Source organism: Podarcis filfolensis (genome assembly GCF_964270895.1).
Source record: "Podarcis filfolensis genome assembly, chromosome: 8".
NCBI lineage: Eukaryota > Metazoa > Chordata > Lepidosauria > Squamata > Lacertidae > Podarcis > Podarcis filfolensis.
In genome coordinates, this window is record NC_139611.1 from 73,395,156 (window position 1) to 73,638,948 (window position 243,793).

At 44.1% G+C, this 243,793-nt stretch overlaps 12 protein-coding genes and 4 long non-coding RNA genes across 19 annotated transcripts; 13 read left to right on the forward strand and 3 right to left on the reverse strand.

Annotated features, from left to right (window-relative positions):
• The first annotated feature begins 2,449 nt into the window (after window positions 1-2,449).
• LOC310769061 (protein NKG7-like) lies at window positions 2,450-10,982 on the forward strand. The gene is made up of 5 exons (XM_083628143.1): window positions 2,450-2,572; window positions 4,099-4,328; window positions 6,918-7,067; window positions 8,362-8,496; window positions 10,563-10,982. The coding sequence occupies exons 1-5, from the start codon at window positions 2,562-2,564 to the stop codon at window positions 10,601-10,603; spliced, it is 567 nt and encodes a 188-aa protein (XP_083484269.1). The 5' UTR covers window positions 2,450-2,561; the 3' UTR covers window positions 10,604-10,982.
• A 4,277-nt stretch (window positions 10,983-15,259) lies between these two features.
• On the reverse strand, window positions 15,260-137,833 carry LOC310769267. Its single transcript, XR_014551590.1, has 2 exons — window positions 137,593-137,833; window positions 15,260-15,430 (listed from the first exon to the last, which is right to left on the reverse strand). It is a non-coding gene; the product is annotated as an uncharacterized lncRNA (long non-coding RNA).
• On the forward strand, window positions 19,204-99,114 carry LOC310769085 (lens fiber membrane intrinsic protein-like). 2 transcript variants are annotated; one of them, XM_083628181.1, is made up of 5 exons: window positions 19,204-19,257; window positions 20,670-20,897; window positions 25,629-25,775; window positions 31,561-31,674; window positions 34,133-34,732. In XM_083628181.1, the coding sequence occupies exons 2-5, from the start codon at window positions 20,720-20,722 to the stop codon at window positions 34,171-34,173; spliced, it is 480 nt and encodes a 159-aa protein (XP_083484307.1). In that variant the 5' UTR covers window positions 19,204-19,257; window positions 20,670-20,719; the 3' UTR covers window positions 34,174-34,732. The 2 variants fall into 2 exon arrangements, with proteins under 2 accessions (XP_083484307.1, XP_083484306.1); XM_083628180.1 differs by lacking the exon at window positions 34,133-34,732 and adding an exon at window positions 98,934-99,114 and having other exon boundaries at window positions 19,208-19,257.
• On the forward strand, window positions 36,450-63,412 carry LOC310769088 (protein NKG7-like). The gene is made up of 5 exons (XM_083628185.1): window positions 36,450-36,530; window positions 60,208-60,435; window positions 60,690-60,836; window positions 61,917-62,030; window positions 63,301-63,412. Exons 2-5 carry the CDS (start codon window positions 60,258-60,260, stop codon window positions 63,339-63,341), a joined length of 480 nt encoding a protein of 159 aa, XP_083484311.1. The 5' UTR covers window positions 36,450-36,530; window positions 60,208-60,257; the 3' UTR covers window positions 63,342-63,412.
• On the forward strand, window positions 74,113-88,948 carry LOC310769092 (protein NKG7-like). The gene is made up of 5 exons (XM_083628189.1): window positions 74,113-74,178; window positions 78,200-78,418; window positions 82,023-82,169; window positions 83,858-83,971; window positions 87,734-88,948. Exons 2-5 carry the CDS (start codon window positions 78,250-78,252, stop codon window positions 87,766-87,768), a joined length of 465 nt encoding a protein of 154 aa, XP_083484315.1. The 5' UTR covers window positions 74,113-74,178; window positions 78,200-78,249; the 3' UTR covers window positions 87,769-88,948.
• On the forward strand, window positions 92,284-135,809 carry LOC310769077 (peripheral myelin protein 22-like). Of its 2 annotated transcripts, none has more exons than XM_083628164.1 (7): window positions 92,284-92,361; window positions 103,143-103,330; window positions 105,054-105,284; window positions 106,625-106,771; window positions 107,144-107,272; window positions 107,601-108,116; window positions 135,687-135,809. In XM_083628164.1, exons 3-6 carry the CDS (start codon window positions 105,104-105,106, stop codon window positions 107,645-107,647), a joined length of 504 nt encoding a protein of 167 aa, XP_083484290.1. In that variant the 5' UTR covers window positions 92,284-92,361; window positions 103,143-103,330; window positions 105,054-105,103; the 3' UTR covers window positions 107,648-108,116; window positions 135,687-135,809. The 2 variants fall into 2 exon arrangements, with proteins under 2 accessions (XP_083484290.1, XP_083484289.1); XM_083628163.1 differs by lacking the exon at window positions 92,284-92,361 and adding an exon at window positions 102,257-102,352 and having other exon boundaries at window positions 103,281-103,330.
• Window positions 112,761-119,934, forward strand: LOC310768104 (lens fiber membrane intrinsic protein-like; the record flags this gene model as incomplete). Its single annotated transcript, XM_083625814.1, has 5 exons — window positions 112,761-112,869; window positions 113,172-113,384; window positions 115,511-115,705; window positions 116,936-117,049; window positions 119,522-119,934. The coding sequence occupies 5 exons, from the start codon at window positions 112,761-112,763 to the stop codon at window positions 119,566-119,568; spliced, it is 678 nt and encodes a 225-aa protein (XP_083481940.1). The 3' UTR covers window positions 119,569-119,934.
• LOC310769079 (lens fiber membrane intrinsic protein-like) lies at window positions 121,756-135,699 on the forward strand. The gene is made up of 4 exons (XM_083628166.1): window positions 121,756-121,962; window positions 132,342-132,488; window positions 134,726-134,851; window positions 135,179-135,699. Exons 1-4 carry the CDS (start codon window positions 121,782-121,784, stop codon window positions 135,223-135,225), a joined length of 501 nt encoding a protein of 166 aa, XP_083484292.1. The 5' UTR covers window positions 121,756-121,781; the 3' UTR covers window positions 135,226-135,699.
• Window positions 137,834-139,502: 1,669 nt separating the features above from the next.
• LOC310769091 (protein NKG7-like) lies at window positions 139,503-146,520 on the forward strand. The gene is made up of 4 exons (XM_083628188.1): window positions 139,503-139,845; window positions 140,947-141,093; window positions 143,573-143,686; window positions 146,298-146,520. The coding sequence occupies exons 1-4, from the start codon at window positions 139,680-139,682 to the stop codon at window positions 146,336-146,338; spliced, it is 468 nt and encodes a 155-aa protein (XP_083484314.1). The 5' UTR covers window positions 139,503-139,679; the 3' UTR covers window positions 146,339-146,520.
• Window positions 146,521-156,951: 10,431 nt separating this feature from the next.
• LOC310769677 lies at window positions 156,952-159,980 on the forward strand. Its single transcript, XR_014551792.1, has 3 exons — window positions 156,952-157,036; window positions 158,752-158,810; window positions 159,842-159,980. It is a non-coding gene; the product is annotated as an uncharacterized lncRNA (long non-coding RNA).
• Window positions 159,981-161,756: 1,776 nt separating this feature from the next.
• On the forward strand, window positions 161,757-167,077 carry LOC310768037 (lens fiber membrane intrinsic protein-like). The gene is made up of 4 exons (XM_083625741.1): window positions 161,757-162,021; window positions 162,688-162,828; window positions 165,230-165,352; window positions 166,152-167,077. Exons 1-4 carry the CDS (start codon window positions 161,841-161,843, stop codon window positions 166,304-166,306), a joined length of 600 nt encoding a protein of 199 aa, XP_083481867.1. The 5' UTR covers window positions 161,757-161,840; the 3' UTR covers window positions 166,307-167,077.
• A 3,246-nt stretch (window positions 167,078-170,323) lies between these two features.
• On the forward strand, window positions 170,324-173,084 carry LOC310768174. Its single transcript, XR_014551194.1, has 3 exons — window positions 170,324-170,795; window positions 171,464-171,533; window positions 172,676-173,084. It is a non-coding gene; the product is annotated as an uncharacterized lncRNA (long non-coding RNA).
• Window positions 173,085-179,497: 6,413 nt separating this feature from the next.
• Window positions 179,498-197,152, forward strand: LOC310768173 (uncharacterized protein). Of its 2 annotated transcripts, XM_083625917.1 has the most exons (6): window positions 179,512-180,335; window positions 182,297-182,449; window positions 183,946-184,074; window positions 192,556-192,708; window positions 194,905-195,033; window positions 196,646-197,152. In XM_083625917.1, exons 1-6 carry the CDS (start codon window positions 180,158-180,160, stop codon window positions 196,738-196,740), a joined length of 837 nt encoding a protein of 278 aa, XP_083482043.1. In that variant the 5' UTR covers window positions 179,512-180,157; the 3' UTR covers window positions 196,741-197,152. The 2 variants fall into 2 exon arrangements, with proteins under 2 accessions (XP_083482044.1, XP_083482043.1); XM_083625918.1 differs by lacking the exon at window positions 194,905-195,033 and having other exon boundaries at window positions 179,498-180,335; window positions 196,646-196,744.
• Window positions 197,153-197,982: 830 nt separating this feature from the next.
• Window positions 197,983-205,889, forward strand: LOC310769064 (uncharacterized protein). Its single transcript, XM_083628147.1, has 4 exons — window positions 197,983-198,368; window positions 199,765-199,917; window positions 200,634-200,768; window positions 202,525-205,889. The coding sequence occupies exons 1-4, from the start codon at window positions 198,191-198,193 to the stop codon at window positions 202,602-202,604; spliced, it is 546 nt and encodes a 181-aa protein (XP_083484273.1). The 5' UTR covers window positions 197,983-198,190; the 3' UTR covers window positions 202,605-205,889.
• LOC310769059 (uncharacterized protein) lies at window positions 204,001-211,726 on the reverse strand. Its single transcript, XM_083628139.1, has 5 exons — window positions 211,594-211,726; window positions 209,804-209,999; window positions 206,586-206,732; window positions 204,716-204,850; window positions 204,001-204,525 (listed from the first exon to the last, which is right to left on the reverse strand). The coding sequence occupies exons 1-5, from the start codon at window positions 211,594-211,596 to the stop codon at window positions 204,437-204,439; spliced, it is 570 nt and encodes a 189-aa protein (XP_083484265.1). The 5' UTR covers window positions 211,597-211,726; the 3' UTR covers window positions 204,001-204,436.
• Window positions 211,727-237,917: 26,191 nt separating this feature from the next.
• Window positions 237,918-243,050, reverse strand: LOC310769199. The gene is made up of 4 exons (XR_014551517.1): window positions 242,937-243,050; window positions 239,931-240,047; window positions 239,160-239,312; window positions 237,918-238,057 (listed from the first exon to the last, which is right to left on the reverse strand). It is a non-coding gene; the product is annotated as an uncharacterized lncRNA (long non-coding RNA).
• Between the last annotated feature and the right edge of the window lie 743 nt (window positions 243,051-243,793).

Here is a 243,793-nt window from a genome sequence, read left to right on the forward strand (position 1 = left end):
CGCCCAGATCCCCCAAGGGCCCCAGTCCAGTCCTGGGAGTCCGCCCGAGCCCCTTGGTCACGCCTGCATGTGGACTTCGCTGGCCCCTTTCAGGGGAAAACATTCTTCATAGTGGTGGACTCCTACACCAAATGGCTGGAAGTCGCACTGGTACCGTCCGCTTCTACATCCGCAGCCATCCGGGTACTACGCAGACTGTTTGCAACCCACGGGCTCCCTGACACTCTCGTCTCAGACAACGGGACTGCATTTACGTCAGGAGAATTCCAAACCTTCACAGCGCAGAACGCCATCCGCCACATCCGTTCGGCGCCATTCCACCCTGCCACCAATGGACAAGCAGAACGCATGGTGCGGACCACCAAGGACACCCTTCGCTGCATGACGCAAGGGGATTGGGAGTACCGCCTTGCCACATTCCTCCTAGCACAGCACAGCACCCCCAGCTCAACGACTGGCCGGAGCCCCGCTGAACTACTAATGGGTCGGCGCCTTGCAATCAGATTGGACCGCCTTCACCCCGATAGGGCTCAGGATGAGGTAGTGATGGGGGAAGGCAGGAACCCCTGGACCTTCGAGGCCCAGGACCCAGTGTACGCAAAGAATTTTGGGGCAGGCCCAGCATGGGTACCCGCCACAATCACCTGGGTCACTGGCCCCGTGTCATACGAGGTGCTAACGGATGGGGGGCAATGCTGGCGCCGCCACTGCGACCAGATACGGCGACGATTCCCAGGAGAAAACCAGGAGGAGGAAAGGTCAGAGGAGTCCCAAAGGAACAGAGGGGCAGTGAGGCCCATAGAGCAGGAGGGGCCAGCAGGAGAGGCAGAATCAGTAAATACAGAGAGGACCCGCGAGGCTGAAAGGTCACCGGAACCAGAACGACGACTGAGCGAGCCGGTTGCGCCAGACCAAACAGCCCCATCACAGCCAGCATCCTTGGAACACGAGCCAGAACCTGAACCCCGGACCAGGGAACACCCCAGGCCGCAACGCACACGTAGACCGCCGGCGTACCTCGAGGACTATGAATGCGACCTCCCGGACAGGACTGGAACTTAGAGGGGAGGGGTGTTATGTACTGAGTTGAATAGGATCCAAACTGCAGCAGTCTGATTGGTCCTAGAACAATAGGATCCAAATTGCAGCAGTCTGATTGGTCCTAGAACAATAGGATTCAGAATGCAGCAGTCTGATTGGTCCTAGAGCAATGCAGCAGTATGACTGGTTGGCAGGAACCACCCAATCATGCTCCAGATATAAGTGAATCCACAACCTGATTGGCTTACAGTAGAATTCCAGAATTAGCCAATCATGTGCAGCCCATTGTGTAAATAATGTATATAAAGCAGATACTTTGAGGGGACATCCATTCATTCCTCCTCACCACTATGAGCTGAATAAAGAGCATGAAATCACTTTGCGACTCTGAGTATATTTCATCTTCTTACATGTGTCTAGCTTCTTCTTTGCCTCTGGCCTGGCACTTTGGGGACCTTCTCTCGCTTCTCCTTCTCCTTGGGGTGGGGTGGGGTGGATGGAGGGGTGTCTCAGCTGTGATCTGGGGGGTTTTAAATGTAGGTGTATGGCTTCTGGGATCCTCATCAACGTCCCATGTATACCCTCCAGTTCATCAGAGATGGCCTTTGCCATGGAAGCTCTGGTCTGCACTGAAATCCATGCTGAGGGGCCTACTGCTCATTCAGCTGGGCTCTGCATTCACTTTCCAAGTTACGGCCTGAGACGGGCACATCATGCACCTCATCCATGAATGCGTCTTCTTCACAGGAGGTGAGCCAGGGTACTGAGATGCTTCTCCAGGGTCTCTACTAGTCCTGTACAGTTGCATAGGTTTTTCCCCCCATGGAGCCCAGAGCCAAGTGTATCAATAGCAGCCCCACACGAAACAGCACCTCGACGCTCCCCCTCACTGAGGAAGGTATCCTGGACCTTCAGCCCCACTGAGAAGGTCAGGGTGTGGGCAAAGAGGAACATAAACTATTCTGGCATGTGGAGGAGAGGGTCCACACCATGCTTCTGCAAGTGCTTAAGTGCCTTGAGACAAACCCTGCACAGGAGGTCAACAGATGCTTCACTGTCCAGCAGAAGGGCCTCCTGCCAGGATAAGCAAATGTCATGCAAATCTGTCGTCTCAAGTGTCCTCTTTTTGGGTGATGCCTAAGTGCCCACCTGGATAAATTGGAACCTGGAAATCAATTACCCATGGATTAAAACAAAAGCCAGGTGGAACTTATAATGCTGTCCTATTTTAGCAGCACCATGAATTAGGCTGGATTCTGCTTTATGTAAGGATGCAAAATTGCATGGAAAGAAGGTTTTTCTCCACAAAATTACAAAACAACAACAACCTTTCCTGTTGCTGGACAATATGGAACCGATTGGCTAGAATCTTTGAGGATGGAAAGCCCCAAGAATCTGATTGGTCAGAATTCACATGGATTGGAAGCGTCTGGAGCACCCGAGTCACCTAGGCAACCAGATGAATTTCAGAAGAAGTAGATGTTTCTCCATCTCATCTTCATCACAAAGGACAGCGAAAAATGGCACAAAGGTGAGGCTGAGATCCTACTGTGTGGAGGGTGCCATAAGGGTGAGATATTGTGCCCCCAACAAGTGTTGCTCAATTTCATTCGAAAGGCATGAGGAAATTGAAAGACATCAGCAAGGTCAGAGGTCCCAGGGTGAATCTACACCAGGCACCCCCAAACTTGGTCCTCCAGATGTTTTGGGACTACAATTCCCATCATCCCTGACCACTGGTCCTGTTAGCTAGGGATGATGGGAGTTGTAATCCCAAAACATCTGGAGGGCTGAGTTTGGGGATGCCTGATCGACACACGGGGGGGGGGGCGCTATAAGTAACTGAGACATTAAATCATTATGACAAAAGAAAAACAGCCTATAGAAACGCTACACAGTGGTACCTTTGGTTCTCAAACGTAATCTGTTCCGGAAGTCTGCTCCAAAACCAAAGCGTTCCAAAACCAAGGCATGCTCTCCCATAGAAAGTAATGCAAAATGGATTCATCTGTTCCAGACTTTTAAAAACCCCTAAAACAGCAATTTAACACGAATTTTACTATCTAACAAGACCATTGATCCATAAAATAAAAGCAATACGCAATATACTGCAGTCACACAATCAATCCATTAGTAGCTGAACTGGGTTCCACAGTCACAAAAACAAAACAAAAAGAGCAGCAAAAATGCAAAATAAATAGAAAAAATAGACGGACCTCAGTGTAACACTCAAAATGGAAGTGTGGAGCTCAAAATGAAGCACATTCGGCTTCCGGAAAAAGTTCACAAACAGGAACACTTACTTCTGGGTTTGCAGTGTTTGGTTTCCATGTTGTTTGAGTACCAAAGTGTTTGAGAACCAAGGTACCAACTGTAGAAACGTTTTGTGCTCTCCGCCGCCATCTGGTGTTGCATGTTTATAACACAATGAAATCACTGTTTTCTGACTAATGTAGCTGAGTACCTGGTTTCCCCCCAAGAGTTCTTTTTTCAGCAACCTAATTTGCAGGGTGGGTGGGATGTGGGTGGCGCTGTGGGTTAAACCACAGAGCTTAGGACTTGCCGATCAGAAGGTCGGCGGTTCAAATCCCTGCGACAGGGTGAGCTCCCGTTGCTCAGTCCCTGCTCCTGCCAACCTAGCAGTTCGAAAGCACGTCAAAGTGCAAGTAGATAAATAGGTACCGCTCTGGCGGGAAGGTAAACGGCGTTTCCGTGTGCTGCTCTGGTTCATCAGAAGCGGCTTAGTCATGCTGGCCACATGACCCAGAAGCTGTACGCCGGCTCCCTCGGCCAATAAAGCGAGATGAGCGCCGCAACCCCAGAGTCGGTCACGACTGGACCTAATGGTCAGGGGTCCCTTTACCTAATTTGCAAGTGGGTGGGTGGAGTTCTTTAGTCCTTGCTGTTTGGGGAAAGGGAAATCCCTACTGACCTACTCAAACTCACCCAGAAATGTATCCGTCGCTCCTTATCTACCTTGTCCAACTGCACCTTTCTTTTGCCTTGCACCTTTTCACGTCCCTGATGGTAATGCTTCCTCTCGTGTCCTCCACGCAGCAGTCCCACTTCCACGATGTCCTTAAGAGTGCTAGCACGCCTCGATCTCTTGATGGAACCGCTGCGGATCAGCAGCGCCATCTGCTCTGCTGGAAGCTTGCTGCTGGAGTTTATTTCCCTGAGTACCCCCTACTGGGTACTGCAAAGTACCAAAAAAGGCCTGGTTCACAGTGGCCTCTGGACTATCTGCGTGGGTCCAGATTGCACCATGTATTGGTTCAATCTACTCGGTAAGGTCTTTTCCACTTCTGTATCATTCTATAAAATGCAAGCATGTCAAAACTGGGTTTCCAAGTATCTGGACCTGCCTTTAAGTTAGGAACAGACAGCGGCGTTTCCACTCAATGTACAGGCCTCCAGATTCTGCTGTATATAAACAGTACAATACAACAACAGAAATAATGGCATGTATGATAGCTCAGGTAGTATCAACACATAGGGCTACGGCAAGGGTTACCAGGTCAGGAACATCATAGACCCTGTGATTTCAGAGCCCTGAGACCTAGTCTGAATATATGAATATATATATATATATATATATATATATATATATATATATATATATGCATGCTGTGAAAATGCTTTTTAAAAAAATGTTTAAAAATATATATTGAATTTCCCATAACCTCACCATCACACCATCACCATCTAGTGTCACATTTGTACAATGCACATAAAACGTTCTATTTGCAGAGGTGTCCCCACTGGTGATGTCATGGGGTGGGCCCCTATGATGTCATTAAACATTAACCACAGTCTCTGAGACCATTTGCAAAGATGAAGCTTAATTGGGAGAGGGAAGGAGTGAAGGGAGGGGGGCAGGATGCAGTGTCTTCTTCTTCCTCTTCTTCTTCTTTGCTCTCACTGACCTGGTGACTTGTGCTCTTCACCTGCCACTTGGAGGAGGGAAGGCAAACCTGAAGACTCCAGCTCAACCCTGGAGGTCTAGTACCCCTAGTTGCAGCAATGGGTAGTAGAACTCAAAAAAAGAGTCTTAAAGATGCCCATATTTCACACATTAAAAGAGGCAGAGGGTTATGAAGATATTTTGAAATGGTGTAAGAAATAAAGGCCTCCACCATATGACATAGAAATGGATTTTCCAGTTGATTGGAGACCCTCAAATTATACATCATTTCTCCCCAGCAATTGCCAGATTCCAACAGGATTGCCAACTTGGCCCCATGACTGCGGCTGCCTGGGCCCATGGGTGCCATGCAGCGTGCATGGCTCTGGCACCAAAATTTGTGGATGCCTGGCCCCTTCATGGGGAATTTTGTGGGTTCTCGGGTGCCCAAAGAGCCAGTACCTATGGATTCCAAATGTTCTCATACCATAATGATAGCTGCAGCATCTTCCACCTTTGTGCAAAAGATATAGTTAGTTAAGGGTACTTTCTGGGAACCATAGTTCTGTGGCACTTAAACTACAGTGCCCAGAATTCTTTGGGGGAAAGTCATGTGCTTGAAATATGTGGCGTGTACCCAGCCTTGATGGCCTACGAAACCCCACCAGTGCTAGGATTCTACGAACAGAACGACCATGTTGTGAGTCATGGATGACACCCACACTGTATGTTTAAAGAACATGGCTTCCTCTAAAGAACCCTGGGAACTGTAGTGAGCGGCAAAACTACAGTTCCCAGAATTCTTTGGAGGAAGCCATGTACCCCCAAAGTGCTGTTTCTACCAGTTAATGTTACAAAAGTGACATCACGTTTGTCAAAACGTTTGACTTTAAAGGGGAGGGGGGTAAGACAAATTTGTGGAGGGTGTGGCTGACAAGGGCTCCTCGTCATGATGGCGGCATTCAAACCTCCAAGATCAGAAGGTGCATGTCTTTGAATACCAGGTGCATGTCTTTGAATATCTCTGGTGAACAGCAGTTAGACAGGGTCATTGTGCTCACATCCTGATTACGGACTTCCCATGCTGTGCACCTGGGGGCAGGGCTAGCCACCCACAGGGGGGGGGCGAGAATCCCGGGGTGGGGTGGGGGGTGATGTCACCTTCCTCAGGGATGACACCCCAGGGTGGTCCTACACATGAGTAGGAGTCTGGCAGAGACACATGCCTGACTGGCATGTTCTCTCCCTCCTGGTCATTTGTTCGGGAGATTCAAAATCTTTCTCCAGCCCGAACATCACAGCGACCGATACCTTAGAGGAATCGGCACACTTCAGGATCAGCGTACAGACTCAGTAGCGCAGCATTTGGCTAAACTACATTTATTTACATATACACATTCGGAGCATCGTAACTCAGCTCCTTCCTCTTCAGCATCAGACACCAAAAAGAGAAAGAACAAAGGACAAACGTCCTACATCACGGTAACACAGTAATACAAACATCCTGTCTCCGTGACTTCCCACAATGTGGAATGAAAACATACACGGTCATGTGATAAGAACAATCCCATGACTGCAACATGTGAAAAGAATCCTAACACTAGCCATCCACGTGGGTGGGGTGGCGATGTCACCCCCCTCAGGGATGACACCCGGGGCAGATCGTATCCACTGCACCCCCCTTCCTCCGCCAGTGTCCATAGGGACTGCGGCAAAGAGGATGCTGGACTAGATAGGCCATTGGTTTGATCCAACAAGACTCCTCTTAAATTCTTACGTTAACTTTCTTCTTTAAGCCGGGAGCAAGAATGGGTTGCCTCGACCGCTAGCCTACTCAGAGTAGACCCACTAAAATTCATGGGCATGACTAACTCAGGTGCACTGATTTCGGTGGCACTACTTTGTCGGCGACCACCCAGTCACTCTACCCAGAATCCTTGCCCTTCCTAATGCTTCCTTTTCTGAACCACAGCCATACATATCCACTTCACCCGAGCCTTCCTGGTGATTGCATGTTTCTGCAGCTTCTTTTCTCTGTTGTGCGTCTGCATCTCGTTTGAACGTGACCTGCTGTTCAACATATCCCTGCTGAGAGCCGCCGTCACCTTCAGCCTTGTTTCAGGTAACCCCAATGTGGGTTCTTATCCCAGAAGGGCTCAGTGATAGAGCACTTGCTTTGCATACAGAAGCTCCCAGGTTCAATCCCCACCATCTCCAGTAGAGTTGAGAAAGAAGACTCCTTTCCTGGGAATTCCAAAGAGCTGCTGCTGGCTAGTCAGGATTCTTCAACCTTGAGTCCCTAGAAGACAACAACTCCCACCTTCGTTGACCATTGACAAAGCTGCCTGGGTAGGACAGGACTTGTTGTAGGCCAACAATACCTGGGGACCCAAGAGTGAAGACTCCTGTCCTGAAACCCTGGCCTATCTGGTAGCAAATATATCAAATCCTCAGTCCTCACAGGTCCGTAGTCCAAACCAAAGCACAGTCCCACAGAGATCCTGGAGCACCCAAGCTGTGGTCCATCAACAATGGACAGTGGAGCAGACACAGCACCTCAGCTCCACTGCCATTTTATGCCTTGCATGCTGATTGCGGCATTTGGGTTTGGCAAGGCATGGGATCCTCACCTGTTCCAAGCCTATGCCAGCTGAAGAATCGCCCACCTCCTCCCAGAGCTAGCGAGCCCCACCTGGCCAGCTAAGGAGCTGGGCTGTGGGCCCTTGCCTGCCTCAGCCTCCTGGAGTGCCCCACTTGCTGCTCCCTATGCCTCAGAACCTGCCATGTTTGTGGAGACAGGTCCTCTCTGGCTCTGGTGATGGGTTCTGTTGTTCCGGTTCCTGTGCACTGCCCTCCATCTCTTCGTCATCCTCAGTCACCCCAGGAGTGCTTCCTGCACCAACCTCACCTTCCCCATCCCCAGCTTGCCCTGGTGTGTGCCAGTTCTGCTACACCAGGCAGAGGGCCTTCTTGGTAGTGGCGCCCGCCCTGTGGAACGCCCTCCCATCAGATGTCAAGGAAATAAACAACTACCTGACTTTTAGAAAACATCTGAAGGCAGCCCTGTTTAGGGAACTTTTCAATGTTTGATGTTTTATTGTGTTTTTAATATTCTGTTGGAAACTGCCCAGAGTGGCTGGGGAGGCCCAGCCAGATGGGCGGGGCATAAGTTATTGTTGTTGTTGTTGTTGTTTTATTTATACACCCCTCGCCAGAATCTTCTTCAGGTAAATTCTTACCTTTATTTCCGGGCCTTTGATGGACTGTGAGCTGTGACTATTGGGTATGTGTGTTGGGGTTGGGTTGTTTTTTTTTTGTATGTTAGTGTTTTATACTATTTTCTTCCTATGCAATTATGTTGTTTTGTTTTTAATTTATATATTCTCATTTTTAAAATCTCCTTTTTTTGCCCCCAGCTCTCTTAATCTTGATTGGAATGGCGATATTTACATACGTGCAGAGGCACTCGCAACCTTACACCAATTATTCACTCGCATTCGGTTCGTCCTATGGCTTGGGCTGGGCTTCCGTTCCTATGCACCTCATTACAGGTGAGTCGAGCTTTGCACATGGGCCCCAAACATCTGCAGGTGTGGCCTTAGCCTTGTCACTTCTTAATTATGAGAGGGGGAAAGGCTAGAGTTGAGCCTAGAAATGGAGGAGAATCAGATGGTAGACATTCTGGGTGGTTTTGGTCCAGACTGCAAGGGAACAATACGATTTTTGGATGAATCCCTCCCTTTTTTTACAGTGGTATCTCGGGTTACATACGCTTCAGGTTACATACGCTTCAGGTTACAGACTCCGCTAACCCAGAAATAATGCTTCAGGTTAGGAACTTTGTTTCAGGATGAGAACAGAAATCGTGCTCCAGCAGCATGGCAGCAGCAGGAGGCCCCATTAGCTAAAGTTGTGCTTCAGGTTAAGAACAGTTTCAGGTTAAGTACGGACCTCCGGAACGAATTAAGTACTTAACCTGAGGTACCACTGTAATTTAAAGAAAACCTTCCTGCAAGTTGGGACAGGGGATAAATTTGATTCAGTTCACATTAAAGGCAAAACTATCAATATCACACTTTCCAAACCGATATGAGAACGGAAACCCAGCCATCCTTCAAAATTCGCACTTCTCAAAATTTTGTGTTGCAGTTCTACAACCAATATTTGCAAAAAAAATATATGCATATGTTAAGGGAACAGGTGCATCAAAACGACTATATTAGTCAAAGGAACGTACAAAATTCACTTTCCAGTGGTATCTTGGTTCTCAATCTTAATTCGTTCTGGAGGTCTGTTCCAAAACCAAGGTGCACTATCCTATAGATAGAAAGTAATGCAAAATAGATTGGTCCGTTCCAGACTTTTAAAAACAACCCCTAAAACAGCAATTTAATGAATTTTACTATCTAACGAGACCATTGATTCATAAAATGAAAGCGATAAACAATGTACTGCAGTCACAAAATCAATCAGTAGCTGAACTGGGTTCAAACACAGTCACAAAAACAAAACAATCAAGAGCCGCAAAAACAAAAACACAAAATAAATAGCAAAAACAAGACAGACCTCAGTGTAACACTCGAAATGGAAGTGTGGCACTCAAAACAGAAGCGTAACACTCAAAATGGAGCATGTTCGACTTCCAAAAAAAGTTTGCAAACTGGAACACTGGGTTTGCAGTGTTTGAGTACCAAGGTGTTTGAGAACCAAGGTACCACTGTATTGGGGGGAAAGTGTTTGCAAAATTGTGTACATTAGCCCAAAGTGTGCACAACAATTTATTTAGTTGTGAAAAATTGCACTAAAAAGCTGGACGGTTTTAATGAGGTTTTCTTTAAAAAAGAAAAATTCAGATTGCTGCAGAAATGTAGAGAACTGAATTTAAAATTGTCTGGCCCTAGCTCAGGGATCTCAGAGAACCGATGGGCTTATACAAACTCCTTTCTTTTACGTGTTAGTTTTTATTTATTTATTGGGTGTGTACATTTGCCAGACATTGCTCAGAGTTTCACACTCTGAGTTTCTTTCTCACGCTGCAGAGAATGGAGGAATCAAGAGCAGGTGAGAGGATCTGAGTCTTACATGTTTTTGCAGTGAAGAGGAATTGGGATTGCCAAATATGTAGATTGTTATATCTATATTTATACTGGAAGGAGTAAAGAAAGGGGCAGCTGAAACAGTATTTCAAAAGCTAGCAAAAAAAAAGCCCAGCAATTCAGCTATAATCCTAAAAGAGAAAATTCTCATTTTCCAAGGGTAAAATGGGGGTGGGGAGAGTGAGCTCAGAAAAGCCCCCACCATGTGAACTCATAACACCAAATTAAGAGAGGAAATCCAGAATTTGCTCCCACTCAGATTGATAATTTAATTCTCCTGGACCTGCTGATTGCCCAGGAAATGCATAATTTGTTTTGCAGCATGTCTGGGGAATGGGGGGACTTTAAGAAACAAGCACCAGAAAGTAGGTGTTTGAGCTGTGCAGACTAGCTGAGGAGGCAAATGATCTGATGACCAGAGAAGCATGAGGAATTGGATTCCTATCAGGACCTGAGGTGTTTTGTATTTTAGGAGCTAAAATCTCTCTCTCTCTCCCCCCCTCCTGTTTTCTTCCACCTAGCTGTACTACAGATATTGAGTCACAAAACATCTACCTACTAAGTCTGGTGGCCCAACTCTGCCACCGGGACCAGAAGAACTGCCAATAAGAACATGGCTGCTCTCCTATCATGAAATCTCAGACGTGGGATATTTCTCTGGGTTAAGTATAGCCATATTCTGGGTATCACGATGGCACAATGATGGAAAGTGCCTTGGTTGTCTCAGTGCCAATGTAATGGCCAGACCATGGTTTGACTTACATCAGTGGGCTTCCGGTTTGCCCCAATTCCCATGAACAAACCATGGCTTGCCATGACATAACACAATTCAACTGGAAGCCAGGGGCTGACCTGCTTGTGCAAACTATAGTTGTCCTGCATATCTTACTAGACCTTGACTTATCCACTCTTGAGATTAAAAAGGCTATTTTCAGTGCTAACTCGTTGTGATGATTTCCCCTGCAAGTATAATGCGATATAAACAGAGTGTTGGACTTTGTCTGGGGAGACCCAAATTCAGATGCTTGCCTGCTGGGTGGCATGGGTTCAGCCACCATCTCTCAGCCTGACTTACCTCGCAAGATGGTTGCATGGGTTGAAAAAGCAGGGAGGAGAAACACGTCTCCGTAGAGAATGACCGAGATAAACAAAACAAACAAGCAAACAAACAAAACCGACGTGATAAATAAAGTGCCTTGCTCAGCCCTCATTTGGTTTGCCTCCTTTTTGGCATGTCTACATTGCAGAAGACATGTAACATTAGTGATGGTTTGAAAAAGGTCCTCACTGCATTCAGTACAACTGCACTGTTTTCTGTACTGAAGTAAGTTTTGGTAATCTGCAAGGACCCGGTAAAACACTGACCATGGAGGGAGTCTATTGGCTAGTGCCTGTGCTGTCTTGTGATTTAATCTCACTTTCACACTATCACTGGGTGTTAAGAGGCACGGTGCCCCTTATGCATTGCCCCAAAGGATGAAATGCACCACTGAAAGAAAGACGACCAAAGCAGCTTTCCTGTGAAGCAACAGTTCTGACATGTAGCACTATTACTTCCCTTGATATTTCCAGGTGTCAGGCAGGGGCAATACTGAGGCAACAGCAGCCTCCAAATAAATAGATTTCTCCCTGCAAACAGCTATAGTCAAGGTCCCCAGGAGCTGTCTCAGTTTTCAAGCTTCTCAAAAGACTGGTGTTCTCCAGGTGCAGAAAATAAGAGTTTGGATGACTAAGGTTGGTATTCTTCTTTCAACTGGCAAAAATTCCCTTATATTACATGCAGGTCCTGCTATCCAAATGCCTGTTATGCAAAAAATTCACTTATCCAAACATGAATAATCAGTACCCTAATCTCACTATACACAGCGCAGATTCAGATATCCAAACAGCTTGACCTGCATGTAGTACAATAAACAAATGAGCAGCCTTAAACCAGCCTTACTTTTTGATGTTTTGCTGGTTTGTGGCAGCTGTTTTGCCAGACACCATGGTGGGGGCAGTGGGCTGGAGAGAGTGGACAAATAAGGGAGCATTTCCTCTCTCCTTATGTGAGGTTTCAGAGCATTTTCTGGGGGGGTTGTTTTTTGTCATTTTGGGGCCAAAATTCCATGGCCGGGACCGCACTGGAAAATTTCCCATAGGACTCAATGGAAATCGTTGATTTGTTATGTGAACGCTCGCTTAACAAATGATTTCCCGAGAATGCATTGTGTTCAGATAGCGAGACCTGCATGTGCCATGTGGGGAGGGCCACCATTTGCTGTTCAGCCTCAGACAACAGCATGTCATGGGCCAGCACCGAATGCTTGGAAGGCAACATCTTCGTCAATTTAAACGTAGGGCAAATGCCACCTCTTAATGCTAAGCATTGCAATGCAAGGCTAGCCCCAACCTAAGTTAGCTGTCAGGGCTACATTGCAAAGAAACTATAGTTGCGTGGCGATTCCCGCCCCCCCAGTTGGAATAAATAAAGACACTGGACACCAGAATTTAGGTTAATGGGCGAAAAATGGCCACAACTTTATTGATTACAGGTAAGAGTGGTATTGGCTTTAGGCATTGGTCCTATCAGACTATCCGGCATAGAACCGGAAAGGGTTAACACCAACAGGGGCACTCCCTGAGATGCACATCCCTAAGCGCTCCCCAAGGGGTCACCGCTCGGGAGCGCGCTTTAGGCCCTAGCCTCCATAGGTTTCGGACGAGGCAACGCCTCCCGGAGTCCTTTATCAGACTACCCCTAAGCATTTGGGGAAGGTGATGGCGCTCCTCCCCCCCGCCTCATCTGCATAACAATACCCCTACCAACGCCTAACCGCCAAAACCAAAGGCGTTGTGACCCGGTCTGGCAAAACCAAACCACAGCTGGCCGAGGGAGAGAAAGGGGAGATCCCGGGCTGCCCCGACCTTAAATGACCCGCTTAGCCCCGCCCCTGTCGCCAGCCAATTGGCTGGCACAGGGGATGACGCGGCCCGAAGATTCCCAAGTCGCGCGGGGCCGCAGCCAGCCCCGCACGGATGTAGGTGGGCGTGAGCCCGCAAACCCCCCCTTCTTATGTCGGGAGTGGCTTTGGGCTTAACAAGGAATGGCCTTCTCGGCAGTGGCGCCCTCCCTGTGGAATGCCCTCCCATCAGATATTGGGGAGATAAAGAATTATACAGTGGTACCTCAGGTTACAGACGCTTCGGGTTACAAACTCCGCTAACCAGGAAGTGGTTGCTCCAGGTTAAAAACTTTGCCCCAGGATAAGAATGGAAATCAAACACCAGCAGCACAGTGGCAGCAGGAGGCCCCATTAGCGAAAGCACGCCTCAGGTTAAGAACCGTTTCAGGTTAAGAACGGACCTCTGGAACGAATTAAGTTCTTAACATGAGGTACCACTGTACAACTTTTAGAAAACATCTTAAGTTTTAAATGTCTGACATTTTATTATTATTTATTATTTTTATAATAATAAAATTATTATTTTTTATAATTTGCTGGAAACTGCCCAGAGTGGCTGGCGAAACCAAGCCAGATGGGTGGGGTATAAACAATAAAATTATTATTATTATTATTATTATTATTAGTAGTAGTAGTAGTAGTAGTAATAGTAATATTAAGATATTCTGTAAGCCTCTGTAGCTGGTATTTTTTGCCCTGCCCACTGAGATCAAACAGGTGCTTTCACTATTTCTTCTGGCACTTGCTAAAATCACTCCTGTTTAGACAAGCCTACCCCGATGCTTAGAAAGTTGAGGTAATTTTAATCTGATTTAGTATTTTTAATTTTGTATGTTTTAAAGCAGGGTTGTAATTTTTCCCTTCACGTTATTGTTTTAACTTTTGTAAACCGCTTTGAGGTTTGTTTGTTTGTTTTTACAAACAAGCAGTGTATGAGTTTTAGGAAATAATAAACTTTTATTGGCTTGCCTCCAATTCGGCCATTTCCTCGCATTGCATTGCATTTCCTTTCTTTGCTTGTTGCTTCTAGTTATCAGAGACACTCCAGAACAAAGGGCAGAGCCGTCTTTCCCATAGGGCTTAGTGGTGTGTTGCGCCAGGGCGCCAGCCTCTCAGGGGTGCCCCAGTGAGTGGGAGAGCTGCATGGCTTTGCCGGCGGCCTCTCCCTTTCTCTGCACACCCACCAGCTGCACCCCACCAACCATAAGGCTGGCAGGCGCGCAGCTTCCCTCCCAAGCCTCTGTGAGGATCGTTCTCCCACAGCAGCATGGGGGAGAATTGTGCCCCCCCCATGGCTGGCAGTGCGCAGCTACGGCCACCCCAACACTATCCATGGTAATTTGGGAGCGCTGGGTGGATATTTGCACCCTGGCGCCTCATCTGTTAAAGACGGCCCTGACAAAGGGTAGCTTAAAATGCGGGGGAAACGAAAATCCCTCCTATGGGTGAGGTTAACCTGTTGGTTCCATGTGTGGTTTTTGTGTCTGGTTTCTCATCTTGCACAAAATAAACCTCCAAAGCTTAAAGGCTAATGCCAGTTACTGAACACAGTAGTTAGTGGGTGGGGGAAAGAAGTTGTTTCAGTTCTCATTTTAATATTAAGTTCTATAATTAGCATGTCTGGAAAGAAAGCTACCCTTCAAAATATGCACTTCTCTCAGTTTCATGATGCAGTTCCCCTGCCCTGAAAAGGTGTCTAAAACTGAGCATATCCAGTATATAAAAGAACAAGTATTCATGAAAATAACATTAAAAGGCATTATATTAATGGGAACTGCTTGCAAGGATATGTATATGAAGCAAAATTGCCTAGAAAAATGTGCTTATTAGGAGAAACACTAAAATGTAAATGAGTTTTTGTTAGGGTTATTCTTTAAGAAATCATAAATGGGATATGGGAATGTGGTGAGCTGAATGGGAGATCAGAAAAATGAGCAATGTCAGGAAACTGAAATGGACCGATTTGTCTATTCCCTATCGGTAGTTTTCAATTCATACTAAAACAAGCAACCAGGAAGTTTACCTAGTGGCATGCAGCCCTAGGAACCATTTTTCACTTGCTTCCATTCTAGACTTTTTCTTTTCTGGGACTGCCATCTTTTGCTTGCTGCTACTAGATGCCAGTAGAGATGGGGTCTGATTCTGGGGGTGAAATCCCCAAAAAGGATGTTACTTTTTTCCTGTATGCCACAACAGTTGCGAGAATATTGCTAGTGAAAAATTGGAAGAAACAAGATTTTCCAACTATCAAAGAATGGCAGATGAAGATGCTGGACTATATGGAACTTGCCGAACTGACCGGGAGACTCCGAGACCAGAGAGAAGAGATGGTGGAAGAAGACTGGAAGAAGTTTAAGGAATATTTGAAAAAATATGTTAATATTTAAATCTTAGAATAGCTTTGGAAGTGGATATAGGCTGTGGGGTTAGAAGTAGAAGATAGTCTATTTTAAAATAATATTATTTGTAAGTGATAAAATGTGAAGTTATCTTAAGTGTGATTAAAAAAAGAGATTAGAAACTATGATATATGTAAACTGCTAAAGATGAAGTAAAATGAAAATCAGATAGGTGGGACCTGGGGAAGCCCACTTAACAATGTTTAGAAAAATAAGGATATGACAAGAATTTGTTTGTATTGTTTGTTTTTCTGTTTGTGTTCTTTATTTGTGTTATAAAAGGAATAAAATTTTTTTTGAGGGAAGAAAGAGAGACGGGGTCCGATTCTGACAGACCATGCAATCGCCATCCAAGGCCCTTCTTCATGTGCCTCCTTCACGTGAGGTCTGGCGGGGAGCAACAGGAGAACGGACCTTTTTTGCAGTGGCTCACTGCTTGTAGAATGCTCTCCCCAGGGCAGTTTGCCTGGCAGCTTCATTACATATCTTTAGGCACCAGGCAAAGACATTCCTCTTCTCTCAAGCCTTTAAACTCTCTCTCTCTCTCTCTCTCTCTCTCTCTCTCTCTCTCTCTCTCTGTGTGTGTGTGTGTGTGTGTGTGTTTGTGTGTTGGGGGGTTATTGGGGTTTTTTTCTTCCATTTGTTGCTATGCTATGTATTATTGTGTTTTTATATTGTAAGTCATCCTGTGATCCTCAGATGAAGGACAGTATAGAAAACAAACAAGTCATCACAAGAATCCACTAATTCACCTGCTGAGCAAATTGGCAAATCCCATTTGGCAGAACGCACCTGCGCCCTGTAACGGATTGTTACTTTTCCAGCTCGTGCTTTTAAACACAGATCCACCACAATCTTCAAATAAATTCTCACTTCGAAGCAAGCAGTTGAGAAACGGCATTTCTCTTTAAATTTCAGGGAAGGGGTGTCTTCAGAACGGAGCCAGATGGCAGTTGACAGAGAAGGGTTTTAGGACAGAGCTGAAAAATAAATTAATAATAATAATAATAATAATAATAATAATAATAATAATAATAATAATTTTATTTATATCCCGCCCTCCCCAGCCGAAGCAGGGCTCAGGGCGGCTAACAACACTAAAACAGTGCAACATTATAAAAACATTATAAAAATTAATTAAAATCAAAATTGATGGCAATCACCAAGAAAGAATATTCTGAGCAATTCTTTGAGAATTTCCTTCCTCAGCTCTCCTCCTTCCCTCAAACAGTTGCAGAACATTCCGCCCCACTAAGGAAAATTCCGCAAGAGGACCCCTACCCTTTCTTCTCCACTTGCCTTTAGGTTCCTGAAAGAAATTAAAGTGCTTGTTCCCTTCCACCTTCCAGCACTCGACTCTTGGTCCATGGCTTCCTTTGTCTAGTAATATGGACTACAAACAGAATTTCATTCAGTATCAAATGAGGGTTTTCAGCAACATTTTCTGACAATTTACTTTTTTGCTCCCATTCCAAGTAATGTTCATTAATATGCTGTCCATTCTTCAATTTCTCAGTGGATGTTGGGACCACTAACAACTACAGAACTTACTCTTTCTAAAACAACTCTTTAAATTACTCTTGGGACTTGGTATCTCCATCCAAAACTCTGTGGGGAAGGCCTACAGGGAGGACACGCAAGTCCCACCCTCAATGTTCTTAGGTCTAATGCTCCCTCCCCAGACCTCAAGCTTCACCGTGTTATTCGGTGAAGTAGAACCCTCTACACGGTTATCCAAACTTGAGCTTCCAGCTGCTTTTGGACTACAATTCCCATCATCCCTAGCTAGCAGAGCCTGTGGTCAGGGATGATGGGAATTGTAGTCCAAAAACAGCTGGAGACCCACATTTGGGAAACACTGGACTAGACAATAACTTAGACGTTGTAACAAAAACCAACCTGATACACAGAGAATGCAAAACAAATGTTATCAATACCAAATAAAGGCACATTTTATCAAGGCTTGCCATTCTCATTATTATGTCATATATGTAATGCATGACCACCAACTGGAGCAAAATTCCTAGGTTTAGCTGTTTTTGGAGTACAATGCCCATCACCCCTAGCTAGCAAGTTTGGGAAACCCTGACCCTCCTCTACCAACAGGGACGCCAATAAAGCAAGGAGTCCATTTCTGCAAAGGAGCCTTCCCATAGTCACGTGAATGCAAGCAGAATGCTCCCTGCAGATCTTCACAGCACATCAAGTTGGAAATCAGGCAGGTTGGCAGGGAGCAGGAAATGCAACACATGCAATGATGTTGAAGGTTGGGCTTGTGTGTGTGACCCTGCCTTGGGCACATTCAGAGCCTTTGCATGTTCAGACAAAGACCCAAGCGAATGTTTGGTTCATAGAATATGTGATGTGATGCAGGGTTAATTAAATACTGTACAAACACAACGCTGGAAAGCAGGTGAAAGGAATGCATACAGAGTTTTGTAAAGCCTCACCCAAGCAGTTTACATAGCTGGAAAGGAAAGGCAGTAGCATAAAGAAGAGAAGAGTGATAGGGAAAATAAAGGAAATGTTTCAAACTCCTCATTCAAAGACGACACACCCATTTCTTGCACAAGTGTTTGCTGTCTCCACACCACTCCTGGAAATTAATCCCCTTTCCAGGAAAGCTTACGCTGTTTAAAAGAACGTTGGCACCTTTGGACCAAGGTCACCAGATCTCTCTATACTTTCACTGGACAAGGAAACAGACTGCCTGTTAAAAGGTGGTCCCTGGAATTTCCATGTGCCTGAGGGTATCTTTTTATTATTATTTGATTATCTCATTTCCAGTTGGTTGCTTTTAGAAATGTGAATAATTAAGTGGTATTTAAAGCATTTTTTTAAAACAACAACAACCCAAAAAACCCCAAAAACCCAAAATGGTGATATAAATAGGTTCGGTAGAGGTTCCCACTCCATAGCATAGGCCCTTCTGAGACTTGAGGGCTGAATCAAGTTTTCTCTGGGAGAAATCTAAGCCACCATTCATGGAACCTATCTCTCACATTTCTGTATATATTTTTTCTAACACGTTTTGTCAATTTTTCCATTAGGGCTATGGACAAATGCTGGATGCACCACTTTCTTGTCATATTCAACTTTGCAGCTTCCCACTGTTTAAAGGCCCTAAAGGTAAAGGGACCCCTGACCATTAGGTCTAGTTGCGACCGACTCTGGGGTTGCGGCGCTTATCTCGCTTTACAGGCTGAGGGAGCCGGCGTACAGCTTCCAGGTCATGTGGCCAGCATGACTAAGCCGCTTCTGGAGAACCAGAGCAGCGCATGGAAATGCCGTTTATCTTCCCACCGGAGCGGTACCTATTTATCTACTTGCACTTTGACATGCTTTCGAACTGCTAGGTTGGCAGGAGCTGGGACAAAGCAAAGGGAGCTTACCCTGTCGTGGGGATTTGAACCACTGACCTTCCGATCGGCAAGCCCAAGAGGCTCAGTGGTTTAGACCACAGCGCCACCCGTGTCTACTAATAAGTTGAGACCAATGATTCTGGCAGAAAAGCGATATTCAACAATGGGGTGGTGCTGGCAGGGGAAACTTGGAGGGCATAGGGTTGCCAGGTGGCTGGCGAGGGATGGTGCTAATTCATAGCCTGACATCCTCCTTTGTCTTTAGCGGTGGTTTGGTCTGCAGAAACCAGCAGGTGAAGCTCAGCCATTCAGAGAATATATGAAGAAAGCAAAAGTACACAAAGCTCGGCAGAGAGAGATGGGGGCCAACCACAGAGGGGCAGTGCCCTTTTAGAGGCGGTGCCAATCTCTTCCTACCCCTTTTAAGGGGTGGTGGAGTCAGAGCATGCCAGGGACTTGTTCCAGAGTGCTGGCTTCACCTGGAGAAAGGAGGAAGTGATTCTGAGCCAGGTGAGATGACAAATCTCTAGATTTCTGTGGGAGAAAGGGGTATTTTTTAAAATAGCTGAAGGTGCCTGCAAAACAGAGTAGCTAATAAATGGAACTGGGGTTCCTAGTTAACACCCCAAAATCCAACATTGCCTGATTCACTCCAAACCTGAGCCACTGGTTTGCAATCATTTTGCAACATTTTGCAAACCCCCCAATCCCCATACAAAGTAACTGATATATCAAACTGGGCTTCCTATTTAACACCACACAAAATTCAACATTGGGCCCATCCATACTTCTGCTTGTGCCGTGCCTAGAATGTACAGGTCCTAACAGCTTTCTAGGCAAGGGTCTGAGCAGTTTCCTCCTTGCCCCACTCCTTCCCAAGGGAACACCTGCTCTCTAGCAGTAGATCGGAACCAATGGCAATCCGGGGGGAAAACGAGAGCGGTTTTCCAGGGGGGTGGGAAGTAACAGGACAAGAGGAAGTGTGGATAAGCCCATTGTCTTAGCCAAAATTTTGTAATTTGTTTTGCAGCACAAACCCCAACTTTTGGCAGCGCCCAAAATTGTGAGGCTGACTTGCCCAGTGGGTGGGCCTTACTGGTCACCCCAAATTCAACGTTGCTTTAATTCACTCCAAAGTTTTGCCATTGTATCCATTACTCGGTTTTGTGGGCACCGCAAAACACAGGGATTCTACTGCAAAATGATTCGTAGTGAATTGGACAATGCTAGGTTTTGGGGTGTTAACTATGAAGCCTGGTTTGATGCATCAGATACTCAATTTGAGAGGCCATGAAAGGGTGCTGCAAAATGACCACAAAACTTTGGCGTAGCTCTGTTGGGGGTCCCATATTTCTGGGTTCGTAGATATTCTTTAGTTCACTCAGCAATCCTGAAAACTACTTTCAGGTCTAACTCAGAGATATTTGAAGGAATTCAGTGAACTACATTATGCTATCCGTCTGCTCATTATCCACAAATTCACTTATCCAAACACAAAGAATTGTACCCAAACCTGGAATGTCCTGCTTTTCCTTAGGATATCCTTATTTTCATCAGAGAAATGTTGAAGGGTATGGTAGGATGTTCTATTTTCACTGGAGAGATGTTGGAGGGTATGAACCCGAGCCGAGGAGATAAGTAACTATAACCTTTATAAGACATCTGAAGGTAGCCCTGTATATATGTCGGAAGCCACCCAGAGTGACTGGGAGAAAACAGTCAAATGGGCTAGGTATAAACATTATTAGTAGTGGTAGTAGTAATAATAGTAGCAGTATTGCATATGACATCCCCATTTTCATTGGAGAAATGTTGGAAGGTATGAATCTGCTGTAGGCCTCTCAGGACATGTGCAACTTTACAGAAAAACTAATCATAGCCTGCAACTGGTGTGGAATAATGTGAATGTCTCCTTTCCCCAGGTTCACCATCCCTATTGTGCTCCTCAGTCACGGATCTGACCGTTCTCACAATGCGTATACTGCAGATCAGCGCCGTGGTTTGTGCTTTCATCAGCCTTCTGCTGCTCCTCATTGCCCTGGGCTCAGACTACTGGCTGGCAAATGCCTTGAACCACATTGGCCTCTGGAAATATTGTCTTAATACTGGGGCAATTAATATTTGCGGTTCACATGGGATGGATGTGGCAGGTAAGCTTTTTGTCTTCTGCTTGGAGTACTAGTGGTGTAATATTCAACCGTAACTTGGGGGGGGGGCAGCTGACAGTTCCCCAACTTCCTGAAAATCCAGTGTGACTAGAGATAACACATTTACCATGTCCTTTTTTTTGGGGGGGGGGGTAAAATATTAAGTGCTGTGACTCATATTTTGATAAAGGTGCTCTGGGTGCCAGCACAAAATGGCTGCCAGATCAATTTTTTTTTTTAAGGTGATGGTAGTTCATTGCCCTGTGTTCAGACTACTGGGTGGTCACCAACAATTACACCTTGGGCCTCTGGAATATGTGCATACCTAATGGCCAACTTTTGAGGATGGTTGTGTCAGGTAAGATCTTCTCTGTCTTCTCCTAGGAGTTCTTAGGTTTTCAAAAGCAGACTGAACTGATCTTCAATTCTAAGGCATGAGGCAGTATGTGGGGCCCTTGATCATTCTTTAACTCCCTGAAAGTCCGGTGTGACTAGGGTTAACATATTTACTCTGTTTGGGGGTGGTTTTTTTTTTAATTTAAAAATTAGGTCTGGGAATCATATTTTGATAACGGTGCCATGCGGTCCAGCAAAACATGGCTGCTGTGGGAAGTAAAGAAATAAGTGACAGTAATCTGCAGCAGTGAGTCACATTGCTGCCTTTACTATGGTACAATCAGCGCTTTTTTTATTTAAAAAAATGCTTAGGGGTGCTCTCATTTTGACTCAAGAAAATCACCATTTATAGTTCAAATTTGGAAAAATAAATACAGTAAATGGACAAAAGTACAAAGATTCACAAAATATTTAGGGGTATGCATACCCCTGCGTACTCCCAGAAAAAAAGCACTGGGTACAATATATGTAGGGCTGGACTGAGAGGTTTTGGCACTCAGGTTTCAATCAATACCAGTCATCCTGAAAGATGAATGCTTTAAACAATGGCAGAAAGAGATTTTAAGATTTATCTGGGGAGGGGCAAAAGGCCAAGGATAAAACATAAAATACTTACAGATGTAAAAGATAGAGGCGGATTTGCCCTCCCAGACCTTAAATTGTATTACGAATCTGCTTGTTTGGTATGGATCAGGGACTGGATGAGATTGGACAAGCAAGAGGCACTAGAACTAGAAGGACATGACAACAGATTTGGTTGGCATGCATACTTAGGGTACGGGAAAGGGAAGATTCATAGAAGCTTTTACAACCATATAATCAGGAAATCATTAATGAGAGTATGGGAGAGATATAAAGACTTATTCCATGGTGGCTTTCACCACATGAAGCATTACTGCTCAAACCACTTGGAAAGAAAGGAAAATGGCTCACATATGCTGATTTATTAAAGGAACATGATGGGAAATGGAAATTAAGAGATTATGATGAGATCAAAGACCACTTTCAGAGTTGGTTGCATTATCAACAATTACATGAAACATATAAAGAAGACTGTAAGAAAGGATTTAGTTATACTAGATCTAGGTTTCAAACGGAAGTGATTGAAGGGAAAGTGAAATTACTGAAGGCCGCATATAGCATACTATTAGAATGGGAGATGAAAGATGAAGAGGTAAAATCAGTTATGATTAAATGGGCACAAGATGTAGGTCACAATATTATGATGGAGGATTGGGTTAAATTATGGGAAACTGACTTAAAATTTACAGATTTTGAAGGAGAACTACATGAAGATGATGTACAGATGGTATACAACACCAGTGCAGCTAGGGAAAATGTACAAAACTAGCTCAAACATATGTTGGAAGTGTAAGGAAAAGGAGGGAACATTTTATCATATGTGGTGGGATTGTAAAGTAATTAAAAAAATATGGGAAATGATATACAATGAACTGAAGAAAATGTTCCATTTAACATTTGTTAAAAAACCCGAGGCATTTTTGTTGGGGATTGTAGGGAAAGACCTGCCAAAAAAGTTGAAAAACATCTTCATGTATGCGACAACAGCCGCGAGAATTCTGGTAGCACAATGATGGAAGACTGAAGAAATCCCAACTAAAGAATCATGGCAAGAAAAATTGATGGATTATGCAGTACTGGCATAATTGACACATAAGCTACGGGACAAGGATAACTGTGACTTTAAGGATGAATGGGAACCTTTCACAAAGCATTTGAAGACGCAACAAAGTGAACTGGACTCCTTGGCAGGTTTTGAATAAACATCCACATTTTTTTACTGATAATAATTAGCTAAACAGTTGGAGGATCTATACAACTCTGCAACATGCAGAAAATAGCATTATTGGAGAAACCAAAGACTGGAACTGAGGGAAGTCGGGGGGGTGGGGTGGCGGGATGGGTTTTGTGGGGGGTGGGGGGAGGAAAAATGGGGGGGGAATAAGGATATGTTTTTGGAAAATATGTTTTGTTATAACTTTGAATTAATTTTTTTTTAAAAAAGAGAGGTTTTGGCACTTGAGGCAAAACAGAAAATGCTGTTTCTTCTGTAGCTTCCTGCTTGTGGTAGCTGACACCTGCAAGTACACCAGCACTGCAGCGTCACGCCTGAAACATCACCATTGACAGGACACCTTCACTGCAATGGGGAGGGTTATGGAGAGACTTGGCGCAGTCACAATGAGCTTCTGGCCGTGTTTGGAGTGTAAACAAGGAGCTGGCGAGGGCATGAGGATGTGAGTTCCCACATCTCCTTTGGAACACAGCTGTTTCTCTGCCAGGAAGTGTTTTCCTTCCCTGACTTAGAGTATAACATCTGAGCGAATACTGCCCAAGGGGTTGCCCGGGATTCAGCCAAAAGACACTGCACTGCTCCTTCAAGTCAAAAATTCCTTCCTTGCACAGAAGGGATGTACATGGATCCGTCAAATGAACCACTGCAGTGCTTGAAATGTCAAGTACGTGAACCAGCAACTCCTGCATCTGCCAGGAGGGCTGGAGCTGTGAGAGACAGCAGCAGCCACCCAGTGAGGACATATTGACGATGCAGCTGCAGGCTGGCATTTCTTGGAACGCTGGAGAACAGGGGTTAGGGGAGACTCTGAGCTGTTTTGATGATTGCACCGCTGCCTTTTTAAAATAGTGTTTTGAACTTATTGTAACCTGCCTCAAGAACTTTGGTTAGTAGGTGGGGTAGGGATATTCCTAAATAAATAAAATAATAATGGTGCTGAGTAATAGGGGGTTTGGGCTGGGTGTTCGTCAGTATGCAGATGACACCCAGCTCTACCTCTTCTTTAAATCAGAACCAGTGAAGGCGGTGAAGGTCCTGTGTGAGTGCCTGGAGGCGGTTGGAGGATGGATGGCGGCCAACAGATTGCGGCTGAATCCTGACAAGACAGGATTTTTGGGGGACAGGGGATGGTGGGTGTGGGGGACTCCCTAGCCCTGAATGGGGTAACTGTGCCCCTGAAGGACCAGGTGCGCAGCCTGGGAGTCATTTTGGATTCACAGCTGTCCATGTAGGCGCAGGTTAATTCTGTGTCCAGGGCGGCTGTCTACCAGTTCCACCTGGTACGCAGGCTGAGACCCTACCTGCCCGCACACTGTCTTGCCAGAGTGGTGCATGCTCTAGTTATCTCCTGCTTGGACTACTGCAATGCGCTCTACGTGGGGCTACCTTTGAAGGTGACCCAGAAACTGCAATTAATCCAGAATGCGGCAGCTAGACTGGTGACTGGGAATGGCCGCCGGGACCACATAACACCGGTCCTGAGAGATCTGCATTGGCTCCCAGTACTTTTCCGAGCACAATTCAAAGTGTTGGTGCTGACCTTTAAAGCCCTAAACAGCCTCGCAGATGAAGGTGATAGACTACATGGGCCTGGCAGAAATGACGAGCAGAATCCGAAACCAGATAAGAGAAGCAGCGCAAGAAGAATGGAAAAAGTTCAAGGACTATTTAAAGAAATATTATAAAATTAACGAAAGTTAGAATGATGTTGGACTGGAAAGTAAATGGTTACTATTAGCAAGGGTTAAGACAAGGAGAATAAGGAAGATTAGACTAAATTCAAATTAAAATAAGGGAAGATTTGCTGAGTAATTGATAAGAATTTGGAATACAGAAAAGGGAGGCATGAGGAAGTCGGGGAAGAAAGGTATAAGAAATTAAGATATGAAATGGTACATGTTTTTTGTTTTGTTTTTGTTTTTGTCTGTTTATGTATTTGTTATATGTTTGTTGTTGTTATAAAAACCTTTAATAAAAATTATTTTTTTTTTTTAAAAAAAGCCCTAAACAGCCTCGGTCCTGTGTACCTGAAGGAGCGTCTCCACCCCCATCGTTCAGCCCGGACACTGAGATCCAGCGCCGAGGGCCTTCTGGTGGTTCCCTCATTGCAAGAAGTGAGGTTACAGGGAACCAGACAGAGGGCCTTCTCGGTAGTGGTGCCCGCCCTGTGGAATGCCCTCCCTTCAGATGTGAAGGAAATAAGAAGTATCTTATCTTTAAAAGACATTTGAAGGCAGCCCTGTTTAGGGAAGTTTTTAATATTTAATGCTGTATTGTTTTTAACATTCGATTGGAAGCTGCCCAGAGTGGCTGGGAAAACTCAGCCAGATGGGCGGTGTATAAATAATAAATTATTATTATTATTATTGGAGCCTGATCCATTAGGGCAAATGGGGCACTGCCAACCCCCACGTGCCAGGGGTTGGCTCTGCCTGACATGGCCTCTGGCACTGCCTACTATTTGTTTCCCTGACTGTTATGGGCATTTAACCCCCTTCTTCCTCTCTCTTCCTTCCTTCAAGGTTCCATCCATGCCACCCGAGCGTTCATGTTCTTTGGGATGATCGCTGGAGCTGTCTCTTGCATTATTCTTTGTGGAACATTTTTTAGCTTCCAATTTGGCTCCATCTCCAAGGCCAAGAGTGCAGCCATAGCCAGCATTGTTGCAGGTATTATGGGGGGGGGGGTCATAAGCATCTGCTTCCAGTCAGTTCAAGCCCCTTAAGCCCCAGATCACAAAGCTGAAGACTGTGCCAAGCTGAAATGTCCATGCAAAATGCTGTTGCTTGAATCCAGTTTGGCTTCCTCTCCTGGGCCAGGACCTCAGCCATAGCCAGCCTTGCTGCAGGTATCCTGGGGTCATATGCATCTGATTCCATTTCCATCAATGCAAAGGAGAAGAGCCAGTTCATAAAACCCTGCATGATCCTCCCCCCCCCTTCTTATTTGCACTTCCAATATTATGATGCAAAGGAGAAGAAGAGGATCACAAATGATATTCAAAGCCTCCCCAGAAGTGGCTCTTATTCAACTGCAACGTTGGAGATGGAAAAGAGCTGTATAGAGCAGCTTCAAAAGCATCACTGCAAGGAGAAGTGGAGTTCACCCAACAAAAACTACGTCCCCCTTCTTCGGCAAGGCATGCTCCTAAAACCTTCCTTTTTTTACCTTTGCCTCCACCAGCCAGTAGAATGAACAGCTTGGCTGGCAGGAGGAGCAAGGCTGAAAGGTGGCCAGCAGAGCTGGGCTGCTGCTCAGAAACGGCTGCAACATGTTGTGGCAGTCCCTCGCCTGAGCCACCCATCCACCATTGCTCATCACACTTTATTTCACATTGCCACCTGTCTGTGTTTGAGTGATGACACACTTTTTATTATACGTAACTGATACGTATATAAAAAAGTTAAACAATTTAATATGAAAATGATGTGAAAAATAACAACCATAAATACGAAAAACTGTTTAGAACAGCATCACATAATGCACAATCAATTCAAATCCAGGACAGGTACTGGCTGGGATAAAGACTTTAGCAGGTTTGTCGAATGCGGAACATCTTTAGCATGCACCAGAGAGACAATAATGGAGGTGCCTGACTGATATATAATGAGAGGGAGTGCCAAAGTGTAGGTGCCACTACATCAAAGACCCGATTTTGACATCATGTGGAGCGGACCTCCTCATAGGCTGGGACCTAGAATCATAGAATCATAGAATCATAGAGTTGGAAGAGACCACAAGGGCCATCGAGTCCAACCCCCTGCCAAGCAGGAAACACCATCAGAGCACTCCTGACATATGGTTGTCAAGCCTCTGCTTAAAGACCTCCAAAAAAGGAGACTCCACCACACTCCTTGGCAGCAAATTCCACTGTTGAACAGCTCTTACTGTCAGGAAGTTCTTCCTAATGTTTAGGTGGAATCTTCTTTCTTGTAGTTTGGAACCATTGCTCCATGTCCGCTTCTCTGGAGCAGCAGAAAACAACCTTTCTCCCTCCTCTATGTGACATCCTTTTATATATTTGAACATGGCTATCATATCACCCCTTAACCTCCTCTTCTCCAGGCTAAACATGCCCAGCTCCCTTAGCCATTCCTCATAAGGCATTGTTTCCAGGCCTTTGACCATTTTGGCTGCCCTCCTCTGGACACGTTCCAGTTTGTCAGTGTCCTTCTTGAACTGTGGTGCCCAGAACTGGACACAGTTCTCCAGGTGAGGTCTGACCAGAGCAGAATACAGTGGCACTATTACTTCCCTTGATCTAGATGCTATAATCCTATTGATGCAGCCCAGAATTGCATTGGCTTTTTTAGCTGCCGTGTCACACTGTTGGCTCATGTCAAGTTTGTGGTCACCCAAGACTCCTAGATCCTGTTCACATGTACTGCTCTCAAGCCAGGTGTCACCCATCTTGTATTTGTGCCTCTCATTTTTTTTGCCCAAGTGCAATACTTTACATTTCTCCCTGTTAAAATTCATCTTGTTTGTTTTGGCCCAGTTCTCTAATCTGTCAAGGTCGTTTTGAAGTGTGATCCTGTCCTCTGGGGTGTTAGCCACCCCTCCCAGTTTGGTGTCATCTGCAAATTTGATCAGGATGCCCTTGAGAAGAAGAAGAAGAGTTTGGATTTGATATCCTGCCTTTCACTCCCTTTAAGGAGTCTCAAAGCGGCTAACATTCTCCTTTCCCTTCCTCCCCCACAACAAACACTCTGTGAGGTGAGTGGGGCTGAGAGACTTCAAAGAAGTGTGACTGGCTCAAGGTCATCCAGCAGCTGCATGTGGAGGAGCGGAGACGCGAACCCGGTTCCCCTGATTACGAGACTACCGCTCTTAACCACTATCATCCAAGTTGTTGATAAAGATGTTGAATAAGACCGGGCCCAAGACAGAACCCTGTGGCACCCCACTAGTCACTCTTCTCCAGGATGAAGAGGAACCATTGATGAGCACCCTTTGGGTTCAGTCAGTCAGCCAGTTACAAATCCACTGAGTGGTAGCATAGTCAAGACCGCATTTTACCAGCTTCTTTACAAGAATATCATGGGGCACCTTGTCAAATGCCTTGCTGAAATCAAGGTAGGCTACATCCACTGCATTCCCTTCATCTACCAGGCTTGTAATTCTGTCAAAAAATGAGATCAGGTTAGTCTGACATGGCTTATTTTTCAGAAATCCATGCTGACTATTGGTGATCACAGCATTCCTTTCTAGGTGCTCACAGACTGTTTGCTTAATGATCTGCTCCAGAATCTTCCCTGGTATTGATGTCAGACTGACTGGGTGGTAATTATTTGGGTCCTCTCTTTCCCCCTTTTTGAAAATAGGGACAACATTTGCCCTCCTCCAGTCTGCCGGGACTTCACCTGTTCTCCAGGAATTCTCAAAGATGACTGCCTGTGGTTCTGAGATCACATCTGCCAGTTCTTTTAATACTCTTGGATGCAGTTCATCTGGCCCTGGAGACTTGAATACATCTAAACTAGCCAAGTATTCTTGTACTATCTCCTTAGTTATTCTGGGCTGTGTTTCCTCTGCTGAATCATTTGCTCCAAATTCTTCAGGTCGGGCATTGTTTTCTTTATCGGAGAAGACTGAGGCAAAGAAGGCATTGAGGAGTTCAGCCCTTTCTGTGTCCCCTGTTTGCATTTCACCATCTTCTCCTCTGAGTGACCCCACTGTTTCTTTGTTCTTCCTTTTGTTACGAACATACCCATAAAAGCCTTTTTTGTTGCTTTTAACCTCTCTAGCAAGACGGAGTTCATTCTGTGCTTTAGCTTTTCTGATTTTGTGTCTACACGTGCTGGCTATTTGTTTGAATTCCTCTTTGGTGGTTTCCCCCCTTTTCCATTTTTTGTACACGTCCTTTTTTAATCTTAACTCAGTTAAAAGTTCTTTAGATAGCCACCCTGGCTTCTTGAGGCACCTTCCATGTTTCCGTCTCATTGGTATTGCCTGAAGTTGTGCTTTTACTATCTCCCTCTTAACAAACTCCCAGCCATCATGAACTCCCTTTCCTTTTAGTATTACTGTCCATGGGATCTCACCCAGCACTTCCCTAAGTTTTATGAAGTCGGCTTTCTTAAAGTCAAGAAATTGAGTCCTAGTATGCTTGGCTGCTCCTTTCCGCTGTATAGTAAACTTCAGAAGAGCATGATCACTCGCGCCTAATGATCCTTCCACTTCTACCCCACTAACCAGGTCATCAACATTGGTTAGGACCAGATCTAAAATGGCTGTTCCTCTTGTTGCTTCTCCCACTTTCTGGACAATGAAGTTGTCTGCAAGGCCAGTGAGGAATCTGTTTGACCTTATGCTCTTGGCTGAGTTTGACATCCAACAAATATCCGGGTAATTGAAGTCCCCCATTACTACTGCCTCCCTTCCTTTTGCATGCTTGGCCATCTGTTCCAGGAAGGCATCATCTATGTCCTCCGTTTGGCTTGGGGATCTATAGTAAACTCCCACAATGAGGTCACTGTTATTCTTCTCTCCCTTAATTTTGACCCAAATGCTCTCACTTTGGCTTTGAGGTTCTAAATCTTGGATCTCTTCACAGGTATACACATCCCTGACATATAACGCCACTCCTCCTCCTTTCTTGTCTGGTCTGTTTCTCTGAAATAGATTGTATCCCTCCATTATTACATTCCAATCGTGGGACTTATCCCACCAGGTTTCAGTGATGCCTATTATGTCATATTTAGTTTGCTGTTCCAAGAGCTCAAGCTCATCTTGTTTATTTCCCACGCTTTGCGCATTAGTGTACAGACATTGAAGTCCATTAATCATTCCCCCGTGTCTCTTATTTAAGGATTTTTCCTCCCACCACTAGGTCTGCGTGCTGTTTGCTCCATTTGGTCTATGACATTTGGATGATCATCTTCATCAATTGATAGACTCCTACCTTCAGGAGCACTGTCTCCCTCCCCCACATTAGTCATTTTAAAGCCCTCCTGATGAGGTTTCTGAGATTTTTGGCAAAAACATTCCTCCCAACCGTTGTGAGGTGCAGCCCATCGCTTGCCAGAAGTCCATCTTCAAGAAACTGCAGTCCGTGACCTAAGAATCCAAACCGTTCCTGTTTACACCATTTGCGAAGCCAGCTGTTCACTTCCACTATTTTTCCCTCTCTCCCTGGGCCACGTCGTTCAACTGGGAGGACAGATGAGATGACAATTTGTGCATTTAATTGCTTCAATTTCCTGCCCAGAGCCTCGTAGTCTCTTTTGATCTTCTGGAGGCTATTGCTTGCAGTGTCATTGGTTCCCACATGAACCAAGAGGAAGGGGTATTTGTCAGTGGGTTTTATGATTCCTTGCAGTCGTTCAGTTACATCTTGGATCTTAGCCCCGGGGAGACAGCACACTTCCCGAGACATCTTGTCAGGCCCACAGATCACTGCTTCTGTTCCCCTCAGTAGGGAATCCCCTATCACCACTACACGCCTCCTCTTAGGTTTGGTCGGGGTTCTTCCGTGAGCTGTCCATTCCACGGTCGCCTGCACATTCCCTGAGGACTGACTTTGCTGCTCGTCTTCATATACCTGATCGACTGTAATGAGGGAGAGATCCTCAAATGGAGTCTGCTCTTCGTCTTCCATGCTAGGGGAGAGGACCTCAAAGCAATTGTGTATTTCTAAACAATCAGAGCGAACCCTGGGCCTCCTACTTCTTTGAGTCACGTTTCTCCATATATCTGGCTCCTGTGTTGGTGAACTAGCCTCCTTCTCAGGGGAGTCCCCTGTCTCCTCCTTGGTGGAGACGGTGTGCTCTGTTGCTTCCAAGAAGAGCTCCAGCTCTCTAATTCTTTGGAGCGTAGCTACACGTTCCTCCAGTTGCTGGACTTCGTCTTCTAAGAGGGCAATCAACATGCAATTGCTGCAGGTAAAGCTGCCTGCAACCTTTGCCAAGATGGCAAACATTGCGCAGGAACCGCAGGTGACTGCAGCTGTTCCCTCACCCTCCATCTTGAGAACGTGTCGTTGGGGGTGGCTACAGTGGTCCTCCATCATAAGAAGTGTGAAGACAGGACAAATAATTCCCCCCAAAAAAACCTAGGTCTCCCCCAACAAACGTTTGAGACTAGCTCCCCTAAATCTAAAAGATGGATCAAACTTCGCGCGCCGCTAGGCGTGCGCTGCTGCCCTGCAAGCTCTGATAAGCTCCTCCCACAGCTGTGCAGCGCACAGTGGTCAGCTTGGGATGTAGGGGGTGAGATTATGTTTTAGGCACACAGGTCCATAGCTATATAGGGCTTTGTACACTAATTTTGAACCTTGCACAGCGGCGGATTGGCAGCCAGTGCATTTCTTTCAGCAGAAGTATATATGTTGGTCATATTCCACCTCAGTGAGTAGTTGATCCTCTCCATTTTGCAGTAGCTGCAGCTTCCAGCTCAGCATCAATGTTTTAATTTACAAGTAACTTGATAACCTGATGTATATTTTCTTCCTAGCTGGTTGCGTCCTGATTGCCATGGCCACCTTCACAGGGCGGACAGAAGGAAATGCCTCTTATGGATGGTCTTTTGGCTTGGGTTGGGCCTCCTTTCCTCTCTTCCTTATTACTGGTGAGTATGTGTCAAATGGGAAATGCTGAAAATGCACGTCTTTATTAAAAAGTTTCCCTTCGCATAGCATTGTCAGCTGCATTATTTATGTCTGGAGCTGCTCTACAGTGTGTCCATTTGAACACAGATGGAAGCAGGTGTGTGTGTGCGCATCCATACCTGTCCAATGACATTGTGGGTTGGTATATACCAAGAGCGCTTCCTTCTTCAATTATCTGAGGCGTGGGCAGGGAAGCAAAAATATGGATACCCTAATTAGGTGAAAGGTTTTATGACACCACACCCACCCTTGTGGGTGGGATGCCAGGATCCAGAATTAATTTAGATTGAAAGCAGCATGTTGAGGATGAGCACAAATGATTGTGGGTTAAGAAAAATGATTTTTGTGTGTGCTCCCTATGGGGTTAGTATATACATAGGTGTTAAATAGCATGAAGGATAAGGACCCCCCATATCTGAGGGGGTCCAAAATCAATCCCCGTGGGGTAGAACACTTATCTCATAGGACCACATCCTGCATCTCCCTTAACAGCAATGAAAGGACCTATTGCAAATCAGCACCCTCTCTTCCCCACTATGCCAGAAGGACTCCATAATGCCTGACTTGCATGACCAGGCTCTGCACTTCCCCCAACTCTCTGAATGACAGTATGAAGGACATGGCACAGTTTGAATGGGATCAAACCAGGCCACAACTTTATTGACATCAGAGGCAAGAGGTTTGGCGTAGGCATCGGTCAACCATTTACTTCCAACCCGCCTGCCGGGAGTGACACCAAGGGTCAACGCAGCAGCAGGGGTTCCTATGGCATACATCAAATAGGGGGACTCCCATGGGGGTCACCACCTTGAGGAGTGCTGAGGTCCAAGCCCCTGCCTGGGCATACAGCCAGAAGCAACTCCTCCTGGACCCCTTTAATGGGATACCCTACATTTGGGGAGGAGTAGGCCAAGACTACAACCTTTCCCCTGCCCGGCCAAGACTGAGGAGCATCCAATACCTAGACCAGGGGTCGGCAAGGTTTAACTCGCTTGGGCCGGTTCATTCCAGTGGAGATCCATCTGTGGGCCAGATTAGGTGCGTGTATGAGTGTGTGCGGCCGCGATTTCGGGTGATTTTCAGCATCTGAGCCTGTGCAGACACAATTTCTGGCACCGCGGAAGTGAGTCCCCACGCCGTGCTGTGCCAGTTTTGCACAGTGTGGGGGGACTCACCGAGTGGGCGGCTTAGTTCGGGGGTGGCTCATGGGCCAGTTAAATGACCCCCGAGGGCTGCTTGTGGTCCATGGGCCTTAGGTTGCCTACCCCTGGCCTAGAAAACTAAAGTTGTGATGATTGCTATGAGGTAGGAAAAAACCAACAGGCGTCTTTTCTTATCATGAGGTGGCCAAAGTATTGTAGCCTCAGCTTCAGGATCTGTCTTTCCAGTGAGCACTCAGGGCTGATTTCCTTCGGAATGGAGAGAGCCAGTGTGGTGTAGTGGTTAAGAGCGATAGACTCGTCTGGGGAACTGGGTTCGTGTCTCCGCTCCTCCACATGCAGCTGCTGGGTGACCTTGGGCCGGTCATACTTCTCTGAAGTCTCTCAGCCCCACTCACCTCACAGAGTGTTTGTTGTGGGGGAGGAAGGGAGAGGAGAATGTTAGCCGCTTTGAGACTCCTTCGGGTAGTGATAAAGCGGGATATCAAATCCAAACTCCTCCTCCTCCTCCTCCTCCTCCTCTTCTTCTTCTTCTTCTTCTTCTTCTTCTTCTTCTTCTTCGTCTTCTTCGTCTTCTTCGTCTTCTTCTTCTTCTTGCAGTCCATGGGACTCTCAAGAGTCACCTCCAGCACCATAATTCAAAAGCATCAATTCTTCCGACAATCAGCCTTCTGTATGGTCCAGCTCTCACTTCCATACATCACTACTGAGAAAACCATAGCTTTAAATATATGGACCTTTGTTGGCAAGGTGATCTGCATGGCTGCTTCCTACAATCAAATCCAATACTACCCCAATAGTTCTAGGATCGCATGTGCCCATGGAGGACATCGATAGAAGCCTCTTGTTTTAAAAATCAGCACATATACATCAAAATATGTATTTTAGCAATGCATATGTTGACCCTAAGATATGTGTTTATATATGTATGTTGTGGATACATGTTAGTTCTTGTTACGTTTTATTTTAAAATAGATAATTTACAATGTGATGTGAAAATGGGTTGGAACAGGTTTATGCATTAATGACACGGATGGGAGATAGGCTTATCCATCTACTCCTAGACACTTCCAGTTCAGCCCATGACTAGTCCCTTGGAGAAGTCTCAAAATGCACAGCCAGTGTGTTTCTGTGGAAGGGAATATATTTTGGTCCACGAGAACAGCAGGTCTTGGAGGATGAGCAAGAGAGGTAACGCTGGGTGTTGTTTTATTCTGTTCCCCTGTTGCCCTAACCAGCCCCTTTTCTCTCCTGACAGGTGGGCTGGCTTTCCCCTTGGATACTGCTGGGTCAGCATGAGCATGAAGAAGAGGCTGTGCTTCCGCTTCAGATGACACCTGGAGCCAAGTTGATACAGTGGGGCACAGATATGCAGCCTGCACTGGGGCAAGTTTGAGCTGAAGGAAAATGAATGTACTTTAGTGAGAAGAAACAGAAACAAGGTTTCTTTGTAATAAATTGGAATCCTTTTCCTGAATACTGTAGAACAGGACTACCTCCAAACTTTTGTGGACTACGATTTCCATTCCTGACCAATGACCCTGCTAGCTGAGGCTAATGGGAGTTGAAGTCCAACATCATCTGGAGAGCAGCAGAGTGCCTAGCCCGGCATGAGAAGCAAATCATTCCTTCCCCAAACACAGACTTTAATTTTTATTTTATTTTATTTTTTTAAATGAGGTTAAAGAATATCTACAGTTAGGTATCTGCCCAATGTATGATAATCTAAAAATTGAGAATAATTATGAACGATATTATACCTTCAATGGCTGGGTGAAAGTCAAGGAATGAGTAAAGCAAGCTTTTTCAGTGCATCCAGCAGAAAAGAATGGTCTATGGATTAAATTATATGCTTTGAGTTCTTGTCTTCATATTCTGTTGTTTTCATGAGGATATGGGTTTGCTGAGGAAGGAAGTCTTTCTCAGCGAGGCTCTACCTGACTCAGATGATTAAGGATGCCAGCTCAAAACAAACTTTGCAAACCTTTAGTGGGTGACAATAAGAAGCAAAAAGACTAGGCTAAAATCATAAAGCATTTTTTACTGATTGTAAGAGAAGGGGTTATGTGGCTGTCGATGGGCTTGCCATGCTCCTTTGGGAGAAAGTACAGGATATAAATTGAATAAGAAAATGCATAAAAACGGGTTACAAGGGTACAAAGTGAAGTGAGCTGTAAACTGGACAAACTCCCCTCCAGCTGAACCGAACTGAAGATTGGACAAACGAGAAACAGAAATACACTGAAATTTGTCACTTCACCCATCCCTAGTCACGAAACGTACCAGTATATGGAAACTATCCAGACTTTGCAAAAAGTTTTGCAAGCATCCAGCACTCTCTCCTTAAAAGGAAATGAGCCCTGCATAAGGCCACTTCTGGAATTTCCAAATGCTTTAGCAATAGATTATGTTAACTAGTGAGTATCGATGAGGATTAAAAGCTGCCAGTGATGCCTCTCAGGCTGATGATAAAACTGGGGCTGCTTGGAGATGGAGGACCAATCTGTGGGCAGCAGGGGAGGGGAGCAGTCCGTGTCTTCTCCTCTTCATCCACTGCATAAAGAAGAAATGGAGAACTTCAGACCCAGGAGGCAGACGTAGTGTGTGGGGGACAGGTGGCTGTAGCCCTGGGTGCATGGTTTTTAGAGGGCACAAGCTAGGCACCCCCCCCAGGAATCCCCGCTCCACCCTGCCTGCAACTGGGTGTTTCTTGGTCCCAGAGCCCAGCCTAGTCTCATCACCGTGTCCCCAGCCCCCTCACAGAATAGTTGCTTGGCCAGTGTCGGGGGGTGGGGGCTGGACTTGCCGCATCGGCCAACCTGGGTCCTCCCTGCATGGGCAGGAAAGGGCTCAGTACAGCCCTTCTTTGCTCTGGTAGCCGGGGCTGAGTTGGCGCACGGGCTCTGCAAACTCTCCTCAGCCTGTTCACATGCCAGGCGGCATTGGTGGTGAGGGCTGGTGTGGCGCAGTGGGTTCTGTTGACCTTCCATGCTGTGCACCGCCTCCGCCCGTCATGCACACATATGTACTGTACCCAAAAAGCCCACTGTCTTTGAATGGATAATCAAACAAGAACGGATGCAAAATAAAGTGAGCTACGAATTGCATAGGCTCCAGGACATGCCCTAACAAAACACAACTCCTAGGGTACACGTCCAACTTCGCCAGAGAGTGGAAAGATGGGGATTGAGACAACCAAGTTAGCCCTAGAGGTGGGGATTTGATTCAGTCTGCATTTGAATCACACGTTCTGTAACAATAAGCAAACCAAAACATCTTTCAAAATTCACACTTATCTCTTTACAAAGGACTTATGTATAGACTGGTGGATTTTCCATATGAGAATTGGTGCCTTATGGGATATTGGGATGGGGTGGTCTCCCCAACACAGGATAAGACTTCAGAGAAGTTAATCTTTGTTGCTCTGCCCACTTTTTGCCTTGCTGTTGGCCAATGGCTTCTTGATCATTTCTGGAACACAGTGGCAATCCAGGTGAGTTGCACCATTTCCTCTTGCTAATGCTGAAGGCCTATTGCAAGTTGTTTGTGTGTTGTAACCTTTGAAGACAGAGCAAAGGAGAAGCAGAGAGAAGGACTGAGCTGTGAGCTGGAGGCTTTTGGTGTGCAGGAACATCTCTCTGGAGATCTGACGTGGGGTAAGCAAATCTGTTGCCTGGAAGAGGGGCTTATCCTGGTTGCCTTCTTTTTTAAAAAAATAATAATAAATTTTTTATTAATTTTCCAACATATATCAAAACACAACACAACTGACAATACACAAACAAACATACAAACACGTATAATTTCATAACTTCTTTTTCTTAAACCTTGTTTCAACGACTTCCCCATACCTCCCTTTTCTGCATCCCTGTTTTAAACTTTTCCAGCAACCCCTAATTTCAATTACTTATAATTCACTTTCTTTAATCCTTTTTCTCTTACCCAATTATTTGTCACTGCAATTCTGTTTTACATTACCCATAACATTTTAGCACTCATTAATTTTACAACAGTTCTTAAGATAAGTTTTGAATTTCTTCCAATCTTCTTCCACCGTCTCTTTTCCTTGGTCACAGATTCTGCCAGTCATCTCAGCCAGTCCCATATAGTCTATCACCTTCGTCTGCCACTCTTCCAGCGTGGGTAGTTCTTGTGTCTTCCAGTACTTTGCTAAAAGAACTCTTGCTGCTGTTGTAGCATACATAAAGAACGTCCTATCTTTCCTTGACACCAATTGGCCTACCATGCCCAGGAGAAAGGCCTCTGGTTTCTTATGAAAGGTACACTTAAGTACCTTCTTGATTTCATTATAGATCATTTCCCAGAAGGCCTTGATCCTTGGGCACGTCCACCAAAGGTGGTAGAAAGTCCCTTCAGTTTCCTTACATTTCCAGCATTTATTATTGGGCGTATGATAAATTTTTGCAAGCTTGACTGGGGTCATGTACCACCTATAAATCATTTTCATAATGTTCTCTCTTAAGGCATTACATGCCGTAAATTTTATACCGGTAGTCCATAACTGTTCCCAGTCAGCAAACATAATGTCATGACCAATGTCTTGTGCCCATTTAATCATAGCTGATTTAACCATCTCATCCTGTGTATTCCATTTCAACAGCAAGTTATACATTCTTGACAAATTCTTAGTATTGGGTTCCAACAATTCAGTTTCTAATTTTGATCTCTCCACCTGAAAGCCGATTTTCCTGTCCTGTTTGAAAACTTCATTTATCTGGTAATAATGAAGCCAGTCTCTTACTTTTGACTTCAATTTCTCATAGCTCTGCAATTTCACTTTTCCCTCCTCTTGTTCTATAATTTCCCAGTATTTTGGCCATTTAGATTCCATATTAAGTTTTTTCACTTCCTTAGCTTCCATTGGTGACAACCACCTAGGGGTTTTGTTTTCCAACAAATCTTTATACCGAATCCAAACATTATATAGTGCTTTCCTAACAATATGGTTTTTGAAACCTTTGTGAATTTTTACCTTGTCATACCATATATATGGCCAACCAAACCTATTGTTAAACCCTTCCAGATCCAAAATGTCTGTGTTCTCAAGAAGTAGCCAGTTTTTCAGCCAGCAAAAAGCCGCTGATTCATAATACAGTTTTAAGTCTGGCAGGGCAAACCCCCCTCTTTCTTTTGCATCAGTTAATATCTTAAATTTTATTCTGGGCCTTTTGCCCTGCCAGACAAATCTAGATATGTCTTTCTGCCACCTCTTGAAACAGTCCATCTTGTCCACAATCTGCAGTGTTTGAAACAAAAACAACATTCTCGGCAACACATTCATCTTAATAACAGCAATTCGGCCTAACAAGGAAAGCCTCAAATTTGACCATATTTCTAGATCTTTCTTGACTTCTGTCCAACATTTCTCATAATTGTCTTTAAATAAGTTCACATTCTTAGATGTTAAATTAATCCCCAGGTATTTCACTTTCTTTGCTACCATTAATCCAGTTTCACTATAAAACCTCTCTCTTTCAGCAACTGTTAAATTTTTCTCCAATACTTTCGTTTTCTGTTTATTCAGCTTAAAACCTGCTACTTGACCAAATACTTGTATTAGCTCTAAGACTCTTTTTGTACTAGTGTCTGGCTCTTGAGTTAGTACTAAGTCATCTGCGAAGGCTCTCAGTTTATATTGTTTAGCTCTGACCTGAATCCCTTTAACCAGCTGGTCCCCTCTAATCATGTTTAGTAAAACCTCCAAGACAGATATAAAAAGTAATGGGGACATTGGGCACCCCTGTCGTGTCCCTTTTTCAATAGCAAATTCTTCAGTAACCACATTATTTACAATTAATTTTGCTTTTTGTTCAGAATAAATTGCACCTATACCATTCTCAAAACCTTGGCCTACCCCCATCCCTTCAAGATTCTTCTTCATAAAACTCCAAGAGATATTGTCAAAGGCTTTCTCCGCGTCCACAAATATTAATACTGCCTTAGTATTAATATTAGCTTCTAATAGCTCCATAATGTCTATTATATTTCTCACATTGTCAGATAAGTGTCTTCCTGGAAGAAAGCCTGCCTGATCTTTATGAATCTCTCCCACCAAAACTCTCTTCAATCTTTTTGCCAAAATGTCTGCAAAAATTTTGTAATCCACATTAAGTAATGATATAGGGCGGTAGTTCTTGATCTGGTTCTTCTCAGTCTCAGATTTTGGTATAAGTGTAATATACGCTTCTTTCCACGATTCAGGTGCCTTCTTCCCCTCTAAAATTTCATTGCAGACTTCCTTCAGCGGTTGTATCAACCATTCTCTCAATGCTTTGTAGTATCTGGAAGTCAATCCATCTGGTCCTGGAGATTTTCCCAATTGCATATTTTGAATGGCTCCCTCTATTTCTTGCTCAGTTATCTTCTGGTTCAAAATCACTTTACTTTGTTCAGAAATTTTTTGTAATCCATATTTTTAAAGAAATTCTTCTATCTCTTTTTCATTCACCGGCCCTTGTGCATAAAGTCTCCTGAAATAACTCTGAAAACAGTTTCTGATCTCATTTGGTTTATAAATGTTCTTTCCTTCAACTTCTAGGCTTGTAACCATATTCAGTTTTTGTCTCTTCTTCAATTGCCATGCCAGAAGTTTCCCACATTTGTCTGCCGATTCAAATGTCTTTTGTCTCATTTGTTTTATTTTCCATTCTATCTCCTGATTCATCAGTTCCATGTATTGCCTCTGATAAAACTTAATTTCTCTCAGAATTTCATGTGACTTTGGCTTTGATCTCAGTTTTTTTTTCTCCTTCTTTTATCCTTTCTAAGATCTTATCCTTCTTCTCATTCTGTCTCTTCCTTTTTATAGCATTCTGCTGTATTAAAAATCCTCGCATGACAGCTTTACTTGCGTCCCAAATTACTCTTTTCTCCACCTCTGTTCTCAGATTTATCTCAAAATAGTCCTTCACCGCTTTCTGGGCCTTTTTGTACACCTCTTCATCTCTAAATAGGGAGTCATTCATCCTCCATCTGAAGGAGCCAGCTGTTGTTAAGTTCATCTCCATCTTTACAGCATTATGGTCGGAGCAAGTCTTTGGGCAGATTTCCACTTTTTTTATCTTTGGTGCCATCCCACTAGTTACCCATATTTGGTCAATTCTGGTCCAAGTCATTTTTGCTTCAGAAAAGAAAGTTCCCTCCCTCTCAAGAGGGTTCCTTGTTCTCCAAATGTCAATCAGGTTCATATTATCTGTCATTTCAAAAAAAGTCTTTGGTAGTCTCCCATCCTTGGAGACTACCTGTCTTTGTGCTTTATCCATGTTTGTAGAGACCACTCCATTCATATCTCCCATCAAAATTACATTGTAATCCAAATAGTCCATTAATGTCTCATGCAATTTCTTAAAAAATTCTGACTTCCCTTCATTTGGAGCATAAATTCCTATTATCAATAATTTTTCTCCTTGAACTTGAATTTCAATTGCCAAATATCTTCCTTGGTCATCTTTAAAAATTAATTTAGGGGCCAACTTTTCCTTTGCGTAAATCACCACTCCTCTTTTCTTCACTTTGTCTGATGAAATAAATTCCTGTCCTAATCTTTTATTAATAAGTAATTTTCGATGTACTCTGGTCACGTGGGTTTCTTGCAAACAAATCAAGTCCAATTGTTCTTTTTTTAAAATATGAAAAACCTCACGCCTTTTTCTGGGAAGATTTAGTCCATTACAATTCCAACTTAGAAATTGCAGAGACATCTTGTTATTTACTTAATTGTTCCCCCAACTGCTCCACGCAGTTCTTCTCCTGTTGGTGTTTTAAGCCCAAAAGATAAATTTGAAATGTCTGGTACTTCCTCTAGATTTGTAGGTTTACCCGGTTGCCTTCACCTATGCTTGGCCTACTCTTGTTAGGAAATGCCATCAGTGATCTCTCCTCTAGAAGGGAGGAAGGCTCAGAAAAGGCCAGTGGATAATTAATGGTCTGAAGGAGCAGCAGCAGGACCAGGAAGCTCAGCAATCCTAGCAAAGGTGTGGGCGAAAGGGTATTGCATATGTGCATCATTCTAATCTCTGATGGAACCAGTATCCAGAAAGTGCCTACCACCCTGCAGTCCAGCAGTTCAGAAGTCAAAAGAAAGCACAATGATGCAGTGGTGTAGCGTGGGTTGTCAGCACCTGGGGCAAGGCAAGTAATTTGCGCCCCCTAACCTGTGGATTTGCGCACCCTAACCCTAACCCCCAGATGTTGCGCCCGGTGCGGCCGGCCCCCCTGCACCCCCCACGCTACGCCACTGCAATGATGCAGAGGGTCAGGGAAAAGAGATGAGGACCATCCACAGATAGGTGGTGCCCTTTGATCAGAGGTGGGTATACTGCCCACCCCTGGTGAGTGGGTTGCAGAGTAAAAGCATGCCAGGGGCTTGTTCCAGGGTTCCTTTCACCTAGAGAAAGGAGGTGGAGATTCTGAGCCTGATGAGACAATAACCTCTTGATTTCTCTAGGAGAAAGGAATATTTTTCAGTAGCTGAATGCTGGCGGACTTTGGTACTTCGCATAACTGGAGGCGAGGAAATAGACTAAAAGCAATTGTTTTGAACCAGACTTTTGCAGTAAAATAGTTTTTTAAAAATAAATAAATAAAAACTATAAACTTCTGAGATGTTTTATAGTGTTTTTAATATTCTGTTGGGAGCCACCCAGATGGGCAGAGTAGAAATAATAAATTATTACTATTATTACTGTCATACCTCGGGTTAAAGTAGCTTCAGGTTGAGCGTTTTCAGGTTGCGTTCCGTGGCGACCCAGAAGTAACGGACCAGGTTACTTCCAGGTTTCGCCGCTCGTGCATGTGCAAATGCTCAAAATGATGTCATGCGCATGTGCAGAAGTGGCAAATTGCGACGGGAAAAGTTCTGCTCAGGATGCGAATGGGGCTCCGGAACAGATCCTGTTCGCATCCAGAGGTACCACTGTATTATTATTATTATTATTATTATTATTATTATTATTATTATTGCTTTTTCTGGGGGGATGCAGGATTAAGTATACCCCTAAACATGTTGTGAATCTAAGTTTGACCTCATTGAGGGGCAGTATTTCGATATGAGTAGGAAAATGACAATACCCCTAAACATTTTTTTAGAAAAAAAACACTGATTATTATTAACCTGAAATGGAGAAGTATTAATTGCCTATCATAGTCTGCACACCTGAGGACATCTATATGACAGCACAATGTGCTGTAGGCCTCTCGGCACATATGCAAATTTTAAACACACCCAAACGCAGACTGCAATTTATGTGGAATAATGCACATGTCTCCCTTCCCCAGGTTCGTCATCTGAGCAGTCACAAGATCTGACCATTCTCACAATGCAGGCCCTGCAGATCGGCGCCATGATTTGCAGTTTCATCAGTCTTCTGCTCTTCCTGGATCTGGAAGGGTTTAATAACAGGTTTGGTTGGCATACATATATATGGTATGACAAGGTAAAAATTCACAAAGGTTTCAAAAACCATATTGTCAGGAAAGCACTATATAATGTTTAGATTCGGTATAAAGATTTGTTGGAAAATAAAACCCCTAGGTGGCTGTCACCAATGGAAGCTAAGGAAGTGAAAAAACTTAATATGGAATCTAAATGGCCAAAATACTGGGAAAATATAGAACAAGAGGAGGGAAAAGTGAAACTACAGAGCTATGAGAAACTGAAGTTTAAAGTAAGAGACTGGCTTCATTATTACCAGATAAATGAAGTATTCAAACAGGACAGGAAAACTGGCTTTCAGGTGGAGAGATCAAAATTAGAAACAGAATTGTTGGAACCCAATACTAAGAATTTGTCAAGAATGTACAACTTGCTGTTGAAATGGAATACACAGGATGAGATGGTTAAATCAGCTATGATTAAATGGGCACAAGATATTGGTCATGACATCATGTTTGCTGACTGGGAACAGTTATGGACCACCAGTATAAAGTTTACGGCATGTAATGCCTTAAGAGAGAATATTATGAAAATGATTTATAGGTGGTACATGACCCCAGTCAAGCTTGCAAAAATCTATCATTTGCCCAATAATAAATGCTGGAAATGTAATGAAACTGAAGGTACTTTCTACCACCTTTGGTGGACGTGCCCAAGGATCAAGGTCTTCTGGGAAATGATCTATAATGAAATTAAGAAGGTCCTTAAGTGTACCTTTCATAAGAAACCAGAGGCCTTTCTCCTGGGCATGGTAGGCCAATTGGTGTCAAGGAAAGATAGGATGTTCTTTATGTATGCTACAACAGCAGCAAGAGTTCTTTTAGCAAAGTATTGGAAGACACAAGAACTACCCACGCTGGAAGAGTGGCAGACAAAGGTGATAGACTATATGGGACTGGCTGAGATGACTGGCAGAATCCGCGACCAAGGAAAAGAGACGGTGGAAGAAGATTGGAAGAAATTTAAAGTTTATCTTAAGAACTGTTGTAAAATTAATGAGTGCTAAAATGTCATGGGTAATGTAAAACAGAATTGCAGCGATAAATGATTGGGTAAGAGAAAAAGGATTAAAGAAAGTGAATCATAAGTAATTGAAATTAGGGGTTGCTGAAAAAGTTTAAAACAGGGATGCAGAAAAGGGAGGTATGGGGAAGTCGTTGAAATAAGGCTTAAGAAAAAGAGGTTATGAAATTATACGTGTTTATATGTTTGTTTGTCTATGTTTTGTTAGTTGTAATGTGTTTTAATTCATGTTGGAAAATCAATAAAAATTTATTAAAAAAAAAAGTCTTCTGCTCTTCCTCATTGCCCTGTGATCAGACCACTGGGTAGCAGATAGCAATAGAACCATTGGCCTCTGGAAATTTTGTGTTTATTATGGAGTCAATTCTGGTTGTAGGTCACTTGGGACGGATGTGAATAGTAAGATTTTTGTCTTCTGCTAAGAGTCCTAGTGGTGTGGTATTCAGCACTAACCTGAGTGCAGTGGGTTCCAGCACAAAATGGCTGCTATGGGCAGCATAAAAATGGTGATGGTAGTCCATATTGCTGATTCCCATCTGATCTCCAAAAATCACGGCTTTTACTGTGGTATAATATATGCAACAGGTGATCCATCAGGATACCACTTTTGTTTGCTGAGGAGTCCCCACTGGCACCAACTATAGGGGGCCCTGGACGCCTGGGTGCTTGGCACCTACACCATGGGGCCTCCAATGTGACTTCTGGAGCTTCGCGAGGCCCCAAAAAGTGCATTGGAGGCCTCACAGGGCCTCAGAAATTGCGTTCGAAGCCTTTCAGGGCCTCTGATGTGACTTCCAGTTACTCCCGGAAGTCAGGTCAGAGGCCTTGCTGGTTGCGTTCAAGGCCTCAGACATGACTTCCAGGTCTCCCAGATAATTGCTGCAGCATGCGCAACATAATGTGACATCATGACATCACGTTACATCACGGTATGCCACTGGGCACTCATAATCTGGGGCCCAAGTTGGCGCCCCTGGGAGTCCCTGTCCATCACTATCAACCACAACCTTTCTGCATGCAGCAAAGGATCCTAGGAAGACTGCACACTTAATTTGCACTGTGTTCTTGGCAGGCTTGCTGTGTCCCACTGCCGCTTCATGTGATGTGCGTGTTCGTGCGTGTGTGTGTGTGTACTGCAGGGAGATTGGCAGTTTGGGACTATTTTTTGGTGGGTTTTTTAATGGAAGTTGTCCCACCGTGACTAGCTTCACACTGAGGAACATCTGATAAGCTTGTAACAATACCCAGGACTCCACAAATTGCATCTTAGTGGCACCTGAACCAGCAGGAGGAGGAGCAGTAGTCTGGTCAACTGCAAAGCAGCTAAAACTTCCATTACCATCTTCCTGCTTTGCTACTGCTCCCTGATGAAAGGAGAAGAGAGACGCTGGACCATCCTGCAGGACACTGGACCCACCTACCACTGATTTGCAACAGCTGGCCTTGAGACTTCTGGGTGGGGTGGAGAGGTTAACTGGGGGGAAATGTTGGTTCTATGGCAAAGACTTTAGGACTAGGCGGAGGTGGAGGTTTTGTTTATTTGCTAATAAGTGGGTCAGAACATTGCTGTGTATGTGCCCCCCAATGCAATTTATGTTACATGAAATATTAAGGAATTATATGATCTCTCCCCCCCTCCCTTTTCACTCTATGGTATTATGTATTACTTTTTTTCCTTTTTTCGCTGTAAGTCGCTTGGAGACCTTCAGGTGACAAGCAACTGATAAGTCTAATAAATGAAATGAAAACAAAATGTTACCTCAGCTACCTCTCCTGATGGCATCTCTCAGCATCTTAATACAGTGGTACCTCGGGTTAAGTACTTAATTCGTTCCGGAGGTCCGCTCTTAACCTGAAACTGTTCTTAACCTGAAGCACCACTTTAGCTAATGGGGCCTCCTGCTGCCGCTGCGCCGCCGGAGCACAATTTCTGTTCTCATCCTGAAGCAAAGTTCTTAACCTGAAGCACTATTTCTGGGTTTGCGGAGTCTGTAACCTGAATCGTATGTAACCTGAGGTACCACTGTAGAGATGTTAAACAGCATTGGGGGGAGAGGGGGGCAGAATGAACACATGTGGAACGTGGCAGGTGTTGCAACAGCTCAATAACCATCGTGCTGGGTAATAGGAGGCTAGTCTCTCAGGGCAAATGTGGCATTGCCCCACCAACCTCATTCTGTTCTCAGCCAGCCCCCACCTGCCAGCCTCCTTACTTATAATAAGAAACTTACTGTTGGACTTCCTGCCACCACCCCCACCCCCACCATAAGCATCAGCCACCAATGTTAACAGCCCCACTTTGCTCCATTCAGGAACTGACCCCCACAGGTAGGATTAGGAACACCATCACAAAATGGTGCCCCACTGTGTCTAAATTAATTTTATTTATTTAAGTTGGGGGTTCTCTTGAAAAATACAGATTAATTCTGAAATGGAACAGCATACTTGCAAAATGGACGTGGAACATATAAGGAATGATCTATCCATCCCAGGCATGAGGTATTACACAGGGTGTCTGCAATGCAATTCTCCAATCCCATGGATGCATTTAACCCTTCTTTCTTTCTTTCTTTCTTTCTTTCTTTCTTTCTTTCTTTCTTCTCTCTCTCTCTCTCTCTCTCTCTCTCTCTCTCTCTCTCTCTCTCCCTCCCTCCCTCCCTCCCTCCCTCCCAGATTTTGTCCATAGTACCAGAGTCTTCATGCTGCTTAGGATGACTGCTGGGGCCATCTCTTGCCTTGGTCTTTGTGGCAAATATTTTGACTTCCAGTTTGGCTTCATCTCCAGGGCCAAGACCTCAGCTATAGCCAGCATTCTTGCAGGTATTATGGGGGGTCATAAGCACCTGCTTCTGGCTACCAGAGCACTTCTTCCAGCCACTGCATTTCACTAGCGGCAGCTTCCAGAATTTTATTTACAAGTAACTTTATATCCTAACGTATTTTTTTCTTCCTACCTGTTTGTGTCCTGATTGCCATGGCCAGCTACACAGGGCATGTGGGATCACTGGCCAGTTACGGATGGTCTTTTGGCTTGGGCTGGGCCTCCTTTCCTCTCTTCCTTATAACTGGTGAGTATGTGTCAAATGGGAAATGCTGAATACGTGTGTCTTTACCTTCGCATGGAGTTGCCAGCTGCATTCTTTCATTAGTGAACAGTTTGGGGCTGATCTACACGTTTAGCACCATCATGCACTTGTGTCCCTGGCCGTGTGCCACTTTGGCTGCAGGTGGATGTTCACATATTGGACAGTTTCTGAATGTGACATGCCATACTCACAATTCCACTCTCAGCAAAAGAGGAAGAGGGCAGAATGTGGACCAATCCCCTGGGTGTGCTTCTTTTCTGAAAGCATGGATTACTTCTGTATGTTTTGCATTGAAACACATTCAGAAATGTCTTTCTTCCTTCTTACCATCACTCTGAAGAAATCAGGTTTTCCCAGATTCAGCTCGAAGGGCAGGAAAAACATCTAAATCAAGTTTGACCTAAGTGTGTCGGCAGGACTTCCGGACTACAGAAATACTGCCCTTATTCCTTACAAACTGTCCCAGAGGCTTTGGCTGAGTACAAATGATATTATATTCTAGAATGCATGGAGGCAGAGTACTTGGTTTATCCACAGGCAATCTCGATCTATTCTTTTACTCCAAAGCACTTCTTGATAAATTGGTTTCATTCCAAAATTAAAAGCTCATTCCAGATTGGTTTTGCATTACCCCACAGTGCATCTATTTGAAAACCTATGAAAAAAGATGGAGGCATGTCTTGGAAGAGGAGTCCCTTGTAGAAGTTTCAAAATTATTATTAATAATAATAATAGTAACAATAATAAAATTTGTATGCTGCCTGTGGCGTTTGCCTCCTAGGATGGGTCAAGGAAAGGGTTAAAATGGATGTGATGTGATTAGCCAGTGAGAATGCAAGGGGGGAGTAAAAGATAGAGTGGGAGGTTTTGAAAAGCAGTTGAGGTTTGGGAGTTGGGAGTTGAGGTTTGTCAGTTGGGAGTTGAGGCTTGGGTGTTGGAGAAGGAAGAGGGTGGATGAGGAGTGGGTTGGTAGAGTTGCATTGTGAGAGAGTGAGAGGAATTGTTAGGTGGAGTCAGATAGATAGTTGGGAATAATTCAGTTTGAAGTTGTTAGGAACTAAGATTTAAGAAACTGTCAAGAGAAATAAACGGAAACCATACGCTTGTTCCTGCATTTAAAAATAAACTTGATTATTTCTTTATGTTAACAACTGTCTGGACTCCGTGTGTCCCCGTGAGAAGCGGGGTGGTGGCAGCGAAGAACGCTAACGCAGTGGTGGCACAGGGTCAATAGACCGTGAAATGTCTGGGGGCCCTGTGTGATCGCCACACTGCCCTATACCTGCGGGTCTCAGGGCGCTTCACAAGATAAAAACACAATATAAAAACACAGAATACATAATCAAAATGAGAACTAAAACAACCCAATAGCTCCCCTCCCCGCAACACATTAAAAAGGGGTATTGGATGTCAATCCAAAATGCATAATGTAGTTCTGTGGAATAGAAAACATCTGTGCCCGTTAGAATGGCAGGGCTTTGATGATCCAGGCATGATCCCACCGATGTGCAAGGGAGGTAATGCTGGGGTCAGTGATTTGGATATTTCAGATAGTGTTTTATTCTCCTTGAACGTCTGCCCTAACCAGCTCCTTTTCTCTCCTGACAGGTGGGCTGGCTTTTCGCCTGAATACTGTGCAAGGGATCAGGTTTGATGGCATTTCTAAGGCACAGAAGCTACAGACGTTTCTAGTGTGCTTATATAATTAAACAGAAGTTTCTAGGGTGTTCTGTGCGTGAGGAAAGTTATCAAGGGAACAGAGACGTGCTGCTGGGGCAATCTCAGTGTGTTATCTCTTACCCAAAGACAAAGTGCTTTCAGGGATGTCCGAAAGGAGTCTTGTGTTATTCTACTCTTTCCTGTTCTTTTCCTCTCATTCTGTGCTGATTTTTACTTGCTAAGTGTACATAGACGTTTAAGTTTCATTTTTTCTGTTAAATTGTTCAGCAACCGGATTTTTGAGAGACTTTTACCTTCCAGGGAGCTGGAATTGTACCACCAAGCTCATGTTATGTCGTCAGTAAACCTTTACTAATAGATTTTACTGAGTCTGAGGTTGTTGTTGTTTTGAATTACACATCATCTTGCAAGCTATTCTACTCTGCTACCAACCAAGCAAGCGTGGCTGGGGTCATTTGAGCACAAACCCTGACATACTGACATGCATTCTGCTAATATTTATCCAGAGCACATTCCAATGTATACGTAGCAGAGTAAAAACATAGACACATTGCAGGATTCCCGATAAAGAGACCAGAGGCAATTAAGATTTCATCCAGCAGAGCTTTACTGCTACAGAAGGCAAATGAGCATAATGGTCACAAATCCAATACATTCAGGATTGGCACTGTCCATAAGAAATCCAGTTGCAGCAGACTTAATTTAAACTTACAATAACTTATAATAAAACTAGAACTGTAACACTAAGCATACTATATACAGAACACTACACCAAAAGGATGTGGGTGGCACTGTGGTCTAAACCACTGAGTCTCTTGGGCTTGCTGATCAGAAGGTCAGCGGTTTGAATCCCCGCGACGGGGTGAGCTCCCATTGTTCAGTCCCAGCTCCTGCCAACCTAGCAGTTCAAAAGCACATCAAAAAGTGCAAGTAGATAAATAGGTACCACTCCGGCAGGAAGGTAAACTGCGTTTCCATGCTCTGTTCTGGTTTTGGTGTTCCGTTGCCACAGAAGTGGCTTAGTCATGCTGGCCACATGACCTGGAAAAACTGTCTGTAGACAAATGCTGGCTCCCTCGGCCTGTACAGCGAGATGAGAGCCGCAACCCCAGAGTCATCTGCGACTGGACTTAACTGTCAGGGGTCCTTTACCTTTACCTATTTACACCAAAAGGAAAGAGAGACAGAAAGTGAAACCCAGGCTCCTTCTGGCCTTATGATTATAGCCAGCATGACCTTGAGAAAAAGAGAGAACAAAACCAGTTTAAGCCAGCTGTACTCAGCTTCTCTGAAGGAATGACTCAAATATCATAAACCTTCTGCTTGCTTCTAGGCAGAATAGAAACTTACATGTCAGCTAGAAATTTCTAGCTTACACCAGTTTCTTTCACACAGAGAAGCTTTGAGAACCCTCTTGAATGAATTGGAATAGGAAAGATCAGATCAACACTTTCTGTACCAAGAAATGCAAACTGACGCATACTGCTAGGTCAGCATGAGAAAAAGAGTGTGCTACAATTTCAGAGGAGCTATGTCAATGTACTTGGTCACAGACACAGTTTTCAACCGGGGCAAGCTGGACCTGGAGGAAATGACTATACTTTTGTGATGAAGCTAATACATTATATAATAGCAATGGGGTTAAGGAATAGCAAATTCACAACAAATTGGAAACTGTTAACTGAATACTGAACTTGCCAACTTAATGCCCTCCAAACGTTGTTGTGCTATGTGGCAGGAATTTATGTATAGGTTGGGGGGGGTTGCCCCTCCAGCAGATATCATGCACATGCAGCCCACTACCAAAATTAGCACAATCACTTTTGTGACTTTTGTGATTTGTCCCCACAAAACACTTCATCACAGTTTCTTCCTATCTATTCAAAGGGCCTTTGCTGCACGATACCAAATGTAACAATTCACTGATAAATGTATCTATGTATTGGCTCACTGGGAGAACTTCAGAAATTCACATAGACACGTGAGCTCAGCTAGTCAGCAGCCCCTCTGCCTGAGTGATAATCCCTGGCATCCTGATACCTGAGTGCCAGACAGGTAGCCATTCCAGAAATAACCCAGATGAAGACAAAAGGGTGTGATTAACTTTTCTGGGAAACAGGGAAATGTATATATCTTTTTTGTTATACTTGATGGGTGTTTGGTGGAGGGCAAGGAGAACCATGGGGCAGGGTCCAGGATTACTGCCACCAGACCTTCCCTTTCATGATGTAACCGTGATGTATGAATGATGTAGTTTGGGGGGCTGTAACATGGGGATTAGCAGCTAATAAAAGTTTGGGGGCTCTTTTGCTCTTTTGTTCTGGGCTTCCATCTTGTTCCACCTTGTGGCAGGTGGGAGTCCTGTCGTGACAGTCTTCAATAAAGACCAAACCACTGGCTGCTGTTTTGCTCTGGTATTCCTGGCTGGTGTCCTTGTTTTTTGTCCAAGGGAGCCCTCAGATTTCTCCGTTAACAGCTACAACTCCCATCATTCTTGTCCACTGGCCAAGCAATATTATTATTCCTTCAGTGGTTGGGTTAAATGAATGTGCTGGCTAAAGGAATGGATTTTACTCAAAGATATTCAACTATTAGACTTGGAAGGGCATGATATTAAGTATGAATGGCATGCCGGTCTCTGGTATGAGAAAGTGAAAATATGTAAAAACTTTTCAAACCATGTGATTAGAAAAAACCTACACAGAGTTTGGGAAAAACATAAAAAACTGATTAGAAAGGAAATCACTGTTGTGGCTATCCCCAATGGATGCGATAGCAAGGAATGAAATTAACATGGGACCATCAGTGGATAACCTACAGACATCTCTTAGATTTAAGAGAACAGAATGAAAAAAATTGGAAGAGATAAAGAATCAAGTTGTGGATTAACTTCAAATTCACCAACTTAATGAACTATTTAAGATGGACAAAAAATTGGGTTTGCAGACCAGAGTTCCCAGTTTGAAAGGGAACTTTTATGAACTAAAGAGAAAACATTGCCTAAAATGTACAGGCTGCTTCTAGAATGGGAAAAGAAAGGCGAATTTGTGAAACCCAGTACAATTAATTGGACAAGGGATGTGGGACAAAATAATTTAATTTGCATTCTGGGAGAAATTATGGGAAACAGACCTGAAATACACAGCATGTTATTTACTGAAGGAAAATCTCATGAAAATGATCCACAGATGGTATTTAACGCCAAGCAGATTAGTGAAAATGTTTGGAGCTGGGAGTATAAAGAGGTAGAAGGGTCATATTACCACATGGGTTGGCTGTGCAAAGTTATTAAGGATTTCTGGGAAATGATGTATAACGAGTTAAAAAATAAAAATAAAAGAACATTTCCCAAGAAACCAGAAGCCTTTTTTTGGGAATGGTAGCAACAGAAGGGCTCCCCCCCCCAAAAAATCTGTTCATATGCCACTACAGCAGCTCGAATTTTGCTTGCACAAAAATGAAGAACAAACGATGTACCGACTAGAAATGACATTTCAAGATGCTGGAATATGCAGAGTTAGTGGGTCTGACTAGTAAGATACGAGAACAAGATGGTCAGGAATATAAAAAGGACTGGGAAATGTTGAGTATTTTTTAAAAAATCACTATATACTGTATTTTTCGCTCTATAAGACGCACTTTTTCCCTCCTAAAAAGTAAGGGGAGTGTGCGTCTTATGGAGCAAATGCAGGCTGTGCAGCTATCCCAGAAGCCAGAACAGCAAGAGGGATCGCTGTGCAGTGCTCCCTCTTGCTGTTCTACCTTCTGGCTTAGCTGTGCCAAGCCTCTTAAGGGCAGGGGGAGCCTTCATCCAGTGTGGTGTAGTGGTTAAGAGCAGTAGTCTCATAATCTGGGGAACCGGGTTGGCGTCTCCGCTCCTCCACATGCAGCTGCTGGGTGACCTTGGGCCAGTCACACTTCTTTGAAGTCTCTCAGCCCCACTCACCTCACAGAGTGTTTGTTGTGGGGGAGGAAGGGAAAGGAGAATGTTAGCCACTTTGAGACTCCTTAAAGGGAGTGAAAGGCGGGGTATCAAATCCAAACTCTTCTTCTTCTCCTGCCCTGAAGAGGCTTCACACAGCTATCCCAGAAGCCAGAACAGCAAGAGGGATTGGTGCGCAGCGATCCCTCTTGCTGTTCTGGCTTCTGGGATTCAGAATATTTTTTTTCTTGTTTTCCTCCTCCAAAAACTAGGTCCGTGTTATGGTCTGGTGCGTCTTATAGAGCGAGAAATACGGTATATGCGAACAGATTACCAGGTCTTGAATAAATTCAGTGGTGTAAGAGAAAGCAGGAGATGGAAGAGGAGATTTTGGCAACTTAGAATATGCAGAAGTGGAAAACAAAAGAAACCAGGGAAGGAGGGGAAGGGAAACCTATATGTGGGGGTGGTTTTGTTGTTGTTGCTTGTTATCAGTCATTTGTAATTTCTTTTTCTACTCCTTTTGCTTTTTTTACATGTTCCTTTTGAATTGTTTGTAAGGATGCAAATAAAATTATAATAAAAAAGGTAAGGAATGAGTAAGATGGGCACCTTTTATGAATCAAGCAGAAAGGGATTATCTATGAATTGCATTATTTGCTTCGAGTCTTTGGCCTTCAAATTCTGTATGTTCTGTATGTGCACATGACTATTGTGATTCTTCTGTTTGTCTCACAGCTTGTGGTTTCAATAAAGAATATTTTTAACACAAGCACACAGATTCCCAAGTCTAAAAGGCAACCTCATTACAAAGACAGAAATGTGCCTTTGGATTTACAGGGAGCTCTCCGTTTTCAGACATTCAAGGCATGAACGACTGTGCATGCTTGCATAGAGGGCGGTTGGTATAAGGTTCTCAACATCAGTACCACCCTGTGGGAATCCCTTGCAGAATTGTCCCTAATTCACTGCATGGGACATGGGTGGCACCGTGGGTTAAACCACAGAGCCTAGGACTTGCCGATCAGAAGGTCAGCGGTTCAAATCCCCGCAACGGGGTGAGCTCCTGTTGTTCGGTCCCTGCTCCTGCCAACCTAGCAGTTCGAAAGCACGTCAAAGTGCAAATAGATAAATAGGTACCGCTCCAGCAGGAAGGTAAACGGTGTTTCTGTGTGCTGCTCTGGTTCACCAGAAGCGGCTTAGTCATGCTGGCCACATGACCCAGAAGCTGTCTGCGGACAAACGCTGGCTCCCTCGGCCAATAAAGTGAGATGAGCGCCGCAACCCCAGAGTCGGTCACGACTGGACCTAATGGTCAGGGGTCCCTTTACCTTTACCTTAATTCACTGCACAAAGCAGGAACAGGCAGAGGCATCTCTTTGGCACTCAGGACTCTTTCTGAGCTACATTTCTCCCATCATGCTCTTTGCTTGCCTGCATAGGGAAGTAACGTGAGTGTATTTGAAAAGTAGTCTGCTTATCTGAAGGTACAATTAACCTTTGTTCGTTTCCGCTCTTTTTGCCTTGACGTTGAACTATGAATGTAACAGTAATAGAATCATAGAATCATAGAATCATAGAATCATAGAGTTGGAAGAGACCACAAGGGCCATCGAGTCCAACCCCCTGCCAAGCAGGAAACACCATCAGAGCACTCCTGACATATGGTTGTCAAGCCTCTGCTTAAAGACCTCCAAAGGAGGAGACTCCACCACACTCCTTGGCAGCAAATTCCACTGTCGAACAGCTCTTACTGTCAGGAAGTTCTTCCTAATGTTTAGGTGGAATCTTCTTTCTTGTAGTTTGGATCCATTGCTCCGTGTCCGCTTCTCTGGAGCAGCAGAAAACAACCTTTCTCCCTCCTCTATGTGACATCCTTTTATATATTTGAACATAGCTATCATATCACCCCTTTACCTCCTCTTCTCCAGGCTAAACATGCCCAGCTCCCTTAGCCGTTCCTCATAAGGCATCGTTTGCAGGCCTTTGACCATTTTGGTTGCCCTCCTCTGGACACGTTCCAGTTTGTCAGTGTCCTTCTTGAACTGTGGTGCCCAGAACTGGACACAGTACTCTAGGTGAGGTCTGACCAGAGCAGAATACAGTGGCACTATTACTTCCCTTGATCTAGATGCTATACTCCTATTGATGCAGCCCAGAATTGCATTGGCAGTTAGTTGATGGATTACAACTGGGGTATATCTCACACAAAAACTGCATCTGCTTGTATGGATTTTCATTGTATATCAATTATTAAAGTGAAGGTGAATCTTTGGTCTTAGCAAGCTTTCCCTAGGGCTCAGAGAGAGCAAACTTGGATTTTAGAGGAATCAAAAAATTATTAATTGTGGGATATATGCGATGGCATTGCTGTCTACAGAATATCTTTAATTGGACTCGGGGAACATCTGCTCGTTAAGAGACTCGAAAAATTACTCTGAATTTCATTAAACAAAGGAAAGTTGGAAGACAGCCCAGAACTTTAGAGATAAGAGCTTGGAATGAAGAAGGAACTCTTCGAGGGAGTACAGTGCTGAAAATGACTGACAACAACAATAATAAAATTCCTGTTGCATGTCAACATATATATGGATTTGTTAAACACGATTGAAAGTCACATAACAGTGACTGTGATAACGATAAAGGGTTTGGATGGGAATTTTGTTATTGGGAATAAACAACAGAGGAAAATGCAGGAACATGTGAGAAATGTAGATAATAGTTGTGCTGCATCTGATGTCTTTGCAGGGATGTTTGCAGGTGCAGAAAACAATTGAAAAAGTATGCAAGCACTCTCTAAACCTCAGGAAACCCTTGAAAAACCCTTTTGGTAACCCAAAACTCCACCAAACTCCACCACAATTGCTCCCTCCAAATCTCCTTTCTCAAACTCAAACTCTCTGCAGGCCTCAAACCACAGTGCAAAAGGCTCCTGGGATTGCGAGACACCGTTTTCGCACCGTTTTTGTCATTTCCATGCTCTTTTAGGGCCGTTTCCCCCCTTTCCGTGCCACTTCTGGGTTCGCGGTGATGCATGCATGCACAGTCGTGTATGCCTTGAACATGCGTAAATGGAAGGTTGCCTGTAAATCCAAAAGCATATTTCTGTCTTTGTAATGAGGTTTCCTTTTAGGCTTGGGAATCTGTGTGCTTGCCTTAAAAATATTCTTTATTAAAACCACAAGCTATGAAACAAACAGAGGAATCACAATAGTCATTTGCACATACACAATATTTAGAATTTGAAGGCCAAAACTCAAAACAAACAATGTCATCCATAGATAATTTTGTTCTGCTTGATTCATACAAGATACCTGTCTTTCTCATTCCTTACTTTAACCCAGCCACTGAATGAATAATAAAATTGGTTAGCATCATTCTTAATTCATAATACTAGCATGTGTTTAGCCAATACTGTACTGTAAATATTTTATAACCTCTAAAAAGAAATGTTTTTAGGGGAACAAAAAGGGTTTCTTTCTGAATTGGGAGTAGCTGTCACTTGGCTCTGCTCAATGACCCACCCTTCAATGTCGGATATATCTGTTTTTATGTCCCTGTGTTTTTATGTTTGTACATATTTTATGGGCTAATAGCCGTAAATAAATAAATAAATAAATTGTAATTGGGAGTAGCCTATCTGTTGCTCTCCAGATGTTGGTGAACTCCAGCTCCATTCTGCCCCAGCTAGCATGGTCAAAGGCCAATGGACAAGGTTGATGGGAGTTGTAACTAGGGTTGCCATACGTCCAGTTTTTCCAGGACATATCTGCTTTTTTTAGTTCTAATTAGAGCCCTCCACAGATGACCGCGCCATGAAGCATCAAATTCTCAAGTTTTTATACAGTTCCTCCTGCATTCCATTTGATTAATTAGATCTTTCTTAATGAGGCTTGCCAAATTGCCAAAAGAGCCAGTGTGGTGTAGTGGTTAAGAGAGGTAGACTCGTAATCTGGTGAACTGGGTTCGCGTCTCCGCTCCTCCACATGCAGCTGCTGGGTGACCTTGGGCTAGTCACACTTCTCTGAAGTCTCTCAGCCTCACTCACCTCACAGAGTGTTTGTTGTGGGGGAGGAAGGGAAGGGAGAATGTTATCCGCTTTGAGACTCCTTCGGGTAGTGATAAAGCGGGATATCAAATCCAAATCAAATTCAAATCGTGAAATAGCAAGTATAGAAAGGAAACAGCCACTCACTTCACATAAACCGTAGAAAACGCTGAAAGTCCTTCTCAGTTCAAAGCTTGGCACTCAGTGACTGAATTACTTAGCAGGTCTTTTTTTGTCTCCTTCTTCCAGAACACGCCTGTTTGTAAGTTCAGATTTAATTAATTTTTAAAGAACAGGGATGCTCATGGAGATGGCTCTGGAGAGTTTCCAGTTTTTGCAGTGCTCAGCACCCAGCGTCCCTGCCCCCACATTCTGTAGTGAGCGGCAGTTATCAGATGATCCGCAGGTGACGGCCAGTCCCCCCCCACCCGGGGGGGGCAGGGATAATTACTCCCATATTACCCCTGAATTCCTGCACAGCTGGAGTCCAGTGCCATGGGAAAGCAGCCAAACGTGATGGCGATCAGACCAGAAGTTGGGGGGGGGGGCAAAGTTTTGGGAGCAAATCCTTTGGGAAGAAGGGTGAGATATAAATTGAAGAAATAAATGAACAAGAACAGATGCAAAGTAAAGTGAGCTACAAATTGCATAAGCTCCAGTATGTCCCCTAACAAAACACAACTCCTAGGGTTCAAGTCCAACTTCGCCAGAGAGTAGAAAGATGGGGATTGAGACAACCAAGTTAGCCCTAGGGGTGGGGATTTGATTCAGTCTGCATTTGAATCACACGTTCTGTAACAATAAGCAAACCAAAACATCTTTCAAAATTCACACTTATCTCTTTACAAAGAATGTATGAATAGACTAGTGGATTTTCCATATGAGAATTGGTGCCTTATGGGATATTGGGATGGGGTGGTCTCCCCAACACAGGATAAGACTTCAGAGAAGTTAATCTTTGTTGCTCTGCCCACTTTTTGCCTTGCTGTTGGCCAATGGCTTCTTGATCATTTCTGGAACACAGTGGCAATCCAGGAGAGTTGCACCATTTCCTCTTGCTAATGCTGAAGGCCTTTTGCAAGTTGTTTGTGTGTTGTAACCTTTGAAGACAGAGCAAAGGAGAAGTAGAGAGAAGGACTGAGCTGTGAACTGGAGGCTTTTGGTGTGCAGGAACATCTCTCTGGAGATCTGACGTGGGGTAAGCAAATCTGTTGCCTGGAAGAGGGGCTTATCCTGGTTGCCTTCACCTATGCTTAGCCTACTCTTGTTAGGAAATGCCATCAGTGATCTCTCCTCTTGAAGGGAGGCAGACTCAGAAAAGGCCAGTGGATAGTTAATGGTCTGAAGGAGCAGCAGCAGGACCTGGAAGCTCAGCAATCCCAGCAAAGGATATAATAAGAAGAAATAAACTGAAAGTTGGTATAGTAGCACTGGATATTTGCAAGGCATTTGACTATGTAGAATGGTTGGCATTAAAAATGATTATAGAAAGCTTAGGATTTGGAAAACGATTTAAGGGATTAATAAATCAATTATATTTGAGGAACAAGGCATATGTCATCGTGAACAATGGTATAACAGAACGAACACTAGTTCGAGCTACAAGACAAGGATGCCCCCTTTCCCCTATTTTATTTGTATTGATCATTGAAACTCTGGCCAATGTAATTTGAGAAGTTAGAAATATATAAGGAATAAGCAATAATGGAAAAGAGAAAATAAGTTTATTTGCACATGACGCCTTGCTAACAATCAAAAATCCATTGGAAAATATGCAGGTAATAGAGGAACATTTGAAAAAAAAATGGGTTAAAGCTGTCTGAAATTCCAGAGGTAGCATTGTTATCAATTTATGATGAGGTGGAAGGTTTGCAGGCTATGAAGGGCTTGCTCACAAATTTATTGACAGCTGTATGAGTTTTTATAGCTAGGAAGTGGAAGGGGCAAGGTGAATATAAAATAGAAGAATGGTATAAAGAGGTGTGGGATATAGCTACTAATGATAAATTAACATGTGCTATTAAGGTAAAATGGGGAATATGTAGGAGAAATGATTTTAAGGAGATATGGAAAGTATTTGTGGAATTTGTACTGTTCAAACGGAAAGGGGTCAAACCATCACAAGAGGTGTTGAAATTTTGGGAGGCTGGATAGTTACAATGGGAGCTGGCAAACAACCTTGGCTAACCGCTCTGGCTGAGTCTCTTGGCCCTGACAACTGGCCTTCTCAGTCTACTCTGACTTGAAGCTTGAAGTTCTTAATTTAAACTCAGCAGAGGCACCTATCCATCTTAGTCCCCAGTTTTCTCCATAAAAAGTCTTCTTTTCTGTCAAAGGCTGAGGTCGAATCAATGAAGGTGAACGATGAGAGAAGAAGGGAGGGAGGGAAGGAGAGCAGATATATGCCATTCGGTTATTTGTCCTGAGCCAAACACCATTCACAGAAATGACTCCTGAGTGAATGGATGGCAATTTGTTTGGTTCTCTTCATGTCTTCCTCCTCTCCCACCCAACCCTTCTGTTTCAATTTCATTAACTTACTAACTGGGGCACAAATAGGCACAAAGCAGAAGTAGTTCTGGGGTGGTTGCAGCTTGAGGAAATGGAGTTGTGTGGGGAGGGTGGGGAGAGCAGTTGTTTGTCCGCAATTGACACTGCTAGCCACCATTCTTCAGCTCAGGCATATAATTTTTCTAGCCAAAGTGTCCATCAATCTGATAGATCTTAAAAGATATAGAAGTGAGGCATACAAACCCCACAAAGATCCTTATCACTATCCACATATCGGAATGCAGAGCTACAAATGAGTGTCAACAGTTCATAAGAAGGATTCAGAGACCTGCAGCTGTATGGCGGCATATACCATATTTCTCCGTGTATAAGACAATGCTTTTTGCTAAAAAAAATAAATAGGCAAAAATTGGGTGTCGTCTTATACACGGAGAATGAATGCAGGGGGGACGTGTGATTAATGGTAGCAGCAAGAAGGAGATTGGCAGTGGCAACTGGGCAGGCAATTGGTGGCTGTGGCAAGTGGGCAGGTGGGCTGCTGGTGGCAGTGAGCGGGCAGACAATTGGTGAATGCAGTGAGGTGTGCATTCGGCAATGGCTGTGGCAAGCGATTGGCAGTGGCGGGCAGGTGGGTGAGCGATTGGCGGAAGTGTTTCCCCCCACCCCCCAAAGAGGCTAAACAACTGAATTTCTTAATTTTGGGTTTAAAAAATAGGAGTTTCTTATACAAGGGGGCCTCTTATAAATGGAAAAATACAGTATTTTCAATAACTAAAAATAATTATAATTATAATCCAGTGCACAAATGTATTTATTCAGCTACTGCTATATCACAGGCAAACGGTGTCAAATGGTGGAGGAGACCCAGTAAAGTACTGACGTACAGTACTTTATAAAAAAAAAATTAAAAATCGTTTTTACATCTCCAGTGTCAAAGACCAGGGTAAAGAGGTGTGTCTTCAGCATTCACCAAAAGCTATATAATGATGGTGCAAGACTCACACCTGTGAGGAGGGAGTGCCACAGCTTTAGGGCCATCTCCGAAGCCATTATCCATCAAGCTTTTGAAGGAGGTGGAAAAAACCAAGATGGCAAAGCATATTACATTTGCTACAAATAATTAGTTCTGACCAGCATTTTCTGCTGTAGACGTTCTTTTGACAGGTTATCAGGGCTTTATATTCTTTTTTTAAGGCACGTATGGAGAGATAGGCTTGTTGCCTGACTGAGTTAACAGATGTCAGGGCGGCTTTGTAGGCGCTAAGCAACAGGCAGGTAAAATTAGTAAGTGGTCCACCAAGGCGCTCAGCAGTTTTCAGAAGATCAAGGTGGGAATTATTTTGGGAGGAGGGATCACTTATGAGAACAGGGTGGTGAAAGGCAACACAGTTTTGCTCCCCCCCCCCTTTCCTTGCAGCACAGTTTGTTTATTTTTTGTTTATCTTGCGCCCTGAGAACCTGGAACAGAGAATTAGTAAACGTACAGCCTGAGGACATCTTCACGACAGCACAATCTGCAGTAGGCCTCTCGGCAGATACGTAAATTTTAAGCACACCCAAACATAAACTGCAACTTATGTGGAATAATGTGCGTGTCTTCCTACCCCAGGTTTGGCATCCCAGTTACGCTGAGCAGTCACAGATCTGACCAGTCGCAGAATGCAGGCCCTGCAGATCAGTGCTGTGGTTTGTGCTTTCATCAGCCTTCTGCTGCTCCTCATTGCCCTGGGCTCAGACTACTGGCTGGCAAATGCCTCGGGCAACATTGGCCTCTGGAAAGCTTGTGGTAAAGTTCTGGCAGTTTATACTTGTGGTTCACTTGGGATGGATGTGAAAGGTAAGCTTTTTGTCTTCTGCTCGGAGTACTAGTGGTGTAGTATTCAACCGTAACTTGTGTGCGTGGGGGGGGCAGTTGACAGTTCCCCAACTTCCTGAAAATCCAGTGTGACTAGGGATAACACATTTACTCCATGCTTTTTTTTGGGGGGGGGGGAATTAATGTTTTGATTAAAGTGAAGTGGGTTCCAGGACAAAATGGCTGTTGTGGGAATTTAACCTCCTTCTTCTTTTCTCTTCCTTCCTTCCTGAAAGATTTCATCCATGTTACCCGAGCCTTCATGTTCTTTGGGATGATCGCTGGAGCCATCTCTTGCATTGGTCTTTGTGGCACCTTTTGTAGCGTGCAATTTGGCTCCATCTCCAAGGCCAAGACCGCAGCCATAGCCAGCATTGTTGCAGGTATTATGGATCCAGTGAAGTTGTACTCTGAGCAGACCCGCTTAAATCAATGATGGAAGGACCTATTCAATAGTCCTCTCTCCACCTCCAGGGTTTTGTGAGTGGTGAAGCCACCTACCACATCTCCAATGAATATGTAGCTGGGAAGGGGAGGGCAGCAGGATGATCAGGCCCAATTCCTGCCTGGTGCTTCAGTCAGGTTTAGCTCAAGCCCAACGCTATGGCATGTGGGCGGTGAGACTGGTTCCAGATCCGATGGATGCTGGGCCAGCTCAGCCCTGCTTTCTCCTTGCCCTGGAAGCACATCCAATGGATATGTTGCAAGGGCGGAAGTAGGAGCTCCCTGCAGCCAATCAGAAGCCACACTTTGGTTTCAGAACTTTTTGGAACTCAAACGAGTTCCGGAATGGATTCCTTTCGACTTCCAAGATACAACTGTATAGTATACTACTTCTTCTTCTTCTTCTTCTTCTTCTTCTTCTTCTTCTTCTTCTACTACTACTACTACAGTGGTACCTCAGGTTACATACGCTTCAGGTTACAGACTCCGCTAACCCAGAAATATTACCTCGAGTAAAGACCTTTGCTTCAGGATGAGAACAGAAATTGTGCTCCGACGGTGTGGCAGCAGCAGGAGGCCCCATTAGCTAAAGTGGTACCTCAAGTTAAGAACAGTTTCAGGTTAAGTACGGACCTCCGGAACAAATTAAGTACTTAACCTGAGGTACCACTGTACTACTACTACCAAGTTATATATTTATAGGCTGCCCATCTGACAGGGTTGCTACAGCCACTCTGGGTGGCTTCCAGCAAATGACAACACTGTAAGGCAACAAACATTATAAATAACTAAAATGTGAAAACAATTTAAAAACCCCCAATTATAAACAAAAAATAGTTTAAAACAACAACTCTTAAATACAATCAGTTCCACTTGATCCTTTGTCCCTATCCCCATAGCCATCTGGCAAACAGGGCACATCTTTCAGCCACTGCATTTCACTAGCTGCAGCTTCAGGGTCAGCCTGGAATATTTAATGTACAAGCTACTTAATATCTTAATGTATTTTTTCTTAATAGCTCTTTGCGTCATGATTGCCATGGCCGTCTACACAGGGGAGACAAGAGGAAATGCCTATTATGGATGGTCTTTTGGCTTCGGCTGGGTCTCCTTTCCTTTCTTCCTTGTAACTGGTATGTGTCAAATGGGAAATGCTGAAAATATGCATCTTTATTTAAAGGTTTGCCTTCGCATGGAGTTGGCAGCTGTTTATTTCATTACAGAACAGTCTGGGGCTGAGCTACGCATTTAGTATCATCACGTGGTCGTGCCCCTGGCAGTGTGCCACTTTGGCTGCGGATGGAGGCTCAGATATTGATCAATTTCCTGGTGTGACATGCTGTGCACACAATTCCACTATCAGCAAGAGAGGAAGAGGGTGGAATTTGAACCAATCCCCTGGGTGTGCAACTTTACTGCAAGCATGGCTTGCCTCTGTGTTTTTTGGCCTCGAAAAGCATTCAGAAATGTCATTCTCCCTTCATACTGTTATTAGCCGCTCTGAGCCTGGCTTTGGCTGGGGAGGGCAGGATATAAATAAATAATAATAATAATAATAATAATTATTATTATTATTATTATTATTATACCAACACTCTGACAGAATCAGGTTTCCCCAGATTCAGCTCGAAGGGTAGGAAAAACATCTAAAACAATTTTGACTTAAGTGTTTCGGCAGGATTTCCGGACTACGGAAATGCATTTGTGCCAAACTTCAGCAACTTGTAATTTGCTAGCCTTATTCCTTACAAATGCTCCCAGAGACTTTGGCTGAGTACAAATGATATTATATTCTAGAATGAATGCAGACAGACTACTTATTTCATTCACAGACAATTTTCATCTATTTTTTGATCCCGAAAAACACTTCTTGATAAATGAGTTGTTTTTATTTTTCTTATTTATTATTATTTTATTATAATTATTAGTAATACCCTGCCACTCTGGACGGCTTCCAACAAAATATTTAAAATACAATAAAACACCAGGCATTAAAAACTTCCCTACACAGGGCTGCCTTCAGATGTCTTCTAAAAGTCAGATAGTTTTTTATTTCCTTGACCTCTTGGGAGGGTGTACCACAGGGTGGGCGCCACAACTGAGAAGTAAAAAAGCTCATTGCAGATAGGTTTTGCATTGTCCCACAATGCATCTATTTGAATACTTATGAAAACAGATGGAGGCAACCCTGGCAAGAAGAGTCCCTTGTAGAAGTCTCAAAATGAACAATGTAGTTCTATGAGAGAGAACTGGGCCTGTTAGAATGGCAGGGCTTTGAGGATCAGGGCATGATTCCCCCGATGAGAAAGGAAGGTAATGCTGGGATCAGTGATCTGGATATCTCAGATAGTGTTTTATTCTCCGCTGGCTATGCCCTCACCAGCCCTTTTTCTCTCCTGATAGGTGGGCTGGCTTTCCGCCTGAATGCTGCCGCAACAGAATGAGGAAAAGATTTCAGATGAGCAATGTTGATGTCACAGACACAGTCTACACTGGAACAAGTTGTACCTGGAGGAAATGACTATACTTTCATGATGAAGATGACACATTATACAATATCAATGGAGTTAAGGAATGACAAATTCACAGCACATTGCAATCCGTTAACTGAATACTGAAACCAGCCAACTTAGTGCGCTCCAAATGTTGTTTTGTTACAAATTAGGGCTGCCAAATCTTCTAAACCAAAAAAGAGGACATAAAAAAAAATCATAATAAATAAATAATGATAATAATAAGGGGGACGGTAGGCTTTGTGAAACTGCTCAACTGAGCAGTTAACGTGCTGGGATGGGGACTCTGTAAAACTGGCTGTGGGGAGCGCGGTTGCCGCTTCCTGCAGCTGAGCAGTTAAAGGAGTCCCCAGCCCGGCACTGGTTTGCCCGCGAGCAGAGGGTGCACTGGGGCTGGCTCAGCTGGGATTGGGAGCTCTCCTGTGCCCCAGCTGAACCACGCAAAGGAGCCCTGACGCTTCTCCCACTCTGAGGCATGCTGCTTGCGCTTGCAGGGCACAGCTGTTCATGCTTCTGGAAGGCAGTTCCCAAGCACATGTGTACTTTGTCTAAAACCAAAAAACCCTGGACATTTTGGCAATTAAAAAAAAATCCCCCCGGACGGTGTTTTAACTCTTTAAATACCAGATATGTCCCGGAAAAACTTGACGTATGGCAACCCTAGTTACATCTCTCATCATCCTTGTCCATTGTCTGTTGGCCATTGACCATGCTAGCTAGGGCTTAATGGAGCTGGAGTTCACCAACATCTGGAGAGCAACAGATAGGCTACTCTCAATTCAGAAGGAAACCCTTTTCATTCCCTTAAAAATATTTCTTTCTAGAGGTTACAAAATATTTACAGTATAGTATTGGCTAAACACATGCTAGTACAGTGGTACCTCTGGATGTGAACGGGATCCGTTCTGGAGCCCCGTTTGCATCCAGAAGTGAACGCAACTCATGTCTGCACATGCGTGAGTCATGATTCACCGCTTCTGAGCATGCACGTGACATCATTCTGACTGTCTGCGCATGCGCGAGCTGCAAAACCCGGAAATAACGCGCAACCCGAAAGTACTTATCCCGAAGCTACTTCAACCTGAGGTATGACTGTATTACAAATTAAGAATGATGCTAAGCAATATTATTATTCATTCAGTGGCTGGGTTAAAGTAAGGAATGAGAAAGACAGGCATCTTGTATGAATCAAGCAGAACGAAATTATCTATGGATGGCATTGTTTGTTTTGAGTTTTGGCCTTCAAATTCTAAATACTGTGTATGTGCAAATGACTATTGTGATTCCTCTGTTTGTCTCACAGCTTGTGATTTTAATAAAGAATATTTTTAACACAAGCACACAGATTCCCAAGCCTACAAGGAAACCTCATTAAAAAGACAGAAATATGCTTTTGGATTTACAGGCAACCTTCCATTTACGCATGTTCAAGGCATAAACAACTGTGCATGCACGCATCACTGCGAACCCAGATGTGGCACAAAAGGGGGGGGGGACAGCCCTAAAATGGTGCAAAAACGTTGTCTTGCAATCCCAGGAGCCTTTTGCACTGAAGTTTGAGGCTTGCAGAGAGTTCAAGTTTGAGAAAAGGAGATTTGGAGGGAGCAATTGTGGTGGAGTTTGGTGGAGTTTTTGGGTTACCAAAGGGGTTTTTCAAGGGTTTCCTGAGGTTTAGAGAGTGCTTACATGCTTTTTCAATGGTTTTCTGCACCTGCAAACATCCCTGCAAAGACAACTGATGCAGCACAACTATTATCTACATTGTTGTTGTTTAGTCGTTTGGTCGTGTCTGACTCTTCGTGACCCCATGGACCAGAGCATGCCAGGCACTCCTGTCTTCCACTGCCTCCCACAGTTTGATCAAACTCATGTTTGTATCTTCGAGAACACTGTCCAACCATCTCGTCCTCTGTCATCCCCTTCTCCTTGTGCCCTCCATCTTTCCCAACATCAGGGTCTTTTCCAGGGAGTCTTCTCTTCTCATTAGGTGGCCAAAGTATTGGAGCCTCAGCTTCATGATCTGTCCTTCCAGTGAGCACTTAGGGCTGATTTCCTGAAGAATGGAGAGGTTTGATCTTCTTGCAGTCCATGGGACTCTCAAGAGTCTCCTCCAGCACCATAATTCCAAAGCATCAATTCTTTGGCGATTAGCCTTCTTTATGGTCCAGCTCTCACTTCCATACATCACTACTGGGAAAACCATTATCTACATTACTATTATTATCTACACACAAAATGTTCTTGCTTGAATCCAGTGAAGTTATACTCTGAGCAGAGCCACTGAAATCAATGATGAAAGGTGCTATCGAATCCTCCTCTGTCCACCTCCAGGGTTTTGCAAGTGGTGGAGCCAACCACCACACATCCAATGGATATGTTGCAGGTGGCGGGGGGGGGGAGCAGGATGATCAGGCCCAACTCCTGGCTGGTGCTTCAGTCAGGTTCAGATCAAGCTCAATGCTACGGCATGCTAGTGGTGGGACTGGTTCAGCCCTGCTTCCCCCTTGCCCTGGAAGCACCCTGTTCAGCGGATTTCTGCTGGCCTTACCATTGTGCCTCCCACCCACTTGCATGTTTGGTGAACAGAAGTGGGAGTTTGGTGCTGACAGTGTAATGCACGCATCATTCCATTGCATACCCTCCAACATGGAACAGGGTTACCTTCAGATGTCTTCCAAAGGTTGTATAGTTTTTCATCATAAGCTTTATTGCTCTAGCCAAAGGCCATGGCATCATTCACAAAGGGAACAAAAAGAAAAGCAATAATAACCATAAAAACATCAGGCACTGCAGATACAATAAACCACGATCACATCTCCTAAAAATTATTTGTTGCATACGATGGAATAGCAGGGGGTGCCAGCTTAAATGTCCGAATCACCTTAGGTTGTATATTTATTTATCTCCTTGGTTCGGGGTGGGGCGTGTCACATAACTCCATACCCTCCAACATTTCTCCAATGAAAATAGGGACGTCCTAAGGAAATGCTGGACATTCCGGGATAAAATCAGAAACCGGGATGGCTTCTGTAAATCCAGGACTGTCCCTGGAAAATAGGGACACTTGGAGGGTCTGCCGTTGGCAGTGGCTGGTAACTCTGCCATTAGATGCCAGGCACTGGCTGGACGAAGAGGAGCGGTGGGAGGTACCAGCCGGAAAGCCCTCTAGGGAAACCTCAAAGGAGGAAGGCTCAGAGCCAGGGGAATGATGGTGGGAGACTGAAGACAGATCAAAGTTGGAGGTTGGACAAAAAGCAGGCTTGTATGAGATTGAGGAAGAAGAGGCAGAAAGTACTGCAGAAGTGGGACAGGCGGTTTTCCTCTGAGTGCGAAAGGACCCCTCCTTCTGCTTTCTAGATGAGCAAACATCCAAGAGAGGGCAGCAGGAACTAGTGAGCTAGCTCTGTACCTTTTGCTGTTCTAGTCACCCTCTATAACATATCTTTAGGATACAGGAGCATATAAGTATTGTTATAAAAAATAAAATAAAATATGAAACCAATTAAAAAATATATATATAAATATAGTCTACTACTTCTACAACTACTATAATAAATTATATATTTATAGACTGCCCATCTGACTGGGTTGCTACAGCTACTCTGGGCGGCTTCCAACAAATGACAACACGGTAAGACATCAGACATTATAAATAAATAAAATGTGAAAACATTTTTTTTAAAAAAAAACAATTACAAATTGAAAAAATAGTTTACAACAGCAACACTTAAATACAATCAGTTCCACTTGATCCTTGACCCCAGCCCTGTAGCCATCTGGAATATTTAATGTACAAGCAACTTTATATCTTAATGCATTTTTTAAAAAATAGCTCTATGCGTCATGATTGCCATGGCCGTCTACACAGGGGAGACAGGAGGAAAAGCCTCTTATGGCTTTTCTTTTGGCTTGGGCTGGGCCACCTTTCCTCTCTTCCTTATAACTGGTGAGTATGTGTCAAATGGGAAATGCTGAAAATGTGCGTCTTTATTTAAAGTTTTGCTTTCGCATGGAGTTGGCAGCTGCATTCTTTCATTACGGAATAGTGTGGGACTGATCTGCAAGTTTAGCATCATCATGTGGTCATGCCCCTGGCAGCGTGCCACATTGGCTGCAGACGGAGGCTCATATATTGATCAATTTCCTGGTGTAACACAGAATACCACTATCAGCAAAAGAGGTAGAGGGTGGAATGTGAACCAATCCCCTGGGTGTGCTTCTTTACCGCAAGCATGGATTACTTCTGGATTTTTTTGGCCTTGAAAAGCATTCAGAAATGTCATTCTACCTTCATGCCAACACTATGAATGAATCAGGTTTCCCCAGATTCAGCTCGAAGGACAGGAAAAGCATCTGAATCAAGTATGACCTGAGTATGTCAGTAGGATTTCCGGACTAGTGAAATGCATTTGTGCCAAACTTCTGCAATAGGTAATTCACTAGCCTTATTGCTTACAAACTCTCCCAGAGACTGGCTGAGTACAAATGATATTATATTCTAGAATTAATGGAGACAGAGCACTTCTTTTATTCACAGAGAATCTAGATATATTTTTTGGTCCCGAAAAGCACTTCTTGATAAATGGGTTTTATTCCAGAAGTAAATGCTCTTTGCAGATAGATTTTGCATTATCCCACAATACATCTATTTGAAAACCTATGAAAACAGATGGAGCCTGGCAAGAGGAGTCCCTTGTAGAAGTCTCAAAATGCACAAACAATGTAGTTCTGTGGGAGAGAACTGGGCCTGTTAGAATGGCAGGGCTTTGAGGATCAGGGCATGATTCCCCTGATGAGAAAGGAAGGTAATGCTGGGATCAATGATCTGGATATCTCAGTTAGTGTTTTATTCCCTGCTGGCTATGCCCTCACCAGCCCTTTTTCTCTCCTGATAGGTGGGCTGGCTTTCCATATTAATGCCGCTTGAACATAATGACGCAAAGATTGTGCTACATTTTCAGATGAGCTATGCTGATGTTACAGACACAGACACCATCTGCACTGGGACAAGTTGAGCCTGGAGGAAATGACTATACTTTCGTGATGAAGCTGATAACAATAGCAATAGTGTTAAGGAATAACAAATTCACAACACATTGGAATCTGTTAACTGACTACGGAAATAGCCAACTTAGTGTCCTCCAAATGCTGTTGTGTTATAAATTAGGGTTGCCATATCTTCAAAAGCAAAAGAGAGAACATATTTTAATTATTTATTTATTATTTTAAATTAAATTAAATGGGGGAGGGTGGGCTCTATGAAACTGCTTAGCTGAGCAGTTAAAGGAGCCCCCAGTCTGGCACTGGTTTGCCCACAAGCAGGGGGAGCACTGGGGCTGGCTCAGCTGGGGATTGGGAGCTCTCCTGTGCCCCAGCTGAACCACGCAAAGGAGCCCTGATGCTCCTCCCGCTCTGAAGCATGCTGCTTGCGCTTGCAGGACACAGCTGTTCATGCTTCTGGAAGGCAGTTCCCGAGCACATGTGTGCTTTGTTTAAAACCAAAAAACCCTGGACATTTTGGCAATTAAAAAAAAATCCCACCAGATGATGTTTTCACCCTTTAAATACCAGATATGTCCTGGAAAAACTGGACGTATGGCAACCCTAGTTACAACTCCCTTCATCGTCGTCCATAGGGCCATTGACCAGGCTAGCTGGGGCTGATTGCAGCTGGAGTTCACCAACATCTGGAGAGCAACAGATAGGCTACTCCCAGTTCTGAAAGAAACCTTTTTCATTCCCCTAAACTGTGACCATTTTAAAACATTTCTTTTTAGAGGTTACAAAATATTTACAGTATAGTATTGGCCTAACACATGCTACTATTACGAGTTAAGAATGATGTGAAGCAATATTATTCTTTCAGTTAATGTAAGGAACGAGAAAGACAGGTATCTTGTATGAATCAAACAGGACGAAATTATCTATGGATTACATTGTTTGTTTTGAGTTTTGGCCTTCAGTTTCTGTATAGTGCAAATAACTATTGTTATTCTTCTGTTTGTCTCACAGCTTGTGGTTTTAATAAAGAATATTTTTAACACAAGTTCACAGATTCCCAAGTCAAAAAAGGCAACCTCATTACAAAGACAGAAATATGCTTTTGGATTTACAGGCAACCTTCCATTTACGCATGTTCAAGGCATACACGACTGTGCATGCACGCATCATCGCGAACCCAGAAGTGGCATGGAAAAGGGGGGGGTGGCCCTAAAAGAGCATGGAAATGACAAAAATGGTTCAAAAACGGTGTCTCCCAATCCCAGGAGCCTTTGCACTGAACCTTGAGGCCTACAGAGAATTTGAGTTTGAGAAAGGATGTTTGGAGAGTGCAATTGTGGCGGACTTTAAAGGGGCTTTCAAGACTTTCCAGAGGTTTAGAGAGTGTTTGCAGGCTTTTCCAATGGTGTTCCCAATATGCATGATTTCACTTCAGCACATGGTGCCTCAGAACATCACCCCTGCATAAGTGGGGAATTGCCTGTAGGATCAGGAGATCAAGTTCTGTACCCAGCAGACATTCTTGAAAACTCAGCTGGTGCAACACAACTGTTCTATCTATCATCTCACATGCAAGTTCTTCCTGAATTCATTTCTGGCATTTTAATCAGACCTGAATGTGACGGACAACCTGTTTATTCATCCTGTTATGTTTGCAAAAAATAAAAAAGTTAGGAGGAGTTTAGCGACAGCTAAAAAAGCCAATGCAATTCTGGGCTGCATCAATAGGAGTATAGCATCTAGATCAAGGGAAGTAATAGTGCCACTGTATTCTGCTCTGGTCAGACCTCACCTGGAGTACTGTGTCCAGTTCTGGGCACCACATTCAAGAAGGACACTGACAAACTGGAACGTGTCCAGAGGAGGGCAACCAAAATGGTCAAAGGCCTGGAAACGATGCCTTATGAAGAACGGCTAAGGGAGCTGGGCATGTTTAGCCTGGAGAAGAGGAGGTTAAGGGGTGATATGATAGCCATGTTCAAATATATAAAAGGATGTCACATAGAGGAGGGAGAAAGGTTGTTTTCTGCTGCTCCAGAGAAGCGGACACGGAGCAATGGTTCCAAACTACAAGAAAGAAGATTCCACCTAAACATTAGGAAAAACTTCCTGACAGTAAGAGCTGTTCGACAGTGGAATTTGCTGCCAAGGAGTGTGGTGGAGTCTCCTTCTTTGGAGGTCTTTAAGCAGAGGCTTGACAACCATATGTCAGGAGTGCTCTGATGGTGTTTCCTGCTTGGCAGGGGGTTGGACTCGATGGCCCTTGTGGTCTCTTCCAACTCTATGATTCTATGATTCTAGTTTAGACTATGTCCAGTCTTTATTGAGCATCCATTCTGATTTGCTTGTGGAGCAGTTATACAAATATCACTCATCCTGTCTTCATCCTGATCTGTTTGTCAGGTGTTCACTTGACTTCTCATTATTTCTTCACAAATACACATACAAATTACTTGTCAATCCACCCCCATCACCTCTCTAACCACAGATAGTCTAAATTCTAGCCAACTAAATCCTGCTCAGAGTAGACCCATTGAAACTAATGAATAGGACTAGAATTGAATGGCACGTTCTGTTTCATTCTGAAAAGTGGATTTGTTGTGCCAGGGCGACACTTTAATCTACTTTATTTGTGCAAACATAAAGTTACAGCATGTCCTTTAACCTCTCCTGCAAAACTGACAATCTGGAGGCATCCTGAGTGAGCTTTCTAAATTTAACACCAGTGAAACATAAAACTATCTGGAAAAACAAACAGGCCACATTGACATTAACAATTTTGTATGGAGAGGGGTTGTTTCTTAATGAAATGCTGTATCTTTCCCTGTGTGAAAAGATACTTTCAGAGTTTGAGGAGATGCTATTGAAGGGACTTTGCATAACTGAGTGATTGGCAATAAAATGGCTGCTCTTATTCAACATTTACAGACACGAAGCAGGGACAAATACATATACAGTCATACCTTGGTTTTGGAACAGCTTAGTTCTTGAATGTTTTGGCTCCCGAACGCCACAAACCTGGAAGTGAGTGTTCCAGTTTGCGAACTATTTTTGGAAAGCTGGACGTCCAACGTGGCTTCCACAGCTTCTGATCAGAAGCCACACTTTGGTTTCTGAACGTTTTGGAAGTCGAATGGACTTCCGGAACAGATTCTGTTCAACTTCCAAGTTATGACTATATATTTAAATTTTGCATATTCTCATGAAGTCTGAAGTGGCATTGATGGACCAGGACAGCTCTCTGAAGATGTTGACCCATTGTGTGGCGACTGTGAATGCAGATTTGTCAAAGGGAGTGTCTCCATAACTCACGCTCAGCATAACTTCTATAAGCCCTGCATTCATTGTAGTGGAACTAACCTAGTGGAACTCCCTCCAAACCAAGATTACAAAAGCAACCTCCTCCCTGCACTCGAGATGCATGACTAAAGCTTTCTTGTTCCAGCAGGCATTTCAAGGTAGTGGTTCCTGTATGATGTATATTGTATTGTTTGATTTTCCTGTTTCCTGCAGGTTTTTGGTTTTCTTAATGCACACGGCTTACAAATGTGCATGATTAAGTCCTAAAGAAATGCCTTAATAAAAATAAAATAACATTGTGATATAAATAACTTCAGTACAGGTTCCTATAAACATAGTATAAAATTTGTCCCAGGACTCCCCTCCCTAATGTTATGAGTCTGAGGGGCACTTGGAGGGGACACCATAAGCAGAGCCTCATTGTTGTTGTTTAGTCGTGTCCAACTCTTCGTGACCCCATGGACCAGAGCACGCCAGGCACTCCTGTCTTCCACTGCCTCCCGCAGTTTCGTCAAATACATGTTGGTCTCTTCTATAACACTGTCCGTCCATCTCGTCCTCTGTCGTCCCCTTCTCCTTGTGCCCTCCCATCTTTCCCAACATCAAGGTCTTTTCCAGGGAGTCTTCTCTTCTCATGAGGTGGCCAAAGTATTGGAGCCTCAGCTTCAGGATCTGTCCTTCCAGTGAGCACTCAGGGCTGATTTCCTTCAGAATGGATAGGTTTGATCTCCTTCAGTCCATGGGACTCTCAAGAGTCTCCTCCAGCACCATAATTCAAAAGCATCGATTCTTTGGCGATCAGCCTTCTATATGGTCCAGCTCTCACTTCCATACATCACTACTGGGAAAACCATAGCTTTAACTATACGGACCTTTGTTGGCAAGGGAATGTCTCTGCTTTTTAGGTTTGTCATTGCTGTCTAGGTTTGTCATTGCTTTTCTCCCAAGAAGCAGGCGTCTTTTAATTTCATGACTGCTGTCACCATCTGCAGTGAAGAGCCTCATTAATTTTGCAATCAGGTGGTGGCAGAGGTGTGAGAGGCTTCTCTGATCATCGGCAATGGGGATTCATCCCGACTCAGCTGAACATAGAAAAGAGGCTACGATGAGGAACACACCTGAGCAGGCTGGGGAGCCTCAAACTTGTGGGCCAAACATGGACCACGAGACATCCGCATCTGGTCCACTGCTTCCACTTCCTGGCCCTCTGTGTGCAATTATACCTGGAAACTACTGTACCTTTAGTAGTGGCACCTGGCTGGTGGAGGACAGGGGGAAAATCATTAATACCCTGTCTTCCTCCTGTGTATTTTGTAGTGGTTTGATCTTCAGCTGCAGCCCTGGAAGCCAACTCCTAGGGGCTGTGGGGTCTTTGGGCCCCCAGTAAATTATTTGAGGTGGTTGGGAGCCCCCAAAGTTGATGGCCATTGACATTCAAATGGTGTGTGTGCACTGCGTCATGCAATTGATTATGTGGGGTGGGGCTTGCCTGCTCCCCCCCTAAATATTTTACTCAAGTTGGCACCCCCGGCTACAGCTGCAGATGTCTGCAGATGTAGCAGCTGCTATTAAAGCTAATGGGAGGATGCGTCCATAGAACAGGTGGGGAGTCTGAAATGATCCTCACACCTGAGCAAAAAGTGTACTGATCCACTGTACAAGCCAGCTCAACCATTCAGAGAAGAAACGACGCGAATCGACATGGACTTTTAAAAGGGTAAAAGAGTATTGGGAAATGATCCATAATGAACTGAAAAAAATGTTTAAAAGTACTTTCCCCCCAAAATCAGAGTCCTTTCTGTTGGGGATAATTCAGACTGAAATTCCCAGGTGTCAAAAAAAGGTTATTTATGTATGCTACTACCACGGCCTGGGTTTTGTTAGCCCAAAAATGGGAAAAGGAAAGAGGCCCCAACCAAAGAAGAATGGCAACTCAAGCTGACAGAATATGCGCAACATGCAGACTTAACAGATAGAATAAGAGAACAAGAAGAACATATGTTTAGAGAAGACTGGAAAACGTTTGTCGAATATATGGGAAATAATTGTGTACAGCTGAAAACGCTGGCAGCATTAAGATAAATTCAACAGTGTAAATAACTTTTGATGGATGCAATAGTGGAACACTGAATGGTACAGTTTTTGTAAAAGATACAGGGATTTGTGATATGTAAAATGAACAATGGAAAGAGAAGAAGGGAAGCCACTGATATTTTAATGTGTATTTTAAATTGTAAAACACAAAATTTAATAAAAATTAGATACAAGAAGGATGCAAATGAACACAAAGCTTGGTGGAGAGAGATGGGGGCCTTCCACAGAAGGGCTGTGCCCTTGAAGAGGAGGAGCTGATCCTGCCCATCCCTGTTAAAATACAAATCCCATGGGTGTGGAGTCAGAGCATGCCTGGCACTTGTTCCAGAGTGCTGACTTCACCTGAAGAAAAGAAGAGCCGATTCTGAGCCAGGTGAGATGAAACATCTCTAGATTTATGCTGGAGGGAAAGAGAATTTCCCCCCCAAAAGCTGCTTAGCTAATTTGGATACTACTTAAATGGAACCAGTGAGAGGGGCTTAAATCTATTGCTTTGCACTAGTTTCATGCAGTGAAATACTAAACACACAGACACACAGTCAACTTCTTAGTTCTAATTTCTATGATGCTTATTTTGTTGAGAAGTATGTTCCGTCCACATTTTAAAGTTAACTAGTCCTGGACTTATATGCAGATTGGAACACGGGTGTCAAGTGGATTAGAGCCATCCTTGAATTTTGTGGTGCAATTCCAGTTCAGATAGGCATGTCTCAAATGTGCTGAAAAGCATACAAAATGTATATTTGGTTATGGGAGAGGACGGATATAGAAATGTGTACTTTAGGGCAAAGTGCATACAATTTTGATGCGGAATTTTGGTGCTTTTTTGTTACAACACTAAACAGGGAAGAATGGATCTCTAAGTGCATGTGAAACTGGAATGCAGTGGAAATAGGGTATTAGTTTGCTTTATAATCTATATAATGCTTTATGGTTAATATAATTGAATGGTTGGTTGGTTATATGCACATCAATCTGCATATCAATTAGCAGTAGCATATTTTATTTCTAGATTCTTCATTTCACATATAGTAATAGTAATTGCTTTGAAGAGGCATATCCTATATTATGAATGACGCTTTTAAATGGGCATATGCCACTTCCAACAGTTGTGGGAAGTTGTGTTAAAGCGAGCTTTATTTTTTAAAAAACAACAACAACCCTGTTGCTTAGTTAATTGAGGACATCTTTTAAATTCAACCCAGGCTGCTTTAATCTGTCAATCTGATTATTTGATCTGGTAGACCTAGGCACATGAGCACCATACATTAAAATCACTATTATACCACTTTAAACAGTCATGACCTCACCCAAAGAATCCCAGGAATTGTAAAGGGTGCTGAGAGCTTTCTGGCAACTCCCTTTCCCTGACAGAGCCACGATTCCCAGAATTCCATGGGAAGAGGTATTGACAGTTTAGCACTCTTGAGTTTATAGCTCTGTGAAGGGTTATTTTTTATTGCATCAAAATTGGAATTCCATATTTTTTGGAAAGATAAACATCAGCCACAATCACAAGCAGAGCACTTTACAATTGCTAAACAGGCAGAGAAATCATTAGGTTCCACCAAGTGCCACCAAGATTCTACACCAGGCATCCCCAACCTTCGGCCCTCCAGATGTTTTGGACTACAATTCCCATCATCGCTTACCACTGGTCCTGTTAGCTAGGGATCATGGGAGTTGTAGGCCAAAACATCTGGAGGACCGCAGGTTGGGGATACCTGTTCTACACCCTCCAACATTTCTCCAATGAAAATAGGGGCGTCCCATTCCATAATGATAATTTAACTATTAATAGTAATACACATCTTATTGGGTTGCCCCAGCACTCTGGGCAGCCTCCAACATATATAAAAACATAATAAAACATTTTTAAAAACCTCCCTATACAGGATTGCCTTCAGACAACTCGGGAGTTGGATAACTCCATACCCTCCAACATTTCTCCATTGAAAACAGGGGCTTTCTATGGAAAAGCTGGATATTCTAGGATCAAATAAAAAGCCAGGATGGCTTCTCTAAATCAGGGACATCCCTGGAAAATAGGGACACTTGGAGGGTCTGAGATTCTCAGTGATTTTCAGGTGGTTCAGGGAAAGTAAAACTTGGGGGCCACTACAGTAAACGCTACCCCTCTTGCGTAAGATATTCCTTGTGAGAGCAGAACGGGGAAGGAGGGAACAGTTTTTTTACTTGCAAAGCACCCTGAGGACCTGCAGTATAGAAATGCTAAATGCCTGTCACAGTCTGCTGAGTTTGAGGAAATCTTCTGTTCACAACAGCGCAATCTGCTGTAGACCTTTTAAAAGAAAAAATCTAAACATAGTCTGCAACTGCATACCCTCCAAGTGCCCTGATTTTCCAGGGACAGTCTCAGAATTACAAAAGCCACCCTTGCTTCTGATTTCATCCTGGAATGTCCCTATTTCCCCTGCCAGTACAGTTTCCACCCCCATCGTTCAGCCCGGGCACTGAGGTCCAACTCCGAGAGCCTTCTGGCTGTTCCCTCCCTGTGAGAAGTGAGGTTACAGGGAACCAGGCAGAGGCCCTTCTCGGTAGTGGTGCCTGCCTTGTGGAACGCCCTCCCATCAGATGTCAAGGAAATAAACAACCATCTGACTTTTAGAAGACATCTGAAGGCAACCCTGTTTAGAGAAGTTTTAAATGACTGATGTTTTATTCTGTGTTTTTAATCTGTTGGGAGCTGCCCAGAGTAGCTGGGGAAACCCAGTCGGATGGGTGGGGTATAAATAATTTATTATTATTATTATTATTATTATTATTATTATTATTATTATTACTACTACTACTACTACTACTACTGCAAGGTGAACCAGTGCTTGTCCCGAGCAGTGGCTGTGGCTATAGCAGCTGCAAGGAAAGCAGTGGCGTAGCGTGGGTTGTCAGCACCCGGGGCAAGGCAAGTAATTTGCGCCCCCTAACCCGTGGATTTGCGCCCCCTAACCCATGGATTTGCCCTAACCCCAGATGTTGCGCCCGGTGCGGCCGGCCCCCCCCTGCACCCCCCACGCTACGCCACTGAAGGAAAGTACCCTGTTGCCTTTCCATGACCATGACTGGTGGCCTCTTCCCCTTGGGCAGTTCCTAGCGGCTGCTGGAGAGCGGCTGAGAAGGATGAGAGGCTGCCACCACTGAGGCCCTGCCCCATGTGACCCACCAGCTCTGAGGGGCAGGCAGAGGACAGGGCCACGATGGGCAGGGAGAAAGAGGTATAGTGGTTAATAGTGGTGGACTCGTAATCTGGGGAACCGGGTTCGCGTCTCCGCTCCTCCACATGCAGCTGCTGGGTGACCTTGGGCCAGTCACACTTCTCTGAAGTCTCTCAGTCCCACTCACCTCACAGAGTGTTTGTTGTGGGGGAGGAAGGGAAAGGAGAATGTTAGCTGCTTTGAGACTCCTTAAAGTGAGTTAAAGACGGGATATCAAGTCCAAACTCTCCTCCTCCTCCTCCTTTTTGTAAATCTACCAAAGAATAAAACAGGATAAAAAATGGGATTAAGGGATTTTTCTCAGGGCAGTGGAGGGCATGTGCTCTATGTCCTGTTGGTTGTGATGGAGGTGGCATTTGCCTAAGGTTGCCATACGTCAGGAATTTCCCGGACACTAATAATAATAATAATAATAATAATAATAATAATAATAATAATAATAATAATAAAACATAGCTGGAATACTACAGCAGTCAGAAGCAGTATCTTGGCAGGAAATGTCCGGGAAAATCCTGTTGTATGGCAACCAATGTCGGACGTCAGGATTTTGGCGATTTCCCATGTGAATAGCTCAAAAAAATATTTATTTTTGAGATTTTGCCTAAAAAGTTCTGCAACTTTGCAAAAAAAAAAAAAAAAGCAGCTCTGGATTTTCACTTTTTAAAATATGTCAGCCCTACACTTGCCCCTCTTCTGATAGAAAATGCTCGGGAGATGGACAACAAATGGAGGGTCAAGGAGGGTCAGTTGAGGTTAGTGACAAATGTTCTTCTTTTCCATATAGAATAAGAGAACAAGAAGAGCATATGTTTAGAGAAGATTGGAAAATGTTTATTGAATATATGGGAAATAACTGTGTATAGCTGAAAATGCTGGCAGCATTAAGATAAATTCAGCAGTGTAAATAAGTTATGATGGGTGTAATAATGGAATACTGAATGGTATAGTCTCTGTAAAATATGCAGGGATTGATGATATGTAAAACGAACCATGGGAAGAGAAGAAGGGAAGTCACTGATATCTTAAGGATGTAAACATTAGTACTTTAAATTGTAAAACAGAAAATTTAATAAAAATTAGAGAGATGTCCCTATTTTCATCTGGGGAAGGTTGGAGGGAATGCAACTGACGAAGAATAACATGAATATCTCCTTTCCGCAGGTTCATCATCCTTATTTCTCGCCTCTGTTACATAGCTGAGCATTCTCGCAATGAATGTCCTACAGTTTAGCACTGTGGCTTGCGCTTTCATCAGCCTCCTGTTCCTCCTCATTGCCCTGGGCTCAGATTACTGGTTGCAAAGCAGTGTTTCCAACAATGGCCTGTGGGTAGATTGTAATTCCAAAGATGGTTGTCGTTCATTTGGGATGGATGTGCCAGGTAAGAACTTCTCTGTCTTCAGCTCTGAGTACTGTTGTTGAGTGTGAGTGTGAGAATTGAGTGTGCCTCCGGGAGCAAAGTCAAACCACTGCGTTAGCAGCATTGAAGTGACCTCCCCAGGGTGCAAGCCTGAGCAGTGTTTATGGAGGTCCTGGGGTGCTCAGGTGAGAAGGCTGTGCTCTTGGCCTTGCTGGTGTGGTCCAAAGGAAAGCAGAGTACCAGCTTAGCTGCAGAAGTTGCTGGAAGGAGACGTATAAGGTGTCATCCAACCGTTTTAGGGACTCCACTCTGGATTTGTGTAGGGTTTACTCCCTAGCCTTTTCTTCTCCTGTAGATATCCCACAAAGCAGCAGAAGTTTCCTTCCTTCTCCTAGATGTCCTACAGATCAGGAGTGCCAACTTGGCCCCGCAACTGAGGGTGCCTGGGGCTGAGGGTGCCATGCAGCGTGCCTGGCCCTGGCACTGAAATTTGTGGGTGCCCGGCCCCTTCATGGGGAATTTTGTGGGTGCTTGAGCACCCAGGGAGTTGCCACCTATGCTACAGATGTTTTCCCAGGTTGATGAGCCCCATCTGCCCCTCACTTCCATCTTCAGCATGTGCAGAAACCACCCTCTTGATCATTGGACCCACTATTGATCTCATCTGCACAATCCACCAGAGCCTCTCTTTGCACACAGGGGAAGTCCCTAGCTCACCGAGGGTCTGAGACCCATTGGCTGCCTTCACGCCAGCCGGTCAAAGTCATTCCTGGGAAGTGGCCATTGCCACGTGCTGACTAGGAGCCACAGGTGAGAGCTGATTGCAGGGTGGGTATGCAGCCAAAATGGCGACGGAGGTAGCAGCCTAGCCAGAACCTCCCTCCCTCAATTAAGCTTTTAATTAGGTTTTAGCCATTTTCAGACCCTATGTTTATATTTTGAGTTGTCATTTTGTTTTCTTTGCTTTTAGCCTACTGGTTTATTGTTTTATTGTTTTATTGCCTATTGTTTTATGGCTCAACTCGATTTAGCGTAACAAGGAACACTAAAGAAGATAGATTGCAGCCTTTGCGACTAACGCACAGTTTTCATCCATTGAACATAAGACCTGGCCTTGACCTGATAGAATGCTTCTAATTATCTGGAAGGAAAAAACGAGGCATTAAGAGCCAAAACAGCATACTTGGGACTCACAATTCCACCGACGCAGAGAAGAGGCGGAAAGCAAACAGCTTCATTCCTAGCTCAGAAACAGAGCAAACTGTGCTGGGGGAACCCTCCTCCATTCTAAGAAGGAAGGAGATGATCCGACCCCCCCCCCTCTTTCAAGGAGGGAAGGAGATGATCTGACCCAGAAAACAGGAGTAGGAGGGATTCCCCCTATCCCAAACACTGACCCACCCATGTCCTTAGAACAAGACAATAGAGGATCTTGTTTCCAGCAGATTCCAGATTTATACCCTTATCAAGAGATTTGCATGATGTCAGCAGAAACTGTGGTCTTAGTTCTTCAAAGACTGAATGAAATTTTCACCAAAATAGCTAATATAGAGGAATACTTGGATAATTTCCCTCCCTCTATAAATGCCCAAAGGGCTAAAAGGAGGATTAGATACAACTATGCCAGCGACCTGTCAATACGAGTCACGGATGAAATAAGGCCTTGCCAAGTCCTCCAGGTAAACCTGATAATGCTTGAGATTCATCGAAATGAGTACAGGTGGATGAATTGCAGGTTAATTACGATGTCCTTATCTCAGATTTTGAACTGCCGTTACCAAAAAGTAGATCTGAAAAATTTCCATTTCCTGCCCAGCATAAGAAACATCACACGCCTGATTATGACTTTTAGAACTCCAGCTCTTCCATCTTGACTTATGGAGATGAAAAACATCTTATGGCGGTCTCACCTTCTTCACCCGATAAGGGTTTTCAAGGATGAGACAGTGAGGCAGCTGGTCCCTGGCAGAGAACCAAAGCAAATGCCGATAAGGGAAGCTAAATTAAACAATAGAAACACTACCTGCACGGAGGAAGATAAACCCGTGAGTTCAGAATTAGAAGAACTGACGAGGAGATTACTGAGTATAAAGACAGAGATCTCAATTCAAAACATAAGGATGTTAGAGCCTGGAACACAATATTGAAATATGCCCAATAGCCCTTTATCTCGAAGAAAGACACCTGTGCAATTTCCTGATCTTTTCCCAAGCGATAGCGATGGAGAAGATGAACCCGGCGACCCTGACACTCTCATGGCAACAACTTCTAAAGAACTTCATGCCATGGATAGATTGCTGAAACCAAGCACCCAGGCTATACCAGAGCCTTTGCTTAATACTCCTAAAACTTACGAGAACGACCGACTTTCCCTACTGCATCTTTGGCGAGATGACGAACGGAGTCTCTGAACATGAAGCTGGCTCTCTGCTCGCTAGTGACCCCCATTTTACAGCACATGCCTCATTAATACTCCCAAAGGCACAGAAAGAGTTAATAGCCCCCTGGCTACCTCATGAGGGAGAGAGGGATTAACAGTTAGCTCCCCTCGCTACCTGGGGTGTGGCTGGATGGGTTTTACCTACAGGAGATGTTTGTCCTGCTGATTTTTCATCTCAATATTATACCTTTTCGATTTGGGAGACTTGGCCCAGGGATGTTATGTTAGTGAGGGTATATCATTCCTTTATAGGGGAGGCTAGTGTGGAGTCTGGGATTGCCACCATCGAAGGACAAGGGAGGAATGGTGGTGGGGGTAGATATTATCGGTGAAGGGTTTTGAGATGCGGTGATGCTTGAACCCCTTCCAATCTACGCCCCATCCCAAGGGACATGGGTAGGGTGAGCAGGGATTACCCACCTCCATCATTGGTGCTGTGCAATGCCAGGTCCTCAGGCAATAAAACCACCACCTTGCGAAACTTCTTTATCTTGAAGAGGGTTGACCTGGTTTGTGTGATGGAGACCTGGGTGCGCGAAGGCGAAGTAGTCACCTTGCATGAGATGACACCTCCAGGTTTCTCCATCCTCCACCAATCGCGGACTGTTTGTAGCATTGTTAATCTGGGAGGGTTGCTCTTTCAGGGCTCTGCCACCACCATCAATCTCCGGCATTGAATGTGTTGGCCTAGTGTGGGGCACCAAGGAGAGCATGGCTGTCTTTTTATTATTATTATTTATCATTAAAAGTGGACAGACTATCCCAAAAAGAGCACAGTGTGTCTGCCACCGGAGGTTCTAGTCCTCCCACAATACCCCATGCATCCTGCTAGGAGTACTCGATGTATGGTATTCAAAACAGGAAGAGACTTTCATTTCTAAGGTACACAGCAGTGTGTGAGGCAGTTCATGGTTCTTCAACTGCCTGAGAGCCCAGCGTGACTAGAGTTAAGACCTTTACTCTGTGTGTTTGTGGGTGTGGGTGTGTATGCTGGTACGCATATCTTGGTAAAGTTTATGTCGGTACCGCCATAAAATGGATGCCATGGGCAACAAAAAAAAGAACAGTTGACAGTATTCTGTACTGTCTTTACTATTTTTAATACATGAATGAGTCCTATTGTTCAATCCCATAGATATATTTAATCCTCTTCTTTCTTTCTTTCTCTTCCTTCCTTCCTGAAAGATTACTACCATGCTACCCGAGCCTTCATGTTCTTCGGGATGATTGCTGGAGCCGTCTCTTGCCTTACGCTTATTGGCAAATTTTTTGACTTTCAATTTGGCTCCCTCTCCAAGACCAAGACCGCAGCTGTAGCCAGCCTTGTTGCAGGTAACCTGGGCATCATAACCATCTGATTCCACAGTCAGTTCATGCTCCTCAAACCCCAGAACTCAGATGTATATACCTGACAAACTATTATTAGCGGAACTAAGTTATACTCAGAATTGTTGCTGTTGTTGTTTAGTCGTTTAGTCATGTCCGACTCTTCGTGACCCCGTGGACCAGAGCACGCCAGGCACTTCTGTCTTCCACTGCCTCCCACAGCTTGGTCAAACTCATGCTGGTAGCTTCGAGAATACTGTCCAGCTATCTCGTCCTCTGTCGTCCCCTTCTCCTTGTGCCTTCCATCTTTCCCAACATCAGGGTCTTTTCCAGGGAGACTTCTCTTCTCATGAGGTGGCCAAAGTATTGGAGCCTCAGCTTCAGGATTTGTCCTTCCAGTGAGCACTCAGGGCTGATTTCCTTAAGAACGGAGAGGTTTGATCTTCTTGCAGTCCATGGGACTCTCAAGAGTCTCCTCCATGGACAAAGACAACAGGCATATGCTCAGAGTAGACCCACTCAAATTGATGGATCTGGTTAAAAGGTGCAATGCAACCCCAGCCCTTTCCATCCCTGGTTTCGGAGTTACAAAGGAGAAGTGGGAGTGCAAAGGGCTTTCAAAGCCTCCCCAGAGCAACTGCTTTCCACTTGCTATGTTGGAGTTGGAAATCAGCCATGTGGGTTGGCTTCAAAAGGCACACTGCAAGGAGAAGTGGCTTCCATTGAATGAAAACCACATCCCCCTTCTTGAGTATAGCATGCTTCTAAGACTTGCCCCTTTTAACCTCATGCTGCCACAACCAAGCGGGATGAAGAATTTGCCTGGGAAGAGGAACAGCACAGGAAGGTGGCCACTAGCTGTGCTGACCAGCCTGGTTCTCTGGGTCCTGGGAGAATAAACCACTGGGCTGGCAGGCAGAGGAGGGCAGCAGAGCAGGGCAGTGGCTGCCACCTGTTCCGGCTGTCCCTCTACATCTCACCTGGGCCACCCACCCACCACTTCTCATCACACTGTATATTACATCGCCACCTGTCTGTGTTCAAGTGAACTGCAGAGTGATGGCACACTTATCTTTTTATTGCATGTTACACATATAAAGACAGTTAAACAACGGCATATGAAAACAATTGAAAAATAACAACCGTAAATATAAAAATCTGTTTAAAACAACAGCATCTGCATATCGATCCATTCAGATCCAGTACAGATACCAGCTGAGATAAAGATTTTAGTAGGCTTGTTGAAAGAGGAACATCTTTACCAGGCACTAAAAAGACAAGAGAGAATTTGCTTGAGGATATGTAGTGGGAGGGAGTTCCAAGTGTCACCACATCAAAGGCCCAATTTTGACATAATGTGGAACGAACCTCCTCATAGGCTGGGGCCTGCAGGATGCTGTCTCCTGCAGAACACAGTGGTCAGCTTGCGATGTAGGGGGTGAATTAATCCTTTAAACATGCTGGTTCCTAACTGCTTAGGACTTTGTACACCAATAACCGCACCCTGAGCCTATCCTGGCATCTAACTGGCAGTCAGTGCACATCTTTCAGCAGCAGCATAATTTGATGGTGATGTTTGGCTTTGGTGAGCAACTGAGCCTCTCCATTTTGTACAAGCTGAATTTTCCTGGTCATCTTCCAGGATTTGATTTATACATAATCTAATATCCTAATGCATTTTCCCCCCTTAATAGCTCTTTGCGTCATGATTGCCATGGCCACCTTCACAGGGCAGACAGAAGGAAAAGGCTCTTACGGATGGTCTTTTGGCTTGGGCTGGGCCTCCTTTCCTCTCTTCCTTATGACTGGTGAGTATTTGTCGAATGGGAAATGCCGAAAATGTACGTCTTCATTTCAAGGTTTACCTTCACACAGAGTTCCCAGCTGCATTCTTTCATTACAGAACAATCTGGGGCTGATCTACACGTTTAGCATCACCATGTAGTCGTGCCCCTGGCAGCGTGCCATATCGGCTGTGGGTAGAGGTTCACATGTTGGACAGTTTCCGGGTGTGACATGCCATACACTTGATTCCACTCTCAGCAAAAGAGGAAGAGGGCGGAATGTGGACCAATCCCCTGGGTGTGCTGCTTTTCTGAAAGCATGGATTACTTCTGTATGTTTTGCATTGAAAACAATTCAGAAATGTCATTCTCCCTTCTTACCTTACCCTCTGAAGGAATCAGGTTCCCCCAGATTCAGCTCGAAGGGCAGGAAAAACCATCTGAATCAAGTTTGACCTGAGTAGGTAGACAGGATTTCCAGACTACAGAAGTGCATTTGTACAAAACTTCAGCAATTTGGAATTCATTGGCCTTATTCCTTACAAACTCCTCCAGAGACTTTAGCTGTATATTCATTATTCTAGAGAGCCTGTGTGGTGTAGTGGTTAAGAGCAGTAGTCTCGTAATCTGGTGAACTGGGTTCGCTTCCCCGCTCCTCCACATGCAGCTGCTGGGTGACCTTGGGCTAGTCACACTTCTCTGAAGTCTCTCCGAGATACCCTGGGGTGAAGTCCCGCTTCACCTTCTTGGGAGTCCCTCTCTTATGCTTTGGGGGGGGGGTAGCAAGGGGGAAGAATAATGATTTCCTCCACCACCAGCCCCAAATTCTATAGTAAGAAAAATTGGGGGCCAAGCCAACTGGGGAAATGGTGAGTCTCTAACTATAGAGCTCAGGTATTGCCGCCCAGCGCAGCGCTGAGCGCGGGAGAGAACCACACCAGACCAGCCCAGGCAGCAGCAAGAAGAAGCTGGCAGCGGCGGCAGGTTAGGGGTTAGGGGGCGCTACGCCACTGCTGCTGCTGCTGCTGCTGCTTCTTCTTCTTCTTCTTCTTCTTCTTCTTCTTCTTCTTCTTCTTCTTCTTCTTCTTCTTCTTCATACCAAGTACTTTCCCCACCCCCTAAGAAGTCCACAGGCAATCTAGATCTATTTTTTTGACCCAGTAAACCACTCCTTGATAAACTGTTTTCATTCCAAAAATAGCAGCTCATTGCAAATTGATTTTGCCTTACCCCACAATGCAACCCTTTGAAAACTTATAAAAACAGGTGTATGTGGGGTGGGGAGGAGCATCTACTTCTGCCCAATGACTTATATATGGACCAAGGAAAATATCTGCATAAGGCAGCTTCTTATGATCAAAGTCAACACTGGCTGAGTATTTCCAGGATCATGTGTGTCCAGGGTGGACATCTTTACTAATGGCTTTGCCATCCTTTCCTTCCGTAGTGTGGGAATGCAGAAACTGAACTGGGATCCTCAAGTGGACTTCTGGCTGATATGTCACATGAAATCGTAGAATCTTAGAATTGGAAAAGACCCCAAGGGTCATCTAGTCCAGCCCCCTGCTATGCAGGAAACTCAGCTAGAGCATCTATGACAGATGGCCACCCAACCTCTGTTTAAAAACCTCCAAGGAAGGAGAGTCTACCACCTCTTGTGGGAGTCTGTTCCACTGCCGAACAGCTCTTACTGTTAAAAGTTTTTCTGAATGTTAATAATAATAATAATAATAATAATAATAATAATTTATTATTTGTACCCCGCCCATCTGGCTGGGTTTCCCCAGCCACTCTGGGCGGCTTCCATAGAAACCAAAAATACACTAAAATATCACAGATTAAAAACTTCCCTGAACAGGGCTGCCTTAAGATGTCTTCTGAATGTCAGGTAGTTATTTATCGCTTTGACATCTGATGGGAGGGCATTCCACAGGGCAGGCGCCACTACCGAGAAGGCCCTCTGCCTGGTTCCCTGTAGCTTTGCTTCTCGCAATGAGGGAACCGCCAGAAGGCCCTCGGCGCTGGACCTCAGCATCCGGGCAGTTGGAATCTCCTTACTTGAAGCCACTGGTTTGAGGCATACCCTCCAGTGCAGGAGAAATCAATCATGATCCCTCCTCCATATGACAGCCCTTAAGATATTTGAGGATGGCTATCATATCTCCTCTTAGTCTCCCCTTTAACAGGCTAAATATACTCAGCTCCTCATAAGGCTTAATTTCCAGACCCTTGATCATCTTGGTTGCCCTCCTCTGCACACGTTCCAGCTTGTTCAACATCCTTCTTAAACTGAGGTGCCCAGAATTGGACACAGTGTTCCAAGTGTACTCTGACCAAGGCAGAATAGAGTGGTGCTATTACAGTGGTACCTCGGGTTAAGAACTTAATTCGTTCCGGAGGTCCGTTCTTAACCTGAAACTGTTCTTAACCTCAAGACCACTTTAGCTAATGGGGCCTCCTGCTGCTGCCGCGCGATTTCTCATCCTGAAGCAAAGTTCTTAACCCGAGGTACTATTTCTGGGTTAGCGGAGTCTGTAACATGAAGCGTATGTAACCCGAGGTACCACTGTACTTCCCTTGATCAGGACACTATACTTCTCTTGATGCAGCCCTAGAATAGTGTAAGCTTTTTTGCTGCTGCATCACACTGTTGACTCCTTTAAGCTTGTCATCTACTAAGACCCCCAGATCCCTTTCACATGTACTGCTAGTAAGCCAGGTGTCCCCCATCCTATATTTGTGCATCTGGTTCTTCCTGCCTAAGTGGAGAACTACACTTGTCCTTATTTAAATTCATTTTGTTAGCTTGTGCCCAGTTCTCCAATCCGTTAAGGTCATTTTGAATTCTGATTGTGTCCTCTGCAGCGTTTGCTACCCCTCCCAGTTTGGTGTCAATGGCTTGGGGAGGGACGTCTTGGCTTCAATATATGCATTTTATGATCAAATTCATTTAGAAATGTATACATTGAACTAATACATGTCGTGAATACATTTTTAATATGTTTTTTTGCATAATTTAAATAAACAATTTACATACTAATGTGAGAATGGGGTTAACAGGCCAGAACTAGGCTGATCCACCTATCCCTAGACACCTCCCTTTCTATCTAGGACTTGTCCCTTGCAAAAGTCTCAAAATGTGCAAAGAATGTAGTTCTGTGGAAGAAAATGCCGTATTGGCCTGAATATAAGCCGCACCCGCAAATAAGCCTCACCTTTAAAATTCAGGGGGGGGGGGGAGAGAAAAAGACAATACCCAAATATAAGCCGCTCCCTTAAAATTCCACAGGCACTCACACCCGTAAATGGCAAATGTAGAAGAAAATCCTACGGGTACTAGAGAGGACCTGCAAGTGGGTTAAACACCGTAGCACCGTAAATGCAAATTTAAAAAATCAATACTGCACTGTAAGATATGGGGAAAGCGATAAATGACATTAGAATTAATTGCACAACAGTCTCAAATTGGCAATACAACATTTTTTTTCTTCCGTTTTACCATATGTCTGTTTCAGCAGCGATTTTGTGAAAGCCAATTTTTGTAAGGTCCTGAATTTAAGCCTCACTTTAATTTTTCACAGTTGGAATTTGGAAAAAAAGTGCAGCTTATATTCAGGCCAATACGGTATATGTCCGTCCATTAGAATGGCAGGGGTTTGAGGATCAGCGCATGTTCCCATCTTTGAGCAAGAGAAGTAATCTTGGGGTCAATGATCAGGATATCTTGGGTGATGTTTTATTCTCCTCTGCCAATTGCCCGATTCAGCTCCTACTCTCTTCTGACAGGTGCACTGGCTTTCCTCTTGGATGGGTCAGCATGAACATGAGGGAAAGACTCTGCTACCATTTCAGATGACACCTGGAGCTATGTTGATCACGTGGGATGCAAACACAGCCTGCACCAAGACAAGCTGGACCTGGAGGAAATAACTATACTTTCATGACGAAACTGATGCATTATATAATAGCAATAGGGTTAAGAAACAGCAACGTAGTCCCTTCACCACAAATTGCAATCTATTAACTCAGTACTGTGAAACAGAACTACCAACAAAAGACACAACTCCCAGCATCCCATACCACTGGCCTTTCTGACTTAGGAAAGCAAAAGACAGGCTAACTTTGGATTAGAAGGAAATCATTCCTTGCCCAAATGGTGACATTAATTTTTTTTAAAAGAGATTAAAGAGTATATCCAAGATATTGGTTGCTTAGCATATACAACTATTATTAATGAAGAATAGTGATGAACAGTAGTCAGTGGCTGGGTTAAAGATAAGGAATGAATAAACCAGACATCTTCTATGCATCCAGCAGAAAGGAATAGCCTATGGCTATGCAGTAAATTATATGCTTTGCGGTATTGCCTTCACATTTTGTATGAGCACATGACCTTTGTGATTCACCTGTTTTTCTCCTGTATCTTGTGGTTTTAATGATGAATAATATATTTAAAATGGACCCAAAGATTCCCATGCCTAAAAGGCAGCCTGCATATGACAACAGAAACACGGCTTTCGATTCAGAATCAGGTCAGGTTCTGCAGCCAGAAGACAGCCCTGCAAAGTCATTAGAAGCAATAGAACCTCCCTCTTCTCCATCTCTTGATAGGCCTTCCTCTGTCTGTCTCTCAAACATGCAAGTCCTTTGAGAAAAATGGTTCTTCTTGCCAAGCTCCTTCGGGGCATTTTAATTAGACCTGAATGTGACTTTTTCTTTAACAGAATGTTCCCCTAGACAACCTACTTGTTGAGCATTCATCCAGGTGTGCTTGCAGAAAATGGGTTAGGCAAAGGTTAGACTGTGTCTGGTCTTTCTTGAGCATCCATTCTGATTTGCTTATGGGGCAGTCATGCAACAATCAGCAGTCATCCTGCCTTCATCACTGTTGGATGTTTATATGTCTTCCCGTTAATCACTTCTCCACACACACAAACACACCACTTGTCCATGCATCCCCCCTCGTCAACCTAAGGGTTGTAGCCAACTGATTTCTAATCAAATATCCTATGACAGGAGCTGAACATCATCGAGAGAAACAATTCCTGAAAGAGAGAACAGCAGGTTCTTTTACAGGCAGGGCCAGATTTAGGTTTGATGAGGCCCTTAGCAACTGAAGGTAATGGGGCCCTTTATATGTCCAGCTGTCCTTCGTCAACAACACAGTGTCACTGTTTTTTGTGTTGAATATATGCTATATGGTAATTTATGGACCTAACAGGTATCTAAAGCCATTTGTACATAACAGTCCCTGCAGAATGTAGGCACCCTATATATAGAAATGAGCAAACCAGTGATATTTTAGGGAGCAGGCTAGCAGGCGGGGCCCATTACTTGCATCATAGGAGCCTACATAAAACAAAACACTCTTGTTGTATGCAGGTTTTATTTTATTTGTTTTTTATCTTATATTTTGGAAATGTACATCCAGGTTTTTTTCCTTTAAATTTTTTGGGGGGCCTCCAAAAGTGTGGAGCCCTAAGCTATAGCTTGTTCAGCTTATACGTAAATCTGGCACTGTTTACAGGGTTTTAAAAAAATCTTCCTCTCCTATTATCCTGCCTTTCTGTTTTGATTCCATATGCCAGCAAAGGGGGACACGATCAGGTTAGGTTGCAATTCCTAGGCAAACCAAAGTTGGGTGTAGGATAGTTGCAGCTCAAGACAACGCAGATGTCCAATGAGAGAAGGAGGGAAGGGAGGGAAGGGAAGAGAGCAGTTGGGTGCAAGTCCCCATACTCAGGAATGTGTGTCCTCCACCCCCCACCCAGCCAAAATGTCCATCAATCTGAAATATCTCAAAATACTTGTGAATGACATGGGAGCAAAGGCACAGGACCCCTATAAAAGAGTGACCCCTCTCACTCCCTGTTTTGTTTCATTAGAGTGCAGATTTGTAAAATGGAGTGTCTCCATAACTCATGGGAAGCACAGCTTCTATAAGCGGCACATTCATTGTAGAGGGCCCAGGGAAGTGAAGCTCTCCCCCCAGCCAAGATTACATATGCAGGCACTTCCTTGAACTTCAGGTGCATGACATAAGACTTTATTGTTTTGTTAGGCATTTTAAGGTAGTGGCTGGTTTTATGATACATCTTTTATTGTTTGATATACCTGTATCCCGTAAGTTGTTTTTTTTAAATGCCCACTGCTTGAAAAGGTAGATGATTAAGCGGGGTAGAAACGTCTTAAATAAGAAATAAAATTGTGATGTAAATCAGTTTCGTACAGGTTCATACGGCAATAAACATGGTATAACATTTATCCCAGGAGACCCCTCTGTAATGTTCTGAGTGTTGAGAGTGGGCTCTAGTTACGTCCTTTCTGAGATGAATATGAAATAAGTTTCAATTCAATTCAATTCAATTCAACTTTTTAATTTAATTTAATTTAATTTAAGTTAATTTCTACCCTGCCCATCTGGCTGGGTTTCTTTTCCAGTGTTCATGGAATGAGTCACTAGAATTTGTTTTTTCATTCTTTCTGCCTTCTTTTGTCAGTTTTTTTCCATTACAGCTATGGATCAAGCCTCGATGACTCACTCATTAGTCATGTTCAAGTGTGCTGTTTTCCATTTCTTAAAAGGATACAATTAGCAGAGCCTAATTACTCTGACAAACAGTAACAACAATATTTAGCAATGGGTGGTGGCAGAGGTTGGGGTGGCTCACTTGTTCCTCAGCAGTGGGGAATAATCTCATGATTGGAAAACCCTTATGGACTTTTTGCATGAAAAGGAAAATGAACTTGTGATATCTGGGTTTGACAACTAAAAAGTACGGAAAGTAGCAGAGTTGAGCGTTATTGTGGAGCAAGGGTTTTGCATAAGCCTGTAAAGCTGATAGACTGAGCACCAAAAGTCTTCCCAACCCCTTTCTTTTCTTGTTTCTTGTTTCTTTTCCTTCTTTTCATTCTTATGTTTAAAAAAGATGCTTCATATTTGATGGAAACTGTTGCGTATTGCTTTCTCTATGTCCCCCCCCCACGCAATCTTTAATGAAAACCTTTAAAAAAAAAAAGAAAGAAAAGCCAATGGGGCTTAATCTTGACTCAGCTGAACAGTTGGTAGAGCATGAGAATCTTAATCTCAAGGTCTTGGGTTCGAGTCCCATTTGGGCCAAAGATTACAGGGGGTTGGACTAGATGACCCTTGCGGCTAGATGACTCTACAATTCTATGATTTTATAATAAAGAAGCTACAATGAGGAAAGCATCTGAGCAGGTTTGGGAACCTCAAGCTGATGGGCCAGACATCTGGTCCACTGCCTCCACTCCTTACCCTGCTCCTAGCAGTTAGATCTAATTATAGTAATGCCAGCTGGCCAGGGGGAGATAAGAATTAATGCCCTGGCTTCCTCCTGTGGTTTGAGCTGCAGCAACCAGCAAGTGTAGATTTCAATCTGCACATATTCTGCAGATGTAGATGCTACTCATAAAGAGATTCATCTGCTATAACAGAAGAGCCAAGATTTTGGTGGATGCAAGGGATTTTATCCTCAAAATGCTTTGCAAACAAGTCACAAAGAGCTACCTTTGGTTCTATCACCTCCTTTGGGCCAGGATGTAAAAGGCCCCATACAACCCAGATGACATAATGAGGATGCAATGGAGGCAGCAAAGTATGCCTTCTTTGCTGCCTTCACTGCCTCTAAGGTAAAGGTAAAGGGACCCCTGACCATTAGGTCCAGTCATGACCAACTCTGGGGTTGCAGTGCTCATCTCGCTTTATTGCCTGAGGGAGCCGGCGTACAGCTTCCGGGTCATGTGGCCAGCATGACTAAGCCGCTTCACGGCGAACCAGAACAGCGCACGGAAACGCTGTTTACCTTCCCACCGGAGTGGTACCTATTTATCTACTTGCACTTTGAGGTTCTTTCGAACTGCTAGGTTGGCAGGAGCAGGGACCGAACAACGGGAGCTCACCCCGTCGCGGGGATTTGAACCGCCGACCTTCTGATCGGCAAGTCCTAGGCTCTGTGGTTTAACCCACAGCGCCACCCGCGTCCCAGTGTTTGGTTGCATTCATATGGATCTTTCCTCCACTTGGGTTCAAGCCATTTCCCAGCTTGTTTCCTTGTCCTAAGCTCTGGAGTATAACAGGGGGGCAAACGGGCTCCACAAAGTGGGAGAGGGCGCTCAGAGCGATCGTGTCAATAGCCCGAGCCATTCAGGTGTTCCAGAGGTCAGCCAGAGCTTTGACATGGGTGCCAGTCATATCAGCCAGAAAACCTCCCAGAACCATTTGGAATCCCACTGGATCCATCAGCCTCTGGGGGCGGACCTTCCGAATAGGTTCCCCCGCCTCTGCAGAGGGGAAAAGTGCACTCCCATGGGTGGTGGAGTCAGAGCATGCCTGGCCCTTGTTCCAGAGTGAAGACTTCACCTGAAGAAAAGAGGAAGGCATTCTGAGCCAGGTGGGATTAAACTTCTCTAGATTTAAGCGGGAGGGAAAGCGAAATTTTTCAGTAGCTGAAGGTTGGTGAATTTTGATACAGGGAACAAATGAGAGGGACTAATAGCAATTTATTTTATTTTGCACTGGACTACATATAAACTTTTTGTTCTAATTTCGATGATGCCAACTTTGCTGATACATTTGTTTGATCCACTTTTTAAAGTGAAGCAGTCCTGGATTTGTATGCAGATTAGAGCACAGCTATCCATTGGATTAGACATGTCTTTGAATTTTGTGCCTCGGTTCCAGTACAAAAATGTGCATTTTACAGCAGACATGCATTTCAGAGCATACAGAATGTGTATTTGGTTGGGTGGGATGGATGAGTACAAAATGTGTACTTTAGGGGAAAGGGCATACAATTTAGATGTGAAATGTTGCTGGTTTTTGTTATCTACAGAAAATGGGACAGAATGGATCTCTTAAGTGCCCATGAAGCTGCCATGCATTGGAAATAGGCAAAGCCACCATTCCCAGATGGATAGGTTGATAGAGAGCTTAAATACCAAGGGGTTCAATCCAGCAAAACTGAGGGTTTATCCACACTTCCTCTTGTCCTCCGGCTTTCCCCTGGGAAAAACAACTCTTTAGCCTTCAAACAGAGGAAAAAGCAATTTGGGTTTTTTTTTTGGATTGCCGTTTTGCTGCTTGCTCAGATTTAAAGCAAAAGAGCACGTTTTCCCTGGAAAAGGAGCGGGGAAAGAAACGGCCATCTGAATCAGACCTAAGGCATATTTCGCTCGGCAAGATGCAGTCATGGGAAGAGGATATAAAGCTTTTAGAGAGGAACCAGACACAAGTCCATGTATGTTGTAACCGTCAATGCCTAATACTCATGAATGCTGCCTCTGTGTTCAGAAATCAACAGATGAAGCATCAGCATTGAGGACACAATTGCACACTAATGTCTGGAGACAAAGTGGGGCATGGCTAGGTTAGCCTAGGCGATTGTAGTTTGAGGCAATAGGGGTGTGAAATGAAGGAAGAAAGAGGGAAGGAGAGCAGGTGTGTGCGTGCGTGTGCATGATTGACACTGCAACTCCCCAGACCAGACCAGGCATAGAATTCTTTTCTTAAAATATCTGTCAATGATTATGGGAGCAAGGCATACGAAACCGCCAACAGCCCCTATCACTGCTCATTCAGCTGCATGCAAAGTTATAAAAGTGCTTCAAAAACTCACAAATGTATTTCTTCGGTTATTGCTCTATGGCAGGCAACAAGCATCAAAAAGCGAAGGAGACCCATTTGGAGAAATCGTATAGGTTAATTAGTCACCGGCAAGGCAACCAGAGCTGGAGTTACTAGGCAGTAACAGAGGGCCACACCTAGAGACCCATTCCCAACCTCTGGATCCGTGCACCAGCAAACGTTGGTGTGCCATCAGGCTGAACAAACCTAAAGAGGGGTTGGGGAAGGGAGGTGGTGGTAGCCAGTGGTGTCGCAAGGGGGGCGGGGGGATGGAGCACCTTGGGTGCCATGTCTGGGGGGAGTGACAAGAAGGCACCCGGTGGGGAGCTTGCCCCGCCACCCCCCGAGTTTGGCGGTGCAAGCAGCCATCGTGCTGCCGCCGCATGTGGAGAATCTTCCATTCACAACTGCAGATGCAAGTCAAGGATCCCACCACCACCCATGTGGCGTTTGAGCGGTGCCACTAGTGGGCGTTTCAGGATTCTAGGTGGGTGGTAGGGGGTTCTATGGCACAAGCTGAATCCTTCCATCGAGCACTGGTGGGCGGTAAGAAAATTTTACCATCAAGAAAGATGCATTAGTGGGTGGTAGGTATAAAAAAGTTCACTACCCCTGGTCTACACTGATGGGCAAAGGCTTTCCAGGCTCTTTTCCAGCACCACCATACCTTCCAAGTGCCCCAGTTGTCCAGGGACAATCCTGGAATCCTGGAAACATGGCTACTGAGTTGTTTGTTTTGTTTTTTAAAATGCTTTTTATTAGATTTTTCCATTGTTAGTCATATACATAGTCGAATTCTTATTTTTAACACATACTATACATATTTATAAAGAAGATATTTTTCATAATTCTTCCCCAGTGACTTCCCACCACCTCATTACAGCATCTTCCATCTTGTTTTTCTTTTCTATTGTGTTGTTTAACTTTATTATCTTTATGTTACAAAATATAAAACTTATCTATCTAAATTGTGACTTTGCCACAATCTTTCCCAATCCTCCATCTGGATAGGATATCCAAAATCTTTTGCCCATTTGATCATCACTTCTTTGATCTCCCCATCCTCTACCTCCCAATCCAACAATATTCTATATGTTTTTGATAATATTTTCCTTTTGTTCTGTAATAATTCCTTTTCTAATTTTGATATTTGTTTTTCTAATCCAATTTTCTTATCTAATTTAAACACATCATTTAATTGATGATATTGTAACCAGTCCATGCAATAATGTCTAATTACTTCAATCCCCCCCCCAGTTTTAATTGGATTTGTTCTTCTTTTAGAATTTCTCTATATGTTGCCTAATTTGGTTTCATATTTCTTTCTCTTTACTGTAAAGGCCTCCATTGGTGAAAGCCACCAAGGTGTCTTTATATATACAAAGTCTTTATATCTGACCCATACTGTGCATAGAGATTTTTGAATTACATGGTTTAAAATACCCCTATGTACTTTTGCTTTATCGTAACCTAGATATGCGTGCCATCCAACATGCCATCCGTATCTGTTGTCCCATCCTTCTTTGTCCAATATATCTGTATTTTTCAATGTCATCCATTCTTTTAGTCAACATAAACATGAGGCTTCATAATAGAGTTTCAGATCTGGCAAGGCGAAGCCCCCTCTTTCCTTTATATCTGTTAATGATTTATATTTAATTTATGGTTTCTTGCCTTGCCTGGCTACTGATTTGATCCCACATTGTCCCTATTTTCCCTGCCAGTGCTGCCACCACTGAGCTCAGGAAGGAGAATGAGCTGGCGCTTGTCTCGAGTGATGGCGGGAGTGGTGAGGGAGCACCCCGTTGCCTCTCTGTGTCTGCCGCTGCAGGTGGGGAACAGGGTGGGGAAGGAGGTCCCAGGGTTTTTTTAATTTGCAAACTGCCCTCAGAACCCAGAACATATAAATTCTAAATGCCTGTCATAGTCTGCGCAGCCTGAAAACCTCTTCTGTCCAGGACAGCACAATCTGCGGCAGGCCTCTGAGCACATGTGCATCTTTAAAGCACACCTGAACACAAACTGCAACTTATGTGGAATAATGTGGATGTCTCCTTTCCCCAGGTTCATCATCCCTATTGTGCTCCTCAGTCTCAGATCTGACCGTTCTCACAATGCATATACTGCAGATCAGCGCTGTGATTTGTGCTTTCATCAGCCTTCTCCTCCTCCTCATCGCCCTGGGCTCAGACTACTGGATGCAAAGTGACAAGGAGAACAGTGGCCTCTGGGTAGATTGCCGTATTAAGTTTCCGCTGAATACTTGTCTTTCATTATTTATACTTGAAGTACCAGGTAAGTTTTTCTCTGTCTTGTGCTAGGAGTACTTAAGGTGCGGTATTCCAAAGCTGATTGAACTGATCTTCATTTCTAAGGTATGCAGCAGTGGGGGCCCCAGTTGATCCTTCCTCAACCCTGGGTGCCAGCACAAAATGGCTGCTGTGGATGGGTAGCTAAAAATTAAAAGGAGATGGTAGTTCTTACCACTGAGGCTGGATCTACACAGATATGAAAAATGCTATAAAAACACTATAATAAACATAGCTCCCAATGCTGTTTACCATTGACGACGGATCACTGCTCTACGGTGCCCTCTCGTGTCACATTTTAAGAACATATTTTTAACGTTATAATTGACCAGTGTACATGAGTCCCCACTTTCCACAAAAAAACCCCTCTTGCCTCTGATTTTTAATATATGTTGTCAGGAAGCCATTTTTTTTTGTCTGCCAAGAAGCCCCTACCTTATATACAACCTTGCATGTTGCAAAGGATCCTGGGAGTGCTTTGGATTGCACTGTGATGGCCTGGGATTCGGACTCGGATGCTGAGCCTGAGGGATCCCAGCCTGCACAGGATTCCCCGCCTCCAGAACCAGCTGAGCCAGGGCTGGGGCATGAGCCTGAAGGGTCCTCGCCTGTGCTGGATCCTCAGGTGCAGGCATCAGCTGAGTCTGCTCTGGCTCCTGAGGTGATGGAGGACCTATTGCCTGCAGGTGCTCCACTCTCGGCCCCGTCAGAGGAAGCTGAGGTTGCCTCTGGGTCCAGTAACCCTCCAGCCTCTCCTGAGCTGCAGATAAAAGCCAGCCAGCCCCAGTCCCAAACTGCAGGAGCAACATTGTTGGTTGCTAGTTCCTGCCTGAATCCTGTCCTGCTTTCTTGCCTGAGCTCCTGACCCACCCTGGTTCCCTGCTTGTATGCCTGTTCCTGACTTCACTTGACTCACTGCCCTGCACCCAGCTTCAGCTACTACAGACTACCAGGAAATCGTGCCCTCAATGTATTTAAATACTTTTGTGTTGTTGGAGATTCCTTTAAATGCGAATACTTATTTGGACTTTTCTATTAAAAAACACAGATTAATTCTGAAACAGGACAGAGAGCATGCAAAACTGATCATGTGTCAGATAAAAACTGATCTACCCATCCCTGGTGGAAAGTATTACATGGGATGTCTGCAGGGCTATTGTCAAATCCCACAGATGCATTTAACCTTTTTTCTTTCTCTTCCTTCCTTCCTGAAAGCTTACCTCGATGCTACTCGAACCTTCATGTTCTTTGGGGTGATTGCTGGAGCCATCTCTTGCATTTGCCTTTGTGGCAACTTCTTTTCCTTCCAACTTCGCTCCATCTCCAAGACCAAGAGCTCAGCTATAGCTAGCCTCATTGCAGGTATCATGGGGGTTCTGAGCATCTGCGTCCACACTAAGCCCAAGCCCCTGAAACCCCAGAAATCAGTACCCCGCTAACCCAGAAATAGTACCCTGTGTTAAGAACTTTGCTTCAGGATGAGAACAGAAATCGTGTGGTGGCGGTGTGGTGGCAGCGGGAGGCCCCATTAGCTAAAGCAGTGCTTCAGGTTAAGAAAAGTTTCAGGTTAACGGACCTCCAGAACGAATTAAGTTCTTAACCCGAGGTACCACTGTATAGGGAGGGTGGGCGGGTGATCCAGTGGATGAAACGAAACAGAAGAATCTCAACACAATGTGCAGTGATATATATTTATCCCTTGGAAGCAATTTCTGCAACCCCATTGGCTGGAACAGGTCCCATGCTTCCAAGGGACCAATTGGGTAGCTGTGGCAGTCCAAACATAGCCAGCCCAGAAACAGAGAGTCAGTTGTGGTGACTTCACCACAACGCATGCTCTCTGGAAGGAAAACCCGATTTCACAAAACACTATTGTCAGAACTAAGTTATACTCAGAATAGACCCACTGAAATTGATGGATATGATTAAGGGTGCAAGGCAATGCCCTCCCCACTCTCCACCTCCAGTTTCAGAGTTACAAAAGATAGGGAGGGGGATGTAAGGGCTTTCATAGCCCCGCCAGGGCAGCTGCTTTCCACTTGCTATGTTGGAGTTAGAAAGCAGCTGTGTGGATTTGCTTCAAAAGCCACACTGTGGGGAGCAGTGGCTTCCATTGAATGAAAACCACACTTCCCTTCTTGAGTATGGCATGCTTCTAAAACCTTCCCCCTTTCATCTCATGCTGCCACAGCCAAGTGGGATGAGGAATTTGCAAACTTCCAGTTTGCAAACGTTCGTTGGAAGCCGAAAGTCTGGCGCGGCTCCTGCAGCTTCCGATTGAGTGCAGGAAGCACTTGCAGCCAATCAGAAGCCGTGATTTGGTTGTCGAAAGTTTTCGGAAGTTGAACGTACTTCCGGAACAGATTCCCTTTGACAACCAAGGTACGACTGTATAGGGCTTTGTACACTAATTTTGAACCTTGCACAGTGGTGGATTGGCAGCCAGTGCATTTCTTTCAGCTGCAGTATATATGTTGGTCATATTCCACTCCAATGAGTAGTTGATCCTCTCCATTTTGCACTAACTGTAGCTTCCAGCTCAGCAAGTAACAAGTAACTTGATATCCTGATGTATTTTTTCTTCCTAGCTCTTTGTGTCATGATTGCCATGGCCATCTTCACAGGGCAGACAGGAGGAATTGCCCCTTATGGATGGGGTTTTGGCTTGGGCTGGGCGACCTTTCCTCTCTTCCTTATAACTAGTGAGTATTTGTCGAATGCTGGAAATGTACATCTTTATTTAAAGGTTTACCTTTGTGTAGAGTAGTCTGCTGCGTTATTTAGCTCAGAACAGTTTGGGGCTGCTCTACAGTGTGTCCATTTGAACACAGTTGAAAGCAGGTGTGTGTTCCCTGTAGAAGATTCAAAATGCACCATGTAGTTCTGTGGAAGAGAATATATTTTTGCCCTCTAGAACGGCAAGTTTGTGACCTCACGGATGAGGAAGCGAGGTCAGCAGTCCAGATATCTTGGGTGGTGTTTTATTCTGCTCCCCCTGTTGCCCTAACCAGCCCCTTTTCTCTCCTGACAGGTGGGCTGGCTTTCGCCTTGGATAGGGCTGTGTCAACAGCAGCATGAAGAAAAGGCTGTGCCTCCACTTCAGATGACACCTGGGGCACACAGACCCAGCCTGCACTGGGGCGAGTTGGAGCTGGGGGAAACTGAATATAATGTAGGGCTGCCATATTTCAAAAAGTGAACATCCGGACACAAAAGTTGTTGAACTTCTGTTTTGTCTTTTTGGCCAAAATTGTTGATCTTTCTTTGCAAAATCCCTAAGGGTTTTTGAGCTATCTTTACTGAAATTTGCTGAGATCTACACTTCTGACATGAACCAAATACCTGCTATGTCTGGGAAATTCCAGATGTATGGCAACTTTAATGACAAAACTGATATTGTTATAAGTCTGGCAAGGTGGTTAAGAAACTCCAATTGGTGGGGGAAGGATGATTAAAGTATCAAATTAGCTTAACATATGCTGCTATTACCAGTTAAGAATGATGATGAACATTATTATAATTATTATGTAAATTTATTTATTTTGTTTTTTCAAATTAAAAATTTACAATAACATATAAATATACAATATAGAAATAAGATTCCACAGAATCTCCTGGAGTTCCCTCCACTCATTTGTGGGTCCTATTGTTAGTCCTTTCCTCCTGCGTATTCTATAATAATCCAAATGTTTTGCATCTTCCTTGTGTCCAAAATTCAGCATTAAACTACAACTGTTATTCCAATCCCATTAATTATTATTTTTAGCTGTTTACAATAGTTTTTAATATAGATTATAAATTTCCCCCATTCCTTATTACAATTTTGGTCTTCCTGATTTCTGATCCTTCCAGTCATTTTTGCCATTTTGGCATAGTCCATCAACTTGATCTGCCATAATGATGAACAATATTATTATTCCTTCAGTAGCTGGGTTAAAGATAAGGAATGAGTAAGCCCGGCATCTTCTATTCATCAAGCTGAAAAGATGGTCTATGAATTAAATGATATGCCTCTATGTTTCGTATAGCCTGGTTATGATGGTGGAAGCATGGGTTTGGATTTAGAATCAAGAGGTCCAATTTTGCTCCCAGCAGACTTCCCTGCAAAGTCATAGCAAGCAATGGAACCTCTCTCTTCTCCATCCCTTGATATGTGGCTCTTTCTCTCCCCCATGCAAGTTTTGGGAGAAAAGCAGTTCTTCTGGCATTTGAATCAGTCTTCTTGGATGTGACTTTCTCTTTAACAGAAGGTTCCCACACACAGCCTATTTATTCCTCCCAATATACTTGCAGAAAACTTATGTGAAGGTTAGATCATTCAGCATCTATCCTGATCTTTCTTGGGGAGTCATATTACAATAAGCATTCATCCTGCCTTCGCCCTGATTTGTTCTGGGAGGTTGCTGTAGAACAGGACTTCTCCAATTGGCGGGAGAAGAATACACACACACACACACACACACACACACACACAGACACAGATTCTGAAGCCTAAAAGACAGCCTGGTTATAAGGGTGGAAGTGTGGGTTTGGATTTAGAATCAAGAGGTCTAATTAAAAGTCTGCTCCCAGCAGACTTCCCTGCAAAGTCATAGGAAGCAATGGAACCTGTCTCTTCTCCATCCCTTGATATGTGGCTCTTTCTCTCCCCCATGCAAATTTTGGGAGAAAAGCAGTTGTTCTTGGATGTGACTTTCTCTTTAACAGAAGGTTCCCACACACAGCCTATTTATTCCTCCCAATATTCCTGCAAAAAAACTTATGTGGAGGTTAGATCATTCAACATCCATCCTGATCTTTCTTGGGGAGTCATATTACAACAAGCATTCATCCTGCCTTCGCCCTGATTTGTTTGTCAAGTGTTTATATGTGTTCCCAGTAATAACTCACTCATTTCTCACTTGTCAATGCATTTCCCAGCACTCCTCCCCAATCACACAAAGTCTGGGTTGTACCCCACTGAATTCCATTCAGAGTAGATTCATCGAAATTAATGAGCCTATGTTAGTAGATTAACATTGGCTATAACTCTGATTCCTTTATATATATTTTTAAAAAAATGGATTTGTTGTCCCAGGGTAATAGATGGCTTTAACCCACATTATTTATATGCAACCTCAAATTTAGGGTACACAGTCTGGAGGCACCTTGAGTAAGCTTTCTAAATTTACGTCAAATGGAAGTATTTGGGAAAAACAAATATCCACCACACATGCTTAATGAAAATCTCCCTGCCCCCCAAAAGCCAATGGGTATTGATGTTGACTCAGCGGAAGAGTAGGTAGAGCATGAGATTCTTAATCTCAAGGTCTTGGGTTCGATTCCCATTTGGGCCAAAGATTGCAGGGGGTTGGACTAGATGACCCTTGCGACTAGATGACTCTACAATTCTCTGATTTTATAATAAAGAAGCTACAATGAGGAAAGCATCTGAGCAGGTTTGGGAACCTCAAGCTGATGGGCCAGACATCTGGTCCACTGCCTCCACTCCTTACCCTGCTCCTAGCAGTTAGATCTAATTATAGTAGTGCCAGCTGGCCAGGGGGAGATAAGAATTAATGCCCTGGCTTCCTCCTGTGTCTTTAGCTGTGGTTTGATTTGCAGAAAACAGCAAGTGTAGATTTCGCTCTGGACATGTCTGCAGATGCAGATGCCGCTCATAATGAGATTCATCTGCTATAACAGCAGAGCCAAGATTTGGGTGGATGCAAGCGATTTTATTCTCAAAATGCTTCACAAACAAGTCACAAAGAGCTACTGTTGGTTCTATCACCTCCTTGGAGCCAGGATACACCCCAGAAAAGCTCTGCCTGGTGACATAATGAGGATGCAGTGGAGGGAGCAATGTGTGCCTTCTTTGCTGCCTTCACTGCCTCTAGGTCGGCTCGATAATGAGCCCTTACCAGTGTTCGGGTCTTTCCTCCACTTGTGTTCAAACTGTCTCCCAGCTTGTTTCCTTGTCCTAAGCTCTGGAGTAGTCATGAATGCTGCCTCTGTGTTCAGAAATCAACAGATGAAGCTTCCGCATAGAGGACACCTTACCAGTTTTTGGTTGCATTCATATGGATCTTTCCTCCACTTGCGTTCAAGCCATTTCCCAGCTTGTTTCCTCGTCCTAAGCTCTGGAGTATACCAGGGGGCCAAACGGGCTTCACAAAGTGGGAGAGGGCGCTCAGAGCGATCGTGTCAATAGCCCGAGCCATTCAGGTGTTCCAGAGGTCACCCAGAGCTTCGACATGGGCGCCAGTCATAGCAGCCAGAAAACCTCCCAGAACCATTTGGAATCCCACTGGATCTATCAGCCTCTGGGGGCGGACCTTCCGAATAGGTTCCCCCGCCTCTGCAGAGGGGAAAAGTGCACTCTCATGGGTGGTGGAGTCAGAGCATGTCTGGCCCTTGTTCCAGAGTGAAGACTTCACCTGAAGAAAAGAGGAAGGCATTCTGAGCCAGGTGGGATTAAACTTCTCTAGATTTAAGCGGGAGGGAAAGCGAAATTTTTCAGTAGCTGAAGGTTGGTGAATTTTGATACAGGGAACAAATGAGAGGGACTAATAGCAATTTATTTTATTTTTGCACTGGACTACATATAAACTTTTTGTTCTAATTTCGACGATGCCAACTTTGCTGATACATTTGTTTGATCCACTTTTTAAAGTGAAGCAGTCCTGGATTTGTATGCAGATTGGAGCACAGCTAGCCATTGGATTAGACATGTCTTTGAATTTTGTGGCTCGGTTCCAGTACAAAAATGTGCATTTTACAGCAGACATGCATTTCAGAGCCATTTCAGAATGTATATTTGGTTGGGTGGGATGGATGAGTACAAAATGTGTACTTTAGGGGAAAGGGTATACAACTTAGATGTGAAATGTTGCTGGTTTTTGTTATCTACAGAAAATGGGACAGAATGGATCTCTTAAGTGCCCATGAAGCTGCCATGCATTGGAAATAGGCAAAGCCACCAGTCTCAGATAGATAGGTTGATAGAAAGCTTAAATACCAAGGTTCAATCCAGCAAAACTGAGGGTTTATCCACACTTCCTCTTGTCCTCCGGCTTTCCCCTGGGGAAAACAACTCTTTAGCCTTCAAACAGAGCAAACAGCAATTTGGTTTTTCTTTGGATTGCCGTTTTGCCGTTTGCTCAGATTTAAAGCAAAAGAGCAAGTTTTCCCTGGAAAAGGAGCATGTATGTTGTAACTGTCAGTGCCTAATACTCATGAATGCTGCCTCTGTGTTCAGAAATCAACAGATGAAGCTTCAGCATTGAGGACACAATTGCTCACTCATGTCTGGAGACAAAGACAAAGTTACAGAACACAGGAGGAGACGGCCATATAAGCTAGAGCCTGTCACTAATCTGTGTCCTTTCAATAACAGGGCAACAGGGAAACCAAAAAAGGCAAAAAGAGAGGACTGAAAAAATAGAGGTAAAGAACATGTCTGGTATGCATATGGTTCACAAAATATGTAACATATCTATCTAAATTGTGACTTTGTGAAATTTATTCAACACATAATAGCAATTTACACATTCCCATTCTTTTTATAGTTTTTGGTAGGGTTGATACTTTATTGCCGCTGTCATTCTTGCCAATTGGAAATATTCACACAGTTTATTTTGCTATTCTCCCTTTGTTGGTGTCGTCTCCCCTTTCCAATTCTTTGCAATTAACATTCTTGCTGCAGTTGTAGCATACAAGAACACATTTTTCTTATCCTTTGGGATATTGATTCACGTAATGCCTAGGACAGAGGCTTCAGGGTTTGTTTGTTTTCCCAAATGTTTGTCTAAACATTTTTTAAAATTTGTCATAGACAGTATTCCAAAATATTTTGATTTTATCACAACCCCACCACATGTGGTACATTGTTCCTTCCCCCTGATTACACATCCACCAACGTTTGATTTTGATTTATAGATTTTAGCCAATTTTCTGGAGGTCAAGTACCACTATACAACCTTTTCATGAAATTTTCCTTTATTCTATAGCAGGCTGTGAATTTTTAGTCTTTTTGCTACAGTCTTTCTCAATCCTCCATCTGGAAATGATATCCAAAATCTTTTGCCCATTTGATCATCACTTCTTTGATCTATTCGTCCTCTACTTCCCAATCCAGCAATAATCTATATGTTTTTGATGATATTTTCCTTTTTTTCTGTAATAATTCCTTTTCTAATTTTGATATATCTCATTTTCAAATCCATTTTTTTTCTAATTTAAACAGCTCATTTAATTGATGATATTGTAACCAATCCGTACAATAATTTCTAATAGCTTCAAAATTCTCCAGTTTTAACTGGTTTTGTTCTTCTTTATATGTTGCCCAATTTGGTTCCATATTTTTTCTCTTTACCGAAAAGGCCTTCATCTCTATACTGTGTATAGAGATTTTTGAATTATATGGTTTAAATCTCCCTGTGTACTTTTGCTTTATCGTAACCTAGATATGTGTGCCATCTAACATGCCATCCGTATCTATTGTCCCATCCTTCTTTGTCCAATATATCTGTATTTTTCAATGTCATCCATTCTTTTATTCAACATAAACATGAGGCTTCATAATAGAGTTTCAGATCTGGCAAGGCGAAGCCCCCTCTTTCCTTTATATCTGTTAATGATTTATATTTAATTCATGGTTTCTTGCCTTGCCTGGCTACTGATTTCATCCCACATTGTCCCTATTTCCCCTGCCAGTGCTGCCACCACTGAGGTCAGGAAGGAGAATGAGCTGGCACTTGTCCCGAGTGATGGCGGCAGTGGTGAGGGAGCACCCTGTTGCCTCTCTGTATCTGCCACTGCCTGCTTCCTCCCTTGTGCAGCTTGTAGCTGTTTCTGGAAAGCGGATGTGAACTTTACATATTATACATAAAGTGTATTGCACTAAGCAATACACATTATGTATAATATATACGCTTTATGAGAACAGGGCAGGGAAGGAGGTCCCAGGGTTTTTTTAATTTGCAAACTGCCCTCAGAACCCAGAACATATAAATTCTAAATGCCTGTCATAGTCTGCGCAGCCTGAAAACCTCTTCTGTCCAGGACAGCAAAATCTGCTGCAGGCCTCTGAGCACATGTGCATCTTCAAAGCACACCTGAACACAAACTGCAACTGGTGTGGAATAATGTGGATGTCTCCTTTCCCCAGGTTCATCATCCCTATTGTGCTCCTCAGTCACAGATCTGACCGTTCTCACAATGCATATCCTACAGATCAGCGCTGTGGTTTGTGCTTTCATGAGCCTTCTCCTCCTCCTCATTGCCCTGGGCTCAGACTACTGGCTGCAAAGTGACAATGCAAACAGTGGCCTCTGGGTAGCTTGCGGCCCTGTCATTTCGATCTATACTTGTTACTCACCTTCGATTAATGCCGTACAAGGTAAGCTCTTCTCTGTCTTGTGCTAGGAGTATTTAAGGTGTGGTATTCCAAAGCAGATTGAACTGATGTTCATTTCTAAGGTATGCAGCAGTGGGGGACCTAGTTGATCCTTCCTCAACCCTGGGTGCCAGCACAAAATGGCTGCTGTGGATGGGTAGCTAAAAATTAAAAGGAGATGGTAGTTCTTACCACTTAGGCGGGATCTACGCAGATATGAAAAATGCTATAAAAACACTATAAAAAATATAGCTCTCAATGCTGTTTACCATTGACGATGGATCACTGCTCTACAGTGCCCTCTCGTGTCACATTTTAAGAAGACATTTTTAACGTTATAATTGACCAGTGTAGATGAGTTCCCACTTTCCACATAAAACCCCCCTTGCCTCTGATTTTTAATATATGTTGTCAGGAAGCCAATTTTTTTTGTCTGCCAAGACGCCCCTACCTTATATACAACCTTGCATGTTGCAAAGGATCCTGGGAGTGCTTTGGACTGCACACTCAATTTGCACTGTGCTCTTGGCAGGTTTACTGGGCCCCGATGCCACTCAGTGTGAATTGGGTGTGTTTTTTTCTGTTCTGCAAAGCTGTGCATTGCAGGAGAAGATGGGTGGCGTTGGGCAAGTTGCACAGAAGAGATGTTTCCCTACCACAGCTAGTCTTCAAGTTGGCAAACCTATGATAAGCTTCAAAGGGTACTTAGAACAATACAGACTAAACCAGTTTCATCTCCTGATGGCATCTCTCAGCAGCTTAACAGAGATATGAACCAGCATGGGGGAAAGAATTAACCCCTGTGGAGGGCAGTGGGTTATGCAACAGGCCAGTAACCATGGTGCTGAGTAATAGGAGGCCAGCCCATTAGGGGAAATGGAGCATTGGTCCACCAACGTCTGTCTGCTTTCAGCCAACACCCACCTACCACGGGTTGGCTGTGTCTGACATTCCCTCTTGCTAGACTTACTATTGGTCTTCCTGCCATCTGCCCTACTAGTACTCATATGCATCAGCCACCACTGGTGACATCCCCCCTTTCAGGACTGACCAAGCAGGTAGGAGTAGAAGCACCACCAGGAAATCGTGCCCTCAAGGCATTTAAATACTTTTTGTTGTAGATTCCTTTAAATATGAATATTTATTTTGACTTTTCTATTAAAAAAATACAGATTAATTCTGAAACAGGACAGAGAGCATGCAAAACTGATATGTGTCAGATAAAAACTGATCTACCCATCCCTGGTGGAAAGTATTACAGTACATGGGATGTCTGCAGGGCTATTGTCAAATCCCACAGATGCATTTAACCTTTTTTCTTTCTCTTCCTTCCTTCCCAAAAGGTTTCTACCATGCTACCCGAGCCTTCATGTTCTTCGGGATGATTGCTGGAGCCATCTCTTGCATTGGCCTTTGTTGCAACTTCTTTTCCTTCCAACTTGGCTTCATCTCCAAGACCAAGAACTCCGCTAAAGCCAGCCTTGTTGCAGGTATCATGGGGGTTCTGAGCATCTGCGTCCACACTAAGCCCAAGCCCCTGAAACCCCAGAAATCAGAGCTGTAGACACTTGCAGCCAATCGGAAGCCGTGTCTTGGTTGTCCAGTGTTTTTGGAAGTTGAACAGATTCCCTTTGACAACCAAGGTACGACTGTATAGGGCTTTGTACACTAATTTTGAACCTTGTACAGGGGCTGATTGGCAGCCAGTGCATTTCTTTCAGCCGCAGTATATATGTTGGTCATATTCCACCCCAAGTGAATAGTTGATCCTCTCCATTTTGCACTAACTGCAGCTTCCAGCTCAGCATCAAGGATTTAATTAACAAGTAACTTGATATCCTGACGTATTTTTTTCTTCCTAGCTGGTTGCGTCCTGATTGCCATGGCCATCTTCACAGGGCGTACAGCGGCAGCAATCAGCAGTTCTACCTGGTATTATGGATGGTCTTTTGGCTTGGGCTGGGTGACCTTTCCTCTCTTCCTTATAACTGGTGAGTATTTGTCGAATGCTGGAAATGTACATCTTTATTTAAAGGTTTACCTTTGTGTAGAGTAGTCTGCTGCGTTATTTAGCTCAGAACAGTTTGGGGCTTCTCTACAGTGTGTCCATTTGAACACAGTTGAAAGCAGGTGTGTATTCCCTGCAGAAGATTCAAAATGCACCATGTAGTTCTGTGGAAGAGAATATATTTTTGCCTTCTAGAACGGCAATTTGGGATCTCACTGATTAGGAAACGAGCTCAGCAGTCCAGATATCTTGGATGGAGTTTTATTCTGCTCCCCCTGTTGCCCTAACCAGCCCCTTTTCTCTCCTGACAGGTGGGCTGGCTTTCGCCTTGGATAGGGCTGTGTCAACAGGAGCATGAAGAAAAGGCTGTGCCTCCACTTCAGATGACACCTGGGGCACACAGACCCAGCCTGCACTGGGGCGAGTTGGAGCTGGGGGGAATCGAATATAATGTAGGGCTGCCATATTTCAAAAAGTGAAAATCCGGACACAAAAGTGTTGAACTTCTGTCAAAGTTGTTGAGGCTTTTTGTTTGTCTTTTTAGCCAAAGTTGTTGATCTTTCTTTGCAAAACCCCTAAGGGTTTTTGAGCTATCTTTACTGAAATTTGCTGAGATCTACACTTCTGACATGAACCGAATACCTGCTATGTCTGGGAAATGTCTGGCAACTTTAATGACAAAACTGACATTTTTATAAGTCCAGCAAAGTGGTTAAGAAAATGGAAGTTATTTACTGATCGGTGTAGAACAGAACTTCTCCAATTGGCAGGGAAAATATGATTTGCTTAATGTATGCTGCTATTACCAGTTAAGAATGATGATGAACGTTATTATAATTATATTGTAAATTTATTTATTTGGTTTTTTCAAATTAAAATTTTACAATAACATATCAATATACAATATAGAAATAAGATTCCACAGAATCTCCTGGACTTCCCTCCTCCCATTTATGGGTCCTATTGTTAGTCCTTTCCTCCTGTGTATTCTATAATAATCCAAATCTTTTCATCTCCATTGTGTCTGAAATTCACAGTACTTCTGGCATTTGAATCAGTCTTCTTGGATGTGACTTTCTCTGTAACAGAAGGTTCCCACACACATCCTATTTATTCCTCCAAATATTTTTGAAAAAAACTTATTTGATGGAAACTGTTGTATATTGCTTTTTCTATGTCCCCTCCCCCGAAGCTTTAATGAAAATCTCCCCCCCCCCCAAGCCAATGGGTATTGATGTTGACTCAACTGAACAGTTGGTAGAGCATGAGAATCTTAATCTCAATGTCTTAGGTTCGAGTCCCATTTGGGCCAAAGATTACAGGGGTTGGACTAGATGACCCTTGCGGCTAGATGACTCTACAATTCTCTGATTTTATAATAAAGAAGCTACAATGAGGAAAGCATCTGAGCAGGTTTGGGAACCACAAGCTGATGGGCCAGACATCTGGTCCACTGCCTCCACTCCTTACCCTGCTCCTAGCAGTTAGATCTAATTATAGTAGTGCCAGCTGGCCAGGGGGAGATAAGAATTAATGCCCTGGCTTCCTCCTGTGTCTTTAGCTGTGGTTTGATTTGCAGAAAACAGCAAGTGTAGATTTCGCTCTGGACATGTCTGCAGATTCAGATGCCGCTCATAATGAGATTCATCTGCAATAACAGCAGAGCCAAGATTTGGGTGGATGCAAGTGATTTTATTCTCAAAATGCTTCACAAACAAGTCACAAAGAGCTACCGTTGGTTCTATCACCTCCTTGGAGCCAGGATACACCCCAGAAAAGCTCTGCCTGGTGACATAATGAGGATGCAGTGGAGGGAGCAATGTGTGCCTTCTTTGCTGCCTTCACTGCCTCTAGGTCGGCTCGATAATGAGCCCTTACCAGTGTTCGGGTCTTTCCTCCACTTGTGTTCAAACTGTCTCCCAGCTTGTTTCCTTGTCCTAAGCTCTGGAGTAGTCATGAATGCTGCCTCTGTGTTCAGAAATCAACAGATGAAGCTTCCGCATAGAGGACACCTTACCAGTGTTTGGTTGCATTCATATGGATCTTTCCTCCACTTGCGTTCAAGCCATTTCCCAGCTTGTTTCCTCGTCCTAAGCTCTGGAGTACTGTTTCATTGTGCATTTTAAGGTAGTGGCTGGTTTTATGATACATCTTTATTGTTTGATGTTCCTGTATCCCGTAAGTTGGTTTTTTAAAAATGCCCACTGCTTGAAAAGGTAAATGATTAAGCGGTGTAGGAACGTCTTAAATAAATAAGAAATAAAATTGTGATGTAAATCAGTTTCCGGCTCAACAAAGTGGGAGAGGGCTTTCAGAGTTATCATATCAATAGCCCAAGCCATTCAGGTGTTCCAGAGGTCACCCAGAGCTTCGACACGGGCGCCAGTCATATCAGCCAGAAAACCTCCCAAAACCGTTTGGAATCCCACTGGATCCATCAGCCTCTGGGGGCGGACCTTCCGAATAGTTTCCCCCGCCTCTGCAGAGGGGAAAAGTGCACTCCCATGGGTGGTGGAGTCAGAGCATGTCTGGCCCTTGTTCCAGAGTGAAGACTTCACCTGAAGAAAAGAGGAAGGCATTCTGAGCCAGGTGGGATTAAACTTCTCTAGATTTATGCGGGAGGGAAATGGAAAATTTTCAGTAGCTGAAGGTTGGTGAATTTTGATACAGGGAACAAATGAGAGGGACTAAAAACGATTTATTTATTTTTTGCACTGGGCTACATATAAACTTCTTTGTTCTAATTTCGACGATGCCTACTTTGCTGATACATTTGTTCGATCCACTTTTGAAAGTGAAGTAGTCCTGGATTTGTATGCAGATTGGACCTCTATTATTGCTCTATGGAAGGCAAACAGCATCAAAAGGCAAAGGAGACCCATTTGGAGAAATCATTCACCAGCTTGTCAACCAGAGTTGGCGTCACTAAGCAGTAACAGAGGGCCTCACCTAGAGACCCATTCCCAACCTCTGGATCTGTGCACCATGAAACGTGCACCAGACTCAACCAGAAATCTGTGCACCAGACTCAACATACCTACAGAGGGGGTGGGAGGGGGTGGTAGCCAGTGGTGTCACAAGGGGGGCATGTGCCATGTCTGGGGGGAGGGTGACAAGAAGGGACCCGGTGGGGTGCTCGCCCTGCCTCCCCTGGGCTCAGCAGTGTGAGCAACCATCGCACCAAATGTGGAGGATCCTTCGTTCACAGCTGCAGGCGCAAGCAGAGGATCCGACCACCACCCATGTGGCGTTCAGGTGGCGCCGGCAGCAAACCGCTATGTACAACGCATGCACGGTGTCGCACACATGCACTGTACATAGTGGCACCACACATGCGCTCTACATAGCGACGCCACACATGCTTCTCACGTAGCGGCGCAATGCATGTGCACCCGGTGGTTTCTCCGCCCTGGGTGTCGGTTAGCCTTCGTTCGCCCCGGCGGTAGCAGCACAAAGTTGTTAGGCAACACATTATTTCATTTAGGTACTTCATTTAGACTTTCTTTTCTTTTCCCTTGATCCCTTGTTTCAGCAATCTACTAAATGCTTTGTCTTGATCTGGAAGGAGACCTAAAACTTAAAACTTTGAAATTCTGCATTTCCAGCACAGTACCTGGATAGGAACCTGGCAGGGTGGAATCCAGATTAAAGAATTTCAGATTCCCCCTACCCCCAGACCTTGGGGAAAGCTGAAATGCTAATATAGTTTCTGTGGTGAAATTGTGTTGTGTTGGGAACAATGTTTTCCCAAATAGCTATTTACACATTCCCATTCCTTTTAAAGTTTTTGGTAGGGTTGATACCCTATTGCCACTTTAATTTTTGCCAGTGCCAAATATCCACACAGTTCATTTTGCTATTCTCCCTTTGTTGGTGTAGTATCCCCTTTCCAATTCTTTGCAATTAACATTCTTGCTGCGGTTGTAGCATACAAGAACACCTTTTTCTTATGCTTTGGGATATTGATTCGCATAATGACTAGGAGAAAGGCTTCAAGGACAGCCCCCCCCCAAAAGGTTTGTCTAAACATTTTTAAAAATTCATCATAGACAGTATTCCAAAATATTGTATCCCAAGCATGTACATGTCGTACATTGATCCTTCCCCTTGATTACACATCCAGCAAACATTTGATTTTGATTTATATATTTTAGCCAATTTTCTGGGGGTCATGTACCACCTATACAGCATTTTCATGAAATTTTCCTTTATTGTAAAGCAGGCTGTGAATTTTTAGTCTTTTTACCACAATCTTTCCCAAACCTCCATCTGGATAGAATATCCAAAATCTTTGATCCATTTGATCATCACTTTTTTGATTACCTCGTCCTCTACCTCCCAATCCAGCAATAATCTATATGTTTTTGATGATATTTTCTTTTTGTTCTGTAATAATTCCTTTCCTAATTTTTTTCAAATCCAATTTTCTTATCTAATTTAAACACATCATTTAATTGATGATATTGTAACCAATCTGTACAATAATGTCTAATTGTTTCAATTTTTGTTTTTTGTTTTTAACTGGCTTTGTTCTTCTTTTAGAGTTTTTCTATATGTTGCCCAATTTGGTTCCATATTTTTCCTCTTTACCATAAAGGCCTCCATCGGTGAAAGCCACCATGGTGTCTTTATATATGCAAAGTCTTTATATCTGACCCATACTGTGTGTAGATGTTTTTGAATTACCGTATTTTTCGCTCTATATGACGCACCCGACCATAAGACGCACCTAGTTTTAGAGGAGGAAAACAAGAAAAAAAAATTCTCTCCCTCTCTGCACAGCTCCCCTTCAGCGTAGTGGCAGGAGAAATGGAGCGCCTTCCATTTCTCCTCCCGCTTCACTGAAGGGGCGCTGCACAGAGAGGGAAAGCTGCACAGCACCTCTCCAGCGAAGCAAAGCCAGGAGAGCAAGAGGGGTCGGTCCACACGACCCTTCTTGCTCTCCTGGCTTGAGGGATAGCCGCCAGAAGCCTCCGGAGCGCAGCAGGAGCGCTCCTGCTGCGCTCTGAAGGCTTTGCATTGCTTTCGCTGAAGCCATGGAGCCTGTATGCGCTCCATAAGACGCACACACATTTCCCCTTAATTTTTGGAGGGGGGAAGTGCGTCTTATAGTGCGAAAAATACGGTATATGGTTTAAAAAACCCCTATGTACTTTATCGTAACCTAGATATGCATGCCATCCAACATGTCATCCGTATCTGTTGTCCCATCCTTCTATGTCCAATATATCTGTATTTTTCAATGTCATCCATTCTTTCAGTCAACATAAACATGAGGCTTCATAATAGAGTTTCAGATCTGGCAAGGCGAAGCCTCCTCTTTCCTTTATATCTGTTAATAATTTATATTTAATTTGTGGCTTCTTGCCCTGCCTGGCTTCTGATTTGATCCCACAATGTCCCTATTTGCCCTGCCAGTGCTGCTACTACTGAGCTCAGGAAGGAGAATGAGCTGGCGCTTATCCCGAGCGATGGCGGCAGCGGTGAGGGAGCACCCCGTTGCCTCTCGGTGTCTGCCACTGCCTGCCTCCTCCCTTGGGCAGCTCGTAGCTGTTTCTGGAAAGCGGGCAAGAAGGATGTGTACTTTACATATTATACATAAAGTTTATTGCACTAAGCAATACACATTGTGTATAATATATACCCTTTATGAGAACAGGGTGGAGAAGGAGGTCCCAGGGTTTTTTAAAATTTGCAAACTGCCCTCAGAACCCAGAACATATAAAATCCAAAGGCCTGTTGTAGTCTGCGCAGCTGGAAAACCTCTTCTGTCCAGGACAGCACAATCTGCGGCAGGCCTCTGAGCACATGTGCATCTTTAAAGCACACCTGAACACAAAATGCAACTGATGTGGAATAATGTGAATGTCTCCTTTCCCCAGGTTCATCATCCCTATTGTGCTCCTCAGTCTCAGATCTGACTGTTCTCACATTGCATATACTGCAGATCAGCGCTGTGATTTGTGCTTTCATCAGCCTTCTCCTCCTCCTCATCGCCCTGGGCTCAGACTACTGGCAGCAAATTGGCCTCTCGAACAGTGGCCTCTGGAATGTGTGTATTTGTAATTGCAAACCTATCGGGATGGTTGCGGCAGGTAAGATCTTCTCTGTCTTGTGCTAGGAGTACTTAAGGTGCGGTATTCCAAAGCTGATTGAACTGATCTTCATTTCTAAGGCATGCAGCAGTATGTGGGGCACTTGATCATACTTCAACTCCCTGAAAGTCCGGTGTGACTAGGGATAACATATTTACTCTGTCTTAGGCACTGGGAATCATATTTTGATAAATATGCCCTGGAAGCCAACACAAAATGGCTGCTGCGGGAAGCAAAGGAATAGGCGACAGTAATCTGCAGCAGTGAGTCCATCTCTGCCTTTACTATGGTATGATTTATGTAGGGCTGGACTGAGTGGTTTCGGCACTTGAGGCAAAACAGAAAGTGCTTCTTCTTCTGTAGCTTTCTGCTTGTGGTAGCTGCCACCTGCAAGTACACCAGCACTGCAGTGTCACGCCTGAAACATCACCAATGACAGGATGCCTTCACTGCAATGGGGAGGGTTATGGGGAGACTTGGCGCAGTCGCAATGAGCTTCTGGCCATGTTTGGAGTGTAAACAAGGAGCTGACGAGGGCATGAGGATGTGAGTTCCCACATCTCCTTTGGAACACAGCTGTTTCTCTTCTAGGAAGTGTTTTTCTTCCCTGACTTGGAGTTTGAAATCTGTGGTGAATGCTGCCCAAGGGGTTGCCCGAGATTTAGCCAAAAGACACTGCACTCCTCCTTCAAGTCAAAAATTCCTTCCTTGCACAGAAGGGATGCACATGGATCCATCAAATGAACCACTGCAGTGCTTGAAATGTCAAGTACGTGAACCAGCAACTCCTGCATCTGCCAGGAGGGCTGGAGCTGTGAAAGACAACAGCAGCCACCCAGTGAGGACATATGGATGATGCAGCTGCATTTCTTGGAACGCTGGAGAACAGGGGTTAGGGGAGACTCTGTGCTGTTTTGATGATTGCACCGCTGCCTTTTTAAAATAGTGTTTTGAACTTATTGTAACCTGCCTCAATAACTTTGGTTAGTAGGTGGGGTAGGGATATTCCTAAATAAATAAAATAATCATGGTGCTGAGTAATAGGGGGTTTGGGCTGGGTGTTCATCAGTATGCAGATGACACCCAGCTCTACCTCTTCTTTAAATCAGAACCAGTGAAGGCGGTGAAGGTCCTGTGTGAGTGCCTGGAGGCGGTTGGAGGATGGATGGCGGCCAACAGATTGAGGCTGAATCCTGACAAGACAGAAGTACTGTTTTGGGGGGACAGGGGGCAGGCGGGTGTGGGGGACTCCCTGGTCCTGAATGGGGTAGCTGTGCCCCTGAAGGACCAGGTGTGCAGCCTGGGAGTCATTTTGGACTCACAGCTGTCCATGGAGGCACAGGTCAATTCTGTGTCCAGGGCAGCTGTCTACCAGCTGTATCTGGTACGCAGGCTCAGACCCTACCTGTCCATGGACTTTCTCGCCAGAGTGGTGCATGCTCTAGTTATCTCCTGCTTGGACTACTGCAATGCGCTCTACGTGGGGCTACCTTTGAAGGTGACCCAGAAACTGCAATTAATCCAGAATGCGGCAGCTAGACTGGTGACTGGGAGTGGCCACCGAGACTACATAACACCGGTCCTGAGAGATTTGCATTGGTTCCCAGTATGTTTCTGAGCACAATTCAAAGTGTTGGCGCTGACCTGTAAAGCTCTAAACGGCCTCGGTCCCGTATACCTGAAGGAGCATCTCCACCCCCATCGTTCAGCCCGGATACTGAGATCCAGCGCCGAGGGCCTTCTGGTGGTTCCCTCATTGCAAGAAGTGAGGTTACAGGGAACCAGACAGAGGGCCTTCTCAGTAGTGGCACCCACCCTGTGGAATGCCCTCCCTTCAGATGTGAAGGAAATAAGAAGGTATCTTATCTTTAAAAGACATCTGAAGGCAGCCCTGTTTAGGGAAGTTTTTAATATTTAATGCTGTATTGTTTTTAACATTTGATTGGAAGCTGCCCAGAGTGGCTGGGAAAACTCAGCCAGATGGGCGGTGTATAAATAATAAATTATTATTATTATTATTGGAGCCTGATCCATTAGGGCAAATGGGGCACTGCCAACCCCCACCTGCCAGGGGTTGGCTCTGCCTGACATGGCCTCTGGCACTGCCTACTATTTGTCTCCCTGACTGTTATGGGCATTTAACCCCCTTCTTCCTCTCTCTTCCTTCCTTCAAGGTTACATCCATGCCACCCGAGCATTCATGTTCTTTGGGATGATTGCTGGAGCTGTCTCTTGCATTATTCTTTGTGGAACATTTTTTAGCTTGCAATTTGGCTCCATCTCCAAGGCCAAGAGTGCAGCCATAGCCAGCATTGTTGCAGGTATTATGGGGGGGGTGTCATAAGCATCTGCTTCCAGTCAGTTCAAGCCCCTTAAGCCCCAGATCACAAAGCTGAAGATTGTGCCAAGCTGAAATGTCCATGCAAAATGCTGTTGCTTGAATCCAGTTTGGCTTCCTCTCCTGGGCCAGGACCTCAGCCATAGCCAGCCTTGCTGCAGGTATCCTTGGGGTCATATGCATCTGATTCCACAGTCCCCTCAAGCCCCAAACTCAGAGCTGTAGACTGTGCCTGAACAAATCCCAAAGATCCTACGCCAAGAAAACTTGAGCTGAAAGGAAAAGTCCACACGGAATCCTATTGGTGGACTCCAACTGTCATATTCAGAGTAGACCCACTGAAATGTATTGACATGATAAAAGGTACAATTCAAACCCATACTATCCATCCCAGGTATTTAGAAAGTGATGGAGTCACTACTGCATATCCAGTTCATCTGGAAGGTATGAATCTGCTGTAGGCCTCTCAGGAGGGTGAACTTCTAATGCTTCTTTCTGCAACACCTGCAACATCAGAAGTTGAAAGTAGGAGACTAGAAAAGTGCTGTGGTCTAAATCACTGAGCCCCTTGGGCTTGCCGATCAGAAGGTCGGCGGTTCGAACCCCCGCAACGGGATGAGCTCCTGTTGCTCAGTCCCAGCTCCTGCCAACCTAGAAGTTTGAAAGCATGCCAAAAAGTGCAAGTAGATTAAAAGGTACCCCTGCGGCGGGAAGGTAAACGATGTTTCCCTGTGCTGCTCTGTGTTCTGTTACGCCAGAAGCGGCTTAGTCCTGCTGGCCACATGACCCGGAAAAACTGTCTGCGGACAAACGCCGGCTCCCTCGGCCTGTAAAGCAAGATGAGCACCGCAACCCCAGAGTCGTCCGCGACTAGACTAAACTGTTGGGGTCCTTTACCTTTACTAGAAAAGGGCTTAGAGATCTCCCTAAATACTTCTTTCCGATTCCATTTCCACCAATGTCAGAGGTGCAAAGGAGAAGAGCCAGTTCAGAAAACCCTTCATGAGCTTCCCCCTTCCTCTTTGCACCTCCAATATTATGGTGCAAAGGAGAAGAAGAGGATCACAAAGGATCTTCAAAGCCTCCCCAGAAATGGCTCTTTTCCTACTGCAATATTGGAGATGGAAAAGAACTGTATAGAGCAGCTTCCAGCTCAGCATCAAGGATTTAATTAACAAGTAACTTGATACCCTGATGTATTTTTTCTTCCTAGCTGGTTGCGTCCTGATTGCCATGGCCATTTACACAGGGCAGACAGGAGGAAATGCCTTTTATGGATGGTCTTTTGGCTTGGGCTGGGCCTCCTTTCCTCTCTTCCTTATAACTCGTGAGTATGTGTCAAATGGGAAATGCTGAAAAAGCACATCTTTATTAAAAAGTTTGCCTTTGCGCAGCCTTGTCAGCTGCATTATTTAAGTCTGGGGCTGCTCTACAGTGTGTCCATTTGAACACAGATGAAAGCAGGTGTGTGTGCGCACATCCATACCTGCCCAATAACGTTGTGGGTTGGTATATACCAAGAGCGCTTCCTTCTTCGATTATCTGAGGCATCGGCAGGGAAGCAAAAATATGGATACCCTAATTAGGTGAAAGGTTTTATGACAGCACACCCACCCTAGCGGGATGCCAGGATCTAGAATTTTTTTTAAGATTGAAAGCAGCAGGTTGAGGATGAGCACAAACAATTGTGGATTAAGAAAATTGATTTTTTGTGTGCTACCTATGGGGTTAGTATATACGTAGGTGTTAAATAGCGTGAAGGATAAGGTAAATATCTGTGGGGCACCAAAATCAGTCTCCGTGGGGTAGAACACTTATCTCATAGGACCACATCTTGCATCTCCCTTAACACAATGAAAGGACCTATTGCAAATCAGCACCCTCTCTTCCCCACCATGCCAGAACGACTCCATAATGCCTGACTTGCATGACCAGGCTCTGCACTCCCCTCGACTCTCTGAATAACAGTATGAAGGACATGGCACAGTTTGAATGGGATCAAACCAGGCCACAACTTTATTGACATCAGAGGCAAGAGGTTTGGCATAGGCATCGGTCAACTATTTACTTCCAACCCGCCTGCCGGAAGTGACACCAAGGGTCAACGCAGCAGCAGGGGTTCCTATGGCTTACATCAAATAGGGGGACTCCCATGGGGGTCACCACCTTGAGGAGTGCTGAGGTCCAAGCCCCCGCCTGGGCATACAGCCAGAAGCAACTCCTCCTGGACTCCTTTAATGGGATACCCTACATTTGGGGAGGGGTAGGCCTAGACTACAACCTCTCCACTGCCCGGCCAAGACTAAGGAGCATCCAATACCTAGACCGCCAAAGTTGTGACAATTGCTATGAGGTAGGAAAAAACCAACAGGCAGGTGCTGATTTCCTTGATGGATGAATTCCTGCACCGAATATGGTGACCACCAATGCCACAGCTAGGTCTGAAAACAGTATGAAAAAGGGCTGGCTGGCTGGGGGATCCAACAAAAAAACTAGTTGCTGGGACTAGGGCCAAACTGCCCTATCAAGCCCACTCTCTGGGAGGGCCCTGTCTCCAAGCCTGCCTGCCATTGGCCAATTTGCAGGCAGGTTTGAATCCGAAATGCCAGCTGGTGAGGTGAACTTGAAGCCGCCCTCACCAGCCAGGCAGTCCCCAGCACCAGGGCCCCTGTCAGATGAGGAATCCAGGAGGCATTGCCTACCCACAGTGCGACCGAAGGGTAAGTGGACTCCTATGAAATGTCACTGAGATGTCCAGAAGAACCAACAGCGTCACAGCCCCAATACCCAACCCTAGTCAAAGGTAATTTGGAGGGAGGCACAACCAGTGCAGTTTCTGCCCCTTAGCTGAGCTGAAGCCAGAGTGATTGAGGCCAAGGTAACGCATAGGATCCCAAATCCTATGATTGAATGGGATACCTGCAATGGAATGGTGTTGCAGATTGGTGGAGAAGCTGTAGCTCAGTATAACATGCATGTTTTTCATGCCCAAGCTTCAGAAGCTTCTCAGAAGGTTCTGAAAAAGTATATGGCCAGGACCCCGAGAACTGTTGGCACACAGGACTGATATATATGGCATCTATCTATCTATCTATCTATCTATCTATCTATCTATCTATCATCTATCTATCTATCATCTATCTATCTATCATCATCATCTATCTATCTATCTATCTATCTATCTATCTATCTATCATCTATCTATCATCTATCTATCTATCTATCTATCTATCTATCATCTATCTATCTATCATCTATCTATCTCTACACACACACACACAAGGCATGTATCTGCATGGCTGCTTCCTACAATCAAATCCAACACTACCCCAATAGTTCATGGAGGACATCAGTAAAAGCCTCTTGCTTTAAAAAACGGCACATATACATCAAAATATGTATTTTAGCAATGCATATGTTGATCTAAGATATGTGTTTATATATGTATGTTGTGGATACATGACAGTTTTGGTTACATTTTATTTTAAAATAGATAATTTACAGTGTGATGTGAAAATGGGTTGGAACAGGTTTATGCATTAATGACACGGATGGGAGAAGGCTTATCCATCTACTCCTGGACACTTCCAGTTCAGCCCATGACTAGTCCTTTGGAGAAGTCTCAAAATGCGCACTCAGTGTGGTACTGTGGAAGGGGATATATTTTGGTCCACGAGAACAGCAGGTCTTGGAGGATGAGCAAGAGAGGTAACACTGGGGTCAGAGCCCCAGATATCTTGGGTGGTGTTTTATTCTGTTCCCCCTGTTGCCCTAACCAGCCCCTTTTCTCTCCTGACAGGTGGGCTGGCTTTCACCTTGGATAGGGCTGTGTCAACAGGAGCATGAAGAAAAGGCTGTGCCTCCACTTCAGATGACACCTGGGGCACACAGACCCAGCCGGCACTGGGGCGAGTTGGAGCTGGGGGAAACTGAATATAATGTAGGGCTGCCATATTTCAAAAAGTGAAAATCAGGACACAAAAGTTGTTGAGTTTTTGTCAAGGTAGTTGAGGTTTTGATTTGTTTTTTTGGCCAAAGTTGTTGAGCTTTTCTTCATTATTATTTTTTAGTTTTGCCCAAAGTTGTTGAGTTTTCTTTGCAAAATCTCTAAGGGTTTTTGAGCTTTCTTTAATGAAATTTGCCAAGATCTACACTTCTGACATGAACCGAATACCTGCTGTGACTGGGAAATGTATGGCAACCCTACTTTAATGACAAAACTGACATTTTTATAGGTCCAGCAAGGTGGTTAAGAAACTGGGAAGTTATTTACTGAATGCTGTAGAACAGGACTTCTCCAATTGGCGGGAGAAGAATACACACACACACACACACACACACACACACACAAACACACACAGATTCTGAAGCCTAAAAGACAGCCTGGTTATAAGGGTGGAAGTGTGGGTTTGGATTTAGAATCAAGAGGTCTAATTAAAAGTCTGCTCCCAGCAGACTTCCCTGCAAAGTCATAGGAAGCAATGGAACCTCTCTCATCTCCATCCCTTGATATGTGGCTCTTTCTCTCCCCCATGCAAATTTTGGGAGAAAAGCAGTTGTTCTTGGATGTGACTTTCTCTTTAACAGAAGGTTCCCACACACAGCCTATTTATTCCTCCCAATATTCTTGCAAAAAAACTTATGTGGAGGTTAGATCATTCAACATCCATCCTGATCTTTCTTGGGGAGTCATATTACAACAAGCATTCATCCTGCCTTTGTCCTGATTTGTTTGTCAGGTGTTTACATGTGTTCCCAGTAATAATTCACTCATTTCTCACTTGTCAATGCATTTCCCGGCACTCTTCCCCAGTCACACAAAGTCTGGGTTGTACCCCACTGAATTCCATTCAGAGTAGATTCATCGAAATTAATGGGCCTATGTTAGTAGATTAACATTGGGTATAACCCTGATTCCTTTATATATATATTTTTTAAAAAAAATTGATTTGTTGTCCCAGGGTAATAGATGGCTTTAACCCACATTATTTATGTGCAACCCCAAATTTAGGGTACACAGTCTGGAGGAAGCTTGATTATGCTTTCTAAATTTATCTCAAATGGAAGTATTTGGGAAAAACAAATACACACCCCACATGCTTAATTTCTCTCTCGGTGACTGCTGTGTGCAAAATGATTTTAAAAATAAATGAAATAAAAACAACATCCAAATACTCTCAGAGTTTCATGAGTTGCTCTCAAATGTGGGTGGGAAACCTATGTTTGGCAGATTCCTCTCTTCATTTAACACAAGGTTGGCACCATGAAGCTTACAATCTCTGAATTATAGATAAGTGGAGAGACAGGATTGTGATCCGTCTCTAGAACAGAGTTTGCTAAACTTTGGTCTCCAGCTGTTGTGGGACTACAACTCCCATCATCCCTAACTAGCAGGCCCAGTTCTATGGAAATTTATTTGGTTCCCTTCATGTTTTCCCTCTCCCCCTTGCATGCCCTTCTGTTTTGATTCCATCAGCCAACAAAGTGGGGCAGGGCTAGGTTAGGCTAGGCAATTGTAGTTTGAGGCAATAGGGGTGTGCAATGAAGGAGGAAAGAGGGAAGGAGAGCAGGGGTGTGTGTGTGTGTGGGTGTGGGTGTGCTTGACACTGCAACTCCCCAGACCAGATCAGGCATAGAATTCTTTTCTTAAAATATTTGTGAATGATTATGGGAGAGAGGTATATGAAACTGACAAAAGCCCCTATCACTGCTCACGTATTTTCATCTGCATGCAAAGTTATAAAAGTGCATCAGCAACTCATGAGAAGCATTTGATTCACAAATGTATTTCTTTGGTATTGCTCTATGGCAGGCAAGCAGCATCAAAAGGTGGAGGAGACCCATTTGGAGAAATCATATAGGTTAATGAGTCACCAACTTGTTAATCAGAGTTGGCGTCACTAGGCAGTCACAGAGGGCCAGACTAGAAACCCATGCCCACTCTCTGGATTCAGTCTTGCCTGATTGTTCCTCCTCCTGCTCCTCCTCCTCTACTGTTGCCCTTCTGGGTCAAGTCAAAGGTCCATCTAGCCTCAGTCACAGATCTGACTGTTCTCACAATGCATATACTGCAGATCAGTGCTGTGGTTTGTGCTTTCATCAGCCTTCTTCTCACTCTCATTGCCCTGGGCTCAGACCACTGGGTGCTAATTGGCAATTTGAACCGTGGCCTCTGGAAATTTTGTCGTCCTTCTGCTTCGAGCTATATTTGTTTTACATATTCGATGGATCTAGAACCAGGTGAGATCTTCTCTGTCTTGTGCTTGGACTACTTAAGGTACGGAATTCTAAAGCAGATTGAATTGATTTTCCTTTCTAAGGCATGCAGCAGTGTGTGTGTGGGGGGGGGCAGTTGATCCTTCTTCAATCCCCTGAAAGTCCAGTGTGACTAGAGATAACACATTTACCCTGTCCTTTTTTTTTAATAAGATATTTATTGGAATTTTACAAAAAGCAAAAATTTACAAAATAAAAGGAGAACAATAGAAAAAAGAAAAATACAAAAAATACAAAAATACATAGAAAAAAAAAGAAAATACAAAATACAGAAAAAGTAAATAGGAAAAATTAAAAACAAATCCATTTTTTTTTTCATATCTTGGATTTCATTTGCTTATTTCTCTGACCTCCTCGCACCTCCCTTTTTTGTATTCCTGTTCACATAGTCAGTTCAGCAAATCCTTACCCTCTTTCATTTATCTTAACTCTATATCTCAACATATTATAACTATATATTTTCATCCGTTATCAATCCATTTTTACATATTCTTATTAACCTTGTTGCTAATTCCACTTAATTTCAATCCAACATCATTTTAACATTCATTAATTTTACAATGTTTCCACAAATAGTCTTTAAATTTCTTCCAATCTTCTTCCACCAATTCTTCTCCCTGGTCTCGGATTCTGCCAGTCATTTCCGCCAGTTCCATATAGTCCATCACCTTCATCTGCCACTCTTCCAGGGTGGGTAAATCTTGTGTCTTCCAATACTTCGCAATAAGTATTCTTGCTGCAGTTGTAGCATACATAAAGAATGTTCTATCCTTCTTTGGCACCAATTGGCCGACTATGCCCAGGAGAAAGGCCTCTGGTTTCTTCAGGAAGGTATATTTAAATACCTTTTTCATTTCATTATAGATCATCTCCCAGAAAGCCTTAATCTTTGGGCACGTCCACCAAAGATGAAAGAATGTACCTTCGTTTTCTTTACATTTCCAACATTTATTATCGGGCAAATGATAGATTTTTGCAAGCTTGACTGGTGTCATGTACCACCTGTATATCATTTTCATAATATTCTCTCTTAGGGCATTACATGCCGTAAATTTCATACCTGTGGTCCACAACTGTTCCCAGTCAGTGAACATAATGTTATGTCCAACATCTTGTGCCCATTTAATCATAGCAGATTTAACCGTATCATCCTGAGTGTTCCATTTTAACAGCAGATTATACATTCTAGAAAGTATCTTTGTTTTGGGATCTAACAGTTCTGTTTCCAATTTTGATTTCTCCACCTGGAAGCCATTTTTTTTGTCCAAATTGTAAGCCTCCCTTATTTGATAATAGTGAAGCCAGTCTCACACTTTATCTTTTAATTTCTCAAAACTCTGCAATTTCAATTTGTCTCCTTCTTGCTCCAAAATTTCCCAATATTTCGGCAATTTGGCCTCCATATTGAGCTTTTTCTGAGCCTTTGCTTCCATCGGTGACAATCAGCTTGGGGTTTTATTTTCAAGTAAGTCTTTATATCTTATCCAGACATTAAACAATGCTTTCCTGACAATATGGTTTTTAAATGCTTTATGTGCTTTGACCTTGTCATACCACAGATATGCATGCCATCCAAAAACGTTATTAAAGCCTTCTAAATCCAAAATGTCTGTGTTCTCAAGAAGCAGCCATTCTTTCAACCAGCAGAATGCTGCTGATTCATAATAAAGTTTAAGGTCTGGCAGGGCAAATCCACCTCTTTCCTTTACATCAGTTAGTATTTTAAATTTTATTCTGGGCTTCTTGCCCTGCCAGACAAATCTAGAAATGTCTCTCTGCCACTTCTTGAAACAATCCATTTTGTCCAAGATTTGCAATGATTGAAACAAAAATAACATTCTTGGCAATACATTCATCTTTATAACAGCAATTCGACCCAACAAGGAAAGCTTCAAATTCGACCATATTTCTAAGTCCTTTTTCACTTCTGACCAACATTTCTCATAGTTATCTTTAAATAAGTTTAAGTTCTTAGCAGTCATATTAACCCGCAGGTATTTTACTTTCTTAACCAATGTTAAGCCTGTCTCCTTCTGAAACCTCTCTTTCTCAAACGGTATTAAGTTTTTTTCAAGAACTTTAGTTTTTAACTTGTTCAACTTAAATCCTGCCACATGACCAAATTCTTGAATCAATTCTAATACTCTTTTAGTACTAGATTCTGGCTCCTGTAACGTCAAAACTAAGTCATCTGCAAAAGCTTTCAGTTTGTATTGTTTGGCTCCGACCTGTATACCTTTAATCAGACGGTCCCTTCTAATCATATTTAACAAAACCCCCAGGACCGAAATAAAAAGCAATGGGGAAATTGGGCAGCCTTGTCGTGTACCTTTCTCTATCTTGAATTCCTCTGTCACCACATTGTTAACTATTAGTTTAGCCTTTTGTTCTGAGTAAATTGCACTTATACCATTTTCAAACCCTTGACCAACCCCCATCCCCTGAAGATTTTTCTTCATAAAACTCCAAGAAATATTATCAAAGGCTTTCTCCGCATCTACAAAGATTAAAACTGCTTTAGTATTAATGTTCACTTGCAACTTCTCCAAAATGTTAATTATATTCCTCGTGTTGTCAGACAAGTGTCTACCTGGGAGAAAGCCGGCTTGGTCTTTATGTATCTCTTCCACTAATACTTTTTTTAATCTTTTAGCCAAAATATCAGCAAATATTTTGTAATCCACATTGAGCAGGGATATGGGGCGGTAGTTCTTAAGTTGTGTCTTTTCAGACTCAGTTTTCGGTATAAGTGTAATATAAGCTTCCTTCCACGACTGGCGCTTTTTTCCCCTCCAAAATTTCGTTACAGACCTCCTTTAGTGGTTGAATTATCCAATCCTTCAAGGATCTATAATATTTTGAGGTTAAACCATCCGGCCCTGGAGATTTGCCCAACTGCATATTCTGGATGGCACCTTCCACCTCCTGTTCTGTTATTTTATAGCTCAGCATTAACGTATTTTCTTGAGAGATTTTTTGTAGTCCATTTGTTTTTAAAAATTGGTCTATATCAAACTCTTTCTGTGGCCCTTGTGTATATAACTGTTTAAAGTACCTCTGGAAGCATTTTCTAATTTCCACTGGATTCTGAATGTTCTTTCCTTCCACTTCCAAATTAGTAATAGTGTTGAGCTTTTGTCTTTTTTTCATTTGCCAGGCTAACAATTTTCCACATTTATTAGCCGATTCAAATGTCCTTTGTCTCATTTGTTTAATTTTCCATTCGATTTCCTGATTCATCATCTTCATATATTGCACTTGATATAACTTTATATCTCTCAGAATCTCTTGTGACTTTGGTTTCGCTCTCAGTTTCTTCTCACCCTCTTTTATTTTTTCCAAAATTTTATCTTTTTTCTCATTTTGAGCTCTCTTCTTTATTGCATTCTGTTGAATCAGAAACCCCCTCATAACTGCTTTGCTTGCGTCCCAGATTACTCTTTTTTCAATGGTGGTGTTCAAATTTATCTCAAAATAATCTCTCAAGGTTTTTTGGGCCTTCTTGATAACCTCTTGATCTCTAAACAAGGTGTCATTCATCCTCCATCTGAAGGAACCGGTTGGTGTTAATTTCATCTCCATTTTCACAGCGTTATGGTCGGAGCAAGTTTTAGGGCAAATTTCCACTTTTCGGGTCTTAGGTGCCAGTCCTCTAGTAATCCAGATTTGGTCAATTCTTGTCCATGTCATTTTGGATTCAGAGAAGAAGGTTCCCTCTCTACCCAAGGGATTCTTAGTTCTCCAAATGTCAATCAAGTCCATATTGTCAGTCAATTCAAAAAAGGTTTTTGGTAGTCTGCCATCTTTAGTAACTACCTGTCTCTGCGACTTGTCCATGTTTGTAGATACCACTCCATTCATATCTCCCATCATGATAATGTTGTAATCCATATAGTCTAACAATGTCTCATGCAACTTCTTAAAGAATTCAGATTTCCCCTCATTCGGTGCATATACTCCTACTATCAAAAATTTTTCTCCTTGTATTTGAATTTTGATTGCCACAAATCTTCCTTGGTCATCTTTAAAAACAAATTTCGGTGATAGGCTCTCTTTTGCATAAATTACTACTCCTCTCTTTTTAACCTTGTCTGATGAAATAAACTCTTGGCCCAATCTTTTATTAATCAATACTTTCCTATGTAGCCTTATCACATGTGTTTCCTGTAAACAAATCAAGTCCAATTTTTCCTTTTTCAATAAATGAAAGACTTTTTTCCTTTTCTCCGGGGAGTTAAATCCATGAATATTCCAACTTAATAGTTGCAGAGACATGGTGTGTTTATTTTGCTTTTCCTCCAACTGCTCCCAATAATTGTTCTTGTTCTGACGGTGGTATCACTTTCTCTAGCTTGTCCAATCCCAAAGGTAGTGGTACTATGTCTTGTATTCCTGGTTTTAAAGCTCTTGGCTCTTCTTCAGCTTCTTTTTGCAGGTCTTCTCCGTGTTCTCTCAGAAATTTTTATTTATCTTCCACTGATCTTATTTTAAACTTTTTCCCTTTAAAGGTAAAAGATAGGCCTTGGGGGAATTCCCACCTAAAAATAGTTCTGTTTCCTCTCAACAGGGTCACCAAATCTCCGTAGTTGGACCTAAGGTCCAAAAGGTGACCTTAGGGATGTCCTTAAATATCTCCACTCTTGATTCGTTTATTTCCAAGGTCTTCTGGAAGTGCAGACTCAGTATTCTGTCTCTTTCCTCTTTTGATCGGAGGGTAATCAAACAGTCTCTCACCCTGTTCTTTCTCCCTCCTCTTCCAAGTCTAAAAGCACTTACTATCTTGAAGTCTTGCTTATCATCCAGGTTCCAAAAGTCTGCAAATTCCTGTGTAAGAAAATCACTTAGGCTGTCTTTTTCAAGTTCAGGTACCGCCCTGATCCTCAAATTAGTCTGTTTCTCCTTCAGTTCAATCATAGACAAAAGCGACCGGTGGTCCTCAAGCTGCTTACATATCGGTGTTATCTTTTCCTCTACAGCTGATGCTTTTTCCTTTGCTTCCTCAGCTGTCTTTCGATTCGAAGTAGATTCTTGCAGCAGTTTTTCAATAGATTCTGTGTTTGAATTCACCTTCTGCCCCAAGTTGTTGATGCTGGTAGTATTTTGGTCAATTTTAGTTGTTGCTTCAGTGACTTGTTTACTTAATTTTTCCAAGGTTTCATAAATTTTACTTAATACTGAAGTAAATCCCTCTTCAGATGCCATTCCTTTTGACCTAGCTTGTGCAGGATCTTCCCTTGTGGTGCGGAAGGGCCGGATGCAGATGCTCTGCGCTGCTGCAATACTGCACTGGTCTGCTGCAGTCTAACCTTGCCCGATCTTGTTGTTTTTTCCTGAGGCAAGTTTTTATCCTGAGGCAAGTTTGCCATAACACTTTATCTGGGGATCAAGATCAGTCCCATGACCAAAGCTTGTTTTGCCAAAGCTTGTTTTGCAGTGGAAATTTCCCTGGCCAGTTAGAAGTGGAAAATTCCCCAACTAGTTGTAACAATTTCAGTGTTCCTCTAGGGGGACACAGTAACAGTCAATAGTATTACAATAAAGTATATTTTCCAACTTTCCAAAGTCCCCCTTCAACAAAATAAGCAACAGTTTCAAGTCCAAAGAAGCCCTTCAGAAAAAAGTATCTCACTTGCAGAGTTAACTGTCAAAAAGTTACATTGTCCATAAACAGTGCGACTCTCAATATAGCAATTCTATTGATCCTGGCAGTCCGTTCCCAAGGATTAAGTGATGGTCTTTATGCCCTTTTCTCTCCTTTTTTTCTTTTTTTTTGCAGGCAAAAAATACTTTCCCCTCTTCCCTCCCCTCTCCTGCAGTTCAGGGAGGGAGTTCTTTTAATTTGACGTTAGGATTTAAGTCCTTTTAACGCAACTCTCCAGGTGTTAGCTTAGACAGTCTTTGCTTTGATCTGTATACAGAAAACGGAAGGCGTTTCCTGTTTCCCGCTTCAGTGTCAAATTAATCCTTTTTTTTTCTTAAATTCCCCGATCTTTAAACTTGACCTACTCACGGGTAGTTGTTTAGTAGCCGAATTGTCACAGGAAAAAGGTCAGCGCTCTCCAGCAACAGCTGTGCGGCTTCACTCCACGGAAGAAGCAATTGACTCTCAGCACCGCGCCAGACTCCCCGTTTCGCTCCGGAGCCCCTTACAGGGTTCCCTCGCAGATTGGGGGGCGCTGAAGGTGCCCGCCGAGTCCCACAGTCACAGGCTTCACCCGCCTGTGATTTCGAAGGGGTCCCCGCTTCGCCGTAGCAGCAAGACCCGATTTCCGTGGAGCTAATCCCTCAGAACTAGAGGGAATCCGCCATTGGCGATGGCGCCGTCTCCGGAAGTCTACCCTGTCCTTTTTTTGGGGGGGGGGTAAAATAGTAGGTGCTGGGACTCATATCTTGATAAAGGTGTCCTGGGTGCCAGCACAAAATGGCTGCTGTGGGTGGGCAGCAAAAAAATTAAAAGGTGATGGTAGTTCATACCACTGAGGCTGGATCTACACAGATATGAAAAATGCTATAAAAACACTATAAAAATATAGCTCCCAATGCTATTTACCATTGACGACGGATCACTGATATACGGTGCCCTCTCATGTCACATTTTTAGAACACATTTTTAACGTTATAATTGACCAGTGTAGATTAGTCCCCACTTTCCACAAAAAACCCTTGCATTTAATTTTTAATATATGCTGTCTGGAAGCCATTTTTGTCTGCCAAGGATCCCCGACCATATACAACCTTGCATGCTGCAAAGGATCCTGGGAGTGCTTTGGAGTGCCCACTCCATTTGCACTGTGCTCTTGGCAGGTTTGCTGTGCCCCAATGTCACTCGATGTGAGTTGGGTTTGTTTTTCTTCAGTTCTGCGAAGCTGTGCATTGCAGGAGAAGATCGGTGGTGTTGGGCAAGTTTCTCAGAAGAGATGTTTTCCTACCACAACTAGTCTTCAAGTTGGCAAACCTATGATAAGCTTCTTCTCCTTCTTCTTTAAATAAGAATAAACATGTGCATCCCAGCACCCAGACCATTCCATTGTAATTATCCAACCTCCCGAAATTTCAACACCTCTTGTGGTGGTCCAACTCCTTTCTGTTTCAACAGTACAAACTCCACAAACACCCTTCATTTCTCCCCGAAATCATTTCTCCTGCATATTCCCCCTCTTACCTTAATGGGACATGTTAATTTTTTGTTAATAGCTATATCCCACACCTCTTTATACCATTCTTCCGTTTTATATTCCGCTTGCCCCTTCCACTTCCTAGCTGTCATAATTCGTACAGCTGTCAATAAATTAGTGAGCAAGTCCTTTATAGCCTGTGAACCTTCCACCCCATCGTAAATTGATAATAATGCTACCTCTGGACTTTTGGTCAGCTTTAACCCAGTGATTTCTGTTATCTCCTTAAACACCTTTTGCAAAAAAATAAAATAAAAAATTGTACATATTTGCACCACCACAGCTGAACATAATTCCCGGTTTCCTGGCATCCCCTCCAACATAACACTGAATATTTCTTGTTTATTTGATTTAATCTGACTGGTGTTAAATGCCATCTCCTAATTAATTTACAACAATTTTCTTTTATTCTTATAGACAGCATTTTCAACATATGTTTCCCCCAGCTGTTACTATGTAACTGCCCTGTTGTTTTCCTTTCCCACACCTCTTTTAATTGATCTCCTTGATCCTCCATTTCTATTAATATTTTATAAATTCCACCGATTTCCCTTTTTATAACTGTATTTTTTTCTTTATCTCTCCTTTTTATATATTTTTTTCCAAATTTTGTATATTCTTTGCAGTTCTTGTTTTCCCTTGACCACTTCTTTGTCCATTGCTCCAGTTGTATACAGTTAAACCAAGTTATTTTACTTCCTTTTAGAACTGCTCTTATTTGTTCTTTGCTTCTCATTTTCTCCACTCAATCCTTTATTTTAAGTATTTTCTTCTCTTTCACTTCTTTTTCAATTTACTGGGAAGTCTTCTGTCATCATCACCGGGGTTAGTGGGGAATTTGCTAGTATCAATTTTCCTTTATATTTCGCCCATATCTCAATGATATTTCTTAATAAGGGATTTTCAATATGCTGCCGCCATTGTCTATTTGGTTTGATAAAAAATACATTCACTAACTTCTCCCTCATTTCCTGTGTACCACTCTCTAACCATTCTATCTCTCCTTGTTCTGTTATCCCATCTATGATATATCTTAATCATACCATCTTCTTTTATTAATTCTAGGTTTTTTATCCCCATTACAAAATTTATTAATCATACTTTGCCAACCCTTTATCCCTGTCTCCGTTATCTTAATTGGTAATATTTTAAATTAAAAATTTACTCTAGAAAATTTTTAATTATCAGTAGTCTTCCAAACCATGAAAGCTTAATTTTCTTATATTCCTCCAACTTTTCCTTAATTTCCTTCTTTAATTTGTTAAGGTTCTATTGGTCTAAATTTTCTAAATTTCTTGTTATATTTATTCCCAAGTATTTCATTACATTTCTTAGTTTTATATCTATTTTTATTTCCTTCAAAATGATAAGCTTCTAAGGATACTCAGGAATACATGCTATACACATTTTTGTCTACTTGAAGAAGCCATGGTCCAATCTGAAAAATACAAATATTTAGGTTACAAAACTATAAAAATAAAGGAAAATTAAGTTTGCAAAACAATAATTACAATGTGGTTTAGGGTAGATCAACGTGTCAGTGTCCACTTATCCCCAGTGTAAATATGACATATCGGCAAAAGTCAGAAATTGAAAGATAACTATAGCACGCACACGAAAATCGATTTCAGATTTGAAATCAGCATTGAAAGAACATATAAGAACAGTTGAAAAATCTCATGCAACAGAAAATGAAAAAAAATTGCTCCTCAGTATACTGTGTATCCCAAGGGAATACATTTTTTTGCATACCTCCAACTGTACATAGATATACCGTACATGTCATTTTCAATGCTATAAATCTCATGTTCAATGCTATATAAGTCACTTACATTTATACTTATATTGTACTACTTTGGCTATGTGTTTAATAAAATATTGGATTCTTGCATTGTGAAAAACAAAGATTATGGTGAAAAGTGAAAAACATGAATTGCCAAAAAAATGGAGCTTACAGAATACATCATGATCAGGCAGGTTTTCTTCCAGGGAGACAAATGAAGGATAATATAAGAAATATTATCAATATAATAGAATACCTGGGAGCAAGAAATGAAAAACAGGCAGCATTGATGTTTATAGATGCTGAAAAAGCCTTTGACTCTTGTTCTCTTGGGAACTCATGAAAAAAATTCTTGAAGAAATGGGCTTTGGAGAAAATTTTGGGAGAGGGATTCAAGCAATATATTCAGATCAAAAATCTAAATTAATTTTAAATCAGGTGGTAACAGATGAATGTAAGATACAGAAGGGAACAAGACAGGGATATCCTTTAACACCGTTATTATTCATTTTGGTCCTAGAAGTCCTGACTAGGAAATATCAGGGCAGATGAAAATATCAGAGGAATTATGGTAGCGAAAAAGACATATAAATTGAAAGCATATGCTGATGACCTTGTAATTACAGCAGAAGACCCCAAGAATTCTCTTCCGAAAGTCCTAGAAAAAATGCAGGAATTTGGGCAGGTGGCAGGCTTTAAATTAAATAAAAATAAGACAAAGCTGTTAGTAAAAAAACTATCAGAAAAGGATAACAAAGTATTTATCAGAGTATAGAAAGATTCATAAAAAAGTTAAATATTTAGGAATTTGGCTCACAACCAAGAATATAAATACAGTGGTACCTCTGGTTACAAACTTAATTCGTTCTGGAGGTCCGTTCTTAACCTGAAACCGTTCTTAACCTGAGGTACCACTTTAGCTAATGGGGCCTCCTGCTACCGCTGAGCTGCTACCATGCAATTTCAGTTCTCATCCTGAAGTAAAGTTCTTAACCCGAGGTACTACTTCAGAGTTAGCGGAGTCTGTAACCCAAAGTGTTTGTAACTGAAGTGTTTGTAACCCGAGGTACCACTGTATCTTTAAGGATAATTGTGAAAAGATTTGGAATAAAATAAAAAGGAATCTAGAAATATGGGGTAGAATGTGACCCGCGCATGTGCAGACGCGTCTTACGTTTACTTCAGGATGCGAACGGGGCTCTGGAATGGATCCCGTTCATATCCAGAGGTACCACTGTATACAGATTAATTCTGAAACAGGACAGAGTGCATGCACTGATTGATCCATCAGTGGGTGGAAATATTACATGGGACGTCTGCAGGCTATTGCCAAATCCCACAGATGCATTTAACCTTTTTTCTTTCTCTTCCTTCCTTCCTGAAAGATTCGTACCATGCTACCCGAGCCTTCCTGTTCTTCGGGATGATTGCTGGAGCCATCTCTTGCATTGGTCTTTGTTGCACTTTCTTTCCCTTCCAACTTGGCTCCATCTCCAAGACTAAGAGCTCAGCTATAGCCAGCCTCATTGCAGGTATCATGGGGGTTCTGAGCATCTATGTCCACACTAAGCCCAAGCCCCTGAAACCCCAGAAATCAGAGCTGTAGACTGTGTTTAAACAGATTCTGTGCCAAGAAAACTTGAGCTCAAATGAAACATATTCATTTCACAGAACACTATTGGCAGAACTAAGTTATACTCAGAATAGACCCACTGAAATCGATGGATATGAATAAGGTTGAAAAATGCCCTTCCCCTTCTCCACTTTCAGTTTCAGATTTACAAAACATGAGGGGGGAGATGCAAAGGGCTTTCATAGCCTTGCCAGGGAGGCTGCTTTCCACCTGCTATTTTGGAGTTAGAAAGCAGCCATGTGGGGTGCCTTCAAAAGCCACACTGTGGGGAGCAGTGGCTTCCATTGAATGAAAACCACACATCCCCTTCTTTATAATAATAATAACAAATTTTTATTTATACCCTGCCCTCCCCGGCCAGAACCGGGCTCAGGGCTGCTAACACCAATAAAATTACAATAAAACGTAATAGAAAAAAACAGTTAATTAAAATACAGGTTAAAATACAATTTAAAATGCAGCCTCATTTTAGTAGTAACCCATAAATCAAAACCATAAGGGAAGGGAAACATAAGGGTCAGACTGAGTCCAAACCAAAGGCTAGGCGGAACAGCTCTGTCTTGCAGGCCCTGCAGAAAGATGTCAAATCCCACAGGGCCCTGGTCTCTTCTGACAGAGTGTTCCACCAAGGCGGGGCCAGTACTGAAAAGGCCCTGGCCCTAGTTGAGACCCATCTAACCTCTTTGCGGCTCGGGACCTCCAAAGTGTTGTTATTTGTGGACCTTAAGGTCCTCCGTGGGGCATACCAGGAGAGGTGGTCCTTGAGTATAGCATGCTTCTAAAACCTTCCCCCTTTCACCTCATGCTGCCACAAGCAAGCAGGATGAAGAATTTGCCTGGCAGGAGGAGCAACACTGGGAGATAGGCAGTAGCAGTGCTGGCAGATCTGTGCTTCTGGATCCTGGGAGCATGAACCACTAAGGTAGCAGGCAGAGGAGCCAGCAGAGCAGCGCAGTGGCTACCACCTGTTCTGGCTGTCTGTCAGCGAAGCCCTGGTGCTGACAAGAGAAGCAGAGGCAGGCATAGAGAGAGAACAGTTAAAAGCAGAAGGCAGAGAGGAGGGGGAGAGAAGCTGTAATTTGAGTTCTGAACACAGGGGAGAAGAAGGACAGGGCCAGAGTGAAAGGCTGCTGCGTGAGAGCTCAAATAGTGAGTCAGGCCTTGGAATGCAGGAAGTATTCTCTCCCAAATCTCATTGGATCACAAAAGTGGCCGAGACACGTGAAAGATACCAGAAAAGAAGGTGAGGGCTTCTGTGTTGGGGAAGGAGGAGGAGCTCAGTCCGGGCAACTCCATCTCCTGGGGAGGATGATGAGTAGAGGAGCTCCGTCCTAGTTTGTTATTTTAGCAATAAATCTGAAATAATTAACAGCCAGAGTCGTCTCATGTTTGTGGGAGAGACCAAGCCATAACATTATCCCTCTACATCTCACCTGGGCCACCCATTCACCACCATATTTTATATCACCACCTGTCTGTGTTCGAGTGAACTGCAGAGTGATGACACACTTACTTTTTTAGTATATGTAACTGATACGTATATTAAAAAGTTAAACAATTTTATATGAAAATGATGTGAAAAATAACAAGCATAAATATGAAAAACTGTTTAGAACAGCATCACATAATGCACAATCAATTCAAATCCAGGACAGATACTAGCTGGGATAAAGACTTTAGCAGGTTTGTCGAATGCGGAACATCTTTAGCATGCACCAGAGAGACAATAATGGAGGTGCCTGTCTGATATATAATGAGAGGGAGTGCCAAAGTGTAGGTGCCACTACATCAAAGACCTGATTTTGACATCATGTAGAGCGGACCTCCTCATAGCCTGGGACCTGCAGGATGCCATCTCTTGCAGAGCACAGTAGTCAGCTTGGGATGTAGGGAGTGAGATGATGTTTTAGGGCTCACTGGTCCATAGCAATATAGGGCTTTGTACTAATTTTGAACCTTGCACAGGGTTTGATTGGCAGCCAGTGCATTTCTTTCAGCCGTAGTATATATGTTGGTCATATTCCACCTCAGTGAGTAGTTGATCCTCTCCATTTTGCACTAGCTGCAGCTTCCAGCTCAGCATCAAGGATTTAATTTGCAAGTAACTTGATAACCTGATGTATATTTTCTTCCTAGCTGGTTGCGTCCTGATTGCCATGGCCACCTTCACAGGGTGTTTGACACCACAGAGCAGTTCTGAATGGTCTTATGGATGGTCCTTTGGCTTGGGCTGGGCGACCTTTCCTCTCTTCCTTATAACTGGTGAGTATGTGTCAAATCAGAAATGCTGAAAATGCACATCTTTATTTAAAAGTTTGCCTTCGCATAGCATTGTCAGCTGCATTATTTAAGTCTGGGGCTGCTCTACAGTGTGTCCATTTGAACACAGTTGAAAGCAGGTGTGTGTTCCCTGTAGAAGATTCAAAATGAACCATGTAGTTCTGTGGAAGAGAATATATTTTTGCCCTCTAGAACGGCAAGTTTGTGACCTCACTGATGAGGAAGCGAGGTCAGCAGTCCAGATATCTTGGGTGGTGTTTTATTCTGCTCCCCCTGTTGCCCTAACCAGCCCCTTTTCTCTCCTGACAGGTGGGCTGGCTTTCGCCTTGGATAGGGCTGTGTCAACAGGAGCATGAAGAAAAGGCCGTGCCTCCACTTCAGATGACACCTGGGGCACACAGACCCAGCCTGCACTGGGGCGAGTTGGAGCTGGGGGGAATTGAATATAATGTAGGGCTGCCATATTTGAAAAAGTGAACATCCGGACACAAAAGTTGTTGAGCTTTTTCAAGGTTGTTGAGGTTTTTTTTAGTTTTGCCCAAAGTTGCTGAGCTTCCTTTGCAAAATCTCTATGGGTTTCATCTTCAATGAAACTCGCCAAGATCTATACTTCCAACATGGACCGAATACCCGCTATGTCCGGGAGATTCCGGATGTATGGCAACTTTAATGATGAAACTGGCATTGTTATAAGTCCAGCAAGGTGGTTAAGAAACTGGAAGTTATTTACCGAATGCTGTAGAACAGAACTTCTCCAATTGGTGGGGGAAGGATGATTAAAGTATTGTATTAGCTTAATGTATGCTGCTATTACCAGTTAGGAATGATAATGAACATTATTATTATTATTATTATCTTGTAAATTTATTTATTTGGTTTTTTAAATTAAAATTTTACAATAACATATCAATATACAATATAGAAATAAGATTCCATATATAAAAGGACACAGATTCTGAAGCCTATAAGACAGCCTGGCTATAAGGGTGGAAGCGTGGGTTTGGATTTAATTTTGCTCCCAGCAGACTTCTAATTTTGCAGTCTAATTTTGCTCCCAGCAGACTTCCCTGCAAAGTCATACGAAGCAATGGAACCTCTCTCTTCTCCATCCCTTGATATGTGGCTCTTTCTCTCCCCCATGCAAGTTTTGGGAGAAAAGCAGTTGTTCTTGGATGTGACTTTCTCTTTAACAGAAGGTTCCCACACACAGCCTATTTATTCCTCCCAATATTTTGCAGAAAACTTATGTGGAGGTTAGATCATTCATCCTGATCTTTCTTGGGGAGTCATATTACAATAAGCATTCATCCTGCCTTTGCCCTGATTTGTTTGTCAAGTGTTTATATGTGTTCCCAGTAATAATTCACTCATTTCTTACTTGTCAATGCATTTCCCGGCACTCCTCCCCAATCACACAAAGTCTGGGTTGTACCCCACTGAATTCCATTCAGAGTAGATTCATCAAAATTAATGAGCCTATGTTAGTAGGTTGACATTGGCTATAACCCTGATTCCTTTATATTTTTTTTAAAAAATGGATATGTAGTCCCAGGGTAATAGATGGCTTTAACCCATATTATTTATGTGCAACCCCAAATTTAGGGTACACAGTCTGGAGGCAGCTTGAGCAGTGTTTCTAAATTTACCTCACATGGAAGTATTTGGAAAAAAAAATTCCACCATGCATACTGACGCTACCAATTTTGTATAAATAGAATTTTTAAAAAAATGCTTATTTTTTCTCTCAGTGACAGCTGTGTGCAAAATGGTTTTAAAAATAAATGAAATAAAAACAACATCCAAATACCCTTAGAGTTTCATGGTAAAGGTAAAGGGACCCCTGACCATTAGGTCCAGTCGTGACCGACTCTGGGGTTGCGGCGCTCATGTCGCTTTATTGGCCGAGGGAGCCAGCATACAGCTTCCGGGTCATGTGGCCAGCATGACTAAGCCATTTCTGGCAAACCAGAGCAGCGCACGGAAATGCCATTTACCTTCCCGCTGGAGTGGTACCTATTTATCTACTTGCACTTTGAGGTGCTTTCGAACTGCTAGGTTGGCAGGAGCTGGGACAGAGCAATGGGAACTCACCCCATCGCGGGGATTCGAACCGCCAACCTTCTGATCGGCAAGTCCTAGGCTCTGTGGTTTAACCCACAGCACCACCCGCGTCCCCAGAGTTTCATGAGTTGCTCTCAAATGGGGGTGAGAAACCTGTGTTTGGCAGATTCTTCTCTTCATTTAACACAGAGTTGGCACCGTGAAGCTTACAGTCTCTGAATTATAGATAAGTGGAGAGACAGGATTGTGATCCGTATCTGGACCAGGGTTTGCTAAACTTTGGTCTCCAGCTGTTGTTGGACTACAACTCCCATCATCCCTAAGTAGCAGGCCCAGTGGTCAGGGATGATGGGAATTGTGAGCCAACAACAGCTGGAGACCCAAGTTTGGTAAACACTGGACTAGAAAATCAATTAGATGTTACAACAAAAACCAACCTGATACAAAGAGAATGGGGAAACACTGCTATAGACCAAGATGGGGTGGAGGGGTAGGGCTTCTTCAGTCCCATGGCCACAATCTCTTCTTTGGCAACCTTTTTGGGGGGCCGTGTTACTCTTACTTTGATAGAACAGACCACATTCCACCCATGCAAAATGCAGAGGTTTCTACACTGCTAGAATCACACATGCATGGAGCTCATTTCTCAATTGTTACTCAACATACAGTGGTACCTCGGGTTACAGATGCTTCAGGTTACAGACGCTTCAGGTTACAGACTCCACTAACCCAGAAATAGTACCTTGGGTTAAGAACTTTGCTTCAGGATGAGAACAGAAATCGCGCTCTGGTGGCGTGGCGGCAGCAGGAGGCCCCATTAGCTAAAGTGGTGCTTGAGGTTAAGAACAGTTTCAGGTTAAGAACGGACCTCCAGAACGAATTAAGTTCTTAACCCGAGGTACCACTGTATTCAGGTAAGGGCTGTAGCTCAGAGGCAGAACAACGACTCTGCATGCAGAAGGACTCAGGTTCAGTCCCAGGTATCTCCAGGTAGGGATGGGAAGGGATGGGAAAGACCCATGCCACAAATTCTGGAAGACTGCTGATACTAGACAATACTGAGCTTGATGGCAGTGGGGGAATGGCCAAGCCCTTCTGCTTATCTCCCCATCTTCCTCTCTTGCACAGATACCATGAAAATTTAAGGACTGCCTTTTTACAAACACTTAGTATATAACTAAATTGAAAATGGGTCCCTGCTGTCACAGTCATTTCTCTGATGGGAGAAATGTTGTGTGGCCCCCTGGAAAAGAGGAGACTGAGAGGATATATGATAGCCATCTTCTAATATCTCAAAGGCTGTCACATGGAAGATGGAGCAAGCTTGTTTTCTCCTGCTCTGGAGGGTAGGACTCAAACCAATGGTTAGATGAAAGGAGATTCTGACTGAACATCAGGAAGAACTTTCTGACAGTAAGAGTTGTTTGACAGTGGAAGGGTCTCTCCCAGGAGGTTGAGGACTCTCCTTCCTTGGAGGTTTTTAAGCAGAGGTTGGATGGCCATATGTCATGGATGCTTTAAGTTAGAATCCTACATTTCAGGGGGTTGGACTAGATGACCCTCGGGATCCCTTCCAACTCTGCAATTCCATGATTCTATTATTATTATTATTATTATTATTATTATTATTATTATTATTATATAAATCATACAAGCTGACTTGATGTACTTCCCTTCCAAACCATCCAGAGAACACAGAGTAGAGTCGTACCTTGGTTGTCAAACAGCTTAGTTCCCAAACATTTTTGCAAAGTTAATGCCGCAAACCCAGAAGTGACTGTTCCGGTTTGTGAACTATTTTTGGAAGCTGAACGTCCGACAGGGCTTCCGTGGCTTTGGATTGGCTGCAGGAGTTTCCTGCAGCCAATCAGACGCCACGCTTTGGTTTTCAAACGTTTTGGAAGTCTAACGTACTTCCGGAACGGATTTCATTTGACTTCCAAGGTACGACTGTATATGAATATTGGATGTATTTTTTCAGCAGCAGCAACAACAACAACAACAAGAGACCACAACAATTAATACATTAATAGTTCTGATTTACAGCTCCCATGATCTCTCACTGAGGCTGTGCTGTAGTCAGGGGCGCCAACTATAGAGGGCTGAAGCCCCTTCAATATTTGAGGGCAGGGGGTGAGGCCCTCCCAGTACCGAGGGGGCTCCAAACAAATCAGCCTGTTGCCTGCACCCTCTGAACTCCCCATCCCCTGCCACTGGCGGGTAAGTGCTGCCACGCCAGACAGGAGCAGGATGCATGTAGGGTGATCTTTACTTTCTGTGCTTTGCAGCCCCTGCCACTGTCAGGGCACAATGGGGATTTCTGCGGGGGGGGAGTCTGAGTCCCCCCCCCCAACTGCATACCCGAGGCAACAACCCCCTGGCACCCTCCACCCGGTGCATGATGTTGTGCGTATGATGTCACACAACGCTGGACCCCCTCGATGTTGGCGCCCCTGGCTGTAGTTCAGCGACATCTGGAAAGCGGAAGGTCTAGCGCCTGGGCCTAGCACAGAGTGCACTGCCTGATGACATCATCTGTTTGTGACAGCACAATGTTCAGAAGGCATCATGTCGCACGTGCGACTTCGGAGCAGTGGCAGTTGGCCATTGGCTGGGCAAGCGGCACTTCAGCAGGGCAGCGCACACCCATGCTCAGTCAGCAGCACGCCTGAAGTAACGTGAACATCTCCCTTCCCTGGGCTCATCATCCCGAATCCGCTTTGCAGTCGCAGACCCGACGTTTCCATCAATGTGCAGCCTGGAGGTTATCACAGAGATTTTTGCTGTCATCTGCTTTCTGCTTCACATCGCTGCTCTGTCCTCAGAGCACTGGCTAACGAACGTCAATGCACACATGGGGCTGTGGGCAGGTTGCCATGGAACACAGTGTGTGTTGTTCGGGATACAAGTTCCACGTAAGTTCGTCTTTGCCTTGGGCTATGAGTACTGGAGGTGTAGTACCCTGAAGCGGCTTAGAGCTGTTCTTATTATTTATTAAATGTAAAGGGACCCCTGACCATTAGGTCCAGTTGTGGCCGACTCTGGGGTTGTGGCGCTCATCTCACTTTATTGGCCGAGGGAGCTGGCGTACAGCTTCTGGGTCATGTGGCCAGCCTGACTAAGCCGCTTCTGGAGAACCAGAGCAGCGCATGGAAACACCGTTTACCTTCCCGCCGGAGCGGTACCTATTTATCTACTTGCATTTTGATGTGCTTTTGAACTGCTAGGTTGGCAGGAGCAGGGACCGAGCAACGGGAGCTCACCCTGTCGTGGGGATTCGAACCGCTGACCTTCTGATCGGCAAGTCCTAGGCTCAGTGGTTTAACCGACAACGCCACCCGGGTCCCCTTATTATTTATTACCTCAGTGCTATTTTTCCAGAAGAGGAGGTGCCACAGCTCCCCACGAATGCCTGCCTTGGTCTCTTATGATGTCAATTGTGCCCACCTGAGAGGTGCCGGAATTGAGTTCTGGCTGGAAAAAAGCCCTGACTTATGCTATGTATGTGCTGCTCTTCAGACGGTCCTTACAAAGCACTTTTCATAAGTTTATTACAAGAAGCATCACTTTACAAAATATTAATGTTACAACAGTGTGGCTAAGACAACTTGTTTGCTTGCAAAAAGCTGCTTCTTCTTCCTTCCCCTCAGAGCAAGATGGTCCTTTAGATACTTCTGTGGGAGCTGGGTGGTGACAGTTCCTTCTTTCCTCAGTCCTCTTCATTTTGAATGTTTCCTGCAGTTTGGTCCTTCAGTCTGCTGATAGTTCAGAGTGACTAGGGATAATGCTACACAGACACACACACAGTGCCAGATTAAACCCAGTGAAGGCCCCTGGGCAGTTGAAATCAGGAGGAATCATAATTTATCCAGTGCGCTCTAGTGGGATAACATTGAGGGAGCAGATAAAAACTGACCTCTCTGTCCCTGGAGAGAAATATTGCATGGGAAGTCGGCTGCGCTATCGTCTAGTCCCATTGATACATTTAACTCCTGTTCTCTCTTCCCTCTGTCTAGCTTACATGCAGGCTACCCGAACCTTGATGTTGTTGGCGTTGTTAGCTGGAAGCTTCTCTTTGTTTAGCATTACTTCCATCTTCTTCCAGTGCCCCTTTGGCTGCATCTCCAAACCAAGGATCTCAACAATATTCAGCACCATCGCAGGTATGGTGGGGGTGTCATAAGCATCTGCTTCCACAGACAGCCAAGCTGTAGCTCAGGGCTAGAGCATCTGCTCTGCAGGGAGAAGGTCTCAGCTTCGGTCCTCAGCATCTCCATGAAGAAGAGACCCCTGGCCTCAATCCCCCAGAGCTGCTGTCTGCCACTTTAGACAGTACTGGGTGAGATAGGCCAATGGTTCAGACTCAGCATAAGGCAGCTTCCTACGTTCCTTCATATTTGGTAACTAACTCAAAGCCAACCCTTGACTTGGAAAAATAAAACAAAATAACCCCCCACTCCCCAGATCCTATGCCAAGAAGGCTTGAGCTGAAATGGAAAGCTGAAATCAATACACATGGTAACTTAAGTCCATTGAATACAAGGCGTCCCCTCTGATTAGGGCTGACACCACCCGAAATCCACCAAAAATAAATCTTAGATGGCCTTAAAGATGTGCACAGGATTACAACCCCTAAGGTGGCTTGAAAGGGGAATCCTGCAAATTCATGGACAATAAGGCTATCAGAGGGTTGCAACAGGTTTAGCAGCCTCCGGGGATTGGGACTGGAAAAAGAAGAAGAGGAAATTTATTTATGCTATCCAATTTCTTTCTCCAATGTGGCTCACCCTCACAACAACCCTGCGGGCTGAGAGACTTTGACTGGATCAAGGTCACCCAGTGAGCTTCATGGTGGAGAAACCTGGCTTCCTGGGTCCTAGTCTAACATTCCAACAACTATGTCATACTGGCTGTCAAGCAAGCATAAAGGTAAAGGTAAAGGGGCCCCTGACCATTAGGTCCAGTCGTGGCTGACTCTGGGGTTGCGGCGCTCATCTCGCTTTATTGGCCAAGGGAGCCGGTGTACAGCTTCCGGGTCATGTGGCCAGCATGACTAAGCTGCTTCTGATGAACCAGAGCAGCGCACGGAAACACCATTTACCTTCCCACCAGAGCGGTACCTATTTATCTACTTGCACTTTGACGTGCTTTCGAACTGCTAGGTTGGCAGGAGCAGGGACCGAGCAATGGGAGCTCACCCAGTCGCAGGGATTCGAACCACCAACCTTCTGATCAGCAAGCCCTAGGCTCTGTGGTTTGAACCCCCAGCACTATTACTGAGCTCAACATAGGAAGCCTTATATTGAATCAGCCCAGAACTCATACCCTCCAAGTGTCCCTATTTCCCAGGGACGGTGCCAGAATGATGAAAGCTATCCCGACTTCTGATTTGATCCGGGAATGTCTCTATTTCCTCCCCTAGTGCTGCTGCCTCTGAGTTTGGGGAGGAGGATGAGCTGGTGCTTGCCCTGAACAGCAGTGGCGGCTGCAGTGGCAGCTGCAAGGGAGCACCCCATTCCTCTCTAAAGTGGCTACCAACCTCCTCCCTTTGACAGCTCTTAGCAGCTGTTGGAGAGAGGGCAAAGAGGAGAGGCTGCTGCCACTGAGGACCAGCTAATGCACCAGCTCTGAGGCGCAGGCAGAGGGTAGGGCTGCCCTGGGCAGGAAGAAAGAGGGGGAAGAGTGGAATGCAAAGAGCCTAGAATTTGTTTTTATAAATGCCTCGTGCATCCACATCTAATCTTGCCCCTTTCTAAAAGTTACGTGCTGGTATGTGCCAAAGAATACAGTAAACTTGGGATTAAGGAGTTTTCTCAGGACAGCAGAGGGTGTGTCAGAGACCAGGCTGAGGAGAGCTACTCTGATGAGGAACAGTGTCCAGGATGCAGATGCCCAGGAGCAGTGGAGCATTATATATTTGGAGCAGTGGTTTGCAGAAGGAACTAGTTTGGAAGACAACAGCTGGGCACAACTCAGTGGGGAACAGCTAGGAGAAGAAGAACAGGGGGAGAGAGAATTAACAGACTCCCTTTCGTTGCAAAGTGTCCAAGCGCTCAGTCCAAGGTCAAGGAAAGCAGATAAGGTAGCTACACAGAAAGTCAAATGGTTGTGAGATCAGGTTGCCAGATGAGGAAGTGATGGGGGTGGCTTGGGGGGGGGGGAGTGGGTGGAAACTTTAATTGGGAGCACCTTTCTTCCGAGAATGGAGTCTTTGTTCTTTCACTGTGAACCTTAAATTCTCTTTAACTGATAAGAGACTATATTCACTTTGTTCTGCTTATCCACGGCCAAACGGAGGGAGGAAGCCGCTTCCTCGAAGCCTGACAGGGTTGTGTCCTGGTGGTGTAGTGGGGGTGGGGAAACAAAAATTGGGGAGGTTGAGGACGGTCAGTTGGGTGTGTGAGAAATGTCCCTATTTTCACCTGAGGACTGTTGGAGGGTATGAGTACTGTCTACACTGACAGGTAGCAGTTCTCCAGGGATTCAGGCAGGAAACATTTCCAGCTTGGATGAGCTCAGGATTGAACCAGTTGTTCTGCTTTACACATCAACTGTGCGTGTTTCTCAGAGGAATCAGATCGACACTGGGGGGAAGGGGAACCTGGGCTATATGAGGCTCTAAGGAGTTTTATTTGCTCCTAGGCTTATTTGTTCTGATTTCTGTATGCGTCTTCACCAGCCATATGCGACCAACTGATAATTCGGGGTGGTCCCTGTACCTGGCCTGGGCCTCGATTCCTCTGTGCCTTGTAACTGGTGAGTATGCGTGGCATGGGACATACTGAAATGTATTCACAGAATCTGAAATATACTTGGATTCGAGTGTGGATTTCATGCTCTTTATTCAGCTCATAGTAAGGAATGGAAGTTCCCCCAAAATGTCTGCTTTATATACATTATTTACACAATGGGCCCCATGTGACTGGCTAATTCTGGGATTCTCCTGTAGGCCAATCAGGTTGCGGATTCACTTCCACCTGGAGTTGGATTGGGTGGCTCCTGCGGACCAATCAGACTGCTGCATTCTGGATCCTATTGTTCTAGGACCAATCAGACTGCTGCATTCTGAATCCTATTGTTCTAGGACCAATCAGACTGCTGCATTCTGAATCCTATTGTTCTAGGACCAATCAGACTGCTGCATTCTGAAACCTATTCAACTCAGTACATAACAGAATCATAGAGCTGGAATGAACCACAAGGGTCAGGGCTGTTTTTACCCAGGGGTGCAAGGGGTGTGGGGTACCCCAGTGTTGAATTCTGGGGGGGGGGGAGCGCCAGGTGCCCATCGCTGAAGCCGCTTAAGCTCTTAACTGCCTACCTGTTATGAAATAATTTGAGGCATCTTGTGTGAAGGCGTCACGGGGCCGGGGAGGGGTGCGCGCCGATGGCGGTAGCCCGGCTGTGGCCACATGGCTGCACCCAGGGGACCCTGGCCCTCCCGCTGGCTTGCGAGGAGGTGCTTCCCAGAAGCGCTTGTCTGCAGCTGAGGCCCTTCTTCCTCGCTGAGGTGCCGGCGCTGCGGGAGGGGCAGGAGCAAGCGGGGACCCCCTGGGGCAGGAGCAGGTCACAGAGGGCGGCCAGAGGAGCTGCAACTTGGCGAGCCTGAGGCGCAGCTGCAGAGCAGCCAGTCTGGAGCAGCGCTCGCCCCACTGCCAGTGCCGTGCACCCACGGCTAACATTGCGCAGGCGGCGCTGACTCAGCCCCATGCCTGGCAGGCTGCTTGCTGCTCCCCCTGGCTTGGCCCAGCCCCCGCCCACAACTGCAGGGCGGGGGGAGAGAGCGGCATCTCCAGAACAAAGAAGGGGCAGCAAGGTGTGCTTCCTCCTGCTCCGCCGCCTTCAAGACCCTGCTTCCCTCCTCCGGCCCCGCCATCATATGAACAGGCCTCTCCCTGACACTTTCATGGGCCATAGATTATTTAATAGCCATAGGCCTAAGTAAAGAGGAATGTTTTTGCCTGGTGCCTAAAGACATGTAATGAGGGTGCCAGGCGAGCCTCTATGGAGAGAGCATTCCGCAATCGAAGAGCCACCACAGAAAAGGCCCGTTCTCTTGTTGCCACCCTCCGGACCTCTTGTGAAGGAGGCACACGAAGAAGGGCCTCATCCATCCCTAGACACTTCCAGTTACCGTACTTTTCCATCTATAAGACGCCCCTTTGTATAAGACTCCCTCTATTTTGGGGAACTAAAAATTTCAAAAATGGTGGTGGGGAGATTCCCCAAAGTTGTTGAGCTTTGGGTTTCGCAGAGGGGTTTCACGCTTAGATCCTCTCGCTGCACCGCTGTTGCTTCGCCCTCCTTTCCCCCCTCCTGTCTTGGTCCAGCCTCGGACTCACTGGGACTGTAAAAGCCATCACAAGGCAACCCTCTCGGAAACCCTGCGTGAGCGCTGCATGTGGGAAACTTCTACCTGCATGTCCAAACGTGCCTCCCACTCCCCTCCTGCTCCACAGGGCTGGGGGAAAGGTGCTAATTAGGGGATCGTCGTTAAAAACAGGGAAAAGAAAGCCCCCCCCCCTGCGTTTCCCAGGGAGATCAGGCGGAGTGTCGCTGGGTCTGCCCCAACCTTGCATGCAGGACTTTGCAAATGCTCCCTGCCCGCCAGAAGGGAGTAGTTTTCAGCACAGGAGGCTGGCTAATTAATCAGCCGTTTACCTCAGTGCCTCGCATGTTCTTGGTGCGCTCAAATGGCCATGCAAAAGCTTCAATTAGATTTATTTTTAATTGTGCAACGCCAACCATAGAAATGCACCAAGGCTATCAAGCTAGCCTATTTATTTGGTGGGAAATGCATATGTTCCTTAATCCGTTGCCGCTGGCACTGCAAAAGCCACCTATACTCTGTCCCTTGCCGAAAAAAGCAGCAAAAGGCCGGCCAATTGCCGCAATGACAGCCAATCAACACCGGCCCTTGACGCAGCCATCAATAACATTCTCCGACTCATGGCAGCAACCAATCCCACGTCCCCTCAATACACTATCCATGTATAAGACTACCCCCAATTTTCAATATTATTTTTGGAGAAAACTTCGTCTTGTACATGGAAAAGTATGGTATATCCAGGACTAGCAGCTTGTGGAAGGCTCAAAATGCACCAACTATGCAGAAGAGAATAGTCCTATCCAAAGATATTCTACTTGGAGATGCCAACATCTTTAAATTGGACTAGCACTAGATTGGACTAGCCCTAGCACTATTGGGTTGCATTTTGGCCTGTCAGAATGGTAGAATTTGGAGGATCAGAGCATGATCCTACCTGTGAACCAGAGATATTGCTGGGATCACAGATCCACATGTCTCAGAAGGTGTATCATTCTGTTCCACCTATTGCCTCAACCAATCCCTTTTCTTTCCTGACAGGTGGGACTGCTTTGGTACTGGATACTGCGATGTTAGACTGAGCAAGAGGATGTGTCTGTTCTGCCATTTCTGATGACGTCTGAAGCTATATTGATAAGGTGTGGTGCAGAGATAGCCTGTACTGGGGGCGAGCTGGACCTGGAAGAAGAGGCTGTATTTTTTCCTTAGTGGCAGAATTGATGCATCATTTGTGCCCCCCGCCCTTTATAATATTATTGTTATATATTTTGGAAAGTGGTTTGTCCCTTTGTCCTCTGTGAGTTTGAACACTTCTAATGATATTGTCACCAAAAAGCAGGAGCCAGCTTTTATCCGTCAGGATACCACCATTTTCAATCCAGATAGTAGAACACAATGGTCCAAACCAAAGAAGATGTTGCCAGATGTTCCACAGTGATTTCCAAGAATGAGGCACTGCTTTTGGTCAATGTTTGGAAACTGCCGCCTGCCATTTTAATTCAAGATGGCAGGCTGAAATGCTCCCAACTGCGCTGGTTATATACTGTATTTTTCACTCTATAAGGAGCACACGGCCATAAGACGCACCTAGTTTTAGAGGAGGAGAACAAGAAAAAAAATATTCTCTCCCTCTCTGCACAGCACCCCTTCAGCGAAGCGGCAGGAGAGGTGGAGACCCTTCCATTTCTCCTCCCGCTTCGCTGAAGGGGCGATGTGCAGAGAGGGAAAGCTGTGGGAAAGCTGTCTCCAAAATATTCCACCAGTTGTGGGAAGTGTGGCTGGTAGGAAGAAAAAGAAAAGAAAAGAAAAGAAAAGAAAAGAAAAGAGGGCTCTCTTCCCACCTTCCCACCAGCTACATTTCCTGGTGATACCTAATAAGACCAGGAGCAAAGAACAACATGAAATTATACCCTATTTTCAAGAGGGAGAATATATATAATTTTTTAGAAAAATGGGGAAAGGGAGAACTAACCCCAGTTACTTTCAATGACCCATGGGGAAAAAAACCCAAGAAGAATAAAACCAAAAAGAAAGTTAAATTCAGGAGAACATTACATGATTTCATGAATATTAAAGTAAATGTTGAAAAAGCATTTTAACTAGCAGATTTGCTTACTCTGTAAAGATGCATACCAGAGTAAGGATCCTTATGCCGAAGGTTACATGGTCAATAATCATTTGAGGTTATTTCAGAATCACCAGATATTATCCCATCTTCCTAAGATACCACTTAAGAGAGCAGGGGAGGCACAGTTTCTCCCCTTACAGTACTTTTGGAGAAGCCGAAATATATGAATATTGAATGTGTGTGTGTGTGTGTGTGTGTGTGTTTTATAAAAAAGATTCAAAAATGCTGATGTTTACTTACAAACCATCCAGAAAACCCAAAGTTTATTGAATGCAATAATAAATTCATTTAGGCTGAGTTCTGAATCACAACTCCCATGGCCATTAGCCATGCTTGCTGGGGCTGATGGGAGTTGTAGTTCAGCAACATCTAGGGGATCAAAGGTTTTGTACCTACCTGGCCAATCGCAGTGTGGACAGCCTGATGACGCCTTCTGTTTATGACAGCACGGTCTGCTGTAGGCCTCTCACCTGACGTGCAGCTTCACCACTGGCTGGGCTGGGGGCACTTCAGAAAGGCAACCCCCCCCCAAAACCAGGCAGCAACCAATCTAGAATAACACGAATGTCTCAGAGCCTAGGACTTGCCGATCAGAAGGTCAGCGGTTCGAATCCCTGCGATGGGGTGAGCTCCTGTTGCTCGGTCCCTGCTTCTGCCAACCTAGCAGTTCGAAAGCACGTCAAAGTGCAAGTAGATAAATAGGTACCACTCCAGCGGGAAGGTAAACGGCATTTCCGTGCGCTGCTCTGGTTCGCCAGAAGCAGCTTAGTCATGCTGGCCACATGACCTGGAAGCTGTACACCGGCTCCCTCGGCCAATAAAGCGAGATGAGCGCCGCAACCCCAGTCGGTCACGACTGGACCTAATGGTCAGGGGTCCTTTTACCTTTACCTTTACTCCTTCCACTGGATTCGTCCTCACAATTGCACTCCCCACTCACAGACCTTACAGTCATGCTGAACTGCATGGAAATTAGCCTGGCAGTTTCCTCTTTCGCCAGCTTTCTGCTACAACTCATTTCCATGGGCTCATCTACCTGGTTAGGACATCAGCATGTAAGTACGAGGCTGTGGATACTTTGCGTTTCTGATTCATGTGCCAATATTGGAATAAAAGAGCTATCAGGTAAGATGTTCTCTGTCTTGGGCTAGGAGTGTGGTATTGGGAAGTTTCTGTGCACCCATGTTTAGCCCACGTCTTCAGCGCCTGCTTGGGCTGGGTGACGGGAGCACCTTCACTGACTTTCTGATCACAGGAACGCAGGAACAGCAACACAACATTCCCGAGGAATAGGCCCTGGTGCCGTGAACTCACATTTGCTGATGTGAGCACCTCAAAAGCTGCAGAGTAATGGAAGCAAAGCTGTGGAGGTTTTGTAGGGTGCCTAATTTATTTCTACTGATCAATCGAACAAAAGAACATAACAAACATGTACGAGAGAAATGGCTCTCATACTGCCATTCTGTCCTGACAGATCAAAGAAAAAGCACACAGTACTAGGGACGGAAGTCTGGAAGAGTAGCTTCTGTCCCCTCCTTTCTCACAGACAGAAAGTAAAAACAAACATGATCTGGTGATCCTTGCAATGGGAGGGATGAAAACACTGACAGAAAGTACCTTGAGCTGTACTTCACGGCTAAGGTTTCCAGAAGTTTGTGGGGCGGTTCATGGTCCTTCAATCCCCTATTGTGGAAAAAAGCAACAACCCATTGTTGATATAACTGCTGATATAGATACAGATAGGAATGAAACATGCAACAGTTCTGCTTCCAAGAAGTCATTTTTGCATCAGCATGTCTCCTGAAGAAACACCACACATCATCCATAAACTCTTTACACCAGGCATAGGCAAACTTGGCCCTCCAGATGTTTTGGGACTACAATTCCCATCATCCCTGACCACTGGTCCTGTTAGCTAGGGATCATGGGAGTTGTAGGCCAAAAACATCTGGAGAAGAAGAGTTTGGATTTGACATCCCACTTTATCTCTACCCTAACATCAACATCAAAAAAACGAAGATCATGGCCACTGGGCCCATCACCTCCTGGCAAATAGAAGGGGAAGAAATGGAGGCAGTGAGAGATTTTACTTTCTTGGGCTCCATGATCACTGCAGATGGTGACGCCTGCTTCTTGGGAGAAAAGCAATGACAAACCTAGTCAGCATCTTTAAAAACAGAGACATCACCTTGCTGACAAAGGTCTGTATAGTTAAAGCTATGGTTTTCCCAGTAGTGATGTATGGAAGTGAAAGCTGGACCATAAAGAAGGCTGATGCCGAAGAATTGATACTTTTGAATTATGGTGCAGAAGGAGACTCTTGAGAGTCCCACGGACTGCAAGAAGATCAAACCTATCCATTCTTAAGGAAATCAGCCCTGAGTGCTCACTGGAAGGACAGATCCTGAAGCCAAGGCTCCAATACTTTGGCCACCTCACGAGAAGAGAAGACTCCCTGGAAAAGACCCTGATGTTGGGAAAGATGGAGGGCACAAGGAGAAGGGGACGACAGAGGACGAGATGGTTGGACAGTGTTCTCGAAGCTACAAACATGAGTTGACCAAACTGCGGGAGGCAGTGGAAGACAGGAGTGCCTGGCGTGCTCTGGTCCACGGAGTCACGAAGAGTCGGGCACAACTAAACGACTAAACAACAACAAAATCATATCTTCTCTCAGTCTTTTCTTTTCTAGGATAAACATACCCAGCCCCCCTTCAAGTGCTCCTTATAAGGCTTGGTTTCCAGACCCTTGATCATCTTGGTCGCCCATCTCTGCACATATTCTGGGCACTATACTTCTGTTGATGCGACTCTGAAGAGCATTCCCTCCTCTCTTTGCTGCTGCCGCCTCACATTCTTGACTCATTTAAGCTTGTCATCTACTCAGACTCCTAGATCTTTTTCACATGTACTACTGGTAAGCCAGGTGTCCCCCATTTTAGATTTGTGCAGCTAGTTCTTCCTGCCTAAGTATAGAACCTTACATTTGCCCCTATTGAATATCACTTTCTAAGTTTTAGTCCAGTTCTCCAATCTGTTAAGGTCATCTTGAATCCAAATTCTGTCATTGGCTACCCCTTCTGGTTTGGTGCCATCTCCAAATTTGATGAGCATCCCCTCAATTCCTTCGTCCAAGCCGTTTATAAAGACATTGAACTAAAGGTGAACTGAACTGAATCTCTCCCCCATTGCTACCTACACCTGCTTTACTCTATTTTTTAAAAAACCAATAATTTAAAAATGGAGGGCAGGGGAACCTCTGAAGGTGTCCACAGATTCTGTCCACAAGTGATACAGAATTTGAGACTATCTTCAAATTGAGAGCGGTTCTATGTAAAATAGGACTCATGACCACCCCTTAATCCAGCTAGTGTTTGTGAAAAAAAATAAGCCCAAACCATTGCAAACAAGTAGCCTGAAATGCCATCCCCCAACAAGACAGCAAAATTCTTTTGCGTAAACGAAAAACAAACAACAGAGTTACTGAACACTTAAAATGTGAAGGGCATCGTATCTTGATTTTCCAGGAACCGAGAACGGGAACTTTGACATACAGGAAATCATTGAAATTGGAAACGGCAGCAGTGTATTGAGGAGATATCAGTCTTTACATTAGATATAAACAAGGAGTTCCCCTGTCAGATGACCATGGCCAGTGAGAGAACTTTCTCATACACACACACACACACACACACACCACGCAGTCTGCTAGTATTGGTCAAGGCTGCACAAAAATCAAATACTACAGATTATTCAAAGTCTTGAAGCAACTGAGGATTTTCCTGCAGCTTGGCATTGGACTGGCTAAGCAACAGATCCTAAAGAACAACACAGTAAAATAGTGAGAAGTGTGTATTAGACACCATCAACGAAATGGTAAGGAAAAGAGTGGTTAAATTTATGGAAAGAAATGCTAGATATTCTAATTGAGATTACCTTGAGTGATGTGATACAAAATACTATGGTATAATGGATTAATGTGATAACCTTCCATGGCCTCACAGTTATGCTTGATGCTCAGTTATATGGGTCAATTCTCTCTCGCTTTGTGCATATTTTTGGAAAGAGCATGTGAAAAGTCTTCATTTAAATTGTGCACATTTGGGATAAGTTTTTCATGGGAAATAGGGGAATTGCCCATGTACACTAGGCTAGGGCTTAAATATTTTTCTTCTGTGTGGTTTTATTTTAATTTTGGACACTAGATGGCAATGTATTATTTTCTTTAAAAGCCATAGCTCTGGGATGTACGGGTTGTTAGGGGACGGGTTGTATCTCTGCCAGCGGACATGTTGTCCTACTTCTGGGGTAGTTTGTCCAAATTTGGTCTTCTCTCCCCCCCTCCCCACACTCAGCTCTCACCTGAGGCTCCTTGAAGCTGTCAGCATGTGACAGTGGCCACATTCCAGGAATGGCTCAAGCAGGTAAGGTGGAGCTAATGGGTCTCAAACCCTTGTTAAGTCAGGGGCTTCTGCATGTGAAAACAGGCCCTGGTGGATTGAGACCAATGTGGGTCCAACAGTCAAGAAGGTGGCTTCTGCGCATACTGTAGAGGGAGGTTAGATTCAGATGGGGGTGGTCAACCTGGGAAGGTAGCCCATTTAGGAGAAGGAAAACTCTGATCCTAAACCTCTGCTACCTTATGGGAGAAGGAAAGGCTAAGGAGTAAACCCTATACAAATCCAGAGTGGAGTCTCTAAGACACGGGATGGCATCTTGTACACCTCCTTCTGGCAACTCCTGCAGCCAAGCTGGTGCCAGGTGTATTCTGTATCCAGGGCAGCTGTCTACCAGCTCCATCTGGTATGCAGGCTGAGACCCTACCTGCCCGCGGATTGTCTCACCAGAGTGGTGCATGCTCTAGTTATCTCCCGCTTGGACTACTGCAATGCGCACTACGTGGGGTTACCTTTGAAGGTGACCTGGAAACTACAACTAATCCAGAATGCGGCAGTTAGACTGGTGACTGGGGGCAGCCGCCGAGGCCACATAACACCGGTTTTGAAAGACCTACATTGGCTCCCAGTACGTTTCCAAGCACAATTCAAAGTGTTGGTGTTGACCTTTAAAGCCCTAAACGGCCTCAGTCCAGTGTACCTGAAGGAGCGTCTCCACCCCCATTGTTCTGCCCGGATGCTGAGGTCCAGTGCCAAGGGCCTTCTGGCGGTTCCCTCGCTGTGAGAAGCAAAGCTACAGGGAACCAAGCAGAGGGCCTTTTCAGGTGCCCGCCCTGTGGAATGCCCTCCCATCAGATGTCAAGGAAATAAACAACTACCTGACATTTAGAAGACATCCGTGTTCAGGGAAGTTTTTAATCTGTGACATTTTAATGTATTTTTAATCTTTGTTGGAAGCTGCCCAGAGTGGCTGGGGAAGCCCAGCCAGATGGGTGGGGTACAAATAATAAATTATTATTATTATTATTGTTATTGTTGTTGTTGTTGTTGTTGTTGTTGTTGTTATTATTATTATTATTTCTCTGCTTTCCTTTGGACCACATCAGTGAGGCCAAAAGGGATGGTGGTCTTGTCATCCGGGCAGCCCAGGACCACCACACGCACTGCCCAGATTTGCACCCTGCAGAGGTCACTTTGGTGCTGCTGGCGCAAGCAGTTTGACTTCACCCCCGGAGGCACACTCCATTGTCTCTCGAGACAGATGGATGCCAACATGATTCTCAAACTCTTTTTAAAAAATTGCTTAGAATATTTTCCCACCCCCATGTCATCAGATTCTGAAATTTCCAGTTTTTCCCCCAACTAAAGAGATTAATAAAACAAGCATATTTTAGAGATGAATGCACAGGAAAACATTTGGAAAATGCTTATTTTATAAAAACTGCATGCAAAAATACATATTTTACAGATGAGTGCATTGGAAAGTGTACATTTCCCTGGCATTGCACTTTGGATTTTCCATTGCACTTTTAATAAATAGTGCATTATATTTTTTCTGTCCATTGTCTCAATGCTATCGGTCAAATCTAGTTATGCCCTCTCTCCATTTTTAAAAAAAAAAGTTTATTGTTTTTCTTCTTAGAGGTTTAATGACAACCCATGAATAACGAAAGAACAAACACAAACCCTCAGTTAGGAACTATGATGTGGCACAGAATATAGCCATGTTATCTAACACACCAAAGAAAAGAGTGGATGCAGCTTATCCAATACAATAAAAGAAAAATAACACCCTATCAGAAATAATAATAATAATAATAATAATAATAATAATAATAATAATAATAATAAAAAAATATTAACCGTGTGGAGCCCCCTGTTGTCCATCTTGTTCATATGTGCAATAAAACGGTACAATTGCACTGTAAATTGATCTGTGCCTTTTTTCTTTTCTCCCCTTCCTATTTTTACCTTGTGTCTTAAGTTTTTCATGTAAAGCAACCTGCCACACTTTTGGGAACCATGCCATAAGAGTTGCCCCTTCCAAAATCTTAAAGCCTTTGTTCTCTGCAGCTTCTCCTGTTGATTGATCGCATTCCTCAGATACTCCAGGGATTAATATTTAGGTTTCCTTCTGTTCCTCTTTCCCCCTCCCTCTGCATTCCTACGTGCAAGCAGTACCTAAGTTGCAGCCCAAGACCTCTGTCATCGTGGCAGTCTGTTGTCCTCAAGCTCACCAGCATGGCTCTCTTTCTGCTCAGCTCCTCACTGACAATCTCTGCGATCTGTACCAATCACTGGGTCACGAGACCCACTTTGTTGGGCCCTTCCAACGAAAGCCTGTGGGATGTCTGTGCACCGTGGGGATGCAGATTCCTGCCCCGAGGATGGGGTAAGTGGCTCTTTTTGTGGCCAGCAATCCAAACACCCAGTGCAATGCCACTCTTCACTAGGATTGCCAAATGTTTTTTTTTAATTGTCAGCTTCTGCTCTTCTGTCTTAAACAGCAGCATGGTCTACAGTCATGAGAAATGTTGTTAAAAATGTATTACTAAATCCTACTCTTTCAAAGGCACAGGAGTTGGCCTGGTCAGTTTCTTCCTTGCCAGTTGACAACCTTACTCTCTGGCTCTATTCTTCCTCATGAATCGGGGCCTAGCATCTACCGTATTTTCCTATGTATAATATGACACCTATTTTTTTGAACCAAAACATTGAGAAATCAATCAATCACTCAATCTTTCAGTCAAAAAGATTTCCAGTTTTGTACTGCTGGAAAACTCTTTAATGAAATTAAGGAAGGGGGACAGATTCCATTGTTCTGGAAACAAACCACCTCTGAGATGTGGGACTCTTTCTCTCTCTCTCAGTGCTTGCCTCAGGTCTTCTTTCCTGGCCGCCCCAAGCATGTGAGCGAGCAGGCGGGCAAGCGACCGACAGACCGACTGAGCGTCCCCTTTGGTCTCTGCCTCAACACCAAGTGTGTGGAGCTTTTTTTGGGGGGGGGGAGATTGAATCACCAACCACGGGAAGGTAACTAGAGTGTTGTTGTTGTTTTGTAACCCCCAAGCATTGAACATCTGTGTATAAGATGGCCCCCAATTTTGGACTAAAAATATTAAATGAAAAACATCTTCTTGGACACTGAAAAATACCATATGTTCCAGCGTATTAGGTGACTGGGCGTATAAGACGACCCCCAACTTCTGCTGTTAAATTATAGAGTTTGGCCACCTGCCAAGCACCATCAGGGGCAGAGAGCGCACCCCTCCGCTGCCTCTGCCATTGCAGCAGCAGAAGCAGCAGCAGCCCAAGGCGAGGCGTTTGGTGGGCAGAATGAAACCGAAACCCGCCACCCGGAGGGAGGGAGGCCCGGCCCAGCTCCCTCTGGGAAAAGGCTGCGAGCGGCCGCCTTGGCCTCTGCCGCCCTTACCTGTGGGGATGCCCAGCTCCTTGGAGCCCCAGCTGAAGCCACGCACCACCTCGCCGCAGCAGGCTCTTCATGGTGCCCACAAGCTGAGTGAAGCCCCGCGCAGCCACGGTGGAGGCCGGATCCGGCTCCCACGATGGCAGCAGCAGGTGGGAGAGCGGGCGGGCAGGTGAGCGCTGTGCCATGGTGAGGAGAGAGCGGCGGCCAACGAACATGCGCTGTGCCAGTATGGAAGAGGCAGGGCCTCGTGCTGCTTCACAGGAGGCTGCGTCCCCTTCAGGTGATCTTCAGGTGATAGGGTTCTTCCAGCCCGTTGTGATCCTGTCAATCTCCTTTTTCTTCCCCTTCTGCAGTTTTCAACACCTTTGTCGTAGGATTCCTGGTGGTGGGGGCGATGTTCGGGTTCCTCTGCGCTGCAAGTTTTATGCTCCTCTTCATCTGCACAAAAAGCAAATGGCTACACAAGTCTTTAAGGAAAAAATTCCTCACTCCAGGTATCTCGGACACAGCTTGCCTCCAACTTTTAGGGTGGTGTTATGTGTGCCGGTGTGGTTGCTCAAGAGCAAACAGGCAAGACTCCCACTGGTCTTTTCAAGGCTTTATTATCTGTCCAAAACATTCACTGTGCAGAACGTCTCAATTCCATGTCTGCTCAGTCGCTAGCAGAATCTGGGAGTGGGCGGTCCTTAATCTTTCCCCAGCATAGCAGTCTTTTGACCCCCATCCTACGCCTCCCCTCTCTGTGCTTAAACAGACTGCACAGAGAGGGCATGGGAAAGGGGACCTGCCTCCCCCTCGCTTTGCTCAGGCTCAGTGTTGCGGCTCTCTCTAACATTTTCTGATCCCTGCAATCCCTTCCCCACTGGAGGCGTGGCTTCCCTCCTCACCGGCTGAAGAGCTGCTTCGCACGATCTTCGGAGGCTCCCTGTAACACAACTGCTCTTCCACCTCTCGCCTCTGAGCTGATGACAGTTCCCTGACAGGTGGCTACTTTTCCCAGTGAGATCGTGGCCCTGAAAGATGCACTTTTTCCATGGGAAAATCGTGCAAGATCACAACAACCAAAACAGTCGCCATTCTGTCATGTTAAAAAAAAAAGGGATGGTCCTGGTTCTTCCAGGACACTTGTGGGGTATGCCCATTTAAGAGAGTCTGTGTACTGGTCCAGTAAACGCTTCCGCTGCGCCACCAGCAACAGTTCTCTTTGCAGAGCATTAATTAAGTCCAGTGCAGAGATTCTTGTTGCAGTACAAGCTTCAAAGTCTCAGCAGCAAAGAAATAACGACACAGGGAAGCCTGTCTTTCCAAAGACAGGTTTATTGCAGAAAGATAACAGAAACACCTCCGGAGCTTTCAGACATTTTTGCTTCACGCCCCACAGGCAGAGAAAACAAACACTCTTTATATACTGAGCAACTTAACAACTTAACGAGCTTGACTACTTAAAGTCACATGACATTGCTAACTTGCCAGCGTCTTAGGTTTCACACCTTAACACCATTCGCATGATCTGCTTACATCTGTTCTTAATTTGTTTTCGATGTTCGGTTGTATTTTATTGCTTTTAGACATTTTAAATAGGGTTTTATTTCATTTTAACTGTATTTTTTTAAATCGCAAAAGTGTTTGCCACCCTTTGGGAGGAAGGGCAGGCTGTGAACCAAATGAATGAATGAATGAACCTTGGCTGGGTTGGAGCAGAAGGAGAGTCACACACCGCAACAAAGGGGCATTAATCCTTCTTCATATGCTTCTTCCTAGCACTCACTACGATGATCACAATGTCTGTGTATACAGGGAAATATACTAGCGATGTTCCTCTAGAGTTCCGTGGCTGGTCCTTCTATTTTTTTTTTTTTTTTTTTTTAAATAATATTTATTGAAGTTTCCAAAATACAGAAAGAGAAGAAAAGAAATTATGAAGATACATTCAGAACCTTATTTTCAAACATCCACTTTCTGGGACTCCCCCCTTCCCCCACCCCTACCGTATTCCCCTTTCATATTGTTGTTTCCACAAGTTCTGTTTCTGATTTAAAGCACAATTTATATACCCCATTGTTCAAATTTAAATTTATACAAACCTTATGCAACACCCTTGATAAAAAAAAAGCAAAAGATCTCTCCCCGTAGCCCGCCCCCTTTTCTTTCCACAATGTCCCCCTTTTTTCCCATTAAAGTAAAAGCACACAGAATAAAAGTATAAAAAAATAAGAAATATATTAGAAAAAAAAAAACCAATTCAGAAAATAGTTGCAAGCCTTTGGATTCTAATTCTCCCTCCCCTTCCCCGGTTTAATTTCCCTTATCCTCCAATCTATGTTTCCAGCCTGGAAGTCTTAAGTCCATCAATCCCATTTTTCCCCCAACTCCTTGCAGAATTATTTCCCATTTTTAGGATTACTTTTTAAAAATTAATTCCTAAATCTTTAAAAATGTCAAATTATAAAATTCCCCCCATTGTTCTTTCAAGGTTATAGTCCAGCTTCCTCTTGTTCCGCTGCTAAAACTTTCTTATTCAGAAGTTTAGTAACTCTACATGGGTTGTTGTTATTCAGGAACAAAAACTTGCGTTCAGTCCCTTCCTTCTTCAGTAAAGTATTCTGTTGTCTCCTTTTAGTCTAAACACCCTGTAGACGAGATTCAGTTTCAGTTTTGCAGCTTTCCCAGGAGATAACCAGTTCTGTGAAATTCCGAAGTGTTGTATTTTTCCCGGCTTACGCCCATCTTTGTAATGTCCCGAAGCTCCTCTAGGGGGGTTGTTGTGACTTTGTTTCCAAAAATCCGATTGTTCTCCGTATTTTCGCCATTTTGTATTCGAGTCTTAACAAATTATATCAAGTTGTAACAAATTTGACCAGCCAGGTCCTTGTAATAAAATCCTCTTTAAAATTCCGACTTTGACAGCTACTTTAACAGCTGTCAAAATCACCGGCTCTTTTCACCAGGCTCACTCCTCAATCGCCCCGGTTCCCAGGGAGGGGGGTGCATTTTCCTTCTCCTTCAATTCTTCCTCCAGCACAATTCTTGTACTTTCCCATCATGGAATTCTTGATTTTAGCAAAGATACCGTTCTTTTTGGGCCTTGGCTTCCCAATCCTTGTTTTAAAATGTCTACAATAGGGAGGGGGACTGACTTCCTTTTTAGATCCCCCCCCGCTCGTCTCAAATCCAAAAAATTTTTCTTCTTTTAAACCCGATTTCCAATTTACTCACGGGTTGTTGTTAAAAGTCCAAATTCTCAATGGAAGAAGTCAGCGCTCTCCGCCGGATGGCATGCGGCTTCGCTCGGCAGGGATGGCAGAGGACTCAAAGCACCACGCTTCTCCCCGGCACCCGATCCGTAGCCTTTAAAAAGGCTCCTTCACGAGTCGGGAGGGCGCTAGCGGTGCTAGCCGAGTCTCCAAGTCCACGGCCCCCGTGGCCGTGGTTTCTAAGGGTCCCCGCATCGCCGGTGCGGTAAAACCCAGCCCCTGCCGAGCCGGCTCCCTCCGGAGCTCGGAGGGAGTCCGCCATTCGGCGATGGCGCCAACCCGGAAGTCCCCGTGGCTGGTCCTTCTACTTTGCCTGGGCTAGCTTCCCACTTTTCCTCAGTGCTGGTGAGTTCAAACCAAAGGGGGTGGATGCTTGTGGATTTAGGATGGACTGTGTAGAGTTTGGACCTCTGTTGACTTTGAAGTTGTGGGTTTGAAATCTCCAACCCCTTGCAATAAAAAATGGACAAGTGGGTGGGGCCTTCACGGTTCTTTCATGAATGGAGATCCACAAGCTTGAAGTCAACACCTACCAGCCAATGGGTGGTGACTGGAAACCTGATGTCTGCAAGGATTGGCTGTGCAATTGACTCCCCTGCGGTGATGGGGTGACTTCACAGCCGGTGGAGGGGTGGTGGTTTCATACCTGCTTCCTGCAGGGACCAATCCAGCCATTCTTCTACCTGTTCCACAACTGACCTCTCCCGTGACGCTATGTACGGGGAAGTAGGCAAGGTTTGGGGACAGCAGTCTCACAAACCAAGCTGGGACCCACACATAGTGAACGGACTAAGGTTAGATGGATGTATAAAGTTCAAATTGCAAACAAAAAGCTTGAGAAAGTTCCTTACTTTGACATTTACTGAACATAATCAACTACCGCATTCCCTTTATATAATTTTGAGGTGCAAATGTTGTTGCTTAGGTAGCCAAAACACACTTTTGGTGGTGGGGGTAACTTTGACAGAAATATAAAAAAAATTGAGGGGGGGGATTAAAGGGGCCTTCTCAGTAGTGGCTCCTTGCCCTGTGGAACACCCTCCCATCAGATGTTAAAGAGAAAAACAATTATACAGCTTTCCATAGACATCTGAAGGCAGCCCTGTATCAGGAAGTTTGTCCGATGTTTTGCTGTGTTCTGTCATATTCTGTTAGAAGCCTCCCAGAGTGGCTGGGGCAACCAAGTCAGATGGGCTGGGTACATGTAATAAATTATTATTATTATTATTATTATTATTATTATTATTATTATTTAGCCAGTGGCTTGGGGTTCTTCCATCTCTGGTGTAAATGCTTTCCTATGTTTGGGGACAGTGTCCAATCTCCCTTGGATTCTGCTTCTCTTTGTTCATTTGTCCTCTCTTTCTCTCCCACAGCAATCGTGACAGTGTTGTACCAGAAGTTGCACAAAACCGAAGAACGAGAAGAGAGCTTTGCAGCAAACTCCGTCGGAAACCTAGCGTGAACGTCTTTGAACTCGGCAAGAGGGAATAGGGCGGAAAACCTGACCTCTTACAGCATCCGCATCTGAATTTCCCTGGAGATTTGTGGCATTCCAAATTACTCGGTGCTGTTTCCAAGGTGGAATAAAGCCACTGAGAATCCTCTCCCATTATATTTTGGAGAATATGGTGTACGCCCATTGAGTCCCTTTTGATAATTTGTGACTTCCAGGACAGCTGCGCTATCTACCAGCATACATGTTTGTGTTAATTAAAACACTGTGAAAAATAAACTGAATTATTTCATTTAAGGTCTTTCTACTCCACATTTTGCAGCAGAGCCTGATGATGGCTTGTAGTGTAAGCATTAAAAATATAATGTGTTTGCTTGTTTGCTTGTTTATCTGATCTAATATGCCCACCCTTTGCACAAGCCATAGGTTGGGGAAGGTTCACAAAAAGATCAAGTCGATATATCCCATTTTTATACAGAAACTACTTAAGGTACATTTTAATAGAATAACAACATGAACAACGAAAGAGAAAAGGTGTGGCAGCGGCGGTGGCGGATGGCTGGATTTTAGCTCCAAGTTTCCCTCTTCCTAGTGGACTTTGCAAATTGTAGCTCTGCCAGTGGAATAATATAGGTCTCCTAACTACCTCCCAGGACCCTTAACAAAGCAGAGATCCGAGAATTATCTGGAGGAAGCCCTGACTGTGTAAAGTGTTATGATACTGCTTTAAATGTACAATGGAGATTGGGCCTTTCTCTGGAGAAAGCCTTTTGCACTGCAATGGCTTCAGGGTGGGCAGAAATGCAGTCAGGGAAGACATGCACAACACTATGGCAGAAACAAAACCCTTTGGAGAAGAGTGTTGGGGCTTTAGTTTTCAGTGACATGTAGGGACGGGACAGTAATATGGTTTGGTTCACACTTTCATGCGAGCATCCCTGATTTGCACCTTCCTTCCAGCTCCATCAGGCCTCCTCTCCATCAGGCTGCCCCAGTGAAAGGAGCAGGAAGCAGAGCTCCTTCCATTGGCTTTGCTGAAAGACCAGCTGCATCAGGTTCCTCCTTACCTCTGAACTGTGCCAGCTGGGTATTATAAGAGCAGCTGTTTAGAAATTGGTACCTGGGTTTGACTTTTTCCTCCTCCCTCCCTCTTCTGTTCTTGTGTGCCCTGGCGTTTTTTGGCGGGAGGCTGGAGCTTAGACTGTAACTATCTTGTTTTAATCGATTGTATGTAAGCCACTCTGCAAGCCTTTCTGAGGGGTACATCTGTTCTAAACAGATAAATAATAAATATATGTCGCTGTCCTCAGAAATTCACATGTCTCTGAATTCTGTGACGCTGTTTTCCAACCCCTTCCCCCGCAAATGGGAATAACACACTCATGCTTATCCGTTCCATTTTCGAATCACTTCCTATCGGGCACCCATAAGCGATTTACAGTATAATAAAGCCTACATAAAACAGTTACAGTTAAAACAATTTCATACATAAAAACAATTATATATATATATATATATATATATATATATATATATATATATATATAGTTTAAAACAACAGCGGCATGTACATCAATCCACACCCAGAAATAAACAAACAGAAATAAATGTCTCCTTTTGGAAACCTTGCTGAAAGAGAAGTTTGCTGAAAGGGCAATAGAGAAGGTGTCTCTCTGATGTGTAAGGGGATTTTCAAAGGGTATGGGGCCACTCACTAAAGGCCTGATTCTGACATCATGCAGAATTTCACATTGCATACCCACTTTGCCATTTCTCCTTAGTCTGGTTAATGAAAAACTTGCACTTTGCACCAAGGTAGTGGCTGCTTGTTCGCAAGGGGTGTGGTCCATCTGTAATGATGCATTTGCATCGAAGAGCTTTGCTCCAGAGCCCAGCTCAGCTTCCAGAGACCTCCAGCAATGTGGCAGATCCTTCTCCTGCTCGGCAGTCTGGGCTGCTGCTTGCTTGGCTCCACAATGCTTATTGCTTCTGTGTGTACCACTAACTGGATTATTAAGCCCACTCTAGTCGGCTATTACTACGAAGGGCTCTGGAACGTCTGTATAGCAGAGCAATGTATGAGCCTGAATCGAGATTGGGGTGAGTCTTTCTCTGGTGGCCAGTATGCTAAACTCTCGACGGATGTGGGTGGGGTGTTGTTACCAGATCAGGGCTGGCTCACTGATGAGGCAAGGCAAGGTGCCCACCTTGGGTGCAGAAGCCAAGAGGTGGCAGCCACCTCGCCCACCTGCCACGCTGCCACCTCCATCCTTATTATTTTGAATTATGGTGCTGGAGGAGACTCTTGAGGGTCCCATGGACTACAAGAAGATCAAACCTATCCATTCTGAAGGAATGGCCCCGAGTGCTCACTGGAAGGACAGATCCTGAAGCTGAGGCACCAATACTTTGGCCACATCATGAGAAGAGAAGACTTCCTTGGAAAGACCCTGATGTTGGGAAAGATTGAGGGCACAAGGAGAAGGGGACGACAGAGGACGAGATGGTTGGACAGTGTTCTCTAAGCTACCAACATGAATCTGACGAAACTGCGGGAGGCAGTGGAAAACAGGACTGCCTGATGTGCTCTGGTCCATTGAGTCCTGAAGAGTTGGACACGACTAAACAACTAAACAACAACAAAAGTTATAACAATACCAAATACATATCCATATACAGAGATTTCTCTACAGAAGGGGTAATGGTAGAAGGCAAGCATATCTGATTTTCCAGTATTACTAATTCACTGCTGCTTCTCTTTTGCAGCGTACAAAGTGTTTGTTTTAGGATTCCTGAACGTGGGAACATTTTCTGGATTCTTGTGCAACCTTCTTTCTCCATTCTTGTGGGTGTGTGGAAAGAAGGAGCAGATACGCAGGGCTACCTTCAACTCAACTTTCCTGTCAGGTATTGCAGATACAGAACACACCCCTCTCCAACTACTCCGATTTTTCTAATATAGCCACGGGTCTTTAAGTATCAAGAATATGATACTTAAGAGCCACTAAGCTCAAACCAGATCCATAAAATTGTTCCTGTTTTGCCCTGCACTGGAGGGCAGGACCCAAACCAATGGCTTCAAGTCACAAGAAAGGAGATTCCAGCTAAACACCAGGAAAAACTTTCTGACAGTAAGAGTGAATGAATGAATTTACTTTATTACGGTCATAGACCAGCATAAGAAAAACATCTAAATAAATAGCATAACAGTATCAATCTAAGCAAATAATTATTAAATAAATGGGAGCAAGAACCATACATAGATTTAAACATATACATAGAATACTTAATTAAGCATAGATAATGAGTGAGTAAAAACTGATAAGAAAAATTAAAAGATCAGTCAACACAGCTATATGGGGTGGGCTTCAGAAGTGCGTGTCTAACAATATGGGCCTTCAGTTTAGGACTGAGTTGTAGCATAGACCATTCTTCGTCAGATATCTATCATGGCAATCTGGAAACAGTGGCTCATGTTCTCCTGTCCTGTCCCCTTTATAAAGATCTGAGGAATGAGATCATCACCCCACTCTTATTTACCATCCCAGGCTGCCCATCTGCGGCCACATTGTTCTTTCTTTCATCAGATCAAAATGATCAGACAACAGCAAAGGTTCCTAGGTTTATCAAGGGTGCAATGAGATTAAGGGCCACTATCTGAACGATAATCTTGGGCATTTGATTGCCCTTTTTACCCATTGCTGTCTTTTTAATTGTATATATTGCTTGTTTTATGTTGCTATGGCCGTTGGCTAATGCGAATAAAGTTTATCTATCATCCATCACATCTATCATGGCAGCACAAAATCTGGTGACTAAATATGTATGTGATGGGCTGGGATTCGGACTCAGACACTGAACCTGAGGAATCCCAGCCTGCACAGGATTCCCCGCCTCCAGAACCAGCTGAGCCGGGGCTGGGGGCCTGAGCCTAAAGGGTCCTCACCTGTGCTGGATCCTCAGGTGCAGGCACCAGCTGAGTCTGCTCTGGCCCCTGAGGTGATGGAGGGCCCATTGCCTGCAGGTGCCCCACTCTCAGCCCCGTCAGGGGAAGAGGAGGTTGCCTCTGGGTTTGTTAACCCTCCAGCCTCTCCTGAGCTGCAGAGGCTCGGGGCAGAGAGGCAGAGGGAACTAAGTTCCCGCAGGAGGAGTGCTCGCCTCCAGGCCAGGAGAGGCGAGTCACCTGCGGACCAGGGCCGCCCTATGCCTCGGGGCAGATAAAAGCCAGTCAGCCCCAGTCCCAGGTTGCAGGAGCAACGTGGTCGCTAGTCTGTTCCTGCCTGCACCCTGTCCTGCTCTTCTGCCAGAGTTCCTGACCCCACCTGACTCCCTGCCTTGGACCCAGCTGCAGCTTTGATGGACAGCCTCCATACCACACTATTGACTTCGGACTGGACTTGGACCTTGCCTCTCAGTAGCCCCCAGGACTAGCACAATGTGCCCCACTCTCAGCCCCGTCAGGGGAAGAGGAGGTTGCCTCTGGGTTTGTCGTCCTGTAGTCGTCCTGTAGTAATAGGGAGATGTTGTGTTGTTCTGAACGCCCAGGAAATTTATATAAGATGGGTTGGATAAACCTAGTTCGAATGTCTATATAATACAATGAAGAAGGGCATGCTCCATTGTTTCCTGCTGCCCAGAGCCACAGGGGCATTTCCTCTCCTCATATGGTATCTTCCTATAGTGGCTTTCCTGAATTGCTGAAGGGAGGGCCTGACAACGGGCCAAAATGAAAGCCCGTCGTTGTTTTGTTATTTCGAGATTAGCTATGTGTGGCATTTGGGAAGTCAAGTATCTTCTAGTTTTGCTAATTAAAATTTGGGGGGGGGGACAGTAACAGGTGTTCGACAGTGGAACAGACTCCCTTGGGAAGTTGTGGACTCTCATTCCCTGGAGGATTTTAAGCAGAGGTTGGATGGCTTTAGTTGAGATTCCTGCATTGCAGGAGTTAGGACTAAATGGCTCTCGGCGTCCTTTCCAACTCAACAATTCCACGATGAGCCCACCAGGCTCAGTATAGCTCAGTTACACTGTTAAAAACAAATTGATCAAAAGACCCAAGTGAATAACATCAACAGCCATAAGAATACCTTCTAAGCTAGAACCACAGATTAAAATGCACATCGACGTGCCGGGGTAGGCTTCCCTAAGCAGAAAAGTTTTTAGGAGTCTGCTAAATATTTCTACCCAGCTTTTCAGGTGAGATTGGCTCAACAGGGTGAGGTAGTGGGGGTGTGGTAGGTAACAGTGCATCTGACAGCTGACTCTGGAAAGAGTCACTATTGACATGCTTCCGTTTGCTCGTTCCTAGTGGTTACTACGTTGATTGGAATGAGTGTGTACACAGGGAAATACACTTGGAGTACACCTCGGGAATATCGTGGGTGGTCCTTCATCTTGGCCTGGTGTAGCTTCTCCCTCTACCTTGTTGCTGGTGAGTGCGACTAGCAGAAATATCCAGGAGACTGAGGTTTGCTTCCATTCTGATAACAAGAGTTCCTCCCCCCCCCCCACATCATTGCATCTGCTATTGTTTCCTGGGATGCTCAATCACTATATCCTGGGGGAATCAACATGGAGGCCTCCATAGGTTGCGGACTTCAACTCCCATCATCCCTGATGGTCTGGCATGATGCCTGGGTCTGATGGGAGTTGTAGTCCAAATCCTCTGGGTGGCACTACAACAGCTACTTCAGCTATAAACAAACTTGGTTCTCTTATTTGCTTGTTATGTGGAGTCATGGGAAAGGCAGCACAGGGAAATATAGAAACAGATTATGGTGGTAAGCATATCACTTGACATCAACTGGGCTTACTTTGGAGTAAATATGCTGTGGATGAGGCTGCCGATTTCTTTTCTGTTAGAAGAATGGAAGAGAGATCAGCGGTGAAACACCTGCTGTGTAGTATGCAAAATGTCCCAGATTCAATAGCCCCCAATAGCTGCTTATTTTGCGGGAGGGAAGAGAGAGAGTCTGCATTTCCAAAAAAGGAATAAAGCATGGCCCAGATTTGTATAAAAATTGCATGTGTGAATATATGGCAAGGGAGGTGGAAGGTATGGTAAAAAGGAGTGTGAGAAATCTAATAAATAATAATAAATGCTTTCATTTTTAAAGTAATTTTAATTGGTTTTCATAAATGTGCAACAAAATGTAGCTAGATAACTAAGCATAACATAATCTCGCCAGTGACCAGTTTTCATGTCTTTATAATATTTGTTCCTCTTTTAGCTTTCCTTCGGGTTTCTCCCTTGTTGTTCGGTCAGGGTTGTGTGGAAACCTCCATCTTCCAGAAGTCATCTCCTCCAACTGAAGTATCAGCAATTACCAATGGTCATGACAACAAGATTTGTAGTAATGAGGCTGATAAAATATCTTCCACGTAGACACTTTTGGTTCATATATAAAATAAGTGGCCACCAGATGGAATAAAAAGATTCATTTTCCTGTTTTCCTTTCAGCACTATTACATTACTGGTAATTTTCTAAGCTATAGCCAGCTTCCATACATTTCTGTACCACAGGTCTATTCCCAAATCCTGTAGATTTCAACACGTTTTGGCAATGGATAGCCTTGCTGCAACAAGCAAAATTTCAGGAGTTCTCTTCTTTTAATGGACTTATTGGACCTTCAGAAATTGGCAATGAACACAACTGTGGGGTAAATCAATTTCTTCCCATGAAATATGAGAAAATTCTGAGTATATCCCCCCCCCTCAAAAAAATTGTATTTTGATGTCAGGGACTGGGCAGAGGAGGAATGGTGGAGACCGCCTCCCCCACCTGACCCTTCCAGAGAAGAAGAAGACAGTTCAGAATTACAACAGGGGTTTGAGGGAGGTCACAGCTCAGAGGAAGATGAGGGGGAAAGTTGGGAAATAATGGGAGACGAGGAGGAGACAGAGCCGGAGCAGTTGGCTGACATGTTATCACTAGAAAGCATTCCAGACCCACCATCTCCCAGAACCTGGTGAGCCTTAAAAGTAGGAGAGCAAGGAGCTCAAACACAGATGGCCCTCAGTGCCACCCATAGAAAGGATGACAAATGAGGAAGTGGGGGAGAAGGGGAGATTTACCCAGGACAACACCATTATTCCAAGAGGCAGCATTTCCAATCCTCTCTCTGTGAATATTGAATAAAAAGCAATTGCTAAGAACTTTTGTTTGTCTTATCTGTTCCTGGCAACTTGCCTTGGGGGTTGGATCCACTGCCGCCTGACGGTTGGGCAGCCCCACTGCAAGTGGTGGTACAATTGCAATCTCTGCACCACGTTGATACTGTTCCAGAAGTAATATGGCACAACTGCACTTGTGTTCTATAGATGCAAGTGGAGAAATAGCCACTACATAGTAAATAGAAATACAATATATCTGACCACAGTGAGGAGGGCAGTGACCAGATGAGCTGTGTAAACTTGCTCAATTTACTGTTGAAAGCACTCACTGTGAGTGGGCAGCTTCAAGCCCTCCTCCTCACTTTCCTTTCATAGTGTTCTTTAAAAAAAATTGAAGCAAATAAATCAAATCCATACAATAACAATAATAGTGTTCTTTAAATTTAAAGCCATCTTGAACTGGTCAGCCTTCAAAACAGAGGATATCTTCAAACAGAGCAACTGTATTCTGTGACGTAGGACATGCAGCAATCCTGCCCCTACCACCAAAAGAAACACAGCTAACAGGATTTGGAAATAAATAAAATAAAATAAAAATTGTCCAGTAGCACCTTATAGACCAGCTAAGTTTGTTCTGGGTATAAGCTTTCGTGTGCATGCACACTTCTTCAGATACACAGAAACAGAAGTCACCAGACCCTTGTGTATAGTGGGAGGGTGGGGTGGGGTATTTCTCAGAAGGGTAGTGGGAGATGGGTGATTGACTCAATGGGTATGGTAAACCTGTTGACGACTGTTAATGACTGCAATTAGTCCTACAGGAAAAAGCAAGGGATAGTATGCAGATGACCAAAAATAGAATCCAATATCTCTATTCAGACCAGGTCTCTCCATTGTTTTCAGTTTGGCAATAATTTGAAGACAGGAGTGCCTGGCGTGCTCTGGTCCATGGGGTCACGAAGAGTCGGACACGACTAAACGACTAAACAACAACAACAACAATTTGTAATTCAGCAACATTGTGTATGCCATCATATGCCAGCAGTGCCCTTCAGCTCTCTATATTGGATAAACAGGCCAAACCCTACACCAAAGGATAAATGGACATAAATCTGACATCAGAAATCACAAGACAGAGAAACCAGTAGGAGAACACTTCAGTCTCCCAGGACATTCAATACAAGATCTCAAAGCAGCTGTCTTATTACAAAAGAATTTCAGAAACAGACTTGAAAGAGAAGTTGCTGAATTTACCATACCCATTGAGCCAATCACCCATCTCCTACTACCCTTCACAGTGGATTTGCTCCAAGCTTAGGAAGGGCAGAGGCTAGACCCTAACACAGTGCGACAAGCCCTTCCTTCTGATCCCAGAGAATGATCCGTCAGCGGTAAGAAGAACACACTCTGCACATGCTCAGACAGAGTATTTATTATAACTTTAGATATTCCAGGGATGAGCACTAGTGGATTCAAAAGGAGAGTTCTGGAGGAGGCCGGCGACAGCAGCCATTGAGAAGCTCAGGACAAGTGCTGGCTCATCCTGTGAGAGCCAGTGTGGTGTAGTGGTTAAGAGCGGTAGATTCGTAATCTGGTGAACCGGGTTCACTTCCCTGCTCCTCCACATGCAGCTGCTGGGTGACCTTGGGTTAGTCACACTTCTCTGAAGTCTCTCAGCCCCACTCACCTCACAGAGTGTTTGTTGTGGGGAAGGAAGAAAAGGAGAATGTTAGCTGCTTTGAGACTCCTTCAGGTAGTGATAAAACAGGATATCAAATCCAAACTCCTCTTCTTCTCGGCGGTGGCTGTGCTAGAGGGAAAAATCGTGACATTCCTGGATCGAATCAGAAGCTGGGGTAGCTTCTGTTATTCTGGGAGTGTCCTGGGTAAATTGGGACGGTTGAAGGGTATGCATCATTTGTCTAATGAAAAGATAAGGGCCTAAGGGAATAATGGTACTTGTCAGCCTGGAACACCATTTCATAAATGAGTGAAAGGTCAACAAGATATTGACAGCTGCTAATGCCAGTCTGAGAAAATGTGTCACACCCAGCAGCACTCAGTTCTCGACCATCTAAGTGGAGAGTCTTATCAACAAGGCTCAACTCTTTGCTGGAGACTTTCAACCCTCAACACGTGAGAGGCTGCAGCGACAGGTGTGTGCAGGTGGGGCCAATGGGTTCCCAGCTTCTCTCTCCCTTGTGTGATGTATCAAGCTGACTGGGTGGCGTGACCATTAAATAGGTGATAACAACTGCCAGAAAGCAAGAGCAGTACATTAGGCAATCCAAGGGCTGTGAACCCTGCTGCCAAACTGCTTGGAGCCTGTTTTGTTGGCAAGATGCCTTCTGCTATAAAGATCTGATAAGGGGTGGGGGGACTTTTCTGGCTGGATCCCGAGCTTCCCATCCCTGGCTGGCTGCATTGACAGGTGGGAGCCAGATCAACCACCTGTCTAGTGCTCAATATCACGATACCAGGTGGAAATTGGGAAGGGGCTCACTCTTAGCATTGATCAGGAGGTTGAAACTGACAGCAAGCCTCCCCCCGCCCCAGCTGTACTATGGGTTCCCTAGCACAGCAGATCCCAGTGGGGATCGCTGTCAGTGCTGTTCCTTTATAGCCATGTTTTTATATGCCCCAGACCTGACACATGTGGGGCAGCTGGGGGTGGCTTGTAGAAAACAGCCTCGTGGGTCGAGTTTAGCACTCCTGCCGGGTCTAATTTGTCTCATGGACTGGAGGTTAACCATGTTTAATAATTTATTATTGTTGTTGTTGTTGTTGTTGTTGTTGGCTGGACCATAAAGAAGGCTGATCGCCGAAGAATTGATGCTTTTGAATTACGGTGCTGGAGGAGACTCTTGAGAGTCCCATGGACTGCAAGAAGATCAAACGCATCCATTCTTAAGGAAATTAGCCCTGAGTGCTCACTGGAAGGACTGATCGTGAAGCTGAGGCTCCAATACTTTGGCCACCTCATGAGAAGAGAAGACTCCCTGGAAAAGACCCTGATGTTGGGAAAGATGGAGGACACAAGGAGAAGGGGACGACAGAGGACAAGATGGTTGGACAGTGTTCTCGAAGCTACCGGCATGAGTCTGACCAAACTGCGGGAGGCAGTGGAAGACAGGAGTGCCTGGTGTGCTCTGGTCCATGGGGTCACAAAGAGTCGGACACGACTAAACGACTAAACATTATTATTATTATTATTATTATTATTATTATTATTATTATTATTATTATTTCTGCCCTGCTACCAACACATAGTGGTTTAAGGAAAGGAAGAGGGAACAGGACGGAAAGTCCCAATTCATATTGTTCCAATGACTTTCCTTTGCACCATATGGGCCGACTGTACATATGTCTGACTTTGAAAAACTTTGCACTTTGTACGCAGCTAATGATAGCTTGCATCACACATGCCAGGAATATTCCCTGTGCTTAATATCTTTGCTGCTTCCTGTTCCTTTTCCTCACTCTTGCCTGAGGTGTTCCTATGCAATAGCACCAAAGAGCTTTGACTAGTTTTGCAGTTCTGCCGCCTAAAGATCCAGCTTAAGAAGACCGCCGACAATGTGGCAAGTCCCTTTTCTCAGATTTGGCTGCCTGGGTCTGCTAACACTCAGCACGGCGATGCTACTTACTGCTATGTTTACTGGGCCCTGGGTTGTTTGGCCTTCCATTTTCGGACCTGCTTATGAAGACCTCTTAAAGCAGTGTTTCCTATCAACCTGCACATCCCTGGAGCGAGATTGGGGTAAGTGGCTGGTTGGTGACAATTACTCCAAACACCTTGGATGAAATGCCCCCATCTAGGGCAGCATGCACTCCAACGTTTCTCTGATGAAAATAGAGACCCCACCCACCTGACTGGGTTGCCCCAGCCATTCTGGGTAGCTTCCAACATACATAAAAACATAATAAAACATTATATATATATATATATATATATATATATATATATATATATATATAATCTTTCCTATACAGGGCTGCCTTCAGATGTCTTCTATAGGTTGTATAGTTACTTATCTTCTTGGTTTGGTGGCGGGGGGGGGGTCACATAACTCCAAACCCTCCAGCATTTATCCAATTAAAATAGGGACGTCCAAAGTAAAGCAGGACATTCCAGGATCAAATTAGAAACTAGGATGGCTTCTGTAAATCGGATTACTATCTTTGGAAAATGGGGACACTTGGAGGGTCTGGGGTGGCCAACTTTTCTTCTTCTTCTTGCCAGTCGCTGCTCCTCTGTTTTTTAACAGCAGCTAGATCTAGATCTTATCTTATATCCCTGTTAAGGGAAGTTTTTATGTGTGACATTTTAATGTATTTTTAATCTTTGTTGGAAGCTGCCCAAAGTGGCTGGGGAAACCCAGCCAGATGGGCGGGGTACAAATAAATTATTATTATTATTATTTACAGTGGTAGCTCCAGTTGTGCATGGAATCCGTTCTGGAGCTCTGGTCAGATCCTGAGGAATCTGCAACCAGAGGTGCTGCTTCTGTTTTTTGGGTTTTTTTAATAATTTTTATTAACCGGCCAATCAAATTAAATCACATCACATAAATTCCAAATTACAATTTTAAATTTTGTTGGCTGGACCCATATTTCAAGATCCGAAGGGGGATTCTGATCATCTTCTTGCTACTGCGTTAATGTCCAAATCAGTCCAAATCAGTCCAAAGAGAGTTCATAATTCTATCCAGTCTTATCTTGCTGTTTCCACATCACATCTTTGTCATATATTTTCTCTTTTTTCTTTATGATCTCCTCTGATAGTCTCCTTAAGCCGATAAACACCAATAATAATCCTGTGTGAATTTTTCCGTTCTTCCAATCCTCAAATCGAGATGGTTTCCATATATCATCGCCTTCATAGATAACATCGCTCTTTCCATCATTAATCTCGCAAAACTGTCGCTCTTAAGTCCCTCTGAGGAGTTTCACCCACAATATAAAAACAGCTCTATTTCTCTCTTTCTCCTCCCAGACTCAAGACCTCCGACAGAACTTCCCAATATGGCGACGGCATTTTTAATTGTGTCATTCCAAAGCTGTTATACATTCCACACTCTTCTTAAAACATGCTTTGGTTCGAAAGTGTATCTCCACACAGCCTTAAATCCACAGCTTAAGTCCTTAAAACGACATTTCTGACTCGTGAGGGGAGGGGATTCTTGTTTAATCACATAAGGAAAGAAAGGAAAGTTTTTTTCCCCTCCCCCATCAGTCATTTGCCATACCAAGTCTTGGCGTATCTTCTCATGATTTAATCTTGTCTTGTTTTATCAGAGATCTCTTCTGTTAGCAGTCTTTACTCCCCCTCCTTCCTTGAAATATGTGCATTCCTTCATCCAAATTGTTTCTTTTGAAGTTCTTGCAGCTAGTGGCGCGGATCAGGGACGGCGTCCAGGAGCACCGAAATCCCACAGGAGGGCTTTGTGCCTAGTGCCCCCATCCCCACAAATTTGGGGGTGGTATAGGGCACAGCAGGCAAGGCAGTCCCACCCACCATCCTGGGGGGGGGGTAGGGAGGCTAATTACTCCCATCATAGCCTCCAAATTACCTCGTGTGGGTCGGAGAGATGTTATTGTCAGCCATCTTCCGATGCGCCCCCTAGTGGCCCCCCAGAGGTGCTGCTTCTGTGCATGGTGCATAGAGAGCTTCTGTGCATGTGGAGAAACTCAGAAAAAATACTTCTGGGTTTGCCACATTCGCATCCTGAAGGATACACAACCGGAGATGTGTGTGTCCAGAGGTACCACTATATATCTCAACTCCATGTCAAACAGAGCGCCCTTTGCTAATAATTCCTGCATATAAAGCTCGTCTCAAATGCACACGAGCAATTTCTAGCCTTCTCCTCCTGTTTCTTCTTCCTGGGTTTGAGCTAACGCAGAATCTCCCTTTCTCATGTGAGATAAATGTAATCCTGTGGCTAATTTCAGGACATGCTCAGTCCTCGGTAAAAGGGGAGGGAGAGGTAATGCCTGGAAGCAATTGACTCTGGAGATGAAAGGTAGTCACACCCACACCAGACATTTAAAGTTCCCAGGATTCTTTGGGGTAGGGGGAAGCCACAACAGTTAAAGTGCTCTAAAGAGTGCTTTAAATGTACATGATGCTGTAGCATACTAGACTCATAAATTAACCTTGCAAAAGGGAAGGACAAAAACAAACTCCCCCTCCCAAGAAATTCCAGAGCATTGGTGCCACATGATGACGATGATTACTGTTGTTTCTCTTTTGCAGTGTACAATGTCGCTGTCATAGGATTCCTTGTGCTTGGGGCAACCGATGGAGCCATTCTGGTTGTTGTTTTCATGTGGTTCTCCATCTGCAAGAAAAGCAAGAGGGTGAACAAGTTAATGAACAAACATGGCGCCGTGCCAGGTATTTCAGTCACTGAATGTCCCCTTCTGCCCAGTTTGGGGTTGACTTTCCTGACCCGTCATGCTCAGGAAGTTTCTAGGTGGGCCTGAACTGTACCTCCACTGTTGGAGGTGACCTGCTTCTAAACACCAGTTGCTGGCAACCATGGAAGTGCCTGTTTGATCTCACATCCTATTTGTGGGTTTTGTCATCTAGTTGGCCATGATGAGAACAGGATGCTGAATTGGATTTGTCATCGGCCTGATCCAGCAGGCTTGTCTTACATACTTAATGTTAGCATTGCAAGTTGTATACTTCTGCCATGTTGGGGGTGGAGGATGGCTCCAAAACAAATTTTCCTAATCTGATAATGCTTGCAAAAATCCCAAAACAAAACCCTAATGCTTAATCTCCTAATCTGTAATGCCTGGTTATTATTGCTCTTCTTTTTCTTCTTTTTTAAAGCACTAATTACACTCTGAAGATTGGCACAAACGGTAATGTCCAGATTGATAGTGGAGCAACTTGGGTGTATTATGTGAGAATCGTTGTGGGTTGTATTCAACAAACCTTTACTCAAGAGTAGACCCATTGAAATTAACTCCGAGTTGTAAACCACTTTTTTAAAACAACAACTACAACACCAAAGCAGTGTATAAATTCAAATAAATAAATAAATAAAAGACTAACCTAGGTCCATTAATTTCAGCTTTTAGTTGTATTTCTAATTACATTTAATAAATTTTCAAAAATTTCACATATACATTCCAATGCATAATATTTTTTTCTTTTGCTTGGTTGACTTCCCACCCTATTTCCCATGGTGTTTTTTTTATTACTCCCCCTTGCTGCACCTTGTCTTCCCTCTCTTATAACAATCATACAATAATCTCTAAATCCTTCTGATGCTCATAGTTTAAATCCTGCTTGCGAATTCAATGTACTGTAATATTTCTTTAAATAGGTCCAGTAATTTCTATGGCTCTGCTCTGAGTAAATGTTAGTTGAATACCAACCACCCTGTGCCATTAAAAAAATTGGGGGGGAAATGATTATAGGCTCCTGTGGGCCCAAAGTACTCATCCACCATATAAGATTATTTGCAGCGCTTCTGCATAGTTGGTTGCTTTGGCCTTGACTCCCTTCAAGCAGCTCCCAATGTTGGAATGGGGATGGGGAAGAGCAGGGTAAGAAGACGGCAAGGTGGGGGGCAGCAGCCCCACCATTGTGCACAAACCCAAGTGTGGCTGCTGCTGGCAACCAAGAACAACTCTCAGAACAATGCCATCGTACCCCTCCTGCCCAAAGAACACAGTGCCACTTCTAAGAGGATCCCAATGCTTCAATCTCATGAGTTGCCTTTTCTGAGCATCAGCTTGGACTCCATCACTTCCAGTGGGAGATGTCTTTTTGTGTCTCGGTGTGAGTCACTGGACTTCCTGCTTTCAACTGGAAGGTTCACCCAGGACCATGACTTGTGCAAAACCAGGGCAGGTTGAGCTTCCTCTTGGGACAGGTCATTTGGGCCCTTGCCTGCTTTAAAAGCAAACCTATGAAGTGTGCCACCTCTGACCATGTGTACCTGTGCGGACCTTCCCCAAGTTTCTGGTAACAAGCCTTTCTGGTTTATCCACAAATGACAATTGGAATGTCCAACTTCCCCTATATCTGCATCATTGGTTGACTGGACAGGACAACAGGGCAGCAGTCTGTAGTGAGTCAGGAGGAACCAATAAAGCAATGAGGACCAGAGGACGAGGCAGGATTCAGGAGGCGTCAGATTAGAAACCAAGCCCCAAGAGCAAGACCTGACCCACCAGATCTCAGGTAGAACTTGGTCACTCATGCAGAGTCCCTTAGCCTCCTTATACTCTTTCCTTCCCAGGAGGAATCGGTAGCCATCTTGGAAGGCGTCAGCCCAGCAGCTGCTGTACTGAGAACCTGCAGTGATGCAGCTCGCCACACGGGGCAATGGTCAGCATTTCCCAACAGGGACAGAGTGGGGCAGGGCAACTGTGTAAACTAAGGGGTATTATGAATACTCCTTTATTTACTCCTTCCTAGTGGTCGCTACGTTGATAGGAATGTCTGTATATACTGGGAAATACACTCCACAAGTTCCTGTGAATAACCGTGGGTGGTCCTTCTTCATGGCTTGGTCTTGCTTTCCGCTTTTCTTCATTGCCGGTAAGTTAAAAAAAGATAGAGCTATTGGGGGATGGGGGGGTGGGGCATGGACTTGCATCTCTTGCAGGGGGCATGGAGGCCATGGCTTCCTTCTGGAGGCGGTGGTATCTCTTGAGAGGGCCTTCTTGTTGGTTGCAAGGAAAAGATAGGCATTCCCTGGATGCCGTTACCTCTTGAGCTTTTGCAAATTTGGGGGTTCCGCCTAGTCAAGTGACACCTCTCTCTTGCATGCAGGGGTTGTTCAGGGTGGTTAGAGAATTGTGACAAAAATAGCAACAGAACCAGACCTTGTGAGCTTCTCTTACTCACCCTATGTCTGGAACAGGAATCAGTCCTGGGAATACATTTTGTATCTGCTGCTACTGTAGCTTTCAGTCCCCCGATGATGGCATAGTCAAATATGTATATTATGTAAGTTACCGCATTTCGCCACACACTGGCACACTGAATAAAATAGTTTCTGGTGGGAGCTGAACTGCAGCAGAGAAGAAAGTGTACCACATGCGATGAATACTGGGTGGAAGGAAAATGGCGCCTTCTTACATCCCTAGGGCTATTTTGGTGGCATAAGGATAAATGCTTACTGCCTGAACTTTGGAACTGGAGGAAATTTTTTCCTCTCCCCCCTGACATTCTGACAAACATTTCTCTCTCTCCCACAGCTATAGGAATCCTGTTTTATCAAGTGTACCAAGAAATAGAAGAAGAACAGCTTGAGGACAATGTTGTACCCCAAGGGATGCCAAACAGCAGCTATTCCTTGGAAACGGAAGGGGCTAAAGGCTGAGCTTTCTCAGCATGGATGTGGAATGCATCCAGAATTATTTGCAATTTATTCTCCCCCCCCCCCACCGCCACCGCCACCGAAGATTTGGAAGTTTAAAGTTACTTACTCCTTGCATTCTTCTTCTTCTTCCCTGAATTAAATATGCATAGGAATTCTCTGTCATTCTGTTCATAGATCCAAATTTTGTAGACTTTGCAGCAGGTTTCAGCTCCTTTGCATCTCTCTTAAACACATGTATTAATGCACATATAACATTATGGAGACTTCAGGGAGCCCTTGCTGATGCTGGCCTTAGGGTCCAAGCTCCCCAATGTGGCTGCAAAGCATCAGGTGGCAGAATTTGTCATCCGATGTGATTATGTGTATGGGGGCAGGTACCCACATTGAGGCATCTGATCAAGGCCTGTATTTTAAAATGAGCTTAAAGATTTGCAAATGTTTCATGCCAGGCAGAAAACCAGCTGGCTAAGGACTTTGGCAGTTGTTTATCCTCATGGACAAGGCCCCCCCTGATTTATAGTAGTAGCAGGAGACAGGTTTCTCAAGGTTGTAAAAGGGAAATACAGGCTGGGAGCAAAGGTTACACTGACCCTACATATTACAGAATACAATCAAGCTGCAAAAACACTAATTAAGAGTTGGTAAATAGTAAGATCTCTGTTTAGATAGAACTTAATACCACGAGCCATCTGTTTTAGCCATTTGTTTTGGAATGTAGGGGCAACAGGCCAAAAGGGGCAAAAGGTGATCTGGTAATTAAGGTGCCTTGTTGAGGCAAATGTAAGATATATGGCTACTTGTCTGCCATTTATGGATAGAAGGAAATATAGCTCTTTGTCTCCCATAAAAGGTAATAGGAAATGGGTGTATCTTTTATGATTGGTTCTAGCAAACAGCCAATAGGAATTTCAACCAGGCTGATTGGACAGAGGCAGCCAAAGGAGGAGCGAGGGGGCTGGGCTGAGGAAATATAAGTGCTGGCCATCAGGGCTGGAGGGCAGGCAGAGCTTTGGTAACCATATACCACTGTGCCTATCATTTATTTGTCTGACAAATAAATTATTATTTTAATTTCTCTATTGCTGCGTTGAATATTTCATTCCAGCTAAGCGTTAACCACAAGCAGGGTGCTACAACATGGCTTGAAAGGAGCAATAAGGAGCTTAAAGTGGGGCCTCTTGCTCATTTGCTGGAACAAGGTGCACTCCCCCCCAGCCATCAGCGCATGGGCAGTGGTGTGGAATGTTTTCCACTGGGAGCAGTCAAATACAACATTCCTTGTTTTCCTAGAGTGGACATGCAAGGGAATGTTTGGTACAGCCAGTTGAAACTTCCTGTTCTTCCTGGCCTGGAGCATCCTTCCTTGCATATGACTAATGGGTGGGTGTGACCTTTCCAGACCTGGTGAAAGGACAAGGCATGCTGCCTCTCTCTCTCTCTCTCTTTTCCATCTTCCTTTCGTCCTGCGAACTTCCTGGATTGAACTGCTGGCTGCCAGCCAAGCAGTCCCCCAGGTCATCTCCCTTATGGGGTAAACCTGTTTTTATACATTTGTAACTTTAAGCCTAAAGCCTGCCTTCAGGGATCACACTGTGCTTTGCCTGATTGTGAGTAAACTTTATTTTTATTGCTTATGAATAAGACTGTGGTGTCTTTATTCTTTTAGGATGGATTCAAGGGGTCTTACCAGGAAAATATTAGAAGACATTTTGTAGCCTTATGAGGCTTTGCCCTCGGGTGGGAAAAATATTACGCCTGGGAAAGGGAAGTGGGAGTCAACAGACACAAAAGGAATAGTTTCGGAGAAAAAGGTTTTATTTCTATCATCCATGAACTGGTAGAAGGAGCAAGTGTGATAAGGCACAAAAAGCGTGCACGAAGTTCACAGTCATGTGCACAAGCATATATACCCCTTTCTAGTTCCCTCCCCCTTTCTCCTCCCTCAGGAGTCCTGCCCCATGAGTTCCTCTGAGCATGAACAGAAAGCTGTCTTGGGACTATTGGACTCTTCCCAGGAAAGGGGGGGGGGTGAGAAGCCTTGCGTTCAGCTTTTTCAGATATGTTGCAACTAGAATGAGATAAGATTCGTTTCTCAGGCCTGAGTATTCTTGGCAATGACAGAGTCTATTCGTTAGCCTTTTGAAGCCTTCTCGTGCTGATAAAATTAACGGTTTTGCCTTGCAACAGCAGAGCAAATGAGCAGATGCTTAGCTGCTGAGAAAATGATTTTGAAAAGCTTTGAGAAGCTTTGAGCCTGCTTTTGGGGGGGGAGGTGACTTCAGGCCTAGGTGGGGTCACCTGTCTTCACCTTCCTTCAATTTCAATCCAGACAAGCCAGATTGAATTGTGTATTGTCTTAAGAAACACAAGCGAGTTTGCAACTAGTTTTCTGCTGTGTAAAGGGGCAATGCACTCTGCTAAGTAAAGGAACTTGCTGGCGCAAGTTAGGAAGGATATTAATAAACATTATATCATCTCCTGCCACCCTGAGCCTTCCCACAAGTAGGAGTCTGCCTTGCTCCAGAATCAGAAAAGAGTTTGCATGGAAACTCCTTCTAAAATGGAGGGGGGAAGCTCTGTTTCAGCAAGGGTTACAATGCCACCACCTTCCTAATCTTGGAGCAACCCTCTGTGAAGGTGTGCTGGAAGAGGGTCATTGTGCCGTCAGGTGATGGAATTTGTCATCCACCCAACTGTTAAATTAAACCCAGGATGGGTAGGTCAGAAACAGTTTTGGTCTGCTGGTGGAGGGGAAAGTTTCTCTATCACTGCATGAAATGAACTACAGGACGCGGGTGGCGCTGTGGGTTAAACCACAGAGCCTAGGACTTGCTGATCAGAAGATCGGCGGTTCGAATCCCCGCAACAGGGTGAGCTCCCATTGCTCGGTCCTTGCTCCTGCCAACCTAGCAGTTCGAAAGCACGTCAAAGTGCAAGTAGATAAATAGGTACCGCTCCGGCGGGAAGGTAAATGGTGTTTCTGTGCACTGCTCTGGTTCACCAGAAGCGGCTTAGTCATGCTGGCCACATGACCCCGAAGCTGTACACCAGCTCCCTTGGCCAATAAAGCAAGATGAGTGCCGCAACCCCAGAGACGGCCATGACTGCACCTAATGGTCAGGGGTCCCTTTACCTTTACCTATATAATATCCCCTTACACCCAGGCTAGTAGTTACAGTTCCTACCTCCTCCTTCTTTTTCCAATTTATATACCACCCTTTATCAAAAGATCTCAGGGTGGTGTACAACATTCAAAACACATTACAAGACCTCAGTGATAAAAACACAGTAAAAAGCATATTGACAGACAGCATAATGGTGAAATTATAGTAATACCCACACTTCTACAGGACATAGATTATTTAATAGCCATGGGCCTGGCTAAAGAGGAATGTTTTTGCCTGGTGTCTAAAGACATGTAATGATGGCACCAGGCGAGCCTCCCTTGGGGAGAGCATTCCACAATCGAAGAGCCACCACAGAAAAGGCCCGTTCCTTGTTTCCACCCCCCAACCTCTCTTTGGCCTTAACTTGAGTGAAGCATTGCAGATATGCTCATATGAACCTGCCCAGGTTCTGTTTTACCAAGAGCATGGAAGTTCCATGGCAGTTGGAGTCTTAGAATGATAGAAGTAACGGGAAATAAACATTATCCCAGGACCCTTCTTGCACTGTACTTTACCTGCCCCCACCTCCTGTGTAATTCTAGGGCAAGGCAAAGATTGGGTTAAAGGGAAATAGAAGCAAAGCCTGTCCTAACTTAGGCCCAATGTCTCTGCACAGGGCCATAGGTTTTTCACTTTCCCTCATCCACATTGTGCTGCTCTTCATTGTCCATGCATCTCATGGCTGGATGATGACTGATTCTCAAGTAGACGAGTATCATGCTGGCCTCTGGACCATCTGCTCAGAAAAATTTGGATGCAAGCCCCTGAGACCTCATGATGGTATGGTAGATGGGGCGAAACAAAAATCAGTATTGTGGTTTTGTTTGACATATGAATGTAGAATATACCATATTTTTTGCTCTATAAGACTCACTTTTTCCCTCCTAGAAAGTAAGGTGATATGTGTGTGCGTCTTATGGAGCGAGTGCAGGCTGCACAGCTATCCCAGAAGCCAGAACAGCAAGAGGGATTGCTGCTTTCACTGCGCAGCGATCCCTCTTGCTGTTCTGGCTTCTGAGATTCAGAATATTTTTTTTCTTGTTTTCCTCCTCCAAAAACTAGGTGCGCCTTGTGGTCTGGTGCGTCTTATAGAGCGAAAAATACGGTGATTTATTGTGCTTTGAAGCACCCTTTAGAAAGAAGAAAGAAAAGAAAGAACTCTGTTGCAAAGTAGCCAAATTATCCACAGCAGGGATGAAAAACTGATAGCATTCCAGGTTTTGTTGGACTATAGCTCCCATCATCCTTGACCATTGGCCATGCTGGTTGGGGCTGGTGGTAGCTGAAGGCCCCAACAACCTCTGAAGAGCTATCAGTTCTTCACCTCTAATCTGCAGGGCCAGAGCAAAATATTTTGCCTCTTCAACTGGCTGCTGTGTATGAAAGTTACTAGTCCAAGAGTTCCCCGGGAAAAGGGGTTGACTGTGAAAGGTGGGGTGCAGTGATGTTCATTGCTGCTTCAAACCACGTCCACTGGTGCAAGAGAAATTTAGCATGACCTGCAGGTATATTGGTCAGAAGGTCATGGCTCCATAATGCCACAGTACTGCAATGTGAAAAGAATGTTAGAAAATGGTGGTGCTAGGGTTATAATCAGGAAAACTAACACAATATTCCCCACATCTGAATGCACCCAAACACTGTGGCTGAAGAAGCTGGCCTGTCTAGATTGGATGCCTTGAGCGTTAACCTGTGCCCTGCTTTCTGCTTTTTGGGGATAGCTGAACACTATAGCAGACATAGTCCCCACTCTGACATCATGTAGGATTGACAGAGAGCCAAGCCACTGTATTGGGAGAGGTAAAACATAACTAGCTGTGTTTTCCAGCTTGCATCCTCTAACTTCTCTGCCTAGTGCCATCTGCTGGTTCGTGCCTGTACAACTAATGTCTCCATCTTATACCGCTGCCTTGGTTTTGGCTTCACGCTTGTTTGTTGCTGCATCACTTACCACGATGCCCAGGACTCTGTCTCACCCAAAGCAGCAAAAAGCTTGCCCAAAGGTCCTAGCCGCTTATCGGAAAACAACACAGACATGACACAATGCCGTATTCACCGTACATTTGAAGCACCGTGGTGCCGCTTTCAAAAACCATGGCTTTCCCTGAATAATTCTGGGTGCTGTGGTTTGTTATTATGGGCACTGAGTGTTGTTAGTAGACTCTCTCTTCCCCTCCCAGACTTGCAGTTCCCAGAGTTTCCTGAGAAGAGTGACTGATTGTTAAACCACTCTGAGAATATCCTGTCTTAAATCTCAGGTGCTACAATGTTAAAAACCCTCCCTCTCTCTTAAAGCTGGCAATCTGTGGATTATGGTTCATCCTTTGCCAGCCCCCTTGGCCCCCCTACCTCTGTGGAGAGATATGCATCTAAGTCCTACATGTTTTTGCATGGGAGATGCACAGGTTCTCCCTTTACACCACATTATTTCAAATACCACACCTCGTTTTGACTGCTGCAGGTCTAAATTTCATAGGAAAGGGAACTGCTTTGTATAATGACACGCTCCCACAGGGTTTTTCTTGGGGGAGGGGGGCAGGAACCCTGGGAAATATATTTGTTTAATCTGTGTCGTTATGAATTGATTCAAACCCATTGCCGACCACACCCCACAACTAGAGAGCCATAGAATAAAATCTTTGCTGCCCCACCTATCCAGTTAGCCAAACCTCCACTCCTCCCCACCTTTGGATGATGGAAGAGAAGAATAACTTTCACAAAATTCCCCCTTTTTCTTTTAGTGCACCTGGACCTCATCCGAAGCTTCATGGTGCTAGCAACACTTGCATCTGTCTCAGCTATGCTATGGGCAGTGGAATGGGACCACGTCATCCACTGCAACTACTGCTTTCCTCCCAAATCCCTGATTACTTCCTTCTTCAACTTCCTTGCAGGTACCATTGTGAACTGAATAAATTTTAGGTGGGCGTTGTTTGCGTCCTATTGCTTTTTGCGTGGAGTTTGTTTTGGTCTGGTGCTCTGGTGCAAGCCATTGATTCTTGCGAGAGCACGAACCTCCCCCCGCCCGGGATCTTTTGGTCTGTCGCTCTGTCGCGATGCCAGACAAAAAAGGGGGATATTCCAGGATCCAATCATGAGCTGTGATGGCTTCTGTAATCCCAGGATGTCCTGCTCAAAACGAGACAGTTGAAGGGTGTGGACTACACGTTCCTGTAGGCCACCATTTTGTCTGCAGTATAAGAAGCTTTTTGGAGCAGCAATTTGGCATTTTGGAGTGCAAATCTCTATTTCTCCACAATTTCTGAATCAGCAGAGGTTCTGCAAGCCCTGCACTGGTGCCGTATTGCAGCGGTGGACTGGATGAGGGTCAATAGACCCTGCGGGTGGGTGGTTCCTGGGTCTACAAGATGGGCCCATTGCCTGTTCTGACATGGTTTCCATCCCTCTAAGGAAGCAGGTACAGAGCTGGAGGGTACTCTCCTGTATACATGCCTGCCATTAGAGGCCCAAATGACCCCTGTGGCTGGGAGTGTCTTTTGGCAGCTTCATCTGGCATGCCAGCTATGGCTATAACTGGAGAGTGCAGTGGCTGGACTGCTGATTGGGGCAGATGGCCATTGGCCAGTAGCATTTGACACTTTGGCTAAGACACCAGCGGTATGGTATGGGGTCAGTTTCCTGGTTCTTGTGCTGAAAGCTGGGCTCCGGGATACCTTAAAGACGGTTTGAGACCTTACTTCCCAACTCAGTCAAGGCTGTCTCCCATGCTATGGAGGTCCAAGTGGATTCAGCTAGATGGCGGTCATTTAGTGCCGCTAGTCTCATGCTGTGGAATGCTCTTCTAGCAGAGATCTGGCAAGCATCCTCATTTTTGACTTTCAGGTGTCTCTTGAATATGTTTTTGTGCCAGCAAGGCCTTTACAGCAATTTGATTTTTGTCTAGTCCATCCCCTTAATGACCATCTCTGTTAGTTTCTGTGAACACCACTGGGCAGCGTGTCAATACAATGTCAGTACAAACCCAATTTCTGTACATAGGTACAGTGTTGATCCCTTGGAACAACCTTGGACAATAAATCAACAGGAATTTCATTACCTGGCATGTAGGACACCGTTACGAGTCCTTTCTGAACACATTCTCTAGCATGTTGCAGCTTCAATTGCAAGTGCTTCGTGCTTTGCTTACAACATGTGCTGGAAACTCTGCTGGATGAAGAATGTGCCTGAGGCCTTATCAAAGGCTCAGGTCGTTATTCATCGGGAGGCGATTCCGAACGGCTCGGGGGAAGAAAATGAGCTTTATCCGCTTGGCCGAGTGGAGATCCCAACAATCTCTACGTATATATGGTGCTTTTATGTTTTAAAGGTGCCTTGATATTTAACGAGACAGGAATACCTCTATTAATCAAACAATCAATTAATTCCACAGGAATCTTTGTGCTGGTTGCTGTGGTGGTGTTTCACATCAAAGTCAACCAGTTATCAACAACTGTGCCTCCTTCTAAGAAATGGGCTTTCTACTTAAGCTGTGGCATCTGCATCCTGTGTTTCTTGACAGGTGAGTGTGAAGGGATGAACATTATTCCTGAAAGGCTAAGATTAATATTGTGAAATCTCCTGTGTTGGTATGTCACTCTCTGGCGGGCCAAAGAAAGGAAAGGGAGCCAAATCGGCTCTGTAGGCTGCTAGGGTACACAGGAAACACCCCCACTATAAATAAGTCAGAAATTAGATCGTTTAAAAAATATATGGAAAAACATGTATAAATTATATTTATAGCACATTCAAATCATTGTTCCTTTACTAATGTAGCTGAGTCCCTAGTTGCCCACCTGCTCTCAAGAGCCCAGCCCATTTACTTACAAGGTGGACTATGAACTATTATTCTATTAGTTCAGAGATGGGACAATCCAACACACACTTTTTTAATGGATTGGGCAGTCTGTTTACATCGGTACCGGCATCTCCATGGTCTATGCAATGGAGGGGGTACCACGCAATCTCCAATTTGTCACCAGGCATCTCTGAGGAGGAGAAAGGCTCACTGCTAGCATGGTGCTCGGGGTGGCTCTGTAGCAGGAGGAGCCCAAAAAAGAGTGCCTGGTATAACACAGGGGTGCAATCTTTCCCTCACAACCGACTTGGCCCTTCTCCAGGAGCCACATCCTTGCTTCCCTGCCTGCAGACCTTCTCCTCTGCCATTGAAACTGTTTCACAGGCATTGCCTTCCAAACCCCGCTGGGACCTTTCTCTCTCTCTCTCTCTCTCTCTCTCTCTCTCTCTCTCTCTCTCTCTCTCTTTTTGTAAATAATTTTTATTAAATTTCCATTTACCAAACCAATCATATCATATTAATTATTCCAAATTATATCAATACATATCACAAAGTCCAAATATTAAACCAAATTTTAATTTTTTTTGTGGGGGGTACCTATGCTTCGAGTTCGGTAGGAGTCCAATCATCATATATTTCTGCTGCTTTGATGTTCACAGTCCCATCTTCTCATCTCCTTGTCGTTATCTTTTTTCTTCTTAATAACCTTCGAGTTGTCTCCACAAGCGAGTTGAAAGAAACAGCCTTGTTTATATTTCTGTGTGAACTTTGTAATGCTCTCCCGTAATTCATCTCACATAGATCCAAGAATCCAAAAGTCCTGTTCAAGCGGCAGTCGCCATTTTAGTCAGTTCCGATGAAATACAGTCTAGGCGTCCGCTCCTGAATTTTCCTAGACCAGTTGCACCATAAATCAGTCTTTCCAGAGGGGTTATTGCCCTTTCAAATTTACGATCCAAACCTGATAACAGAACAGTGGCTCACCCCCCTAAGACTGCAAATCTTGCAACAAGGTCTGCCTCTTAATGGCAGATCGCTTTTGTAACTACGCCACAAGAAAGAGGAATGGGGAATGTCAGGTTCAGGGGCCAAATGTGGGCCCCAGGCATCTCTCATTGGCACTGGGGCTACATCTCCTCCTCCTCAGACACATCCCCTCTCCCACGGCTACACCCTTCACAGCCCCTGCTTCTCCTTCCAAGGGTTTTTGCCTGGTTGGAAGGTGTCCTTGAGTTGGCCTTGAGAATGCCTCTTGCTTGCCTCAGTGCAGGACAGAGAGGGGTATTTGAGTGTGTGTGGAACCTGCTTCCTTTACAAAGGTAAAATTTACATTACAGTGGTTACAGACGCTTCAGGTTACAGATGCTTCAGGTTACAGACTCCGCTAACCCAGAAATAGTACCTCGGGTTAAGAACTTTGCTTCAGGATGAGAACCATAGCTGTTAACATACCCTTTTTTTGTGGGAAATTCCCTTATTCCAGTGCCGTTTCCCGCTGCTTCCTGCTGCTATCCCGGATTGTTAGATATCCTGTAGACTGTCCCTGGGACAGGTGAGGCTGCTGATCCCTTATTTTCAAATCTGAAAGTTGACAACTATGGTGAGAACAGAAATCATGCGGCGGCAGGGCAGCAGCAGCGGGAGGCCCCATTAGCTAAAGTGGTACCTCAGGTTAAGAACAGTTTCAGGTTAAGAGCGGACCTCCAAAACAAATTAAGTTCTTAACCTGAGGTGCCACTGTACAGTAGAAGCTCACTTTGCAAACATAATCCATTCCGGAAGTCCGGAAATTCGACTTCCGAAACATTTGAAAACCAAGGATCAAAGTGCTGTCAGCAAGTTCAATGGGGGAAATTGAGAAAGCCATTCGACTTCTGAGGTGCATTCGAAAACAGAAGCATTCACTTCACGGACGAGACATTGAAAAACCGAGGTTTGACTGTAGTTGCTCTGCCTCTTTTGCCTCTGGTCCAGCCCACCACCGGCATGTTGCTCAGAAAGGACTGTGGCCCTCTGTCTGAAAAGGTTTGCCCGCCCCAGGCTTAATATGTAATATGCAGCTATGCTGAGGTTCCCATCTGTCTGAGGTCTGCCGCTCTCCAGGCACCTCAAGTTAACATAAGAACCTGCTGGGTGAGGCCAATGGAAAACTAGCCCTGCTGTACATCAGGGAGGGCTGTGTGGAGAGAGTCTCTTCCTTTTAATTCCTAGGAGTTTATCTCAGTGAAGACCTTACTTGGAAAATCAATACAACCCAGGTGGTTAAGAAAGCCCAACAGAGGCTCCATCTCCTCAGAGTATTGCGAAAGAACAATGTCAATCAACATTTGATGATCTCCTTTGACTGGTCCATAATAGAAACTGTCCTTTCATACTGCATCACGGTGTGCTACGCTGGTTTGACCTCAACTGATAGGAAGTGCCTACAGAGGGTGGTGAATACAGCACAAGATATTATGGGCTGTCCCGTAAATCCACTGGATGACATTGAGGAAAAACGAGAGAGAGGAAAATTCTCAGGGATGATTCACACCCTGGCCGGCACTTTCTTGATCTCCTGCCCTCGGGCAGAAGATATAGAAGCATGATTAGTCGCACCAACAGGGTAAAGAACAGCTTCTATCCGTGGGCTGTTAGGCTGCTGAATGAAAAGATAACAACAGGGCAACTGACTTTCGGGTTTGGTGGGTGTGCGTCAGTAAGGGAAATTAAGACTAAGAGAGCTGAGTGGGGGGTGCTCGTGTAATCTCACTGTATACAAGTTGTACAAGTGAAAATAAAATATTTCATTTCATTTCATCTAGTTCAGCATCCTGTTCCCACAGGGGCCAACCAGAGGCCTGCAGGAAACCCGCAAGCAGGATTTGAACACAAGAGCCCTTTCCCCTCCTGTGGTTTCCTGCATGGCTATTCAGATGCATGGCTGCCTCCGACAGTGGAGGCAGCGCAATGCCATCATGGCTAGTTGGCTGCCAGAGTGGTGCCCCTTCATCTCACAATGGAGGCAGCCACTGTCTGCTTGTGCTAAACACCTGCGGAGTGCTCCTCACAATTTTAAGCCTCTTTCCACCACTTCTCTCCCAGGTATTTACAACTTCTTGTGCTACAAGTTCTCAGTGTGGGGGACAGGAACGTCAACCACTCATGTTGGCCCGGATATCGAAACACCTGTGCTGCTTCCAGAAAGACATAAGGCTGTGCGGCCTTCTCTGCTCTGAACGAACCAGGTTCTTAATGTCCAAATTCATCTCATCGTGTGCGCATGCTCAGTGGAGGAGCCTCATCCTTGCAGGGCAGTTCACCATCTGCACCAGCTTCTTTGAGATGTCCTCTGCCATCCAGTTGGGAGGACTCTTTGATTTTCTGAACACTTTGGGAACTACTGAAGATCTCCCTTCCTTGCTTTGTGCTACTCAGCAACACTGGAGAACATTTTACTTCAGGAGCACTTTTCTTGATCAATGAAATATTCCTTTTGTTACCTGGACTCTCGTCCCCATGTATTGCTATTAAATATCCCTTTACTGACCAGAATACTCTCCTGTTATGCCATTGGAATCCTCTCCATTTTGTCTGTGTGATGGTCTGTGTGTGTGTGTGTGTGTGTGTGTAGGGTATATTTATATTTATAAATAACTAGGCAGATAGATGGGGACGCGGGTGGCGTTGTGGTCTAAACCACAGAGCCTAGGGCTAGCAGATCGGAAGGTCGGCAGTTCGAATCCCCGCAACGGGGTGAGCTCCCGTTGCTCAGTCCCTGCTCTTGCCCACCTAGCAGTTCGAAAGCATGTCAAAGAACAAGTAGATAAATAGGTACCATTGCGGCAGGAAGGTAAATGGCATTTCCGTGCACTGCTCTGGTTCACCAGAAGCGGCTTAGTCATGCCACATGACCCGGAAGCTGTCTGCGGACAAACGCCAGCTCTCTTGGCCTATAGAGCGCGAGGAGTGCCGCAACCCCAGAGTTGTCCGCGACTGGACCTAATGGTCAGGGGTACCTTTAGGCAAGCAGATTGAACCTGCATTGCAGGTTCAATCTCCTTCTAATATCAAACTTGGGTGAAGAGGGCTGTACATTTGTAGCCAAAATGGGGCCGCTGAGGAATATGAGGAAGTTGGAAGCATGCCTGGAGTATTCTTGAAATTCACAGAAGTATGGGAAAATAATATTTGCAAAGTGAGTGAATCACATAATAAAGCATAATACAATATAAACAAAAAAAAATCCGATATAAAATCCCCCCCCCAAAAAAACAAGTACAGTACCAACAAGAAAACCAAATCAGTTGTGGAGGTAAAAGGTAAAGGGACCCCTGATCATTAGGTCCATTCGTGGCCGACTCTGGGGTTGCGGTGCTCATCTTGCTTTATTGGCCGAGGGAGCTGGTGTACAGCTTTGGGGTCATGTGGCCAGCATGAATAAGCCGCTTCTGATGAACCAGAGCAGCGCACGGAAACACCGTTTACCTTCCCGCCGGAGCAGTACCTATTTATCTACTTGCACTTTGACATGCTTTCGAACTGCTAGGTTGGCAGGAGCAGGGACCGAGCAACAGGAGCTCACCCTGTCGCGGGGATTTGAACCGCCGACCTTCTGATCGGAAGTCCTAGGCTCTGTGGTTTAACCCACAGCGCCAACCATGGTACTTAAATAATTCCCCATCCAAATCAACCCCAATTAAAACAGTTTTTCCTCACAGTTCCTCTTCAGCTGTTTAGTGGAGGGAAGCAGAATCTGGAGCCTTCCAGATATGGCGGGACCACAGCTCCTGTCATCTCTGACTGATGGCCATTCTTGCAGTGGCTGATGGGAGTTGGAGTCCAACAATAGCTGAGGGCTGATTTAGCCCCTCATTCCCCTGAGTGCCCCCCCCAAAAAAGCAAGAGGCAGGTAGCTGCTACCCACAGAAAAAACTGTATTTTAAGGGTACTTTGTTAACAGCACCAGGGTACTTTGTAAGCACAGCACAGAATGTACGCCTCTTGTTATCTTTCCCTTTGATCTTCGGTTTGCAGATAAGTAACAGTGTGCACCTAGCCTGGGTCTTGATGAGCTTTGAGGGTAAGCTATGTAACTGTCACCCTCTTCTTCCCTGAAGTTCTCCCTCCACCGCTGCAGCTGGAAGGACACTGAGTTGTACTCAGTCGTGGTGAATGAGCTCTTCACGGTTCCCTTAAGTGGAGCCCAACCAATCTTCCCAGAGACACACTCTCCTCTCTTTCCTTGACCTAAGAGGAAACCTAAACTACAGTTCCCACCAGCCCCAGTAAGCATGCCTAATGGCCAGGGATGATGGAAGTTGTAGTTCAGAAACACCTGGAGAACCAAAGGTTCTCCCACACCTGGCCTAAGGGTTGAGCAAAGAACCCTGTTAGTGAAAGGGGCCAAGTTGGTGAAGGATGGCTTAGCATTATGCACAGACCAGACCTGTGTCCTTATTGCCCATTGAACCTTTGGTGATTGAATTCCAGCTCCACACAAGTACTGGTGATTCAGCTGATTCATTGACAGCATTCTATGGAACGCCCTGGCAGGGCTTCTTTAGATAGGCCTACAGGAGGGTTTCTCTTAGGACAAGGGAAGGGAAGACCGTGCATCTGTGTTGAGACTGCCTCAGCTCCACTTAAGGCAGCGGTTCTCAACCTGTGGGTCCCCAGATGTTGTTGGACTACAACTCCCATTGTCCTTGAGCTCTGGCCTTGCTAGCTAGGGGTGATGGGAATTGTAGTTCAACAACATCTGGGGAGCCACAGGTTGAGAAAGGCTGACTTAAGGGAACAGTGAACAGCCAATTGACCAAGTACAACTCGATGTCCTTCCACCTGACGTGGGGGATTCACAGACTCTCCACCCCCTGTTCTAGGTGTTCCAGACTACAACTTCCAAGCTGGCTGGGGCTGATGGGAATTGTAGTCCAAGACATCTACTGGGTTCCAGTCCATGTAGACATTGCAGACCATTGGGTCAAACATGCCTAAGGCAGCTCCCCATATTCCTTAGCAATGACCTGGCATCTCAAAGGTGGTTCAGTCATAACTTATTGGGATTCATTCCATACCGCTCTGTTCCAGAAGCAGAATGGAAGTTCCATGGCAGTTGGAGGCCAGAGTGGAGGGAGGTGTATAAAACTGCCACCCTTGGCAAGAACTGGGTGCTGCTATTCCCATGGTGGGGTGGAGGATGTCCCTCCTGTTCCAGACCTCCCTTGCCAGCTCTCCTCTATCTGTCTAAGGCTGCAGTTGAGGCAAAAGGAAGATTAGCTTGGAAGGAAATTGTGGAGATGCCATTCGTGGCCTCGGGTCCTTTCTACAGAAGCACCAGCATTCTCTTTTCCATGATTAATTTTCTGCAACTCGTCATTGCCCATGCATCTCCCACCTGGACTTCGTATATTGCGGATGTGGACCATTTTGTTATAGGACTCTGGCTCCTCTGCTCAGACAAATATGGATGCCAACCCACAGGAACTCGTGATGGTATGGTATATGGCAGGGTTAGGGAACTGTCGTCAGCTCAACCTTTTCGGCAACCTTGGGGGGGCACATGTGGGTGGGGCACCATGTTATCTTTGTACAAGAGCCTAGCTTCTACAGACACCTACACATCCCTCTCTGACCTCCATCCAGGCATGCAAAAAAGCGTTATCCATGTTCAATGACAAATTGCAGCCGGGGGTGGGATATCCAAGAAGGATGCAAACCAGGACCAGGCAGGATGCTGACCTGGGAAGAGAATCTGAAGGCCAGATGGAAAGGGGTGAAGGACCACATTTTGCCCCTGGGCTTGACATTTCAAACCCTGCCCCAATATATAGAGTGCAACAAAAATCAATATTGTTGTTTTATTAACATATGAAAGTAGACTTGTGTCATTTGAGCATGCATTTGAAAGTATGAGAGAGAATGGGGGCAGCATTTTCCTTTGCAAAATAAAGGTCTTGATCAGGTGTGGGGAACAAGCATGGCCAATGACTAGGGATGGTGGGAGTTCAGCAACATCTGGAGGTATGATGGTTCCCCACACTTGCTCTAGAGGTCTGTCCTCAAATGTTTTGCTGCTTTAATTAGCTGCAGCATATGGTCTGTCCTCCCAGCATCTCTTGCATTGTCCCAAAGGATGATGGGCACACAACTCTTGGATTTCATGGGACTTTGCCAATGCATGTACAAATACTCTGGTCCTGAGCAGCTGGTTCCTACTTTTAAAACTCAAATGCAATCTGGGGCCCAAGTTGTTTACCCTTTCTGCATTAATGTTGGAGCAGCCATATCATTGAACTCGATTTCCCACCAGCCCTAAACAGCATAGCAGGCCAACAGTCAGAGATGAATAGGACCTGGATTCTAACAACATCTGGAGGGCAAGATATTGGCTGCCCCTGCATTGATGTAAGCACCTTGAATTGGGCTCAGAAGTAAATGGGCTGCCAGTGCAGATGCTTCAGGATAGGTGTAATATGGGTCCTCACAGTCATCCCAGATAACATTTGGCACAAGTTGCAGCCTCTGAGCCATCTTCAAGGGGAGCCCCACATAGAGTGCATTGCAGTAGTCCAATCTGGAATTTACCAGGAATGGAATGCAGTTACCCAGTCATTTCTGTCCAGAAGAGTCTGTAGCTGGCAAACCAGCTAGAACTTTAAATAGGAGTGCATATATTTGGATCATACACATCTCCAAATAAGGAAGGTACACAAGTTATTCTATTGCACATTATACAACGGGCACGGTAATTCTGAGTGTTCCCTGGGAAGAGGGACCATTGGTTAAAGCACACTGCCATTCATAGCTCTGTGGGAGAATCGGGGTCTCCTAACAACTTTCACCATCCTAAATGAACTACACTTCCCAGGATTCTCTGTGGGAAGCCATGACAGTTTAAAGTGGTGTCACGGTAGTTTAAATGTATAGTGCAGATGGGTTCTTACAAAGATGAATCCTTTTCAATGGGCCAGCACTGGGATGTAACCCATACTTTTCGACTGAAAATCAATTGTAAATTCCATGTGAAGTCACTGAATTTGTTCTGTTTGAAGTAGCACCAAAGGAACAAGTGAGTGTAAAGGCCAAATGATAGATCTGACCATTTTCCCATGAGTACAACCTGATGCGGCTGTGACCAGGCTCTTGCAAGAGGGGAGAAAAGGCTGGGAATTCGCCTCCGTTTTCACAATATCTTTCCTTTTTATCTCTCTCTCTTTATAGTATCCCTGAATATCACCCGGATCTTCATGATACTTGCTCTCATTATGTCCTTCGTAGCTTTGGTATTATCAATGCCATGGGAGTGGATTGTTCGCTGCTCCTCTCCCTTTCTTAGTAGGCCTCTGCTTATTTCCATCTTCAGCTTCATTTCAGGTATCATGGAAAGTGCATAAATATACATATGACAAAGCTGTAATTTGTGACAGGCACCGTGAGTTGCAAGGAGCCTCCCTGTTCCCCTCAGGGAGCTGCAGTTCCCAGAGTTCCCTGGGAAGAGGGATTGATGGCTAAACCACTCTATGAACTGTAGCTCTGTGAGGCGAATAGGAGTCCCCTGACAACTCCCAGAATTCTTTGGGGGAAGCTATGTCTGTTTAAAGTGGTATGACAGGGCTCCAAATGCAAGGTGTGGATGTGGCCAAAATTGTATCACATAATAATTTCAATTTAATAATAATTTATTAAATTTATTAAATTAAATTTATTATTGCGTTTTTAATATTCTGCTGGGAGCCGCCTAGAGTGGCTGGGGAAACCCAGCCAGATGGGCGGGGTATAAATATCTGGCTGGGTTTCCCCAGCCACTCTGGGCAGCTCCCAACAGAATAATAAAAACACCAAACATTAAAAACTTCCCTAGAACTTTAGAAGCCTTCAGATGCCTTCTAAAAGTCAGATAGTTGTTTATTTTCTTGACATCTGGTTGGAGGGCATTCCACAGGGTGGGCACCACTACCAAGAAGGCCCTCTGCCTGGTTCCCTGTAACCTTGCAGTGAGGGAACCGCCAGAAGGCCTCGGAGCTGGCCCTCGGTGTCCGGGCAAAACAATAGGGGTGGAGACTCTCCTTCAGGTATACTGGGCTGAGGCCGTTTAGGGCTTTCAAGATCAGCACCAACACTTTGAATTGTGCTCGGAAACGTACTGGGAGCCAACGTAGGTCTTTCAGGACCGGCATTATGTGGTCTCAGGGGTGATGCTGCTGTTTTTAGGGAAGAACAGTGAAACATCTCTTCCTCCTCTGGGGAGTGCCAGGAATAGTTCGGTAAACTATGGCTTCCACAACCACCTCAGTGTATTCTGAGGTCTGCAACTGCTGTCCTTGCTCCTTTGGCCCAGAATTGGTGTCTGACGTGACAGCATGGATCTGATTTTGCAGCTCCAGTAACACAGCATGGCTCCTGGCAGTCCTGCTTCCATGTGCCACTTTCCTCCAGGGCTTCATCACCTGCAATGGGCAATCTTCCTCCTCCCTGGGGGCAGCTTGCCTGTGCCACTGTTCCAGGACAGTTGACTCTGCTCTGTTGAGAAATTCCACATCTTGGCCAGTAGCTTGAAATGTGGCTAGGTGGACCTCAAGGTGCTGTACCTTCTCTTCCAATGAGGAAGCCAGCTTGCAGTTGCTGTGGGTGTAGCTTTGTGCCTTTGTTTGGTTTGTTGGATTAAGTTGCTCGCTTGTAGCTGTCCGCCATCCAGAAATCCACACACCCTGCCCCACATTGGTCCTGTCATCAGACCAGAACACAACTGCCACAGGTTAGATCCCCTCCACTGGAACTTCCACCCAGCCACCATTTTATTGTGTAGATCTGGAAGCTCAGTGCCAGAGGTGTGATGGCAGCATCACTCCATGGATAGAGGCCAGCAGAGCTCTGCTGGGCTGGCAGGGGTGGGGATACCTATGTCCCATCCAACATCCACCTCACCCCAATTGCAGCAAATTGGGGAGGGGGAGAGGGTTGGATTTCAGCCTTGCTTTTTTGAAAAAGCAGCATTCTAAAACTTTGAGGGTAATATATAATGCAAAGCACATCTTAAACAGAACAGTTTTGATAATCTTTTTAAAGGTTGGAGGAGAAAAGGTGAAATTAGCCCGCCGAGAGGCTGAGTTTGAGCCAAGGGGCCATCAGTAAGAAGGCCCTATTTGTCAGTTTCACATTTTTTCCCATCTTTCAGTTCAGCCCATTTCCATATCAGCTTGTGTTGCTGTTTTTTTAATCATGAAAATTCATGAGCAAACATTTTTGCAAAAAAATTCCCCAAACATAACACATTTGGGTATTTTCTGCCCCTCCCATTAATATAAGCACTTTCATGCACACTCTGCCTCAAAACTACTTAGACACCATGCATTAGAGTCTAAGAATTCCCCCTCTTTCAGGTCTCTAAAAATATCACACAGAGACCAGAGGTGGGGAACCTGTGGCCCTCCAGATTTTGTTGGACTTCAGCCCCCACCAGCTCCAGCCAGCATGGCCCACAGTCAAGGATTATGGGAGCTGGAGTCAAACAACAGATTTCTCCATCACTTATCAAAATGGAATTCTAAATATCTCCTTTGTGTTTTGTAGCAATCTGTTCGCTAATTGCTGTGGTGGTATTTGGCGTCCAAGTTGATCGGAAGTCAGACTCCGCACATCCTTCTGGGAAATTTGCTTTTTACTTAAGCTGTTTCACCTCTGCTTTTTCCTTCCTGGCAGGTAAGTATCAGTGGGGGGCTGCTGCTGCTGCTTCTTCTTCTTCTTCTTCTTCTTCTTCTTCTTCTTCTTCTTCTTCTTCTTCTTCTTCTTCGAATTTATATACTGCCCTATACCCAGAGGTCTCAGGGCGGTTTACAGAATAAAATCACAATATAAATCATAATATATAGACCTCACCCTTAATTATATTCCTTCCACCTTGTAGGAAACTGCGTTGCTCACTGTGGTAGTATTGAGAAGTCTAAGACTTTGACTTTTTGCTTTATCTATGCCTTCTCATTCCTGTGCTTCTAGTTTCAGAGTTCCCCATGAAGAAGGATTGGTTGTTAAACTACTCTGTAGCTCTGGGAGGGGAATAGAGGGTCTCCTAACAGCTCTCAGCACTGTTAACAAACTGCAGCTCACTGCCTCCATTTCTTCCCCCTCTATTTGCTAGGAAGTGATGGGACCAGTGGCCATGATCTTAGTTTTAGTTTTATTATGTTGAGCTTCAGACCATATTTTGCGCTCTCCTCTTTCACCCTCATTCAGAGGTTCTTTAATTCCTCCTCACTTTCTGCCATCAGAGTTGTATTATCTGCCAGTGACTGCTGTCACATTGCCTCTGACTGTTGCCCTGGCGATTGAGGGGGCCAGTGCCATGTGATGTGCTCATGCATGCATGCCGTGGAATGTGCCGACGTCACTCGCACATGCCACGCAATGTGCTGACATGTCGTGCACAAGGGACATGAACACACAGCACTGCCTGCACACATGGCATGCACAAGGTTGCTGCAGAATATTGAGGGGGCCCAGTCCCCTCCTTGCAATATTTTTTGGGGGGGGCTCAGTTCCCCTGCCCTGCCCCCCAGATGGCGCCCCTGCTACATGTGAAGAACAGCTTCTGTTAATGTTTCCAAGCAGTTTGTATTTTAGGATGGGATTCAATCACATACCAGCAAGTTCAATAAAAGCTGGTCTGGACCTCTTTTGCGACAAATTGGCTTCTCCCGAAGACCAGACTTTTGGTGATAAGAAAATTGATGGGCAAAATGCAGCATAAACATCATCTCAGCTCCCTGCTAACAAATCAGCATAAATGCTAACTCAGTAGCCAACATCACTTGATCTCCTTGAAAACAAATCTGGGTGAATGTCCTACCTCCAGTTGCTGGGAATATCAAGTGGGCAGTGTGCTCTTGTGCTTGATGGTTTCTCCTAGGCCTTTGGTTGGCCACTCTCGGAACAGGATGGTGGGCTACATGGGCCTCTGGACTGATCCAGCACACCTTTTTCTTACTTCCTTATGCTCAATACACAGTTCATCTGGAAGTGCCCTGAGTGTCCCTCACAATTTCTAATGGAAAGACATTATTATGCACAGTGCAAAAGAGGAGAATGTGAGACCTCCTCCACGTTATAAAATAATTCGGTTGCTATGTTTGCATGTGGTAATGGGAGCTGCCACATTACCTGGAATACGGCAACTTAAGGAGAAGTAAGTTCTTATGTAATTTGACCACCACATAGGAGGTTGGGTTTTGTAGCAATGCTGGCTTTTTGTTCTTTTTGTAATATAATAAAGCAAAAGAAACACTTTCCAATTTCTTTTTGCTGCTTTCTCTTCCAGCTGTTTACAATGGTTTGGTCCACAAGTTTTCACTCTGGGAGGTTGCAAGCTCAGGCCGTGTTGAAGATACGCAAAAGCCGGATGAGACAGCCTAGAAGCCGAGGCTCTCTGATCAAGTGGACTCTAAACCCCCAGACCTATTTGCTCCATGGACGTGTGAGGCTGTGAAGTGACCTCAAGCAGGGCAGGTCACAATCTTCATCTCCTTTGAGATCTCCTCTGCCTGGACTCATTTTGACATGGCAATCCATCAGAAAAAACTTCTTTTTGCCTACAACACTTTGGACACTGCTGAGTAATCCCTTTGTGTCTCAGTGCTGCTCAGTAATCCTGGAAAGAACATTACTTGGGGAGATATTTTTCCTCTTCAGTGAAATACCCCTCTCCCACCTGAACTCCTTTTTGTTAAAATCATTCAATATATTTCTCTTGGCAGAACTCATATGGACACATATTTCTAATGTTTAGATTGCATTATATTTTATAAATATAATTCTCAGGCATGTGGTTTGTTGTATGGTTCATGTATGTGCAGTTTCAATTTTTAATGGTGTGTTATTTTGAAATTCACAATTAACATGCAAACACCACGTCACTAGTGCAAGCACTTTGCTAGTTCCCATGCAGTCTATCTACCCATAGGAGCCAACTCCTAACAGATGTGGTGCCTTCGCCCCTTCAATAATTGTTGAATTAGGACCTGGGAAAGCAGGGTTCAAATCCCCACTTGGCCAGGAAGCTCTCTGGGTTACCTTGGGCCAGTCCCTGCCTTTTAGTCTAACCTACCTTGCAGGATTTTAGTGGGGATTAGTTGAGGAGGGGGAAGAACCATGTGTACGACCTTAAGCTCCTTGAAGGAAAAGATGAGATATAAATGCAACAAACAAATATGGATGGGTGGATTCAGTTGGTTCCCATTTTATTGTGGAAACCCATAATTAACAAATCCTGCAACAATATGTAACCAGAAATACAACCTCCTTCAAAATTCTCACTTTTCCAATTGCTGCAATGCAGTTCTCCAATCCAATAATAATAATAATTTTTAAAAATGGATACCTTAGGGGAAAGTGTGAAAATAACATACCAAAAAATGCATTATGTTCAGGGAAATGTGTTTGCAAAAAAAGGGGGGTGGCTGTATATCCTGAGCCTTTCACATGAAAGTGCCTGGTTGAATTTTCAAGAGAACTGTAGACCAGTAAATGAGTCACAAACTGATCCATTGAATTGTGGAGAACTGATCTTAAGCTCAGAGGAAATGAGAAGCCAAGGGGAACTGAAATGGACAGATTCATCCAATACTGAGCTGCTAGCTACTCCCAGAGGAAGGTTCTCTCCCACCCAGTTCAAAGGTTCCATTTCAGTTGAAGGAACGGAACAGAGGAATCCAGTAGAAACCGTTTGAGGAGCACGTTGTCCGGCAAAAACTGGAACTCAGTGATCTCCTCGGAGCCTCCTGGGGTGACCTCGCTAGCACACCACTACTCTCCCAGCCTCTTCAGGCTGCTGCCAGTGCAAAAGATCAGGAGAAGGAACCCCACCATGCTTCTCTACAGGGGAATTAGCTGCCTCCTTTCCTGCATCAGTTTTGTGCTTCTCTTGGTTGCTCAAGCATCCACTGGGTGGGCAGTGCACGAAACAGATATTCTGGAAGCCTCATACACTGGTTTATGGACCACCTGCACAGAAGACGGCTGCAGTTTCTTGGCCATCAGAGAAAGTACAGTCTGCCTGGGTTGGGCTGGGTGAGGTTGGGTTCAACAGACATTGCTGCTGCTGTTTCCCTCAGGCTTTGAATTCCTCTTTCCACATGCACACATACTATGGGTGCTGCTACTAGTGACTTGTGACAGGAAAAAAAAAGATGGCTTCCCTCATAGATACAGCTAAAAATGTTTTCGTTATTTGTTTTAAAGAACAAACAAACAAACAAACAAACAGCAAAGGAAAACCCATAAGGCTCTTAGGCTGACTCTATGGGTTTTATAGTTGCTTGGGGTTTTTTGTACAGATTTTTTAGGATATTATTCTTATTATTATTACTATTATTATACTCCTTTATATTTTTCAGAAAAATCTCAAAGTGGTTTACAGCATATTAAACATCAATAAAACAATGCAGAATCAAACATTTCTGAAGGAAATTCTGCCATTCAACAGAATGGGCTGGCCAGTCTATTCATGTTCAAAGCACATAAACTGGATTAAGATCATTCCCTATACATCCCTGACTGGATCCTGCCCATGTTTATTCTGACTAACTGATATGATCGACATTTGCTATTAATATACAATCACGAAGGTGCATTTATTGCAGAAAGTGCTTTACTATGTCATTTCAAATCGCTGTTGCCATTATTATTCCACTATTCATTTTTCTCTACAACCATAGCAGCTGAACGAGTGCAGCTCTGTGAGGGGAATAAGGGATCTCCAAACAACTTCCAACACCCTCCCAACTACAGCCCCCAGAAATCTGAGGGGGGGAGAGAGAGAAGCCATGACTGTTTAAAGTGTTTTCGTTGTACTTTAAAAGTATGGCGTGAATGTGGCCCTATATTTTAATTGTCGCAACCTAACATTGTGGCTGTGGTTAAACCACAGAGCCTAGAACTTGCCAATCAGAAGGTCGGTGGTTCAAATCCCCGTGACGGGGTGAGCTTCTGTTGCTTGGCCCCTGCTCCTGCCAACCTAGCAGTTCGAAAGCACGTCAAAGTGCAAGTAGATGGGGTAAGGTAAACGGTGTTTCCGTGCGCTGCTCTGGTTCGCCAGAAGCGGCTTAGTCATGCTGGCCACATGACCTGGAAGCTGTACGCCGGCTCCCTCGGCCAGTAAAGCAAGATGAGCGCCGCAACCCCAGAGTCGGCCACGACTGGACCTAATGGTCAGGGGTCCCTTTACCTTTAACATTGTGGCACACTCTTGAGTCCCTCCTGCAAAAACACTGGTGATCTTGAGGCATCCATAAATTTCATATCCTTTTATTCCCAGTCACAGAATTTGGGTTGCAGAAAGGAGAGACTTTCTCTGTGTTTCCTGAGTGCCGTCGTTCGGGTGGGGAAGAGCTACCTGGGACCACCCTCAGCTATTTTTACAAGTCTCTTATTCCACTTTAGTGAAACTGGATGTCGTCCGGAGCTTTATGCTCGTGGCTCTCTTTTTTTCCTTTCTGGCCATACTGTGCTCTGTGGAATCGAAGTACTGGATGAACTGCACCGAGGACTTTTTCATGGATGGCCCTGTTGCGGCTGTCTTCAGCTTGGCCTCAGGTACCAATTTCGAGATGAATCATTTGTGTCCAACTGGGATGTAGCTGCTTTGGGGGACAAAAGCAAGGAAACTGGCAGGGAGCAGGGGGAGTACAAGTACTTGAGAACTGCCTTCCGAAAACAGGACATTTGTTTGTCTGTTTATAGCATTTGTGCCTGTCTTTCAGCCAAAAAATTTCTCAAGGGTGGCTTACAAACACCAGTTCTACGATGGCCGGTTCCCTCAGACTCTTGATCTAAAAAGACACAACACATGAGGAAATGGGGAATGGGAGGGAGAAAGCAAAAGCAAACTGCTAAATGCCATAACTGCTAGCTCCTAGGGGCCGAGGCTGTTTCGGCCCCCTCACCCAATTATTATTATTATTATTATTATTATTATTATTATTATTATTCCCTGCCTCTCAGTCGAACCTACCACATGGGGTTGTTGTGAAGAGTATATGAGGAGAGGGAGGACCATGTATTCCATCTTGAGCTCCTTGGAGGAAAATGGTGGGATAGAGATGCAATAAATGAATACATAAATGCTAACCTGCCGTCCTGGGCTACATTAGGAGGAAGGGAGGGGTATAAATTGGATAGCTAAATAAAGAACCACAGCACAGCAGGGAGAAGAGTGTGTGAAGACCATCCATTCACTACGAGCACCGTTGCATTTGCAGGACTAACCAAACATAATATTTGGATGGACCCTAATCCACTGTTTCTTGTAGGGATCTGTGTGCTGGTCGCTGTGGTGGTATTTGATAACTCCGTCCGCGAGACAACAGAGCCTGAACTGCGGGACCCTTCTGCTAAATGGGCTTATTTCCTAAGCTGTGTTGTCTGCGCCCTTTGCTTGGGGACAGGTAAATGCAAAGGCTGTAATGGCTATAATGGCCTATAGCCAATTACACTTTAGAGTAGACCCATTGAAATTAATGGCCTTACATTAGCCATGTTAATTTATTCCAGTGGGTCTGCTCTAAGAAGAACTGGCCACAATTCATATAGAAATAGAGGTTCCAACTTTCTCCCTAAGATCTCAGGTTGGGTTACAACCATTAAAACACAGTATTGAAAACAGTTTTAAAAACAACAAAAAATTACAATTGGAGAAAGCAGGTGGGTCCTAAAAATAAGGTCCATATAGTGAAGGTGGCCAGATGCACTTCGGTGGGGAAGGATAGCCACAGAGAAGGCCCTTTCCCAGACACCGCCCCCTGCGAATCTGAGGGTTAACTCTGCCAGTCTTAGCATCTGAGAGGATCTGGAGGGACGGAGGTGGTCTTTCAGGTATCTGAAAGGAGACATTCAGAGTAACCAGTTCTCATGTTTTGACTCAGAGTTTCAGCATCTTGGGAGGGGCTTGTCATGCTGAAAAGTCAGAAACAAGGGAGGCTCCCCCTCTCTCATTGACTATGGAATTTGCTCTGACAAAACATAGGGATGGCCACAAACCTAGACGGCTCTAAAGTAGGATCAGACCAATTGATGGAGGAAAGGTCTATCAGTGGCGGTTGGTCACAACAGCTATGTTGTATCACCACTGTATGCCTCTGAATGCTGGTTGCTGGGAATCACAAATGCGGGGGAAGAACTTTTGAGCTCAGGTGCTGCTTACAGGATTCCCAAAGGCATCTAGTCGGCCACTGTGAGAACAGTGTGCTGGACTAGATGGTAGAAGCAACTTACGCAAATGCCTTATATTAGGGGAAATGGCCTAGTCAAACCTGCATAGAACAATGTGTTACCTTGCAAGAAAACTGTACTAAAATGCAAAGTGGGTTTTCAGAAGGAGAAATTCTCTTTCTTTTTGAAAATTTCAAACTGCTGCGAAATGTGAATAACCAAATTTATGACTGGAAAACAAGAAACCAAGAGAACTGAAATTGATAGGCTTTCCACACCTCAAGCCCTGAGGGTTTTTCTGGTGCCTGCAGGGTCCCACCCCCTGCCCCTCCCTCTGCTGAAAGAAACGTGGAGATGCTTAAGGATATGCAAATATTTTTCGGTGGCAGAACTGCATTTCAAAATTTGGATAAGTGCGAATTTAGGAGTGTGGTGGTGTTTGGGTTAGCATACTGCTATAGAAAGTGTGAATTTGATAGATTTTTACGTTAAATACAGTGGTACCTTGGTTCTCAAATGCCTTGGCACTCAAACAACTTGAAACCCAAACACTGTAAACCCGGAAGTGTTCCGGTTTGCAAACTTTTTTTAAGACGAACGTGCTCCATTTTGAGTGTTACGCTTCCAATTTGAGTGCCACACTTCCGTTTTGGGTGTTAACGCTGAGGTCTGTCTGTTTTTGCTATTTATTTTGCTTTTTTGTTTTTGTGACTGTGTGGAACCCAGTTCAGCTAGGGGTTGTTTTTAAGAGTCCGGAACTGATTAATCCATTTTGCATTACTTTCTATGGGAAAACGTGCCTTGGTTTTGGAATGCTTTGGTTTTGGAACAGACTTCCAGAACAGATTAAGTTTGAGAACCAAGGTACCACTGTATGTACTGAACCATATTTCTCCTCCCCCCTTCCTGAGAGTCCATGTGTGTCCACAGGCACCATGTTGACAACCCATGCCAATGCCCACTCATCTCTGTACCTCTCTCTTTCTCTCCCAGGGATATTCAGCCTGCTGCTGTACCAGCTCTCCCTCTGGAAACCAACAGCTTATTCCTCACAGGTGGCTCCCAAAGGGTAATCAGACACCAAAGGCTAAAAGTCTAGAAGGAAGATAGCATTGTATGCTTCCCCCATTTTTGAAGTGGCACTGGATCCTTGGAATCTACATTGACCATGTGCATTTTTAAATGGAGATGTCCACAACCGGGCCACAAGATTCACTGTTTGCATTGGATATCATCCTGCCAACACACCTTCAAGTACATACCCACTGGACTTAGTGAGATCTTTGAACCTTTGAACCTTAGTGAGAATCTTTGAACAACCCACATGCAGCTTACTGCGTTTCAGCAGCACTGAAGAAGAAACGACCCTTTCCCAGGTCTCCTCTTCATTGCATCCCATTTGATGGGTATTTAGACAATTTTTTTCTTCCTTTCTTTTCTTCCTGCTTCAATGCCTTGTCCTGCTATTAAATCATTCATTTGTATGGAAGATTAATAGCCCTCTCCATATCCTTGAGCAAATGAAGGCCAAAGCAACGAGTTACAGATGAACATGTGACGACGTAGGGATTGGTTAGCTGTGATTCCCGCATCTCAGGGGAGTTAGTTGGACACGGTTGACTCTACAATTCTATTATTCTGATAGCAGTTCAAAGCAAATAGCTCATTCCTTGGTGGTGGAGCTGCCATTACGAAAGAATGCTATGGGTGAAGATACTATTCATTGCAGGGATGGGGGATCTGGTGCCCTCTGAATGTTGCTGGACTCCAACGCCTGTCCTTACCATTCTCAAGAGCATTGTGGTAATGGAAATTGTTTGCAAAATTGTGTAGGGGGCACACAGAGAAGACCACACAGCACTAAGGGGGGCAAGAATCTATGAATTTTGGTTCCCCTCAGCTTCTCATTTTTGCCAACTTAAATTCAGTTCACATTTCCGCAGCAATTTGTAACAACAACAACACCACTCACAAACATTTGTCAACATTTCAGGGCAAATGTATCATAATATATGTGTCTTTGTATGACGCTTTTAACTAACCTACACAATTTTGCAAACAATTTCCATTACCACAATGATTTTTTTGTATGCTGTCTTCAGTAATAGATATGAATAATTCCATGCTCACTTTCTCCTAATATATGATTTTCTGTACCAAATGTTTAGTTACAGAGAACTGCATTGCAAAATTCAGAGATGTGTAAATATTACAGGATAATTGTATTTCGCTTTGCATATTGGTATGAGAAGTGTGAATTAGATAGTTTCTGATAAAAATACAAACAAAATCATTTTTCTCCCCTATCAGTACATAAGCACAACTGGCTTTGTCGTCCACCCCCTCATAGTTGTTCCCTTTTCCTTAGCATATGAGGCCTGAAGGAGCCTATTCACTCTTCTTAATAGTAGGACTGGCCCTGATTTCAAGAAATTTGTGAATTTCCAGTAATATTATGAGAAGCGAAAGTTGCTATAAGACATTTAATAATTAAGTGTTCATCCATAGCATCACACATGACTGAGACGTGGCCTGTCCTCACAATATATACATATATTGTAATAAAAACAACAGCAGCAACAATTAGAAGCAAGTGGGGAAATGGGGCAGTCTTGGAAAGCAAGAGGGATATTCCACCCGAGGCAGAAACGATTGCTGAATAAAAGGTATCTCGGTAATGGATGAGATCATTTTAATGGTTCCAGCAGGGCGCTTGGGTAAGAAGGCTTCTCAAAAGTGATGTCGCAGAGATGAAAATGGGCATCTTTTCTGCAATCCAGGCTTATTCCAAATGGCTCTTGGTTAAGTGACATCACCAAACAGAACGCCCATTGGCCAGTCAGGTTTCAAGGCCCCACCTGACTGGGGAACACCTGTGACAGGTGTCATAGGCCATGGGCTACACTCAAGGGTCACTGGGTGTTGATGGCTCTTCCTCTTGGGATGGTTTTACTTTTTTGTGGAACTTCCTGTCCCATAGCAGGTTTTGTGTACCTGGAAAAGAAATTGGGAAATGAGAAGACAAATCCTGGAAGAGTGAGAAAATGAAGCTTTTATACGAAATTGAAGCTCATTTTCTCATATATATGTATATATATATATATTCATTCATATATATGAGAGAAAACCAAGCTGACCCCAGTTTACCAAGATTGTTATCTGACTCAGAATAGGATGTACTCACCCAACACTAAGCTGAGAGAGAAGGAGACGCAAGCTATGCAGAAAGCCCAGTCTGGTGCCAGGTGTATAACATCTGCATCTATGACAACACGGACCTCAAACAATACAATCATTAGAGAACTGACAGTGCAGAGTCCTGCAAGCAAGCAAGAAATTCTTATTAGACAGGGATGTGCCAAGACATTTTGCTGCCTGAGACAAAGGATAAGATAGTGAATCTTCCACTCTGCCTCTAACCCCCCACATGGCATGTACTAAGCCCTACGAAACTTAGTGGATGGACCTGTCAATTACAGTTTGGTTTAACCCATTGCAATTCGTTTATTTGAAGTGGAAATTTGTATGTGTTTTTGTGCACATTTTCAAAAATGTGCACTTTCTGACACAGTTTTGCCTAGTATGAGCATTTTTGCAAGCAATTTACTCCTCACCAACCCCACAAGTTGAATGCGTTTCTTTATGCTGTTTTCAGTAATATGCACATTTTTGTAATCGTCCCTTGGTTGGAGGCCAACCACCATTCAAAATTGCAAAATTCAGAGAAGAGCAAATTTCAAAAGAGAGGTATGTTTTGGTTTGTATACTGATTTGAGAACATTGCATTAGAATGTGAACTAAATGAATCCCCTCCAACACACAGTCCTTACTGGAAAATGAATCTAAGGTTCCACCAGCACTATGCATTTAAAGCTGTGTCACAGGGGCCACCAAGCCCATAGGTGCCACAGTGCCCAGGAAGGTTTTCACTACTGCTCCCAGACAAATGCCCCAGACTCTGAGCTTTCATTAAAAAAAATGAGTACATCTCTAGCTCTCCTAGAAAGAAAGTTATAAAGCAAAATGTGCAGGCAGCCTTCTAAGCAATCATTGTTTTTAGCCAATGAGTGAAGTCAGAGCTGTGATTGACAAGTAGGTTGTTTGGACACCAGGCAACAGGAATCCCTGCAGTCCTAAAGAGCTTCTGTTTCCTCCCTTCCCATTAGTGTTCCTACTTTTTTCTTATTTGCAAGTAGTCCTTAGAATCTCTGCATTTTGCCCTTTCTTTGTCCCTTGCCAACCAGCAGGCATCTTTCCTATGATGCATTTGTCTGAGATTGGCTACTTGCTAAAGGTTATTATCTTCAAATACCACTCAACAATAATTGTGTGTGGATGTTAAAGAATGCTGTCCCCCCCCCCCAAAAAAAAAATTAATCCAAACAATTAAATATGAAAACTTGGGAAAGAGACTTGGGCATGTTTCCTGCTATGCAGGAGCTGATGTCCAGGCACTCATTAATAATGTCCAGTCACATATGCCTATTTCTGAAGTAAGTCTCTTTGTGTTTAATGGGGCTTCCTTCCAGATAAGTAGGTACAGGATTGGCATTGAGGAAAACAGAGTTCTTGTCCCATTCAGAGCTATATCTTCACAAGGATACAACTGACTTTCTATAGCTAGTATGGGGTTAACCAGGGGCAGGAACAATGAAACAGCAGTGACTGGACTCTAACGTTATGCCATGCTGCCCACAGCAGCCATTTTGTCTTACACCATGTCCCCTCCATGGCAGCCATTTTGTGACTGGAACCCTCGGCACTCTCAATATTGCCCTCTGGTCCAAAAAAGATTGGCAACCCGCTGCTGCATCATGCCACTTTCCACAGTCATGGCTTCCCCCAAAGGACCCTGGGAAATGTAGTGCTGAGAGTTGCTAGGAAACTCCCTATTCCTTTCACAGAGCTACAATGCAAACAGTCACGCCCTCTTCCCAGAGAACTGAGTTCCTCTGAGCATACTCCACTCTTGCCCATGGCTGGCGCTGTTTCTGCTCCACATGGAGAACTAAACTCACTGTTATGCTAAATGATGAAGTGCCCTGACACAATACCTGCGCAGTAGTTAGCAATGGAAGAAATCATACAGTCGGGAATCTCCTTCTTTGTGATGCGACTTAAAAGGTTCTGTCCGCACAGCAAGGCAAAGCAAGTAAAAATGAGGGCTATTATCATAAGGCCTCGGACAGCCTCCAGACTCTCTAGAAAAAAAGAAAGAAAAACAGTCCCATTGCAAGTGCATTCGTGGCATTATGCCAGTGCTTCTAAGAACGGATTTGCAGTGCATTCCTAGTCAGTGTATATATGAATGGGAGGGTCCACATGCAGCCAGGGTGGCAATTACATGTTTAGTTAATGTAGTGTCAGGGAACAGGTGGTGCAGGTGGTGCTCCTGTGTCAATTTAACTGTTATTCTTAGGTACATGCTTTGATCCATGTATAGCCAGCATAATGTATTGGCCTGGCCAGCCGCAGAGAAAAAGAGCATGAGAAAAAAGGGAGTGAAACAGTTCACTTCAAAGATGAACTTCGTCTCAACTCTGGCTGAGACCCTCCCTGCCCGCAGACTGTTTCGCCAGAGTGGTGCGTGCTCTGGTTATCTTCCGCTTGGACTACTGCAATGCGCTCTACGTGGGGCTACCTTTGAAGGTGACCTGGAAACTGCAACTAATCCAGAATGCGGCAGCTAGACTGGTAACTGGGAGTGGCCACCGAGACCATATAACACCAGTCCTGAAAGACCTACATTGGTTCCCAGTATGTTTCTGAGCACAATTCAAAGTGTTGGTGCTGACCTTTAAAGCCCTAAACGGCCTCGGCCCAGTATACCTGAAGGAGTGTCTCCACCCCCATCGTTCAACCTGGACACTGAGGTCTAGCACCGAAGGCCTTCTGGTGGTTCCCTCACTGTGAGAAGTGAGGTTACAGGGAACCAGGCAGAGGGCCTTCTTGGTGGTGGTGCCCGCCCTGTGGAACACTCTCCCCTGAGATGTCAAGGAAACAAAGAACTATCTGACTTTTAGAAGACATCTGAAGGCAGCCCTGTTTAGGGAAGTTTTTAATGTTTGAAGTTTTATTCTGTTTAATATTCTGTTGGGAGCTGCCCAGAGTAGCTGGGGAATCTCAGCCAGATGGGCGGGGTATAAATAATAAATTATTATTGTTATCATGAACACCTGTATCAGAAATGATGTAATCTTGGCACAGAGCCCCCACAGCCTATGTACAGGCCCTTTGCCAAGATTACAGCTCCAGCAATTCAATGAGACTTTTGCCACGGGGTTTCCAGGAGCTCTGCCCCGGAACATCAGACTGGCCTGTGCCAGCCATCCATTGTAATTGGGGTCTCTCACAGCAGGAATGATGGGTGGCTGTGCTAGCTTCACAGCTTACCTTTAAGTATTCTTTTATGTCCTTTAGTTATCTTTGCTTTGTATACTGGCACCTGTTGCTGTTTCTACACTTAGTATTATAGTAGTTAATAAAGTTTGCTTCTGCTCCTTAAGTGTTTGTTGCCCTCCATTTACTGAGAATCCAAGGGACCTGGTACTGCTTAGTGATTGCTTCTCATCAGGGTAATTATTGAGCAGGCAGGACAGTTAAATATAAGGTGTTCATGTGAGCTGTGTTGGCAACTGCATATCCAAGTCCTCCAAACCACTGAGATTGCAGTACAGAGTGGATGATTCCAGGCAGCCCGGAAACAGGGCAGGAGGGCGATAGCTTCTTCCCATTGTTGGCCCTCTCTTAAAGAGGAAAATGGCCAGTAAATGTTCAATATCAGCAGTGAGCAGAAAGCAGATCAAATCCATCAGAGCAGAACTCTCAGAGATTTCGAACACACCAACAAGGATTTCTGGCTCTGCATTGTTTAACAATGGGGGGGGGGGAGGACATTTGTGCATGCATTGTACATTCATTCTTATAACAAATTAGAACTCTGTTTGCTTTGGTAGGAAGGCTGGGGGGCAAACCAAGGAGATTGCTGAAATCTAAGAGGTTTGGAGGGGGTTTTTTGGCTTGGAATCCAAACAAGTCACAGCTTCATCTATGACCTCTAATAGTAACAGTGAACTACAGTGGAAGGCTGCTGTATGATTTATGTATTTAATCATATGAAGAAGTTTACGTTAAATAATATAAAACATAAGAAAACAACCCCTAAAATCAACAGTTTAAAAAGCAAGAACATCACCAAAATTTGACAACAACATCACCAAAATTTAGATAAAATCAACAGTTTTACAAACAAATGTGCAAAACAAACAAAAATTGCACGTCCCTCTAGGCTTGTCTAAACAAAAAAGTTGTTAGCAAGTGTTGAAAACAATGGGCCGGTTCTCCACTAACTTTTACTCATAGTAGACCCATTAAGAGTAATGGACCTAAGTTAGCTATGGTCATCAATTTCAGTGAGCCTACTCTGGGTAAACACGAATTGGCTACAGCCAAGGTGTTAGCCTAATATTAAGTTCCAGGGTATAGATGCTGCCACACTATAACTCCATCTGCCCTGTACATTTAAAGCAATATCATACCACTTTAAACAGCTATGTCTTCCTCCAAAGAATCATGGGGACTGCAGTTTGTTAAGGGAGCTGAGATTTATTAGAAGACCTCTATCTGCCACTACCCAGAGCTACAGTTCTCAAAGTAGTTTAACAGTCAACCTCTCTCCCCAGGAAACTCTGTAAATTGTGGTTCTGTGCAGGGAAAGGGAGACTCTTAGCAACTCTTAGCACACTTAACACGCTATAGTTGCCAAAATTATGTGTGGGAAGCCATGATTGTTTAAAGTGATCTTATATTGCTTTGAATGATGTGTGTGTGTGAGAGAGAGAGTTTGGATTTGATATCCCGCTTTATCACTACCCGAAGGAGTCTCAAAGTGGCTAACATTCTCCTTTCCCTTCCTCCCCCACAACAAACACTCTGTGAGGTGAGTGGGGCTGAGAGACTTCAAAGAAGTATGACTGGCCCAAGGTCACCCAGCAGCTGCATGTGGAGGAGCGGGGACGTGAACCCAGTTCCCCAGATTGTGAGTCTATCGCTCTTAACCACTACACCACACTGGCAATGTATAGCTGAGGTCTGAAAAAAATGCTACTTCTGCAGACAAAAGCTACTGAGTGGGTACCTAAGGGGTAAGACCGTCATTCAAGTCAACTCGTCCTAGCCTTCACTGCATGGAAATAAAACTCCTACCCAGAAGTCCGTTTGGCCCATGACCCTTAACCCAAGAAAGAACAGTAAGCCAGTTGTGCCTCCTAACCGATGCTGTACGGGTGTGGTTTACAGCTCTTCTCAAAGCAAAAAAGCCACAACCCCAAATGGACATTGGATTTCACACAGTGATGGACCAGCCAGTTGGGAGATGCTATGCAGATGATGAGCAAGACGATATTGACGCAGCACATGACGCTGTATGTTTTTCTGACAAAAGGCATTGGCTGGACTTTGGCAAGGATCTGCAGAAAGAGGAAAGGCCAACATTCAGAAGCCCTAAGAATGATACTTGGAAACTAGGTATGAGGGGTGTGCTGGAGGGGATCATTTGCCAGCTTGGTGGTCTGTTCTACCCCAACATCATCACGGCCTCCAGTTATGTGGCTTCCGGTGACAGGGCATGCCTTGGCTACAACCTGAAAAAACTCAACTAGAAAGAAGTCCTTTTCTATGGTGGTATCCACTCTCTGGGGCCACAGGGGCCAACCAGATGCATGTGGGAAACCCTCTAGCAGGACCAGAGTCCAAGACAATTCTCCCTTCCCGCAGTTTCCAGCAACTGGTACCCAGAAACATTGCTGCCTCCGACTGTGAAGGCAGAGCATAGCCATGAAGGCTAGAAGCCACTCTTAGCCTTCACGTCCATGAATTTGTCCTATCTTCTTTTAAGGCCATCTAAGTGGGTGGCTATCACTGCCTCCCGTGGAAGTGAGTGCAATGAATTACATGCTGCATGTCAAAGGACTTTAATTTATCTGTTCTGAGTCTCCCAAGAGTCCTCCCCTGTTTCATAATTTTCCAAGGCGATGGTCATGGGATAACCAAAGGAGAAGTTTGGGGTACAGAACCTTACAATCCTCTGCCCTTTCCTCCCCAAACTTGCACAACAGCAACAACCAGGTCAGTTGTAACTGCAGCAAGATTAACACTGAGAAGGCAGATGTGCCACAAGGCAGGTCTGACCAATAAAATAGACCTGAAGCTTCTGTTTTCCATAGGGGCCATGCATTTCCCAGCAACCTTTAGTCAAGCTTTAGCATAGTATTGTCTTCCCAACCATTATGCATCCAGGGACACAAAATGGAACCATCCATTCTTGGCAACCCTCAAGTTTAGACTCAGGGCTAAAGACTGGTCTTGGTCCTCAAGTCCCCAAACAACATCGCCTTGGCTATATATATATATATATATATATATATATATATATATATAATGCTATATCAAAACAGGCACCAGACTTCCCCTGCAATGTGGAACTCATACCGTTGTAACTTAAGTTGGCAAGCATAGAATCACAGAATTGCAGAGTTGAAAGGGACACTGAGTGTCATCTAATTCAACCCTCTGCAATACAGGAATCTTTTGCCAAACGTGGGGCTCAAACCCATCAGCCTGAGATTGAGAGTCTTACGCTCTACCAACTGAGCTACCCCAGGTCCATCATAGGTTTAGCAGAGCCCTCCATGGAAAACTCAATTTTTTCCCTGCTGATTATTTGTGCCTGATCATCTGTTGCCTTTTTAAAAGCATATCTAAGGTTCTCAGTCACCCCTTCTTTCAATTTAGTATTTTACCTTCCCTTGAATATCCCTCCCTAAGAGGAATATTTGAGGGAGGTTCTTAAAAATGTTTTCAATATTGTTTACCGTCGTTTTGGCAAATCATATTGCAACTTGTCTTGGGCCCTACTGTGTGGGGTAGAGAAGAATACTATTTACATTTCTATTCTATTATTGATGTTCTTCTTCTGGATATGTCTAATTTCCTTGTGGCTCAGGGCCTCAGTAAGTGGAGAAAGGAAGGCACAAGGGTCATCACTCTTGCTTTTGGACTCACCATAATTCAACTTGAAACATGAAATCTTTGACCACCCAACATTCCAGGCATGCACCATGCCCTCTTCTTTGTTGTTGCTCCTCTCTGTTGCAACCCAAACCAAAAAAACAGAATGGCCACCCAGCTTCTGAGAGTCTTGCTTTTCAACTGTCATGGAATTTTTCCTCCTTCCATGAACAGAGGGTTGTCTCCAACTAAGTTCTACTCAGAATAGACTGGTTGAAATGAATGGACTTAGTCAGGTCCATTCATTTTAATGGGTCTTTTCTAAGTTGTCTGGGTTCATAAATTCCAAATATTTCTCAAAGTGATACCAAAGTGATATCAAACATGATCCATTAAGAATTTAATTTGACCAAATTTGTATTACTGGCTTTTGGTGAAAAGCTAGGTTGTCAAGTTCTTGTCTGAATGTTGACATTTTGATCTATTTAAAGTTTAAGATTTATAAGGCTGCTTATTTTATTTTATTTATTTTATTGCATTTCTCTTTTTTAAAAAAATACAATGATAGCCTACATTAAACATTACATCTGGGGGCGGGGATAAACAAGTACTGTGTACCAATTATTCAAAGGATACAAACAGTGATTTGATTTATCTATACGCCAAGTTCCCAGAAAGAAATTACATTTGTACTCCTTTTCTTTCTTTGCAGTCACCTTTCTGTTCCGGAAAACTATTTTAAATCCCTTCTATGTTAGTTGACTTCCCTCTATCTCTTTGCGGTTTCAATACTTTCCTTAAGTAGTAAGTGTTCTGAATTCATTTATTAATCTCAGTTTTTCCTGTATATCTGTGAAATTAATCTAAGCACAACCAAGTATTATTTTTGGAACCATATTTTATCAGGTAGTTTTTGAAGCAATCCTCTTTTTTAAAAACCTTTTCACCTGAGTGGTTTCTTACTAGTTCTGTCATTTTGGCTAGTTCGAGGTACTCGCACAACTTTAATTGCCACTCATCTTTTGTTGGTATTAACTCACTTTTCCAGTATTTCGCAATTAGCACTCTGGCCACTGTTGTCACATAGAGAAACATTCTTTTTATTATTTGGGATGCTTATCTGTCAGGGAACTGCCATCGGAACTAGCGGAGGAGGCGAGGCTCCACAGCGATGCTGGAGAGGGGCCAAGCAGGGAGAGAGGCAGGTCTGTGGCTGGGGAAGAAAATCAGCGCAACACCAGGGATAGAGGGGGGCCAATGGGGGAAGCAGAGAGGAGGCTCCAGGACTCTTCGCAGGAGACCAGCGAGGAGAGCACAGGTCCTCCGCTGCCCACACCCACCCTACGCAAAAGACTTCCGCGCAGGGAAAGTAGGCGGCGACTTGGCGTCAAAGAACTTCTTTGCTGGAAGAGGTTCAAGAAACACCCACTGACGGATTCTGCCAGCGATTGAACAGCCATGGAGTGGATGGCTGTCCAGCGAGAAACAGTTTAACCAGGCAACCTAGCCCAGAGCGGCAGTAACTTACGCACAAGCAACCCCTAAAGCCATTACATTATCGTTAGAATGCCTAATAGGAATTGCTTCAGGTTTCTTTAGGAATGTGAGTTTTAGCATTCATTTAGTTCCTCATAGATCATGTCCCAATTTTTTTTTTTATTTGGGGACATGTCCACCACATATGGAATAAGATTCCTTCATTTTGTTTACATCTCTAACACATATTATTATTATTATTTTATATATTTTTGCTCATTTAGATGGGGTCAAGTACCATCTGTATATCATTTTCATAAAATTTTCTTTTATCAGATAGCACATGGCGAATTTTAAGTTTTTTCCATGTTGCGCAACAATAAAGATTAGACTACTGACTGCTGTTTTGCTCCAAATTACTTGGCTTGAACTTCCTTCTTTTACTGACTGCATGGACCCGTGGGGGACTTGCACCCCGACGAGCTGGGCTGTTGAGTAGTCTCTCACCCTGGAACTTTTCCCTATCAAAGGCAACCCTACCTGAAACCCAGGAAGAAGAACTATACTTAAATCATAATAACCCAAGGTAAATACATAAGTAATTAGACACCTTGAGAAGATCACTCCTTTAAGTACCAACCAGAAGCCTGAAAATGACTGCGTATTGAGTGTGTGTCCTCTTTCTTGTGATCTCATGCCTGGCCCCTCAGGTAATTGAGTGAAGAAAAAAGAATCCATAACAATTGGGTTGGTTTCTGCTAAGCTGCAGTGTCTTGTAGTGCTCCGGTTTCCCAGTCACTTGCTAGGTCACTAGCCAAGGGCTGCTAACTTGAATATTGGGGTGCAGATAAGCCCCATCCCACATAATCAATCACCATTTGACTTGCAATGCCCATAAGCTTTGGGGGAGCCCAACCCCCTCATTGTTTTATTTTGGGGCTGAAGGGACCTTGGTCCCTAGGAGTTGGGTTCTTCTAAGCTCCAGTGTCTTGCAGTGGTTCAGTTTCCCAGTCACTTCCTAGCTTGCTAGCATGTAACTCAACCAACTCATCTGCTCTGATTCTGAGTTCAAGGTTGGCACCAGGAAGAGTCGGCTGGGAAAGTTTCCCTAGTTTCTTTCTCTTGTCACTACAGTTTGGGCTCCACTGCACCTGAGAGTAGCAGGCTGGCTTGCTCACACTGTTTCACCTTGAGCCTGTTTGCTGTCTGTTTAAAAAACCGTTTTAGTGAAGCTTCTTCATTCTGCCAGCAACAACACAGGCATGTGCCACATAAACAGGTCAATGCATGAACCTACATGAAACCTACAGTATTCATAACCAAGGTATCTTTCCACTCTGCCTCCATGCACAGTCAATGGGATTTCTTAAGGGCATTGTTGGTGGCGTACTGAGAAGAAGCAACTTGAAGAGAAAGAGAGCCCAGTCACCATGTTTCTACAGGCATAGTGGCCTGTAGAACTCAAATCAGAATGAACAAAGATGCCTTTCCCCTGCTCAGTCCACCTGATGAGTTGCGTACCTCTGCTTCCACCATGCTTGCCTAATGGCCCTGCAACTTTCAGCCTGCCTGTCTGCCCAAGGACACCTACAAGCAGAAAAAGTTGGTGCTATCTTACTGGCTCAGAACAACAGGAAAGAATGTGATGGGGGGAGGGTCAGAATGTGTGGTTTTCAAGAATGTCAAGTCTCCGTTTGTATCCCTTCCAATGCTCCACTACAACACTTGTTCCTATGTTCCCTGAGTCTCATGTTGCTCCGGTGCCAAGTTGGATATGGAAGACGTGTACTTTCTGTGAAAATTACTTTGTGTTTCTGAAAAATATATTATCTGACTACAACACTGAATATATGTATTTAATAACTACAATGTGCATTATGCAGGAACTTAAATGTTGCCATACTTAAATGTAGCCTCTGAGGTTAAGTGCAGTTCCTAAAAGCTTAATCTGCACACTTAAAAATTCTTTCAGCTGAACGAATATTCAGTGCTATGTTGGAGGGGATGGCAGGAAACTGGGAATTATGCACAATTTTTCTGGCAAAGCGTGTTTAATTACTGGGTTAAAGCTGACTGAAAGTCCAGAGGTAGCATTATTCTCAAGTTTACCATGGGGTGGAAGGTTCACTGGCTATGAAGGACTTGCTCACAAATTTATTGACAGCTGCACAAATTATGATACCCTAGGAAGGGGCAAGCAGAATATAAAGTGGGAAAATGGCATGAAGAGGTGTGGGATATACCATAGCTATTAATGATAAATTAACATGTGCTGTTAAGGTAAGATGGGGAATGTGCAGGAGAAATGATTCTGAGGAGATACGGAAGGTGTTTGTAGAATTTGTACTGTTAAAATGGAAAGGGGTCAAACCATTGCAAGAGGTTTTGAAATTTTGGGACATTGGATAGCTACAATGGAATGGTCTCAGTGGTGGGGTGCACATTTTTATTCTTATTTATTTATGATTAGTACTTTGTCAAAATAAAAAATAAAAACAGAAAAAAGAAGACAGATTACATGTGCCAGAAGAGTTTATTTTTCATGGTGAATTTCACCATGAGGCCTGAGCTCTTTCTTTCACCACTAGGCTCCCAATTTCTTCTGCTGCTACTTTTAGGATTCCTCAGCATCGTAGCATTTGGTTTTAATCTGAAATAATGGAAATTCTCGAAAGCCAACACCTTTTCCATTAAGGGCACAAACGTCTTCAGTTGCACAGCCTTTTATTCTCAGTTCCCAATATTCAGTAATATCTGGGAAATAAAAGGCATAAGGTTTGAATGAGTTTGCATGATGGTATTGCTATGAAAGCTCAGTGTTCTTAGAACCAACAAATTGTATTATTTTTCTGGCAGTCAGATATCATGAGTGCATGCCTTTGGAACCTTACCCTGTGTACTAAATTAAACCCAGCAGGTGGCCAAATTTGACTATTTTACCAAAGCTACACCCACTTGCCTTACATATTACATATAATATGTGTCAGGTCAATCTGCTGCTGCAGCAGAACAGTTGGTAGCTGTGATAACCACTCTGAATTGTGGCTTGAGGAGCAGGGCTTGGAGTCACAGACAATAGGCTGAACTTGTTGAAAGCAAAATCTGCTCCCTGTGTCAATCACCCACATGTCACATAGGAAGCTGTGCTGGCATCAGGATCCAGAACTCAAGGCAACATATTTCTGAGGAAATGATGTGCTGACCAGCATAGCTGTCAACTTACAGATTTGAAAATAAGGGACCAGCAGCCTCGAAAATAAGGGATCAGCAGCCAAAATAAGGGATTTTCCAAACACAGGTATGTTCAACTTCTGAGCCCCTCCAAGCCAAAGGCAGAAAGCCCAGCCAGCAGTCAAACAAAGCCTCAAGCGGTGGTTCCCACAGCGCAGCAACCCGGCAAAGGGGATGCAGCAAGGAAAACCACCGTCACCTCTCCGCTAGGAAGCACTGAGCAAAGGTGAGTCCCCAGGCAACACAGCCGATTTGATCGGCACAAGGCATGCAAGCTCCACCACCCAGTTGTTCTTAGACTCCTTATTGGGTGAGCAACGCAGCCAAGCAACATAATTGTAGCCTCCTTCCTCCCTGGCTGGCAGGCAGGGAGGGAGAGGAGCTGCTTCCTTTGAAACCTGGGAAATTTAAGAGGCATCATCAATAAGGGACAGCAGCGGGACACAGCGCTGGGATAAGGGACTTTCCCGCCAAATAAGGGACGGTTGACAGCTATGCTGACCAGTCCTCCACCCTCCCTTGTATCCCTCACCTTTGCTGCCCCTTGTGCATTAGAGGACAAAGGTGTGCTGCGAGGAGCCCCCTGTACATTTGTAGGCTCTCCATGCAATGTTAAAACCCTGCACGTGAGTGAGTCTGCCCTCTCTAGTCCTTATGCAATTCATATGGGGGATAGTTTGGAATCCAAAATCTGACTAGAGCACCCTCCTTTCCCCAGGAGAAAAAAAATCAAAACTATACACATATAACATACATAAAAAGGAAAGAAAGATCAGTCATTGCTTTTCTGGCAGTGAGAAAGGGACAGAGAGTCAATTTTCTGGCTGAATGGCAATATTACTCACCTCCAGCTTGACTATAGAAGTCAATACACTTGGTCTCATTGGCAAGGCAGCTGACATTCCCCCGAGTTTTGCAATTAAGTTTCCCTTTAAAATAGGTGCGACGGAAGCAGGCTGGGCACTGTCGACCATTGGGAGAAAGATCCTCACGTGTCGTAACTACCAAAGTAAAAATGCAGTGTCGGCCTATGAATGCAATACATTCCCTCCTCTCTCTCTTAACTTTACTCCAGTAGTTTTCACGCCTTCTAGTAATGTCTGACCATAGCTGGACTTGGAATGTCCCCATTGTGTCCTACAATTGTCATCAGCTTGGCAGATCAGACATGTCTGCTGTGCTTGCTCTAAATAATGTTTTTGTGTTTCACTTTCTGTCACGCATTTTCTTTCTCTGTGGGTTTTCTGAAGTTCTCACTTTGTGTAAGGGCATCAGGCAAGCTATCTACTCTCTGTTTCTAAAACTCCATATGTGAGCGTACAGATAGCTGAATTCCCCTGGAGGTAATCCCCTCCCCCCCCTCTCTCTCTCTCAATGCAAGCAAGGAGTGGGCAGTCCCAGAACCCAAACTCGGCAGAACTAAGCCAACAGTTTCCATATTTCTTTCTATTTCATTTACTTCAGCCTACCCCTCTCCCCTCCCAGTTAGAAATTTGACCGGTGTAAGTAAGGAGGACAAAAGTATTCTGCTTCCTAAGAGGACATCATCTACTCTATATATCCCAGATTCAAGGATAAACTATAGATACTCCTTAGAACAATTGAACCCAGTGTCTTAATGGACCGAATAACAGGAATGCTACACTTTACCTGTAACTAGGTGGCACTTTGTGCAATGGCTTTATAAGCCTTTAAACTTCAGAGATAAATATACTTACTGTGGACAGGTTCCTCATTGCACTGTTCGGTATGGCAGCAAAAGACCTTCATCTGGAGGAATTTCCCATAGGCTGAACTGATACTGAAATCTCCTGTGTGGCAACCTTTAGAAGGAACACAACCCCGGACAGTTGCCATTGTACGCATTGGATCTGTAAAGAACAAAAGGAAATAAATCACAAGATCTGCAAAGATTCTGGTTAATTCCTACCAAATGTATTTATTTTTAATGATATTTCCCATTAAGTAAATTATTCACCCTCAGTGAGAAAGTAAGCAATTCAAAGTTCTTGAACCAATAGATAAACCAAAACACAATTTTCCTTCAAATTCCACTATTCTCTGATATTGCTAAGCAGTTCTCCAACCAAACTGTGCATACAAAAATGCAAATATTAAAGAATATGTGCATAGAAACAGGTGGCATTCAATGCTAGTCTAACTCACAAGAGACCCACAACGATTAATGAGTGTAGCTAACTTAGGGTCATTAATTTCCGTTGCTTTCTCTGAGTCGGACTTAGTTGAATGCAATCCAGCTATAGTAGTTTAAAAAATGTATTAAGAGAAATGGTTTGCAAATACCTTTATATTAGTCAAAACTGCAGGAGAATGTTGTACTAGGAGAAAATTGCTCTTAAATGCTGGCACATTTTATGAGTTATTTATTTATCTACTGTGTAGAATTCAATGTAAGTTTGGAAAAAATGAAAAGGTGAGAGAAAACAATATTGACAGACTCAACCCCCCCCCCCCCCGAGACTAATAGATCTATCTGTCTGGAAGGCTCCAATTGAAAGACGTAGCAGATGGAAAGGGCATCTCATTTATCAGATGAGGTGAATTTGCAGCGTTCTGATGATGGAGGAAGGTTTCCCTGACTCAGTGGCATATCATGGATTGAGGTTGAATCCTGACAAGACAGAAGTACTGTTTTTGGGGGACAGGGGGCAGGCTGGTGTGGAGGACTCCCTGGTCCTGAATAGGGTAACTGTGCCCCTAAAGGACCAGGTGCGCAGCCTGGGAGTCATTTTGGACTCACAGGTGTCCATGGAGGCGCAGGTCAATTCTGTGTCCAGGGCAGCTGTCTACCAACTCCACCTGGTACGCAGGCTGAGACCCTACCTGCCCGCGGACTGTCTCGCCAGAGTGGTGCATGCTCTGGTTATCTCCTGCTTGGACTACTGCAATGCGCTCTACGTGGGGCTACCTTTGAAGGTGACTCGGAAACTACAACTAATCCAGAATGCGGCAGCTAGACTGGTGACTGGGGGCGGCCGCCGAGACCACATAACACCGGTCTTGAAAGACCTACATTGGCTCCCAGTACGTTTCCGAGCACAATTCAAAGTGCTGGTGTTGACCTTTAAAGCCCTAAACGGCCTCGGCCCAGTATACCTGAAGGAGCGTCTCCACCCCCATCGTTCTGCCCGGATGCTGAGGTCCAGCGCCGAGGGCCTTCTGGCGGTTCCCTCATTGCGAGAAGCAAAGCTACAGGGAACCAGGCAGAGGGCCTTCTCGGTAGTGGCGCCTGCCCTGTGGAACGCCCTCCCATCGGATGTCAAAGCGATAAATAACTACCTGACATTCAGAAGACATCTTAAGGCAGCCCTGTTCAGGGAAGTTTTTAATCTGTGATATTTTAGTGTATTTTTGGTTTTCTATGGAAGCCGCCCAGAGTGGCTGGGGAAACCCAGCCAGATGGGCGGGGTACAAATAATAAATTATTATTATTATTATTATTATTATCATTGGTTGCAATCACCTGGGGCCATACAGAGGGAATGTCTAACAGTGTCTACATCACCCAGGAGATTGCAGCCACAGAGATAAGTCATTCCACTGTCTGCAAAGGTCACTTCCTGGTTTACATAGAAAAGCCGTTTTCAATGGAGCCAAGCAACGGAAGCACATAGCTGTATTGAGGCAGCACTGGGTGTTGAAATTTTGCAGCCCAACAATTTTGTGCCCAGGGAAATCACCCCTGCATGCTAAAAACTGCCCTCACATTATGCACAGTTGTCACCACTTAGCCTTTGTGTACTTTGTTACTGCTGAAGACTCACCAATTGTGACAAATGATGTCTAACTTTTTTACCACAATCTGTTATCTCAGGTCATTATTCCAGGGCCTGCAGGCAATGAGATAACTGGAAGCTGAAACTGAGAGATATCCAACATGCCAGGGGCCATTGTGAAGCTGAGGCCATATAGTCCTTCCTTGTGTTCTAAAATCAGTGCATAAAGGTAAAGGTAAAGGGACCCCTGACCGTTAGGTCCAGGCACGGACGACTCTGGGGTTGTGGTGCTCATCTCGCTTTACTGGCCGAGGGAGCCGGCGTACAGCTTCCAGGTCATGTGGCCAGCATGACTAAGCTGCTTTCTGGCAAACCAGAGCAGGATAAAAGTGTCATTGCACTCAGAGTTTCGCAACCATTGCAAGAAACTGAAGGGGACCTGGATTTCTGGGCAGAACGACATCACGGCACACATTGTCTTCCTCAGGATGTTAGTTGGAATAATGCAAGAAGGAAAAATAGCCTTTCAGGACAATTTTCTTTCCTTCTTTGTAAAATCTAATCTGGACCAGCAGGGGTAGCAGCAAACAGGGAAACTCCAGCTGCCCCAAATGATGCCTGCATTGAATTTCTAATAATTTATTTAATTTATTTATTTAACTAAATACCTTGCCTTATGATGGAAAGCTCACCACAATCAAACTAGAGCTCACTCTTTCTGGTTAAAGCAGGGGTGGCTATGCTGTAGCCCTCAATTATTTTCTGAACTACAGTTTCCATCATCTCGATCCATTGGTCATGCTGGCTGAGGTGGATGGGAGTGGTAGTCCATCAACTTCAAGAGGGCCATAGCATAGCTGATGCATGCCAGGATCTTTATGCTGAAACCTTCATGTGATGCAAAGAGAGAAGCAATGATGGAATAAGAAGAGTTTGGATTTGGATTTGATATCCCGCTTTATCACTACCCAAAGGAGTCTCAAAGCGGCTAACATTCTCCTTTCCCTTCCTCCCCCACAACAAACACTCTGTGAGGTGAGTATATCAAAAATTTCTGTGATGAGCAAATAACGTTCGTTGACTTTTAAGAAGCTCTGTGAAATTACTGTTAGAAATATTGTTTAAAAAATATGATGTGATTAACAGTATTTGAGTGCAATATAATATTGGGAAATGTGAGACGAGGATAAAAAATAAACGGAAAATTATCAGACAAGCTGAGGGAAGTTCTAGAAAAAAGGGTTTAAGTTAAAAATGGATGTATAATTTTGTAAAAATGGTTTTTTATGGGAAATCTAATAAAAAATATTTATTTAAAAAAAACACTCTGTGAGGTGAGTGAGGTGAGAGACTTCAAAGAAGTGTGACTGGCCCAAGGTCACCCAGCAGCTGCATGTGGAGGAGCGGAGACGCAAACCCGGTTCCCCAGATTACGAGTCTATAGCTCTTAACCACTACACCACACCGGAATAAATTTATGAGCAGAGGATAGCTGCTGTGTGATGGATTAGAACCTAGGCTGCCAGGGTTCAACTCTCCACTCAGCCATGAAACTCACTCAGTGACCTTGGACACTTCCACTCACAAGGTTGCACACCAAGGGTAAGAACCATATACACCACCTTGTGCTCCATGGAGAGAAGATGGGATATAAATACAATTCATAAAGAACAAATAGTGTTAATTTACACACAAAAGTCGTTCCTTGGGATGACAAAGAGCAAACGAAAAGATTCAGCTCACCTATATTGTTATGCAGAACCATAGAGGCACAGGTTTCACTAGAATTACAGGTAGCTTTTACATTCCCTTTACATGAGGTTTTGTTCTCGTGACAGGAGGAACATATCAGAGATGTCACTGCAGAAAGGAGATAGAGGTGGGTGAAGGAGATTTCTTGAAATGGTAATGAGATGGTAATGGGGAAACCTTGCGTGCAAGTATGTCAAATGTCAAAAGCAACAGAGGGAAAGTGGATCTCTCACCCACAGTTCTCTGCACCACCAAGCTGCTAAACTTCTGTGACTGCTTTGGGGGAAAGAGTGAAAGTTCATCAGAGTTAAATTGCTAGTTGAATGTAAGGTGTTGTGTGCCGACTAAGCTGGTGGAGCATAACTGCTGAGCTGTTTAATGGGAATTGTTGAATTGAACATTTTAATCATGGTGGTTTATATTTTAAAGTGTTTTTATTGCATATTTTAACTATGGTGTATATCTTAATCATTCTGGATTTTAACAAAAATGCAGATTTGTTCATTTGTTTTTAGTAAATGATGTAGAAGCAATTTAGAGATGAATAATTTATTAATTAATAGTGGTATAATCTAGATAGATTTGCTATACCCAAGTATCCCAGAAACTGTAGCTTTCACTTATTGGGCCTGAGTGTGATTAATTAGATTCCTCCATTGCGTGTCGAGACCCTGAGACCATCCCCTTGTTGATGAATAAGACACAAGGACACAGATATTAGGTTAATGTTATTGGGCAAATTTAGGCCACAACTTTATTGGTTACAGAATGTGAGCGGCATTGGCTTAGGCATTGGAATTGACCCGACTATATCTGACTCCTGCCCATCATGCAGGGAGTCCAGTAAGGGTCAACCACCGGTAGGGGGAGCCCCGTCGATACAAACCAACTCAAGCTCCCCCTGGGTTCCCGACAGGGTCGTGTCATGGCCCTAGCCCAACCCCGGACTTCGGGCAAGATCCACACCAGATTCCTTTAACGGAATACCCTTAAGCTTGAAGGGGCGGGTGGTGGCCACACCTCCCCTCCCCATCATAAGATCAACCAATGCCTAACCGCCAAACCTTACCAAGTTGTGACAATTGCTACAAGGTAGGCGAAAACCAAATGGCCCATGACAATTTGCTAAGTGGAAAAATTCCTACCAGGCCCTTCAATGGCGACCAACCGAGGTCCATAGCAAGGCCAAGTATCCTAGAAACTGTAGCTTTCCCTTATTGGGCCTGAGTGTGATCCCTCCATTGCATAAATACATGTTTGGAACATATACTTGGCTGTCAAGGCTTAAGTGCTTAACTTCTTGAGTTGACTCTCCCCTACTTCTCCTTGGTAACCCAGCAATATTCGTTCTCTATTATGCTGATCTCATTTCCTCACTGTCCTTCCCTCCCAAGGAGCAAGTCTTTTCAGTGTCATCTAAAGATGAAAAGATTCCCATTCTGCTGGTCCCTACTTACCTGAAGAAAGCAGGGCCAAGAGGAGGCATGTGCTCAGAAGTGATTTCATCATTTTCGAAAGATGAGGCGATTCAGAGCAGAGTTGGACCAGGAAAGAGAACTGATGCAGGTGAAGTCTTACAACGAGATATTTATAGACCAAGGATTCATGCTGTGGGCAACACTTGGGAACAAATGGTTCAGTGAAGTCCGGGAGTGGGGGCTGTGTGTTTGCCAAGAAGACACTGAGGGACATAGTGAAATCCTAAGCTCCATTTCGAAATTGGCTAAATTAGTCCTTTTTGAGTGCCAGGCACTTTTCAGAAGTCATTTTCTATGTAACTAATTTACAATGCAGTCTTAACCCATCTTGGCTTTGTATTGCATGGATGCACTGGAAACTTCAACTCGTAAAACTGATTGCGCAGACCCATAAGCTGGGGTTGAACTGAGCCACTTTTTGTTTTGACCTTAAATAAAAATCAACCAAGGGGGGTTACAATGGGGTGGGAGAGGTGAGCCACGAAGTGAGCCTCGGGAACAATCCATCACCTGAAAAGTGCCTAAAGAGTCTCACCAGGCTAAACCAAACTATTTCTTCCTGAAAGGGGAGAAATCTCTGTTTAGTCCCCTTTCCTCACCCATGAGAGGTACTCCTGCAGCTCCCTCCACAGGTCGGGAGGAAGATGTCATAGCTGACATCCATCAAATGGACTCCATCTGGCCTATACAGTTAAACCCCACCAACCTCAATGCCTTTATGAAAGATTACTTGACCTGCCAGGTTCTGAACTGCGAGCCAAACTTACATGTTGACTTTTTTTCTTGCCCTGTTTATTCACCTGGGATCCCAAGAAACCTACTGAGCTCTTCTTGGCAATATTTTGTATAAATCACGGGTAACTGCCAACCACTGTTGCCAGATAACTTGAAAATCCAATATGGCCTGCAGGCTCAGAGCCTTTACTTTCAGCAGTCCCAGATCATTGTTGCCCAGGTGTCAACAAAGGGAGCAACCAGTTGAAACACATGCCGCTGTGGCCCAACCACCAAACTGAGGTCAACTGACTCAATCCCAGTTGCGTGTCAAAGTTGTAAGGGGTGGCCCTCCGACTGGCCCCGAAACACGTGCTGTGACCGCAGATAAGGACCCTGTATCTCTCCCTCCAGACATACCGCATTTCAAGCATTAGGTCCCGCCTTGCCCCCTAGGGGACATCAGTAAATTTAAACGAGCCTGCAGTGCCACTGCCCCACCACTTGGAAGTGTTGATCAGAAAAACCTAGGTGAGTCATGGTAGATGCTGCACCAAAATGAAAAAGGGGTCCCAAATGAATCTGGATCCAAGCCCAAGTTGTACAGTGCCGCCTTAATGACTGCCCAGAATTGAAAATGTGCAAGTGGTAAAAGCTGCACATGCATAAAGAAATATCCCAGATCTGGTATAAGGCCAGAACCTGACATTGCTCACCCACTGTGGAGCCTGCCAGCTGAACTCTTGGTACCATCTAACTTTAGCAGTAGAAGGAAGTGGGGCTGAACAAAATAACATGCAAAATCTCATGTTTTACTTCAAATACCCTTTATCATCATTCTACACATTCTGCACACATAAAACAGAGATAAAGAATACAGATTCAATTTGCCAGAAATTTAGTTTTCATGATGAATTTCACCAATTGTGAAAAAGAAAACCCATGAGGCCTGAGCTCCTCCTCTCACCACTAGGCTCCCAATTTCTTCTGCCACTACCATAAAAGGGTAAACCAACAAGAAGGAGTGCTTTGATGTCTTGTAACTACCCTTCAAGGTCGATATGCTTTGAGGATATCTCAGCATTTTGTTTAATTCTATGGAGTGTCAGCTCACCATATTCTAAGCTTCTTCCATTAAGGGCACACCAGTCTTCAGCTGTGCAGCCTTTGAATTTGAGAGTCTCAAATTTCTGAGAACGATCTGTGTAATAAAAAGAATAAGCTTTGCATGAGTTCTTAGGGATAGGGATGACTGTGGTTATTAAAGCTTGGTTGTTGGGGAGCCACAGTCTGTGGCTGTCTTACAAGCATGGGAGTCTGGGGGAATGCTTCTCTACCAGAGCTATATAAAGTCTTCAACTGCATATAGTTTCTGAATTAAATTAAATTTGGTTTTCAGTTCCTTCAGGAGTGATATTCAGTCAATATTGTAAAATGGTTCATCAAGAGCTGAGGAAATCAGCTTCTGCAGTTTCATTCCTCCTTGTTCCAATTGTATCACATTGTTGGGAAAGAGTGAAGATACTTTGAGTCATCTGATTTGCTTGCCTTTAACCATGTTGTCCTGAATTGAACCAAGCTTGTTCTTTACACCTGCTTCTCTTCCCATCTTCAGTAACAACCTCATCTATATGTGTTATATTTCTCTATTTCTCTGTGGGCGGCTCTGCGCTGCGAGTTTGGGGCGACCAAGCTAGTGAGATGCTGAGGCGGCCAGCCAACTCTGCCCAACTGTGCACCTGGGTTTGGGCAACCTGGGGAGGGGTGCTGGGTGGATCTTTGCACCCCAGCATCACATATGCTTAAGACAGCACTGACCAGAACCCCACCCCACAGAGAAAACTTCCATGGTTGGAATGTAGAGATATTGATAAATGTTTTAAGGTGAAGACCCACAACTTAAGAAAATGAAATTAGAAGATAAATCAATATGTGTGTTTCAATGCCACAGTTTGGAATTTAGAGATAGTTGAGGTATTCTATGCACAGTGGGTAGAATCTGCCAGGGATGTGTTCAAAGGCAAAGTGGTTGCATGAGCAAAGTGGTTGCTAATGGGTTACAGCTGCTTCAAAACCCACACTTTAGATCTCACATGCATATTTCAGGTGAACGCTGGACAGTGGGACCAGGTGCCTTTGTTGGGTTTACAGCCAATCTCTCCCAGGAAGGAGGGAGTTGGTTCTTCTACTTCCATTGTTGGGAGCCATAGTTTGTGGCTGTCTTACAAGCCTGGGGGTCTGGGAAAATACTTCCCTAGCAGTGCTGTATAAAATCTTCAACTGCCTGTAGTTTCTTTATTAAATTTATTTTGGTTTGCAGTTCCTCCAGGAGGTGGATATAAGGCCAACTTAAGGCCTACATTACTCCTCGGTAGGCTTGTGCAGTCACATCAGGATTAAAAATCTGAGAGTACATTTTCCACATATGATTTGTTTTCCCCTGTGCGATTCATGGTTCTTAAATTATAATTTATAAAGATGCCCTACTGAAATCCCCCCCTTTTTTTGGTCTTGCCTCATTTCCATTCTCCTAATGCAATGGGTATAGAAACATACAATGTGCTCCTTTGAGACATCATTGTTTTCATGCAGCAGGGCTACTGAATATTGATATTCTCTTTTTTAAGGCTGATGGGTTTTTATTGGAAAACAGGGCATATTTAACATGAGCCATTGCCTTTGTCTTTGCTTTTGTTTTATGTGGTGTCTAACTTAGTTCAAAAGAGCACATACATTTTTATCATCTTCCAGGCCCTAGAAAAAAGCACTGCTGAGGTGGCAAAGCTGGGCATTGTTCAGGGTTTTTGACAGGTCCCAGGGACAAAGTGATATTCAGTGAATATTGTGCAATGATTCGAAAGGGATTACCAAGAGCTGAGGAAATCAGGTTCTGCAGTTTCATTCCACCTTGTTCCAATTGCACCACATTGTTGGGAAAGAGTGGAGATACTTAGGGTCATCTGATATGCTTGCCTCCAGCCACGTTGTCTTCAATTGAACTAAGCTTGTTCTTTACACATAACAGCCTCATCTAAATGTATTCTATTTCTCTATCGTCTGGAAACCTTCCTTATTCTCTGGTACCTGGGCCATTTTTAAGTGTATATTTTATTGGTTTTCATAAACGTATAACAATCACTAAACAGCTGCACACAATCGAAGTATGCCACCTTTTCTGCAGTCTCTCCACCTACCACATAAGTATTCATATTTTTCTATCATTTGTTCTTCTTTTAGATTTGCTACAAAATTATTCCTACGTTATTTCATCAGTGTTGTATGGAAGCATCCATCCAGAGTGTGGTCATCTTGAACTAAAGAATCAAGAAGGTGACGACATCCAGACTTGTTGTCATTCTACTGATAACACATTGCTTAGATGCTTTTAGCTAGGATATGAAGTAAATGGCCATAAAATGTCGAAGAATGCACCAGTTGTTTCTTTCCTTATACTTGCACTGGCACACTGAAGTAAGGAAAGCATTGGGAATGCAGAACATGAATGAACTTTGCATTCTCATGTTAAATGTGAGGTTTCTGAGAAACTCACATCTCCATTTGAAGCAGTTGTTCCTAGCTATTGCCCTGAGGCTCATGTGATCCTGATGCCACGTTAGATATGGAAGACGTGTACTATCTGTCAAAATTACTCTGTGTTTCTGAAAAATATATTAACTGATTATAAACTGTATATACGTATTTAATAACAACAACATTCAAAATTCAAGAGCTTAATTGTAGCAATACCACTGAGGCTAAATGCACTTTATAATAGGTTGATTTAAACATTTAGAAGGTCTTTCAGCTAAACCATCTTGGGTCAATATTTACCAGCATTTTTGGCTTGGTCTTTCTTTCTTCAGCTGCTAGTACGTAAGATACCACAAGGTGCTTCATTGCTTTCAATTCAACAGACCCACACTGCTGCTATTCTGGTAAGAAATACTCAGTTATACAAACCTAAATAAGAGAGAACTTGACAACAGCACATCCTGCTATATCTTAACATATGACAATTCACTATTCCTCTGTGTTACACTTATATAGGGAAGTGTTAATTATAAGTTTGAAAAAGCAGAGAAAAAGAAAACATTGTCAGCTACGCAAATACTATGGTAGTCAAACAGAGCTTCTTTATTTATTCCCCCCAAAATTGTAGTAATGTTTTTTCTAAGGTCAAGCTAAGAAAAACCAAACAAACCCTTTATCTGCTTCATTTTCCCCTTTCTGCCTCCCAGCTACCCAGCAATGCTCTTTTATTTATACACTATTTCCTAAGATTTATACACGGCTTGATTGTAAAAGAAGAAAAGGAAGCAGTTACAAGCAGATAAATATGAGGAAAAAAATCAGAACATGCAAGTGTTAAAATACTAAAACAGATTAAAATGGCAACAACTTTCTAAGCATCTGAGTAGGCTTGTCTAAACAAGCATGTTTTTAGAGTACAGTGAGTGCCCCTGACTGTTCTCAGTGCTAGAGAAGGTACTGGCAAGAGATCCTGCACAGCAACTGAATTAATTTACTGAAAGACTATTTCCCAAAATTCAGCCACTTAATGGTACTCCAACTAACAGTGGGAATATGGCAGAGTCACACTCCTCCTGCCTCACTTCTGGTAAATGTCCTACATTCTGGTGACCAGGGGTGCATCAGTCCCATAACCACATGTGAACCCATGTTGGAATGAGTTTAGAACATTCTTCTCATTTAAGAATGCTTGCAGCTGCCCCTACAAAACCAAAATGCCCTTGGAACCATGACAACCATATAACATGCAAATAGAAAGAGAGATAAAACAATAACATATGCTAAGTGTAAGTTTGATTTTGGTACTTCCAGATCACAACGCTCTTACCCCGAATGGTCTGCAGTGCCCAGCCTGCTTCACTTACAAAGACAAAAATTGTCTGAGTGATGAGATCATTGACTCCCATGGGAATGAAAATCAGTGTGTTGATATTTGAAGTTTGTATGTTAAGAAGTAAGATTTTTACTGAGCCAGGAAACAAATCCTGCAAATTCCATGGCAAAAGCATGCCCACCTCTTTCTGTCTCTCCCTCCCTCTTTTATGTTGTCAGAAAAGTAAGATGGGACCTTTCTTCTTCTTCTTTGAATGCCAATATCAACACACACACACACACATTTGGGCTTCATATGACTCTGATGTGCACTGCAGCCCTAGTCAGCATCAGCTTGGGTTAATAATGAGAGTACATGTTGAGAATGGAAATATTAATCATTGGCTTTATTTTACTTTGTCCTTGTCTAACTGATCATAAAGTCTTTAGTTTCCGAAATGTATGAAAGAGAGAACATAGTCCCCTTGCTTCTACCCTGACTGCCACTGTTATTTTGAGACTAGGATGTAGAATAACCTCCTGCCTTGTGGATTCCACAATTTATTGCAATGGGGGGTGGGGGTGGGATTTAATACCTATTTGTGATAGCCAGGCCTCAATTGCACCCCTCTGGCACAGACATTGGTTTAGGCTTCATATGATTCTGATGAGCACTGCAGCCCTAGTTAGCATCGACAAGGGGTAAATAATGAGAATACATGCTGAGAATGGAAGACAGATCTGGCTGATTAGGACAGAGGCACTTGCATTTGGGTTTGTGTGTGTTCATGCTACCATGTAAATTTAGCAGTAGAAGGAAGTGTCGCCAACGACTCTGGGGTTGCGCCGCTCATCTCACTTTACTGGCCAAGGGAGCCGACGTTTCTCCGCAGACAGTTTTTCCGGGTCATGTGGCCAGCATGACTAAACCGCTTCTGGTGAAACCAGAGCAGTGCATGGAAACACTGTTTACCTTCCCGCCAGAGCGGTACCTATTTATATACTTGGACTTTGACGTGCTTTCGAACTGCTAGGTTGGCAGGAACAGGGACCAAGCAATGGGAGCTCACCACGTCGCAGGGATTCGAACCGCCGACCTTCCGATTGGCAACCTCCAGGCTCAGTGGTTTAGGCCACAGCACTACCCATGTCCCTATAAGGAAGTAGGTTTGAACAAAATACTATACTTGTTTATTTTATAAGATTTTTATTAAAGTTTTACAAAAAAGAAAAATAGAAATTCACAGAATAAAAAACCATAAATTACAGAAAAAAGAAACACACAAAAGAAAAAAAAATACAGAAAGAAAAACACAACTAATTAAGAAAAATTACATTTAAACAAAGAAAAAATAAAACCATTCCATTTTTCCAATAACCTCAATTTCATATGCTTATGTTCTTGACCTCCTCGCACCTTCCCCTTTTTGTATTCCCATTCAAATATTTAATTCAGCAAATTCTTACCCTTTATCAAATGTTTAAACTTTGTACCATAACATATACTATATCCCTATTTTTCAACCAATTATCAATACCTTTTTTGCATAATCTTAATAACTTTTATCACTAATTACCACTTATTACCCATCCAAGCACAATTTTAACACTCATTAATTTTATAATATTTCTGAAGATAGTCTTTGAATTTCTTCCAGTCTTCTTCCACCAACTCTTCTCCCAGGTCTCGGATTCTGTCAGTCATTTCCGCCAATTCCATATAGTCTATCAGCTTCATCTGCCATTCTTCCAGGGTGGGTAGCTCTTGTGTCTTCCAATACTTTGCGATGAGAATTCTTGCTGCTGTTGTTGCGTACATAAAGAAATTTCTATCTTTCTTTGGCACCAATTGGCCCACCATGCCCAAGAGAAAGGCCTCTGGCTTCTTAAGGAATGTATATCTAAAGATTTTTTTCATTTCGTTATATATCATCTCCCAGAAAGCCTTAATCTTTGGGCATGTCCACCAAAGGTGAAAGAATGTTCCTTCACTTTCTTTACACTTCCAACATTTATTGTCAGGCAAATGGTAGATTTTTGCAAGCTTGACTGGTGTCATGTACCACCTGTATATCATTTTCATAATATTCTCTCTTAGGGCATTACATGCCGTAAATTTCATACCTGTGGTCCACAACCGTTCCCAGTCAGCAAACATGATGTTATGACCAACATCTTGTGCCCATTTAATCATAGCAGATTTAACTGTTTCATCCTGCGTATTCCATTTTAGCAGCAAGTTATACATTCTTGAAAGTATTTTAGTTTTGGGTTCTAACAACTCAGTTTCCAATTTTGATTTTTCCACCTGGAAACCTATTTTTTTATCCATGTTATAGGCTTCTCTTATTTGAAAATAGTGCAGCCAATCTCGCACCTTATCTTTTAATTTCTCAAAACTCTGCAATTTCAATTTATCTCCTTCTTGTTCCAGTATTTCCCAATATTTCGGCCATTTGGCCTCCATATTGGACTTTTTAAGTGCCTTTGCCTCCATTGGTGACAACCACCTTGGGGTTTTGTTCTCCAGTAAGTCTTTATATCTTAACCAGACGTTAAACAATGCTTTCCTGACAATATGGTTTTTAAATGCTTTATGAGCTTTGACCTTGTCGTACCACAGATATGCATGCCACCCAAAGACGTTATTAAAACCTTCTAAATCCAAAATGTCTGTGTTTTCAAGAAGCAGCCATTCTTTCAGCCAGCAAAATGCGGCCGATTCATAATAGAGTTTCAGGTCTGGCAGGGCGAAACCACCTCTTTCTCTTACATCGGTTAGTATTTTAAATTTTATTCTAGGCTTCTTGCCCTGCCAGACAAATCTAGAAATATCCTTCTGCCACTTCTTGAAACAGTCCATCTTGTCCACAATTTGCAAAGATTGAAACAAAAATAACATCCTTGGCAATACATTCATCTTTATAGCCGCAATTCTTCCCAACAAGGAAAGCTTCAAGTTTGACCATATCTCTAGATCTTTCTTCACTTCTAGCCAACATTTCTCATAGTTATCTTTAAACAAGTTTAGGTTCTTAGCAGTCATATTAACCCCCAAATATTTAACCTTCTTTACTATTGTTAGGCCTGTCTCCTTCTGAAACCTGTCTTTCTCAATCGGTGTTAAATTTTTCTCAAGAACTTTTGTTTTAGATTTATTCAGCTTAAAACCAGCCATCTGCCCAAATTCTTGGATCACTTCCAAAACTCTTTTCGAACTAGATTCTGGCTCCTGTAATGTTAAAACTAAGTCATCTGCAAAAGCTTTCAATTTATATTGCTTAGCTCCGACCTGAATGCCTTTTATCAAACGGTCCCTTCTAATCATATTCAATAATACCTCCAGGACTGTGATGAATAACAATGGGGAAATTGGGCAGCCTTGTCGTGTGCCTTTCTCTATCTTAAATCCCTCTGTCACCATATTATTCACAATTAATTTAGCCTTTTGTTCTGAGTAAATTGCACTTATACCATTTTCAAACCCTTGACCCACCCCCATCCCCTGAAGATTTTTCTTCATAAAACTCCAAGAAATGTTGTCAAAGGCTTTCTCCGCATCTATAAAGATTAAAACTGCTTTGGTGTTTATATTCACTTGCAACTTCTCCAAGATGTTAATTATGTTCCTTGTATTGTCCGACAAGTGTCTACCCGGGAGAAAGCCCGCTTGGTCCTTATGAATCTCTTCCAATAGTACTTTCTTTAATCTATTTGCCAAAATGTCCGCAAATATTTTGTAATCCACATTAAGAAGGGATATGGGGCGGTAGTTCTTAAGTTGCGTCTTTTCAGACTCAGTTTTTGGTATAAGTGTAATATAAGCTTCCTGCCACGACTCCGGCGCCTTTTTCCCCTCTAGTATCTCATTGCATACCTCCATTAGTGGTCGAATTAACCAATCTTTCAAAACTCTATAGTATTTGGAGGTTAAGCCGTCTGGTCCTGGAGATTTGCCCAACTGCATGTTCCGAATGGCACCCTCCACTTCCTGTTCTGTAATTTTGTCACTCAACATTATCCTCTTTTCTTGAGAGATTTTTTGTAATCCGTTTTTCCTCAGAAATTGGTCTAATTCGACCTCTTTCTGTGGCCCTTGTGTATAAAGTTGTTTGAAAAATCTCTGGAAGCAGTTTCTAATTTCCAATGGGTTCTGTATAATCTTTCCATTTACTTCCAAATTTGTTATGGTATTTAGTTTCTGTCTTTTCTTCATCTGCCATGCAAGCAGTTTCCCACATTTGTTAGCCGATTCAAAAGACTTTTGTCTCATCTGTTTAATTTTCCATTCCACTTCCTGATTTATCATTCTCATATATTGTACTTGATATAACTTAATTTCCCTCAGAATCTCTTGGGATTTTGGTTTCGCTCTTAATCTTTTCTCTCCTTCTTTTATTTTTTCCAAAATTTTATCTTTTTTCTCATTTTGAGTTCTCTTCTTTATTGCATTCTGTTGAATCAAAAACCCTCGCATGACCGCTTTGCCTGCGTCCCAGACTGTTCTTTTTTCCACCGTAGTGTTTAAATTTATCTCAAAATAGTCTCTCAATGTTTTTTGGGCCTTCTTAATCACCTCCTGATTTCTAAACAGGGCGTCATTCATCCTCCATCTGAAGGAGCCGATTGGCATTAGTTTCATCTCCATCTTTATTGCATTGTGGTCGGAGCAAGTTTTGGGGCAGATTTCCACTTTTCGAATCTTAGGTGCCAGTCCTCTAGTTATCCATATTTGATCAATTCTTGTCCATGTCATATTGGCTTCAGAGAAGAATGTTCCCTCTCTTCCAAGGGGGTTCTTAGTTCTCCAAGTGTCAATCAAATCCATATTGTCAGTCAATTCAAAGAAAGTTTTAGGTAGTCTTCCATCTTTAGTTACCACCTGTCTTTGTGACTTATCCATGTTAGTAGATACCACTCCATTCATATCTCCCATCAAAATGATGTTATAGTCCATATAGTCCAACAATGTCTCGTGCAATTTCTTAAAAAATTCAGATTTCCCCTCATTTGGTGCATATACTCCTAAAATCAAATATTTTTCACCTTGTAGTTGAATCTCAATTGCAATAAACCTTCCTTGTTCATCTTTAAAAACAAATTTCGGTGATAGGCTCTCTTTAGCGTATATAACAACTCCTCTCTTTTTAACTTTGTCCGATGAAATAAATTCTTGACCCAATCTTTTATTAATAAGAACTTTCCTATGGAGCCTTACCACATGAGTTTCCTGCAAGCAAATTAGATCCAATTGGTCCTTTTTCAATATATGAAATACTTTCCTCCTCTTCTCCGGCGAGTTAAAACCGTGAATGTTCCAACTTAATAATTGCAGAGACATGGTGTGATTATTTTAATTTCCTCCAGCCGCTCCCAAGAGCTCGTCAAGTTCTTGCGGTGGTATCTTCTTTTTTGATTTGTCAAATTCCAAAGGTGGTGGTGCTGTGCCAGCTCCTGGTCTCAAGGCTTTTGGCAGATCTGTCGCTTCCTTTTGTAGATCTTCTTCAAAATCTCTCAGAAATTTTTCCTTATCTTCCACTGATCTGATTCTGAACTTTTTCCCCTTAAATGTAAAGGACAGTCCCTGGGGGAACTCCCATCTGAAAACAATTGTATTCTTTCTCAACAAGGCCACCAAGTCTCCGTAGTTAGTTCTCAAATCCAAAAGGTGTTTCGGAATATCTTTAAAAATCTCCGCTCTGGTCTCATTAATCTCTAGGGTCTTCTGGAAGTGAGCACTCAATATTTTGTCTCGTTCCTCTTTCGATCGGAGGGTCACCAAACAGTCTCTCACCCTGTTTTTCCTCCCTCCTCTTCCAAGTCTGAAGGCGCTCACTATCTTAAAATCTTTATCCAGCTCCAAGTTCCAGAATTTCTGAAATTCCTGTGAAAGATAGTCATTCAAATTATCTCTCTCAAGTTCTGGCACCGCCCTGATCCTCAGGTTTGTCTGCCTCTCTCTCAATTCAACCATAGACAATAAGGCCTGGTGGTCCCCAATCTGTTTACGTATTGGTTTGATTTCTTCCTCCACAGCCACAGCTTTTTCTTTTGCCTCCTCGGCTATTTTCCTAGTAGTCGCAGATTCCTCCAACAGTTTTTCTATAGCTTTGGTATTTGAGTTAATACTGGCTGTGTTCCCTTTAATTTCAGCTGACTGATCTGAGACCTGTTTACTTAGGCCTTCCAATTTTTCGTAAATTTTATTCAACACAGATGTAAATTCCCCTTCTGAGGCCATTCCTTTTGGCTCAATTTGCCCTGGGTCTTCCTCCTGAGTCACAGGGAGGCCAGGCACAGATGCCCTACGTTGCTGGGAGATTGAAGTAGATTGTTGGACTTTGACCTTGGATCTTGTTGTTCTTTGGTCAGTCATTCCCCTTTATCTTCAGTCAAGGTCAATTCCCACAGGCAAGCCTTGTAGTGGAAAGTCCCCAAAGTTAGCAGTGGAAAATTCCTCCAGTCAAGTATTAACTTCAATAGTCCTCTAGGGGGACACAGTAGCTACCATAAAATTCTCAATAGCCAGACAAACAAGTCTTTTTGTAACTTTCCGTGTCCCCTCTTTAATTGAAACTAAGTATTCAGATCAGTAAAACTCAGAAATGTATCTTCTTGCAGAGTTAGATCAAATATTTACTGTATCCACAGTCAATGCGAGCTCAAATGTAGCAAACCTCGTTAATCTGACAGACCGTTCCCATGAGAGTTCAAATAAAAAGTCTTTTTAAATTCCCAGAAGATCCCCAGAAGAAATACAGTCACTTTCTTAACTTCCCCTACAGGGGAGTTCTCTCTTTTGGTGCTTAGAGTTAAAGTTGAACAATCCACATTAAAGTAATAGCACAAAAAGGTCTTTGCTTTGATCTTTTACAAAGCGGAAAGGCGGACTTCCTGTTTACACCTTTCCGCTTCGGAGCCCAAATTCAGTCCTTTTTGTTCTCAAATCCAAATTTCTTAAGTCCCCCTACTCACGGGTGTTCTCTTTTAGAGCCGAATTTCACAGGAAAAAGGTCAGCGCTCTCCGGCAACAGCTACGCGGCTTCGCTCTGTAGACGCAGCAATCGACCCGTAGCACCGCGCCGCTCCCGCTGCACACCGGAACCCCTTTCGGGGCTCCCTCACAAAAACGGGGGGCGCAAAAGGTGCCTGCTGGGTCCCACGCTCGCAGGCTCTTTCTGCCTGCGATTTCAGATCGGGTCCCCGCTTCGCCGTAGCGGAACAGACCCACTTTCTACAGGGCTTCTCCTCCTACTCAGAAGGAGACCGCCATTGCCGTTGGCACCGCCTCCGGAAGTCCTAAAATACTATACTTGTTTAGGGAAGTTTTTAATATTTGATGCTGTATTGTTTTTAACACTAGATTGGAAGCTGCCCAGAGTGTCTGGGGAAACTCAGCCAGATGGGCGGGGTATAATTATTATTATTATTATTATTATTATTATTATTATTATTATTATTATTATTTCAGTTCTCATACTTCCTGTCAAATATCCTTTCTCATCATTCCACACATTCTACAAATACAAAACAAACTGAGACAGAATACAGATTCTGTGTGTCAGAAGAGTTTATTTTGATCATGAATTCCACCAATAGTGAAAAAGAAAACCCAGGAGGCGTGAGCTCCTCCTCTCACCATAAGTTGCAAATATATTCTGCTGGTACCATGAATGGTGGAATTGACAAGGAGGAGAGCTTTCCTGTCTCCTGACTACCCTTTGAGGTCAATCTGCTTTGAGCCATCAGAGCATTTGGTTACAATATAACGTAAGATAAGATGGTCAAATTGAATCTTTTTTCCATTAAGGGCACACACGTCTTCAGTTGCACAGCCTTTGAGTTTCAAATTCTTAAAGAAAACTAATAAATCTGGGAAATAAAAAGCATAAGGTTTTCATAAGTTCTTTATTAGGTCCATGGGGATAGGGAAGAACATGATTATAAAAGCTTAATGTGTTTGGAACCAACACATGGTATGATTAATGTGTCAGCAAACTATCACTAGTGCATGCCTTAGGAACCTTAACCTGTTAGCCAATGAAGCCCAGCAGGTGGCTAAATTTGTCGCTTTTACCAAAGCTATACCCAATTGCCTTACACCAACAACACATCACATATGATATGTGTCAGGTAGATCTGCTGCTGCTGCAGAACAACCGGGAGCCTTGAAAGCCACTCTGAATTGCTGCTTGAGAAGCAGGGCTTGCAGTCACAGTCAATAGGCTGAACTCCTTGTTGCTGTCAATGCAAATCAGCTGAGTGGCACCAACAGGAAGCTGTGCTGGCATCAGGATCCAAGAACTCAGTGCAACTAATTTCTGAGGAAAAATGAATAGTTGTGCACTGGCAGAATGTTTCCTTCTCCCAGCCTCCTTTTTAAAAAACTTTTGGCCAAGGTGTGTGGTAAGACACAGTCCTCCTGGACCAGCACTCAATGGTTCATACTGCTGTGCGGAGGAGCAGTCATGTGCCGGCTGGTTCTGCACCTTCCCTTGTATCCCTCTGCCCTGATGCCCCTTGTGCATTAGAGGAAAAGGGTGTGCTGTAAGGAGCCTGTTGTACTTGTTTATGTTCCCCGCACAATGCAAAACCCTGTCCCTGAGTGAGTCTGTCCCCTCTAGTTCTTACCTAATTATAACAGGTGTAGATTGGAACCCAAAACAGAATAGAAACTTACTTGTCAGCTGGAAAATCCAAGCTTGCACTAGCTTGTATTAGAAATACGTAGAAATTACCAAAACCTTCTACTAGAAGCCAGACTATAAATGATTTCTACACATTAAACCAATGCTTTCTGTACTTCAGAAATGCAAGGCAGGACAGTGCTATCTGGTCCTACACCCTCCCTTGTATCCCTTGAGGAGCCTACTGTACCTTCGTAAACACCCCACACAATGCAAAACCCTGCCCATGAGTGAGTCTGTCCCCTCTAGTTCTTAAGTAATTTTAGCAGGGGTAGATTGGAACCCAAAACAGGACTAGAGCATCCTCCTTTTCCTCAGAGAAAGAAATCAAAGCTATATACACATAACACATATAAAAAGCAAACAAAGATTAGTCATTGCTTTTCTGGCAGTGACAAAGAGACAGAGGAGCAAATTTTCTTGGCTGATTGGAAATAATACTCACATGAAGCCAGGGAAGAAAAATCAATGCACTTGGTCTCATTGCCAAGGCAGCTGACAGTCCCCTGATTTTCGCAATTGGGAGTGCGTCCATAATCGGTGAGGCCGAAGCAGGCTGGGCACTCTAAACCATTGGGGGAAAGATCCTCACGAGGTGGAACTACCAAAGTAAAAACCTACAGTGAGTATATGGATGCACTTCATCTCCCCTTCTCTTAGTTGTTAACTTTATTTCATTTTTTTCATGGTTTCTAGTAACTTCTAATCATAGCTGGAAGTGCTACATCCATATTGTACTCTATATTTGGCATCAGCTTTGCAGAACAGTAACATCTGCTGAGCGTCTATAAATAATGATTTTGTGTTACACCTTTTGTCAGGTATGCTCATTTTCATTCTTTTTTCCGGAGTTCTTACTTTGTACAGTGGTACCTCAGGTTACAGATGCGTCAGGTTACAGACGCTTCAGGTTACAGATTCCGCCCGCTAACCCAGAAATAGTACCTCGGGTTAAGAACTTTGCTTCAGGATGAGAACAGAAATCGCGTGGCGTCAGCGGGAGGCCCCATTAGCTAAAGTGGTGTTTCAGGTTAAGAACAGTTTCAGGTTAAGAACGGACCTCCAGAACGAATTAAGTTCTTAACCCGAGGTACCACTGTATGTGGTGATCTAGCAAGCTATTTGAAGCTATAGTCAGCTGCATTCTCTTAGAAGTAATCTCCTGTCTCTGGGTGCAAGCAAGTAGTTGGCAAACCCAGAACCCAAATTTGGTAGAGCTATGTCCAGATTTTCCAGATTTTTTCCACATCCATGCCTCCAGCCCCAGCCCTTACGTGTTTGAAGTTTGACTGATCATCTACTTCATCCATTCCAGATTCATCATAGAGTCATGGAACTGTTGAGCTGGAAGGGACCCTAAGGGTCATCTAGTCCACCCCTGTAATTCAGGATACCCAACTAAAGCATCCAGGACAGATGGCCATCCAATCTGCTTCAAAACCTCCAATAAGGTGATTCCACACTGTCCTGATTAAGACCATTCCACTGTAAAGCAGCTCTTACTGTCAGAAAGTTTTACCTGAAGTTTAGTTGGAATCTCCTTTCTTGTAACTTAAATGATTCAAGGATGAGATATTTATCAGACCCTTGCAGCTTGTGTCTGAATGGACTGAAAGACAAAGATGCTATACTTTGCCTGTAACTGGGTGGAAGTCAAATGACGGGTTAATAAGCCATTAACTTTCAGAGACGCAGATACTTACCATACAGAGGTTCTTTATTACACTTCTCTGTTCCGCAGCAGAAGACCTTCATCTGGAGGTATCTACCATTGGCTGAAGTTAAACTGTAATCACCTGAGTGGCAACGTTGGGAATGACCACATCCCCGGTAAGTTGCCACTTTATACTTTGGAACTGCAAAGAACAAAAGGAAACAAATCACAAGATCTGTGAGAATTCTGATTAATTCCTTCCAAATGTATTTATTTTTAATGATGCTTCCTATTAACTAAATTGTTTACTCTTCCATGAGAAACTACGTAATGCACAGTTCTTGAATCAATAGATGAACCTAATCACCCTGTCCTGAACCAGCTACATAATCAGGGTACCCCATTAGAAGGGTCTCGATGGAAGTCTCCGTTCCCAGCGATGTCCTTATCACGTCAAGTCAATCTGGGTAGATTGGTGCCTGGTGAGAGGCCATATTTCATGACATGACCCTGAAGGGTTTCAGCCCTCCAGCAGGAGACTGGAATGGATTTACAACCAATGCCTGAGCCAAAATTCTACCTACACCTGTAATCAATAAAGTTGTGGCCATTTTTAATCTAGATCATTTTCTGCGTGAGTTCATTCTATCACACCTCACACAGGGGAGGGTGGCACTGCGACTGGTACCGAAACCATGTACAGCACATTGTGCTATTTAGAAAAAAGCTGCTATTTAAATGCAAGTTATAATTTTAAAAATTATATTAATTTACACATGAACATGGGGTGAACAAGAGTAATTGAAAAGTTTCAGCTCACCTATATTGTTATCCAGAACACCAGAAACACAGATTTTATTAGAGTAACAGAGCGTAGATCCATTGTTTTCACATGAAGTTGCCCTACTATGACAGTCAGAACATTCCAGAGATGTCACTGTATAAAGGAGATGCAGGTTGGTGCAGGAGATATCCTGAGATGGTAACGAGCTTAATGCTACATTGGATGGAAATGGAAAGTAAGTCGATATAAAACATGAGAACCCCACATGCAAGTACCATATTTTTTGCCCTATAGGATGCACTTTTCCCCCTCCAAAAATGAAGGGGAAATGTGTGTGTGTCCTATGGGGCGAATGCAGGCTCCTTGGCTTCAGCGATAGCAATGCGAAGCCTCTGAAGCCTGCGCTCCGGAGGCTTCGTGTTGCTTTCACTGAAGCCAGGAGAGTCTGCTATTTGAGGCTGGCGGTGGGGGAAAGCAGCGCTTCCCCCCAGCGCCAGCCCCAGAGGATCAGGGGGGTAGCGGGAAGGCATGTGACGCCTTCCCGCTACTCTCCGACCTGGTTTGGAGGCTGGCGGTAGGGGAAAGCAGCGCTTCCCCCCAGTGCCAGCCATAGAGGATGGGGGGGCAGCGGGAAGGCGCGCGACGCCTTCCCGCTACTCTCCGACCTGGTTTGGAGGCTGGCGGTGGGGGAAAGCAGCGCTTCCCCCCAGCGCCAGCCCCACAAGCTGGGTCGAAAAGCCCGCAGGATCCACGCAGCCTTTAAAGAGCGCGCCGCTCTTGGGGGCTTTTCCCCAAGGAGGGAGAAGGGACTGACTGGCCGAGTCAGTCCCTTCTCCCTCCTGTGGGCTTTTGCGGGAGATGGGGGAATTCCCCCACCTCCCGCAAAAGCACGCAGAAGCTGCGCGCTCTTTAAAGGCTGCACGGCTTCTGCTGGCTTTTCTACGAGTTGGGCGAATTCCCCCACCTCGTAGAAAAGCCTGCAGGATGCCGCGCACCCTTTAAAGAGCGCGCCGCTCTTGGGGGCTTTTCCCCGAGGAGGGACAAGGGACTGACTGGCCGTTTCAGTCCCTTCTCCCTCCTGGTCGAAAAGCCCGCAGCAGTCGCGCGTGGCTCCTGTGGGCTTTTGCGGGAGGTGGGGGAATTCTGCCACCTCCCGCAAAAGCAGGGAGAAGGTCTTGGAGTAGCGCACAGGCACAGGGAGAAAAATACGGTATATCAAATATATTTCAGATTTATACATTAAATTTATGAAGGCAAATGCATGTTGATCACCCTAGTGCTGTTTTACAAACAAGCCAAAATACTTTAAAGTGGGAGAAGGTGTCCTTCTTCCTAAGGAGGTGGCAGACAAGCGGGTAAATATGTTTTAAACGGGAAGGCTGTCACTTTGATAGTAATGACTGGGTGCCAATGCAACATTCCCATCCCAGTAATTAGGAACAGAATCTTGATGTGTGTTGATTGTTTTATGTAGTGAACTGTCCTGTGATTTTTGAATGAAGGGCGGTATACAAATTTAATAAGTAATAAATAAATAAGTAAATTTTGTGCTCTTCTGTCTTTCACAATGGGGCCTCAAAAATTATTTGGAGGTGTTCAGTACATACTGTCAATAAGAAAACCTATCTATAAATTACTCTAAGAGAAAGATTAAATAAGATTAAGATTTTGGCTGTTGTCTTTGTCCATGGAGTTTTCTTGGCAGGGATACTGGAGTGGCTTGCCGGTTCCTGCTCCAGGTGGATCACGTTTGGTCAAAACTCTCCACTATGACCTGTCCATCTTGGGTGGCCTTGCACGGCATAGCTCATAGCTTCTCTGAGTTATTCAAGTCCCTTCGCCATGGCACAGACTGCAAGAACATCAAACCTCTCCATTCTTAAGGAAATCAGCCCTGAGTGCTCACTGGAAGGACAGATCCTGAAGCTGAGGCTCCAATACTTTGGCCACCTCATGAGAAGAGAAGACTCCCTGGAAAAGACCCTGATGTTGGGAAAGATGGAGAGCACAAGGAGAAGGGGACGACAGAGGACAAGATGGTTGGACAGTGTTCTCAAAGCTACCAGCATGAGTCTGACCAAACTACGGGAGGCAGTGGAAGACAGGAGTGCCTGCCGTGCTCTGGTCCATGGGGTCAAAAAGAGTCGGACACGACTAAACGACTAAACAACAACCCAACAACAACAAGATTTTTGGCAAAAGCAGTCCTAGGTGTAAATGGAGTTTAGATCAGCAAGCTATAGAACAAACCTGCTCATGAAATCCCTATGTATCCTGTTTGGTTAAACCCATCTTGGAAGTGTCAGATGGACACAATGAAATTCAAACACAGAAAACCATAGTGGAATTGATGAAGTTTATCACAATAAGGGAGGGCAGCTGAATGAACCTGTCCTAAAGATATTTGGTAGCAAAGTGCTTACTAAAATGCTCTGTGGTATTGAATAAAACATTTTTTGAAGTTAAACTCTTTCCCATCAGTAATATCAACAGTTCTTATTTGTACAGTATCCAGGTGGCCAACCAATAAGGCAAGAGATGATTGCACTCAGTTCAGATTACTACTCTTTTCCAGACCTGACCTCTGCATTGACCTTATTTACTTATACTATAATAATAATAATAATAATAATAATAATAATAATAATAATAATATTTATTTATACATACATACATACATACATACATACCCTGCCCATTTGGCTGGGTTTCCCCAGCCACTCTGGGTGGCTTCCAACACAATATTAAAATATAGTAATGCATCAAACATTAAAAGCTTCCCTAAACAGGGCTGCCATATTATGGTTAGTCATATTCCTCCATCACATAAATACATGTTTGGAATAGACTATACTTGGCTGTTATGGCTTAAGTGCTTAAACATTTGAGTTGACTCTCTCCTACTTTCCTTGTAACACAGATGTCCTTACACTCCATTATGCTCATCTATTTTACTCACTCTCCTTCCATCCCCAGGAGTAAACATTTTCAGTGTCATTGAAAGATGATTAAAAGAATCCAATTCTGCTGGTTCCTAGTTACCTGGAGAAAGCAGGGCCAAGAGGAGGCAGGTGCTCAGAAGTGCTTTCTGCATTCTTGAAAGATTTGGCGACTCAGAGCAGAGATTTTCCAAGGCAGAGAACTGGCGCTGGTAGAGTCTTACATGGAGATACTTAAAGGCTATAGACATGATGTGGGCAACTCTTGGGAATAAAAGGTTCAGTGAGGTCTGGGAGTGGATACTGTGTGTTTGCCAAGAAATTCAACGCTCTGTGCCAAAATTGGCTGATTTATTCATCTTTGAGCTCCATTAGCTGTTGCCAGACACTTCTCAGAATTCTTTTTCTATATAATTATTTTTCAATTTACTCGTAACTCATATTAGCTTTATATTACATGGATGCACTGAAATGTATATGCAGCCAATGCCTGAGCCCAAATTCCACCTACACTATTTTTAATACAGATCATTGTCTGTGTAAGTTCATTCTATTGCACCACACAGTACTCACTGCACAGGGGAGGGTGGAACTGCAGGCCTCAGATGTATCGCCTTCACATGGGGTTGCATTACGATGACAGTAGGAGCATTTCAGAGTTGTCACTGCATTAAAGTGATAGAAGTCGATGGTTATGAACTTAATGGTATATTGGATGGAGATGGAACAGTAAGTCTATATAAAACATGAAAGCCCCACATGCAAGTATGTCAAATATATTTCAGATTTATCCTTCAAATTTTAAATTTAAATTTGAGAAAAATCAGAATATGCAAGAGTTAAAATACTAAACAGATTAAAACTGCAAAAACCTTCTAAGCATCTCAGTAGGCTTGTCTAAACAAGAATGTTTTTAGTAGGTGCTGAGCAGAATACAGTGAGTGCACCTGACTGTTCTCA

Excerpts from the sequence above, each read along its gene's own strand:
- LOC310769061 (XM_083628143.1), top strand. Across the intron at positions 4,329-6,917 it reads GTATTGGTTCAATCTACTCG|CCATACATATCCACTTCACC; the intron begins GTAAGGTCTTTT and ends TCTGAACCACAG. Across the intron at positions 7,068-8,361 it reads CACCTTCAGCCTTGTTTCAG|CTCTCTTAATCTTGATTGGA; the intron begins GTAACCCCAATG and ends TTTTGCCCCCAG.
- LOC310769085 (XM_083628180.1), top strand. The coding sequence starts at position 20,720 with ATGCGTATACTGCAGATCAGCGCCGTGGTTTGTGCTTTCATCAGCCTT. Across the intron at positions 25,776-31,560 it reads CATAGCCAGCATTGTTGCAG|CTGGTTGCGTCCTGATTGCC; the intron begins GTATTATGGGGG and ends TTTTCTTCCTAG. Across the intron at positions 31,675-98,933 it reads TCCTCTCTTCCTTATTACTG|GTGGGCTGGCTTTCGCCTTG; the intron begins GTGAGTATGTGT and ends CTCTCCTGACAG.
- LOC310769088 (XM_083628185.1), top strand. The coding sequence starts at position 60,258 with ATGCAGGCCCTGCAGATCAGTGCTGTGGTTTGTGCTTTCATCAGCCTT. Across the intron at positions 60,436-60,689 it reads ACTTGGGATGGATGTGAAAG|ATTTCATCCATGTTACCCGA; the intron begins GTAAGCTTTTTG and ends CCTTCCTGAAAG. Across the intron at positions 60,837-61,916 it reads CATAGCCAGCATTGTTGCAG|CTCTTTGCGTCATGATTGCC; the intron begins GTATTATGGATC and ends TTTTCTTAATAG.
- LOC310769092 (XM_083628189.1), top strand. The coding sequence starts at position 78,250 with ATGAATGTCCTACAGTTTAGCACTGTGGCTTGCGCTTTCATCAGCCTC. Across the intron at positions 78,419-82,022 it reads ATTTGGGATGGATGTGCCAG|ATTACTACCATGCTACCCGA; the intron begins GTAAGAACTTCT and ends CCTTCCTGAAAG. Across the intron at positions 82,170-83,857 it reads TGTAGCCAGCCTTGTTGCAG|CTCTTTGCGTCATGATTGCC; the intron begins GTAACCTGGGCA and ends CCCCCTTAATAG.
- LOC310769077 (XM_083628164.1), top strand. The coding sequence starts at position 105,104 with ATGCATATCCTACAGATCAGCGCTGTGGTTTGTGCTTTCATGAGCCTT. Across the intron at positions 106,772-107,143 it reads TAAAGCCAGCCTTGTTGCAG|CTGGTTGCGTCCTGATTGCC; the intron begins GTATCATGGGGG and ends TTTTCTTCCTAG. Across the intron at positions 107,273-107,600 it reads TCCTCTCTTCCTTATAACTG|GTGGGCTGGCTTTCGCCTTG; the intron begins GTGAGTATTTGT and ends CTCTCCTGACAG.
- LOC310769079 (XM_083628166.1), top strand. The coding sequence starts at position 121,782 with ATGCATATACTGCAGATCAGTGCTGTGGTTTGTGCTTTCATCAGCCTT. Across the intron at positions 132,489-134,725 it reads TATAGCCAGCCTCATTGCAG|CTGGTTGCGTCCTGATTGCC; the intron begins GTATCATGGGGG and ends TTTTCTTCCTAG. Across the intron at positions 134,852-135,178 it reads TCCTCTCTTCCTTATAACTG|GTGGGCTGGCTTTCGCCTTG; the intron begins GTGAGTATGTGT and ends CTCTCCTGACAG.
- LOC310769091 (XM_083628188.1), top strand. The coding sequence starts at position 139,680 with ATGTGCAGCCTGGAGGTTATCACAGAGATTTTTGCTGTCATCTGCTTT. Across the intron at positions 139,846-140,946 it reads GTTCGGGATACAAGTTCCAC|CTTACATGCAGGCTACCCGA; the intron begins GTAAGTTCGTCT and ends CCCTCTGTCTAG. Across the intron at positions 143,687-146,297 it reads TCCTCTGTGCCTTGTAACTG|GTGGGACTGCTTTGGTACTG; the intron begins GTGAGTATGCGT and ends CTTTCCTGACAG.
- LOC310768037 (XM_083625741.1), top strand. The coding sequence starts at position 161,841 with ATGTGGCAGATCCTTCTCCTGCTCGGCAGTCTGGGCTGCTGCTTGCTT. Across the intron at positions 162,829-165,229 it reads CAACTCAACTTTCCTGTCAG|TGGTTACTACGTTGATTGGA; the intron begins GTATTGCAGATA and ends GCTCGTTCCTAG. Across the intron at positions 165,353-166,151 it reads CTCCCTCTACCTTGTTGCTG|CTTTCCTTCGGGTTTCTCCC; the intron begins GTGAGTGCGACT and ends TTCCTCTTTTAG.
- LOC310768173 (XM_083625917.1), top strand. The coding sequence starts at position 180,158 with ATGTCTCTGCACAGGGCCATAGGTTTTTCACTTTCCCTCATCCACATT. Across the intron at positions 192,709-194,904 it reads CATCTTCAGCTTCATTTCAG|CAATCTGTTCGCTAATTGCT; the intron begins GTATCATGGAAA and ends TGTGTTTTGTAG. Across the intron at positions 195,034-196,645 it reads TGCTTTTTCCTTCCTGGCAG|CTGTTTACAATGGTTTGGTC; the intron begins GTAAGTATCAGT and ends TTTCTCTTCCAG.
- LOC310769064 (XM_083628147.1), top strand. The coding sequence starts at position 198,191 with ATGCTTCTCTACAGGGGAATTAGCTGCCTCCTTTCCTGCATCAGTTTT. Across the intron at positions 198,369-199,764 it reads TTTCTTGGCCATCAGAGAAA|TGAAACTGGATGTCGTCCGG; the intron begins GTACAGTCTGCC and ends ATTCCACTTTAG. Across the intron at positions 200,769-202,524 it reads CGCCCTTTGCTTGGGGACAG|GGATATTCAGCCTGCTGCTG; the intron begins GTAAATGCAAAG and ends TTTCTCTCCCAG.
- LOC310769059 (XM_083628139.1), bottom strand. Across the intron at positions 206,733-209,803 it reads ACCACACCCGTACAGCATCG|AGAGTCTGGAGGCTGTCCGA; the intron begins GTTAGGAGGCAC and ends CTTTTTTTCTAG. Across the intron at positions 204,851-206,585 it reads CATTGCTAACTACTGCGCAG|GACTCTGCACTGTCAGTTCT; the intron begins GTATTGTGTCAG and ends GCTTGCTTGCAG.